Source organism: Ambystoma mexicanum, chromosome 12 (genome assembly GCF_040938575.1).
Source record: "Ambystoma mexicanum isolate Mex_15411 chromosome 12, UKY_AmexF1_1, whole genome shotgun sequence".
Taxonomy (NCBI): Eukaryota; Metazoa; Chordata; class Amphibia; order Caudata; family Ambystomatidae; genus Ambystoma; species Ambystoma mexicanum.
This window is the reverse complement of record NC_090936.1, coordinates 72,981,378-73,269,735: the sequence shown is the minus strand read 5'-3', so window position 1 is coordinate 73,269,735 and position 288,358 is coordinate 72,981,378. Positions and strand designations below refer to the sequence as shown.

Sequence of the window (288,358 nt, the reverse complement as noted above, 5' to 3'; positions counted from 1 at the left end):
CTATGGCTGCCCTCCCCACTGACTTCACCACCTCACTCCCCGGACTAAATACGAAATATGGCTCTGGTGTTTGCTTAAATTTGAACGAACAAGCAAGGACTCGCCATCGGAACCCCTGACGTTACTCCCTCCTTCTTTGAATATATCATTGCCAAACGTTTTCATTGGACCCTTCTTAATAACCTCACACTGCCCACCCGGCTCTCTTCTCATAACTAGACGTGCTACGCAAAATGCTCCCCGCTGATGTCTCCCCACCGTCCTAAAGAGCTTCCCTAGTATGACCAAGGCCTCCGAACTGCAGGTGGAATCCACTCTCCAGATTCACCTTCCTATGTGGTGTCCCAGGCGCAGAGGCCAGGTCGCCCCGATGCTTCAGAGGTTTGGATATGCAGCTGGTTGAAAGGATGAGAGTCTTCGGCCCGATCATTCAGAAGATGGATGGAGGTGAATGAGGATGGTCTAGCCTGGATTTCTGTGTGATTATGGCAAGGCCATTGCCATCAAGAGGCTGCAGAGACCAAATTACCGCTGTCCGAAAGAATTGTTGCATCTTCACGACAGAACAGGTAGGCACATCATCTATGGACATATATACTTGCTTGATTTGTGCCAAGCATATGTTATTGGATGGACCTTGTCATATGATTTTATTGTTTTCTTTTCTATATTTTGATTACTATTGTTCTCCCGGGGATAGCCACAGATTTACGTAGTCCTCGCGTAGTAGCTGGAATCAACGAGTTTCATACTGGCTCGTACTTCATGTAGTGCCCCTGGGAATACTCTTTTTTTTATTTATTTTTTTGGTGCATGAACTCATTTATAGACTTTTTGGATCCTTTGATGACTAGAAGTATAGCATTCAAATATACATATTATGGTCACCCTCCTTTACTCACTGTACTATAACGTTTAAACCCCTGGTGTCTTCTTTGAGTCCTCCCTTGGTGCTGACGCTCAAGTTGGCTGTATTGTGAAACGATCGCAGCACTACTTAAGACTACTGAGGTTAGTTAAACCTTTTGTATCTGCAAAACATTGTGAAACCTTGGTGAGGGCAACCATTATGGACTACTGTAATGCACTCTTGAGCGGTGCTAGCAAAAACTGCACCCACAAACTTCGGATGTTGCAAAATGATGCAGTGTGCATAGTCAAGAATGGACCCAGAGGAGAGCAGATCTCCGCCTTTTGAAAGGAACTTCATTGATTACCTGTGTAATCCAGAATTTGTTTTAAGATAAACACTCTGAGGCATAAATGCCTCCATTGGTCGGGTCCCCTCTTAACTCAGAGAGTCTCGAACAACATAAACCTTGTAGGCCAACACGATCTCGTAACACCATGTGCTTAATGTGCCCAAGAGCAAAACAAGTAAGGGAGAGCGGCCGCTCCTTCCCTGTCCAAGCAGTTCTTGCTTGGAACAACCTTCCTGTTGACCTGCGTAAAGAAGGGAACTTGTCTGGCATCCGGAAACGCCTAAAGACCACCTTGTTTGACTCAACAGTTTTTTGGTAATCTGGTACCTTGACCCATCTTGAGTGTGCACCCTGATGCCTACGGGCTTTGGCACGTAACAAATGAAAAAATAAATACATTTCTACCCTTATAATGCATGTAGCAGCTAGGCCAATATCCCATACCTACTAGTTTGGCACTGTAAGAATGGCGCATTCTTAGTTTGGAAAAGGTAAATAGCCAAGATTTATCTACTTTACCAAAAGTTGCTGCAAACTTAATGATTATGTTCCTCTGTAATGATTGGGACCTCGGGGTAGGTATTAATACTACAGAGGGTTACATATTTTTTATAGTCTTTTCTGACTGTTATTTTATCTTTTAAAGACATCCCTCTGCATTGAGATTAGTATGCAGGGTTTTATTTTGTGTACCACTAGGCACAGATCTCGGAGAGCCATAAAGATGTTAAGGCTTCATACCTGAAAGTGGCCTTGCAAGAGTGTCCTTTTTAATGTTTCAATGGATAGCTTTTCTCCAGCAGTTTCATCATGATAGATGTTCATCTCCAGCTTCGCTGCTCGTAAAACTTTTCACCAGGGGCATAGTAGACTTCGACTCTTACCCACAGATCGTTGATCTGTCTTTTCTGGCTCTTGATCGTCCGCTATGGACGTGACGTCAGGCGTCGTATAAATACCATGTCACTATGCCCCACACCTCAGTTCCTTTTTTCTGCACACTGCATAGGGAACACGACTCAAGTTTACTCTGCGTTCTTATTGTACTGTCATACGTTTTTTCATCAAAACCTTGAAGCAATATCATCCCACAAAGTTTCAGGATTCAAGCGATGCTGCGAATGCGAGGCCAAAATGTCTGACCAACCCCCATGACGTCTGTCTGTGGTGTCTGGTTGCTAGTCATGACACAGAGTCCTGGCCAGAGATGCAGCTGAAGTCCATGCATGTGAGAGGGCTGGGAAACTGTCTTTGGACCGACATGTCTCCAAGTCTCCGGCACAGTCACTCGTCCGGTCCTCAGAGGCCGAGACTGAGGAGCCCACCCATGTCAAGGGGAAAGAAGATCAAGAAGCAGTCCCATTCCAGGAGCCATTGCCATTCCTAGTCTTCCTCATGGAAGAAGCCGCACCACCACCATTGACGCGAGTCCAGCTTGTCGTCGGAACGAGGCAAGCCCTCTGCTGGGCCGACCCACAGCAGTGGGAGAGTTTTAAGAACTCTGTTGGAAATGTTTAAGATGCAATCGGCTGTAGGTACTTCTCTGGCCCCCGTCCAGCAGGCTTTGGCGTCTAAAGTGGCCCTCCATGCTCTCGACCCCAAGCCTGCCGCTCCGTTGACATCATCAGCGTCTAAAGCATCTTTGGGTGTTACTCCTGTCAGGCATAAGTCACTGTAGGGCCGAGGCCCTCAACGTCTCTCGGTTGCCTGAGCGTCCCGATGCGCTGAAAGTACCCACGGCATCGATAGCTTTGTCTTTGAAGTCTATCCTCAAGCCTTTAGCACCGACAGTCGCAGATGGTTCCTTTCTGCCACTGTCAAGATTGGGTTTCTTCGATTCTATGTATTCAATTTTTGGAGTCGAGGAACACGATAACCCTGAGGATGCTGTCGACCCTGTTTACACAGGCACGGGCGGCGTCAACTTTTTCGACGACCAGGACGATGTATTGGCTTTAGCTTAGGGTTTACAAGGATACCAGTGATCTGAATACTTCTCCAGACTTGGATTTACAGCAAAAACAGCCCTATATCCACACTAGTGTGAAGTTCAGAAAGCTGGTTCACAGGGTATTTGACACCCTAGGGTTGAAGGCGATCTCTGTCCCTCTTCAGGGGTATGATCTTACTGACATTTTGGACGAAAGTCCCACAGTCGACAACAATATGCCTTTCAACCCTGCCATTGCAGACCCCTTATGGCAGCACCCTTGTACCATTCCCCCTGTGAATGCCAATTTCACAGGGAAGTATAGGCCGACAAGAGGAGATCCTTCTTTCCTCACCACACACCCTCCCCCAGAGGGGTTCGTGATTCAGGCTGCCACTGTTTCCACTAGACCCACGGCATCCAGCACAAATCTGCCTATGGACAAAGAGGGGAAAAAAAGTGATGCTCTGGCCAGAAAAGTATTCACTTCTGGTAGTATGGCGCTCAAGGCCACTTATTTGTCCTGCGGTTTCACCAAATATTTGTTTGGCTTATGGAAAGCAGTATAACAGGCTGCTGATTACATCCCTGAGGGTGCCATGTGGGACAGCTTTTTACAGCTGGTGGAGAATGGGAAGCAGGTAGCCAAACAGTTGCTGCAGATGTGCCTGGATGTAGCTGACTGTGTTGACAGAACAATGGGTTCAGCAGTTATGATGAAACGCTAAGCTTATCTTAAAACTTTTTGTTTCCCCCCGAATGTCCAAAACAAAGTTCTGGACATGCCTTTTGAAGGTGATATGCTTTTCGGACAGAAAGCAGACGAATCCTTGGAGAAATTCAAGGAGTTGTAATTGGCTGCTAAATCTGTGGGCCTAGCGGCGCAGCCAGCCAAATTTGCCTTCAGTTTCACCTTTAGGGGCTAGAGACGTTATGTGCCCCATGGCAGGAAGGCGCAGCTCCCACAAGCCAGGCAAGGGCAGAGGGGACTCGAGGCCAACAAGCAGCAGAGTCAGCGGCAGGGTCACCCGCGCTAAGCCGCTTTGATTTTCCGCTCACACGATGCACTGGTTGGTGGACGGTTGGCAGGGCATTTTACCCAGTGACAGGAAATATCTTCTGACACCTGGGCCCTGCAGTTGATTCGGTGGGGTTATTGTCTGCCTTTTCTAAAGAGGCCTCCGAACAGACCTCCCCCGATCCAACCGGGACAGGAGCTCTAGGAAGAACTGAGAGTCCTGTTGTCGAAGGAGCCATGGAAGAGGTGCCTCCCGATCAGAGAGGGGTGGGTTGGTATTCCTGTTACCTACTGGTGCCCAAGAAGGGATGGGGGGGCCTCCGTCCCATTCTAGTCACCGGGGCCTTGAACAATTTCCTGAGGAAGGACAAATTCAGGATGGTGACGTTGAAAGAGATTCTCCACGCTCTCGGACTCCAGGACTGGCTGGTGTCCATAGACTTACAGGACGCTTATTTCCACGTGTCGATACACCAAAAGCACAGGAAGTGCTTCCCTTTTGGTTGATCTCCTCCGCAGCGAGAGTCTTCCCCAAGCTCATGGCAGTGGTCGCCACTCACCTCATGAGATCCAGGATCCATGTATTTCCATACCTGGACAACTGGCTGATCCGAGGGAAGTCGGTGGGGCAAGTCTTGTCTCATCTGGAAGACACCTGCCTACTACTGAACAGGCCGAGCTTCTCCCTCAACTTGAAGTCCCATCTGACGCCAGTCCAGCAGGCTCCAGTTCTTTGGAGCGGTCCTAAACACCTCGGTAGGGAAGGCCTTTCTTCCCAAAGAGAGTGTCAGCAACATCACCCAGATGGTGCAGTTATTTCAGAACCACTCCACTCTACCAGCGGCTTCCTTACTCCGCCTATTGGGTCTCATGGCCTCATGTATTATTTGTAGTGCCAGAGGCCAGGCTGCATATGCGATCCCTCCAATGGCTCCTGAGGGACCAGTGGTCTCGGTACCTGGGATCACTCGCATATCACCTTTCGGTGTCCAGCCAGGTAGTCCGCGGACTTGGCTGGTGGAGCATGCGCTGCAATCTGTAGGTGAGGGAACGCTTCTGGCCACCTTGGCTCCAAGCCTGTGCGGTCATGAATGCGCATCTGAAGGTTTGGGGCAGCCCACTGCGAGGAATTGCAGGTAAGCGGCCTTTGGTCTCCATTAGAAGCCAAGTGGTAGATAAACAGGCTGGAGTTGCAGACATCGGGTTAGCCCTGCAGGCCTTTGCACCGTCTCTCAGAGGTAAGCATGTCCTCGTCCTAACAGACAACGCAGTGGTCATGCATTAGCTCAACAAGCAGGGTGGCGTGCACTCTCGCCCGCCTTGCACAGAGGCGATTCAGCTGTGGTTCTGGTTGGGAGAGAACCAGATCTTGGTCTCGGCAGTTCATCTGGTGGGGACAGAGGACACCTTTAGTGGATGCTCTGAGCAGGCAGAGCACAGTCTCACATGAGTGGGAAATGAGCCCGAAGGTCTTTGCTCTCTGGGGTACCCCTGCAGTGGATCTGTTTGCCACAGAGTCCAACAGGAAGGGCGTACACTTCAGCTTGTGGGTATTCCCAGCGAAGAGCGCACTGGGGGACGCGTTTCTGGTGGATTGGACCTTCCTTCTCCACTACGCCTTTCCTCCGATTCCTGTCATTCCTTGGGTTCTCAGGAGGTTGTAGAGATTTCGAGCATCCATGATCCTGATCGCCCCGGATTAGGCGAGTATAACATGGTACGCAGATCTGAACATCTGTTCGCCTCATCGGTTGCCTCGGCGTCCGTATCTCCTCACCCAGTCGGAAGGCTGGGTGCTACACCCGACTCCTGGTTCCCTCAACCTACATGCGTGGCTCTTGAGAGGATGAGGTATGGTGAATGGGACCTCTCAGAGGAGGTGCTTGAGGTACTGCTGGCTGCACACAGACCTTCTACTAGATCTCTGTATGCATGCAGGTGGAGAAGACTGGAGGCCTGGGAAGGGAACACGAGACTGACCCTATCGCTTGCCCCACCACCACAGTGATGGAGTTCCTTCTGTCACTGGCCTCTTCAGGCCTTCAGGTTGCCACAGTGAAAGGGTATTTGCGGCCCTGTCTGTGTTTAAGAGATCCCCAGGCCAACGTTCATCTTTCACCATTCCGGTCATGGCCCAGTTCCTGAAGGGCTTTCTCAACAAGGTTCCGCCAACCCCCTTTGTTGTCCCAGATTGGTATATTAATCTGGTTCTTACCTTTTTGATGGCGGCTCCATTTGATCCTATGCATTCTTGTTCTTTGCGACTGTTGTCCCGTAAAATTGCCTTTTTGGTAGTAATCACGTCTGCCCGGAGGGTTAGCGAACGGCAAGCCTTGTGCTGCAAACCTCCATTCCCGAAGTTCTTTAGCAAGAAAGTCTGTCTTGAAGTCAGGCCAGGATTCCCTCCTACGGTAGTTTTAGAATTTCATCTGTCCCAGTCCATTAACTTAACTGTCTTTTACCCTCTTCCGCATCCCTCGGAGGAGCATTTCTATCGCCTTGATCCCAAGAGTCACTTGTACGGCTGAGTTTAGGAAATCAGACCGGTTGTTTGTGGCCCAGTACTTGTCTAGAAAAGGCCTTGCCGTTACTAAGCAAACTCTCTCACTGTGGATTATCCTGTGCATAGCCGAGTGTTACCAATCGTCAGGCAAGGAGCTTCCAGCAGGTGTCTGGGCCTACTCCACCAGAGGGGTCTCAGCCACTACGGCCCTCCAGAAAGGGGTCCCGGTTAGAGATATTTGCTGGGTGGCCATCTTTACATACCTTTACCACTATGCCTTGGACGTTGCACGGGGAGCTGACGCTCGGTTTGGTAGGGCAGTCCTGCAGAATCTGCTGGTTTAAATCTTTCTGCCCTCCTTCGTTATCCTAACTGCTTTGATAGTCTCTCATGATGAGGAATCTGCGGGAGAAAAGCAATACATTGAAGGAGAAATTACCTTACCGTAATATTCTTTCTTTGGCTTCTTCTCTTGCAGAGTCCTCATTGTTAAGACGGATTTCGGAACTCTGACCTGGTGGGGAGAGTTTCAGAAGACCAGCCTAGTTTCTTGGAACAAGGTAACCTTCTGGACAAGCCAGACCAATCAAGGTAGCATTGGCAGCGGTCAAGACTAGGTCTCGGGAGGGATGAGGGTGACTGAAAGACCTCAATGAGCACACAGAGTAAAGGACACTTACAAATTACTCCCAGTCTGGTGTATAAATATTAAAAATACAAATACATTTATTTCAAGGCCTTTGTGGTTCAACACACAATAATAAGCACAGTAACACTTCTAAGCCAACACAATCCTACTAAAATACATATATACAAGACCAAAGGGGCCTAAAGGGTTAATGCATGAAGTGGGTCCACAACCTAGAAAGGGAAGGAAGCAGGTAGTGCAAATAGTTCTGCATCAAACACAATCCTAACTGAAAGGCAATCCAATCCCTAGGATGAGAAGAACCTAGTGCTCAAATGTACTTGCGATGCTGGCGCACGCGGTAGTGCAGATGGCGAAACAGGGTCTTTTGAATGGGCTGTAGCAGCTCAGGAAGGTGGGTGAGGTGATAGAGAATAGGTTCCCCCTATCCTTGGAGCGTCTCCCCTCGAGGACAGAGTGGGCTCCAAGAATTTGTTATAGTTTGCCAGTTCACACTAGCAGCCTTTACTCCAGACCTGGGAATGCCAAGTGTAAGAAATTCGGTTTGAGTGCTGTGAACACAGAGCTTGCGATGTACCAAGTTTCAAGGGCCTTCTTGAAACGGCTGCAGTATCAGAGCAAAGGCCCTGTGGAAGCTGGTCAATACACTGGTTGGCCCAGAGACACTTCCAAGAAGGCTTACTTGCAGGGTTTGATGAAGGTGCCGAGAATAGTTGGTCCCACTATTCCAATGGGTCGAAGCGTCTTCGCAGACCTTCTAGGATGACCAGATGCAGAGGGGTCCAGTGGGATGACAGCGGGCTCGGGGTGCCAAACCTTCCAGCGGGTCACCAGCGGTTCCTCGACAAGACTTCTTAGTTTTAGGATAATTGGATCCTATCCGTTCAATCAGAACTCCAGAGATCGACATGGTATGGGTGTTTGGAGCCTTATCCAAAATCTCCTTTGCGCCAAAAACGAAGAGGACCCAATGGGAGATCTAATCACATACAGGCATACCATACTTGGACCAATCATGGACCACGGTGGTCCCAGGCATTCACACCGCACCAGACTCTCTGGCACGCACGATGTCTGTTGGGACCACACAGTCTAGCCCACACCCTGGAAGCACACACACACACACACACAAGGCATGCAGAAGCCCGCGAAAGCTTGGTGTTTCGTGAGAGAACGCACGCCCAAATAAGGACAGACCCGGGTCAGCTCGACCTGGGGAAGGTGAAGGGCCAAGATGGCCAAAGGATAGGACAAAGAACCTCGTGGCATGGCCATTTTGGCGCCAGGCCACCTATTTGTGCCAAACGCTGTAAATGCGGTTTGTATGGCAGGAAAGGGTTACAGATATATGAAAAGATAAGTTGCCACCAGCCCTGCCCAAGGCACCCCTGCACTTCTCCTAAAAAATCCTTTGAGAGTATCTAGGGCCTTTAGAAATGACAGGAAGACCCACGTGCACTATACTGGAAGGTACATTGTGCACTTGCAACATGTTGCAGAAAAGTTGCAACATTACCAAGGACTAAGGGAACAAAGTCTCCCAGTACTGACTGACTGTAAGGGCATGTCACTTTCCTCTTAAGAAAGTTAGAGCATTCCTGAATTCAGCCTCAGGAAAAGATTTGCCACCCGAGTTAGGGGCTCAACATCTTTTGCAGATGGTCCAAACATTTCAGAGTGCCCAACGTCTTCCGGCCTACGACTTCCTAAGGTTGCCCAGCCTCATAGCATCCTGCATTTTTCTGGTGCCAGAAGCCCGTCTGAGAATGAGATCCCTTCAGTGGGCTCTCAGATTCTAGTGGTCTCAACTCTCTGGCAGAATGACAGACCTTTTCCAGGTCCCGACAAAGGTCGCCCTGGATCTCCTGTGGTGGGCCAGCGGAGAGAATGTGATGAGAGTAGAACACTTTTGGCAACTATGGCCGGAGACGACAGTTGTGACAGACGCCTCCCTCTCAGGATGGGGAGCGCACATGAGAGATCTTTCAAGAAGCGGACACTAGTCTCAGTCGGAGTCCAGACTCCATATCAACCTTTTAGAGCTGAAGGAAATCAGACTAGCACTGATGGCCTTTCTGCCCCCAATATGGGGGAAACGTGTCCTAGTAATGAATCACAACTCTGTGGCTATGCATTACCCCACTAAGGGAGGGGGTGTGTACGGTCACTGCCCCTGTGCATAGAGGCAATGCAGCACTGGTTCTGGGCACTCAGAAAAGGAATAACTCTTCTGGCAGTTCATCTAGCCAGAGAAAAGAACACGGCAGCGGGCGCTCTAAGCAGGCAGAGCACGATATCCCACAAGTGGGAACTAGCTCAGGAAGTGCTTCAAGAGATCTTCGCCCTTTGGGGAACCCCTCAAGTGGACCTGTTTAGGACCAGTGTCAACCGGAATTGCAAGGTGTTCTGCTCCAGGGAATTTCCCCAAAGAAGAGTTCTTGGAGACATGTTTGTAGTGGACTGGGAATTTCCACTCATGTACACGTTTCCGCCAGTACCAGTCATTCCTCATGTAATACGGAGATTGAAAACGTTCGGGACAACCATGATCCTCATTGCTCCAGATTGTGCCAGGGGAACGTGGTATCCGGACCTTCTAGAGATGGCCATCTGCCCTCCAATTAGTCTTCCCCAAAGAGAGGACCTACTCTAGCAGGAGAAAAGTAGCTTTCTTCATGCAGAGATCAGGACTCTCAACCTTCACACCTGGTGTCTGAAAGGGCGTGATATAAGGATTGGGACCTTCCCGGAAGACGTAATGGAAGTGTTGTTTTCGGCAAGAAGACCAGCAACTAAATTCCTGTACCGCTGCCGTTGGAATAGATTTCGCAGCTTGTGCAGGGAAAATAAACTATCCATTCTTGTGTAAACTACTCCGGGTTTTGTCTTTCGTACTTCACTTGAGTCATTCTGGGTTGCAATTAGCCACGGTGAAGGGCTATTTAGCAGCCTTTTCAATTTTCAAAAGATCTCCGGATGAGGGTTCATACTTCAAAGTACCGATTGTGACACAATTTCTGAAGGGCTTAACAAATTTGTTTCCGCCTACTCCCTTCATCATGGGATCTAAATCTGGTACTAAGATATGTCTTATGGGAGCTCCCTTTGAGCCCTTAAATCCGTGTCCTCTAAGGATGTTCACCATAAAAACTGCCTTTTTGGTAGCCGTCACAACTCCCCGAGGGTAAGTGAACTACAGGCTCTATCTTCCAAACAACCTTTCACGTCCTTCTCCAAGGATAAGGTAGTTTTAAGGGTTAAGTCAACTTTCCTAACAAAAGTTGTCAGAATTTCATTTGGAACAATGTATTGCACTACCATCTTTTTATCTTTCTCCTAATCCATCTGAGGAAGATGGACTACATTGCTTAGACCCAAAGAGGGTACTAAGTTTCTTTATTACAAGAACCGCAAATATTCGCCAAGATGATCAGCTTTGCATTGGTTATGCTGGTCTAAGATTAGGCTTGGCTGTCGCAAAACAAACCATCTCTAGATATATGATAGGATAGGTTATTTATAACACACTTAATACCCAGAGGTTTCTAAGCGCGGACCCAGGGACCGAACCTGTGTTGCTCCGTGTCATCTTGTTTCCAAGTCGAGCACGTTGCTGTTGAGCTATCCTCCCGAGACGAGATGGATTGTTATGTGTATAACTGAGTGTTAATCGTTGGCAGGAAAGGATTCACCCAAAGCTCTAAGGGCACATTCCACTTGAGGAGTGGCTACTTCTTCGGCTCTAGAGAGAGGTGTACCAGTGAGGGACATTTGCAGAGCGGCAACATGGAATTCCCTCCATACCTATGTAAAGTCTACTGTGTAGATTCTTTGTCAGAATTTTTTTTTGGCAAAGCTGTCCTTCATAATATTAACAAAGTAAATTCTTAGCACCCTCCGCCAAACTCAAACTGCTTTGCGAGTCTATCAAAGATGAGGAATACGTGGGAGGACACAATCTATTTAAAGAACAAGTTACTTACCTGTGGTAATGTTCTTTCGACTGGATGTTCCTCCCACGTTCTCCTCATCGCCCTCCCATCCAGCCCCTATTGCCTAGAATTTCTGTGTCTTTAGACCTTCCTTTCTCGCAACATCAAGACAATCTCCTCCTGTGACACAGCATGCTAATTAAAGGAGAAAAAAAACTAAGAACTGAGGTAACGGTGAGCGCGCGTGCTACTATATACCAGCGTCAACATCACGAGGGACGCTACGGAGACCGTCGAGGACCCAGGTCCGACGCTGCACGATGCTCGACCCTATGAAAAAAAAATCTGAAGGAAGTTGCAAGCAGACTTGACTATGTCAAAGGTGAGGAATGCGTGGGAGGAACATCCAGTTGAAAGAACGTTACCACAGGTAAGTAAATTGTTCTTCTACTTCTATTGCCTTTGACTCAGCTAGCCTGCCATGCATTATTGTACACTCTAACCTCTCAGTTAAATCTCACGTGAAAAATAATAATCTCGATTCATTCCTATGTGGCAACTGCAACCCAATAAGCATTTCGGAGGGATTGTGTCCTCCGACATATTCCACATCTATGACAGTAATCACCATAGCTGTGCTGCTTCGGAACATTTTCGGCGTCTGCGTCCTGTGTCCTTCGAGGACCTCCGCCGATGTCACCGGATGTTATATGTAGGCTGCACGACGCCCGTAGCCTCAGTTCCATTTTTCTGCGAACGTGTTCGCTTCGGAATCTCGGCGCGCCTCGGTTCTTCTACTGTTGAATCGGTTCTTCGTTCTTGGTTTCTTGTGAAGAATTATGTCTTCGTCTTCTTCTACCCTGAGGACAGCCTTCAAGAAGTGCCGCAGCTGCGGTTCAAAGATGTCGCTTATGGACCCGCACAAAGTCTGCCTGTGGTGCCTCGGCGAGGACCACGCTACCGATGACTGTGACGAATGCCAGTCTTTGACATCGAGGGCCTTGCGGGAGCGGAAGAAGCTATCTGTAGGTAGGGTTTCCAAACCCTGTAAGTCGAGATCAGCTGGGCTTTCGACCGATGATTCGAGGGGCGACTCTCTGCGTCGGCGTAAGTCCAGGGGGTCTCGGTCCCGGAGTGGTTCCGGCCATTCCTCTACCTCTTCTAGACACTCGCGGAAGCGCCGTCACCGGTCGCCTTCCTCGTCCGAGGACTACAGCAGATAGCGGGTAGCTTGTCCCAACAAGCATTCTTCTCCGGCAGAATGGGACGCATTTTGTAAGGCGATGATGGCGATTTTTGAATCGCAGGGCTCCGTTCCGTCTGCGCCTTCGAGAGAAGCCGGCAAAGAACGCGCTAGGGCCACTGCTCGCACGCCTTGGGCTCGGGAGATCGGCACAATCATCGGGAGCCGTCGAGGTCCCGATCGGACAAGGTGGATCACTCTAGCCATGCCAGCTACAGGACCCGGTCCTCAACGCCCTCGAGATCGTTGGAGCCTGTGAGGCCTTGTAAGAAGGCATTGACGCCGTCGGCGCCATGTCCATCGAGGGACTCTCTCGAGGCTCTGGCTCCGAGGAAGTCATCGACGCCATCGGCACCGAGGCTGTCGAAGGACACGCTTGGGGCTCCGGCCTCGAAGCCGTTGTCGAAGACATCGGTGCCTCGCTCAAGGTCAACACTGATTCCGTCGACGTCCTCCACACCTTTTGTGGTGGCTTTACCGGAGGTACCAAGGAGGACGGTGGAAACTCGGAGTAAGGCCCTGAGTAAATCAGTCAGGCCTGTGTTTGAGCCTTTTTCTGTGCCCTCATCCAGGGATTTATTCAAGCCTTTGGATTATATCTCGGAGGTGGATGAAGGGTCAGATGTTGAGAAGTTTGTTCCTCATGAGGTTCCTGAAGAACTGTTGTCTGGTCATAGCCAGATAGAAGACCTGCGTCAATCCTTGAATGATGCCAGGGGTCTGGACACCTGCCCGGAGGTTGAGTTTGGCAGGCCTGAGCCTGGTACACACACAGTGTCTTCATACAGGCGTCTCATGTCGAGGGTGATGGAGTACTTGGGGGTGGTCTGCACCACCTGTAGATTTTCTGCAGTAGGACCTGACAGATATCCTTGACCAAGGTCCACCCACTGACCCGGTGTTGCCATTCCATATGGCCTTACAAAGAAGGGTGGGGGCGGCTTGGACTGCTCCGGAGAGTCTTCTGGCAGTAAATAAGTAGTTACTGACAAAATACCGTCCAGCCAGTGGCGACCGCAGCTACTTGTCCACGCACCCCACTCCGGAGAGTTTGGTGGTACAGGTGGCTACAGACCCATAAAAGCAGGCGGCGTACCCTAAAATCACTCCTGATAGGGACGACAAACGCTTTGACAGTTGGGCGAAGAAGGTATTTTCTTCTGGGGGTATTGCTTTAAAGGCAGCCAACTCCGTTTGTGCCCTTGCAAGATTCACGCACACTCTGCTGAATTGTGTATCTTTGGCGGCTGAACATATTCCCGAAGGGGAGGAACAGGATGGTTTTCTTGCCCTCGTTCAGGATGGCAAGGATGCCATGTGTGAATCCGTTCAGTCGAGTCTGGACGTGGCAGACTGTGTCAGCCGGTCTATGGCGGCGAGCACCGCGATGCGCAGGTTTGCATGGTTGCAGAAGTCGGGGTTTGCTCCTGATGTACAGTCCCGGCTTCTCAACATGCCCTTTGATGGTGTCCATCTTTTTGGCAGCAAGGCTGACGAGTGCCTTGAGAGATTGCAGACCTCCAAAGCTGCAGCAAAGTCGTTGAGCGCTGCAGTACGTCAACCTCCGACTTTTCGTCCTAGGGGACAGCAATGGAGGGGAGGTTCCTTTCGATACTTCTCTTCCTTTGGTAGATCGAGGGGAGATGCCAGTCAAAGGGGCCAACGTAGGAGTACCAGAGGTGGAAAATAAGGTACTCGAGGTGGCAAAGCCGCTCGGGCAGCTGTCTCTTTGCCCTCAGGCACTGCCGCTTCAGCTCAGTCATGAGGCCATGTCCCATGGTTCGCCGGTTGGGGGAAGGCTGGCGCAGCATCTTGTGGAATGGCGTGCCATTACTTCAGATGTGTGGGTTCTGGAGATCTTAGCCCACCCTTTCCGGCAGAGGCCTCACGACAAGCCACCGGGAAAGCTCTCTTTGAAGAGTCCGGATCCGCTCCTTGCACAGGACATCAAATCCCTGCTGGAGAAAGGCACCATAGAAATGGTGCCTGTAGCGGAGAGGAACAAGGGATTGTATTCCCCTACATTTTTTGATCCCGAAAAAAGGCGGGGGATTGAGACCCATCATGGACTTCCATGGTTTGAACAAGCTCCCCAGGAAGGACAAGTTCAAGATGGTTACTCTCTCTTAAGTCCTCCAAGCCCTTCAACTTCAGGACTGGTTGGTGTCTCTCGACCTCAAGGATGCTTACTTTCATGTGCCGATTCATCCCAAGCACAAGTAGTACCTGAGGTTTGCGGTTGGCGACTCGCATTTTCAGTTTCGGGTCCTGCCGTTAGGATTGACCTCCGCCCCGAGGGTTTTCACCAAGCTAATGGTGGTGGTGGCAGCGTAGCTCGGGAAAGTGGGGATTCACGTTTACCCCTACCTGGACGTTTGGTTGATCAGGGGGCGCTCTCCCGAGCAAGTCCTGGATCATCTGTCAGTCACCTGCCACTCCCTTTACAGGCTGGGCTTCTCCCTCAACTTAAAGAAGTCCCAATTGACACCTACCCAGCAGCTCCAGTACATCGGAGCAGTGCTCGATACATCCCTTGGGCTGTGTTCGCCTCCCCAGGTGAGGGCTCATCAGATTCTGCAGATGGTGCACGTTTCAACATGCCCAGACGAGTTCTTGAGCTTGCTCGGCTTCATGGCATCCTGCATTCTACTGGCGCCAGAAGCCAGGTTGCAGATGAGATCTCTGCAATGGGCTCTCAAGATGCAGTGGTCGCAGTCCTCTGGCAGGATGTTGGATCCCGTTCAGGTGCTGCCCTCGTTCGCCCAGGATCTTCTGTGGTGGGCCGTCGAAGGCAATCTGATGAAGGGGGCTCCATTTTGGCTACCCTGGCCAGAGGTAACGATCGTGACGGTCGCATCCCTCACAGGATGGGGAGCTCATGTCAACTAATTGACAGTCAGCGGTCGTTGGTCTCGATCGGAGTCCAGACTCCATATCAATCTCTTGGAGCTGAGGGCCGTAAGGCTTGCCCTCAAGGCTTTTCTGCTGTCTGTGCGGGGGAAGAATGTCCTGATTCTGATGGACAATACAGTGGCCATGCACTACCTCAACAAAAAGGGGGGGTCTCTCCCACTGTGCAGAGAGGCGATGCAGCTATGGTTCTGGGCCATCCAGCAGGAAATTTCGATCTCACCAGTTTATCTGGCTGGAGACGAAAACGAGGCGGCGGACACTCTGAGCAGACAGAGCACAATCTCTCACGAGCTGGCTTAGGAAGTTCTCTTGGAGATCTTTGCCCTTTGGGGGACCCCACAAGTGGATCTCTTCGCCACCAGTGTCAACCGGATGTGCAAAAGATTCTGCTTGCGGGAATTTCCTCCAAAAGGAGCCTTTGGGGACACGTTCGTAGTGGAGTGGTCCTTCCCACTGCTGTACGCATTTCCTCCAGTACCCGTCATTCCGCAAGTGTTGCGGAGGTTACAGAGGTTCGGTTCCTGAATGATCCTCATTGCACTGGTATGGGCCAGGAGAGCGTGGTACCCGGACCTTCTCAACATGTCCATGTGCCCTCCACGCCGTCTTCCCTACCGAGACGATCTGCTCTCACGGGAGGGGGGGGGTGGGTTCTCCATCCAGAGGTAAAGTCTCTCAGCCTTCATGCTTGGTATCTTAAAGGTTGAGGTATAAGGATTGGGACCTCCCTGAAGACGTGATGGAGGTGTTGCTTTCGGCCAGACAGCCCGCAACAAAGTCCCTGTACCCTTGCCGTTGGAGAAAGTTCTGTGACTGTGTCATGCCGCCGTCTTTTGGTGGTCGCTGGCGGTTATGGAAGGCTTGGCGTTGGCAGCGCCATTAATTGTTCCGTGTTTTTTCCTTTCACTCCCTGGTTTGAAGGTCTAGTCTTTTTCTCTTGTTTCTGTATTTAACCACGCCCTCCCCTGGGCTCTGTGCGTTGCAACTTTGTTTCCTTTTCCTGGTTGCCGTGCTACTTTGTTTTCCGTGCCTTTTCCTGTTGCCATTTTCCGCTGAGTCTATCGCGGTATCCTTTCACTCAGCTTCTCCCCCTTCCTTCCCTTTTTCTGCCTTTCCGTCCCCTCGGTCCTCTTACCTTTCGGGGTGTCTCCTCTCCTTCCTTTCTCCCGGATCTCGTTCCTGGTTCCTGGCGGTACTTCCATTCCAGTCCCTCGCACTGCTCCTAGTTCAGTATCAGCATCTCCGGACTATCCAGCCTACTGCCGCACCGAGAGACTTACCTTGATTCTCCTGCTCCGGTTTTTTCCTGCATTCCCAGGCTCTCCAGTCATCTCTTCCTGCACAGCATCCGTAGCAACTACATCATAGAGAGGTTTTTTTAGCGGCTGCTTTTTTCCTCTCGTCTTGGTTTCTGCGGGACGGGGGCCGGTTGCTTCCCTGTTTATCAGGGGATCAGGGTGGCTTCTTCCCGCGGACGGCCGTACCTCTTCACAAAGAAGAAGAAGCCCAAGAACAAGGCCTCCAGACGAGAAACCGTTTCGAAAGAGACAGGTGAGGAGAAAGGGGAGGTGGACGTTGATTTATCAGATTTGGAGGATAATCCGCTGGTTCCCATCATCCGTGACAGTTTGCAACGCCCGAAAGAGATTACAATGTCTATTCCGGAACAGGTCCAAGAGCTGCTCACCGCAATGCAGAATGTAACATTAGAATTACAGGCTGTGAAGGCCGAAAACGCTGCTTTGAGACAGCGAGTCGACCACTTCGAACAGTCCCGGAGTGATCTGCCTCCCATGCCCTTAGCCTGCGGTAAATATGATGGTTCACCTACTAGATTTAAGGAATTCATGGAGGCTTGCATAATCTATTTCACCTTCAGACCTCAGACATATGCCTCGGATGCAGCCCGCATAGGTTTTCTGATTTCTAACCTTACGGGTAACGCTCTTTCCTGGGCTACTCCGCTTGTGACCGGTGTCAGCCCGTTACTTCACGATTACGCCGGTTTCACCGCCCAGTTCAAATTGGCCTTCGAGAGGCAAGTGACAGCGGTAGTCGCCAGTGAACAGTTACTGGACATTCGACAGGGAAGCTCAGATCTTCTGTCCTACATCTCCCGCTTTAAACGGGTGGCTGCAGACGCAGGCTGGCAAGAGAACGCTCAGTACACCATTTTTTGCCGAGGATTAAGGGAAGACCTTAAAGATGAATTAGCAAGGGTAACCAGACCAGCCACTTTAACCGACTTGTGGTCTACAGTGGTTCAGCTGGATTTCCGTCTCTCAGAACGGCGGTCTGAACGTCGAAGACAGCGTGGATTTCCTGCTACGCCTGATCCTGGGATTACCTCTCCTTCTCCTACCTGTATGTCGAAAGAAGAGCCAATGCAAATTGGAACTACTCGAGGGCCACTCACCTTGGAAGAAAGAAGAAGACGCAGGGAGAACAACCTGTGTATGTATTGTGGGTCTAACCAGCATATTCTTAGAGACTGCCCTAATGTACCACCAAGACATTCGGGAAACGCCAGTCCTCGGAGCTAGTAGGGACAAGTTACCGAGGGGGATTTCCTGGTCCCTTTGTTTCTTTATCAGTCACACCCATGCTTACTACAGAAGACAACCGTCTTATGGTAGTCGGAGTAGAGTTATGCATCTCTCAGCAGTCCTATGAGGTTCTGGCTCTACTGGATTGCGGCGCTGCTGGCTGCTTTATGGACTTGGTTTGGGCGGAAAAGGTCGGTATTCGCCGTTTGCAGAAAGACGAGGACCAAAAGGTGGAAGGTGTGGATGGTAGACCACTCAGCTCGGGTCTTATCACCCATACCACATCTCCTATGCAGATGAAGATCCTACATCACAACGAAACCATTCAATTTGACCTTATACGAGCAGCACATTTTCCAGTAATCCTGGGAATCTCTTAGCTTCGGAAGCATAACCCGACCATTGATTGGACAAAGAATCAACTGTCATTTACTTCAACATTTTGTCGTCGGTCATGTTCTTCGCAGACCATGCATACCTCTGTCCACATTTTTCCAGATATAACCTCCAGTTCAGATATATTGAAGGTAAACAGCATCCCTAAAGAATATCTCCGCTATCAGGAGGTGTTTACAGACGATGGCCCGCAGGAGTTACCTCCTCATAGACCAGAGGATTGTCAGATCATTCTCCAGCCCAATGCTGTTGTCCCTTTTGGACGAATGTTTTCTCTTTCTCTCAAGGAAAAGAAGGCTCTCAAGGAATATCTGGATTCTAATTCACATCATGGCCTGATCCGACCTTCATTCTCTCCCGCTGGGGCTTCACTTTTTTTTGTTCCAAAGAAAGGTTCCAATGAACTTCGTCCTTGCATTGATTATAGGGGCCTAAACCAAGTCACGCTTAGGGATAGGTATCCCATGCCACTTATCAGAGACATTCTGGAAGCAGTTCAAGGGGCGAAGGTCTTTTCCAAAATCGATTTAAGAAGAGCCTACCACCTTTTGCGGATACGAGCAGGTGATGAATGGAAGACGGCCTTTCGCACTCCCTTCGGACACTACGAATATTGTGTCATGCCCTTTGGCCTGGTCAACGCTCCATCGATATTCCAAAGATTCATGGATCGCATCTTTTCTGATCTACTTTTCCATTGTGCCGTCGTTTATCTTGACGACATTCTGGTTTATTCTAAAGACGCCCAACTCCATTCTGATCACCTCCACCAAGTCCTTCAAAGACTGCGAGACAATCTACTTAAGGCCAATGCTGATAAATGCATTTTCCAAGCCTCCGAGGTCAACTACCTTGGCTTTATCCTGTCTTCGGAAGGAATCCGCATGGATCCCACTAAGATCGACGCCATATTGCAATGGCCTACACCCCATTCCATCAAAGACGTCCAAAGGTTTCTAGGGCTAGCCAATTTTTATCGCAAATTCATCCAAGGTTTCTCGGATCGTGTTCTTCCCATTACGAGGCTGTTAAAAAAGTCTTCAATGCCCTTTATCTGGTCTTCTGAGGCAAACCGAGCTTTCCAACGACTTAAGGAGGAATTCTGTTCTGCCCCGGTACTTCGTCAACCAGATCAGAATCTAAGATTCATTGTGGAGACTGACGCCTCCTCTGCGGCGATTGGTGCAGCTCTTCTACAGGAACATGAAGGTTTGGAGTATCCTGTTGCCTACATGTCCAAGACACTGAATGACTGCCAGACACACTATTCGGTGCTAGAAAAAGAACTCCTGGCCATGAAATCCGCATGCGAAGAATGGAGACATCTCCTACAAGGAGCAAACCATCCCTTTGAGATCAGAACTGACCACAAGAATCTTAAAATTCTACAAAAGATGGAATGTGTCAACTCCCGTCAGGCTCGCTGGGCGCGTTTTTTCTCCCAATATGATTTCACATTGACTTACTTACCAGGTTCCAAGAACATACTAGCCGATGCCCTTTCTAGAAAGCCATATCCAGATGTGTCTCAGACGGAATTTCCCAGTCTCATGCTTCCCGAGGTCAAGGTAATCTGTTCGGTGGAGTCTTTCTTAGAAAGGGTCCGCAAGGCCACGCGTCCACCTCTCCTCTCTCAAAGGACCTATCCATTCAAGATGGTTTATGTTTCATGCAACAGTGATTGTTTCTGCCAGACAGATTCAACCGTCAGTCGGTTTTAAAGTGGTGCCACGACGATCCAACGGCAGGACACAGAGGTGTTAAGAACACTTTGGAATTGCTTCATCGCAGGTTCTGGTGGCCCGGTATGGCCAAAGATGTTTCAACCTACGTCAAGTCATGTCCGGTATGCTGTCGATCCAAACATTGCACTCAAAAGTCGATTGGTTTTCTCCAACAACAGGACCTTCCCAAGAGACCCTGGAGCCTTATTTCCACAGATTTTATTGTGGATCTGCCACCCTCGGAAGGTTGTTCATGCATCATGGTAACAGTCGACTGCTTCACAAAGATGGCACATTTCACTCCCTTGGCTGGTCTTCCCACTGCCGCCGAGATGGCGGCTGTATTTGCCAGAGAAATATTTAGCCTACATGGTACTCCAGACAAGATTATTTCTGACAGAGGTTCTCAGTATACTTCAAAGTTCTGGAAGGAGCTTTGTGAGAGACTGGGAATGGAACGAGCATTGTCATCTGGCTTCCACCCACAGACTAACGGGCAGACTGAAAGAACCAATGCTACGTTGGAGCAGTATCTTCGATGCTTCACAAATGCCCAACAGGATAATTGGGTTAGTCTGTTGGTCACTGCGGAATTTGCTTATAACAATGCCAAACACAGTGCCACTGGTCTCAGTCCTTTCTTTTGTTCCTATGGTTTCCATCCCAGCTTTATTCCTTCTCTCTCCTTTCCTCCTTCTACCACTCCATCTGCCCTACTTACCAGTATCTCGGAGGCTCACAAGTCTGCTACAGGATGTTTGCGGGCAAGCAGTCTTCGGTATCGATCATACTGCAATCTTAAGCGCCAGCCTGTTCCGGCATGGCGGAGGGGCACCAAGGTCTGGCTATCTACTAGGTTTCTGCCTCGCTGGCTTCACCCCTCTAAACTGTCTCCCCGGTACCTGGGTCCTTTCCCTATACTTCGCCAGATCAACCCCGTGGCTTTCCGCCTCCGGTTGCCCAAACACATGCACCGTCTCCATCCTGTGTTTCATTCCTCTCTCCTGAGGGAATGTAGGGGTGATCCCTACCATCGTCCTTTGCCACGGGACCCGGACCCCAAGGTGGTTCCTTCCGATGAGTATGAGGTGGCCTCCGTTCGTGACTCCCGCTATCGGCGGGGTCGCTTGGAGTATCTCATCCACTGGAAAGGGTACCCCCACTCGGAGGACTCCTGGGAAGCGGTGTCTCATGTGCACGCTCCGGCGTTGATTCAGCAGTTTCACCGTCTGTTCCCGGGTAAGCCGGGGGGGGGGTGTCCCTTGGGGGGGGCATACTGTCATGCCGCCGTCTTTTGGTGGTCGCTGGCGGTTATGGAAGGCTTGGCGTTGGCGGCGCCATTAGATTGTTCCGTGTTTTTTCCTTTCACTTCCTGGTTTGACGGTCTAGTCTTTTTCTCTTGTTTCTGTATTTAACCACGCCCTCCCCTGGGCTCTGTGCGTTGCAACTTTGTTTCCTTTTCCTGGTTGCCGTGCTACTTTGTTTTCCGTGCCTTTTCCTGTTGCCATTTCCCGCGGAGTCTATCGCGGTATCCTTTCACTCAGCTTCTCCCCCTTCCTTCCCTTTTTCTGCCTTTCCGTCCCCTCGGTCCTCTTACCTTTCGGGGTGTCTCCTCTCCTTCCTTTCTCCCGGATCTCGTTCCTGGTTCCTGGCAGTACTTCCATTCCAGTCCCTCGCACTGCTCCTAGTTCAGTATCAGCATCTCCGGACTATCCAGCCTACTGCCGCACCGAGAGACTTACCTTGATTCTCCTGCTCCGGTTTTTTCCTGCATTCCCGGGCTCTCTAGTCATCTCTTCCTGCACAGCATCCGTACCAACTACATCGTAGAGAGGTTTTTTTTAGCGGCTGCTTTTTTCCTCTCGTCTTGGTTTCTGCGGGACGGGGGCCGGTTGCTTCCCTGTTTATCAGGGGATCAGGGTGGCTTCTTCCCGCGGACGGCCGTACCTCTTCACAAAGAAGAAGAAGCCCAAGAACAAGGCCTCCAGACGAGAAACCGTTTCGAAAGAGACAGGTGAGGAGAAAGGGGAGGTGGACGTTGATTTATCAGATTTGGAGGATAATCCGCTGGTTCCCATCATCCGTGACAGACTGGTGCAGGGTACAGAATGTGGATCCTTTTTCATGTGCCATTCCTGTGGTTCTGTCTTTTTTGCTTTTGTTAGCCCACAAGGGCCTGCAAGTGGGTACCATTAAGGGTTACCTGGTGGCGCTGTCTATATTTAAGCGCTCGTCTGAGGAGTTTTCTTATTTTAAGATTCCTTTGATTTCTCAGTTTCTGAAAGGGCTCACTAATGTGTTCCCACCGTCACCTTTGCAGATGTCCAGTTGGGATTTGAATTTAGTTTTAAAGTTCCTGATGGGAGCTCCGTTTGAGCCGTTACATTCTTTTCCATTGAGACTGTTGTCCTTTAAGACTGTATTTTTAGTTGTGGTTACTTCCGCTCGCAGAGTGAGTGAGTTGCAGGCACCATCTGCCAAGCCACCTTTCACAGTGTTTCTTAAGGGCAGGGTTGTCCTTAGGGTTCGTCCTTCTTTTCTTCCGAAGGTTGTGTCGGAATTTCATTTGGACCAGAAGGTAGTTCTTCCGGCGTTCTATCCTCCTCCACATCCTGGTAAGGAAGAGGAGAGGCTCCATAGGTTGGATCCTAGGAGAGCTTTAAGTTTCTACATCTCACGCATGTACCGGGTCCGAGTGGACGATCAGCTCTTTGTTGGATACGCTGGAAGGTGTTTAGGTCAAGCTGTTTCTAAGCAGACCTTGTCCCATTGGATCATCTTGTCAATCTCTGAATGCTACCGTCTGGCGGGTAAGGACCCTCCGGTAGGTTTACAGGCCCATTCTACTAGGGGTGTGGCTGCCTCTACTGCTCTGCAGAGGGGTGTTCCCATTCGTAATATCTGTGAAGCAGCCACATGGACCTCTGTCCATACTTTTGTAAGACACTACTCCCTGGATTCTATCCATGGGCAAGATTTAGCCTTTGGTAAGGCGGTCCTCTATTCTGCAATTTGATTGGGCATTCTAAAATTCTAAATTATTTTCCCATCTCCATACGTTGGTACTGCTTTGGGAGTCTGTCATAGATGTGGAATACGTCGGAGGACACAATCCCTTCGAAGAACAAGTTACCTTCTTACCTGGTAACGTTCTTTCATTGGGATGTTCCACCAACGTATTCCACATCGCACCCTCCCAGCCTGCCCCTCTACAGAATTTCTTATGCGATTGCAGCTTCCGTTTCCGCAAGGCTTTCTGTAGTCATACTAGCAGAAGATTGGTGCCACTCGTTCTAGGAAAAAACTACAACTGAGGCTGCGGGCGTCGTGCGTCCTACAAATAACAGTGGTGACGTCGGCCGTCGGAGGAGGTCCTCGAAGGGCCGTATCGACGCAGGACGCAGACGCCGAACATTTTCCGAAGCCGCACAGCTGTGGTGATTACTGTCATAGATTTGGAATACGTCAGAGGCACATCTAATCGAAAGAACGTTACCAGGTAAGAAAGTAACTTGTTCTTTCTCAGCATCCCCGCTGCCGTCTATTGTGGATTTTAGTGGAACCTCAGGTGTTTTGGCCACTTGGATGTAAATCTTCATTTCATAGTAAGCTCCAACATTCCCCCTTGTACAGAGCTCTGTTGCTTCCCTGCTAGGTTTTTAAATCCCATACATTTATTTCATTTCTGCATTTGTAAAGCGCGCGAGACCGCAGGCAACTGGGTGCTAGTTACATGAGGTGCAGCTGATGAACATGGGGGTAGCGAGTATCAAAGTTGCAACGTCAGGGCGTTGTGGCGCGATAAAGGAGTCAGTGAAGTGACATGGCAGGTGGGAGAATAGTCTGTTGAAAAGCCACGTCTTAACTTTTTACCTGAAGGATTTGTAAGAAGGTTCTGTTCTGAGAGCAAGTGGCAGGGAGTTCCAGAGGGAGGGGAGCAGTGTTTGGGAGGATTGATCCGCCAGCTCTTGCTCTTTTGAATCTGCTGTACACACCGTCCTAACCACACCGGCGCGCAGTGCATGAGCATGGCCACGCAGGTATGGCTGTGTGGGTGACAGTCTATACTCCTTGCTCCTCGTCAGCTCCTTCTGCCCATTGCATTCACCTTGCAGACAGTCCACTCTGGGCTGTGTCACTTCTGACAGTTGTTTGGACAAGCTCGGATTTTTCCATCTGGGGTCTGGCACATTACCCAACACTTAGCCAACAATCAAGCCTCCGTGCTCCAAGGGGTGGGCACGACTCAAGCCCATCACTCACTCAACCGCTTACTGGCTTTTTTCCAGTACTAGAAGCGGCCCTCACAGGTTCTGCACACAATTGTAGGGGCATTAGATTAGCCCTCTTGCTGACCAGCGTATGCTTGTATGCTCTTCATGGCGATGCAGGCCTGGCTTCAATATCCAATCCCAACTCTGCAAATCTTTCAGGATTGTTTAACTCTGCCCCTCCCGCCCCCATCCTGCCTCTCCCTTTCCTCCAGAGTCTAAGGATTGGATACTGAGCGCCAGGGACAGATTACCCCCATGACTCGAGCAGTAGTCCCAAGTGTACGAAAAGATGTAGTGGAACTATGTTCCCTGCTGGCTTGCCCCCGCGCCCCACAAAACCCATCACCGCACCCACGCTCCACCACGCGCAATCCAAACCCCCAAACAAACACACATGCTGTTTAGCACCACTCCCAAACGTTCCCGCCCACTTCGAACATTGGGCTCAAAACCTAAAAATGAAAGTGGGAGGGACGTTGACGCCCATTGTGAAGTGACGTCAAAGAACGTCGAAGTGAACTGTGCACATTTAAAAGAAAAACACACGACAAAAAAGCATTTGCCAAGAGAACAGGTTAACATATTACCTGGTTGTTTTAGTATAAAACGTACACACCTTTTAAATCTTGGACCCTGTAACAAAACTATAGTAAGGTGTCTCTGTGAGACCTTTTGCAAGATTACGATCACCGTGGTCTTGTGGTTAAGTGTCCTGCTTCAGAGGCATGATACCAGATTTCAACTGCGCTGAGCCTATTAAACACAGGAGTGGGGTCCGAAATTTGGGCGGACGCGTCCACTTGCGGGGTCCCTCCTCTTGAGCCCTGAATACCCCACATTTTCCACAAGCCTTGGTGCTCTTAGACCACTGCAGTGCCAGTCATTCGGGCCAACCACGGCACGCAGAGCGTTCCGGCCTCCTGATTGGCTGAAATGTTTTTGTGCTGTTCCTACTGAATTTGGCAACGTGGGTGGCAAGAACGTCCACCTACGCACTGGAAGGAAGTCCCAGAGGCAAAATGTCATATTGAATTAGACCTCGTACTGCTACCACCCAGCGGTAGTCTCCAGGCGCTCTCCACTCCTGCTGTGGATAGTTGGCCCTCCCCTGTCTCTAGTTAACGGACCCCCACCCTGCCAGTACTTACTGACCTCACTCGCCCACAGACCTATACCAGGACATCCTCAAGTCCGCTAAACCTCAGCGCCACGAGGTCATGTGAACGACAGAGGCGCTCTGCCAAGGACGAGCATGCTCGTGCTTTTTTGCATAGACTTGCCTAATAAGGAGTTACAAAATCCGTTAACAGAAACCGAACAGAAAGTGACTGAGAAACTTCAAAGACTAATAAAAACGTCAGTTCTGAACTCATTGGAAATCATTGTGTTTGTATGGGCATTGGCCAGCCTTTCTATAGTCCCACGTTGGACTATTGACCTGCATCATTTCATTTCCGGTTGGTGACGTCACAATGCGAATTCCTTTCTTCTTCTAAGCAATGGCCAGGAATGTGGTCAAATGCCTTTGGACAGGCCGCAGGAATGTCAGCAATTCGCTGGCCTTAAAGCCAGAGTCTCCCTGTGGCTGGTCACCCAGAGAGATGAAAGGCGTGCCCGGTGTGCCCTTGCCCCCCCAAGAGTCGCACAATAGGTAGGACAGCCCCCCACTCATGGCAGAGGGCCTAGTTTTAATGGCCTATTCAGTAACACGCACACACAAACACACACAGAGCAACACAAACATCATAAACAGCTCAACTGCTTCCAAGCTATAGCAGGCTGGCTTTACTCGGTGCCAGATAAGCTCCTTAAACCTTAACACGTTGACCTGTGGCCTTTTCACAGTTAGATAACGAGAGCGGAGGTGGGGGTGTGGGTGGGTATATTGCTTGACCATGTACCAATGCACAAAAGCCCCACAAAGATCCTGTCACAAAATTGCAAAACTATGAAGGCGGCCAGAAACATCAGGCATGTGTGTGTTGCCATTAATATCCATTTCTTTTTCTACAGCGCTTCATACTGCATTTCTCCGGCTTCCAAGCACTATAGTGATCGCTGCAAGTGCAGGCCTGCCACATACTAGTGGCAAATGATTAACTGGGACGGCAATATATGCATTCTTATGCGGTGCCCACCTGTGCCCAATTAATTAAATATCCTGTGCACTTGGAGGCAGCAAGGAAGTGAACGTTACAATTGCCAGAGCTAATGAATGCTATTTCCGTGAAACTAACGAGTCTTGATCAGTTTCACGGAGGGTAAATACTTTGGTCTGCGTGTTTGTTTATTTAGTGCAACACAGACACTTGTAGGAGGTTATTTTCGAATTAGTGGTGCGCAAAATGAAAGCTTATCCGGGCTCCCCTGCACCGTCCTTTCCTCACCCCAACAACCCTCCCCTTCCTGTTTCCCGCCCTCCCTTTCCTGTTTCCCCTTAATCTTTCTCCATTGACTATCATACTCTGCTCATCAACCGGGCAAGGCCAACCGCTGACTGCCCTTTTCTCCAGGGAGGGGCTATAATAAGCAAAACATTTTAAAGGGGGCCTAACCCCCACCTCTTTTTCTTACACCGGTCCCCCACTGTTGTCCGCCCAAAGCCAATGTCCCAGTTTGTGTGCGACACTCATGCCTGGGCATTTACACCAGCAGAGAGATGCACACAGTGTGTACATCTCGGACCTGCCTACATTTGCTAAAGAAAAACCCGGAGGTTGATGCCATGCCCACTTGTCCCAGAGACTCTGCCCACCTTTTTTTTTTAAATCGTCAAATGATGCCAATCTGAGCGTGATTTACACCCATCTGCCCATACCTCGATGTGATTTGCTACAATCAGTCTTTTTGTAGCCAATCACATCGAGGTATGGGCAGAGTTACTCGAAGGACCAGAAATCCTGCAGACTCCACACACTTCTCCGGAGACCAAGAGAAGAACATTAAAGCCTGGAGACTAGGCACGTATGGTACCTGCCATGAGCGACATTGGAAGAGTCTTCAGATAGTCCAGAACAAGGACCTGTGGGTATCGTCTGGAGATCCAATCTTCACAAGGATAGCTGACCTTCACAGCTCTCCAGACAAGGAGATGTTGGACGAACATCTAGTGAAAATTAGTAAGAACTTCTACCAAGGACTGGATCAGAACCCGAACCCTCTGATCAGAAGATTTACTGCCACCACTGCAAAGCCTTTCGGCCGCTATCCTCGGCCCATCACTACGAAGACCCTGTGAAACCAGCCCTACTGTGACAAGTCCACACAGACCAAGAAGAATACTAACCCATGACTATATACTCAACCCAAGAAGGAGGAGTAATGAGGCTCAAGCCTCGGTATCCAAAAATCACTGCTGGTGGATCAAAACTAACCTCAAGAAGAAGACAAACAGCGGGTATGGTACTTCTCTCACCCAAAGCGAGGGGGGCCGCGCCCCTCGCCCTAAGGAAGGAACCATCCACTAGCCAAAGCTTAAGTCTTTAGTTCTGTCACACCCCCATCCCGAAACCAGCGTCTCACTGGCCCATTTAGCGCTGTGAATGATCACGTCTTGAGCTCTCTCCGCTAAATATAACATACCCAGGTGTCCCAGCCAAATCACAGAGAACCTTACTAGCACCGTGGTACTTCCAGCCTGCACTCATCTCCTCTCTCTCCCACTAAAAAACCCTTACTAGGCTTGCCTAATATTACACCAAGCACTCCATTATTATTTGAATTGGGCTACCTGGAAATTTCAGTTTATTAAAATGAAAGTGTATTATTGTATTTGATTACAATCAGGAGTTCTCCTTGGTTTTAGAAGTCAAGTGTAGAGGCCCCTGGCTGAAATATATAAACTTCCAGGTTAAAGGCTATAAGAGCAGTCCTGTGCAACATGGAAATGAGAGATCTGGGGAAAACCCATATTCAATAAATACTACAGCAAAGGTACTTGCCTTTAAAGACAAGTACCTGGTGAAGATGGTTTCGACTCGGCAGCGGAAGGCTTCTTGGCACCTTTATGTGGAGGCCAAAATAACAGCAGGGTGTGAGGCGTATTTTGGACAGCATTGAACCATCCACATATGTCTGCACCCACTCCTTAAATGAGACTGAGGATGTAACTCCACATTCTTTTCAAAGGCCCGCTTCACCTTCGGACTAGGATGTGTTGGCCGACACCTTTTCTATGCATTGAAATATGGATAGGATATTTGAGTACTGGAACCTAAAGCAAAAAGGGCAGGAAATCAAAATTTGGTAGAGAGGCGGACAGGACAACATCCTTATGCTTTGAGGAAGAGGAAAGTTTTAAGTTCTTTGCAAAAGCTGCTGGAATAATTACCTGGATTTAAGTGTAAGGGAAGTGATTTCAAATGGGATTAGGCTTGGGGTATGTACATTCCTTTCCCTAAAATGCTTGAATTTCAAAGGGCGGGGAGACACTATTTGGACACTGGCCACAGACATCTGGTTAGTTTATAGGTAGAAATAACTTATTAAAATAGTAAGGTGAAAAGCCATGCCTGCATCAGAGAACAAGGGAAATGGTTCTTAATTCCAACCTGTGCTTGAACATCGGTCAACGCAATGTGTTCAGAGCAGCGGATGTGTGGTTACATGAGCGGATCTTTGTGTGGAGAATCGGAGACCGTGGTAAGCCGGGGACAACCGCCTGCAAGGCAGTACCTACCCAAGAGGTGGTAGACAGGGATCCTCCCAAATCTCTATCCCATCCTGAGCTTTGGGTTACAGAGAACACCGAAAAAAATGACCTACAGACTACGCACACTTAGCATGTGGGTGCACCATGAGCCAGCCTCACATCGAGACTGATGAGCCTGCAGACATGTCAACCGGACATGCGATCACACCAACAGAGGAATTCTGTAGCAGCGTCCCCAGGTAGCGCCGTCCTGAAGTCAGACAGCCCTTGACGAAGGTTCGGCTGTCTCCAAGATGGCGTAAGGCCTTTACGAGGTCTCGGTGCGCAGCCGTAGGGCAGTACACCATACAAGTGTACACACCTGGGGAAGCTGTAGTCCGCTCGGGCCCCATCAATTAAGTCACTCATCTTCCATTAATTAACCCAATCGCAATCCTGAGTAGACTATGAGAGGAGGGCCCACCAAGTCGTGAGCGTGGGAGCCCTAATACTGGTGTAGAACACTGAAAGGTGAGCAGAGAGGAGGCCAAGGTTGAAGATGAACGAGGGACGGCAAGTTGAGATGAGGTGGTGGAGCCGCCTAGGAAGAGTGAAGGGAGAGGCCGTAGAGGTAAAACCTCCAGAAGTAGATGGAGGAAGAATGTCAAAGGAGAGAGGTGGTGGTGGAAACTCTTGAGAGGAAGCGTAGGAGTGAGTAAGAGGAAGAAAAGCATCTATTGAGAAAGGAAGGGGAAACATGGAAGAGCAGCATACAGGGAGAAGAGGAGGGTAAGGGGAAACTCAGTGCGCGGGAGCAAGGATAGGCGAGGAAGACACATTGATGGAGGAAGGAGAGGGGAAGTAATAACATCCAGGGAAGGGGAATGTCGGGGACAATGCACGGGAGTAGAAAACACATCTGAGAGGAGAGAGGCAAGAACAATCGGGGAGACAGGCTTTCAGAACTCCCAATTTTTACTGGCAATAAATGCACAGTGAAATTAAATTATTGACCAGGTACCAGACTTTTAGAAGTGAGTCTGGGGGGAAGAAAATTTGAATAGCTATATAAAACGAGTCAAACTAGTAGACTCAATAGACATCAACAAAGCTTCCGAAGGGGACTTTTATTATTGCTCGCTTTCATTGTCTAATTATTTTTAAGGAATATTTGGTTGGAAACTGGTGATGCTGTGTGGGTTTTCAGTCCGAAAGGTTTATCACAGTTCCACTTACATAAACATTTACATATTAGAAAAGACATTGCTAATTATAAAGTAAAGGGTTAAAATACGTAATTGATCGGGCTTTACAAATCAATCCGCCCTTCGCATGAAAACTGTCAAGGGACCCCATGGGTAACGGGTAAAGAAAGAGGCCCGAGCAGAGAATTGGTCTTCCAAGCTTGGTGTGCTGGCAGCTCAGGAGCTGTATGTGTCTGCCTCTCCTGTTGCTCTGCAGGGTGGGCCCTGAAGGAGACACTACGGACACTGCAGGTGGCGAAGAGAGGAGGAGGGAGAATGCACTGCTTTCAACAGCAAAGGCTGCAAGCGTTCAGTCCTTTTTTGCGACCCAGCGAGCTGAGACGTTTTCCTCTTCATCGTATTTATTTATTTGACATTTGTAGAGCGTGCCGAACCCGAGGGCATCTGGGCGCTGGTTACAGTACACGCATGAAGCCGGGAACACAATGAAGGCAGAGGTAGCCCTGGTGGCAGGGCTAGCCTGAGTGCAGTGCGGTGTGTTCTATAAGTCTTGCGTAAAGAGCCATGTACGGAGTCTTTTGCGGAAGGACCAGAGGGAGGAGTCTGATCTAAGGGACAGAGGAAGGGCATTCCGCTGTTTGACTGGGAAGCTGCGGGCTCCCTGCCTTTGCTCATTTGAATTTAGGAAGGGTAAGGAGGTGCGAGGTGGTGGGCCGGGTGGGTCTGTTGGAGTGAGATTTGGCACATTTGTTAGAGATATTTAGGGGCCGTGTTTGCTAAGAACTTGTGAGTGATGGAGAGAGGTTTGAACATGAAGTGGGCTTGGACAGGCAGCCAGTGGGCATCGCGTCTGACTGGTGAGAAGCGCTCTTCTTTTGGGACATTCAACGCTGCTCTTAGGGCATTCTTTTGGATGACTTGTAGTTTTTTGATGTTGCCAGTGGCAGAGCCTGCAAAGAGGTTGTTGCAGTATTCTAGTCTGGGCAGTATAAGGGCTCTAGCTAGTGTGATGTAGCTTTCTGGAGTTGAGAAAGGTCTTCAGGCATTAATGAGTTTAGCTGTGTAGGCTGCTGCCGAGGCCGTTGCATTGACTTGTCTGGTTATATGATATGGTATGATAGGATATTTATAACACGCTTAATACCCAGAGGTTTCTAAGCGCCGACCCGAGGATCGAACCTGTGTTCCTCCGTGTCGTCTTGCTTCCAAGGGGAGCACGTTTCCCCTGAGCTATCCTCCAAAGACCGGATGATGCACTACTTTGGGCCTCTGCACGAGTTGGGTGGTATCCCAACTCAAATCTCAATAAATACCCGAATAATACTAATAATGAACCAGTGGTGAAAATGTAGTCATCCAGGGGCTATTGTTTTACAACTATGGTTCAAAGCCTGACTCCAAAACAGCTTGGATATGATTAGTTATTTATAACGCGCTTAATACCCAGAGGTTTCTAAGCATGGACCCGGATCGAACCTGTGTTGCTCTGTGTCGTCTTGCTTCCAAGGCAAGCACGTTGCCCCTGAGCTATCCTCCCATCTGGTTAGAGAGAGCAAGGAGTCCAGATATACCCCTAGGGTTTTTACTGGGGTTCCCGTCTATGGTGAAAGATTGTAGACGCCATCCACTTTATTTAGTCGGGTTTGGGTGCTGACTAAGATGAGCTCTGTTTTAGCATCATTTTAGCAGAGTTCGTGTTACGGCATCCATGCTTGGATGATTTGATATATTTTTTGGGGTGAATTGGTGTCATTGTTATAGTTACGGGAGATAGGCAGTAGGATATGTGTATTGTCCACATAATGGGTGTAGGTGACCCCTTGTTCGTCCAAGAGGTCAAACGGGGGATTTGTAAACATGTTGTACAGTGTCAGTGAAACACAGGAGCCTTGAGGCACATCGCGTAGGACTGGGGCTGTAGTGGCAGCCACTAGGTTGGAGAAGGCCCTCATTGTGGATAGGAAGGACTCAATCCAGGGTATGGCTTTTGTCGATAAGTGAGCTGCAGATGAGGTGTTGGCATAGGATTTTGTGGCTCACTTAAGTGGAACGCAGCAGAGAGGTCAAGCATGAGTAGGATGGCTAGGTTCCCATTATCTATGATCTCATCCATTTGGATTTTCAAATCTGAGAGCTGACTCAATACCGTGTCCAGGGACGGAAGCCAGATTGGCGTAGGCCGAGGAGGTTAATTGGATTTGAGATGTTTCTGTATTTGCAGATATGCTGCTCTGTCTAGAATTTTGAGAAGGAAGGGGACGGTGGTGATGGGACGGTAGTTGTTGGGGATATTTGGGTCTAGTGTGGGTTTTTTTTTTAGGATCGGGAGGACCCAGGCATCTTTCAGGCTGTTGAGGATGGTACCCTGTGCAAAGGAGTTGTAAATGAGTGATGTGATGAAGGGGGCAAGTTGTGCCAAACAGTCTTTGATAAAGCGAGCAGGGCAGATCTCTGTGTAGTGGAGTACCGGTACTGTCTTTTCAACCATGAGAAGTACAGGTACTAATTTTTGCAAAAATAAGAAGTGCACGTACTCCGGGCCGGGTAGGACCAGCCCATTTAAAGCATTGAGACTTGGGACTCCAAGATTCCCACTAAAATACAGCTGGTAGGGAAGAGTGCTCCCAGAGACCAGACTCAATTAGGTGGGTCTCAACACTGCAGCCTCCACAACAGACACAAGAAATCAGCATGAACCCTGAAGCACAGGCCTAGGTCGTGCCTACTACAAGCAGAAGGAGGATGGTTGCACATTGCTGAGCCTCGTTCAAATTCTCACACTTTAGGCACAGAATCAGGGGTCCTCACTTTTATTGCAACGTCACTACCGGTTCAGTCCCGTCCATCAACCACAGACACGGGACATCAAGACCTCTCCACAAGTACTCACCCTGCAGAGACAAGGGAAACTGGAATGCACCCATACAACCACTCCCAACAATCATTGTAGGGCCAAAAGGAAGGTCAGTGGCGACCCCCCTGTTTCAGTGGATAGCGTCAGTACATTTGTGCTCACTAAACCGTTCACCTTTTTCCTCTTCCCACCTTTCACTGTGTGCATGCATCACATTAGTGTCTGCTAGTACCCTTTCCACTGTCCACACTTATGCCTCTTACTGCACAAACACTCCCCGTTTTCCAGAGCAGCAGCTCTCTCTGGATACCTGCACTGGTTGTAAATCCAGCTTGGGTTCTCCCTAATGGATATGCAGGCACACCAAGTGCCACCGGCAAACCCCTCTGGAAATATCCTGGCCGCAAGGAACCAGGCACTTCCAAACATTGACCATTCAGGAGTCGCAACTGCCTCCCTGTCCTCCCTCTCCTCCCACTTACCCTCCCTTCTCCTACACTTAATTTCCAAAGCAATGGACCAAGAGGCTTCTAAGATGGCAAATGTTGCCCCGTATAAGACCTCATTTCATGTTAAATGTATTTGAACTGCGCACCATCACCAATGGAGTTAGTCACCAAGTGCTCTGGCGGATCTGCAAACGAGAAGATGGGATGGGTTAGTATGGTGAAGAGGGAGTAGGATAGTGAGAGGAGTTTTGTTGGCAGCTTCATTTCGGTATACACTGTGCGCTGAGCTTTGCTGCGAGTATCTGAACGAAGTCAGTCCTTGTGTGCTGTTTGTGCTGCTTATGTGGTGTTGCATCAGTTCTTTACATCATAGTGTGGTCGGACTAGTAGGTCAACACCTCAAAAACACTGAAAGTGCTCTTTCTCATGAAAGTTTACTTACTTATTCACCTGCACAATTTCACTTCACTTCACAGAGAATGAAGTCCTATTTGTATAGTTTAGATCATCTTTGTGTGGGCAATACTTTAATGAATGCTAAATTGAACACTCCCTCCCGGGGGAGTGATGTGGCACGTCCCTATTGGCTAATTTCTGGGCCATTCACGCCGGTATGGCTTGGAAAACCCATTATGGCCCGCAAATTGGCCAATCAGGGGAGCCTCGTGCTCCCCGCTGTGTGCCGCAGGCCGGTGTGAGGATTCAGAAATGAAAGCTGGACACAAAGTTGCCATGTTTTTGGTTAAAGACTTCTATCAACCTAAACAAGTTGGGAAAAGGCCTCTCTGACCCTCCTCTAAGAGGAATTTCACTACCTAAAACAAAAAACTAAGGATCTATCTGTGTCAGGATGTCAAAAACAAAACTGGGGTTGCCAAGGGACAATCCATTGAACTTTCGTCCTATTTCAAATACCCCTTTCCTCTTGAAAATACCGGACCAGGTAGTGTATTATCAAATTGCTGAACATCTGAATCAGTATCCTAGCCTGCACTCTCACCAATCCGGATTTAGAAAACTATTAGGAACTGAAACTTCTCTCTTGGAGCTTAAGTCCAGGTTACTAACACAGATGGATAAGAGTGGGCTCTCATTGATTATATCTTTGGACCAATCTGCAGCCTTTGATTTAATATAACACTCTATTCTGAATTCGAGGCTCAAGGAAGTAGCCAATTTCTCAGATCAGGCCACATCTTGGGCCGCTTCCTTCTTAGAACATAGACACAGCAGTGTTTGCTCGGATCGTGCGGAAGCAGGCCCAATCTTGGTACTTTACGGAGTCCCACAGGGGGCTAGCACTTCACCCTGCATCTATAATCTCTTCATGGCTCCTTTTTTCTACATGTTGGAGCAGGAGGGCATAGTTTTCTCAAACTACGCATATGATACTCAATGTGTAGTTCCCCTAACAGGCTCCCATGTACAGGATGAACTCGAAGTCAACAGAGTCTTTTGCCTGATTGAAAATTGGATGCTGGATAACTATCTGGCTGAATATAGGAGCAAGACAGAGCTTATGATTTTTGGTAGTCCACATGCTCTGAAGGTTCTAAATCCCTCATATAGCTCCTTCAAGTCAGGGGACGACACTAGAAGTCCATTACCAAAAACTAAAATATTGGGAGTTACTTTAGACCATGGGTGCACAACATACGGCCCGCGGGCCAGTTGCAGCCCGCCATGCCGTTTTGTCCGGCCCGCGAGGCACAAAGACTTTCCTAATGGAGGGCGGCCCGCAAGCAGCATCAGCCGCCCTCCATTAGGAAAGTCTTTGTTGTCTTTCGGGCCGGACAAAACACTGGCCCTCATTGGTTCAGTGCACACGAACCACGCAGCTCCTATGAGCCACGTAGTGCGTGTGTGCTACACCAATGGAGTGCCAGCACTACGGCTGGCATGGACAGAAAGGCTTGATGCCGGAAGGCATTTCAGCCTTGCTTGCCATGCCAGCCGTAGTGCCAGAAGCCTCACCAGCGTTCCAGCATGTCTGGGTAAGTACATGTGGGGGGGGGGGCTGTATGTTTGTTTGTGTGTGTGTGTCTGTCTCGGGTCCGTCCTGACTGTGTTTTTGTATGTTGAGATGCGGAGGTGGGGTGTGTGTCGGGTCTGCCTGAATGTGTTTGTGTGCAAGTTCAGTGTATGTTGAGATGCGGGGGTGGGGTGTGTGTCGGGTCTGCCTGAATGTGTTTGTGTGCAAGTTCAGTGTATGTTGAGATGCGGGTATGGGGTGTGTGTCGGGTCTGCCTGAATGTGTTTGTGTTCAAGTTCAGTGTATGTTGAGATGCAGGGGTGGGGGGTGTGTGTCGGGTCTGCCTGAATGTGTTTGTGTGCAAGTTCAGTGTATGTTGAGATGCGGGGGTGGGGTGTGTGTCGGGTCTGCCTGAATGTGTTTGTGTGCAAGTTCAGTGTATGTTGAGATGCGGGTATGGGGTGTGTGTCGAGTCTGCCTGAATGTGTTTTTGTGCAAGTTCAGTGTATGTTGAGATGCGGGGGTGGGCTGTGTGTCGGGTCTGCCTGAATGTGTTTGTGTGCAAGTTCAGTGTATGTTGAGATGCGGGGGTGGGGTGTATGTCGGGTCTGCCTGAATGTGTTTGTGTGCAAGTTCAGTTTATGTTGAGATGTGGGGGTGGGGTGTGTGTCAGGTCTGCCTGAATGTGTTTGTGTGCAAGTTCAGTGTATGTTGAGATGCGGGGGTGGGGTGTGTGTCGGGTCTGCCTGAATGTGTTTGTGTGCAAGTGGTTTGTATGTTGAGATGCGGGGGTGGGGTGTGTGTCGGGTCTGCCTGAATGTGTTTGTGTGCAAGTTCAGTGTATGTTGAGATGCGGGGGTGGGGTGTGTGTCGGGTCTGCCTGAATGTGTTTGTGTGCAAGTGGATTGTATGTTGAGATGCGGAGGGGGTGTGTGTGTCGGATCTGCCTGAATGTGTTTGTGTGCAAGTTCAGTGTATGTTGAGATGCGGGGGTGGAGTGTGTGTCGTGTCTGCCTGAATGTGTTTATGTGCAAGTTCAGTGTATGTATGGGTGCATGGTGTATGCTTGTGAGTTTGTGTGCTGAGTTGGGGGTGGGGAGGTTCGGGTCTGTATGGGTGCATGGTGTATGCTTGTGGGTTTGTGTGCTGAGTTGGGTGTGGGGGGTTCGGGTCTGTATGGGTGCATGGTGTATGCTTGTGAGTTTGTATGGTGAGTTGGGGTGGGGTCTGTATGGGTGCATGGTGTATGCTTGTGGGTTTGTGTGCTGAGTTGGGGGTCTGTATGGGTGCATGGTGTATGCTTGTGAGTTTGTGTGCTGAGTTGGGGGTGGGGGGGTTGGGTCTGTATGGGTGCATGGTGTATACTTGTGAGTTTGTATGGTGAGTTGGGGGTGGGGCCTGTATGGGTGCATGGTGTATGCCTGTGAGTTTGTGTGCTGAGTTGGGGGTCGGGGGGGGTTCGGGTCTGTATGGGTGCATGGTGTATACTTGTGAGTTTGTATGGTGAGTTGGGGGTGGGGTCTGTATGGGTGCATGGTGTATGCTTGTGAGTTTGTGTGCTGAGTTGGGGGTGGGGGGGTTCGGGTCTGTATGGGTGCATGGTGTATGCTTGTGGGTTTGTGTGCTGAGTTGGGGGTGGGGGTTCGGGTCTGTATGGGTGCATGGTGTATGCTTGTGGGTTTGTGTGCTGAGTTGGGGGTGGGGGGTTCGGGTCTGTATGGGTGCATGGTGTATGCTTGTGGGTTTGTGGGCTGAGTTGGGGTGGGGGGGGTTTGGGTCTGTATGGGTGCATGGTGTATACTTGTGAGTTTGTATGGTGAGTTGGGGGTGGGGTCTGTATGGGTGCATGGTGTATGCTTGTGGGTTTGTGTGCTGAGTTGGGGGTGGGGTCTGTATGGGTGCATGGTGTATGCTTGTGAGTTTGTGTGCTGAGTTGGGGGGTCTGGGGGGTTCGGGTCTGTATGGGTGCATGGTGTATGTTTGTGGGCTGAGTTGGGGGTGGGGGGTTTGGGTCTGTATGGGTGCATGCTTGTTAGTTTGTATGCAGGGGTGTTGGGGGGTTGGGGTCTGTATGAGTATGTATGCATGGTGCATGCTTGGTGGCATGGGGCATAGTGTTTGCTTGAGGGGTGGGTGTCTTGGGGCATAGTGTATGCTTGAGGGGTGGGTGTCTTGGGGAATAGTGTTTGCATGAGGGGTGGGTGTCTTGGGGCATAGTGTTTGCTTGAGGGGTGGGTGTCTTGGGGCATAGTGTTTGGTCAGGGAGTGGGGGTCATGGGGCATAGTGTTTGCTTGAGCGGTGGGTGTCTTGGGGCATAGTGTTTGCTTGAGGGGTGGGTGTCTTGGGGCATAGTGTTTGCTTGAGGGGTGGGGGCCTTGGGGCATAGTGTTTGCATGAGGGGTGGGGGCCATGGGGCCTAGTGTTTGCATGAGGGATGGGGGCCATGGGGCATAGTGTTTGCTTGAGGGTTGGGGGCCTTGGGGCATAGTGTTTGCATGAGGGGGGGTGTCTTGGGGCATAGTGTTTGCATGAGGGGTGGGGGCCATGGGGCATAGTGTTTGGTTGGGGAGTGGGGGCCATGGGGCATAGTGTTTGCTTGAGGGGTGGGGGACTTGGGGCATAGTGTTTGCATGAGGGGGGTGTCTTGGGGCATAGTGTTTGCATGAGGGGTGTGGGCCATGGGGCATACTGTTTGGTTAGGGAGTGGGGGCCATGGGGCATAGTGTTTGCTTGAGGGGTGGGGGCCTTGGGGCATAGTGTTTGCTTGAGGGGTGGGGGCCTTGGGGCATAGTGTTTAATACAAATTAGGGGTTGAAAAAGCCTCCTGCCACGCCACACCACGCCTACCGCCCCACCCACATTTACTTTTTCGGCCCACTATAGCCATCATGTAGGGTACTTTCGGCCCTCTGTCAAAATCAGTTCTGCACCCCTGCTCTAAGTGCCAAATTCAGTCCGAGCACTGTTCACTAATAGACGCTCCCACACAACTTACCTGCGAGTCCCTGCTAGCGCAAGTCCTTTGAGAGCTTCTGAAACTCAGGCCAAACACCCTGCTGACTCTGGGGCTCCGAGTTGTATAGTTACTCAAGCAAACACCAGTTGCTATGCGGCACGTGTTAACCTGCTCTTTAATGCACCTCACGTGAATAGAAGGCTGTTACAACCTCTGCCAATGGCTGAAAGACTTATTGGGACTTCAACTCCCAGAAGCACCAACACCCCTCTTAAAGGAACGTCAGGTGCTTCAGCGCCGGCGCTTCTGGGCCAAGCCGGTCTTGCACCAGTCCCGCCGGACTTCATAAACACCCAGAAGACCTGGGCATTCACTTCTTAGCAAGCAAGGTGGGAGGTACAGTGCTAGTCACTGCAGGGGTTAAAACTGCTTTTACTCTTAGAAAAACTAACTTGCTGTTTGCCCACCTGAAACCTTTTGTGTGAATGAAGCAACGAATGACTGCTCTGTAATAATTGCTGAACTTGTAGCCACAGAAACTGCAATTCTAACAGGAACTGCGGTGCCTAGCTGAAAGCTTTGCTGACACTTTGACCTATTTAGAAAAAAAAACTTCTGTGCAAGCCTCTAAGTGCTAAATTCAGTCCAAGCACTGTTAGCTAATAGATGCTCCCACACAACTTACCTGCGAGTCCCTGCTAGCGCGAGTCCTTTGAGAGCTTCTGAAACTCAGGACAAACACCCTGCTGACTCTGGGGCTCCGAGTTGTACAGTTACTCAAGCAAACACCAGCCGCTTTGCGGCGCGTGTTAACCTGCTCTTTAATACAGCTCATGTGAATGTTACAGCCTCTGCCATTGGCTGAAATACTTATTGGAACTTCAACTCCCAGAAGCACCAACATCCTTCTTAAAGGAACGTCAGGCACTTCAGCGCCGGTGCTTCTGGGCCAAGCCGGTCTTGCGCCGGTCCTGGTTGTCCACGGCGTCCGGTGTACACCACGCTGCCCAGGAACCGCAGCTAATTAAAAACAACCATGGGGCAATTATCCTTCGACATAGCTGCCACCATCATGCACAAAACACAAAGCTCGCCAAAGCAGCTTGTGACTCAATCCTCGAAAGAATCAGCCCCGACACAAGAACTACTACTACAGAAACACTTGCAATTGGGAGACGTGAAAAAAGACCATCACAGAACCTTAACAATAATAAAAAAGAGCCATCCCAACCTCCTCCAGATCTAAAGATCTGTCTCCTTAATACCCGTTCACTCAACAAACATGCCATCAGTGTTCATGATAAGATATCTGCTGAAAAATATCAATATGATGTGTATCACCAAGACCTGGATAAAAGAGCCCGTAGGTCCCACTTGCGACCTAGCGGTCCCTGAGGGCTATACTATACCAACAGAGAATCAGGACAACGGGGTGGCGTGGCCGTAATTGCCAAGGACACCATCCAACTGTTCCCGACTAAAATATAATGTAATGGTACACAAATCCTCCACCTTAAACACCTCCAAACCAATAATAGTAGCCTAAACTTAATTGTTGTCTACAGACCACCCACCACCATGCCCAATTTCAACGAAGAAATAACACAACAACTCAATATGATCAAAGGACTTAACACAGCCACTCTACTCCTAGGAGATCTCAATCGGTGGCGGGGAGACCCTAAAGACAGAGAGGCCATTAAACTGGAGAAACTCTTGAATAACATCGACTATCAAGTGATGAACACCGATCCTACCATGGACAATGGTAATCTACTGGACTGGGTCGTTACCAACAACCCTCATATCCCAAGACTATAAAACTGACCCATGCATCTGGTTCGACCACTATAGTGTGACCTTCCAGATCTCCCCCCTACCCAAAAACCCAAACTTCCCAATCTCCCTATTAAAAAATCATTGCTGAATTATAAAAACATCAGCAAAGAGCATCTGAGGAAATGTCTAGATGCATGTGAAACAGAGGGAAATAACAAAGTCTCATTCGAGGCCACCCTATCCAACCTAGTGAGCCATCTTCAGGCCCTAGTGGGCCTAGAAGCTCCACTCCAAACTAAAACCTCTAGACCTAAAGAAAAAAAACAAGAGTGGTTCACAGAGGAACTCCTTGAACAGAAAAAACACAAAACACAAAAGAAAAAGGGAAACGAGTGGAGAAAAAAACCCACGCAGGACAATAAAACACTCTGGAAAACCAGTGAAAAAACCTATAAAGAAATGATAATTGAGGCAAAGAAAAACTACTATGACAAACAGATTTCAGCGGCAGCTGATTCCACCAGCAAACTCTTCAATATATTGAAATCTCTTGATAAACCAAAAGGCATCACCCCCACCTTCTCGACCACCCAAGAAGAGTGTGACACAACCCAGATAGCATTTTTTAACAAAATCGATAAGGCCGGGGATATTATAGCCAAATCCCAAGCTGCCACCACGTCATCCACTCAAGACGTACCAGAGGAACGTACCCACCAGACGACCCAATTTAGGTTCAAGCCCATTACTGCCAATGACATGATAAAAGCTCTGGCATCCATGAAACCCACCACTTGCGCCGAAAACATACTCCCGGCCAACATCATCCTAAACCACCCTGACATCTTTGCACCAGCCATAACCAAAGTGATAAATACATCTTTCTGCGATCAAATCGTGCCTAAAAGTATAAAAAGGGTAACAGTCACTCTCCTTGTTAAAAAACCTAACCTAGACCAAAGGGACCCAAACAATCTAAGGCCCATAACCAACTGAAACTTTATACTAAAAATCATGGACAAGATTGCCACCACACAGCTCCAAGAACACGTAGAAAGCCAAGAACTCCTCCACCACCAACAGTCTGGTTTTCGACCAGCGCATAGTACAGAAAGAGCTATGCTGGATCTACAGACTAAGATGCTCAACATCATTGATCAGGGGAAAGCCGGCTTGCTCGTACTCTTGGACCGGAGTGCTGCCTGCGACCTATTAGATCACAACTTACTTAAGACAGCTCTAAAAAAAACAGCAAACTGCTCAGATGAAGCAATAAGCTGGATCATGTCTTTCCTACAAAACAGAACATCTAGAGTTCACTGCGGAAATCTATTCTCAATAGAAAAAGAAATCACATGTGGAGTTCCACAGGGCGCCAGCATGTCCCCACTCCTGTTTAACCTATACCTTCGGTTTCTCTGTATAGTCCTCGATAACATCAACACGTTCTTTACCAATTACGCTGATGACATTCAGCTGGTAATTGAACTAAGTGGAGACCATCAAAAGGACAACAAAAAACTTGGCCTAGTTTATAAAGCGGTACAGCAATGGATGGACCAAAATTGGATGTGCCTAAATGGCAACAAAACAGAGCTCATGGTCTTTGGTTCCAATCTAGTTAGATCTAAGCTCCATCCCGCATACAACACCTTCACCATCAATAATACCCAAATTAAGGTCCTAAACAAGGTCAAAACCTTGGGGATGATGATAGAAGCATCCCTGGGATCAGATGCCCAAACCCTCTACATTAAAAAAACGTGCTCTTACCACCTCTGCTTACTGAAAGCCATAAGACCCTACCTATCTGAAGAAAACAGCGCCACGGTCGCAAGAGCTACCATCTTATCTCGCCTAGACTATGGCAACGCCTTAATACTAGGATCTAACAAAAATTGCTACCACAGCTACCAAGTCCTGCAAAACAATGCAGTGAGAATCATTAAGCAAAAAACTAGGAATCAGCACATCAGCGAAGCCAGGAAAGAACTTCACTGGCTAAAAATTGAAAAGAGAGTCAAATTTAAGTCCCTCACGCTCACACGTAGATGTATTTTTGGTAAAGCTCCTGCGTATCTGAAAACTAAAATCATTCCATACAAGCCCGCAAGAGAGCTAAGATCAGCCGAACAAGGACGGATTGTGGCAGCTCCCTTCAGACTCAAAAACGGGACGGGTAAATCCTTCCCTATAACCGTAGCAGGCCTTTGGAACAACCTCCCTGGCCAGATAAGGATGGAAGCCAACTACCAACGCTTTCGTAAACAACTGAAAACCCACATCTTTAAGTAACATACACAACACAACCTGACCAGTTAAATATTCAGCTCTAATGTCTTGTGCTACGTGTATTTTGTTTGTCATCTGTCTTTAGTGTTCTTGTCTCTGCACCCTGAAGCTCGAGAGCTACCGGCGCAATACAAATAAATAAATAAAATAGATTCATCACAGATGGTGCATGTCCTCCAATCCCAGGAACAGGTTTTGACTCAACCTTTCAGCGTCTGCTGGGTCTTATGGTCTCCTGCATTCTGGTGGCTCCAAAGGTCTGGCCATGCATGAGGTTGCTTCTGTGGCTGCTCTCTTGCCAGTGGTCACAGTTGCAGGAACACAAGCCAGATCTTCTGCAGGTCTTGAGTCGAGTTGCTAAAGACCTTATATGGTAGTCTTGAGTGACAGCATGCTGAAAGGTGTGTTGTTCTATCAGCCGGCAGCAGATAGTTACGAATGAGTCCCTGATAGGTTTGGGTGCTCACCTGTCGGACCTGACTGTGAGTGGATTGAGGTCTACTTTGGAGTCTCAGGAGCACATTGGCTTCCTTGAGTTGTGGGCAATCAGTCTGGACCTGTTCACCTTCTTCCCCTATGTGAAAGGAAAATGTTTACTGATCCTTATGGACAACACAGTGGCCATGCACTACTTCAACATGTGAGGTGGTGTTGCGGTCCTTATGTCAGGAATAGGGTTTGGGGCAGCAAAAGACAAGTAAAGTATGGGAAGTAGCCTTTGAACCACACTGCCCAGCAGCCTATGGGGCCTTATGTAGTTCGGTGCTTTCACACTGTGAGCCAGCGGGGCGTGATTGGAAAGCCTATTAAAGCCCTGGGCTGCCCCCATGCACGGGTGCGGATAATTGATGTTTGCAGCACGGGCGGACACAGAGTTCGGCTTGACGGAGCTTTGGGACTTCATGAAGCAGGAGGAAGGCTGAGATTAGGCCCGGCCGGCGGCGGTGTGCAGTTGCAGCTGCAGCAGCAGACGCTGGTTTCTTTTGTATGGAGGCGTGCTAAACATTTCCCCAGCCGCGGCGGTGAGCAGCGACGGCCCTGCCCGAGATAACGCTTCATTTCCACGGTGCCCAAGTGTCGTTACGAGGCTCTCGGGCATTCAGATAAGTGTTTCTTAAATCCCTGTCTCCAGATCAGTGCTGGCAGTTACCTTTTACGCTCGCTATGCTATTATGAACCTGGATTTCGCAGACTGTTTCATGTTTATTTTGGGAAAAGTCACAACACGACCCACTTAGGGGCACGTGTTTATTATGGACCCCATGCATTACTGAGCTTGTTAACCAGTGGGACAACCATCCATGGCCCCGCTCCTTTGATTATTAATTTGTGAACATTAAGTAAACACTCACGTTCTTGTGATATTTAGCAACACGTAAAAAGGGCTGTAGCAGGAAAGCATTACATGTGGAATACTGGTGCTCCGTTGGGAATGATGAAGAGCGCTGTTTAATGTAATGTTTTGTGGCTTTACGTTGCTAGCCCCATGGGCCATGTGTATTGTTTTTTTCATCATAGGGAGCTTCCCTTGTTTGTGCCATACTGCTTGATGTCCAACATAAGTCTTTCCTTTGTGATTCTTATTATGTGTATGTTGGGGGGCGTGCAGTGACCTCTTGTTTATATGAGTCAAAATCGTGTTACATGTGCCTGTATGTTTGAACCATACTGAGAAAGAACGTGACGGGAGGTCTGAGTTACATTAAGTTGCCAGTCTGAGACTGTAGTAGGAGTTATCAGGTTTTTGGAGGTTAGATATGGGACTACGGGTTTTGGGAACAATCTCAGAAGTATATGCTTATATGTATGTGTATGATTTCTCTTCCCTACCTTTCCCTTATCAGTCCACACCCTTTCCCCAGCTTCCTTCTTCCCCCCCATTGGCTGCCACATGGCTACCTGTCTTATCGATATCCAGGCGAATGCCAACCATGGTGGGAGAGTCAAACTATTCGGCTTCTGTGGTTCGGGAGAGGGGGTTGACGCCCCTTCATCCCTTTAAGTTTTGACACCTTACCTCTTTTCAGAGAAGCAATGCAACTGTGGCTCTGACAGCTGTCCATCTCGTCGGGAGATAGAATGGCAAGGCGGACACCTTGGGCAGACCGGTGGGAGCTCTGCCGGTAAGTTCTAAAGGAGACTTTATCCCACTGGGGGACTCCTGAAATAGATCTCTTTGCTTCCAGCTTGAACGGAAGTGCGAGATGTTCTGCTCCAGGGAATTTACACGTCAGACAGCTCTGTAGGATGCATTGACAGTCGATTGTTTATGCGTTCCTGCTGATGTCTGTTATTTCAATGGTTCTTAGGAGATTGGGCCTGTTAAGAACCATGTTGATTCTGATCGCCCTGGACTGAGCCTGGAGAATGTGGTAACCGGAGTTGCGGGCTATGCCCATCTGCCTTCCCTGGCGCTTTCGGAGGAGAGTGGATCTGCTCTCTCAGTCAGAGGAGCAGGTCCTCCATGCCAACCTGAGCAGCCTGAACCTTCATGCTTGGCATCTGAGGGGCTGAGTTACAAGGAGTGGGACTTGTCGCATGACGTCCTGATGTGCTCCTTTTGGACTGGAGGCCTGCCACTAGATCAATTGATGCTTGCAGATGGCGTGCATTCTCAGCTTGGTGTCGGGAAAGAGATCTGGACCCTATTTCATGTCCTTTATCTTCTGTGCTGGATTTTCTTCTCTCTTTGGCCCATTCGGATCCGCACTGTGAACAGATACCTGGCTGCTAACTCGGTAGAGGCAGGGAGAAGAAGAAGGTCTTGCATTTCCGGAACTTAAGAAGATCAGTCTCAAGACGGAGGGCGACAGGGAGGCTATTCCAGAGGGAGGCACCTGCTGAGGATAAGGATCTCCTTCCAAATCTCTGCTTGGAGAACTGGCTCACTCGTAGAAGGTTCGAGGTAGATGAGCGGAGGGCTCGTGAGGGACAGTATTTGGGTAGGCAGCGTTGCATGTAGGAATGTCCCAGGCCCCAGAAGGTCTTGTGAACAATGCAGAGGGTCTTGAACTTGATCCTTGCAGCCACAGGGAGTCAGTATAGGGATTTCAGTGCCCGAGAGATGCAGTCCCTGAGCTTGAGGCCAAGGATAAGTCTTGCGGTTCTGTTCTGGATGAGTTGCACAGGATGCAAGGCAGAAGAAGGGAGGTTGGAGAAGAGGCTGTTACGTTAGTCCATCCTAGAGAGAACCAGGGCTCTGGAGCTGCTGGGTGAAAGTGAGAAATGGTATGGTAGAGTACCTCTGAGGAGGTGTAGCTTATAGCTTTTTAGAGATGTCCGAAATGTGAGAGGAGAATGAGAGTGGAGTCAATTATGACCCCAAGGTTTCTTGCCTCACAGGTGGGTGTGGGAGCACGGCCAAGGGAGGCCAGGCAGAGTGAAAGTGGGAAGGCGGGAGCAGGGGTCCTAATGCAAACGATCTCAGTCTTAGTGATGTTGAGCCAGAGGTCGTTTATAGCACACCATGACTGAATAGCAGTCGGGCATGAGCAAGGAGGAGGTGGCTGAGGGTAGCCTGAAAGATAGTTGTGTCATCCGCGTAGCACTGGACATGCGTGCGTATATCATGCATGCGCTATGGTGCCTCTCATCTTGGTATCCCCAGAGAAGCTCTTTACGCGGTCATGTATTGTGCTCGCCATGGTGTCTAGTGCCTAGAAGGGCACATTGCATTGCTCTGTATTGATCTCTATATGCTGCGCAATCTAGACCCATCTTAGAAAGCCACACTACATTGCTCTAGATCAGCGGTGCACTACAGCCCGCTGGCCAAATGTGGCTCTTCAGGGCGTTATAAGTGGCCCTCCAAGCCGCCTGAAGTTTTGCCTGTCCTAAAGTCGCTGTGCACCCCTGATCTAGCTCAGATTCAAGTCCCCCTAAGACAGCACATTGCATGGTTCCATAATGTAATCCATTGTGTTTTCATATCTCGGGATCTCTCAGAAAGCATGTAGCCTTGTTTCCATGTTATGTTTCAATGGTATTTTATATTTGTTCTCTAGGCGGCCCAAGAATATGTGCTGTATTATTTTATATTGTGCCCCATTGCATTCCACACCTAGATATCACTAAGAAACCCACAAAGACATGCATTACTTACCGTAAAAGCATTTCTGATGGTTGTATCTGCTTAGCTTCAATCACCCCACTCGCCAACACCAGAACCCTCTCACCAGTCTAAACACCTCAAAGCTCTACAGCTCTCCACAATCCCCTTGCAAACCTCACCATTCGACCAAAGTACCTTAACACGTCAAACACTTGAGGCCTTCCACCTGGAAGCAAGACGCCTCTGGTGGTCAAATCAATACGCACCCAGAAAAATCACCCTGCCTTTTTCCTCTCTTTCCCTAACCAACTCCTACCCACTACTTTCCCTTTCAGATCCATGAGAGTGCCTGGAGACCGTCCAAAAGGCAGCGCTGCACAGAATGCACCCCAATACCATCGGCCAAAATACAAGGTAAGGAAGTGTATGTAAAACTTGCCCGAGGCGGAGTGACATCAAGGAGTCCTCTGTGTGTAAACACCTGGGACTTTGGGTGGGGGAGGGGAGGAGGATGCATTAGGCAGTGGACATTGGACTCCGGGCACTTGGCTCTTTACCTTGTTAACCCCTTCTCGCTGACCTTCCAACCTGAAACGTTCCCTTAAAAAAAACTACCAGCTTATCCCCTATAGGAGTTTTTCACACTCTACCCTAAAACTCATAGGGTGACATATGAGACCTGGACAGAGAAACCAAAGACAGGGATATATAACGTTGACAGGACAAGATCCAAGAGTACTTGCATGTCAATTCTGTCAAGTGAGTCATTCTGTTATGCCTCTTTCTACCCAGTACTTTGCTACAGAATAATACTACATACAACCTCCTCTCTTGTTACTTATATCTCACTTAGTTCACTCGCACCCTAAACCTTGCATACAGATGCACAGTGTTAGCCTCCCACATCTAGGCGAACAGTGTTCGAACTGTGCGAATTGACAATATCTCACATCTGGTGCAGGCAGGGAGAACAACCATTGATGCTCCCCTTTGGGGTAGCAAGTCTTTCTTGTTACCAGCGGCTTTTAGTCTGATGCACGTGATGATGTGGTGGTCAGATCTTGCCCTAGAGCCATTATGTCAGTTTACCATACTGGATAACTCCTCTAACTACCCACCTGTTACATCGCCTAATGATCCTGCTCCCCAGGCGCTCGGCCTACCTACGCCTGTCAGCCATAGTCCGCATTTACCTCACTTGTGCGTGGTATCCACCCTGAAACAAGACTTGTTGTGTAAGGCTTTTGTTTCTAGTCTGCTATTTAAGTTATATCTGTAGGTCTAGGGGTGTAATTGAGTTTTGATTGGAAGTGTTTGTCAATTGGATTTTATAGTGATTATTGTACAATCGTGTGGTATCCATTAAGTTATCCTCTCTTCCTCTCCATCATGCCAATTGTTAGTCAGCCAGTTTGTCGCCTGCATATACCCATTTCTATTTAGCAAATGTTGCCCCATATACACTGAGTTGTGAACTGTGTTGCCTAGCCATGTATCACATCCAGAAGAACAGTTAGTTAGCGACATCTCACATGTAGGCAGACTGTACTCTAACTGAAACGAACTATCCCTCTCTACCTTCAGAAAAACTCTGAAAACAAAAGTTGTTCAACTAAACTGTCTAATACTATGCATTTCCTCCAATACCGTTCCTCTGTAACCACGGAACACCTGCTCAACAATGTTTATTTACACCTGCATATGACCAGTGTTGCTTCTGTACCAAGCTAAATATTCTGTAACGGCGCCACAATGCCTCCAGGCCGCTTGATAAATCCAAATAAATAAATAACTGTGCTAGCTAGTCCAGGCTGTCACATCTAGACAGAAATGTGAATGTTAGCTTGCGTCACACCTAGATGGAATTGTGAATATTGGCTTGCGTCACATCTAGACAGAAAGCTGAATGTTAGTTTGCGTCAAACCTAGATGGAATTGTGAATATTGGCTTGCGTCACATCTAGACAGAAAGTTGAATGTTAGCTTGCGTCACACCTAGATGAAATTGTCAATATTAGCTTACATCACGTCTAGACAGGAATGTGAATATTAAACAGCACCTCATCTGGACAGGAATGTGAATATTCACTTGCGTCACATCTGGACGGAATTATACATGTCATTATGCATTGCGTCTAGATATTAATGTCTATAACCAACCCTACTAATAAAAAAACATATCCCTCTACATACACCTCTCAAACCCTGAACTAAACGCAACCATACCTTTAAAGCACGACAAACCGCATGCACTTCACTGCACTGCAACAGCAAAACAAACCTCACATAGCCTCGCACAATGGCACATGAAGGCAACCAACCGAAAAACACCTGAGCTCAGCGAATGGTGGACACTGAGCTGAAGCTGCTAACAGCACATCACAGCCCTCTTGCTCTTTCTCCAGCTCTGTCCTACTAACTTACCCTACCCTCCTGCCTATCAGAGCTGCGATAGCGCCCAGGTACCAGTACGCGGTATAAATACCCTTTCACATTAACATTAAAACGTGTGTTTTTTTTCCTCCCCTCACAAAGCAAACAAAACTCAGGACTGCAATGCACTTCTTATGAATACACAGGACGTGTGTGTATATACTTCATGTAGAAACAGATCCCTGGATATGATTTGAAGTGAGCATATCTTGTATGTCTGTGAACTCCATTTGTGATTAATTAGCATCTAATACAAAACGTTTTGGTACTTTATAATTACACGTGACACTCCGCAATCATGTTATGTACCAAATACACATGAATAGTATCCAAATATAACATTCAATATCTCATTTGGTTTCATGTCACTGCAAGTGCGTCATGCTCCTATGAATTCTCCAGTTCCAATGTTCTTTATAATGCTTTTTGAAGACTTTTGGTTGCATGTGTTTATTTCCTATGTTTTTGTTTCGGCTATGTTAAGTATATATATCTGTAGGTCTAGGAGTGTAATTGAGTTTTGATTTATTTTTTTTATTTATTTTTACATTTATAAAGCGCTCACACAGCCCGTGGGCATCGAGGCGCTGTTACAGCGCCTCGATGGAAGTGTGTGTCAATTGGATATCATCGTGATTATTGTACAATCGTGTGGTCTCCATTAAGTTATCCTCACTCCCTTTCCTTAACAATAATGCCATCAATATTATCTCTTCGCATAAGACATTCTCCAATTTAGATTATGCAGGTAACAATTAAAGCTCTGTTTATATTTTCCCATAAACAGGTTTGCGAGAGAGGCTGCAGAGCGTGCACCCATTGCAACCCCTCCAGTTGGTGTTAATAATTGCAATAAAAGAGGGACATATTGTTACCAAAGGTAAATTGTGGGAATTTTTTAATCTTCTTCTAGTGTGAATACAATGATGGAGATGGATATTTTGACCAATAATGGACTGTATTTAATATTGGGTTATGTTCAATTGCGCTGTTTGGAGACTTTACATCATATAGAACTAATGTATAATCAGTTTTCCAGGTCACGTCCTTAAGATGGTTTATTATGTCCATTGAGTCCTGATCATAAGAGATCAATCCATAGACAAATGGTCTTTTGTGTGTCTATATATGTAGTTCAGATCAGTATCTAGTTAAGTATCTAGTTAAGTTACCCATCAAGTCCCGCTCATAATGAACCCGCCTTCTCGTAATTGAATATCTTTGTCATGTATTTTGGGGCGAATATAGATTGTTGAAATCATAGGATATTTCATTATTAAAAGTTCCTTTTCATCTTAATTGAGGAAACCATTTTACAGCCTTCTGTTAACTTAAGAAGAGTGTCTACTTTCTTGGTCACCTCCAGTGCGGGATCTATTGCAGGTGTATCATGGCCATCTAAATACAGTCTTGTCTGCCCATATCCACGAATGATCACATTTGTCAACCGGTTTGAGGATAATGCCAAGATCAATAATTAGATGCTATGTGCTTGCCCAGTTTCCCACTGGACACTAAGGAAAAACAGTAGAACCTTGTACTGCATAAAAGAAAGCCCCAATTTGACTCCCAACTGTTCATTTCCAACAGGACACTTCATGTCAGTGACTGCAAAGTCTGATATTGTATTGTATTATTTATATAGCACTCTTTCCCCACTTGTGTGGCCTCAATGTGCTTTTTTTTCTCAGTGGGAATGCCCTTGGTGACCGTAGTCGATGTGGTGGGAAATTCTAGGGAGTTTAGTTTAGGAGAGGCATGTGTTCATGTTGCCGTTCTAAGACTGGGGTGACTGGCAAGGCTCAACTCAGCAGCCCAAGAGAGCGGTCAGACACGTGGGTGGGTGGGTGCTGCTGAGGGTTGGAGATAGATTGCTCTTGTTGAGGGAGTCTACTACGTGAGGCCAGCTATACTGGTTTCATTTCGGGTGGTGGTCAATGTATCCTAGTGGCAGAGGTGTTGTCATGGACAGCACATAGCCTGGGGCAAGTCCAACCTGCTGGATTTCTGTGGTTATGTCTTGTGCTTCGACCCCTTCAACTGAGGGTATTTCAATGAATATATCTAAAATGTATGTTCTGTGTAATTACTAAATTGCAAGTAATTTAAATTATGTATAGATTATGAAAATAATTTGATTGAACCATTTAAAAGAAACAAATTGAGGCAAGCACATAATATACAACAGTTTATAAAATAACAGCCATTGAAATTGCATGTTTGCTGTACCGATATATTCCGGGGTTGTTGTTTTTTTTACATTTATACAGTCTACAATTTCTAAAACATAAATAACACTTGCACAATTTACTTCATCTGACCATGCATGGGGCGGGGCTTGCTAACTAAGCAATGGACAAAAGGAGGGGTTTGCATCACCAAATGATACAGATTTCTTAAGAGCCAAGCTCTATGAAACCCCGGAGAGAGAAAAAAGCACTTTAACACGAATGCTGGTCCGTGCCCCATTCTCACACGCAGCTCACTTATTGTAATTCAAGGATATAAAAATATCAGGTTTTTAAATTTGTACTATACAATATGTACATTAATATTTGCATTGTTAAATTATGAATACACTCCTAATAAATGGTACATTATAAACATAAACATTTGTGATTTTTTTTTTGTTTAACTGCAGCGCGTGTAATACTTGGTGCTGTTAAAAATGGGCTAATGGGGTTTTAAGAGACAAGAGTTGGCTTTGTTTCCAGCGTGAACAGCAAATTCAGGAAAAGCAAAGGCCTGCATAATACTTGCAATAATGCGTTTGCCCGCACAATAAAGCAAACCAATAAACTTTCCCTACTGCTCTTGTTAATGAGAACTTCTTTTTTCCGGGGTACGATGAATGAGATTTTTGTCTATTCGGTTTAGGGTTCCATTTTTATGTGTTTATAATGTAAATGAATCTATTGTATGAAATTCAAATGCAGGGCTTCAAAAACCAGCTTTGCCAAATAAAGCTGCAGTGCACTGGACAACCCGCCATACATAAAAAAGTGAACCGGGCAGAGCCTGTGAGAAAAATGTAATAGCTTTCATTTTAAATTGCAAACGCCATTTGGAATATCCGCTACATTGCTAAAGCACTCAAAATTAACTTAGTCAATTGCATAAATACATAAACTGCGCGGTTCTGATTGTAGCTGCAAAGTTCAAATGCCTGGTCTTCCCAGAAGTCAATGTAAAAAGGTCGAAATTCGCCAAAAGTCTAGGAAATAATGCAGTTTTTTCCTTTGTGTCCCTTCTTTTTCTTGCTCTTTGTGGTTCTTTGGCCAAACGGAGTACTTGAGAGTGTAGTTGTTGGCCGAGAAAGGTCATCTGTATAGTACTGATACCTTTGCGGCCGGGGCAGGGGGATAGGTTGTCCGAGAAAGTAGCCTTCCTCCTCCGAATCGGAAGACGACGAGGAGCAAGTTGAGCACCAAGAGTCGTCATCCTCGCCGTACAGTGCATTGAATTTATTAGCCACCTGGTTTTGGTTTTGGAGTGCGTACCCAGATGAGGAATGCGAATATTGTCCAAATCGCTCTGCATTTTGAATGTATGCCTGAACCTCATGGGGTGTTTTGTTTTGAAAAAGTCTATCGTAACCATTTGGAGCATATTGACGTCTTTCCTTCGGCGGAGACTTTCTTTCAGAGGCAAGATGGAGCGCATTGTCTGAGCGCGACTTCCTGCTCCGCCGGTGGCGATTGTGATGGTGGCTGTGCCGCTGGCTACGCTCTTCAACGTTGTAAACTCGCCGACGAGTCCGCTCACTCATTGGTGGCTGTCGAACGTAGTCAGAGTTCCCATTGTCAATGACATCATCTGAGAACTTGACTTGCTGTGGCCTAGTCTGAGATTTCGACCTCCTGAGAACGGACACGTGCACTGGTTTCTCTTCGGGCACTGGCTTTTCCTGACACAACTCTGAGCTTAAACTTTTCAAAGACTCGGTGCTCCTGTGAAGCATGGAGGAGTTCATGGTTCCCATGATGCTCATTTTCTCACAGTCTTCGGTTTCCATATCTTGGAAGCTTTGTAGAGAATAGAGGGATGGCCGTAGCTTGCCTTCTGCATCTCCCGAGGCTCCTAAAATGAGAAATAATAATTAAAGAAGCATGCTTTTTCTTCCACATCGAATTAGGTTGCTTCTATAGTAGTGCACAATAAAATGGAGAAATAGAAAAGGTTGCACAGCGGAAACAAATTACACCACTACTTCAAAGCTACATCATTTGGGTATTGTATTGTGTTATTTATATAGCGATCTTTCCCCATTTGTATGGCCTCAATGCACTTCGTAGCTGGAATGCCCTCTGTGACCGTAGTCAATGTGGTGGAAGTTCTAAGAGTTTTGGATTGAGAGATGCGTGTGTGCATTTTCTCCGGCTTAGGACTTGGTGGTTTGCGATAGACTGCAATTGTTGAAGATTCGGTGTGTGGCCAGCTATACCGCATTTTCTTTTGATTGGTAGTCACTGTATGCTAGTGGCAGAGCTGTTGCGGTACGTCAGGTGTTTCAGTGTGGATGTCTATGTGCGATGCTAGACTGGATGGGCATAGCCATAGCTGCATTCTACGGTGCATATATGGGAAATGTTCCATTACACTAAAGGCAAGTTGGCTGTAGAGGAAGAGCAAACGTCAGACCTTTGGCTAGGCCACACAGTAGAAGAAAACAGATCAATTATTTAATCAAGTTGAAATGGACCAAGAAACGAATCGGGAGAATGTTGAGTTGTTGACACTGCAACAGTTGCTGGGCCATTTATCCAACTTTGCATGCACCAACCAGGTTGAGCACTATAAGTTGCTAACGCTACAAATTGGTGGCTTCTGAGTCACAACACATTTATACCAACCTATGCCATGCTCACCCTTTTTTTAATACAAGCTGAAGAGTATTGCAAAAAGGTACCTGTGATATTAGACAACGCCAAAGAATCCATGGAATCTCGAACACTTTGCTCTTGTTGTTTTAGATCCTCGGACAAACATTCCAGGGAACCCTCGTACCATGGTGTCGACTTGTGCTTATAACCGACAGCGCCATGATCTATGTCCAATTCTTGAATTTTTCTGCTGCTGGCAGGGCCTGGGTGGCTACCATACGCTGAATCACCAAGTCCGTCTTGTGACTGAGTCCAGTACATATCGGACTCGTATTTTTTGCTGGCCAGGCTTTGGTTCTTGTCGCTCTTTCTCAGTTCTCCCCTGCCTTTAAGCAGGTTGTCGGAAATCCAGTGCTCTCCGGAGCGAAGATCTTCGCTGGGCTGCTGGAAGATACCTTTGTCTCCAAACTTTAACAAAAGCTGGGTCATGTAGTCTTCATGCTCAGCCCATTCTTCGGGGCCCTCCGGTTCTTGTTCGCCTCGTCCTTTCCAAAAGGAATCATTGTCAAAGCTGCCCCTTTGCCTTGAAAGGCTCAATTCATCCAGTTTCCGGGAAATGGTGTCATCAGCATTGCCGGAAATGGAGAGACCAGGGAACCTGTAGTTGAGTGCCGGGGACAATAGTAGCGACTGTCTACACTGGTCAGCGGACCGACTGCTCTTCCCCATACGCACGCTCCGTCTAGACTCTCGTGACCTTGCTGACTGAAACGCAGAATCTGAAGAGTCAGAGGCATGAACATCTTCTCCTAAACTGCATGTCTTTGAGCAATAGATCTGCCCTTGTTTTGGGAGAAAAGGGCACCCCAGCAGGGACGATTTGCATTGCGTACAAGAAAAGCAAGTCTCGGTGGCGTGCCAGTGCTGCCCGTCATATGTCATCTGCGCATGATCCACACCTGTAGAACAGGAGCAAAGTGGAGGGAGAAAGCAAAAAAGTAGGTAACTAATTGTGTATAATAATCACAAAAAAACTATTTCAGGAGCAACAAATTAGAATGAAAATCACGGGCAAATCTTATCAATATTTACATTCTGAAAGAGAAAGTGATTAAATCCATCACGCCCCCAGGATAGGAGCTGCACGCCTTTGGTGGCACTCATTAACCCAACAATAAACATTGCAGAACACTGCTTATGTATCAAAGGAGAAACGTTTGCAGAAATAGTTTCCAGGTGTGTATACAAGATCCGGGGAACGCTTAAATGAAATCATTGTGGCTTCGTTCTCGTTTTATTCATCGTAATTTTGAAATAGATGAAATTAAGAAAATACTTAAAATAGATCCTTTTCATCTAAATGATCTGCAAATGTTAGCATCAGCACAAGTACAAGCACATTTGTGTAAGAGTTATTGTCCTGTATGAGAGCACTTATACTAAAACTTGCAAAGGAAAACTTTTCAGAAGAAAGTTTCAAACGATTCCTCAATGAAAATGCGCCAAGAGTAATACCAAGATTGTAAGAACGGCCAACGTGGAGGAACAGTGAACGGAAAGCAGGTGGCATGGAAAGAGGCAGGCTGCTTTCATTGGCAAGAAGGAAAGCGTATCCGCTATAAACAAGGAGCACTTCACGCCAGTTTGCTCACCGATGTGCTCCCCGCAAGACTCGCAGTACTCGGCGTAGAGAGACTCGAAGCACCCACAACAGAACGGCCGCCCATCCTTCATGATGTATCGCTGGCCGCCGAGGACAGTCTCGCACTCAAAGCAGCAAAAATGCTTCATGTGCCAGTGGCGGCCCTCCGCCTCTGTGCACTCGTCCGCAAAAATAATCTAGAAAACACAACAACTTTGTTAGTTCAAACTTTGCAGGTGGTGACTGTCCAAGAAAGAAAGAGTAGCATCTGAACATATAAGGGACTGGTCAAGGTGAATATATCCGATATTTTTTGGGCATTAGGTACCACAAAATAAGAATGGCGCAGTTATAGTGTGAGTGGAGAATCGCTGATAAATACCCAAAACTCTGGCTAACTTCAAAGTGAGATGTTCCCCCTTTTAATAAAGCAGTCTCCATATCAAAAAGTTCAATAGAGGCTTCTGAAGCTGATGGACCAACTACATCAGGGATCCGCAACCTTTGGTTCTCCCGATGTTTTGGACTGCAACTCCCATCAACCCCAACCGGTACAGCCAATTGAGACGGATCATGGTAGACAAAGTCCAAAACACCAGAAGACCCACAGTATGCAGACCCCCGATACTAGACCTACATACCATGCAATCGTCTGCTACATAAAATAATTCCACAGGAGTTTGACAGATGGAAGTACAGACTCTGCATTCTTGAGCCTGTGAGGGTATTTAAGATGAGCCCACCACCTCACAATTAGAGTGCAGCTATACCCCTCGATCAATTTGGCCTTGCTGCTCACATACGAACAATAACCCATGGACACCTCACTCTAATAAAACGCAGCTATATACCCCATGATAAACCGGCCCAGCTGCTCACATAAGCGTCCTTCAGGCCTAAGGCAGCCTAACCATTCTGGATGTCCACCCGCCAGACTGCACACATTCAACTGATATGAAAACCACCACACCTAACGCTAGAATGAGCAACGTTCAGACAATTACATCAGCTGCACACAAACTGGTGCACCCATGCACTCTACTACCCCTTCCTCTCTCAACTGACCTGGACTACGGTCCCCGAGAGTGTTCAACCTACCAGCGCTTTGAGGTCTTACCAATGATGTATAGAGCGCCATATAAATGCCTAATACCAGGTAGTGGGTCTGCTCAAGCCCAATGGGTTTCATTGAATTCTGACCAGTGCCAATGTCAGAGGAGATTACCTCGTCGCAGGCAGAGCAGCGTGGCTTCAACAGTTCTGCGTGGTGCCGGCCGCAGTGTATCTTTCCATCCTGGTAGAAGTAGATGAGGTCCACCAGAAGTTCATTGCACGTGGAGCATGCAAAGCAAGACGGGTGCCAGCAGATGCCGGGCCCAGCCCGGGACGCAAACACCGCCACTTCACCTCCATTTATCTTCTCTCCACACTGCTAAGGGAAAATCAGGAGATTAAAACAGGTCCACATGTTCCCACTTACACTACAAACAAAATACCTCTTCGGACAAGAGTGAACCATAGAGCAGTCTAATGACGCATGATTGGTAACTGATCCTCGACCAAGACAACAATGACTGATGTGCATTTATATATGTTCTAAAACCTGGCTTTTATTATTGAGGCCTGGCTTGGATAACGCAGGCATCTGTCCAAGATTGGACAAGTTTCCTATGTTGAAAACAGTTTGGTTTACGCAAGCGTCTTGCAGAGAAAGCTCTATATTGGTTGCTAAAGCCGTCACTGGCCAGACCACAGCTTGAGTTGGCTACTGCTAACCTAGTGCTTATAGGGGGGCAAGGATTTCCTTGCAACATTATAGGGATGGGTCTATGGGACTGCCGGGACCAAAGGCGGTAGTGGTAGCGTTCATGGTCTCTCAAGTGCCGGAGGCGCAGATGCGACAGCCCGAGCTTCCCAATCCAGTGTGGAAGGAGCTGGAGGGTTTCTCCCGCACGGCACTGGGAGGGCCATCACGGGGGGGAAACCTTGGCCTGGGTGACAGTGTTGTATAAAAGTGTGGGGCTCATAGGCAAGCTGACTAAACTGTGGTGATTGCGGGTTGGAAAAAGGCCTGGTTTCCACCCTACTCTGGCTCACATAAATTTACAATGCACATTTTTAACTCGTTGAAGGATCTGTATTTCTTGCCTGGTTGTACAAGATACATTCGGTCATATTGTGTTCCAAGACCTGCAGCCATAAGCTGTGATTGCATGTTCTAGGACCCCGCGGGCTGGATCTGCGCCCCCCTGAGCTTCAGAAGTAGTCACACTGAGACCGGTTGATGTGTGCTCTTTTGACTATCACCTTGAGATGGCGGCCGGGACACACTCCTTCAGTTGGAGGATCGCAAGCACAAAAACTTGGTGATATTTGGCTCCCACCCCGATACACCCCACAGTCGATGTGTGACAGATTTATCTAGATCCGGTAGAGAAGTGTTACTTCTCATCCACTGGCGGCCGGGCAACACAAACACACAATTTGCCATCCACGTTTGGAACCCGGTGGGCGCGGTGCTCAGAGACCGTGCCGCTGCTCCCTGGGGTTGCCAGACCATATCTGCTGGCCTAGTCTAGCTAACGGAAGAAACCGTGGCTTGCGCTCACCTGCTCACAAATGGCGTGCATGACGGCCCGGGACAAGAGCCGAATCGAGCCTCTCCCCAGCGCTTCCTTCTTCCGCTGAGTGCTGAACATCTGCAGTTCCTTCTTCTCCTCCTCGCTCAGCGACTGGCAGTATCGCACCTTCCAAAGGAACAAGACGCATGGATTATTTTCCCAACCCGGATCAGCCAGATTTTCCAACCAACAGTAGATGTTTCATTCATTCTTTTTTTAAAGTTACTTACAAGCGTACCGTGTAAAAACCGGCATCTCGCATTATCCATTCATGTCAAAATGGCGGAACATTGCAGTTGGGTTAATGATATATGTGAAAATTGCTGGTCTACTTTTGTAGATAGTATTTACCGTTTGGAAACCAAATATAGTGCGCACAAAAACCAACTCAACGATAGTTGGATATAAATGCAAAAAACTCGTTGCGTCATAAACCAGCTGCTGCTTGCGCAACAGCAATTGCAATCGCTATGCCCTGGGTTACAGCGAAAGCTAGTAGAGGCCTTGCTGAGTGTGGTGTGTACACACTCCGGGCTCTAGGACCCAGCCAGCTCAGGAATTTCACGGCACCCTGTAACTGCTGGGTGGCTGCATACACTATAAAAGTATTATTGCCCTGGTTCCCGCGTCGCCAACAAGAGGGCAATGGCTCCCAGACAACTGGCAGAGCTAAAATGGCAGCGCAAATATTGGCAACCCAACAATGTGCCCTCCCATAGGACACACAAGGCTTTAATGAGTCCTCCCGGCTGCCCACACGAAATGCCCAGGTCTTCTCTTTGCACTGTACAAAATGACCCGTAAATGAATGCGCCGGGATGCGCGCCCTTTTACCTCATTGTCGTGCGGCGGGAGCTGGTACAGGAGCTGTTTGCTTCGGTTTTTCTCGCCAAGGCTGTTCACGTATGGGACCTTCTCCTCCGGCAGGCAGGCAAAGTACAGCTGCACCTGTGGGGGTGAGAGAACAAAGCTTAGGAGGCCAAGCAGTCACTTCTAGGACCCCGAATATACCCGGGTGAATACAGAAGACCAATGGAGTGTCTGGGAAGGGGGAAGGCAGGGCTGGATTTACCGCCCTGACCTTATTACCGCTGCCAGATGAGCTAACTCAGCAGCGCTGCCCTACCCCCGAGAGAAGTCGCACCCAGCTGCCGGATTGCTCTTCTGGAATGCAACTTGCAGTCTCAATTAGAGGGGCGCCATAAATTATGCACATTTAATGCCGTCATTATGCCCGCCTCCTTTCCAGGCCGAGTCAACAAGGCCTGTTGAAATGCCAGCGCCCCCTCTACAATTACCACGCAAGGCTATTCAGGGGGCAGCCCCCTTATAAAGGGCTTTAATTTGCAGCGTGCATTTTACACGTTGGTGAGACTGAAAGCAGAGGGTGGGGGGGGGGGGGGGGGGTGGGGGGGCTTTGTGGCCTGAGCTCTCGCCCCCCGCTGTGCGGGTTCAGCTTTCATTGCTTCCATCTGAAGCCCACGCTTTGGAACCCGTGGTCATCTTCCTCCAGGGAGGCGGAATCTTTCGACCAGATGCAAGTTCACTTTGAAGAAAATGGCATTTCCCTGCACGCTTTCACTGGTGTTGATAAGGACCAACAAAGTCAAAAACTGAAGGGATCAGATGGAGGCTGAGCAGCAACCGCTACAACCATCATGTTTGTGTCAAGTCCTATGTGCTTATTAAGTTGGAAAGTGGAATAAGCAGGACAGCACCACTTGGTGTCGTGTTGTGTACTTTGATGCACTGCCCACTTGAAACCCAAGAGTTATGATGTAAGGTTTCAAATTAATCATACCCCCTGGCATTGCTCTGGGCAACTTTCTAGTCCGCCATTTTGAATCGAGTCAGCAGTAATTTAGTCTTGGCCTTGCCACCAATGGGGAAGCAGCGCAGGTCAGACTGATAGGCCTCGCTTTTAGTGGGACCGCAAGCAGCTGCAGCCTTGTTTGGGTTTCATCGGCGCTGTGCCGCTAGGTTGCGCAGATACAACCTGGAAAACGGGATCCACGTTTGGGCAACTCCCCCCTCCGCCCCCCCCCCCCCTACTTGGGCCTACAAACTTAAGAGAGAGTCATACATTCAAGTGGCCCTTTGTTGTGCATGAGGCTCTACAGTCCCTTCATTTAAATGTTCTTTTGCAAATTCCCTTTTTTTTTTTACCCTTTTTTAAAAACTGGCAGGGGGGAGATGTCACCTTCCCAGGCCGCTCCTACACAACCCTTCCTTTTTAGACCCATCTGTCCATTTTAAACTTTTATTCTTTTTCCTCTATCATTGGGTTGGAATGGTGGGTTCCCAGTGGGATTTTCGAACTGGTGACTTTACAAGGGTGTGATGAGGTGTGATGTAACTGGGTTTTGTAGAGCACGACTTGTAATGCTGTGGAGCAGGGCGGAATAGACGCAGCTCACTGTTGTATCCTGGTTTGTCTGTGTATGTGAATCTGTGATGTCATGGAATGTGCGTCATGCGCATATGCAGGAGCCCAGAATATTGGGATTTGGTTTGGGTTCCGCCCAGGGCAGTGGAATGAGAGATGTCGCGTGGGTGGTGGGAGCCAGTGGGCTCTCCCTGTAATACCCAAGATCCTGCCCTCATCTCCTGCACCCGATGTCCTAGATGCATTCTGTGAGCGTGCAACATAACAAAGAAACCTATTGCTCATGAACTTACTTTGTATCACTTTTGATTCTGAACAGATACAAGCACAAGAAAGACTTGGTAGGAAGGCCACTTTTGTCATGTGCACTCGATAACCCGAAATTGGTTACCCAGCACTCGTATCAACACTTAGGTTTGTTTAAAATGGGGCAAAAGATGTCTAAATAACCAGCCTTTTCAAGGTATTTGCACCACAAACAATTTGTTATGAAGAAGCTTTAGAGCTTCAACGTATTTAGTTGAGAAAATCACATTTAACTCAAGTAACATTGTAATGTGAACGAGCTGCCTAGTTCACGACTTCTTCCGTGTCAGTGGCTTCTTGGCATTTGATTCTGCACAATGGAGGGGAGGAACAGTGTAAGCGGGTGGAAAGGCAAGGTGACAATACTGATCTGTTGGGGACTGTCGGCAAAATGCTTGTTTACCTACAAATGAGATTTACCCTGCTAGTATACATACGGGTGGGCATGTAACATGGTGAAACGATTAACGTAGTTTGGGCAGGTCGCTGCTGCGTGGGCCTTGGTTGGTGTATGGAGTATTGGGGGGAAGAAAGAGTGAGCCTGAAGGTACTGGAAGGGGGAGGCTCGTAGGCCAGGCTTATGAGTAAAAGTCTTATACTTGTTGCTCCAAAGAACCAGACTAGGAAACTGCAGCAGGGGAGTGTAAAGTTCAGCAATTTCCTTTGGGTCACACGTTTGTCAAATGGGGAAGCCGCGATTAGAAAGAACCTTGGGCCCCGTGCTACAAGATCCTCGGGGAAATGAACAGCCGTGAGAGGAGCAAGTGTAAAAATGAGCCAAAGTCATCCCCCAGTTTTGTTCCCATTACCCAACCTGACCGTCACTAAGATTGGCAAGGATTTCTAATATCTTGAAACTGCCTATACGCCATCGTCCGCCCCTATCTGCTAGCCCCACTTCACAGGATTCACCCCCAACCCTACCAAAAAAAGAAATCATTACACTTTTGCTTCTCTCTTCTAGGCCCACTTCACTGACATATGCCCGTATGCAAATACTGGTCCTAGTTCCTGAATCTAATATTATGTATGCCCTCTCCCTGGTCTTTATATTACACCAGGTTGACTCCCATTCTATCCATGAAACCACATAGAGCATAGAGCCACCTGACTCTATCTTCTGGCATCTAAGTTGTATACGAATTGACCGAATGACAATTGACCTTATGCACTGCACAATTGACTGCATTTTAAAGGTCAATTAGTACATACGTGCGGGGGGAACCCCCCCCCCCCCCCCGGGACCCCTATCCAATCCAAAAAAAACTCCACCCCCCCCCACTCAAACCCCTTGTATTTTATAATACAAAAACAAACAAAAATATATATTTTTTTAAAAAAGGTCAATTGTGCAAAATGTCAATTAGGACCATTAAAATTTGACCAATTAGGCCATTCGTTCAGTTGTGCTCGGTCAATTTGGGTAATACTGGAATCTATACTCTGGACGCCATTTCCGTTGGAAAATGACATCCTGGCTTTCATTGACTATAATAAATACATACAAAATGGTGGTTGAACAGCTGCTTGAGACCACCTGGCCAGGGCGTAGCAGGCTCCTTGCCTCGGGCCACAGGTGGCTTCAAGATGGTCCCGAGGAAGAGGCATCCTTTATTTCCGCTCCCTTCCTGTACAACCCACGCCGACGACCATCAGTCCAAAAGAGTAACCTCGTGCCCCCGGCACTGCGGGACATGGGATGTCACCTTTCACCCCAAGCACAAAAATAATATCCACAGGCAGGTTAGGGCCTTGTCATCTGTGCTCTACTGTATCCGCCAAGAGCGGGAACAATCGCCCCTTATGCAGAACACTCTGCAGCACTTTACCACATGGGTCTGCCCGCTATATCCCGTACAGTGTGACGTCATTAACAGCATCAGACCGCATATACAACCAATGGCAAAATCCCATGAAAACTCGGCAAAGATTTCCCATTTACCCATCACAGATCCTTGTAATTAGTCTGAAGGACAAACCAATATGTATTCCTAATATTTAAGGGGCCGCTGCGCCAGTGGTGCTTTGTGCAAGTAATTTTTGGGAACTCGATCTGTAAGAGCTTCAGAACGTGGACAGCAGCAACAGATCATATGACTATTTTAATGATGCATAATGCTAAGATAAATACATATTTTTACCACAATAGTTCATTTTTCTAATTGCAAAATGGTGGAATCTTCCAGTCCATCTCGTTTTTTGTCTGCTTACACTGCAGCCGCTTTTCCTATTCTCTCTCTCACCTTTTCCGCCTTCCCCGCCAGCACACGGACTACATACCTCTACGCCCATATGCAGCCGTCTGGTCGAGACCACTGCTCTGGTGATTGGGGGGGGGGGGGTGGGCAGAAGAAAAGCTCCTTAACATAGCACATTTGCACCTAAGCGCAGGGCAGCGAACAATATCATACTTCATGGCAGAGCGCAAACTTTGCACTCGCCCAAGTTGATTACTGGTTCTGGTCGAGTAAGAAAAGGTGTGCTGTGCGCATGCGTAGGATTGATTGAGGCGCTGAGTGACAGGCTGGTGTCTTGCAACTTGACATGTTTACCCTTGATGAGGGCACTTCCCATACCCGATGTAAAATAACCCATCATCATGTACATTGTGGAGGCGTATAGTACCAGTCGGGCAGCACCTACCTGCTCTGGCCGGAGACCTGGCGGCACCCAGGTGTACTCCTCCAAGGCGCAGCCGGAGTCGTCGTCCGACGCCGAGCTCCTCTGGCACCCAAAGGCAAGCTTGCCAGCCGCCGGCTCCATTACCAGGGGCATGGTTATGCAGAGGCAATCCAACACTCTGGGGGCATCAAGCAGCGATTCTGAAAAACACAACCCGCAAGCACACTCGTTACAGCATCAACGGCTACAGGATGGCACGAAAAGCACTCGAAAGCAAATCACAGTTCCCACACCATTGACTGTGCTGGCGGGGGCTGACGGAAGTTGTAGTTCAAAACATTTGGAGGGTGGCAGGTGGCAGACCACCAACTAACCAGTGGAATGGGCACAAGTGTATTTATTTGTTTACCAAGCAACAATGATAGATGCATTGCAAACGTGCAATACGAATATTGCTGTCAAATTAGTCCACGTCCCAAATGGTTCCAAAAGCAAAGGGGGGCTTGTTGTACAGTCAAACCGTGCATACGATTGGTCCTATTGTTTCGGTGTAAGCAAGGCGAATTGTTGTCAAGACACAATCATGCTTAATTGATGCAGTAGATGGTGTGCAGTTAACCACATTTCTTACAATGTTAATACAAAAAACTCCTTTGATGTAGTTATGAGAGGGGCAGGTTCTAATAACCAGTCAAACTTTGCACCTGATTCTTTTCACAAGAATCAATCATTTCAAAAACAGAAGTACAAAAAAAATCCCCATTTTTGCGAACTCTTATGGTTTTAACATAAATACAATGATATGAGTGCCCACCCCTCCCCCACACTAAGACTATCTGCCACCCACACCCTCCCACCCTTGCAACACACTCACCTCACCCTTCCACCTCCCCCCCTCACTCTACCCCACTCCCCCGACCCTCCCACGCTTCCTTTCTCCCACACCCTCACTCTCTCCCACCCTCGCAACACACTCCCAACCTCCATCCGCACTCGCTCAATCCACACTCACTCTACCCCAACTCTCCCACGCTTTCTCTCTCCCACACAACCCCATAATCGCTCCACAACACTCCTGCCCCCCCTCACACCATCTCTCTGCCACTCGCACACTCTGTCCCTCACAATCCCACCTCTCCCCAAACGCAACTCTCTCCAGTACACCGCCCACATTCTCCCCGCCCCCCCCCACAACCAGCCTGCATGGGTTATTTCTTCATGTGTCCCAAACTTTGTGGTATTAAAATAGTCCTGTCACGGTTAACAGTGTAGGTCATAAGGACACGAGATGCTAATTTAAAATGTATGCCCCAATAGCGAGAACCCATTTTGCTTTATAGGCCTCCTACGTGTGTCTTAATGCTCCTTTACGCACATTGCTAAGCCCCAATTATTGCCACAAAGGCCTGTTTGTTTTGCCCTAGTTGGCCTGGGGAGTCCAAACTAGCTAAATAGCTCACATACAATTTGATACACCCGCCATGGAGCCAAACAAGTCTTTCTGTCCCATATGTGAGCACACCACAGATTACAGTACCCGCCTCGCAAGCCAAAGGCAGCCGCTTCAATGCCACCCAGGCAACGGAACTGGCTTCCCTTCACCCCGAACAAAAGTCAGGCTGACCCCATTTCCGAGCGCGCTGTTTGAAGGCTGCGACCTTTCAAGCAACCCCTAGCCCCCAACAGGTGCAGCCCACAGACAATGTCCTTTGAGCTTCTAGAAAAGGGCTGCCCCCCTGAAAGGGGCAGCCGAGGGGGGCTGGCCTGCGACGTGTCACCGCTGTGTTTGAAAAACAAACAGGGAGGCGCGGGATGGATGCCTCTACTGTGCTTGCTGCGCGTTATCTAGGCGCTAGGCACGGAAACAGGCATGCAAATAAAGGCCCATTTTGTCTGTCCTGTTGTGTCCAGCTGCTGGTAAAACACCAGCTGAGCAGAAATGTAGGCCTCGCCCGACCGACAACAGCGTCCCCAACACTCTCCAGTCAACCTAATCCATTTGGTGCACGGTGAATGCGAAACAATTCCACCGCAGCGTTTTTATTACGTCTACTGCCACAGGTGTGCAGCTTCAAACTGCTGCAAAGGACAGGTGTTGTAATCGTAATTCCTTGTCGCCCCTCGCTCCCCCCTTGACCTCGGGAGGAACAGCTAGCATGGAATGCGGATCTCAGCAGGAGGGGAGTAACCCACTGAGCTACCGCAACAACTTAAAAAACATCCTGCGTTGTGGACAGTGTAAGTATTTTGGCAGGACTCACTACGGTGCGAGTCCTGCCGTTCGAAATCGCTGCTGGTCTTGCTGTGAGAGCTCAGGGACTGGTACAAATATGCCGAAGATAAAACACCTTGTGCAAGCACGGTTGCTTCAAAAAGCACTGATTCTCTTCAACCCGTCATGGGCCGAGGCTACAAAAGGACATGCCAAGAAACATTGCCACCTGCCCGGCTGTCCCTGAGAACATGATGCACGAAAGTGGTCTGTATTTTGCTGTACACATTGTCTCACATCCGGGCAGGGCTCAAAATGTGCACTCTCCACTAGCCATCGACTAGTGACAATTGACTCTTGGCGAGTAAGAAATGGTGTGCTGTGTGCATGTGCAGAAATGAGGTAGTGAGTGCCTTTTTATGACTGGCTCGCCTAGGTATCCCTAAGAAAGCACGGGGCATGGTAATGGTATGGTTATGTTTATTTATAAAGCGCCTCTACACAAGGCAAGTGTTTCAAAGTGCTCAAGGAGGATGGAAACATTGCTCTACATTGTCTAACATAACATCCAAGTTAACAGCAAGAAAGTGCATTGTCTGTTAACAACCTCAACCACTGTCACTCCCAATGGCAGCACAATCAGCGGTCTCACTAAAAAAATAAAAAAATGTAAAAAAAAAACAACACGTGCAACTGTACAGCTCTTGAATCAACTCGCAAACTTCCTCCCCTGGCCAAAGCACCCCGCACACTGAAGGTCTCCCACCTGTAAACAACAAAACACCCCCAGTGTGCGAATCACTGTCAACCTAGAAAAGGATGTACGTTAATATCACGAAAACCAAAATCTCGAACCCAATAGGGTCCCATTTTGTACTTCAACACATGTGTATACAGTGGACACCCCCCGCGATCCCCACAAAGCAAAATACTGAATTGAGGGGGAAACTCCTGCAACCCGGTCCCCTAATTCAGTATTTTGGAATCCCAAGATTTTTGTAGTACCAAAATGCGGGACTTTGGGTGATGCAGAATTTTAAATATGGTATTTTCGTTTGTCACCCGTAGAAAATACCCCTACAGATGCCAGTTGCTACGGGTTCTAGCATTTGTAAGGCACCTTACACAGCAAGAAATTGTGTTTCAAAGCGCCCACAGGGCAGGGGAAGGAGCATAGGGCAAAGGCAGTAGAATACAATAACGAACAGGATAGAGGTGGTAGTGCTTGGCAGAGGTCACATAGTAAGTGCAGTCCTGTAAGGGAACACAGGCCAGTGGGTGCCAAGGGCAAGTGCTTGGAGTGGGAGGGCTGAAAGGGATTGGAGGAAGGCCGGACCCAGAAGAACACATAAGGGCTCAGGCCACCAATCTCAGCGCCTGAGAGGTTTAGCGGGGGAGGGGAAAAGAGGAGGTGAAGAGGAAAGTCTTGAGATGCTTCTGAAATTTGAGGAGATCTGGCTCAAGACCAAGGGGGAAGCTGTTCCAAAGGAGGGAGCTAGCCGTGGAAAGTGATCGGCCTCCAGCCCGCTGCTCAGAGAAGTGCTCGACAAGCACAGGTGGAGCTGGAGGACCGTAAAGAGCTGGGGTTGAAGAGTATTTGGTGAGAGCAAGTTGTAGATCGCATTGCCCCAGGCCCCAGACAGCCCTGTGGATGATGCAGAGGGATTTGAATTTGATCCTTGCAGCAACCGGGAGCCAATGGAGAGATTTTAGGGCTGGGGAGATACCTCTCCTCCCCAAACCCACCACTCTAATTCACTAGAGCGCCTGAGGACTATGCAAATGGTGGTGGAGGGTAGTATAAAACCCAAAATAAAATAAAATGAGCTTGCCTAAACTCGGGCACCCCTCGAGCAGGCCTAGGAGACGATGGTCATTTCACTGCAATCGACAGTCTATTGTAAAGCACAGCCTCCACACTTCCGAGGGCATGCTGAACACACGTTGAGTCCATCGCACAGCCGGGCAGCGGCTAATTCTAGTGCCATGAAGGAATGCACTAGAAAATGCGTGGGCATGTTTTATTCCCACTTTCTGACCAGCGCCCCATTTTAGCCAACAAGGATTGCACATGCACCCCCACTACCACCATAGGACACCACCCCCTCAACCCTCCTGCCCATTTCCAAAACCTTAGGTCGTTTTAAGCCTACTTCTGCTGCACCGCCTTCACACATCTTTTCCCTCTTCCTTTCCATCAGACTTGGGTCTGGTGAACCCTAAAGGGGGCACATTGTGCCACTCTCTGGTCAAGCCTCAGTGCTGTAAGACTACAACTGCGGTGCAGGGCGCAATACAAAAGCGTATTAACTGAACAGAAAGGCCCAAGAAATTACAAGGGTTTCAGAACGACCTGCTTTATAGTGCCAGTCACTGACTCGCATAACTTTATAATGGCTGAAATGCAATTTCACACATCTTTTCCCTCTTCCTTTCCATCAGACTTGGGTCTGGTGAACCCTAAAGGGGGCACATTGTGCCACTCTCTGGTCAAGCCTCAGTGCTGTAAGACTACAACTGCGGTGCAGGGCGCAATACAAAAGCGTATTAACTGAACAGAAAGGCCCAAGAAATTACAAGGGTTTCAGAACGACCTGCTTTATAGTGCCAGTCACTGACTCGCATAACTTTATAATGGCTGAAATGCAAATACGCATAATATTACCCCCCCCCCCCCCCCAACTTCTCCCAAATGTGGACTATTGTCCCTCCGAGGGCATTCAACCAGCAGCGCACTGGGACCATATTTTTGGTGAAAGGCGCTATACACATTCCTACTCTGACACCCGAGGCACTCTTCAGACGCTACAAAATAGGCAAGCCCCGTTTTGTGGCACCAGTGTCCCAGAAAGGGTCCAAGGCTCTGCAGGTCTCTATGTTTTGACATCTGGGTCACCGTTTTATGACCTCATCAGAGTCCTGGAAAGTGTGTGGGGGGAGGGGGGCTGTAGTCCCTGCATTGTGAGGCCAGACTTACAGAACAAATGAAGGCTCTGCGCCTTTTGTAACAAAAAAGGGGCAAAGGCTGTGCATGACCCTGTATTACGACATCAGAGATAGTGGGTTTGGTGACAGCGGCATTGTCATGTTCCAACTTTTGCTCCGTATAACCCCACCTCCCTCGCCCTACCCCAAAAAACAGTCCAGATGCCCAGGAATTCAAACACGAAGGCAGCCCGGCCTCCTGAAGGGCTCCATTCACAGCGCAGGGTGACTGCCAGGTTGGGCCTGTGGGAAACAGCCGGCCATGAAGCCGTCCTTTATGGCGGCCATATGCGGGCTGCCGGGGCCCTACCAAAGCAGGGCCGCGGGACTGTTTACATGGCTTAAACTGCGGTGGTAAACTCGTGTCAAGATTAGCGAGCCTGCTAGAATACACAACACAGACGCCACATGTCGACAAGAACGCAAACGGGGCCCGTGTGCAGGCAGGGCCCAGAGACAGCCATAGGCCCAACTCTACATGCATGCAGATCTGTTCCCACTGTACGTTCATAATCAGTTTTGCAACATAGCGCCTAAGGCTCCCCTTTTAAGCGCTATATCGATAGCTATTATTAGTCAATTCATCGACACCCAGCCTTCCTTCTCAAATATTCTCCATAACAATAATAATAATAATTTAGCATTTATACAGCGCTACAAACCATCAGACATCTGAGAACTGCTTATTATTACCCACGGTGTGTGGTGCTCATTTATCAATCTCGGAAGGATGAAAGGCTGAGTTTGGCCCTGCCTGGATTCGAACCTGCATTAGCAGGCTCTGCACAGATGTCAAAGCAAGCACTCTACTCGCTGTGCCATCGGACCGGCTAATAAAAATAACCCTTCACCTACCAGTGGCCCACCATGAACATAAAAAAGGGACTAATGATGGGCTTTCCACCTGCCTGATGGCTCTAGCCATCTTGATTGGACACCTACCAAAGAAGACACAAATGCCTCTTTTAGAAACCTGCCTGTATTCACGTTACTAAGTACCATATCCATAAGGCCACCCAATTCTGTCCTTTTACCTGTGGATTCTGGGCCTTGCAGCTTTGCTTTCCCATTCGAAATTCAGGAAAACGGCAAGTCTCAGAATTTCAGGGAAATATGACCGAATGCCCTACTTCAGCATGGCGTGAGAACTCGTGCGAGCTCTTGTTTCGGCAGCAGGTGCACTCACCCACTGAGCAACCAAAGACAAGGCTGCCCTCCCCCTCCCGAACCAGGCGACTTGCATTTGCAAACAGTGAGAACCCATCACTTGGTGTCATGAAGAGAGACAAGCATCGCAATACCCAGGCCAACACACAAACCTTAGTTGCAACGTGAAACCCAGATGTACTCAGCATCTGCATTACAAACGGCCCTTAGTCTCAGGGTTAAGCACCGCCCGGGGCTACATCAAATAGCACCCTAAACCAGCCCCCTCCCTCAGCGCTATACAAATGATTACACCCGTGAACAGAATGACACGGCGTGCTGGCCAACCACCCTTGGGGGGGCAGGGGTGGGTGGGGCTTCCTTTTACAGCGGCTGTGATAACCCCTGGGGGGGGTCTGCAGGGACAATCACATCATGTTTATGGGGAGCCCGGCTATTAACCATTACCTGAAATTTACAAGTAACAGTGACCCGTTAAAGGGCTCTTATGGCTGGTGCGAAAACCTGTTCCGTGTCAAAGGTCAAATCTCTATCGAAACCCGCCGTGGAATGGAACACGCGCGTCCGCGTGACCGCCGCCTGCGCAGCAAAGTGACGTAATGACGCAGTGACGTGCGAGGCAGAATGGCGGCCACCAACATGGCTGCCGAGAGAGGTAAACACGCCTGCGCAGCCCGTATTTGGCCTGGTACGTTTCATGGGTTCTTGAAATTAGGCGGACTAGAAACAAAAAAATAAAATGTACGGCAGCTACATGTTTTGCAGATTATCTTCGATTTATATTAAAAGCAAAAGAGACATTATGTGGGCGCAAAGAGACATTATTTTGGAGGTCCTCAGATTAAGACTTGAATAGTTTTAAGAAATACCCATTACATCTGCATATTCCAGTATGATTTTTTTTATGTCGAGTTGGTTGGGTGACCTTGTGTTTAATAATTTTTATTCATTTTAAATAAGAACATGATGATGTACAACAAATCGGTGAACTGAGAAAAGTGCATCAAATATTCAAAGAACGTGTTTATTCGGCTGTTGTCATGTTTCACTGGCAGGGACCAAAACTGCTGAGTTGAGTACCACAAACGTGTATCGGTGATATCAGTCAGCATAGCGCTTAGACACTGGAGGAGTACGGGAATGAAGCGTTATGTTAATACCAAATTATTGTTTCTTGTTCGCCATTTAGCTCTTGCTTGCCCGATTCACTTGACAGTGACAGCTACAAGGAGCTACCTTTCACTTCCCAGGCCAACTGGTGCCATACAGACATTCCCAAACACCAGTAAAAGGAGGTGCATTAGGAAACACGTGGAAGGGTTTTAAAGCATAATGGCCTTAAGCCAAGTGCAGACGCAACCCTACAATGCAAGACACTTCAGAAGTAGTATGTCTGCTTCCCTTCCTACCCCTGGCAAGCATCTCGCTTGTGTTTGGTTTACTCTTATCCTTTCACTCTTGGTTCAATATTTCCTTTCCACCAGAGTGTGCTTCACCTCCTACAGGGGAGGAGGTGGCAGGAGAGCACTATCCACAAACGCCTTGGTGCCAAAAAAACAAGAACATTGGTTTCAGCATAACACCCCAAACGCGCCCAACTCTACATAGTCCCACTGCCCGGCAGAGGCGTTGTTAGGTAGGGGGCTATAGACCCAGGTCTTTTGGTTGTAGCTCTGGAGGTGCTCCAACCAAAATGCTACCTAGCCCCGAGTCGCGCCACTCCCGACATTCGCTTAGCCCCTATCTTTTACAGACCTAACAACACCCATGCTGCCCGACATGGGTAACTTTATCATGTTGCCAAGTACTAGCCAGACATAAAAAGTAACTCGCCACCTCAATTCCACACATACAGTGTATGCACTTAATTGATTCACGGTGCGTCACCCTTTCTCAACTCTCATGCTGGACTTCCTTTGCATCTTGTACTCATGGTGGCCCTGAATCATGCTGTTCTCATCTTCATCTTGTATCCTGGCTTGCAACATTATGTGTTACTATGACTTCTGCAATTGTATTCGCTCTTCCCTCTTGCTTCTCCATTCTTTTTGACTGCTTACTCTATGTTCTCTCCTCCTCTCTCCCTTTTCCTATCTCCTCCCCTCTTCTATGCACTTACTCTATCAGAATTGTCTCTGGACCTAGTATATCAACCTCGCCAGTTCCCTCCCCCAGCACTATCTGAAATGTCATCAGGCCGAGTGCGATAGTCAATTTCACATCCTTACTGTTCATGGCCTGTAAGAATGACGTATTTTCCCTTGTTCCCTCCCTTGCCTTGAAGGGCTTTCAAACACATTGTGTATAGGCGCTACATAAATAAACTATCACATCACAGATGGCACACCGTGACTTCCTCAGCACGAGTCAACTATCACTAGCCAATGGCTGGTGGCAAGGGACAATTGTGAGCCCTGGTGCCCTTTCAGTTTTTCATTAGCCACTGAGCCCCTCAGGTGGCTGTGTCTCGTGCCCCAGCAACCCGGAGGGCAAGTAAGTACATACAATTACGAAGTGTTTGTCGTTACACAAACCTGACATAGTTGGACCGCAGCAAACTAGCTGCAAGCAAGAACGTTTGGGACATTTTAGCAAATGTAGCCATAACAAAAACGTGTGTGTGAACATTTCTGAGGATAGCTCAGGGGCAACGTGCTCACCTTGGAAGCAAGACGACACTGAGCAACACAGGTTCGATCCCGGGGTCCGTGCTTAGAAACCTCTGGGTATTAAGCGCATTATAAATAACATATCATATCTATGGTCATTAACTGTAGTTGTTTTACGTTATTTTTACCTCTTCCCATTAAGTATGCTTCGATCGTGCAGTTAGTTTTACCGTGGTCGAACGACTGCCCTTTGCTGCCAGGTTAGCAAGCGGCACGTCGGACAGCACAAGTCAACAATATCAGAACTGGCCACCCACAATGTCAGCCCGAGAAGTTAAACTGGATGCCTGTTATTTGGCCCCAAGGCAGGTGAATCAGGAAGGAGGTCTCGGCCGTATAATTTCACCCGGAAGTGAACAGCCACGGCACGGCCAGCGTGTTACCGTCAGATGTGCGGCAAGTGCATTTCACACTAGCGTGTTATAGAGATCCGTGATTGCATTAGATGCCCCCCCACAATACAACCCAGATGGGCGCGCTAGTTTCCGATCCAGCCATATCCCTTTTGCAAAACGTTGTAGAGTGGTCAGCAGGTGCGTTAACCCACGGAGCTCTGTTGTCGACCTGTAGTGCTCTTTGTGCAATAAGGACTTGGCCGAACAGTGATGGCTCAACACAACTGCAAGAGGGCACATTGACTGGTTTGCCCCGCCCCATCAGGCACTACACACTCCTCTCTACAATGCCCACTTTCACCCACTCTCAGGGGGCACACATTGCCCGTCCATAAGACACCAAGACAGTCCTGCTTTTAACTTTGTATTCTAGGATCTCACGCCAGGGTTTCTATATCAGCCCTTCATTATTTTGAGGTTGGTACATTGAGTTCCTTTACATTGGGTAATAACACGTGCTATAAAAGCGCTTAGAAGGGGTGGGTTCTGGCACGAAGAGCTATATCAAAATGTGATATTAAACAGCAAATTGCAACAGACAGAAAGGCCAACCGCTGCCTAAAACTGATCTTGTCTCCATGCATGCCTTCCCCAGTCGCTCCAGCAGAAGCATCGCTGCAAGCTCTCTGAATTACAAACTAAAATCTTGGCTCACCCACACACCTTCCCCAGTCGCTGCAGCAGAAGCATTGCTGCAAGCTCTCGGAATTACAAACTAAAATCTTGGCTCACCCACACACCTTGCATGCCTTCCCCAGTCACTCCAGCAGAAGCATCGCTGCAAGCTCTCTGAATTACATACTCAAATCTTGGCTCACCCACACACCTAGTGTGATCTTGGGGACTCCCTTCTCTGCCCCACTTTTCCTAAAAAAGCTTCTCGGCACTAGTGGGAAGCTATGCCGGCTGCGGGCAGCCTCCCCGCCATGGGGCGTTGCAGGCACGTGGGATTGAGGATGGGATGGCTGCTACACATGGGGACCCACATGCTACACATGGGGACCCACAAACTTGGAAATTGAAAGCTCGTTGGATACGAGCGCTTAATCAATGGGTTATCGACCCAGCAATGCACAGCTTCAGTGCTTTGCTGGGCTCTGTCTGCCACTGCTTTCATATTAGGATATTCACTCCCTGCCGAAGAACAAAGCGGATGACAAGCATGTGGGCTTCTGCCACGATCTTGTCATCATTTGACGGCGCTCGATTGGCTAATTGGAAAGTGGGCGGTTCTAGTCACGGATTAGATGTCCCATGTACTGACTGGCCTGGGAAATATTGCTAACAACACTACCCCTCCCAGCATCATACAATGTCTGAATGGCTTATCTTGCTGTAAAATTAAGTTATGCAGCTCAAACTTGTCTCAGATTATCTTCCCCCAAGAATAGTTGATGACGAAGCTTGTTTTGGGAACGGATCAGTCTGAGTGGCTCCCTCCACCTCCCCCCACGGAGTGCTTAAAAATAGTGGCTTTAATTGTGTACGGTGCTTAGAAGCTCCACGAATCCGGCACGCAGCGCTATATGAATTACCAAATCATTGTTAATGGACCTAATCTTTCAAAGAATGTGCCAGTAAATAGATCAAGAAGCCAGTTTAAAAAAAAATGTAGTTCCATAATTAGCGAGAAGGCTCATATTAAGCAAACTGTCTTAAAAAAATATACAATTCCCTTTCGATGTTTCGCCCCCATTGCTGTGTCTATTGGAAAGCAGCGGGCAAGTCAGCATACACACAGTCAGACTTCACCTATCACCTGTTGGCTCCAGGACAACACACCTCTTTGTTAAAGGCCCACAGAGCTCGCTTGAAACGAGCTTTCCAGCAAAAACACTTCTGGGCCCAACGTGTTTTGAGACGCCGCAAGAGCGGGGCTGTGAAAACAAAATTCCGCGCATAGCGCAGTGGCCGTGGCCAGCGATCAAGGCGGAAGGCTGCGCCACCGCGCACAGTCAACCCAGAGTCAGGCTGCAGGGAAACACTGCGGCGATTCACTGCCGGGCCCCGCGCACCTGGAAGGTGAGAATTCGCCTGCAATGCAAGGCTACAGGTTTTATTTCCTGAGCAAAGCTAATATTTATGGAGGAAACGGATAAAAAGGCTGCACCTATGGGGCGAAACGGCCTTTCTGTGGGTAGGGTGGTGCAAAGGTGCCAGGGTGCATTGGCCTTCGGGTGTCGACAGGTACCCCTTGAGGGTTGAGCCCATGTAGGCATGTCAAGGCCCACCCACGCCTCTGCTCTTAGGCCCATTGTTCCCGCCCAACACACATTTCCTCTTTCAATCCCATTGTGTCAAGGCCAAACCGCAGAGGGCACAAACTCAATGGTGCCCGTCTAACCTTCCAGGGACCACCTGCACGGGGGCCAGGGCTCGGTGTCCCGACAACACTGGCCTCCTACCAGGCCTGGCCATTGGCCCGTGGGATCAGCTGCGGTGCCCTCTCGCGTGTCAGCGCGAACAGAGGGGCCAGTATGAGGAACAGAGACCGCTTTCAGAGTCGGCCGAGGTAACGTCGCCCACCGAAGCCCGGCTCCGGGAGAGGGAGGCTGAAAGTAGGGCCTGCCGCCTTGGCTGCAAGAGCCTCCTGTCTCAAGCGCCGAACGTTAGCTGTCTGTCCTTCTAGGCGCAGGCAGAACAGTGGGGATACAGGCGACATGGCTGGTGGGCATGAGCTTGCCTCTGTGGTGCTAGCCATTCTGGTCACCAAGGCCGACTCGGTCCTTCAACCTTCCACGGTTAATAAACAATAGTACCAGTAAACTCGGTGATGCATAATATCAAGTGGTTATTACAGCGCTCAGAAGCGGGGAGGGAGTGCTGCATCATGCAAGCGCTGTCTGAACACCTGGTGATGTTGTGCACTCCTCTGCCCTTCATTTAGCCGTTCATTCTCGTCTCTTAACTCACCCAAAGCAACATAACCCGAGCAAAGGCAGAACACAGCCCGTTCTCAACCAGGTGCATAACATTCCAGCGCCTCGAGGTCGTACCAATGCCAGTTAAGCGCTTTACAAATGCTAAAGAACTTACATGCCAGACAAGTATTAGGAGTGGATAAGCGAACACCACCAGGAACGACCATCACACACATGTAGAGTAGCTCCCTCTGCCCTGTAGACTGACCGGCCCCACACATTCCACCCACCCCAAGTTCTGTACCTCAGTGCAGCAGCACTCCTCCGTGACACAAAGCTATACACTGCACAATAAACCCACACAGTCGCCAGGTGAACTCGCGTCACTTTACCCGAGTATTGTTCGTATTGACCAAGAAATACCAGGTGACCTCTGCAGCAGGTGCACAACCCACCGAGCAGCTTGGCTCATTTGTAGTGAATATATACTCCCCAATGCGCCCCATGAGCCTGCGCGCGTGACACGCCGCCACTCTTGGTGCCTGTCTGGGCTGCTACAGGGGCGGCAGCGCTTTGACCGTGGGAGCTCTCCCCCCTCCCCTCTTTACAGGCTACAGAGGGTACCCAGATGGGCGCCGGCTCCCCCCATCCTAGGCACATGTGCGGCACACACCCCCGCGGCTCTTTCAAAAGAAAAGAAACGCACTTACAAAAACACGTGCCAACAAGATGTGCCCCCCGCCCCCCCAAGGCTGAAGCATGAAAAATCACCACCGGTGGAAAAAAAACCCGTCCCTCGCCTCGTAATAGGACCAAAAACAATTAAATACAGCATGGAAACTCGGAAAATAGATGCCTACCCTACCACGCGTGGTGTTTTATAATGTACAACGTTACCAGTCCATATCAGACCAGGCTAAGAATTACAACAAGGACTAAGGGAAGTTGCGTAAAATAAAACGCACCCTGCACAGGTCCGCGGCTCTAAATCCAACATCTCCCAACAGAACTAGTGCCCAGAGCCCAGAACCCAAGCGCGCGGAGGACGCGGCGCGGCGTCTTACCTTCTGCGTTCAGCGGGTTCCATATCTGTCCGCCGGGTTTCAACTGTGAAGGAAGGGCAGCCTGGGTCCCACGATCCAATCCAATCCCGAGGACCACAAAGCACACGCTCCCCCGAGTCCAGGCCTCCGCACCCCTGACTCGCTGCGCGTGTGTGTGACAGTGTGTACGAGCTGCGCGCAGCGCCTCCGTCCTTAAAGTCCAGCCTCACTCGCCCATCACAATGATGTCAGCCAGTGGGCACCGGGCGGCCTGCATAACTTAACACGTCACCATTAGCATATGAATCCCCCGCCTAGGGCCGGGGGAGCCAGTCAGAGGCCGCCCCCCCCCACACCCCCCTCCCCTTCCTGCCACCTCAATGGAGAGGGAATCCACAAAGGCAGGTAGCAGTCTCCCCTGCCCCATTCACACCCTCGCGTTACTCGCCCTCCATGGCGCTACAAAGACATCACAGCACTAGGACCCGCCTCTAAAGTATAGTCTGCACGTCAAAACGAATTCACATCTCGGCTACACCTCCGAATTTGGGAGGTTGAACCAAACAATTATTACATTTCTTTTAACACTGCCTCTGGCACAAACCGAGGCTAAAGTCCTACATGAAAATGTGTTTTCTGTCCCTTTTCAGAAACCTTTACCCCAAACGGATTTCCCGATCAATATTAGTTATTATCAGGGCGCTTAGAAGCGGTAGAGATGCGGCACGAGGCGCTGCATAATTACTACCGCAAACAGTGCATCGCGTAGTATGTGTCGTGGGTATCTAAACCGGGCCCTTATCGAGAACATGTGAGTATGCAAACGTAAGCTAAGCACACCCGACGTGCATTTACAATGCACATGAAGTGCCCCATTCACGTGTTTTTTAGCAGCAGTACAACTTCAGCTCACTCATACTTTCCCCCATAGCGCCCACTGGAATATGTTATAATAAGCACCGGTGTTTTACATAGTGCCGCTATTACGAAAACTCCAGTTTCAGAGCGCTTGGTAACCAGTGTTTCTTATTTACCTGGATATATTTCTTCAGTAGCCAGAGGCTAGATTTTTTTTTTGTTTGCCAGTGATTGCATGTTTCTGTTCTTAAAATGTGGTTGCCTCTTATTACAGCGAGAACACAGTTTCACAGAAGGCTATGGAAGTCCAGAATGTCTAGCCCAAATCTCTTGATCATATACTATCCTACCTGCACGCACACAATGCATGTATTTATGACGGAATAAAGCGCCCACATGCCATGTTGCGGCAGAACGCTAGTGTGGATGGGCCAGGCTCGGCTTCCCGTGCCAGGGAACCGGCCCAGTGACAGATCTGTAACATTCCTGGCGACATCGTATGGCAAGTCCCAACGTTGCAAGTGCTGGGGTGTGGAGGGGGGTGTGCAGCCCCTCTTCGGAGCTGGTTTGGGGCTGGCGTTATGACTGGGTACCGCAGAGAGATTATGGCCGGCTGCATGCCAGGGTATTTCCCCCCTGAATCGGAGTTTCCTGAGCAGTCCAGCGTTGCCTGGCCAGATTTGTCTGCATTGTATTTTAATATGTTTTCCAGGTACTGAGGACTATTACCCCTCCCCCCTGGAAACTGCAAATAAACCACAGTGCTACCTTCCCCCCTTAGCTACACTGCGAGTCAGTGCCGGTTCCTTGGGGCCTGTGTCATTCGGTCAGGCTGGCCCAGGTTCAGGTCCCTTGGTCCCATGTCATATACAGTCTTTGAATCTCCTTTTCCTGCAGGCACAGTGTGTTGTACCTTTTAGCCATGTCCATGCCAGTGCCAGGGGGATTACCAACGTGCAGCTCCTCTGAGGCACCGTCAAACCCTTGAGAACATGATAAGCTGGAAATGTAGAGGGTCTTAGTCCAACCACAAGCCAAGGCTTTAGGCGAGGTTTACCCAAACTGTCTCTTTCTAGATGTTTTGGCCTACAACTCCCATGATGCTTCACCACTCACTAACCTGGACGGGGCTCCTGAGAGTTGTAGGCCAAAACACCTGAATGGCTTAAGACCCACCTATCATCTTTCTAGATGTTTTGGCCTACAACTCCCATGATGCTTCACCACTCACTAACCTGGACGGGGCTCATGAGAGTTGTAGGCCAAAACACCTGCAGGGCTTAAGACCCACCTATCATCTTTCTAGATGTTTTGGCCTACAACTCCCATGATGCTTCACCACTCACTAACCTGGACGGGGCTCATGAGAGTTGTAGGCCAAAACACCTGCAGGGCTTAAGACCCACCTATCATCTTTCTAGATGTTTTGGCCTACAACTCCCATGATGCTTCACCACTCACTAACCTGGACGGGGCTCATGAGAGTTGTAGGCCAAAACACCTGCAGGGCTTAAGACCCACCTATCATCTTTCTAGATGTTTTGGCCTACAACTCCCATGATGCTTCACCACTCACTAACCTGGACGGGGCTCATGAGAGTTGTAGGCCAAAACACCTGCAGGGCTTAAGACCCACCTATCAAATGATTATCGATCTTCCTTTCGACCACGTTGCGGAACAGCATCGGCACCCGAGCGAATCAGTGGAGCGATGCCCCCGCACATGAGATCAAGGTCAGGCGTGTTCTCTGATCCTACTCGACACATCTGTGGCTTTTGCCTTGGTAGACCACAGTACTCTCATCGGTAGGCTTTAAATGGCTACTAAAACTAACTGGGCTGCCGCGTAATGGTACATGTTCTTTCTGTATCTCCACACTCAATCGGCCCAACTTGGACCCTCCCACTTTAAAACCCACCTGTGGTTACTTGTAGAGTGGCCCATGAGTCTTCGCTCTAGCCTTGTCCCCGTCCTTGCCCGTCTAAACTTGACCTTTTAATACACCAATGATTCACATTACGATAGCCAAAAGCGTATATTGGACAGTCCCGCTTGCGTTTAGCATTGGATGCGGGTGAAAGCACCAACCCACTTTATGACACTCTTAAGTGCAGCCTGGGTGTGCAGGTTTGTTCGCCTAGTGATGGTCTTGCCTTGTAGGGATCCCAAAGTGAGTATGTTGAGTTAAAGATCACTGTGCACTATCGCTCTGGCGGCTCTGAAAGGCAAGATAGTAGGGTTGGTTAGTAGGACAGAGCGGAGAAGGCTCAGAGAGAGCTGTGATGTGCTGTTGACCGCTTCAGTTTGGTTAACACTGTTTGCCGCGCATAGGTGCGGATTCTCGGTCGGTAGTCTGTCATGTTCTGTTGTGCCAGACTATGTGTGCCTTGTTTTGTTGCTATGTAGAGAAGTATGTGCGGTTTGCTGTGCAATGGATGTAGTTGTGTTTTGTGTAGAATTTGAGAGGTGTATGCAGAGGGTTGAGATTCTTTTTGTAATACAGCCTTCTTGGCACCTAATAATTCATTCAAATTCAAAGTTGTATTTGGCGATAAAAATTAATGTTCACGACAAGCAGACATAACACTGCACTGGGGCCACTGATTCAAACATATCCATGAAGCTGTGGTTAGGTGCCGGCTCCTTTGTGTCAGTTGTTTCCTATATTGTTGTTTGGGGTGGGCAGGCGGGTGTTGCTTTTGCCTCTTTATAAGAAGTAAAGGTGTTTGGGGCACTGCTTGCCTGTAGGGCCGGCCGCCTGTGTGTTATCCTTCCAGATGCAGACGTTTTTCAGTAAGAACTCGGCAACCGCTAAGTTCATCCCTATGGAACTCTTTGCTTCTCGTCTGCGCCTGGAGGGCGATTGGAGGGAGCTACAGAAAGACCAGGTGCACAATCGACCACTTCTCTCGACCAGAGTCTTTCACGTTTGCAACCCTTTGCTTTCCTTTTTTTCCGACATGGTGCCTGAAACAGCCCACTAGCAGTGCGAGCATGTTCTAGTGGTCTGCAACCTGCAGCTCTTCAGATGTTTTGGACTAGGTCTCCCATGATCCCTCATCATTGACAGTGCCCGGTTAGGGCTGCTGGGAGATGTGGTTCAGACCCTGTCTCTTCTATGCATGGGATGGGTAAATGAAGGCTTCTGACGGCAAGACAGGAGAGTGAATTCATAAAACGAGAAGCATAATGAAAGAGCAAGTATATAAAAAGAGACCGCGGACCCGGGCACGAGTCGAGGCTACACGACGTCTGATACCGTCCCGAGGCCGTAGAGTCAGGAAAAGATTTTGAGCCCCCTTTAATTGAATGAATGATCAAAATTATAATAATTTAGCATTTATGTAGCACTACCAACCCGCGGGCATCTGAGCGCTGCTTATTATTACACACGGTGTGTGGTGCTCATTTATCAACCTCGGAAGGATGAAAGGCTGAGTTTGGCCCTGCCGGGATTCGAACCTGCGTCTGTTGGATACATTCTTGGCTTTAAAAAGGGGAATGCCTTTTTATCCTTTGCCAGGGACATTACAGGAGTGCCTGTTTTCTCGGTTTATTTTTCAGTTATGGATGATTCATTTTCTGAAAGGCACATTCTCATTTCTCCTGTGCCCTTTCTTCGATTAGGCAGATCCCTTTTAAGATGTGTTCACTTCCCTTTGTCCAGACCCGGTTTTCACCTTTGGCATTGTGGGGCTCCTGGATTTTCCAATTTAAGTCCATGACTGCAAGATCATGTTGGCAAGTGTATGGATAGACAGACAGATAGCAAGTGCTCTCGACATGTAGCACCTAGAAACAGAGCCATGGGCCAAACGCATCCCAACCGACCTCGCATCTCCCCCCTTTCCCAACTAGCCACCACCCCAACCCGCGCACATTATTATTTCAGATCCGCCAGAGCGCCAGGAGACATGCAAATAAATGACAGTGCAACACAGGCCAGAATATATATTCCAAAAAGAAAATGGGGACCAAAAAAAGTACATTTCGACTGCAGTCAAGTTCAAATGCATGGGCTGGGAAAGCAAAAGAGGAAGGGAAACGGTGACCCTTTGCACACCTCAAAGGGTCATACACCTGTGACCCTTTGCACACCTCAAATACAGAGAATGTTCCCATAGAACATCCTGTATAGCAAAGTTCTCATTTTAAAGTGTGCTTGGTAAGTTTTGAGTTTTCCAGGCCTCCTAGGGAAGTAGGGGGGCGGGGGTGGGGTGACACACGCCCACACACCAAACAATGGCCAACATTGTGATCATGGGCTTGCAAACACATTGCTGTAAATAGTTGCCATGGGTAAACAGTTTGCTGCAGAAACTCGGGGGGTTATTTGCCTATCCCAGGCCCCTTTCCTGCTCCTACCTGCAAGGCAAAAAACCTTGGGGTCATCTTCAACTCCACACTCTCCTTCTCTCCTCATATATCAGACGTCTCTAAGAAGTCACACTACCAGCTGCACCTCCTCAGAGGTATTCTTCCCTTCCTCTCCTTCCCCCAGAAGCTCACTGTCTCCCGAGCCCTGGTTCTCTCAAAGCTGGACTACTGTAACAGCCTCTATCTTAATCGGCCTGCCTCCACTCTCCGCCCTCTGCAACTCATCCAGAACAGAACTGCGAGACTTGTCCTTGGCCTCAAGCCCAGGGACCGTATCTCTCCAGGACTGAAATCTCTACAATGGCTCCCAGTGGCTGCGAGGATTAAGTTCAAAACCCTCTGCATTGTCCACAAGGCCTTCTGGGGCCTGGGGCCCAAATACCTTCAACTCTCTCTTTCTAAATATCTTCCTTCCCGAGCCCTTCGCTCATCCGTCTCCAACTCCCTCAGGGTCAGCCGCTTCTCGAAGCAACGAGCTGGGGGTAGATCTCTCTCTGCATCAGGGGCCTCCCTCTGGAACTGCCTTCCTGCCTCCCTGAAACTTGAGGAGAACCACCTCCGGTTCCGGAAGCACCTCAAAACCTTCCTCTTTGCTTCTGCTTTCTCTCTCCCTCTCCCCTGCTGAACAGCTTAATTCTTCACTGAATCTGCTCTGAATCTGCAACTGGGCCACTCTCAGTGACCTCGGTCCAGGGCCCAGCCACTCTCCACTTGCACTGCCTCCCTGGCACCCCCCCGGCACTGCGGGACTGTCACTGTATCCTTACAGCACCCCCTTCCCAGCACTTGTTCTGCATCCACCTTGCACTTGCCACCAGCTGGCCTTATTTATTATTTTTTACGCTACTTACCTTGTACTGCACTCCCCCCCTCCCCCTTCCACTTTTCCCTTCCCCCCACCCCTGCACTTGCGCGATCTGAATGACACCTGGCCTAGTAGGATCGTTGTCCGTCTTCCTCTTGTCCCCCCCCCCGCCTCGTCGTGCCTTGAAACACTTGTGTATAGGCGCGTTACAAATGCCATATCATATCATTCATATCAGTGACCCATGGCAGGTGAGGAAGGTCCGCCATTTTAGGACTGGTATTTATTGGGGGTGGGGGGGTTGCGCATGCGCAGGGCAATCGCAGCTGGGGGGCTACTTGGCGAGCAGCCAGGGCGAATTCCACCCCTGACAATACGCTTTAAAATGGGAACAAGTGACATTTGCAGTCGCCGGGGCTTCCTACACACCGCTTTAGAAAGGTGCAGCCTTTCCTCTTTGGCGGAGAGTCCCACAGAGCGCGGCTTTTGTTGGGCCTGAAAGGGCGGCCGGCAGCTTCCTCCCGGCGCTGGGAGTGGAGCAGCGCACGCCTAGGTCAGGTTTCCCCTTCCCTGCTCCCCCCCTCCCCGGTCTAGCAGACTTGCGGGGGGGGGGACGATAACCTATCCCCTGCAGGGTCTGGGAGCCAAACACGCTCGGCCCCCGCTCCATCCTGGATGAAATGCGTGGCCTTCCGGAGGATGAGGCCTCCTCGGCAAAACAGGTCACATAGCGGGAGGAAAATGCGTCCTCTGCCCCTGGGCGGGGTCGCGGATGTGCAGTCCCCTCCCCCCCGCCCCATTGCATATCTGTAAACTACTGTACTTTCCCAGGGACGAAATTCGCTTACACCAACGTTTCTGATTTGTATAGCGCCGTTACGTTGCGAGTGGTTTCACTGTGCTTTATTTCTACACCTGTGCAAACCACCAGCCCACGGGTGATGCTGTTGAGGGGGTGTAATACTGTTTTGCAATGCAATGGGCCAGGCCACTTTGCACGGTACGCTCCGCACCAAGCCCAGGGCCCCCATTACTTTGGAGGGGCGTGCAGAGGTGTCTGCCGGGTTCCATCCACAGCCCATTGTGCGCCGCGCGAAAGTGAATGGCGCTCTTTGCAGGCCCTTGGCTCTTGCCATTGGAATTAAACGGGATTAACCGGCAGGGTGCCTCGACACCTCGTGTGGTCTGAATGGCGCTGTGAGAGGGTGCTTCCCGACCAGGGCATGTCCGAGCATACCCCATGGGCCGCAAACACTTGTCCCCCAGGCAGGTGGAAGACTGGCTGGAGCCAACATCTCACACCCCGCGAGCGGGACATGTCTCTAACCCCGCCAGGAACCCTGGGGGACTCGAGAATCATATCCAAAGGGGAGCGGCTTCTGTCTTTACACCAACAATTACTCACGCACAATACGCAAACATATGAAGTGTGTGAAATGGCACCCAAAGGGCTTTATCGGTTTTTTTAATTGTAAAAAAAAAAGTGCTTAAGGCGAGTGCATCTATTGAAGGCGCCTGTTAATGGATTTAGATGTGTGTTATCGAAGTAGCTGTTGATGTGAAGACACAGCAGAGATGCCGTTGGCAGCAATCCTTGCAAATAAGGGAGAAAACTGCCCGGCTGACCCCTGACCCGGCCAAAAGGAAGGTCATTATATGCAAGTGTAGATTACACACTGCTGGGTTGTGGCCCGCATCTAAAGGCACACAATTTTGCCAGATGAGGGAGCGATAACTTGCCCAGTATCACACAATTTGTTAAGTGGGAAAGCCGGTACTATTTGCACTGTCAGGGGATGTCCAGTCCCCAGAGGGGGCGTTAGAGGGATAGCCTACATAGCGGTCTGACCCCCACCCCCCAGGGACTTTCACCTCCCTTCCTCCCTGGTGGGAAGCAGCGTGCTCCCAGCCATACCACATCCAGAGTGGCTTCAGGCAGTAGTTATAAGGCGGGGGCTGCACAGCCACCCGCCTGAAGACCCACCCGCCCTCTCCTTTTAGGTAAGATAGCTTGGGCTCAAAGTGGTAACTTCACAAGTAGGTTAGGTGCGCTGGTGCAGTGTAGGTAAATTAAGAGTTGGTTTGATTTTATAAGGTTGGCTGGCTTATTTATATGTATTTAACGTGTTATTACGTGCTTTCATTTCAGCGCATTTCGAGTGGTGTAAGTTTACAATCTTGTTTTGTTATGAGTTGTGTGTGGTGTCTAGCTTTTCCTTTTTCTGCCACATGCGAAGTTATGGGGCGGTCCTAGCCGGGGAGGAGTTTGACGCTGCCGTTTCGGCCATGGGCGGTATTCAGATGACTGCACTTGAGCCAAATTCGGATGACGGGCACTGGGCCCTTAAGGGACAGTTGACACTCCTTGTCAACAAGATTCAGTGGCCCCGAGAATTACTGCTTGACAGTTACAATCAGAGGCGGACGTCCGCTACTCTGCAAACCGCAAGTGACAAGTGTCCCCAGAAACTATAAGATAATGGCAATGCCCGACATAACCAAGGGGCTACCATAGCAGTCTAAGGAGATGTGACTTTACTTGGGGCTGGGCCGCCCTCCCCCCAAAACATTTTTTTAATGATTCCAATACATGTGATCTTGTGTTTCCAAATATACCTTTGTCCTAGTTATTCTTCGGTGTGTGTAACCATTGCATGATGTCTTATATCCCTAGAGGGAGGGAGGCGGGGGGGGGGGCAATTGGGAATGGCTCTGCTATGCATTGTAGCCTGATGAGCCCACACCACCACCCTTATTAGCAACACAAACTGTAATACATTTTGCGCAAGATCACAGGCCCTGAAGCCCCATTCTACTCTGGGCTTCATTGTCCAGGCCTGAGTACTTGTTCTCTGCATTCTGGGACTTGTACTCTTGGATTTAAAAAGAAAGAAACCCCGGTGCACATATAACAAAATGGAGAGCCCAATTATTCCGGGACCCTAACCGCGAGCCAGCCCATGGGGAAAGCATATCAGCCAGGCATTCCAGGTCAGTAAAGACACGTTTCCTGACATTCACCCAGTGCTTTTTTCTCTTCTTTTTTTAAAATCGATTATGCTAAGCAACACCCATGCCCCCCAATGGGGGGTGCATTCTGGCATACTCTGGCCAAGACCTTTATGACGTGTGACATTACATCCTAACAGGTGATCCTTATGAGCATAATGCTGTGCTCTCCATTTTCTTGTAGAGTGAGAGTGCCATGCAGTCCTGCTTTTGCTTAGAATTCTGGGACTTGTAGTTTACCAACATTTTAAATGTGGAACAAAAACAAGTAGTCCCAAAATCCAAAGGGGAAAATAACAAGACTGGGTGGCCCCCTTACGCATGTTCACGAGAAACTTTAGAACTCTGATAACAGTTAAATAATAATGCTGTTTATGGCAGTTTTTTTTAACCACAAACTACGTTACCATAACCCATCTGAAGGGTAACCGAATTATCCTTCTACAGCAGCCAGCTCTCTACCCACTGAGCAGTGCCTTACATCAGAGGGGACACACAGCGCTTCCCTTTTGGCTGATCCCAGTGGTGTTGAGAGGGAAGAGACAGCTCAATTTCGCTTTTTTGCTTTTTATTCAATAATAAGGATGTTCTCTTTTCATAGCGCCTTCTGTTCCAGTCTTGCAACTTCATAGTGCTGTAAATAACAGGCGTTTCTTTCATACCTCAACAATAGTGCTTCTTTTCTAGGACTTAGAAGAGAAAGAAGGGAGTTGACTCTGGCAGCAAGGGAAGTCTGTAGGATGTTCACACATTTCCTCCAGCAGGTACACGAACCCACCGAGCTATAAAGTGCACAACTCGATAAACTAGAGACGCGAGCCTGGGTGGATTGGCAGTGGTCATGTGTTTCATTTGGTGAGAGCTTTGATTGGGACTTTTAGGGGCAAATACAGCGGGCGCAGGTAGGGTCTCATGGCAACATTTTGTACTGTAAAACTAAAAACCTCACCCTAATTCCTCTTCTCCATGTAACCGATTTGTGTTATCCCGGGCAAATGTATCTGTTTATCGCCCTGTTCCCAGACTAGCACTCGACTTGTAATTTTTGAGGTATAAAGAGAAGGCTGGTCAGTAAATGATGTTGCAGGCTATAAAGCCCCCTTTGGACGTGAGACCGAAAACTGGACTGCAGCCTTTTATATTTAATTCAAATTAACCTAAGACCAGTCTCTAAGCACAGAATTGGGATTTGAACATATGTTGCTCTACGTTGTCTTGCATCCTGAACATGTGTTGCTCTGCATTGTCTTGCATCCTGAACATGTGTTGCCCTGCGTTGTCTTACTTCCAAGACAAAAGCCTTGCCCCTGAGCCATCCAGCCCATGTTTGGTTGTGATTTCTCTTTGGTTGCAGCAGGGGAGGACTATAGTTTGTTGCAGGCCTTGCATGCATGATTGAGGGGGACATTCTATAATTGTACATGGGTGACTGCTAACTATGGGGAAATATTCTACAGAGAGGCTCGGAGTCCTATCTCATAGACAATAGCCCCTCAGTTGAATATTTACCCTTGGCTGATAGTCACCCATGGGCCATGTAACATTTTATGTTGTATATGCGCTTCTTTCAATTGTTTGGACATTCTTAGAGGAAAGCAAGGGTCCTTTTCTCTATGAGTTCTGCCACTTCCTGTTAACTTAAAAGGTGCCAGCAGGGGGCCCTGTGCGGAGAGACCCGACTGGCAATGGAGAGAGGCGGGGTGTGTGACAACACCGCAGTGAAACACGACTTTTGTTTGTGACTGCGGTGATATCAGTGAGGCGATATGCCTTCTGAGTTGAGGCGTATTCCAGCCGAGGCTTCAATGGTGCAGTGCATGGCTACATTGTTGCCCAGAGCCGAGCGCTGCCTTTGCTAACCATACGCTCAGCGATGCCTTTCACTGCACGTCATCCAATCCGTTTTCAGGGCATGTTTTGCAGCCCGATTTATCCGTGAAAGTATAACGTTGGAATGCACAGTGAGCTCCATTTAAGATTTTCAGGTCCCTTGTAAGAACTGTCTGATTTCATATAGAATTACTGTGCAGCATTAGCACCCTGGGAGGCGCCGTCCACCAATGAGAATGCTCAGAACGCAGACTGTATTCACTAAGGAAAGCCTCCGTGTCGGACGCTCCCCTCCCCATCTCTCCCTTCACCTTAGCGCCCGTGCAGCTCCCTAAACGGGTGCTAATGGCGTCTTCTTTTTTTTCTCAGAATAAAAAAAGGAAAACGTACCTTTATCCCACCGCTGCAGTGCTGTCTGCGTAGGCAGTGCCTCTTCAATGTTGAGGATTTATTTATTTTATTTATTTTTACATTTATAAAGCGCTCAGACAGCCCGTGGGCATCGAGGCGCTGTTGTTGTTTTTTTTTCTTAGTTGCGTCATTGTTTTTTTTTTTTGTCTTAGTTACTTATAACGTGCTTAAACACCCAGAGGTTTCTAAGCGCGGACCCGGGGATCGAACCTGTGTTGCTTCGTGTCGTCTTGCTTCCAAGACGCGCACGCTGCGGCTGAGCTATCTTCCCGAGATAGGATGTCATCAACATTGTAAACAGAATTCCGGGCGGACAGCTGTGTGGCTTGGGGCTGCGGGATAAAGGTACGTTTTCTTTCTCTAAAAAATAAAGCACCATTGCCACCCGTGTAGGAATCTTTACGGGTGCTAATGGCGATATGCCCCTCGATGGCGGGCTGACCCTGTAGGTAACGGCCCGCTACCCTCATTAAGGGACCCTTGCGCAAGGGTCCCTTAATGAGGGTGGCGGGCCGTTACCTACAGGGTCAGCCCGCCACGTGGGGCATATTGCCTCAATAGCAAGGTGATTGGAAAGTGAAAAGTATCGGATTTATATGTAATGCTTCATGCTGGATTCCTCCCTGCTTCTAAGCGCTGTAATAATACATGTTATTGCTACACAATGTATCAATCTCCGAAAGGTGAAGAGTCCACTCGGCCCGGCCGGAATTCGATCTTGCGTGACCCGGTTGGCCCGATGCAGAGGCGAGTGCTTACCATGTGAGCAATCATCCCAGGCTTGAGCTGGGCACAGTGTGGCATAATTGTGGTACGAGCCAATTTAAAGAACAAAAATGGATGAAGCAAAATTCTGCACCTTCACACAATTTATGCAGACTTATGGTTTCAAATGTACTGGCTCATGGTACAAAGTGGGCAATCCATAATGCACTCCAGCCAGTGTGGCGCCTAGTGCTGATGACTCCCCAAGCAACCCCTCTGCCCCCATCACCATGATATTGACCAGTGCCCCGCTGAGGAGCCCGTCACCCCACCCCCCCGCAACCCCCATTGGCACCAAATCCTGCCACCTGTTGCACCCTTAAGTTAAAAGCAAGATTTATATGCACCCTTTTGAAACTGCAAATATACATAGTGCTAAATCGGTGCAAATGATTACAGTGGTCCCGATACCCCGGTCTCGTCCCCCCACAGAATTGGGACCTGCTTTCCATAGCATATCGCTCTCCTCGCCCAGAGTGCTGTGTATATCAGCGGGGAGCGAGACTGGTACTTTCAGGGGAGCAATGGAGACGGGGGGTGCAGGGTCCCCAAGTGAGGCACCTTGCCCATTTGGGCAGGGTGCACGGCACCTGTCACGAAAGAATTCCCAGGCCTACCCCGCTCTCGTCCCTGCTTGCACTTGCTGAGCTATCTCCGGACGGCATTGCAAAACAAAAATAAAAAAATATACAAGACCAGTGATATTACAAAGCTCCGGTTGTCCGTTTCCTTGTGTCCACATTAACGGGGGAGGGGGTGAGTGAGATCATGTTTACCTAAAAAAGAAAACAAGCATATCTTTGGTGGGGGTGACGGGGGGGGGGGGGCGGGGTGTATTCTGCCTTACCCCTTCAGACGGCTGTTTCCTGGGGACCCAGTGTGTATTACACGCCAATATTCGCCTCTGATGTCCGGCGCCTGCATTGTGCCTGGCGCCCCTTTGTTTAGTGAGCGTGATGCCCTGGGAGGGTGGAGGGGGGAGCCCCCTAAGGGATTGGGAGTATGCTGATTGCGGGAACTCTGGCGTCCCCCTGAGAGCACAGTGCCTCTTGCTGGAAGGTCGGCGGGGCTGGTGCAGTCACTTGCCTGCTCGTATTTTCAAACGCACAGACCATCCTGCTGCAAAACCTCGACGCTCCCAAAGGGTGACGCGAGTCTGGCCCCCTACTTAACTTTCCTGGCATGTGTGTGTGTGTGCGGGGGGGGGGGGGATTTGGGACGAGTTTGCCCTGAAAATCCAGTGAGGGGGACTTTTCCTGCCCAGTGATGGGATGATGACAGACTGGGTGTATGTACTTGAAGCCTGTAAAGTGTGTGTACAGATTAACCCAATGTCCATAAAAAGGTGACCCTAACTGTGCATTATAAGGACATTAAGTTACATGGGGGCTCTGTATGTCCCCTGTACCATAAAAAGCACGCGGCAAACAGGCACTGAACTCCGGATGGATTTTAATCCACTCTTCATGCAGAGTCGGGGTATTTTACCCGCATTACGTCATAACTCACCAATGTATCTCTCTATAATAGCCCCCATAACACTCGCATGGAAATCCTACTGGAATCCCATATCTATATATGATGATGATTCTGAGGGCTGGTCGCCACTCCACAGCCCAAATGAGCAAGGAGGCTGCTGCTGCTGCGGTTAACACTGCTCCAGTCCCCCCCCCCCATAGCACCCTACCTTGATGAGTAAAAATAGGGTTTTGCCGGAGCTCCCCCAAATGCCATATCTGCTTATATTTTCTATTGGAACGAGCCACTGTACTCCCGTTTTGAAAATCGCCCCCCCCCCCCCCCGGCCATTTTTCAGGTCCCCTACAGCAGGGAAACCCCAGTTTGAAGACCACCGCTCTACCCTAACTTCGCCCACCCTTTCCTCTCACTATGTTGGGACCCCTTCAACTTGCTTTACTATACCAAATAAAAACCAAGAAAAGTGAACAGATTCATGTTTTCAGTTACAATTATCCCAATAAAAAAGGTACGGAATGTCACTGTAAAGTTATAGGATAACCAGAGTTCACATCGTCAGAGTGAGGACGGGCCTAGTTGCAAGGGTGGGCCCCTGAGTGGGAAAAGGCCTTACAGAAGGCTCATAGAGGAAAGGGGTACTCGCTATTGGGTGAGGTGCACCAACAGGCTTAAAAAAACAGTTTACAGTTGTGGCGCCATCATTAGCAGTTTAAACGTTTGTTCAGAAATGTACATTCTATTTCATAGATAATTCTCTTAGAAAGACTGTGCATTGTGAACTCAGCCTGTGCGTCCCTTTTTAGCCTCGCCTGCAAAGCTTGCAGCTGTCCAAATCTCTATATATGGTCCAGTGTTGCACACGTTCGCAAGTTAGGGTGAGTGTTGTGATACACATTTTGCACAAAGCTCAGTATGCATTATGCCCTTCTGGGTTTGCACATTTGACCCTTTTGTCACAAACATATTGGTCAAATATAAATATCTGTGGTGATTCTATTGTTCCCAAAATGCACTTTTATTTTATGCAAAGCAGGCTGGGGCCCTCACTGGTGTTATTTGCCCCCATCCTCTTACTAATAGTGGTATTTCAAAAGAGGAATGTATGCGTGTTCCAAACTGTGCATCTTGTAATGACAACCTCCTATCAGATTTATTTTTTCCTGGTGAGTAGTTTAGTTCTAGATAATGTGTTTTGCCCAGTAAGAAAAGTGTATTTTTCTTATCATGAATATAATACACATTTGAAGTGGTCATTAGAAATGAACGAGCCAGCTTAGTATAATTAAACAGTTTACTTTTTTAAGAGCTCCTTGAGAGTGTCCGCTAGGTCAGCATACAATACTCTGGGTACAGCTAGTGTATTAAGTCTCGGGAGGACAGCTCAGGGGCAACGTGCTCGACACAGAGCACCACAGGTTCGATCCCCAGGTCCGCGCTTAGAACCTCTGGGTATTAAGCGCGTTATAAATAGCCCATTAAATCATATCATTTTACACATGGTATTATAATATACACTCATTTCTGTTTCCAGCAGAAAGCTGGAGATGCCAAAAAACTGGGCTAGTTTTCCTCTATATCCACATCATTCCCCCATATTGGCAAGGCAGATTCAATGCTATTTGGTGAGTGGACTGTTTCTGCCCAGAGCAGAAGGATGCGATTCGCTGCGATTCATTAATTGCACACCTTCATGGCAACACAGCAGACACACTTTCTAAAAGGCATTACAACCACAACAAACCGTGAGCCTGGATTTTGGGAACCTTTGCTCAAGTTCTGTGCCACAGTGTTCACCTGTGATTACACACAGTTCCAGTGGAGGGTGGAACTTCGTGCATCTGTACGTTAACGTGAATTTGTATAGCGCCTTTCACCATATAGCAAAATGCAGATTGAATTCAGTCCACAATGGAGAAAAAAATATGCTCTGTAAAATGATTTATTTATTTTCTTAATGTGTAAAGCGCACATAGAACCCCTAGGCATTGAGGTGCGCTTGCAGGTACAAAGTGGTAGCCAAGCTAGCATGGAGCACGCATAGGTACTGGATTAATTATTTTGAAACATATAGCACACCGAACCCGGAGGCGTCTGGGCGCTTTATCTTACGATAGTTGGTTACAAGAGTCACTTACATAGTAAATTACATACTATAGTTACATTGGTTACAACATGCAGGGTACTTTAGAGCAGGTAGGTAACAATGTGTAGATGGGTAGAGCAGCACAAGGCTGCCAGGCCAAATCAAATAGGTTACGAGGCATAACAGGTGATACAGCGCAATGCTGCCAGGTCAAGTAAGGTAGGGTGCATAGCATAGACGGTGCTGGTGGCGCAGCGCAAAAGCTGCCAGGTCCAATCAAGTGGTGCAGCATAAAGCTGCCAGGTCAAAGCAGGTAGGTGGTATAGCATATCAAGTGGTGCAGCGTAAAGCTGCCATGTCAAAGCAGGTAGGTTACATTGGCACGGCATATCAAGTGGTGCAGCGTAAAGCTGCCATGTCAAAGCAGCTAGGTTACATTGGCATAGCATATCAAGTGGTGCACCATAAAGCTGCCATGTCAAAGCAGGTAGGTGGTATAGCATATCAAGTGGTGCAGCGTAAAGCTGTCATGTCAAAGCAGGTAGGTTACATTGGCACGGCATATCAAGTGGTGCAGCGTAAAGCTGCCATGTCAAAGCAGCTAGGTTACATTGGCACGGCATATCAAGTGGTGCAGGTAGGTTACATTGGCACGGCATATCAAGTGGTGCAGGTAGGTTACATTAGCAATACATGGCAGGTGAAGCAGCGCAAGACCACTAGGTCAAGATAGATATGGTTAGCTGCATTAGGTATGCAGCCTAGAAGGTCAAAGTTAAGGAAGCGCGTGATGCCTAATGGTGTGAGGTAGTATCGATGCTTGGCATAGATATGTGCATCAATTGCGGGGGGCATAAGAGTATATAATTAGGAATGATATGTGGGGATGGATTGTAGCCCAAACACATGTCGTGCCACTATGACTGAGGGGCTGCAACTGGCGGCTCAGGTTGAAGATCCGTAAGAGAAAGGCACACAGACATAGATGGTGAAGTCCCTGTAGGACACGGCCAGACAGGGGCCTTTTGTGCGGGCCTTGGTGTAGGGGGGAGCGGAATTCGCCTGCTGGCTCCCGATTGGCTGTTTTGATGGGTTGAATTGGCCAATCACAGTGCGGGCAGGGCCGTGGTTCTCAGCACTTCAGTGCTGCAGTGACCAGGGCCGCCATGTTGGAAGGTGTCGGACTGCCGGCACCAATAGTGAAGGCAGGCCAAAATGGAGGCCAATGGAAGCAAACCGCCATGTAGACTGGCGGTGGGGTACAGCCTTGGGTAAAGAGAGACCAGCAGGGCAAATGGGATGGATGGCAGCACTCCTCGCCGCGCTCGATGTGATGAGGTGGAGAATGCTCCTCAAGCCCAGCAAGGCTTACCTTTCTTCTCCAGGATGGTTGGCAGACCCCTCTGCCTCATGGAGTGGAGAGCCTGATCCTTGGCTGGTCAGAGCTTAGGCCAATGAAACCTCACTGCGTTAACGGCTTTCTGCTCCGCTCCAGACTAATCATTCTCTGCGGATGCTGCCTTCCGGATGGTGCGCCCCTGTGCAGCGGAATCGGGGAGAGAGGTAGGATTGACCCCTCACACGGAGCCCTATTTCCTGCAGTGACTGGCCCAGACAAGCTATTAGGGTGTGGTGTAATATACATTCTTCTGGATAGCCAAGCAGGAAATGGTTTCCCAAGATTCCCAGAGTTACCACAATTGAGTAAATTCATGTGTGCAGATCGGGGAAACACACATTCGGGGTAGCCCCAGCTTTCCTGGCCGCACCTCTTACTCTTAACCCCCTCTCCCCGCCCCCCTCTTCTCTCTGCAGGCATCAATGTCAGATTTCAGCATTCGAACCCTGGCGCGCTAGCGGAATTCTGCTCAGGACAGTTCCAAGTGCCGGCCAGTCAATCAATTTCCGCCTCAGAACAAAGTGCTCCTCCGCAGTGGAACTAATTTCATAATCTCCTTTATCCAGGAAAGATGTAAAGGGGGGAAATGGGGTGGGAGAGAAAGGGATAGCGGATACAGATAATGGCAGGGGGCGATCAAGACGTTGCTTTTTTTTTGCGCTTGACAAGCGAACGAGTCACTGAGCACTTTGTGCGCAGATTACGTGTCCTGTCAGAAAGGCAGGTCTCACCTTTTGCGACAGTTAATTAACAGACAGCGAGATAATCGCTTTCTAATCATAGTAATCCTGGCGGGCTTTGCAGGACGATGGGGGACTGATGCCTGACGGGGGCTGACGGCGAGGATCTCTGTAGGTGAGAGAGTGCACGAGTACCAATATATGCACGGAAATGCACAGACTTAAGGAACAGCAGGCCGTGCATTCCTACATTGGCAAGAATGCTCCTTCTTGGGGCCTGTGCGTGTATGGATCAGGAAAGCCTTAACGGGCTTGGCGCTTTCCACCATCGGCGACGACTCGGACCCCGCTAGCGGGTGGCACATTACGGGCCGCTGACACGGGTCCAAGATTGAATCCTGCCAGTGCCGACTCAGCCCTTCATCGTTCTGCGGGCCGTAAGCCAAGTACCATTATTTTTGGTGGCAGAGGTCTCTCTAGGGGGGCTATAGCCCCAGGTCTTTTGCTTGTACCCCCGGATAGAAGCTCAGTGGCTACAACCAAAAGGCTAGCTCGCCCCGAGTCCCGCCATCAGTGCAGCCCTGGATGTTTTATAAGCCTAGCAGCACCCCTGTTCGTTGGTAGCAGCTTTTATCACAGTGGGTAGACGCAAGAGCAATCCGGCACAAAGCCCTATAGAAATAAATGGCTGTCATTGCCATCATATCAAGATTTATTTTGTGGTTCACATTTCCTAGCGAGGAAAATGGCGTAGAGAGTGCATGATAACACAGAAAATGGTGCTACGCGCTTTTGCTTTAAAAAAACGAATCTGCATTCCCTGTTTGCCAGTTCCATACCTGTCCACTCTTCGTGAGTCGTCGGGCCCAGCAGAATCGCAGGATTTGGTTTTTGGCGACTGAGAGCCCATTGAAGTCTATGGACGAGTATGGGGCTTTGCCATGCATGTGAATGGGCTCCTCAGCGGCTGTCACCTGCAAAGGCATGGGAGGTATGCAGTGTAACTGAAATTGTACATTATTATTCTTGATTTATATAGCGCTCTGTACAGGACTCCTCCCGCTTCTAAGCACTCTAATTGGGATGGAACCCATGTTGCACAGCATTGCCCCGCTATCCTCCCGGCTTTATGGGGCACACACCCGAATGATGAGTCGTTCCGCTGCATGGCGTGGCACCAGGAAAGACGATAGTGGGCAGAGTTTGACCACAGGCCGCTTTGGGAGTGTTGGTGCCACTGGGGTCTGTGGGACAAGAGCTGTGGGTTTTAAATGCCCGCCGCAGGATTCGTCCAGGAACTTCTATGTCCCCTTCTTCGTCCCCTTGTGCTGCGCTCTTGCTTCTTCTTTGGGAACTTCTTCGTCCCCTTGTGCTGCGCTCTTGCTTCTTCTTCATGAACTTCTTCGTCCCCTTGTGCTGCGCTCTTGCTTCTTCTTCGGGAACTTCTTCGTCCCCTTGTGCTGCGCTCTTGCTTCTTCTTCGGGAACTTCTTCGTCCCTTTGTGCTGCGCTCTTGCTTCTTCTTCATGAACTTCTTCGTCCCCTTGTGCTGCGCTCTTGCTTCTTCTTCGGGAACTTCTTTGTTCCTTTCTGGTGCGCTCTTCTTCTTTTTCCCACCATCTTTGCTCTATAATTATTCCTGTTTCATGTAAATATTTGGTGTGGAAATTCTACAATGTCCCCTCTGTTGCAATTTTGGATTTGCGTTGCAGAGTTCTTATTTTTTCTTCCTTTACAACCAATTAAGTGCAAATAATTGTTGTTAGGCAGAATCCTGTGCATTTCCCTTGGGGAACACTAACACTGCAAAAAGATTAAGATTACAGGAGCAGCAGTAAACCCAATTGGTAGCAGTCTGCACCACCCAGATTTACCTGATAGCTGTGGCTGAGCAGTCAGACTTCTCTCAAGAAGAGTAGGGCAGTAGGCAGAGTATACACAATAGGGCCAAAACACAGTAGAGCAAACAAACACTGACCAGAGCTTTGTATAAAAAGTATATAGTTATTTATTTAAAACACACTTTAGGTAATACACTAGCACTCTCAATGAAAAGTAATCTAAAACACAGTCAGGCAAGTATATACACCTCCCTTGATAACTATCAGACAAGTCAGGGTTAAAGCACAACTATTTGTTAAGACAGGAGTGAGCGCTTAACCTAGATGGTACTCCAATAGTTTAGGTTAAAAAGGGAGAGAAAAGGCAGAGCATAAAATAAAACAGTTCCCAACACTTAAGAGTTCAGAGCAAGGGGAGAAAAGGCAGGTTATACCGTTTAGCCAAAGTTCATAGGCCAGGTCCACTTTAAATGGAGCAAAGCGAAATGTGCCCAGGATCACACGGTCTAAAGTGCACTGGAAGTCTTTGCAGAGTGTTCAAAAGAGGTTGGGGTGAGTCAAAAGATATAGTTAGAAGGCCTGGAGCCAACCCAGTTTAGAAGCCAAGGATTTAAGGGTCACCTTTAGCAATCTGTAGAAAGGGGAGGCCAGGCAGGACACAGAAACTTAAGCAAAAGGAAGCTCCAGCGGGGGCAGTTGTTCCTGGCAGTGGTTGAGGTTTGTGGTTCTGAACAGGGGAAGAGAAGATCTCGTCGTGGAGGAAACGTGGAGTCGTTGCACTGCACAGGGATGAAACCAGCTGCGGAGTTCCTGATTAAAAGGTGCGGTCCTTTTATTCGCGGTCAAAAGTGGTGAGCTTGGCTATCCGGCCGCCGGGGTGCTTGGCACGGGCGATTCGTCCAAGGGCCGTCTTTGGAAGGCGAAAAGGGTGAACTGGTTGGTCCCACCAGCTCAGAGGAAGAAGACTTGTCCAGCAGAAGATCTTCTCTTGTCGTCAGGAAAGTGGTGAGGTAGCTGCAGCAGGGCTTCACCGGTGGTGTCATCGTTGCGGATGGTTCAGCTTCATCCCTCTTCGGATTCTTAGGTCCTGTGGCGACTTCTGAAGTTCCAGTCCCAAAGGCCCTGCTTTTATGCAGAAAAACCCCCATTCATCAGCATAGCTGTCAATCACACATGCTAAGTGGTGGTTTCCCCCAAAAAAATGTTTTTAAAGTTTTTAATTTTTATGCACGAAATCAGCCTAATGTGTTAATATGCTATAATGTAGTTTGCAAATCATTGTACCAATGTGAAGGAATACATCTATTTGAAGAGTGTGAGAGAAAGAACAAGGTCTTCTATAAAATATTGTTTATACATATTGTTTAAAAAAATATATATATTGTTGAAAAGTCATTAGTTATAAATTAAAAAAACATCTTTTCTCATAATAAACACCTAATAGTTTAGGGTTATAATCGTAGAACATCTAAGAAAATACATGTAATTTGAATTAGATTTAGCCTCATGATTTCCAATAGTGTGTTCAAACTATGTGAAACACACGGTAAAAATTAGAAGCCAAGATGGCCGCCAGACGCTCAGGTAATGCGTGTGATGTCATCGCGCAACGTAGCGCGTGATGTCATCGCGCGGCACGGCGCGATGACGTCATGCGTAGCGAGCCTGCAAATATAAATAGAAAGAATTCACTCACTCTTTGAGTAGCACGGATTAAAAAGGACTAGAGGCAATCGCACCTGGACAGCAAGGTAACATTTTTTTTAATAAGGAGAGCAGCATAAGATACATATTGTGATCCCTGAATTAGAAGGATAACAGATCTTTAGTTATAGCCTAAAACTTTGTTTGTGATACTTCTGTTTTTTACAGATTTTTATAAAAAAAATACTACACTTAGAAGATGGAAAAGGAATTACAATAATTTTTCTTCATGGATTAAGAAATAATTTATGAGTTAAAAATCGAAATTAACACTAAATCTTTAAAAATTGGTGAGTATGTTAGACAGATTAATGTAAGGTGTGTTTTTTCACCACCACTAGTTTGTTGTATCAAAAAAAGTTAAAAAGGTTTCATTATGTGAAGAAATTTATTTTTTTCACTTTCTTGAATTAGAAACTCTCCTGATGAACCACGAATATTGGGCGTGGAGAAACACGTGTTGAGAGACAATATAGTTTAACAATTGAAGGAGAAAATCATATGCTTGACAATAAACAAAAATATGAACCAAAAACTAAAGATATTATTTTGTATGATTTGAATGACAACTAAGGGAATACCGGAAGCGCACTCCTAAAAAGTGTGGTGTTAAAAAGAATTGTTTGTTAAATATTGCAGCAGCCGCAATACACACTTCTAAGTGCAGCATCTAGGTAACAGAGACACTTATCACGTTTGCACAAAAAGGAATCGCCAATTATAGGAAACAAAAGCCGCAAAGGACTGCAAAAAATATAAAAACACGCACAGTCTTTGTTCTGACGTTTGACACACACACAGGATGGGACGGCATTTTGTTCTCCCATCCTAGTTGTGTTGCTCTGCCTTTTGAGGGCTACTACAACCTGGATGATTATAGAGGGGTGGAGTAGGGGGAGTGATGGCCTACTGGAATGCAACTCGAAGGCTTAAATCTCCTTCTTCTCCCCCGCGCGCCGTTGAACCACTACATGCAAATTTGCGATCCTATAACTGCCAGTGAGGTCACTTCCTGTATTTGCCCCCCCCCCCGCCCCCCTCCGGGAAATTCATAAGTCGGCTCCCCTGCCCTTCAGCACTAAGCAGCAAAGTCAATGGCGATTTATCATGGGTGTCCAAGCATCAGGAGAGCCGCGGGTTTACTGGCCCCCGCTTCTGGTGCCCCCAGAACTGAGCAGTGTTACCTGCTGGGCCCCGTGGCGCAACTCTTTAGAAAACCAACGTAAGCCTTAATCCATCAAGGAAAGTTGGGGTGTGTGGGGGCCAAACATTGCAGCTGAAGGACAGAGCTCCGTGACCCTTTTTCCATTTATCATCAGCTGCTAATCAAATACTTTTACAATTATCCATTATTTTTACATTTTTGTAGCGCCCAAACCCGGAGGCATAAACGGAACCAGCCTTTATCTGACAATATGATAGCAACCGACCTCCCTGCCTACCGCGCAAGAGAGTCACTCATTGCTGCGGCTTCTTCAAACCCCTAATCTTGACCAATATTTGCACACCCCTCCCGCCCCCCAAGACTGTAGAGATGATTCTGGCGATAGAGCCATCAGGTGTGACATCTGTGCACACCAAAAAAAGCGGAGTCAGCTTTTAAAGCCAGTCGCGGGTCGCTGCGGCATCCCATCAGGGGTGGGTACCCCATCTGAGCAGATGGCCTTCTGACTCCAGAAAGGGTCTCGCTATCACTGGCAGAGGGCAGCATCTGCACCCCCTGCCCCCTGTCCCACCGGAGTCTATTGCATTACAATTGTGTTATTATTGCAGCTGCAAAATACACGCGGAATGAGCCGCCTGCACCGAAACGCTCCACAAAGAGCCTTCTGAGGAACCTGGCAGAGGTCGGCTTGTGGTGGCACCGTGTCAGCTTTTAACTGCATAATAAGGCCTTCTGAAACTCGGCCTTGGCAGCGGCACGCACCCTTCTGAAGGCGGCAGCGTTCACGTGTGCCCGTCCCTAGACTGGCATAAGGCCTTCACGCCTTGCGAGTTTCTGCATTAGGTGGGGGGTATGGGGGTGGGCAAGTGGCGCCACCCGTGCTTCACCGATTAAACTGGCACAGACCACCGTTCTGCAACCAAAAAAGTATTGGGTGGAAGGTTTTGAATTACTCTGAACCATTGGCCGTGCTGTGGGCAACCATATGCAAATCAGCCAGGTACTTTGTGCAGAGGGGGCCTGGCCTAGCAGTTCGGGCAGGGCGGCTCTCATTGGTGGCAGTAACTGACTGATTTGCATATGGCTTGGACCCCTTTTGCAATGGCGCAGCCGGGCTAAAAAACGGTGGTGTGGAAGGTTGCCCAGAGCAACGCCAGTGGTTCAGATTCATTCGAAACCTTCCACCCATCACTTTTGTACTTTTTTGGTTACAGACCACCCTTCTGGTCAAAATCAGTAGTGCCCACAGAGAAGGAGTGGCCAAGGGAGTTGCCCTACAAGTCCTAGGCACGGTCTAGTCTCCAGCCCAAGGTCTTCTCTCGCTCAGTCATTACTTCTCATTTTTGCTTACTAGGAGGGTCCCCAAGGGCACCTTTTAAGCTCAAATGATTCTCCCCAATGTATTCTTAATGTAGATGACGTCATATACCCCGGAGGGCAGTAGAGCGCGGATTAACTGACACAGATGCCGGAACAGAAGCTAACCTGGGGTACAGAGGAGTCTTAATTAATATCCTGAATATGGAATGGCTGCTGATAGCTCTGAATGACAGGGAGGATAGATGCAAGAAAGTGGGAGCCTGCCCTGTACCCCCAGCTCAGGCTGCCCTCCATTTTGTTTTTTCCCACTTTTGGTATGGCGAGCAGCCTGTTTGAGGATTACTGTCGTTGGCACAGAGGAGTGGAATGGGCACGCTGGTCTAAGAGCTAGACAAAGTGCCTTTAAATTGGTTAAATTATTATAAATAGGGTATTTATTGCGTGCTGACCTAGCTTGGGGAAGCAATGGAAAACTTTACAAGTCGTGGGGGAGAGCACACAGGTAAGCAGAGATTCAAGGCAGCAGAGGCGTTGCTAGGGGGAGCCTGAAGGGGTAACTTATAGCCCTGGATCTTTTGCTTGTAGCCTCGGATAGCTACAACCAAAAGGCTAGCTAGCCCCAAGTCCCGACAGTCCCGACATTATCGTAGCCTTGGATCTTTACCAGACCTAGCAACACCCCTATTCTGCTCAGACACAAAACATGGACGTCGTTGAACACACGTGCACATGGAAGAGACAGGTTGAGCTCAGAACACCTGTTAGCCTGCCTGAAGGGCTTACTTTAGCTTCTGTATCTAACAGGCATGAAAAGGTACCCATTGAGTACGCTTTGTTAAAAATAACAAGATTACTCTGGAGTTTTTACCGGGGGTGATGTTTCCTGGCATAGTGAGTTACATTAGGGCCCCTGTTACGAGAAATATAATAAGCGACAAACAGAGGCGTCGTTAGAAGGTGGTGGTGGGGGGCTATAACCCCGGGTCTTTTCTTTGAAGCCCTGGGTATAGCAGCTGAGGGGCTACAACCAAAAGCCTAGCTAGTCCCGAGTCCCGACATTAGCGTAGCCCCAAATCTTTTCCAGACCTAGCAACACCCCTGGTAGAAATCTTGCAATTCACAGCAGGTCTCGTTTTCCCGACAGAGGCCATGCTGAACTTCACCCACCGCAAAGAAGTGATGGGGAGGCCTGTATGACACGCCACCTCCTTGCAATAATTCCTCTTCCCCAAAGCAATGCCTAAACTGTCATAGGTAAATGCTGCACCAATTACCCATTGATTTGATATTGGAAACAAAACTAGTCCACCCGTCACCACAATTCATTTTCTGAGGCCACACCTAGCCATGAACTTTCCACACATCTCATCAATAGCCGATAAATAGAGCATATTATAATCTCAAAGCACGGTAAACAGAGCATATAATCTCAAAGGAACATAAATAGAGCAAATTATAATCTCTAGACAAGATAAAAGGCAAATTATACTCTGTAGGCGAGAGCAGATTATAATCTGAAAGCAAGGTAACCAGCATATTATAATCCCAAAGCGAGGTAAACAGAGCCTATTATAATCTCTGGGCGAGATAAATGGAGCCGATTATAATCTCAAAGCGAGATAAATAGAGCAGATTATAATCTCAAAGCGAGGTAAATGGAGCAGATTATAATATCAAAGCGAGATAAATAGAGTAGATTATAATCTCAAAGCGAGGTAAATGGAGCAGATTATAATCTCAAAGCGAGATAAATAGAGCAGATTATAATCTCAAAGCGAGGTAAATGGAGCAGATTATAATATCAAAGCGAGATAAATAGAGCAGATTATAATCTCAAAGCGAGGTAAATGGAGCAGATTATAATATCAAAGCGAGATAAATAGAGTAGATTATAATCTCAAAGCGAGCTAACCATTGAGTGTCAAATAATACACCACACTGTACAGGGGCAGCACTATATGTAAATTGCTCATTTATAATGAAGGTTTTCAGTTTTCCGTTTTTACTGATTTTTACACATAAATAACTACAGATGGAAATCCATCTGTTTTCTGTCTGTAATTATTTATAAAAATGGAAAAAACAGAAAAACGGGTCTTTCTGCTAGGTTCTCTATGATGTCACTCATACATCCCAGGCCAATCGCATGGCATGTTTTGTTATGGAAAATATTGAGCTAGCATTTCTTTCCTATATGGCTGTCATGCATCACGTCCCTACACCTACTGCCGTCCCTATTGCACGCACACCCACCTCCACCTTTGGTCCACATACATGCGACAGCAGTTTGGGTTCCGTTTGCGTCGTGCCTGGACTGGTGTTAACCATAGTTTGGGGAAACCATTTTCACATCATTTGGGACAACTACATCCATTTCATTACTGGCAGTTTCCCTGGCGTATTGGCACAGGCAGGTTAAGGTGTCCTGTTGCCAGGAAGCCACATTCGTTTCCGGATCACGTGATACGAAAAGCCCGCTCACGTGACACATCCACGAATCACGTGGCACGGAAGCTCTGCTAACGTGACATTGCTTCCATAGCAACAGGATAAAAGCCATGATTCCGCGCTCCACAAGTGCTTCACAGCTGTTCTTGCTAGCACTGTTTGGTGTTTTTCACGAACTTGATTCCTGACTTCCTTTTGATCACGGAGTACGATTAACGGACTCCTTTTGTCTTACCCCTTTGTATTGGCGCCTCTCGAACTGATCTTTTGTTACCTCGACCTACGGACTGCTTTTGGACGACTTCTGCTCCAGTCCTTGGATTTGTCGTTCTCTTCTGTTCTTCCCAAACTTACCTAGATTACGGATTAGTTGCACTGACTTCTAGTGGCACTCCCCGTTGCTGCAACGCTTCAAGCTCCTTCTTCCATTCAGTCCCGAGTGCCATTTCAAAACATCTACAGAGTGGTGACCTACCATTGTTATCCTACTGCTGTCGCCCTACTATACACTGAGGGTACTCCTAACGCCCACCACATTCCTTGCTCCCGAGATCTTAGTTTGGTTAAAGCGGCATTCCTTCCACAACTAGGTAAGCTATTGCATCTGATACTAATCAGCTGTTATTAGTTGACAGTTCTATATTAGTGTTGTGCTAATTACTTGTTTGCCTTACAGCGGCCTTGGGGTTTCCGGTGTTCCGTGGTTCCGGCGTTCCAGTACCTATCACCTGTGGCCTCAAAGATTGCACAGGGAGTCATTTTATATCTCCCTGTGTGGCACTTGGGGAGGGAGGCCTTTATGATCTACACAACTATCAAGTCTTGAAAATGGCTGCATGTGTGCTTTAATAAATACAGTTTATTAGTATAAATGCAGAAAAATACTGGTTGTGAATTATCTTTTTATATGACAAAAAGTAAATGTGGATAAACACAGCAAAAAGAGGGCAAAAAATAAATATGGATAAATACTGAAGGAAATGGCATACAAATAAATACCATAAAACCGGGAGCCTTCTTTATAATCCACTTCATGCCAGCCCGCAGCCTCTTAACTCTGGACTGGGTATTAAACCAGTGCTGCTCGTTGCTGTCTTGTTTCCAAGATACGTGCATTACCCCTCCCTCGTTTTGTCTAGGCTCTTGCAGAGGCTCTCCCATTAAGATCTAAGAAGCTTGAGACCAATGGACACTCCCTTGCAACTCTGTCTTGCCCAGGTTCCCTCATGAAGCCAGACTGAAGGAACCCCATCTCATATCTTTATAGGGCGCCTTCCTCGAAGCCCCGGACACTCCTGTGACCTCTCCAATTCAATCCTAGAAGACTTCTAATGGTAGGGCAGAACCAACAGCCCCTCTTACCAAGATGCATGCTTGTATACACAGTGGCGGTCATTCAGGAGGGACACACATTCGCCCACACAAGGCCTAGCAAAATCGGTCCAATGGCATCTGGCAAACTAGCAAGAGATATTCAAGAAGCCCGCAGGCAAAGCACAGCCTCATTGGGCCAATTGGGACTTCCACGCTCGGATCATCAGCCGTGTTTTATTTATTTGATTTATTTAATTGTTTTTTTTATAACGCACTGAGTTTGGTTTCTAAGCATGGATCCGGGATTCAAACCTCTGTTGCGATGCGTTTTCTTGCTTCCAAGACCAGCGCGTTGCCCCTGTGCTATCCTCCGTTCCTGGGGAACCATCCTCTGCAGCTGTGTCTAAGAGCGGATGTTCCTCCTATACACATCCTTACACAAGAAAACAATTTCAGCAACAACAGACACAAGTGTGGGCAGTCTTTCGGTCTTGGTTTTATTACTCTGCCTAATCCTCCTTCCCTGTCCTCCAGTGAAAGCTTAGCATTTCTTTCCTCATTTGCGATGGTGTCTAACCTCTGTGATATATGATATGATAGGTTATTTATAACACGCTTAATACCCAGAGGGTTCTAGGTGCGGTCCCGGGGATCGAACCTGTGGTGCTCCATGTCGTCTTGCCACCAAGGCGTGCACGTTGCCCCTGACCTATCCACAATGGAAGCATTCAGTTTATTAAGATGCCAACATGTTTGGAGGCCAAGTATGTATATTCTTTTGGGATTTTATTGGCTTGTATGTATTTATAAAACTTGAGTTTCCTACCCCAAACCTGCACCTGACTTCGCAGAGAATGGACTGTAGGGTTCCTTGAACCCCTTAACTGCTAAACTTTAATCAAGTCCATGCAAAAAGGATGAGCATACCTGTCCTTAACACTTAAGGGTTTCAAAGATTAGGTTCAAGGTGGCTGATTAGCTCATCAGGGCTGAGCCGCTTGCAGATAAACACAAACTAGAGGTGGGCAAACAAAAATGGCGTCCACTACAAGAAATGAGTCCCTTGCGAAAATTTCTCAAGAAGCACTGCGAAAGGGGGACATATTAGAGGAATTCAGACAGACTATGGGGCAAGCCTTTTTTAGCAGCAGCGTACTTGAAGCTCAGGCAAATTAGGGGTCAAGCCTTGGGAGAGGGGCCTCATGGCTGAAACAGCATGGTAGTGGAAAGAATAATCGATGCATCGGGCCGACCTGCCTAGGCCATGGGTTTAGCCTAGAGACTCCAGGTTTTTACACTCCCAGCATCTCCGCCCATGCCTCCATGTGATTGGCTATTAGTTACCCTATTTTTCTTTTGTTTCTATTGATCTTTTTGTTCTCTTCTTCGAGATTCTCGATTTGTGCTTTTAGGGATTCTTTGTAAGTTTGTCTAGAGTAACAGTGATTCAATTGTTTCTTAACTGTTTATTATGCATGTTAAAGGTTAATGTGGTTTAACCAATAAACATTAATAAAAACAAATGAGTGGCCAATTAAATGGAGGTGTGTGCAGAGTGGAAGGCGGGCAAATCCCGCCCATATCTTGTGCCAGTCACCAAGCTGTATTTTCTTGTTATATGTGGGGAGACATGTGGGCAGGAGCTTCCAAACATGTGAGTTAACGTAGATGTCAGTATTTTTTCTTTTAAATGTAGGCAGCTCTGGCACCGGCAAACCTCCCCTGAGAAGCGGTAATAGTAAAAAGAGCAAATAAAATGTAGGGGGGTTTGTACGTGCTATTGACCCCAAAAATCAATGCTCACACTGGACACCAGGTCTGGCCTGCCGGTGAAGAGTAAGCAGCTAAGGTGGCTGAATGTTTGGAAGCGTCTTGTGGTCAGTTTTTGACATAACTTGCATGTTTATACATTGTTTACAGTTCATAGATATTAGATGTTTAATTTCAGCGATGTATAATTATTTATTTCATTGTTTTTTTATAGCGCACCACATACCTTACCTGAGTTCGGTTTCTAAGCACGGATCCGGGATTCCAACCTCTGTTGTTCTGCGAGGTCCTGCTTCGAAGACTAGCTTGTTGCCCCCATGCTATCCATTAATACATCTGAGCTACACCAAGGCTACACAATTTAGTTTTGCCACCAGCAGCATATTCAGATTGTTAAAAAAGCATCATGCGATATCTGCGGAATTCTTACTGTGTGACGTGATTTCAAGGGAAAATTCTGTGATTTGTGTACAGCATTACCATAGAAGATTTGACCTGTTGTAGAAGGTCACTGCAGAGAACATGTTTGTTAGGTTACGTGTAAAGTGCCAAATCACTGCTGTAGTCATTTCAAACCGCCAAATCCTTGTCTGAGGCATATTGCTCTCCAACCCGGGGTCAGCAGGAAAGCGAGACAGATGGAGTATGTGTTGAACTTATATACACACTGGGATTACAAGGCAAATTTTGAGCATTATAAGATGGAAATCGAGTAGTGTTGGGTGGGGGAGGGGTCTGAGAGCATGCTTGGGCAATCCTGGTGGATATGTAAGCTTAAAATACCTCTTGTCTCTTTTTATAGTATCACAGGTAAATTCACGAATTTAATAATAATTCTAGGTCTGCCAAGACAACTGAGAAGGCAGCCTAATCCAACAGTGGGACGTGTGACAGGCGAATGTTGTTGGTAACAAAAGGCAAGGGAGCGGGATTGAGAGAATTCATGAAGTAAATGTGTTGTGTTTGGCCCTAGATGTCAGGTCCAACAATATTTGTGGTCGGTCGGCTTCATGCAACAATAGCACCACCGCACTGCAGAAGAGGATTGGAATTTTTCAGAATGTAAGCTAACCATGTAAGCCCAGTGGGCCCAAAAAGCAACACTGAAGGGCTCTGAACGGCAAGATCTATAGAAGGGATACGTTGCCTGAAATCCTTCTGGATTTCCCACTATGTGGCGCCAAAGCTGGGAAGCTCTGTCCGACACAGAGGCGTAGATAGGGTAGGGCCTGAGCGGGCAAGGTGCCCACTCAGCAGCACTGTGTGGGCATTTACAGGTGCTAAGGTCACTGTGGTGGGCCCAACTACATAACTTCAGGCCCCACTAGTTAGTCAACCCTGGCTACGACTCCGGTCCGACACCGTAAGCAAGCAAACTGTAATAATGAAATCTGACAAGGGGTCCATTCGCCGGCACACTCCAGCGAGACACGTAGAACCCGATCTGGTTTCTTTGCTACTGTAGCAGTAGCGAAGGGTCGATCGATTTACGAGCCGTCAAACCACCACTGCTGGCAAGTCAACGAAAACGTATAGCCACAAATTCAGACGAAATCCTTCTGTATGCCTGAAAATCAATGGGGAAAGGCACCATTAACATCTCATATATTACCGTTACACTGTGCCGTGAAGACAGTCCACTTCCCCGCCGGGTACGCATAAGACATTGAATCACAAGGCGGCCTTCTTTCCACCTCCGGCAATGCCAATGAGGGCTCTGGTGTTCTGCTTAATCGGTTGACATGGCAGTTGAAGCTGTGAGTTTTGGCTGAAATTCTTCCGTGCTTTTTCCAAGTGTTAGGTTTCCGTTTATACACCTACAGCTCACTGATGACACGAGCATACGCCATAAATTCACAGCTCAGCTCTCTTGCTCTTTTTCCCCCTCAGTTCTACCAACTTACTTTACAGATGACAGTACTTCCTACAGTGAAGGGAGGCTAGTTCTGTGGCAACACGCGGGTCTTGGAATCAAGACCACGCTGAGGTTCGAATCCCGGATCCGTATTATAAATAACTTGCATGATTTGAATGTACAAAGCGTAGTAGGATCATTCCATCCTCACCCCCCTAACCTTGTTGCGCCTTGAGACACACATGCATAGGCTCATGATATGATATGATAGGTTATTTATAATGCGCTTAATACCGAGAGGTTTCTAAGCACGGACCCAGGGATCGAACCTGTGTTTCTCTGCGTCGTCTTGCTTCCAAGGCGAGCACGTTGCCTCCGAGCTATCCTCCCGAGACAAAAGTTACCTATTAAAAAAAAGATACACCAAGAGACCACGCAGGTGGCAACAGTGCACGGTATAAAAACCTTTAACATAACATAAATTAACACTTTTGTTATTCTGCGAGTCTACACTGCTACCGATTTAACAACAAAATGACAGTTGATGAGCCAAGAAAATGAAGCCTTTATTTGTTGGAACAGGCAGCTTAGCTTGGCTTTCTTGGGTCGACGGGCACAAGGTCACCACATAATTGCACGCTGTGTCCGTCTGGATCGAACTTTCTGCGACTGAAAGGGGAACTCCATTTCCGAGAGGCCCTCCATTAATAGAAATCCCCCAAACATCTGTGGACAACCATTTCCGAACACTGCACAAAGAATCAACTTTCCGTCCCAAACACCAAGAGCCCCCATGCAAAATACCCCTCTTCCCAAAATCTTTCAAAAGGTGGTAAATCAAACTTCCCCCAAACACCAAAAGCCCCCATGCAAAATGCCCCTCTTCCCAAAATCTTTCAAAAGGGGGCAAATCAAACTTCCCCCAAACACCAAAAGCCCCCATGGAAAAGATCCCTCTTCCCAAAATCTTTCAAAAGAGGGCAAATCAAACACGCCCAAATACCAAGAGCCCCCATGCAAAATACCCCTCTTCCCAAAATCTTTCAAAAGGGGGCAAATCAAACTTCCCCCAAACACCAAAAGCCCCCATGGAAAAGATCCCTCTTCTCCAATCTTTTGGATTGGGGGTGATCCGTCTGGGAATTATTCTCAACAAGTTGGAACAGTGCACTCTCGAAAAGCTCTGCAGCCATCACAAAACGGCACAAATCCCACCGTTTAGTCATTTCCCCAAAACACAAACATCTGAGGCTTCACTAACAAAGTGCCACCTTACCAGAGTTGGGTCGCTTTTGCGAGTACTCTACATACCACAAAAAACAGGGCCAAGGATCAGGGAGTGACCGAACGGAGATTCAAAGGAAAAAAACAAAATGCAACACATACCAACTAAACCCTCAAATTCTAAAGTAAGGGGTAGAGAACGAACTTTGTTGAAGAATAAATAGATTCGTTTCTACTTGATTTAAAAAAAAAAAATTAAAAAAGCGCTTGCTTTTTGGTGAAACGGATACAAACAACACTAGCGAAAATGTGGCCAGGACAGCAACGCAGTTACTACAGTAGAATACAAATTGACAGTATTTTCCAGTGTATCGGGCAGTATTACAATATCAATATATGTTCTGTGTTTCAGGAGGCTCATAGGTGTACATGATATCAGTTTCCAGCACCCAGGATTGAACTCGGGACCAGCTTCAGTCAACTTCCTGTTGATGCTGGAGTAGTGTAAGATCATGAAAGCAGAAAGAGGCCCGGCTGCTTGTACAGGTGGGCTTGCGCACTTCCCACAAAGAGAAGAGGGAGCAACAAACCGGTAGATCGCTTTAAACATTAACCCAAGGATCTGCCTCTGATCCTCGCTCCAGCGTAACTGCTCAAAAGGCTTCAAGACTCTCTTCAGCTGGCCCTTTACAAGACTTCGCACCTGTTCCCAGAGTCTTTTCACTATAGTGTCTCCCACCTGGAGGAAACATGCCTCGACGCAGCCGCGCACTCCCCGATTGGGGATGGATTGGTTCATTCCAAGGATCAGAAGATGCATCTTACCTATAAAGCTTCAACTGTATGCAAAGCCCCAGAGTCGACTCTGAGCAAATGTCAAAATACCCATCTGCTAGGAGGAATGCGGACGATCTGGGGTCGCCATGAACACAAAAGGCTGGGATTAGGGTGGGGAAGTAGAGGAAAGTGGTTTGCAACATCCCCCAACAATGAAGGCCTGTGGAGGCCGCCGGGTCCCACATTCATCGGCATCTGAAGCTCCTCGTCTCTCATGCCAACATCTATAAAGCGGCAGTGTCGGGTCAAAGACAGAGCTGGAAACAAGGTCCTGGCTATGCCGACAAAGGGGCAGACAACATGCTCTGAAATGCACCAAGCGGACTGGAGACCAAGTCCAGGCCACTGCAATGAAGATGGCTGGAAAAGGGTCAAGGGCATGAACCTGGCAGCTTCCGTGTGCCACTAGCATTGACATATGTTTCCAATAGTCACCTATGGATCCAGGTCCTTACTTTGCCGGCATTGTCCATGCTGCCTGCACAGCTTTCCATTTACCACGCGGCAAGAAGGCGGGATTCCTCATAGAGCTCCATGAAAGGCGGTTGCGCCACATTGCGCATCGCAATGTCCTAGACAGACGTGATGCGTTCCTGAACTTGAAACCCAACAAATCAATCAAATGCACTTGTCTAGCGCAAATATTCAGCAAAGGCATTAAGGCGCTATAGAAAGGACTATAGAAAAACTCTGGCTTATGAAAGAACAGAGGCAGCCAAATATGTTTTTAGATAAATATATCTGCATATGTCTCCCCCGTGCACATATTGTGAAACATTTTGCAACGGCTGGTTCAGAAAAAGTAGCCAGACTTCCACCTTGAGAAATCCATAAGGCGGGAAAGAACGTATAAGTGGCTATGAGCTTATGTGTAGTGTATTACAGGATACACAGGTGTATCAACTCGCACCCTTTCCTGAGTAATCAGTCCTCTTAAGCCACACCCAGCCGAGTGAAGACCTCAAAGCTTGATCATCCATGAGGCAAAGAGACACACACATCTCCAGATGCACGGACTACAATCCCCACAATCCCTCACCATTGGCTATGCTGACAGAGACTGATGGGGGTTGTAGTCCAAAACACCTGGCATGCCATAGGGGCAGCCACCATGCCCACAGTGTTGGGATGCATCACAGCTGCTGCTCTGTGGGCAACCCATCCCATGCGAAACAACCCATCCCTTCCGCACCAAGACGCCATGAAAATGGTGAATGTTACCCATAAATATGGCTTAACATCCGGCAATGCCTGTTCTAGGGACCCTTCATTAGAGCTAGATTTAGTTTACAGTAAAAGAGGTTAAAAACAAAAATTCTTACACTGAAAGTAATGTAAACAGCACAAATAAAGATATGTTAAAATGTAAGACGAAAAAAATAAGTTTCTTTTACTATTTTATTAAAAAGCCAGTTTGCAGTAGTACAAAACATATTTTTTTAATTGTCACTGATAAAAGCATTTCATATTTTTGCATTAGACCTTAGTACTTGAAACGATTCACTGTAAACATTATTTTGGAATAACGGAGAACGCTGAAAATGAAAAGGTAAAACAACTTTTACGAAAAATAACGGTGAACATAAAAAACACCCTAAGTACAATATTTAATTTTAAAAATCATGAAATGGATCAAAGTAAGAAGAAAAAGGCTTTTGGCTGGGATCAGTATTGTTCAGAGCAGGTGAGAAACGCAGAGGGTGGGGGGGTGGTTGTCATGGTGCTTGAACACTTGGGGGTTTCCACCCATTTGCAAAGTGCACCTTCAAAGCTGGAAAAGGGGTAAGTGCAAATATGGGGGTGAGGGGTTTAGCTGGGGATGACATGGGGGATTTCGTCAGTAACGCTAAGTCAATAAGAAATCAAAAACACAATTTTCGAAACAACATATATATTTGCAGAAATTAGCTTTTTAATAAAATAGTAAAATAATACACTTAGTTTTCCTTCTTATATTTTAACATGTCTTGATTTGTGCTGCTTACATTACTTTCAGTGCAAGATTTTTTGGTTTTTAACCGCTTCATTATTAGCGCCTAATTTTCAGTCTGGGATATAGCATAGACCCGCTTGGATTCAAGAGAATATCGGTGCACGTTTTCCACAATTGCGCACTGCCAGCTAATCACGTCTCATTTGCATGCGGGGGTCGAAGGTCAGTCCCCGCTCCATTACTGTTAACTAAGCGCGCTCCCTGCTGGGAAGAGGAAGAATCAGGCGGGCTGACTTGCGGGGCAGGTGCTCATTAGCGGCGCAGCGCACGGCGGACGCGCCGTACGTAAGCCGTGTCAAGTGTCACGCTGCCGCGCGCCACTCACTAGGCCCGCCAAGCAGGGAGAGGCCTGTCAGAAAGCCTGCCCGCGCGGGAGCCTGACGTGAATACTAAGCAGCTCACTGGGCATGGGCAGACTTTTAGGGGAGCACATGGGTGTTTGTTTTTCCCACCCAATCTTTGGGGCACACCATTCTGTCCCACTCATTTGGCAGGGGCTCCTTTCATTTAGATGTCATGCACCCACCCAACATGTCAAAGTGTTTTAGTTTTTTTTTAGCTACGTGAAAACATTTTAAACTTGTTTAGTCCCTAAATTTGTGTTGCTATAATGAGACTATTTGGTCACTATTCTGATATTCTCGTTGCCTTCACAATGTCAAATGAGGAAAATAAACGCATTCCTCCTTTTGCAACCTTTCCCATACCTCTCGTGCTTTTGAATTGTCACGGCGGTTGTTATTCGCGTGTGAGTCCATTGAAGTCTATGGGTGGTAAGCAGTTTGGGCGGCTCAGTGTACTGATTTCAATGCGAGTGACACCCCCCACAAGCGTGAGTTGAGAGGTATGGTTTTCCCACTGTTCTTCCCAACCTCTGAACTTTAAATGACTAAATCCCCAAGTGTAGTCATCCCAATAGCCAATTTATTATGAAATCCTTTTATTAGATCAATTTTTATCTAGTTCTTATATGAACTGCATACTTGCGAGAACTAATGTCATAAACTGTTTATAAAGGTAGTGTTTTTTTCATTATTCAGGGAATTAACCATATTTGGAGTTTTTGGCTTGGTTATAGTGACTATTTCCCAATTCAATATAGCCGTGGCATTGGCAAAGGTGTGTGTAGTTTAACACCAGGAAGAGTTTCAGTGGAACCGGATGGAATGGGGGTTTCTGTCCATGCTTTGTGGTACTGGCTTATAGGCATTGCTTCTCAATCTATGATGGCCGCTGCATGGGCAAATTCTTGTGTGTTTCCACTCCATGTAGGAAAGGGTTAATATTGTAGAGCTAACAAAATGTGAAAGTATTGACATACAGAGTAACCAGTTTCTGATTAAAAAGACATATTTCTTATCTTATGTATTTTAAGACGACTGCTTTCTGTGCTCTGTGGTGAAGGACCCTACCTGGAACTAGGGACCGACAACGTGGTGAGTCAGGGGGACACTCTGAGCCAGTGAATATTGAGCAGGAGGGTGTAGGCAGAATCCCCTGGCCACACTACCATGGTCCCATGCAAGTGGCAGGAGACAATTACAGTGGCTCCTTAGAGGCCAGTCTATATTCTCCCCACTAGGGCAGACCGCCCTATAAACCTGTTAAATCCCTTTTCATACCCTGCATGGCAAGAATTGTGCAACCTGCCCCAACTGGGACAGCCAAAATTCTACCCGAGCAGACCCAAATCTCTGTGTAGAAAAAGAGCCATGACCCTCTTGCTGGGGTTCGGACTTGAGTTGGGTCCCGCCAAGCATGCACGTTTTACACAGTAATTGGGAATGGACGCAAGCACCAAGTGCAGGACTTTCCTTTAGGTTTCCTGGCATAAGACCATCCCAGAGCTTTTGAAATTATTTTTGTTTTTACATTTGTAATGAGGAGACCCCCGGTTGGCCCATAAAGCCGGAGTTTGCTCCAAAGGTACTTTAAGACGAGATAGCTGCACCTTGAGATGGATGGGGGTGCAGATTTATTACTCCAACACCAATCAATAAGGACAACTCAATGGTTTGGCAAAGGGAGTCTGTTTAATGACAAGTACAAAAAACGGGGAGTTATGGATATCAGCAGTGATGCGATCGTCCTTCTCGCTTCAACTCCAACGAACTTCATAAAAAACACATTGTTTATACTAAAAATTCATCATAAGTGACGTGCAACACTCAAAAGTTAATAAGCATTTCTATTGGTTAGGAAAAGGTAACTTTAATATAGGTGCTATATCTGTATATGGTAACGAAGTGAGGGATTGGGTAAAACACTGTCAGGTGGGCGTCTAAGCCCTTCCTTCAAAATTACTACTGTAGACGTCACCAAAAGTACAATGTCCCATTGGTTCTACTAAATATAGGACCCTAGATTGTGTGGTCCATTGTGATTGGGTTGGCACCAACCCCATGCATACATTTCCACTTTACTTAGCAGCACGCAGAATGGACAGCCAGGTACAGGGTGCCCCCTCAGCTACTCGGCCTTCCTCCAATAAAGGTTACAATCAATCATCACTTCTACAACAATGTGTCAATTATGTTACTGTGGTTGGCCTCAAAACTGCATCTTCTTCCTGAGAAAGTTCTGCTATATTCTCCTGAGCGGATGCCACACATAGGTGTGAACTCATGCTTCTCCTCGCTCGGATGGTCACGTGATGCAGACACCGTGAATTTGTCTAGTTTCTCTCGATTTGTGCATTTAATTCTTATTCGGCTTGCCACCTGCCTATGCTTCCTTATCTTGACCTTTCGGAGGCAGGATATTCTGTTCTTAAGTTTCAGTTAGATGTGGCTACTGTTCGTTCTTTCTATTCGTATGCCCTCGGCTCACTTGGCATGAGTTGCATCTACTGAATTTCGATTCAGCCGTCTATTCTTGTTTTGCTAGAATATGAAATTTGTCGTGCTTGGCCTTTAGTAACCTAAGTAGATTCTGCTTTTCGTGCAAAGTGGACTCGCACTTTTAATACTGTGCTTCGTTTTGAGATAGATTAGGTAAACATGGCGCTTGCCGCGCTATTCTTCTACATAGCATAGCAAGCCACACTGTTTTCTTAGCTTCCTTGCTGTTTCAAGCATATGAACAGGCGCTACCTGGTTGGGTATCTTCATCCTGCTTACAGCTTAACTCTCTTACGCTCTGACAGTTTTCTATAACCTTAAACTCACAATCTCTTTTCTCATGGTGTTTCATCTCCTTGTGTCATTCTTGGTTCGTCATTTGTTCTATCTGTGAGTTTGTCTGGACTTTTGTGACGTCACCATTCGTCTTCCATTAAGACCTTTTTGGTTTCTTCCGGGACGGTACTTAGGCAATCTTCATTTCGTCTCATTTGTTGGTGGGGTTTTCTCAATGGATATCTAACTGCCCATAGTTGTCTGGTTATTGGTACTTCAATAGGTGTTGCTCTTCTGATGGGTACTGGGCAGAGCCCTACTGCGGCTCTCTGCTGGTTTATTTGCTCATCATACGTCACATATTTTGGTGTGAATGTTCCTGGTACTTCAAAATGGGCGATAGGAGTGCAGGCTTTATTTGGGACCTCCTCTACACATTTTCTTTTGCTAATTTGTTCAGCCTCAGAGTTAGGCTTTTTGTCCACCCGCCTGGAGACTGATCTTTGGTGGTAGTGGTGCACAATATAAATCAACATTGTTATTCATTTTAATGTTCATTAATAACACGCTTAATACCAGCGAGTGGTTTTGAAGCGCGGGAAAGGGATTTAAACCTGTGTTGCACTTTGTGTCTTGCTTGCTTCCAAGACAAACATGTTTCCCTTGATCTGTCCTTCCTCCCCATAACACATAACATAACACCCTTTTCCTCATACCTGGACAGCAGTAAATTCAGGGGGTGGTAGTCTTATAGAGGTGCCACTAAGCATTTTTCCGACGTGTTATCCAGAAGCGGGGTGTCCTTTATGTGGAAGTCATGTGATAAAGGATGCAGGAGAATTGTGAAAAGTGTGCCGGTTCTCAGTATGGCATAGCCCACAGTGGCTTGTGACGAGGGTAATATGTCGTCTACCCAGGTGCCACCACACATTACTTCAGTGACAGTGGCTAGTTTAAAACCCTCCCCATTCTTGCATAAACAGTTAAGTCGACACTTCACCACTGGGGGTTTGAGGGAGGCTGCCTTTACAGATAACCTGCACCCGTTTTCACCCACTGCAAAGAGCACAACGTTTTCATATCGGCATGCCAGGAGCGGGTACTTCAGCCCTGCACTCATAAACACCACAGGTTTTCTGCATCTGCCTTCCCGCTATTCGACTACCCCCCTCCGCCCTCTTTCTTTGCAAACCCGTACGCAGCGATCCCGACATTATTGGCAGATGGGCGCTATATAACACCACTTACCTGTGCATGTTCAATCTGGTAATCACCTACACTGACCCCCTAGAATGTATTAGTGCTCAAGGGTAACCGCTTGTCATCCTACAAGGCTACAAAACAGAAAAGCTAGGTTTTTTTCAATATACAGAGAAGACTTCACTTGTATGTACTAGACTGTGTGTTGCAGCATTGGGCGGGGGGGTGTGTGGGAGAGGGGGTGTGTGTGTGTGTGTGTGGTGGAGGTGTCGGGCGGTGTATGTGGGCAGGTGTCGCCCCCCCCTCTTTTGTCTTGTTGCGCCTTGAAAAACCATTTTCTGTATAGGCACGTTATAAATACCCAATAAATAAATAAAATACATAGGTGCACTCTCCACTTGATCTGAGACTGGGCGATCTGCTCCTCCCTGTTTCCTGTCTTGGTTGCTTGTAGATCCCTTGCTGCCAAGTTGCCCGCTCTCTACCTCCCCGGTTGTTAGCTTCCTGCATCCTTGTAGTGATCTTGCAATCTGTTTCCCTCGCTAAGTACTTCTCGCATGACTTGTAAAGCACTTGGTTGCTTCCCAAAGCTAGGTCCGCACTCCATAAATACCTTCATAATAATGGCATACACTTGCTTTTCCCTCCCATTGATGTACATTTTCTCTAAAGAGTTGTCCTATTAAGGGATCAACCATTTTTCATCATATGCAAATTCAGGAGTTGTTTTTAGTCTCTTGTATAGCTGTATGCATGGCTTTAAGTGGGCCAGGGCTCGACTCGTCTCAGCCCTGGCAGTCTTCAAATATTGCCCTTGAGCCAGGGTTCTCCAAACTGGCTTTCACAACCAGATCTCTTCCTTGCAGTAACATAAATACAAAGCAGAGTGACAATACTGCTTTTCGCCAGCTGATGTCACTATCAGTCATGTTTATAATTACAACATCAGTTAAACACGTTTAGAATTACGTTGTTTTGCAACACGTTTGATTATTACAACACATGAAATGTAAGTATTGTCATTCCAATGATGTAAGTAGTGCATAAGAATCACAGATGTATTTCTACAGATCTATAGAATGGCATGGTGCAGTCACCTACTTTGATTTGAAGTTTTATTTTGTGCATGAATATATTTATTTTGGTCAATATTTTTAATCACATTTAATACATATTTTAAAGTGAAACATACTCTTACATTGCACGCGTGAAAACTCAATTGAGCCTGTTAGGTCACTCTAACTTACGTAGGCCGCACCTCTTTTCATGGCTTTGGGATTTGAGAGTGCGCCACCACCAAAGTGTGCATCACAGCGCGCTAGAGCCCCCCTTCGATTTTCGAACCCACTTAAAGCGGTGGCTGTATGGGGACCAAGAGGAAACAATACAGAGACTCCACCACTGGTTCACTACCTTAACGAGTATGCTCGTCCTTTTTGCATAGACTTGCATAATAGCCTGGCAGTAAAGGACATGTCCTTCCCCCTGTTTCCACTTTGGACAACGACAACCTTTAAACTAGAAGAGAAACTAAACGCGATCCACTCAGATGGAAGCCTAGCCATGCCTGTTTTGCCTTTGTGCAGTAGTTGCTGGTCCTTAGCGTGGAATCTGGAATCGAGCCCCGACATCTGGCGCCCAAGCATGTGCGTCTGGCACTTGGCTGACCCCACGCGCACTCCCACTTTAATTACCGGAATATCTGGAACAAAGTGAGGGGACAATGTTATTCCTGGCCTCTGAGGCCCAAAGACCTAGTCGTCACGCATGAATGGGTGCATGGTGTTGTACCCACCCAACCAGCATTGCATGAGCGCTCTCAGCTGGGCCAATAAACACTCGCATGGTGAGGTCACCAGCCAATAATGTTCTCCTCGTTTTTGTGAGGGTGATCTCATGTTTGGCTCGCCAGCGGATAATACAAATATACTAGTGGAGTACATCACTGTATCTTGGGTTGCTTACTGGAGCCTAGCCAGCCCTCCTAAGTCCTAATCCTGGCAGTATGCACACACGCATCTTAAAGTCCACTCTTTCCTCATACCTGGACTTCGCCCCCTGAGGGCGTTCCGACCACATAGCGCATTGAGGACAAAGAAATGGGCAAATGGCGCTATATAAATGAGGACTACAATACAAAGTGAGGTTCACAGACGGCATGCTGCGTTCTCTACTACGGCACCTCCAGCGGAGCAGAGTGTCACTCCACGACTGGCCACCTGGTGTACCTCAGAGTCTCACAGGTCCCGGGCATCCCTGCCAGTCCTCTCTCGCACTTGCACCCGGGCCCTGCACTGCACCCTCACTGCACTTGAGAAACAACCCATGATAGTGTCTCTCTCTGCACTTACCCCAGTCTCCACCAACTGGGTGCACTTGGACCCCCCCTACCCTCCCTGTGACCGTCTGTGCACTTGCACGATCCGAATGCACCGGGCCTGAAGATTGTCCATCTATTTCTCACTTGTCCCCTAATTGCACTTGGCATAAAATTGCAGCATCGCTCTCAGGCCTATTTGCTGTCTCAGCTGTTAAATGTATTATATGCACTTACTCTGCCTGTGCAGACTATCATCATCTCAGAAATTCAAGTGCTCTGTGCGACTGTTGTTTTTACCCCATGTTACCACCCTCCTTGAGCGCTTTTAAACACTTGCCGGTGTGTAGGCGCTATATAAACATACCATACCATTGATCCGGCCTTCCTATAGGCCAAGTACTGCCAAACAACCCTTCTTAAATTGTCTTCTGCACCCACGCTCTTCCCCAATGCTTTTTCACCCCACTTTTTTTCACTATGCATCAGATCATCGCTCGCACATCTTGTCAACCTTGTGAGGCAGGATATATTTACTGGCGTTTTAGGATCCCTTATATAGAGAGGGCACCGTTCCCTCCTATGAAACCTGTGCAGCAGGGTGGGATTCCTTTCAACAGCAGTGACAGAAATATAGCCTCAAGAGAGCCCAGCTGCTGATCCACCAACCAATGAATCCAGACTGGGTCGTCCTTCACCTCTCTGACCAATGCGCACCATGCATGCTACTCTCTGAATCACCTCTCTCCAGGTTGTGCTAACTCAGTAGGGCTGTACCGAATAGCATATTTAGTATTCGGCCGAATACCGAATAGTTTGTCAACTATTCGGCCGAAGCCGAATATGAAGCCGAATAGTTGCTTTATTTAATAAATCATGTTCCAAACTTCAAAAAACACACTTATTAAAAAACAAATAAAGCACCATTTTAAATGCATTCTATACTTTTATTTCTCTTCATTGTAATAAATCTTTATTTAAAGTATAAAAGCCAGAAATAAAGCAGATTTAACCAAAATGAAGGGACCAAATGTACAGAAGACTGTTGCATATTCAGTCCTATTTAAAGTAGGAGGCTTCACAAATGCAAAAGGACTGCCCTTGTGAATCAGATGCATTGCATTCCCTATCCAGTTGCAAAGTCGATGCGGTCAAGTATCAAAACTTCTTTGCAGCTCACATAGAAATGTATAAAATGGTTCATGTTGGCTCATGCAGGACACAAGTCAAGAGGAAATCTGAAATGCATAAACTCCATCTCAAAACTATTCACCCCACCCAAACAATTGTTGCTGACTTTTCACTTATCCTGGCCACTCTTTCTCTCCAATACAAAAACATTTGCAACTTATAATTCCTGATAAAATATCAGATAATGTTAAACTCAGGACTCAAGTCCTTAAAAAAAGAAAAGGGGGGACTATGACGTACGCAATGGGAAGTGACATGACAGGAACTGAAAGTATGTATGCACATTTCTTTCAGTTTGTTTTTTCCAACGGAAAAAAGTGCACATTGCATATAAACATACGCCAAAAGAAAAGATGTTCCTGTATTGTAGCAGGCTAAGTATACAAGATAAGCACCTTTTTTGTCTAAGAATCTGTAACAAGGCATGCCCTAAAGAGCAGATGTGTGATAGAAATTTGTCTGGTCTAATTCTATTCAGTTTTGCAAACTGAAGTCTATATTTGCCTTTCTGAGTTCATGTTGCATTGTATTCAAATGAGAATGTCAAAGTATTCGGCAAGAGCCGAATAGCAAGAAACTATTCGGCCGGAGCCGAATAGCTTTTTTTCAACCGGAATTCGGCCGAATACTTACTCGAAGCCGAAGTTCGGTACACCCCTATAACTCAGGCATATCAACTACAACTCCCATCAACCCTTGCCAGCATATTCACTGGCGGAGGATCACGGAAATGGTATTCCAAAACATCTGGAGAGCCAAAGCATGCAGACCCTTTTAACACCAACACCTTAATGCCCCTGGGTTTAGTGCGCTTAACAAATGCAAAAATAAATAAATTAATACTCAATCATTTTAATTGTATGCATGTGCTGGTATTTATCCCCCTGGTGTACAACTCGCAGTTGCTTCGCAGCTAAGCTTGCACTATATAAAACCCAATGTTTATCACATACATGCATAGAGAGTCTGCATCCTTATGCCCTAGCCACTTTGACCTTTGATGCTGTGGGCAGGCTAACCCTCAAGTAGGTGCTCCTCATGGTCTGCCCCATGTCACAGAGGAAGTACCACCTCGAAACAGGTTATTGTCACTGCAGAGTAAAGTGCCAACCCACAATTATTCAGCATGCCAGCGAGTGGCAACGCAACAGGCCGGCCTGGGTACCCAGTGCAGAGCAAAATTTCTCAACTTCCCTTCTCTCTAGTGTCTGGGCTGTTGTGGGAGTACAGGTATTGCCTCCGCGTCCCTCTTCCTCGTCCCAGTACTTACCTTTAACCCTGGGCACGGCTGCATTTGAGACCATTGCTGAGTCACCTGCTGTCCCATTGGTACCCAGAGCACCTTCAGTGCGACTCTTTGACCCCAGTCACGCCTCCCCTGTGGAAGTTTTTCTGCTGGTGATCATAGTGAAGGGACGCTGGGAGCCAATGGGACAGCAGGTGATCCACCAATGGTCTCAAATGCAGCTGTGCCCAGGGTTAAAGTTAAGTACTGGGACGAGGAAGAGTGTGACTAGGAGTAATGCATATTACCCTGGTGAAAGGCTCCACCGATTGGCTACGCTCTGACATGTGTGTCCCGCATAAACATCTGCTCGCTTAGGAAAGTACATGGAGCTGTTGAGGGGAGTCTCCACTGTCAGCGCGGCTGCTAACTGGGCACTGACGTCACTTCGCGAGGCAAAGGAGTTGAGCGCCGTGCTCAGGGCATATCCAACACATAAGGTGACAAAGGCCTACACGAAGGCCACTAGCCAGCAAGTGGTGTACAAGCAGTAAGCTCTAAAAAAAATGCAGGGCCTTTTATAAAGAAACATTCGAGAAATATTTTTGAGAACAGTTGTCTAGAAAAAATATGTATACGTTGCTCAGAGAGTTAAGCGCTCACCGCTGACATCTGTGTTATTGCCTGCAGGGCACCGGTTTGAAAATCCACCCGGGTCCGCGCTTAGAAACCTCTGGGTATTAAGCGTGTTATAAATAACCAATTACATCACAGTGCGTTGACAGTGGCATGTCCAGACTCTTCTGACTGGGGTGGCACTGATTTATGCAGGGGTGGCATGAAGTACGCGCACACACACACGTCTGAATAAGATAATGGGGTGACCAATCGGATTCCAGGGGTAGCACGTGCCAGGTCACTCCCTGGACGCGCCCATTGATAAGGCCTCTTATATTTTATCCTGCAGGGGTGTGCAGGCTTGTTACATGAGCTAGGGGGCCGTGATGGGGAGAAATGGATTGTATTTGACCGTTGCAGTGACCGTGGCAACACAGCGTGCAGTGCCTTGCTTGTGCAGCAATACACGATTTTATAAAAGAATGTGCACATTTAAGCACTTCGACGAACTACAGCAGCTGCGTGCACGGAACACAAATTGCTGACCCGGGCACATAAAACCCGCCAACTCCCTTTAATATGTTTCCCAGCGTAAACATGCTTTGAAGAGCATATTTCCACGAAAAGGAAAGCCATTCGCGTCTGAGGCGAGATCAAACGCAGAACACGGACGAACTCCTCGCTGTATCGACTCAGTCGATTCCTCTGATACTTGGATCATTCCAGGACTGGGGTGCAGAGGCCTACCGGGAAACCTCCAGAGTTCCCCGCAGGCCAGTCCACCGCTGCCCAGGGTGCAGAGGCCTACCGGGAGACCTCCAGAGTTCCCCGCAGGCCAGTCCACCGCTGCCCAGGGTGCAGAGGCCTACCGGGAGACCTCCAGAGTTCCCCGCAGACCAGTCCACCGCTGCCCAGGGTGCAGAGGCCTACCGGGAGACCTCCAGAGTTCCCCGCAGGCCAGTCCACCGCTGCCCAGGGTGCAGAGGCCTACCGGGAAACCTCCAGAGTTCCCCGCAAGCCAGTCCACCTCCAGAGTTCCCCGCAGGCCAGTCCACCGCTGCCCAGGGTGCAGAGGCCTACCGGGAGACCTCCAGAGTTCCCCGCAGGCCAGTCCACCGCTGCCCAGGGTGCAGAGGCCTACCGGGAGACCTCCAGAGTTCCCCGCAGACCAGTCCACCGCTGCCCAGGGTGCAGAGGCCTACCGGGAGACCTCCAGAGTTCCCCGCAGGCCAGTCCACCGCTGCCCAGGGTGCAGAGGCCTACCGGGAAACCTCCAGAGTTCCCCGCAAACCAGTCCACCGCTGCCCAGGGTGCAGAGGCCTACCCAGAAACCTCCAGAGTTCCCCGCAAGCCAGTCCACCGCTGCCCTGGGTGCAGAGGCTGACCGGGAGACCTCCAGAGTTCCCTGCAGGCCAGTCCACCGCTGCCCAGGGTGCAGAGGCCTACCGGGAGACCTCCAGAGTTCCCCGCAGGGCAGTCCACCGCTGCCCAGGGTGCAGAGGCCTACCGGGAAACCTCCAGAGTTCCCCGCAAGCCAGTCCACCGCTGCCCAGGGTGCAGAGGCCGACCGCTGGGCCTCTTTTGTGTTGTAACCTATATTATGTTCACTTTTTCTCATGGGAAACAGACTGGGCTTGCTATGATATGGCATTTGTAAGGCGCCTATACACAAGTGTTTCAAGGCGCGAAAATGTGTAATATGGGGCCACTTTGAACTTTATTTCCAGGGCCTCTTTTGGTTCTCTGTCCGCCCTAGTGGCCAGGGCAGTCTTCAGCAGGTGGTACTCCAGATCCCCAGCCACAGCAGGTTTTTCCAATGCTCCAAGTATGTTTTTTTATTTTATTTTAACAGTGGAGAGCCATTTACGACACACACACAGCCTGCAACTCCTCAGTGGTATGTATGTGCCCTAATTGACAGCTGCCCGTCTATAATGACAGATGCCTCCGGGTTAGGTGCGCTATATAAATGTCAAAATAACTAAGTAAATAATTCTTAATTTCTTAGTAACTTTTTCACAGTTAATGGTACAAGTGAGAATACTTTAATCTGATGTTTAAGTTCAATTTTCTGGCCATTGTTTTTACTAGTGCCTAGTTCTCCAGAAGTGCCTTTGTCTAACTGGGTGGTACTACCAACTCCTGCCTATCAACTCTCTACTTTCAAGCCCCTATGGAGCAGCTCCCTAAAAGCTCCTTTGCATGGTGGCCTTGGGCACGCTGAGTCCGCCTCCGCTCTGGAACATTCTATGACGTGACCTAGAAACAACAGCTAGGACCGCAACAGCCTTCTTCCTCTCACCCCAACCAGATGCTCTTTCGGGCAATAATGAATAAGGTCACAAAAACAGTCAAGCCGTACATGAATGAGCTGCCTTTAGGTCAGTCTTGTAATACCTTAAATAGTTGCTGAAACATCGAAAGAAATAGAAACTGGCCTTCTGTCACTTATCAGCCCACGCCTCCTTGCCATGCAAGGAAACTTCTAGTAAGTGCACCCGAACAGCATGCAGCAGTTTTGCCTCGAACGCTAGCAGCAGAACGTGACACGAGACATTGGAGCCTAATATCTTATTGCATGCAATTGAAAAAGAAGTATATGCAGTTACTTTGGAGACTGACTAAATACATTTTGCGCTAACCAGCGTGGCTGACGAGCGCATGGCAGAACAATTGAAGCATTACGTATCAAGCCTTGCAGTGATTCGTGACTAACAGAATTACTATGTGTTCAAGGGTGATTGAAAGTGACATTTATATTATGAGCTTCATTGAAAAACATGGCGCCATTGTTATGCCATACAGGGAAACCTAACAACCACCAACTCACGGCGAGATATCCACTCGGTGTCTTAGCCTGAAGAGAGGAACAAAGGGAGGGACTAGGTGTGGATTCCCCAAATGGTTCCAAGAAGAAAACATATGATTGTACATGACAATTAATTGTGGTTTTACCCCTGATGAATTTCTAAATAATAATTACAAAAGCCTAAGGAAAGAAACATGTTGGGAATGTTTGTGAATGTAGCATGAAATATTGGAATGAGTGGAGTAAATACTGACAGGTTGAAGTGGTGTGGACTAGGGTGTGCCATCTCATTTGGAGGGGGTTTCTGACCATAAGATCCATTCTGCAAATTAATGTAAGGAGAGAATGAAAATATTGATGAATTAAGAGACCGCAAAATATTGTTGAAGTACAGTGTCAATATGTTGAAATTGTAATATCTGTTTTAGATTGCTGTATAAATGTTTGATACATAATAGGTGTATATTTTTTATGACTATGTTTTATAGAAAAAATTAATACATTTATATTTTTGATACTCAAGAAATTGGTATGTGATGATTTAATGAATTATAACACATACAAACGGGCGGACACGAATGGTAAAGGGGAAACCAGTGACCCTGTGAACATAGTGTATTGTACCAAATTATAGAGGGCTGTTCATACGTGGCCTAGAGAAATATTTCCTATAATCTTCCGGGTGTTTGTAAGCAGTTTTGCCTGCGCCATACAATGATTGGACCTGCACACGATTCTTTTTGATCAGAGAACCGCCTACTAATATTTCAAATTTCATCTCGATGAAATGCGGCAGCCTGCAAGATAGCTCAGTGGGTTAAAGGCCGTCCACTTGTCTCAGAGCTCCTCACCACATTAACTTTTTTTAAGAGCCGCCAGATTGCCAGGGGACCACTCCAGTGGTGATAGTGCGCGGTATAAATATCCTTTAACATTAACATAGAAATGTTTGTTGCCGTGTTTGTCCAGACAAAAATGCAGGTTTGGATGCCTTTTATTGGGCTAAAATGAAATAGTATGCAAAGATCAAACACTGAATATTATTTTCACTTAGTCCAATAAAAGGTATCACACACTGCTTTTTTTATGGAACATCCAGTAGCAAAGGCCAAGCATTGACGCAAGCAATAGAAAGCATCACATCTTCCAGGGGTCCACAAGCTGCGGCTCTCTGGATGTTCTGGACTACAACTCCCATGATCACTCACCATTCACTATGCTGGCTAGGCTCTGATGGGAGGTGTTGTCCAAACCCTCTGGAGCGCCAAAGGTTGCAGACCTCTTATCTGCATGCGTTGGAGGCAGTGGTGCATAAATATGAGGGCGCGGTTGAAATGCATCGGTTTAGTCTGGCATGCATTCTCTCTTCTGCCTGGAGTAAATAAGATGTATTAATACTGCAGACTTCCATTCTGAGAACACCAACTCTTCACATTTTAGATGGTAAAATCATAGTCTAGGTGAAGTTATTTGTCAAAATAATGTGATGGGCTGGCGAGATACCTGCACTTATCTGACACCCGTTGTCTGTGCTCAACTACTGCACTTGCCACCTGCTGGTCACACAACCTTTTGTTGTCATTTCATCACATGCTCAGCACTTTCTACTCCTCCCCTATGCCCTGCACTTGTCTCTTTCCTCTCCCCTGCACTTGCCTGTACTCAATGTCACTGGGCCTAGTAACATCGTTGTTTTTGCTCCCTTGCACCCCTCCCTTGCCACACCCTGAAACACTTGTGTATGGGCGGGATATAAATAAACTTTTAGTTAGTGACTTGAGCGCTTATTCCAGAAATGTGCCTTCAACTTGCAGGACAGGACACAGGGTTGAATCCTAGAAAATTCGACTCAGCCGTTTTATCTTTCTGAGGTCGATATAGCACTAACACCAGAGCGCTTTGAAACCGGCTGAATCTGGCATAAAAGTGTGCCGATATTGCTGTTATTATCCATGGGGATCCGGTTATCCGTAGCTGCCAGGATGTACTTCCCCGGTAGAACGAAACGGTGGGTCCTGGCCTGGGTAGATGCAGTGTATTCTCATTATGGCCCCCTGACCGATTTTTACACATAAACACTGACAGAAATCAACCAGTTTTCGGTTTGAATTTATTTGTATAAATGGAAGGGGAAAAAAACAGTTTTTTTCTGCTTGGTTCCCCCTGCCGTCAATTGGTGACACCACAGTTCTTGGGTCAGAAGCAATCGCCAGAGCAGCCATTTACTCAAAAATTGAGTTCAACTTGACGTGGAAGAGCTCAGCCCCCATTTGCGGCCATTATGACCCTCCTATGTTCCTTAATTTAAAACATTTTCGTTTGAATATATGCAGAAAAATACTAGTTTAAATGTATCTTGCAGAACAAAAATAAATGTTGATAAATGCAGGTAAAATGGGCAAAGAATAAATACAAGCACAGACAGAAATGTCCGAAAAATAAATGTGATAAAAGGCGGAGACTTCAGGGTCCTAGAGACACGCAGGGTGTGATCTTATATGGGGCTGTTGCACAGCAAGCAAAGGTGAAACCCAGGCCACACACCACTCCATCTCACTGTGACCTCGAGTTTACACTCAGGTGACATCTCCTGAGCGCCCTTTGAAGAGTCTCCTTCATTACAAGGAAATATAACGTGTTACTTTTTTCAAAGTTCTGGCTGACCCGGAAGGCGCTGCTAGCGGCTTCGGCGCAAGGTGCCTCGGCGCAAGGCCTCTTTTGCATGTGAAAGGGGGGTTCAGGTGCCCAGAAGTGCTTATCCGCCCCCACTGTTGATCCTGGACAGCAAGGTGTTAATCGCCGAAGCATAACAATGGCCCGCAGAAGAGATAGCGCGCCAATCTCCAGCTTCTGATACCCAAGGTTTCTCCTTCCGGTCATGCCCGGGCAGGTTTCCCTCCTCTGGAGGCTAATGGCCCTCAGTAAACATCTCTGTGAACTCCCAGGAAGTGCTATCGAGACTGGGGGGGGGGGGAAAGACACTTGCCTCAGAGTTCCTCACCACATCAACTTTCAAGTTGTAATTAACGCCCCCCCCACCCCCGCCGCCAAAACTCGTGACACCTATTATCTAGAACCCCACAAACAAGAATGTCAGCAAATCAAACGCAGCCCTCCCTTACCCACGTGCATTATGTACCCCCCTCATGTACCCTCCTCCATACATGCCAACAAAATGCAGCACCTGCAGGGAGAATTGAATTTCCCCCATTAGATTGAATTGGGGTTAGAATTATGTTAGGAGGAAGAAAGTAGAAAAAGTGTACATTTTTTTTAATTTAATAAATTGGGAATGTTCAGGCTAAATTGGTAGTGTTGGCGTGTATGCTTTCCAGCTCAGAGGGAGCAGGAAGGACGAGTCTATGCACGCAGGGCTTTTTATTTGAAGCGCAGCGCTTTGGAGCCATCCAGATGGCGAGGGGGAGCTATAGAAACATACGGTGGCATAACTCTTCTCCGCATGATTTATACCCCCTCTCTGCTCGGAGGTCGAAACCACACCCGAGTGTGTCTAGGAGAAATACTAACGATTGTATTCCGTTTAGGAAACAAGGTGTTTTGCCCCGTTAAGCTTCCTGGTGATTGCAGAAAACCCATCCTCAGATTCCTGTACTCCAAGGCCTTGGAGGCGTGAAGGCAAGTAGAACCCAGACAGGTTCCTAGCTACATCGCTGGATGCACGTAAAACCACGCCGGAAAATCCCGCAGCAAAAGAACAACCGACGCACGCGCAGTGTAATAACTCAGCAGGGGCGCCTGTTCCTCAGAGCTGTGGTTTCCAACCTTTAATGCTTATTGGTTCCTTGCTTGGGGGCCCACCAAATGCGTGTATTTCCTATTAAAAGCAACCCCCCAAGTCCCTAGCTGCCCACGGGAAAAGCCAACCCCACAGTTTGAAGGCCAGTGTCTTGGAGGGGGTGGGGGCGTTCCTTTGCCAAGCATACCAAAAACCATACCCATCAACTAGCCCGCATGTGGTGGGTGTTCACCTGCAGTGGACTGCATTTACACTTGCGGAAAGCCCCATACTCGCCCATAGACTTCAATGGGCCCTCACCTGCCACGGCGATCACAAAGGCCGAGCGGTAGGCTATCCTTGTCGCCAGAGTACTACATTCCAAAAGGTATTGGGTACTATTATGCCCACCAATAAAATCACCATATATGGTTGTGGGGTAAGGCCATAGGCGATGATATCAGTGGGGATCATTTATGGGGTTATCGGGACCGGCGGTTGCGGGGTGTCCCACGCAGGTTCCATGGCTTAATATCGCCACAAGAATATGGCAATAGTCTTGTATGGCGATATTTTTGCGGGGATATTACCGCATGGAACCATTCCAACCCGCTGGAGCAACACACCAACTAGCACAGGAGCTCATACTCCACATGACCTCCTAAACTGTGGCATCCAAACGCTCACATTAAGTCGTGTTCAAGACGTGGCTCAAGCATTTGGCAGAGAACGTGACCGTGGGCAAATCCGTCCATTACCTGAGCCCAAGTTATACACAGTTGAAAGGCGTAAGCCATACGGCCGTCAGCTACGTACGGAACCTTAGCATTCGGGACACCCTTGCATCTGAAATCATTCTTGGCGCAAGAAGGAGTTGCCCAAAGCGTTTAAAGAGATTACATCTTGGGACTCCAAGTACATAGTAGCCATAATTATGGGTTAGTTGTTATCGCTGGCTCGCAACAACTCAGCCACACTTAGAAACGATGGGTATTTATATTATAAACTGTACAAATCACAGACCCCTCTAAGCAAACAGAGGACACACAATCAGTCTTGAAAAAATAAAATTCTTGCCCAGTTTTGTTGGGTAATTACCACCTGTTGGAAGGACGATCATATTTTGTGATGGGCTAATGAAAGGGGTTAGCCACTGTGCACTGCTGGATACAAGCCTGTCAACTGGTTACTCAGAACGGTTAAGTACAAGCTAAAGACTATTTAAGGTAGGGGTCTGTAGCCTGTGACTACTAGACCCATGATCCCCCACCAATTGTACTGGCTAAGGCTGATGGGAGTTGTAGTCTGAAACATCTGGATTCCCAAAGGTTGCGCACACCTGCTAACGAGGTAGCAGACTCCTGTGTATTTGAATCTACTGAAGCATTTTACAAGAAAGCCCACTTGGCTGTTGTTGGTCGAGTCCATCCGTGCGGTCCCAGAAGCCTGGTTTGCGATAACTGGGCTCTACAATCTCGGAGAATATAGAGCCACAAGGATCCTGGGCCTCCCTTGTACAGCCAATGTTCATGCACCATCTTGGCGTGAGCACAGGCTTCTACTTCCCATTGTTTCATAGATCTTCACAGAAGAAGCCATTGGGTTGAAGGGGCAACATGTATGAATGTTTCACACCATGACCTTTTATGAAACGTGTAATCCTGTGCTTATTTCTCTAAGAAAGACCTACACAGGTACGACAGTCCTTTTTAGACTTTGCAAGTCTTCACTTCAGCCTAAATATATGGGAATAAAGGAGTGGCCTTGAATGTCTTTTCACTACGACTGAAAATGCTATTGCGGCAAATTACGCATTATGATCCTAGGCGCATAGCACTTTCAGAAGCTTCTACCTCCCATGGAGGCCATGCCAGCAGTTATGGTTGCCCCCTTAAGGGTCAGCGGTAACTGCTGTAAGCATCAGCACTGCACAAGGGTCGAAAGGCGATTTGTTTTGTGCTTTACAAAACACCATAAAAAGCCATTCATGTCCTACTCACACACCTCTACAAAATGGATGTGCTCTCTTACCATGCCTCTCGCCAAATTCCTGGGTGCTGTTCGATTACACTTTTGTCCCGCATTCCAATTTAAAATGCTCACATAATGAATAAAAGTGAATAAATACAAAGTAGGGATGAGGTTATATAGTGCTTCAGACCTGATTACCTCTGCTTCTAAGTGCTGTAGTCATAGCCATTTTATTACACAATTCAACGGTACTCAATGTATGGACCTCGGAAGGATGAATGGTTGAGTCAGACCTGCTGGCATTCGAACCTTCCACGTGTAGGCTGGTCCCATGATGAGGCGAGCACTTAATGCACAGGGCTTTAACCAAGAAGGAAACCATGGTGTATTTACTGTATTAGTCACAGCAAATGTTTAACATAAATTCCCTGGCTGAGGGATCTTGTTGGATTATCAGATGTGTGCCCAGTGTAATCTTGGATATTTTGACAAACAATATCTTTCTTAATTTGACACTTTTGTTCATGGTACAAACACATCTAAGATTAGGATTGTTGAAATGTGTGGCCACATTTTAGAACCTGCTGTAAAAAGGTGTGCACCTTACTGTTTTTTCCACCTGAAACAGGTGTTAATGATTTAAAAGTGCAAAGCAGTATGACCTTGTGGATGCCCGAAGTACACAGCGCCCATGTCCACATGACACAGTAGTCTACAACTGTTCTGGACTACAACTCCCATGATCCCTCTTTGTTGAATAAGCTGGCTACATCCAATGGGAGTTGTAATCTAAAACATCTGTAGAGCCGAAGGGTGCAGACCGCGGGTTTAGGTGAAGCAACTCTCTGCAACAACTTGTCTTGAATGATCAGACCACGAGGAACTCGGGAATGGCAATTTTAAAATTGATCGGCTGTATAGTTATTTTAATTTAGAATTCCTTCACAATGTACAATTTTCTGACCAGCTATGTTGTGTTTCTTCTACTGCAGAATGAAAGCAATGCAACCCGGTCCTGAACTGAACACATAATACAGGAGTCAGACCCTTCCAAACCGTGTATCGCCAGCCTAGAGTCAGTATGGAATATTTTATTTATTTATTGGTCACTTGTTAGGCGTTTAAACAATTAGCAGAAACAGTTTCAAAGCGCCCAAGGGGCAAGCGGGGTGGGGACAGGGGAAGGTAGACAATTAATTACGGCAATGATAAATAATGAAATAAAAAGTAGAAACAAATAATGCGAATAAGGCAAGGGGAGACGAACCTACTATGCCCTGTGAGTGTTCAGAAGGGTGCAAGTGCAGAAAAGTGGCGAAAGGTCCAGTGAGCACTCCCTGTGATGTCAGACAGTCAAAGGGGACATGATTGCGCTTTGACCAGGTGTGTTACTCTGGTAATTACATACCACTCTTCTACCTCCTTACTGCAAGTTTAAATCTCTGAATTCTCTGTTGAGCACTGCATGGGGGAAGGCCCCTAGAAGCGGAGGGGACATTTAAAGGACTTTCTCCATTTTTAGGATGCAAGCTTTTTACTTGCGGAACACTAACTACTATATTCCAGCATTTTAGATTGCCCACTGTGTGATTACCAACCCATGTAGATTCCCTTTGTTCCAATGGATTTTGTGAGGATAGTTTGAAAACATGGACTGGATCTGATATAAAGGACATCCTGGCCACCAAATAATTACAAATAGAAATCTCACTCTTGTGGACTGGACTTGGTGACCCCAGGGTTCTAGGCTCGCTGCAAATATGTGAATAAGCTGTAACGTTGTGAGTCAATGGTGCACCACTTTGATGCCTAGGGGGTGCCAAGTTTACATTATCTCTCCAAATCGATGTATGGATTGGATTTATCCATATATCTGGGGGGCGGAGAGGATTCACTGGTCTCTGTCTCCCTTGTCTGCACCTGGTAAGCTTCCACACAGCATGTTTTGCTCGCCTTCCAGTCTTAACCAGGGTTTCCCAGTTCCATGGGTGAGAAAGCCGTCCAAGCTAATTGTTTGTCTTGGAATTCTGTTATTTGTACTCCTAAAGTTAAAATGACAAAGACAAAACTGCAAGTCCCAGAATCCCAAGGCAAAATGGGCCTGGGCCACTTTCTAATGCATAGAACAAGGGAACTGTAGAGCTTTGTCTTAACTATTTACTAAATATGTAGAGCGCTACCCCAACCATGAAACGCAGAGGGGTGCTGTGCAAAAGAAAAATATGAACAAAAAAGGCACACAGAAAGAAGGGCTCAGTTCAGGCAATCAGATTTGACTTGCAGAATTATTCTTCTTTTAAATTGCCAAAAGGCAGTTAGGTTTGCAGTCTGCGCTTTTATGTGGACCCATTTACCCAAATACTCAGTATTTCTTTGACATCTCTATTGTGACTTACATTTTACCGTTTTTCCCCTCGAGGGAACATACACCTTAATTGTAATGTATGATAATAAAACGCAACCTAAATGGGGAAATCACTTTAGAACAGGGCTCAAGTCGAGGATACACGCGGTTGGACGTAGTCCCCCCACTTTTTTCAGAAGGCACCTTGATATGCTCATTTCTGGTGATGCCACATTCCATTGGTCTGTTACTGAGGCCGCCCACTTTTGTTTTGGAGGACTTGACCCCTGCTTTAGAATCCAATCACCTTTGCACAGCATCTCACAGGCAGATTACAACCCTTCTGTAAGTGTCATTCATTGTCTGGGCTGGCATGGCACCTGCCACCTAGTGGCAGAGTCCAGAAGTGCGTGGCCCGTCCCAGCGTTCCAAAGAGAAGCAGCTGTGTGATAAATAAATGCCTTCCAGCTCCAGACTCTGTAAAAATCTGCAGTGGGCCACAATCACTGTTTACTCAACTTAGCCTGAACCCGACTGGGGTGAAATAGAGGGAGCTGCAGAAAACTCAGCGAACTCCTTGAGTACTCCGGGATGCTTTTTGGAGAACATTGGTGACACACAGTTCCCTTTAAAGCACATTGGGCCTAAAGTAATAAGCCAGAGGTACCAGGTGTGCATGTGGTCCTCAACCTGGCATGATGGACCAGCCCTTAGAGCAGTGCCCTAATTCCCCATAGATAGGGTGACCAGATTTTCTAAACAAAAAACCGTGACGACCAACAACATAAAAGAGGGACTACCCCATCGCAGCCCACCAATTACCGCCCCTCCACCAACACACCCCAACAACCACCCCAACCATATTTCCAGCTCTTCTCCTTTCTATGAACTGTATATGATGTCATTTGTGCAGTTTTGTCTGTGAATCGTGGCATGTTAATTCAAAACGAGCGGTAGCTCTAATTGATATTACATGGCTTGCTGTACGATTTCCAAGCCCGTCTCTGTGACACAGTCAGTAAGTGTTGTGACTTGTTCCTGAGAGGTTGGGGGTTCGAGCCAAACCTCCAACTTCAAAATTCCTGAACTGTTGTAAAAAATAATTACGATTTTAATCCCCGTAGCCACCCAACCATGCAAACCCCAGATGGGGTTTCTAAATGAAAAAACTCCCGGGACCCCGGGACGGAGGGTCATTTCCCCAGACTGTCCCGGGAAAACCCGGACGTCTGGTCACCCTACCATAGACCAGTTCATGTTTGGTACCCGATGCTGCACTTGGGCGAGTGCCCTGGACCACCGCCATGTTGGAGCAACGTCCCATGCAACCTGCATGCATGACATCACGTGATGACGCCAGGGACGTAATTTCACCAAAATGCCAGGGGTAGTGGAAGTGACATTACATGACCCTTGACTTCTGATGACATGACAGGAAGTGATTTCATCCGACCTCACCACGAAGTGACATCACAGGAAATGATACATCACGACATTTCAGCCCTTGACAAAACAGGAAGTGGCATCACAGCATTGTTTCTAAGTACACTACGAACAATATGGTTACGGTATCACTGTACAGTGATATACATTGCATACAAGAATGGATCGCCATATGTATCGTTAATATCAGCGCGTATAGACCCATATTACCAAATCACTGTGAATGCAAGCAGACGTCCAAGGCCAAACGATAATGATGTGTTATTATATAGCACTTAAGCTTAAGCGCTTCATATAGAACTAATTTACATACAATATCACCCAAACTGTGTTGGTACTGATTTATCCACCTTTAGCAGGAAAAACGGCTGAGTTGACCTTGCCGGGAGATATGAACTTGCAACCTGCAGATCACACACACATTGCAGCAGCGAGTGCTCTACACACTGAGCTATCTTACCGGCTATAGCTACCAGAAAACCAGCCACTCCAGAAACAAAGATCCACATGCTGCTGGCAACAGCCCAGGAACCTCGTTTTTTTAATTTTTTTATGGATAGCAAGGGAGACTGCAGGGGTCGCAACTGCGACTCCTGCATGGCATCCCTAGATGACGCAGGCAGGTGTGCTCACACTAATAACAAGTTCATGCAGGTTTCTGTGCACTGTTCAGACGCTTGACGGCAGAGTGATTTTCCTGAAAAAACACACACACGTCTGGTGTGTTCTCATACCGCCCACCTCGATGCATAGTTTCCAACATGACACATTTCAATCTGCAGGTGCTTATCCAGTCCTGTTTTTTTAATTTGCATTCTGGTAAACAGGATCCCCGATGGTGGAAAAGAGAATGAAATGGTCAGAGTAAGGCATCCTAAATTAACAAGAGGACATCATATCATCAGGGACACCTCATTCCAGTCCCTGACCTCCCTTTTACTTTAGTCCAATTTATTTAATTGAATTGATGAAACACTACAAATCCCAGAATGCAATTGAGGGAGAAACATGTGGTCAGGAGTGGGGTATGTCGTCTCTGTTGACATGGAATCATCTGGTAACTTTAGTTCTATTTCAGTGTGTTCTCCCACTGTGCATTTCCCCAATACAATGACATTTCAAAAGTTCCACATTAAGTGGGGTTTTGCCCAAACAGTGTGCGTTCGGCAACGCTTTCGGGGTTACACCTCCCCGCTCCCCGTCAGCATAGTTCAGCTCTTTTTAGTATTTTATTTTTTAGGAAAGGACAACAGCAGCCAGCACTCTGTTTGGATACACGTGCACCACACCCCGCACTGTCTGATACACCTGCAGCTGTTGTTTCCATAAACCACAAGAAAAGCCTCAAAGACTTCCATTGTGTGGCGTGACGTTTACGTAAGATCACGTTACGTTCGGTTCCAGGGGGTAAAGGTAATCGCGGGGCGAGGTCGCTTTACGGCTTCAGGCGCAATCGCTTGACCTGTTGGCTCTGTGGCCAGGATTTCACTTGTGCAAAACAGCCACCAGTCCATTCACGTAAAACCGCACACAGCTCCCGAGTGCCAACAAGGCACGGCAACAGTAGCGGCGCTCCAGCTTGAGAATGGCCGTAGGAAATTCTGCAATAGCAGGCTCTTAAGAACAATTCCTTTATGCATTTGTGGAACGCATTAATTCATGCATGCGGCGCCCTTTCTTGTAGGGGTGTCGCGGGCCAGGAATGCCACGGTCACATAAAACGGACCATCACATAAAAGACCATGCAACGCTGCTTTATTTGTCAACAAAATGCAAAAGTGTCAAATGCGTATACTATGCATTCTATTGTAGTCCCTTCCTGAGTTTAACTTGGCACGCTTAGGCTTGTAGCGCCGGATTTCCCTTTTATGAACCCAGCGCTACAATTAGCCACAGAAAGCAAAGTTCAAACCAGGACTTGATTTATGTCTCCCAAATGGAATGGATTATGTTGGCATGCACGACAAAGGGCAAACTAGCAACATTGTTAGGAAAAAACATGAACAGCGACATAATAGGTGAAAAGCACCAGATAGTGAAGTGTACGAAAAACAAGAATTTGCAATGTCAACTGTTTGGGCTTTTGTGTAGGCATGACACAGCCGTAGTGGTATTCACTGGCCATTGATGGTAGCGGGTGCAAAATTGTGTGATTACCAGAGCATCCAATAGCAGTGTCTTATACACAAGACAAAAATGCTGGCTTTGCCAATGCTTGTTCTTGACAAGACTTCAGCGAAGGACATCAGAGTGCTTAGAAATCGAGTGGCTGAAGGCAGACCTGGAAAGACATTTTTATTACACCAGTAGCGGTTTACAGCTCCAATTAAGTCAATGGGCCTCATCATGAGGTTGCTGGTCCGGTAACAACGGTACCGGTATGCTTGCCGGTACCGTTGTTACCGGACCGGCAAACTCCAAGTTGTGCTTGCAGGTGCCTTTCATTCCGAAAAGGTCTTCCAACCTCGTAATGAGTAATGAAGCCCATTAACTTTCTGTAGACCGCTTTGAAAAAGCACTGGCAGGCGCTTTGAGTGTAAAGTTTGATGGTAAGGCTGGAATAGAGCGAGATCAACAAGTTCCCATGAGGAGGATTTTTGGGCTAGCAGGGGCAGGAACTGGGTGGGAATGGCCATAGAGATTAGCACTTACAAGGGCAGTCAGTGGGTGGCCAAATAACCACACACCAGCTGTGTGTCCCTCCTCATATGCCATTCCTCCCTATCTATACTCTATCTATACTCTAATGCATTAGTTTAGACTTATACGTGTCGGCCCAAACTAAGAACATAGGAAACATAACTGAATGCGTGAAAAGCAGCTAGCAAAGTGTACAAAGGAAAACCAATTAGGAAGCTACTGAATACATGAACCCCAGTAGATGGTAAAAACACAGAAGAGAGACACACATGATAGAGCAAAGAATTGCGCAGTGCCAACACGCCTCATAAAAAGTTACCAAATGATTCCATGTCATCAGGGACACAGTATCCCACTCCTGGCCATCTAGCTCCGCCTCGTTGCATTCTGGGAGTTGTAGTCTTGGGTCCATTCGACTCAATTAATTGGACTAAAAAGCGTGAAGGAACGGAACGTGTCGTTCACGGTAACAAGGAGTCCTCTGGTAAGGTTGAAACAAGAAGGGACATCTTGGATTTAACAATGCAAAGACACTTATGAAAAAACAGATCTATGTATTGAATTATGTGCACAAAAGTCACCCAAATACTCCGGAACCTTAATCTGGAATCTTCTAATTTTGGGGAATTATCAGCCAAGTAGTCCTTTTCCTTTCACTTGATGGAACCAATATTTGGAAGCTACAAAGGATCTACAAAGCACCATTAAGAACTCTTGGTGTGAACTTTAAGACTTGATCGACGTCAGCTCCCATGCGCGGAGCACGTTGGGTTTCGTATGGGGCCATTCTGCTGTTTAACCTCTGGATCCACTCTGGATCCAGCGCGTTTGGCTAAGATTGGTCAGGTTTAAAACATGTATCCAAGTAGGAAAGTTACATAGTCCATATTCGTCAAGTAACATTTCCTGCACGGTTGAGTTGGGGGCAGTATAGCCGCCATTTTGTGGCGTGTATTGACTGGTGCCACACACCATATTGGCCACTCTGTGTTGCAGGGGAACCGAAGTCTCTGGAGGATAGCTCAGGGGCAACACACTCGCCTTGGAAGCAAGACGACGCAGAGCAAGACAGGTTCGAGCCTCGGGTCTGCACTTAGAAACCTCTGGGTATTAACCGCGTTTTAAATAACCAATTACATTTACAAAAAAACATGCATCTTATAAGGCAGTATGGTGCGTAAACGTCCTCTGAGAGTACCAGATGCATCTGAACGGATCCCTACATTAAAAGGTTTCTTTGTGTTACAGTTACACTGCAGTCCTAGCCACGCCAGAGTTACTTTCTGTGGGTACGCTGGACATTCCACTTCTACTGACAGGACCTATAGTATGGCAAAAACCCCACACTCATCAATAAATGCATTGTAGAGTGGGCAACAAAGTAACAGCTGCTATCGTGGTAAGGCAGTATTGTATCGGAACAAATAAACAGTGCCCAGAACAGAATGTACAACCGCGGGCGAACCGCCATCCTGCGGGCCATGTGCCACTTTGTTCTCTGTGGTTCGGGAGACAGAGGCATCCCAGTATTGTGGTTTCAAAGCACTTCCTACACCGACTTGAGAACTGCTCCTCCCGAACAAGAAAGGAGCCCCGACTTTCTTGCTAAGTCTGCATTGTTTTCATAAGGGAAACTTGTCAGCGTGGGACTCTGACGCCATTTTGAAATCTCGCTTTGTACAGAAGGCTTGCCACGAGTTAAGGTCAATGATCTGCCGCCTTTGTCGCTACAGATGGTTTGGACAACAACTCCCACCAACCCTAGTCCGCATTTTCCATGATGAGAGATCCTTGCCGTTGACCAAAATGTCGGGAGAACTCTGGGTGGTAGACTCCTGGTTTAGGTGTTTGCTGCTGGCCTAACCATCATATTTAAAAAATACATCCTTAAGAACAGAGCGGTCGTACTTCCCGGCCTTATTAACCCCACTTGAGAACCCTCAGAAGAAGCTGGAGGGAAAAGGTGTCTTGTAGGGTGTACGTGCACAGTTTATCCTATATCTAGTGGCAATCCTATTGAATGCAGTTTGTGCTTGAACAAAAAAGTGGGAGTGGGGGGCTCATTTACATACCAATTGAATGTGGTGTCACCAGAAATTAGCATATCAAGGTGTCCACTGAAAAAAGTAGGGGGACCCTTGGCAGCTGCCTATATGGTAAGTGTGTCCCAGCCCCGTTAACTCGGGCTGGTGGGCCATTACTAGCTAGCCCAGCACACTGCAACAGGTTTGAATTCCTTGTCGGCAGTTCTAGAAGGTTCTGGCAGCAGTTTTCTGAACACATGGCACTCACTCCCAAAAAGTCTGCATCAGCGCTTGGAGGTTCCTTTTTGTCTGCATTGCACAAAGGCAAGCTGACAACTTTTCCATATGGATGGCCTTCTTCGGAGTGGAGAAGTTTCTGGAAGGAAAAATCCAGTGTAGGTAAACAACTCACAAGGGTGTGTTTGACAAAGTGACACTCTGGTCGTCATCATGTAATATCCCATGGTCCTTCAAGTTGTCTATATCCTGGAGAGTTATAATTGCAGGCCACGTCATTCCACCTATTTGGTGAACACCAACATTCATGGACTACACATCCCTGAATTCCCTTCAGTCTCAAAGAGAAAAGCTGGACTGGTCTAGGGGTCACTTATGGATCCAGGAGGCAGAGGACCACACAGAAATCCTATTGAAGTCCCTTAGGTAAGGTGGGACATGGGAGACTATAATTCAAGCCCAAATTATCCAGACCCGGCTTACAAATCGCTTTGAGACTTTGAGAAGAACTACATCTCACATAATCCTGCTCTTCTACAGATGGAAAACTTGGACTGGACTAAGGAAACACACTTATTAATTTGGCAGCAGTAAAACAAAGCCTCACACAGAACTGCTTTCCACTCCCCAAAAGACGGGAGTTCCTAATGACTACATGGTGAACTCACATTCCTGGCATAGAGCTGTTGAAGGAAACCCAGCACTCATTCCTGCAGCGCCAAGACACTCGGCAAGTACTCAGTGTCCCCCGCACACTAAGGGGTGGGCTGGAAAGTGGAAACCACATGTCTCCCTCACAACTACAGACAGCCCCTCCCATCTTTAAAAAGGCAATGGAAGAAACACAGACACAAAAAGCACATGCAAAAGCATCTGTGTGCTGGACTCCCACACATCAAAAGGAGAACAGGGCACACAGTCTGGCCTATTGGCAAAAGCAGAGGGGCAAAACAAGCTGTCAGGGGGCACACACTTGCAGCAAATAGCAAGGAACAATCTGGCACCAAATTCTGGAAAAATGCAAGGTGGCGGCTGACCTACTTGAAGACTTCCTCTCAAGAGTTTGGACTCACAGTGAATGAGCATGTTCGGGCATGTTATGTAACCCCTCCATCAATTAGGAAAGGGACATTCAATCCAAGCACAACATGAAGGCCACCTCCTAGGAGGGAGCCTAGGAGTGTGGGGCTGATATGGGGTAGAGTGGGAATTTGGAGATGGAGGTGGAGAGGGTTGGAGGTGAAGGAGTTGGAGCAGGACGAACAGGGCTGAAGAGAGGCAGTGAAGAGTAAGGGGGTGAAAAGTGAGGAGTTGGTGAAAATAAGGTGGGTGGGAATAAAGAGGTCATGAGGAACAATAGAAGGAGTGCAATGGACGAAGGGAGAGTGGAATGAGAAGAGAAGGGAGCGCAAAAGAGATCGGAGGCGACATTGGTAGAGAACTGAAGGTGTGTGTTCAGGAATAGGTTGGAAGTGAAAACAGAGGAGTGTATTAAGGGAGAAAGGTGGAGGATGAGGGGAGCACTAATCGATAGAAGGTTGGAGGAGTAGACAGGTGGGACGTGAGACGAAGACATGCTCTAAGACTGAGGGGTGCGAGTAGTGGAGGGGTAGGGGTACACGCCTGTAGTGAAGCATTGAGGAGGGGTGTGTACAAGAGACCAGGAGGTGCCTCTCTTTGCTGTCTCATCTTTGAGGTAGACAGGGCTTTAGGGACCAGAGCTAGGACCTCCAGAGAGGGGGAGTGAGGAAGGCACCCTGGCCCAGCCTGCAGAGAAGCCTATGGGTCAACCTCTTGGTGGAAGCTTTGGGGCCCAGCCATACATATGGCCACTGCCCAGGCCTGACGTGCAGGCGCATGCAAGGCCCTGCAGCCCACCCCTCTCCCAGGAGGTGTGGATGAGAGGCGCAGGTCCCGGCTCTACGATCCAAGGAGCCAAGGGGGAAGTGTGATGATCCTCAAACCCTTGCCCTCTGTGCCCGCCAGCTAGAATATACCCAGGGGATGGATCCCAGGATCGAGGAGCACGAGACCCGAACCCAAAAATACTCCACCCTGAAATTCCTCCCGACTGCCCTGAGAAATTAAACAATCTGAAACACATCCATTGTGTTGTGTCACATGTTATAAGTTGAAACACCTAAAAAGGTGCCAGGCATGTGGGAACTTCGAAGTGATGGGCAGTTTCCCACCCTTAATTAAATTGGCATGCCGCATTAAGTTGCAGAGACGGTGAATTGATTAATTCTGGTGCAAGGGAGATTCTTTCTCCTGGTGGTCCTGTAGACTCCTCGGTACCAAAGACCTCAAAAATATTTCTGGGCCAAATCCATGGCATCGTTAAGGGCTGGTGTATGGCATCCATGAGGTAAGACACAGGAAGTCCATGAGGTGAACACAGGAAGTGCATGAGGTGGGCACAGGAAGTGCACGAGGCGGGCACAGGAAGTCCATGAGGTGGGCAGAGGAAGTCCTGTGTGAGTTGCAAGTGTCCTGGAAAGGGAGTGGCACAGCTCTTTCTGGTACCCGGGCCCTTTGGTTACCTGGATATAAGGCTCTTTTTACCCTTACTTGAAAAGACAAAGGTAACGGGCTGAGGAGGGGTGGGGTAAGTGAAGACACCCCCGTGAGCTTTAATCTATTACAGCCCTCTGCTTGCTTCCACCTATTTCTGTGGAGCATGCGAGTGGGGAGAAGCCGCCATTAAAGGCTATATAGACTCTACTTCTAACCCATCATAAAAAGACACCAAGAAGAGATGTTAAGTCCTCGGGGACCCTCGCCTCATGATGTCTGCGCCCCGCAGGTCTACAAATGCATGGATGTCCTCGACTTGCCGGCACCGACTCGCCGATCCCTCCACGCCAATGACTTTTAATAAGACAGAGCATGGGATCGCCAACGCACCCAGCTAAGCCTAAGCAAATATTATCAAACGCCAAAAGCACAGACAAAGCACACCACTATAAAGCCGTGGCCGAAAATGATTGTGTTTAGAGAGGCCGCCTTCCAACTGCTTGATGAACCACACACGCCCGTCTGTTGGCTGGCTCTTCGGTGTTGCTGAACTTACTCCTGTCGTCTGTGTGCAAACTGTTGCACCACCCTCGTGTGCCTCGTTGGGTTCATGCATGTGCTATGATTTCTCATTCGGCGATAAGCCTGTAGATGAAGGAGGCAATGGGCATGCTACTCAACTTGGGGCTGCACAGGACCAAGTGCATGATCGGCCATTTTGGCCTGCGACTGAACTTTGCACAGATCGGGTAAAAGCGGCAGAGGATAGCTCAGCAGCAACGTGCTCGCCTTGGAAGCAACACAGGTTCGATCCCCGGGTCCGCGCTTAGAAACCTCTGGGTATTAAGCGCGTCATAAATAACCCATCATATATCATAACAAAGAACGGTGTAAACCCCTTAACGATGCAGGGCGCACCCCCTGCCCAAGAGGATACAAGAATACACAATGCTTGGCCCAGAGAGGAGCAAGCAGAAAACAGGCTGTGCCAAAGGCGTACAGAAACCAACAAACGGCGCCTGGGCTCAAAGCAGCAGTAACTTAACTAATGCCGAGCAGCCAGGATCGGGGAGGCACAGGGGAGGGCATTTGATTTCAGCATAGGCAACACATGCCCCGTGCACCCAGACACCTCTGCCTGCCAGGGTAACTCAGTTAACCCGTCAGCTATCCCGACCGCTGAGGCGCCACCTGTCGGCCGAAACTAGCACTGCGGCTTAAGCCTAACCGGTCACCCAGAACTATGTAGACTCACCAGGTGGTGGGCACACCCAATGGCGCTGTTAAAGTTAAAGCTCCCCCCACCCAACAAATGCCAGAACCTCTTATTTTTGCTGATAAAAGCAAGTCACCATACTGCATTTTAAAGAGCCCCGAACCTGACTGTGTGAGCACGGCTGCACCAATATTGTTGCCCCACTAGGTGGCGCTCAAGTGCGCCATACACGTGTAAACTAAGCACGGGAGATACTGCGCCTTCTGAGGTTTGGCTTTAGTTGGTGGCGTGGCAGCTTTCCCGTCGTGCATAGCCCCTCGGCCCACCCCTACCCGAGATGCAGTTGGGCTAGTGGTCCGGTCAGGTCATGCCTGGCTGTGGTCTCTGGCGATGGCCTCTGACGCTTGCAGGAGGCCACAAAGCTAACGGTGCACCTTCACAGGCTCGACAGAAAGAGCCACCCCAAGTCACCGTCCAAAGGGGACGACTCCCCCCCCCGACACCCCCCCGACAAACCGCTAAACCTATTTTATATTGAAAAACAGTTGCTTTCCAAATACCATTTGCTAATACAGTACAACTGCACGCGTTTTAGGTTTTCAAAAAAACGAGAGGCTGAGCCAGCACTGCTGCGATTGCCTAGCACAAGTCGCATGCCAATCGCCGCAGAGAATGCTTAACTCGACGAGCTATCTTACCCAGCAGTGCTCCTTATCGCAGGAGCACCGCTATGCATGAAAGGTTATTATGTGAGTAGTTGCATCACTCTTCTCTACAAGCCCTGCGTTTTCAGACCACTTCCTGGGCAGTCTCCCCATCCCCAACATACATCCCTTTGGGGAGTGGGATTCAGTTGTTGGGAAGGGTCCAGGGGAGCTCTCATGGAAGCAGTTACGAAAAAATGACAGCAGAGCAAATGCGCAGCAAAGGCCCAAGAAACCTGTGCCTTCAAAACAAGACGGGGCTGTGTCCTGGCTCTCTTCGCTGGGGTGGCCCAAGTGGGGCACTGACGTATGCAGCGGTGGCATGAAGTTCTCTCTCTAATTTACTATTTGTCTCCACTACCCATATCTACTTTAATTACTAACAGTGTCTTACATTCCTGTGTTTTAAAGTGTAATGATCATAGTTTAGGATAATGGGGGGCAGGGGGGACAATCATATTCCAGGGGTAGCACGTGCCCCTCCCTGGACACGCCTATGATATAATAGGTTATTTTTGATGCACTTAATACCCAGAGGTTTCTAAGCGCGGACCCGGAGATCGAACCTGTGTTGCTCCGTGCCGTCTTGCTTCCAAGGCGAGCACTTTGCGGCTGAGCTATCCTCCCGAGTATAAACCAAGATACTAAGTTTCCAATTGTATTTGTAATTAAAGCGTCCCACAGGAAATATTTACTGTAGACTGAATGAACCAGTGTAGCAGTGGTTTACATATTCAAGCCAGCCAAGCCATTAGGGAGCTTAAATGAATGCAATGGCAAAGTAACGCCAAGCCTAGGTGGGCTATTTAATTTATTTATTTATTGGGCTAGTTCTAGGTTAACCATCTTGCGGCAGAGAACGTCAAGCTAGAGTAGAAGTGGCCGACGAACCGGGTGCAACACATTGTGCAACTTCCGCCGGAGAGCTGCCCTGTACCAAATGTAAGTGCACCAGGAGCCATCGCGGGCAATTCCATGAATCGCCAATATATCATCGCAAGGTGCACCCCCAGATCCTGCTCATGCAGCTAATCTTTAAAGGGCTCGTTTGGGAAATAGGGGCCAAGTGAGGGTCATCAGTAGTTCCCACATGGTCTGCGCAGTGGGCCATGATTTTGGCCAACGATACTTGGCATAGCTGTGGCAACCCCATTCTGGCCAAATTCACCAAATCAATGTTAGTTACTTCTGAACGACGCAGCGAGCAAAGCAACCAATGGAGTGCTTGGCCCGTCTCTTTATCCCCTGTGAATGGCAATGGCGGCATTTATGGAACATGGGGGTAAGCAATGGCTGCCTGCCTGCCACAATATCCTCTTCGCAGGCTCTCGCTCCTATTCCCCGCAATGGATCCCAGGTTGCCTCCCCGGTACTTCCACCGGGGATGATCCAGAAGCCCACGGCAGGGCCTGACCGGCCCACGGTGGCATCAGGTCGTAGAGAAAGTGGATGCAGCACGTTGCTCCTCGTACACAGGGAAGTGACTGTTGAAACAGGACATAAGCAGACCATATAATGGCCTTGAACTGAATCAATCCCCTTGGCCAAAGCCATGAATCTACTTAAGACAGCAAAGGCTTATCTCTCAGGCAAAGCATAGGAGTAGTATAAGACCAGAAACAATATCGAGATGACGATTCCCAAGCGACTAATGGTCACCCGCAAGTGGAATTTCTTGGGCAGCGATAAAGGGGCCGGCAAAGAAGCAGGGTGAAGGAACACGCCGAAAACTCGCGACAGCGCCCTAAAACCTCCAAACAGACCCTGCATGGTCGCGTCACAAGTACCCAAGCCAAAGCTATCAGTGGATGCTGTAAGTGGTGGCCCAACCAAAAAAACACCATTGTGTTCTATACTGTTTATGTTTATTTGTTTAGATTGCGCCAGAGCCCGCAGGCAGACGTATACTGTACTTTTATTGTGGAGAGGGAGTTTTGCACGTAATCCAGTGCAAAGTGTCGTCACCGCAATAGATGGAGAGCAGGTGGGCTTATTCAGAGAAGGAAGAGGTGAGGTAATTGGGGAGTGGCGGAGTGGCGGGGCTCCCGTAGGTGTCCCCGGATAAGACTAATGGGAAAGAGGGATCTGGAGGTGTCGGGAATGCACAAAGTGCAAGGAAAGCCATTTCATAACTCACGTTGCGTGTTGGACTGGCGCAATAGGGGTTGCAAAATGGATTAATGTAGCAGCCTTTTTGAATTTTTTTTTAAAGCAAAGCAACAAGTGATTTAGATTGCACATGAACTATTGCATTGACCTGTGAAATGCGGCTCTCCAATATTTTGCATGTTACGTTATTATTTTATATAAAGCACAACATTCACCGGAAGGCATCTTGGCGCTAAGGAATTCTGACAGGAGAGCCGTAAAAAATATCTAAAGCAATAGTCCTAAAAAAATAACGTTTTTAGCGCTCGGCGAAATGGTAAACGATTCTCAGCGGCACAAAGAGCATGAGGGAGAGCATTCCAGAGTTTGGCCGCGGCTACTGAGAACGCACGTCCTCCGATCCTGGAGAATTTAAAACGAGGCACCTGGGTCAAGTCGTCATCCGGAGAGCGAACGGAGCGCCGAGGATCTAATTCAGGCCCTGGATTTGCAGGCATGGAGACAGGTTCCAATCGTTTTTCGCCATTGTCGGACGTTCAGAACAGTGACTGCTTCCCAACTTTCAGACATCCCAACAGGGCCATCATTGTTGTCAATAGTCTATCCATCTCAATGTATCCATAATGTACCCTATTGTGGCAGCCTCTGTTGCTTCACAGCTAGGTTTGCACTACATAAAACGCAATACATACAATAGACTGATGGAAATAATTCAATGAAGAATGAGAATGTCAAATGAAACTCTGCTGTTAGACGCAGTGGTCTTCAAACTTTTTTGGCCAGGGCCCCCCTGAGCAAAATTTGGGCAGGTCGGGACCCCCCAGAAATGCCAAATGGACAGTATATATTGCGCGCCGTCACCTGCTCCCATCAAAGTCGCTGGGCTCCCTCATCCCACTCCTACCCAGTCGCTGGTCTCTCCCCACACCATCACACACCCAGGGCTCTCCCCACTCTGCTCCCATCACTATCCCATGGTTCCCGCCCATTGTGCTCCCACCATAGTCCCTCGGTTCCCCCATCCCGTTCCCAACACAGTCTGAGGGCCAGTGGCGGCTGGTGAATCTTTTTTAAGTGGAGGGGCATTAAGGGGAGGTTCTGGGGGGGTTTCCCCCTGTGAATTATTTTTTAAATAATAGGTTAAAATGTTGCATTGTAGAGCATACTTTTAACAAAAAATGGGTAAATAGCCAAACAGTTTGCAATTGTTGCTGGGAGTCCAGGGGGCAGGCATTGATATTTTATTTCTATCGCGCTCGTACACAAGTGTTTCAGAGCGTGACAAGGCAAGGGAGGGGAACAGAGGAGAATAAAACAGCGATCTTACTAGGCCCAGTGACATTGAGAACGCGCAAGTGTGAGGGGAAAAGTGCATGGAAGGGGGGAGAAGTGGAAAGTGCGAAGCAGAGGAGAAACAGATAAATAACAATAAATAAATAATAAAGGCAACAAACAGTGGTAGTGCAGCCAGCAATTTGCAAGTGCTAGGTTTAAGGCAGCAGACAGGGTAGGTCTGATAAGTGCAGGAAGAAAGATGGTTCTCCTCAAGTTTTAGAGTGGCAGGGCGCTGTTCCAGAGGGAGGCCCCAGCCGAAGACGGAGATCTACCCCCAGCTCGTTTCTTTGATAAACGACTGACCCTGAGGGAGTTGGAGGTAGAGGAGTGAAGAGCTCGAGAGGGGAGGTATTTGCGGAGGAATAGCTGAAGGTATTTTGGACCCAGGCCCCAGAAAGCCTTGTGGACAAGGCAGAGGGTTTTGAATGATAGATGTCCGGTAAAAAGATACCATCCCTGTCCCCTGGGCCCCACTGGTCCTAACACAATGAACATGATTATGTGTATATGCAAGGCGCTGCACATTACATACAGACATGCAGTGCCCCAGCCAGCATTTCCAATGAGCTATGCAATGCTGGCGAAGCAAAACGCCCCAGCACTTGCATGGCTCAGTGAGCATGTGCGGCTGGGGAACTAAACTGAACTGTCAAAGGGAAACAGTGTTTCCCTTTGACAGTTCAGCCAGCCCAGGAGCACTCCATTAGCTGGATAAAGCAGCTGAGGGAGTGCTCACTGTTTCACTGGGCTGGCTCCTTAGCTCCTCCATAATGGGTGAGGGGCCACTGGGTGGGCGCCTCTTGCCATTATGGATGAGCCGCCAGGCTCGGACAGGCCTATAGGGCAATGCCTGTACCAAAAATGTAAAATGCTAGTTTGGGCCAATCAAAATGGGCCACCATTTTGGCCAATGTGGACCATTTTGATGAGTTACTTAACTATGCAGTTAGTAATGTTGACCATTGTTGCTGAATATATCACAATTTACTTACATTTTAACACAAAGCACCCCTTTGGGTACTATTGAAACAGTGGGCTTCATAACTACTCTGGCGGTAGCTGTGCCGGTAAAACCGGCACGGCTGCCACTGGAGTTGCATCCGGGTCTGGCACCCGCGAATGGGCAATTACTAGGTCATGCCGAGTTAGGCGGACATGATAATTGCCCTTTCGAAGGTGCCGGTAGATCCCCATTCCCATTTGAGCCCCATATGGCTCAAATGGGAATGGGGAGCTCGGATGCACCGGCACCGTTAATAACGGTGCTGGTGCATCCGACGAGCTGAGGTCAGACCTGGCGGGGGCTGTCAAGCACCCACGAGCACAACTCTTACTATGGCGGAACGGTAGCAACGGTGCTGGTAGCTTACCAGCACCGTTGTTACTGGTCCGCCATAGTAGTAATGAGGCCCAGTCTGTGACTAAAGGAATGAATATCCATTTACAACTGTGGGCCACTTTTTCATTGTTGCCTGAGACAGTTTCATGCTTCAGCCCGCCCATGTGGGCCACCCCTGCCCATTTCTTCCAATCTAAAAAAAAAAAAAAAAAAAAATCTTTTTTCATGCTGAGCTCTCAGGGCCCCCCTGGGATGCACCGCGGACCCCTAGGGGGTCGCGACCCACAGTTTGAATACCACTGTGTTAGAGCATGTCTATATCGGCCTGTCTAAAGGGATTTCAGAAGCTCAGAATCCATAGCAAACGGGTACTTGGGTGAACTGATCTGCCCTTCCTGCCATTTGAGGATCTGCGGCAGTGTGACTAGCCATTGTCGGAACAGCGCTTCAGCTCCGACCCTATGAAAGGGCTACAGTAGTGTAAAACCATGTCTTCAGACGCCGGAAGGAAGGTTGATCTCGCGTGCCAGTTTAGGAGAATCCAGAAGGATGCCAGATGGAGAACTTCATTCTGGCAAGATCGCGGACCTTATAAAACACATTTTTTCTCGTTTCGTTCTGCCTAATCCGCCGTCTAAAGGCAGAGGACCGTGAAAAGGCTTAGTCACGTGTAATTGGTTTGTAAAAGAAAAAAGCAAACCTTTCAATTTTCAAAGAGACTGTGTTGTCTCGAGGAAGCCTTTTATGAATAACGCAAGGGCGAATCTGGAGCCTACCAGCAAATAAATCTAACTGGCAAGAACTGTTCCATTTCCCCCAGGTCATCCACCAAGTGATCCAATAAGCAACCTCGGGCAGGAAAGGTAGAGGGAGGATTTATTGTCACACAGCTGTGCAGAAATGGACAATAAAACTGGCATAGTATCCCCTCTCCCGAGCAACAAAACCTCCGAGTTTTTCTGAGGTTTTACACAAGAGTCAGTTCGATACATTTAGTCAATTACATTAACAATTAACTTCCTAAAGGAGCATCCTCTTCCCGCGGAGGGCATGCCGTCACAACACCTATTCAAGACCTGTCTCATTCCGCGTAGCTTTAGCCACATCCGTGGAGGGAATGCCGTCGCAACACCTGTATCATTCCGCGCGGCTTTAGCCACATCCGTGGAGGGGATGCCGTCGCAACATCGTTCAAGACCTGTATCATTCCGCGCGGCTTTAGCCACATCCGTGGAGGGAATGCCGTCGCAACACCGTTCAAGACCTGTATCATTCCGCGCGGCTTTAGCCACATCCGTGGAGGGAATGCCATCGCAACACCGTTCAAGACCTGTATCATTCCGCGCGGCTTACTCGCATGCACTTTCCAGTCCAGGAAATCCTTCTTCGTAGAGACACACGCTGTGCATGCCTATGTGATGTGCGGCACTGCATAATGCTAACCTATTAACGCATAGTAATGAGCGGCACACACCTATCCATAGACACTGTTGCATGCACCCAACAGACCATGGAAGGTCTTAGAAAGAAGGCCTAGGCCAGTGCACACGCACAACCATACTTGCTAGTGAACCCTAGTCAGAGCTTTCACTTGAGGGTGTGCCCCGGAGACAGATCCAGGAGGACTAGCGATTGATACTTCAACCTGCGTTCAACTTCATGTGCACTCCACAGGAAGACCCTCGGCAATGTCAGAAGCTTGCGGGAGATGGAGATGAAGATGGCGGGTGGACGTCTTCCCAGGCATGGGACAGTTTTCGGGTGGATATGTGAAACTGGCATGGCCATTACAATGGAGCAATTAAACAACATAACCATGTGCTTAGCTGGGCCAATGTGCACCTGGCAAACTGGAATGGCGCATTGGAAACAATGTGGAACCGGCATGGGGCATTTTTCAGAAGGCAACTTAAAACTGGCGTGGACAGTTTAAGCAGGGGACAATGTGAAACTGTCATTCCATGTCATTTCCCAGAAGAGATACATGCAATTAATGATTAGGAGCAATATGAAACTACGAAGGCATTGTTGAAACTGTCGTGACACTTGTCTGACGATCATTTGAAAGGAGATTCTCCCAAGCTAACCCCAGTTGGCTATTTACCCCCTTCCCTCACCCCGGTCAGTTAAAGTATTCACCAGCTGCCACTTGCCCTTAATTACCAGTCCACGTTATGGAGAGTCAGGTCTGTCACCCCCGTGTGGGTGGGCGGTGCCCTCCTGTGTCCTGGGGCAGGCCACACGAGCCAGGGAAAGGATGACCTTTCCTGCTTGTGTTGAATGGACAGTGGTCTTGCCCGCTATCCAGGTCTGAAGGCAACTTTCTACCCTAGCACTGAAGGAACTGCCACACCTTGGTAGTTGGGGCTTGACGGTGCCGTTAAGGTCGGAACGGCCTCTATCAGACTGGCAGAAGAGAAGTGCGCCTGGCAGTTCCTACAGCAATGGGGTGGGCACATTCTGCAGAAAATAAATTAAGTATGAGCACAGAAGCTCTCCATATTGGAGCAGGCCAAGAAGATGGTGGTAAAGGCTGGTGGCTGTGTACCTGTGTGTTGTTGTCCGCTGCCCTTTTTGGTGCTGCCATTAGTATACTGCGGCAAACTACGACACATTCGGTCTAGCTGGATCCACAAAGAGACTCCTGCACTAGCGCCCTGTTGTGACCTCCCTCAGTGCCCATCCACATGCCCAGCCTCCTAGGTTGCTTCCTGGAGCCTAGCCAGCCCTCTAAGTCCTAATCTTGGCCAAATGCACACAGGCATTTTAAAGTGCACTCTTAGAACGTTTTCCCCATCCCTCGAGTTCGGTCCTGAGGTCGTTCCAACCACAAAGCGCTTTGAGGCCACACAAATGGGAAAATGGCGCTATATAAATGACTACAGTACAATAGTAAGTATACATTCAGCACCCAGCACAGCAGCATTGCCCAGGGATTATGGGAGCAAACGCAAAAATGTACATTTTTGTTTTAACTCTACTTGACAGCAGAGCTACTGTAAAGCCATGTTGGGGCCTTTTATAAATCCAGCTGCTACTCTTCCTTCCATTGTGTTTCCAGACTTGAAAGGCAGAAGAATTCTACTTGTCTATTTGTGTTCAAACAAATAACTTCCGTGTTTTTTTTTTCATGTCCGTCGTTTATTTTCAAAATGTTATACATGGAAGTATTTTCACTACTAAAAACATGGACTGGCCTCCGCATGGGGCCTCGGGAACTATTTTGAGGTTGGGTGTGGAAAATTCACTCCAATTCCCAAAAGGTGGTATTTTCTAGGCGACTACAAATACATTTTCACGTCCTTGAACCTATTCTTCATGCAATATAAATGGTTTATTTTTACCGTAGAGTTCCTCTAAAGATCAGATAGTAATGATGTTATGCTCCTTCCTGTGGCACTACCAGGCTGGCACCACCGATCCAAACATTTCCACGCAGCTGTGTTGGCGGAAGGAAGGGCTGGTCTCCTATGTGCCGAGTGTTTCCTATTTTTTGTTGGAGTATTCGCTGCCTATATTGTTTTCTATTCGCCTATTTTTAGAACTTTAAAGTGGCTGGTTTCTGGAGGGCTGCCTCCACATTTGATGGTATTCAATGTTTTTTATATATTGGTTTTTGTTGTTTTTTTTTTAAGTAGCAGGAGACAGCTACTTTGGGACGGGAGGATAGCTCTGTGGCAACGCGCAGGTCTTGGAAGCAAGCGCACGCTGAGCAAACACAGGTTCGAATCCTGGACCCGTGCTTGAATAAAATCCCCCAAAAACGAGCGTGTTATAAATTACCTGCCCTTCCACAATGAAACTAGCGCCTAGATACCTACGGGTTATGTGCGCTGTAAATAAAGGGCAGGACATGTGTGTATGTATGTATGTATGCAGGGCACTATTGCCCATTTGAGCTGTAACAGCATAGTTTGAATTTCTTTGCAGGACTTGCAAACCTGCTCTGTGTACTTGCGGCGGCTGGCAACATGCCATCTTTGCGTTGCACATGGCCTCACAGGCGGACTGGCGTCCTTCATTGGCTTAGCATGTTATACCCGTAGGAAGGGACTGGGATTTAAGATTGCTGATGCATATTTATTGCCAATGCCCTGCATAGCGCTTTGCTTTTGTGGCACCTTGCTCAAAGGGAGGATAGCTCAGGGGCAACGCGCTCGCTCGCTTTGGAAGCATGACGACACAGAGCACCACAGGTTCAATCCCCGAGTCCACGCTTAGAAACCGCTGGGTATTAAGCACGTTATAAATAACGTATCATATCATATCATGTATAAAAATAATTCAGTGGGGACATCCTGAGAATGCTGATATATTACCCAATACTCTTTCTCCGTGCCCCTAAATCGCACGGTTTAATTAGGGTGGCATTGGAGACTAATCAGTGCCTAGATGCTTCCGGGCTGGGTGCGCTATACAAATGTCTAAATAAATAAGAGGGCCTGTGGGGAATGATCTGCTTACATTGCTGTAGGTACGGGGTGTGATATATAACGGGAAGCATTCATTCTAGACATAATGTAAGCAAGGAAGGCAGGGAAGTGTCCGTCGTCCAGTTCTTCCAACTAGGGCATTGTGGGGGGTGCGAGGAAAGTTGATACAGTGGTTACGGGGGGATGCAGATATACATAGGGTCTGCCAACTGCATCCGTTTTGAACTACAGCTCCCATGGCCTCAAGCCCAGGGATCGTATCTCTCCAGGACTGAAATCTCTGGACTGGCTCCCAGTGGCTGCAAGGATTAAGTTCAAATCCCTCTGCTTTATCCACAAGGCCTTCTGGGGTCAGGGGCCTCAATACCTTCAACTCTCTCTTCCTAAATATCTTCCTTCTCGAGCTCTGCGCTCATCTGCCTCCAACTCTCTCAGGGTCAGTCGCTTCGACAAGCAACAAGTTGGTGGTAGATCTATCTGTTCGGCAGGGGCCTCCCTCTGGAACAGCCTTCCTGCCTCCCTGAAACTTGAGGAGAGACACCTCTGGTTCCGGAAGCACCTCAAAACCTTCCTCTTTGCCTCTGCTTTCTCTCCCCCTCTCCCCTGCTAAATTCCTGGCAGTAACGGCACTGGTTACCTGGCCACCCTTTCTGATTCTCGGGCCCAGGCCCTGCCAGTTGCCCACCTGCACTGCCTCTCTGGCAACCCCTGCGCCCAGGGACTGTTTTCTGCATCCTTACAGTCCCCCCACCAGCACTTGTGTCTGCACTTACCTTGCACTTGCCACCAGTGGCCGTTTTATTTATCTTATTTATTCTACTATCCCATGTACTGCACTTTCCCCCTCACTACCCCACGCACTTTTCCCTTTCCCCCTCTCCATGCACTTGCGCGATTTGAATGATACCTGGCCTAGTAGGATCGTTGTTCTGTCTTCCCTTTCTTCCCCCTCCCTTGCCTCGTCGCGCCTTGAAACACTTGTATATAGGCACGTTATAAATGCTATATCGTATCATATCATATATCATGGTCCGTCACCATTGACTTTGCGGGCTGATCATTGTTTAAGGCCAAAATACCTGGAGAGCAGAAGGCTGAAGACCCACTGATGCTGTTGGCCACCTTCCACAGTCTTATGCACCAGCCATATTTCCGGGAAGCACCCATTATGAGGCTAATTTATCACTGTGATGGACCAACCCGCTCTTAGGACAGCAAATGGACAAACTTATCCCAACACTGGCACCTAAGAGTTATGGAAAAGGCCAACTTGGGCCAACTCCCATTCCCTCTGAAGGCTGTGGAAATGGTCCACCAAAGTGGTCCTTCCACATGCAACCTCCACGTGGTCAGATTCATTGAAGGCACTGCGATGTATACACTGCCTAACATCGGCTACGTCAAAGGTATGTTATAGCTCCACCTGGAGACATGGACAATCTTACAAAGTTCCCAGTGGGGTTCACCTTGTCGAAGGGAGGGATTTTGGGTGTACTGTTGTGTGTGAATTGCCCTTCTATGTCAGACAGCGATGGACAGTGTTCTGCACACTAATCATTCATGCGCGGTGTGCACACCTTTCGGGGTTTCAAAGATTTCAACGATGTACAAACAGCTCATGTTTTTGATTTCTGTTTCCTCATATAGTTTCAATTCGGTTTATAAAAGAGTCATTTCAAAAGGAAAATATGAAATTCTACAGAAACCTCATGTTTTTTTAAGCATAAATCTACACCTGGTGTGCAAGTAAAATCGGCCTAACACTGAATGGAATCTGCCCCAGTTCAGCAACAAGCGCTGTTCCATTTGGGAGATGCTGTTCCAGTCCTGGTTTTATCTTTGCATTCCAGTGCTGGGATTAGAATGGAGAAATAAAGGCCTACAAGTCACGGAATTAGGGTGACCAGATGTCTCGGTTTTCCCGGGACAGACTGGGGGAAATCACCCTCCGTCCCGGGAGTTTTTTCATTCTAGAAATCCAGTCCGGGGTTTGCATGCTTTGGTGGCTACGGCCCTGGTTTTTGACAGGACCCGCATCAGGCCAGTGACTACAGTTGTATTTGTCCTACTGCTAGGTCTATGGCCTGTCTCGTTAAAAAAAAATAATAATAATAATCTGGTCACCCTATCCAGAATGGAAAGTTAAAACCTGGACTGAACTATTATCTCCCGAATGGAATGTGAAATATTGGCATGTATGTGTTTTCAGAACTGCCAGCCACAGAATGTTTGAATTTCATAATTTAGAAAAGCAAGCTAGCTGCAAACATGGTCGGTTCCGGCCACGCCAGTCACTCGCCAGGCAGGGATTTTTTCATTTGTATTTTAATGTCATATTGGGCCGTGATGTGCCTGCTATGATATTTATAGAACATAAGTTGCATATATAAGCAGTACCTGGGCAAAAGTGCAAACATTATTTAAAAAGGGCCGCTCATTTTATATGTCTCAACTGTTTAATTGTATTTTATGCACTTACTGTGCAGACAATTATCGTTTCAGAATTTCAAGGGCTCTGAACGACTTGCTTTTTCCCCATATTCCCACCCTCATTGAGCGCCTTGAAACACTTGCCTTGTGTATAGGCGCTTTACAAATAAACATTACCATCACCATACCCGCCTCTAAAGAAAGAGTTAGTGCAGAAAATTAGTGGGGGGAGGGGATGGGTGGTATCATATTGCTTTAGAAGTCGTTCGCTGTCATGTATGTAATGCCATACCCAGTGGTCTTGTATGCCACTATTGGCGGCCTCGGTGCGATGCTTTATAAAAAATACTCCCCCACTGCGGGTTGAAGCCAATAGCAGCGCTTCCCATTGCACAGGACTGGCGGCCTGTGTGCCCCCGCGACTGCGCAGGCGCACGCTCTGCCTGCATATTTCTACATGCAGGCACCGCGATGTGGATGGACTGGCTTCGCTCTGGCTCGCGCGTCGGGGTAATTGCAATCGTTTACTTTCATTCAGAATTAATAGAACACAGCTGCTTAATGAGGAAAGCAGGCCCTGTAATTATTCGGAGAAGAAATACCAAATGCCGCATAAAAGAACGACCCGGCAAAGAAGCGTGCCAGACAAAAAAATCCCAAGTAGACCCAATAGCATTCATTCATGTAAAAATGCTGTTTTGATCAGCTGTTTTGTGCACGCGGTTTGTGATTTCTAAATGCCTCTTATTAATCTGTACCTCAACACCCCGCAATTTTGTACTTACAGCAAGTTACACAACTGTAATTGCACCGTCTGTTCGAAAATCAAAACTGTTATAAGGATTCAGAAGCACAAAAAAGGCACAAAATGCCAGCATACATTCTGCATTTTACATAGATTTGTCTACATTTTTGAATGTTATGAGTAAAGAAAAAGCAAACAAAAATACATGGCTTTGAGCAAACAGTAGGACAGACACATTCTCAACAATGATCGAAGCACTGCTGTGTAGAGCAGCGCCCCAAAAGGTTTCTCCTCAGAAACAAGACACGCCTCGCAGGTGACAATGTGTACATTTTAACTGGGGACGGAGCATAGCTTTATTTAAAGAGCTTCAAGCCCTCCGGTAGATCTTAGCTGGCTGGTTGCGAGTGAGAAATGAGAGATTCGAAGAGCCAGAGGCGAAAGATATAGCAGACAGTGAGCCAGAAGATGGGAAAATGCAGCGAGAGAGATGAAGAGTGTTGGGAGATGAGGCAGACGCAGGGAGTGGAGACAGGAAGAGAGAGCAAGAAAGAGAGGAGACGGGAAGAGAGAGAGAGGAGACAGGAAGAGAGAGAGAGGAGACGGGAAGAGAGAGAGGAGACAGGAAGCCAGAAGATGGGAAGATACAGCGAGAGAGATGGAGAGTGTTGGGAGATGGGGCAGACGCAGGGAGTGGAGACAAGAAGAAAGAGCAAGAGAGGAGACAGGAAGAGGGAGAGAGAGGAGAGCGAAAGGGAGAGCGAGAAAGGAGACAGTGAGGCAGAAGATGGGAAGATACAGCTAGAAAGATGGAGTGTTGGGAGATGAGGCAGACGCAGGGACTGGGGACAGGAAGAGAGACCAAGAGAGGAGACGGGAAGAGGGAGAGAGAGAAGACAGTGAGCCAGAAGAAGGGAAGATACAGCTAGAAAGATGGAGAGTGTTGGGAGATGAGGCAGACACAGGGAGTGGAGACAGGAAGAGAGAGCGAGAGAGAGAGGAGACGGGAAGAGAGAGAGAGGAGACAGGAAGAGAGAGAGAGGAGACAGGAAGAGAGAGAGGAGACAGGAAGCCAGAAGATGGGAAGATACAGCGAGAGAGATGGAGAGTGTTGGGAGATGAGGCAGACGCAGGGAGTGGAGACAGGAAGAGAGAGCAAGAGAGAGAGGAGACGGGAAGAGAGAGAGAGGAGACAGGAAGAGAGAGAGAGGAGACGGGAAGAGAGAGAGGAGACAGGAAGCCAGAAGATGGGAAGATACAGCGAGAGAGATGGAGAGTGTTGGGAGATGGGGCAGACGCAGGGAGTGGAGACAAGAAGAGAGAGCAAGAGAGGAGACAGGAAGAGGGAGAGAGAGAAGACAGTGAGCCAGAAGAAGGGAAGATACAGCTAGAAAGATGGAGAGTGTTGGGAGATGAGGCAGACACAGGGAGTGGAGACAGGAAGAGAGAGCGAGATAGGAGATGGGAAGAGAGAGAGAGGAGACAGGAAGAGAGAGAGAGGAGACGGGAAGAGAGAGAGAGGAGACAGGAAGCCAGAAGATGGGAAGATACAGCGAGAGAGATGGAGAGTGTTGGGAGATGAGGGAGACGCAGTGAGTGAAGACAAGAAGAGAGAGCGAGAGAGGAGACAGGAAGAGAGAGAGAGGAGACAGGAAAAAGAGAGGAGACAGGAAGCCAGAAGATTGGAAGATACAGCGAGAGAGATGGAGAATGTTGGGAGATGAGGCAGACACAGGGAGTGAAGACAGGAAGAGAGAGCGAGATAGGAGACGGGAAGAGAGGGAGAGGAGACAGGAAGAGAGAGAGAGAGGAGACAGGAAGCCAGAAGATGGGAAGATACAGCGAGAGAGATGGAGAGTGTTGGGAGATGAGGCAGACACAGGGAGTGGAGACAGGAAGAGAGAGCGAGATAGGAGACGGGAAGAGAGAGAGAGGAGACAGGAAGCCAGAAGATGGGAAGATACAGCGAGAGAGATGGAGAGTGTTGGGAGATGAGGCAGACGCAGGGAGTGGAGACAAGAAGAGAGAGCGAGAGAGAAGACGGGAAGAGAGAGAGAGGAGACAGGAAGAGAGAGAGAGGAGACAGGAAGCCAGAAGATGGGAAGATACAGCGAGAGAGATGGAGAGTGTTAGGAGATGAGGCAGACACAGGGAGTGGAGACAGGAAGAGAGAGAGAGGAGACGGGAAGAGAGAGAGGAGACAGGAAGCCAGAAGATGGGAAGATACAGCGAGAGAGATGGAGAGTGTTGGGAGATGGGGCAGACGCAGGGAGTGGAGACAGGAAGAGAGAGCAAGAGAGAGAGGAGACGGGAAGAGAGAGAGAGGAGACAGGAAGAGAGAGAGAGGAGACGGGAAGAGAGAGAGGAGACAGGAAGCCAGAAGATGGGAAGATACAGCGAGAGAGATGGAGAGTGTTGGGAGATGAGGCAGACGCAGGGAGTGGAGACAGGAAGAGAGAGCAAGAGAGAGAGGAGACGGGAAGAGAGAGAGAGGAGACAGGAAGAGAGAGAGAGGAGACGGGAAGAGAGAGAGGAGACAGGAAGCCAGAAGATGGGAAGATACAGCGAGAGAGATGGAGAGTGTTGGGAGATGGGGCAGACGCAGGAAGTGGAGACAAGAAGAAAGAGCAAGAGAGGAGACAGGAAGAGGGAGAGAGAGGAGAGCGAAAGGGAGAGCGAGAAAGGAGACAGTGAGGCAGAAGATGGGAAGATACAGCTAGAAAGATGGAGTGTTGGGAGATGAGGCAGACGCAGGGACTGGGGACAGGAAGAGAGACCAAGAGAGGAGACGGGAAGAGGGAGAGAGAGAAGACGGTGAGCCAGAAGAAGGGAAGATACAGCTAGAAAGATGGAGAGTGTTGGGAGATGAGGCAGACACAGGGAGTGGAGACAGGAAGAGAGAGCGAGAGAGAGGGGAGACAGGAAGAGAGAGAGAGGAGACGGGAAGAGAGGGAGGAGACAGGAAGCCAGAAGATGGGAAGATACAGCGAGAGAGATGGAGAGTGTTGGGAGATGAGGCAGACGCAGGGAGTGGAGACAGGAAGAGAGAGCAAGAGAGAGAGGAGACGGGAAGAGAGAGAGAGGAGACAGGAAGAGAGAGAGAGGAGACGGGAAGAGAGAGAGGAGACAGGAAGCCAGAAGATGGGAAGATACAGCGAGAGAGATGGAGAGTGTTGGGAGATGGGGCAGACGCAGGGAGTGGAGACAAGAAGAGAGAGCAAGAGAGGAGACGGGAAGAGGGAGAGAGAGAAGACAGTGAGCCAGAAGAAGGGAAGATACAGCTAGAAAGATGGAGAGTGTTGGGAGATGAGGCAGACACAGGGAGTGGAGACAGGAAGAGAGAGCGAACTAGGAGATGGGAAGAGAGAGAGAGGAGACAGGAAGAGAGAGAGAGGAGATGGGAAGAGAGAGAGGAGACAGGAAGCCAGAAGATGGGAAGATACAGCGAGAGAGATGGAGAGTGTTGGGAGATGAGGGAGACGCAAGGAGTGAAGACAAGAAGAGAGAGCGAGAGAGGAGACAAGAAGAGAGAGAGAGGAGACAGGAAAGAGAGAGGAGACAGGAAGCCAGAAGATGGGAAGATACAGCCAGAGAGATGGAGAGGGTTGGGAGATGAGGCAGACACAGGGAGTGAAGACAGGAAGAGAGAGCGAGATAGGAGACGGGAAGAGAGGGAGAGGAGACAGGAAGAGAGAGAGAGAGGAGACAGGAAGCCAGAAGATGGGAAGATACAGCGAGAGAGATGGAGAGTGTTGGGAGATGAGGCAGACACAGGGAGTGGAGACAGGAAGAGAGAGCGAGATAGGAGACGGGAAGAGAGAGAGAGGAGACAGGAAGCCAGAAGATGGGAAGATACAGCGAGAGAGATGGAGAGTGTTGGGAGATGAGGCAGACGCAGGGAGTGGAGACAAGAAGAGAGAGCGAGAGAGAAGACGGGAAGAGAGAGAGAGGAGACAGGAAGAGAGAGAGAGGAGACAGGAAGCCAGAAGATGGGAAGATACAGCGAGAGAGATGGAGAGTGTTAGGAGATGAGGCAGACACAGGGAGTGGAGACAGGAAGAGAGAGAGAGGAGACGGGAAGAGAGAGAGGAGACAGGAAGCCAGAAGATGGGAAGATACAGCGAGAGAGATGGAGAGTGTTGGGAGATGGGGCAGACGCAGGGAGTGGAGACAGGAAGAGAGAGCAAGAGAGAGAGGAGACGGGAAGAGAGAGAGAGGAGACAGGAAGAGAGAGAGAGGAGACGGGAAGAGAGAGAGGAGACAGGAAGCCAGAAGATGGGAAGATACAGCGAGAGAGATGGAGAGTGTTGGGAGATGAGGCAGACGCAGGGAGTGGAGACAGGAAGAGAGAGCAAGAGAGAGAGGAGACGGGAAGAGAGAGAGAGGAGACAGGAAGAGAGAGAGAGGAGACGGGAAGAGAGAGAGGAGACAGGAAGCCAGAAGATGGGAAGATACAGCGAGAGAGATGGAGAGTGTTGGGAGATGGGGCAGACGCAGGAAGTGGAGACAAGAAGAAAGAGCAAGAGAGGAGACAGGAAGAGGGAGAGAGAGGAGAGCGAAAGGGAGAGCGAGAAAGGAGACAGTGAGGCAGAAGATGGGAAGATACAGCTAGAAAGATGGAGTGTTGGGAGATGAGGCAGACGCAGGGACTGGGGACAGGAAGAGAGACCAAGAGAGGAGACGGGAAGAGGGAGAGAGAGAAGACGGTGAGCCAGAAGAAGGGAAGATACAGCTAGAAAGATGGAGAGTGTTGGGAGATGAGGCAGACACAGGGAGTGGAGACAGGAAGAGAGAGCGAGAGAGAGAGGAGACGGGAAGAGAGAGAGGGGAGACAGGAAGAGAGAGAGAGGAGACGGGAAGAGAGGGAGGAGACAGGAAGCCAGAAGATGGGAAGATACAGCGAGAGAGATGGAGAGTGTTGGGAGATGAGGCAGACGCAGGGAGTGGAGACAGGAAGAGAGAGCAAGAGAGAGAGGAGACGGGAAGAGAGAGAGAGGAGACAGGAAGAGAGAGAGAGGAGACGGGAAGAGAGAGAGGAGACAGGAAGCCAGAAGATGGGAAGATACAGCGAGAGAGATGGAGAGTGTTGGGAGATGGGGCAGACGCAGGGAGTGGAGACAAGAAGAGAGAGCAAGAGAGGAGACGGGAAGAGGGAGAGAGAGAAGACAGTGAGCCAGAAGAAGGGAAGATACAGCTAGAAAGATGGAGAGTGTTGGGAGATGAGGCAGACACAGGGAGTGGAGACAGGAAGAGAGAGCGAACTAGGAGATGGGAAGAGAGAGAGAGGAGACAGGAAGAGAGAGAGAGGAGATGGGAAGAGAGAGAGGAGACAGGAAGCCAGAAGATGGGAAGATACAGCGAGAGAGATGGAGAGTGTTGGGAGATGAGGGAGACGCAAGGAGTGAAGACAAGAAGAGAGAGCGAGAGAGGAGACAAGAAGAGAGAGAGAGGAGACAGGAAAGAGAGAGGAGACAGGAAGCCAGAAGATGGGAAGATACAGCCAGAGAGATGGAGAGGGTTGGGAGATGAGGCAGACACAGGGAGTGAAGACAGGAAGAGAGAGCGAGATAGGAGACGGGAAGAGAGAGAGAGGAGACAGGAAGAGAGAGAGAGGAGACAGGAAGCCAGAAGATGTGAAGATACAGCGAGAGAGATGGAGAGTGTTGGGAGATGAGGCAGACACAGGGAGTGGAGACAGGAAGAGAGAGCGAGATAGGAGACGGGAAGAGAGAGAGAGGAGACAGGAAGAGAGAGAGAGGAGACAGGAAGCCAGAAGATGGGAAGATACAGCCAGAGAGATGGAGAGAGTTGGGAGATGAGGCAGACGCAGGGAGTGGGGACAAGAAGAGAGAGCGAGAGAGGAGACGGGAAGAGAGAGAGAGGAGACAGGAAAGAGAGAGGAGACAGGAAGCCAGAAGATGGGAAGATACAGCAAGAGAGATGGAGAGTGTTGGGAGATGGGGCAGACGCAGGGAGTGGAGACAAGAAGAGAGAGCAAGAGAGGGGACGGGAAGAGGGAGAGAGAGGAGAGAGAAAGGGAGAGCGAGAAAGGAGACAGTGAGCCAGAAGATAGGAAGATACAGCCAGAGAGATGGAGAGGGTTGGGAGATGAGGCAGACACAGGGAGTGAAGACAGGAAGAGAGAGCGAGATAGGAGACGGGAAGAGAGGGAGAGGAGACAGGAAGAGAGAGAGAGAGGAGACAGGAAGCCAGAAGATGGGAAGATACAGCGAGAGAGATGGAGAGTGTTGGGAGATGAGGCAGACACAGGGAGTGGAGACAGGAAGAGAGAGCGAGATAGGAGACGGGAAGAGAGAGAGAGGAGACAGGAAGCCAGAAGATGGGAAGATACAGCGAGAGAGATGGAGAGTGTTGGGAGATGAGGCAGACGCAGGGAGTGGAGACAAGAAGAGAGAGCGAGAGAGAAGACGGGAAGAGAGAGAGAGGAGACAGGAAGAGAGAGAGAGGAGACAGGAAGCCAGAAGATGGGAAGATACAGCGAGAGAGATGGAGAGTGTTAGGAGATGAGGCAGACACAGGGAGTGGAGACAGGAAGAGAGAGAGAGGAGACGGGAAGAGAGAGAGGAGACAGGAAGCCAGAAGATGGGAAGATACAGCGAGAGAGATGGAGAGTGTTGGGAGATGGGGCAGACGCAGGGAGTGGAGACAGGAAGAGAGAGCAAGAGAGAGAGGAGACGGGAAGAGAGAGAGAGGAGACAGGAAGAGAGAGAGAGGAGACGGGAAGAGAGAGAGGAGACAGGAAGCCAGAAGATGGGAAGATACAGCGAGAGAGATGGAGAGTGTTGGGAGATGAGGCAGACGCAGGGAGTGGAGACAGGAAGAGAGAGCAAGAGAGAGAGGAGACGGGAAGAGAGAGAGAGGAGACAGGAAGAGAGAGAGAGGAGACGGGAAGAGAGAGAGGAGACAGGAAGCCAGAAGATGGGAAGATACAGCGAGAGAGATGGAGAGTGTTGGGAGATGGGGCAGACGCAGGAAGTGGAGACAAGAAGAAAGAGCAAGAGAGGAGACAGGAAGAGGGAGAGAGAGGAGAGCGAAAGGGAGAGCGAGAAAGGAGACAGTGAGGCAGAAGATGGGAAGATACAGCTAGAAAGATGGAGTGTTGGGAGATGAGGCAGACGCAGGGACTGGGGACAGGAAGAGAGACCAAGAGAGGAGACGGGAAGAGGGAGAGAGAGAAGACGGTGAGCCAGAAGAAGGGAAGATACAGCTAGAAAGATGGAGAGTGTTGGGAGATGAGGCAGACACAGGGAGTGGAGACAGGAAGAGAGAGCGAGAGAGAGAGGAGACGGGAAGAGAGAGAGGGGAGACAGGAAGAGAGAGAGAGGAGACGGGAAGAGAGGGAGGAGACAGGAAGCCAGAAGATGGGAAGATACAGCGAGAGAGATGGAGAGTGTTGGGAGATGAGGCAGACGCAGGGAGTGGAGACAGGAAGAGAGAGCAAGAGAGAGAGGAGACGGGAAGAGAGAGAGAGGAGACAGGAAGAGAGAGAGAGGAGACGGGAAGAGAGAGAGGAGACAGGAAGCCAGAAGATGGGAAGATACAGCGAGAGAGATGGAGAGTGTTGGGAGATGGGGCAGACGCAGGGAGTGGAGACAAGAAGAGAGAGCAAGAGAGGAGACGGGAAGAGGGAGAGAGAGAAGACAGTGAGCCAGAAGAAGGGAAGATACAGCTAGAAAGATGGAGAGTGTTGGGAGATGAGGCAGACACAGGGAGTGGAGACAGGAAGAGAGAGCGAACTAGGAGATGGGAAGAGAGAGAGAGGAGACAGGAAGAGAGAGAGAGGAGATGGGAAGAGAGAGAGGAGACAGGAAGCCAGAAGATGGGAAGATACAGCGAGAGAGATGGAGAGTGTTGGGAGATGAGGGAGACGCAAGGAGTGAAGACAAGAAGAGAGAGCGAGAGAGGAGACAAGAAGAGAGAGAGAGGAGACAGGAAAGAGAGAGGAGACAGGAAGCCAGAAGATGGGAAGATACAGCCAGAGAGATGGAGAGGGTTGGGAGATGAGGCAGACACAGGGAGTGAAGACAGGAAGAGAGAGCGAGATAGGAGACGGGAAGAGAGAGAGAGGAGACAGGAAGAGAGAGAGAGGAGACAGGAAGCCAGAAGATGTGAAGATACAGCGAGAGAGATGGAGAGTGTTGGGAGATGAGGCAGACACAGGGAGTGGAGACAGGAAGAGAGAGCGAGATAGGAGACGGGAAGAGAGAGAGAGGAGACAGGAAGAGAGAGAGAGGAGACAGGAAGCCAGAAGATGGGAAGATACAGCCAGAGAGATGGAGAGAGTTGGGAGATGAGGCAGACGCAGGGAGTGGGGACAAGAAGAGAGAGCGAGAGAGGAGACGGGAAGAGAGAGAGAGGAGACAGGAAAGAGAGAGGAGACAGGAAGCCAGAAGATGGGAAGATACAGCAAGAGAGATGGAGAGTGTTGGGAGATGGGGCAGACGCAGGGAGTGGAGACAAGAAGAGAGAGCAAGAGAGGGGACGGGAAGAGGGAGAGAGAGGAGAGAGAAAGGGAGAGCGAGAAAGGAGACAGTGAGCCAGAAGATAGGAAGATACAGCTAGAAAGATGGAGAGTGTTGGGTGATGAGGCAGACGCAGGGAGTGGAGACAAGAAGAGAGAGCGAGAGAGGATACAGGAAGAGAGAGAGAGGAGACAGGAAAGCGAGAGGAGACAGGAAGCCAGAAGATGGGAAGATGCAGCGAGAGAGATGGAGAGTGTTGGGAGATGAGGCAGACGCAGGGAGTGGAGACAAGAAGAGAGAGCGAGAGAGGAGACGGGAAGAGAGAGAGAGGAGACAGGAAGAGAGAGAGAGGAGACAGAAAGGCAGAAGATGGAAAGATACAGCAAGAGAGATGGAGAGTGTTGGGAGATGAGGCAGACGCAGGGAGTGGAGACAGGAAGAGAGAGCAAGAGAGGAGACGGGAAGAGGGAGAGAGAGGCGAGAGAAAGGGTGAGCGAGAGAGGAGACAGTGAGCCAGAAGATGGGAAGATATAGCTAGAAAGATGGAGAGTGTTGGGAGATGAGGCAGACGCAGGGAGTGGAGACGGGAAGAGAGAGCGAGACAGGAGACGGGAAGAGGGAGAAAGAGGAGAGAGAAAGGGAGAGCGAGAGAGGAGACAGGAAGAGGGAGAGAGAGGAGACAGGAAGCCAGAAGATGGGAAGATACAGCTAGAAAGATGGAGAGTGTTGGGAGATGAGGCAGATGCTGGGAGTGAAGACAAGAAGAGAGTGCGAGAGAGGAGACGGGAAGAGAGAAAGTGGAGACAGGAAGAGAGAGAGAGGAGACAGGAAGCCAGAAGATGGGAAGATACAGCGAGAGAGATTGAGAGTGTTGGGAGATGAGGCAGACGCAGGGAGTGAGAGAGTAGAGACAGGAAAAGGGAGAGGAGACAGGAAGAGAGAGGAGACAGCCAGCCAGAAGATGGGAAGATACAGCGAGAGAGATTGAGAGTGTTTGGAGATGAGGCAGACACAGGGAGTGGAGACAGGAAAAGAGAGCAAGAGAGGAGACGGGAAGAGGGAGATGGAGGAGAGAGAAAGGGAGAGCGAGAGAGGAGACAGTGAGCCAGAAGATGGGAAGATACAGCTAGAAAGATGGAGAGTGTTGGGCGATGAGGCAGACGCAGGGAGTGGGGACAGGAAGAGAGAGCAAGAGAGGAGACGGGAAGAGGGAAAGAGAGGAGAGAGAAAGGGAGAGCGAGAGAGGAGACAGTGAGCCAGAAGATGGGAAGATACAGCTAGAAAGATGGAGAGTGTTGGGAGATGAAGCAGACGCAGGGAGTGAAGACAAGAAGAGAGAGCGAGAGAGGAGACCGGAAGAGAGAAAGTGGAGACAGGAAGAGAGAGAGAGGAGACAGGAAGCCAGAAGATGGGAAGATACAGCGAGAGAGATTGAGAGTGTTGGGAGATGAGGCAGACGCAGGGAGTGGAGACAGGAAGAGAGAGCGAGACGGGAGACTGGAAGAGAGAGAGAAAGTGGAGACAGAAAGAGAGAGCGAGTGGGGACAGGAAGAGAGAGCAAGAGGAGACAGCCAGAAGATGGGAAGATACAGCGACGCTGAGAGAGAGTGGAGACAGGAAGAGACAGCGAGGGAGCAGACGGAAAGAGAGAGCGAGAGAGGAGATGGGAAGAGAGAGCGAGGGAGGAGACAGTCAGCCAGAAGATGGGAAGATACTGCAAGAGTGATTGAGAGTGTTGGGAGATGAGGCAGAGACAGGGAGTGGGAGAGTGGAGACAGGAAGAGAGAGAGGGAGAGAGGAGACAGGAAGAGAGAAGAGACAGTCAACCAGAAGAGGGGAAGATATAGCAAGAAAGATGGAATGTGTTGGGAGATGAGGCAGACGCAGGGAGTGAAAGAGTGGAGACAGGGAGAGCGAGAGAGGAGGTGGGAAGCGAGAGAGAGACAGGAAGAGAGAGAGAAAGAAAGAATGGAGAGCCAATGGGGGAGAGATAGTCGAGACAGGGAGCCAGAGAGGAGACAGGAAGAGAGAGAGTGGAGACAGGGAGAGAGAGAGAGAGAGAGAGAGAGAGAGAGGAGACAGGAAGAGCGAGCGAGAGAGGAGACAGTCAGCCAGAAGATGGGAAGATACAGCGAGAGAGATGGAGAGCGTGGGAGATGAGGCAGATGCTGAGAGAGAGTGGAGACATGAAGAGAGAGCGCGAGAGAAGACAGTCAGCCAGAAGATAAGAAGATACAGCGAGAGAGATTAAATGTGTTGGGAGATGAGGCAGACACAGGGAGTCAGAGAGTGGAGACACAGAGAAAGATAGTGGAGACAGGAAGAGAGAGAGAGAGAAAGAAAGATTGGAGACGCAGGGAGAGATAGTGGAGACAGGATGCAAGAGAGTGGAGACAGGAAGAGAGGGAGAGTGGAGACAGGAAGAGCGAGCAAGAGAGGAGACAGTCAGCCAGAAGATGGGAAGATACAGCGAGAGAGATTGAGAGTGTTGGGAGATGAGGCAGAGACAGGGAGTGGGAGAGTGGAGACAGGAAGAGAGAGAGGAGACAGGAAGAGAGAGGAGCAAGTCAGCCAGAAGATGGGAAGATACAGCGAGAGAGATTGAGAGTGTTGGGAGATGAGTCAGACACAGGGAGTGAGAGAGTGGAGACACAGAGAAAGATAGAGGAGACAGGAAGAGAGAGTGGTGACAGGACGAGACGGGAGGGAGGGGAGAGAGTGGCGACAGGAGAGACTGAGAGAGGGTGAGGCAGGAAGGAAGGATGCAGACCCTCCCTTAAGAGCACATGCACGTTATTCATCCATCTATGAACTTCTGTGGTTATTTCCCCTCATACCAGGAGAGGTCTATATCCTATCCCGTGTGACCCGGGCTAACCCTGGTGCGTACCATTGCTGCTACTCGCACAACTGCGCCTGCAAGAGTAACTCGCTTTGCTTCCGTCTACTGCTGATGGTACTTTGGTTACTACAGAGGTGTGTCCTGTAGGACCATTTATTTACTTACCTACTGCCTGGAAGACTTCACTCCTGCTCTGTCCTATTGCTTTGACAGTTCCGGTCTGGACATCTTTTTTCCTCCTACCATATATGCTTAACACTCACGATTTAGGCGGGAGCCTCCCGATTTTTCAATTAAAAATATAGCTATTTTTCTTTTTGCCCTCCTAAAATAATTCTTACCACAATGCAGGCCTACAAACTCTCCCCTCCAGGTGCTCCAGAATGTTGGCATGTTTGGCTTACTCCTCGAATAACTCATATCTTATCATATATGATTGCCTCACCCTGGCTGTCCATGCATTCTCGGCCTCCCTCTCGCTTATCATTTTCAGACCATGGCGAGCTTCCTTAATGTAACAGTAATCAGGCTCAGTAAAAACAGAAGAATGACGCAGGCAATTAGAGTCCTCTTTCTATTTTCATTAGTGACCTTTCAACTGTTTATTTCAACTGTGGGATATTGTCCCATAAGAGTGCATGCAGAAGGTCATAATACATGCGTCAACGGCTGGTGGTGGCAGTGCAAACCCTAAAACCTGACATATGGGTTTTATCGCCTAAATAGGAGTTCTTCAAATGAGGTGTTTGCTGCAGGGTTTCATACACCCAGAGCCCCGAACCCCCCCCCCCCAACCCCATTCCCAAGCATGACTATTTCTTCACTCATGCATTTTGGGTTGAAAGGTCAGAAACTGAAGGTCCATTCCCCTAGCAACGAGCTGACCTGCTAGCCAGGATGCTGAAGTCCACGCAGGCGTGCACGTTGAGCTAATTGCTTTGAAGCTTCTGGGCAGTGCATTCTGGGATCTTTCCAAATGGGGCGTCTCAGCTGAAGGTGGCCATCCCTGGATACAGCGACCCACGTGGAGCAGCCCTTTCCGTCAAGAGCAGCCGCAGTGATAAAATATAGCAAGGGGAGGCAAATCAATGGGCCCATTGTAGCGGGCTCAGTGGCCTTCTTTTACGCCACAAGCCTAGTTGTGTTAACGTGAATCCAGGTGACACCACAGCGCAATCAACACAAGAGCATCTCAGTATTCCTGCCACTCCTGCAGCGATTTTCCCGCAATAAAAAATACACAAATCCGACGATCTGATTACAGCTTGCAAGAAAAAAAGCCAATTACAACAGGCATGCAGGAGGGTTTCGGGGATTTATTGCCGCTTCCTTGATATTGTAAATTAACCACACAAAAGGCGGGAAATGAAAGAAAGACGCATGCTGAATAACCCCGGAGACGGACTGCATAGTAAATGGCTCCCTTGCACAGGACTTGGCTTGTTTGAGAAACTAGTTAATTTTCAGTGGATAATGTTAACCTTCTAGTCCATTTAATTACGTCAGCGTCCTTGGGACAGCCTATTAAAACCAGCTGCAAAAAATGGTTGCCTATACCGCTACCGCAGTGTTTTGTTGAGGTACAGAACTCCATGCGCTAATAATGACCCATGAACAGAGCCCATCACAGCAGAATTGCACCCGCGTCTTACTGCTTTACTCTAATGTCAATCCCAAGGCAGTTCTGAGATCCACCTGAAAACGCACACCCAATATAACATTCACCCGCATACAACAAACAATCCCAGACACTGGACCTTCCCCCTACGGATACAACAAGCCAGTGCAGACAAACATAACTACCAGCCAAACTACACATCAAACACACACCCAACATAACATTCACCCGCATACAACAAACAATCCCAGACACTGGACCTTCCCCCTACGGATACAACAAGCCAGTGCGCACAACCGTAACTACCAGCCAATCAAACACACACCCAACATAACATTCACCCGCATACAACAAACAATCCCAGACACTGGACCTTCCCCCTACGGATGCAACAAGCCAGTGCGCACAACCATAACTGCCAGCCAAACTACACATCAGACACACACCCAACATAACATTCACCAGCATACAACAAACAATCCCAGACACTGGACCTTCCCCCTACGGATACAACAAGCCAGTGCACACAAACATAACTACCAGTCAAACTACACATCAAACACACACCCAACATAACATTCACCTGCATACAACAAACAATCCCAGACACTGGACCTTTCCCTTACGGTTACAACAAGCCAGTGCGCACAACCACAACTACCAGCCAAACTACACACCAAACACACACCCAACCCAGCATTCACCCACATACAACAAACCATCCCAGACACTGGACCTTTCCCTTACGGATACAACAAGCCAGCGCAGACACACATAACTACCAGCCAAACTACACATCAAACACACACCCAACATAACATTGACCCGCATACAACAAACAATCCCAGACACTGGACCTTCCCCCTACGGATACAACAAGCCAGTGCACACAGACATAACTACCAGCCAAACTACACATCAAACACACACCCAACATAACATTGACCCGCATACAACAAACAATCCCAGACACTGGACCTTCCCCCTACGGATACAACAAGCCAGTGCAGTCACACATAACTACCAGCCAAACTACACATCAAACACACACCCAACATAACATTCACCCGCATACAACAAACAATCCCAGACACTGGACCTTCCCCCTACGGATACAACAAGCCAGTGCAGACACACATAACTACCAGCCAAACTACACATCAAACACACACCCAACATAACATTCACCCGCATACAACAAACAATCCCAGACACTGGACCTTCCCCCTACGGATACAACAAGCCAGTGCACACAAACATAACTACCAGCCAAACTACACATCAAACACACACCCAACATAACATTCACCTGCATACAACAAACAATCCCAGACACTGGACCTTTCCCTTATGGTTACAACAAGCCAGTGCGCACAACCACAACTACCAGCCAAACTACACACCAATCACACACCCAACCCAGCATTCACCAACATACAACAAACCATCCCAGACACTGGACCTTTCCCTTACGGATACAACAAGCCAGTGCAGACACACATAACTACCAGCCAAACTACACATCAAACACACACCCAACATAACATTCACCCGCATACAGCAAACAATCCCAGACACTGGACCTTCCCCCTACGGATACAACAAGCCAGTGCACACAGACATAACTACCAGCCAAACTACACATCAAACACACACTCAACATAACATTCACCCGCATACAACAAACAATCCCAGACACTGGACCTTCCCCCTATGGATACAATAAGCCAGTGCAGACACACATAACTAACAGCCAAATTACACATCAAACACACACCCAACATAACATTCACCCGCATACAACAAACAATCCCAGACACTGGACCTTCCCCCCTACAGATACAACAAGCCAGTGCACACAAACATAACTACCAGCCAAACTACACATCAAACAGACACCCAACATAACATTCACCCGCATACAACAAACAATCCCAGACACTGGACCTTCCCCCCACGCATACAACAAGCCAGTGCACACAAACATAACTACCAGCCAAACTACACATCAAACACACACCCAACATAACATTCACCCGCATACAACAAACAATCCCATACACTGGACCTTCCACTTATGGATACAACAAGCCAGTGCGCACAACCGTAACTACCAGCCAAACTACACATCAAACACACACCCAACATAACATTCACCCACATACAACAAACAATCCCAGACACTGGACCTTTCCCTTACGGATACAACAAGCCAGTGCGCACAACCACAACTACCAGCCAAACTACACATCAAACACACACCCAACCCAACATTCACCCGCATAAAACAAACCATCCCAGACACTGGACCTTTCCCTTACGGATACAACAAGCCAGTGCGCACAACCGTAACTACCAGCCAAACTACACATCAAACACACACTCAACATAACATTCACACGCTTACAACAAACAATCCCAGACACTGGACCTTCCCCTTATGGATACAACAAGCCAGTGCATGCAACCAACTCATCTGCATGCCAACACAAACACACGCCAGTTTCTCCTGGTTCTGCACCTATCCTATCCTATCATTCTACCCTCACTAACCCACTCGAGCCAGATGAGCGCCTGGAGACCACCCCTGTGGTAACGGTCGCGATATAAGGCAACAAAACATTGAACATATATTGCATCACATGGCATACAACGCTTGAAAGGCAGAGCACACTCCACCTTTAATTTCAGAACAGCGCTTTTTTGTGCCAAGCAGCGCGTGCCATGCCCAAGAGTACCGACAGATGAATGCGCCGAGGGTGCCCTCCTCAGCAAAGTTCTGAAGGGCAGAGGGTGGTGGAGCAGCGTGCACAAGGGATTCTGGTTGCATCAGACACCCTGTTCTTCCCCCTCATAGTATTGCTTGCCTTTTAAGAGCCAGTTGGTCTGGAACATCCGAAAGCACCGGTCAGGTCCACACCGTGCAGTCCTACAAAGCTCGCAGTGTAGTAAGCCTTGGGCTGTATCCCCAAGGCTTATGCTTCCCAGCCAGACAAGATTTGGACGTGATAAGCCTCTGCATTCTTCTGAAGGCAATCTGGGGGGCAAGCCAAGAGAGAGTTTCCTGGTTATCAAAGCCACATGTCGTGTGCACATCTCCCTTGTGCCAGAGGTTGAGCACCTTCGTTGGAAAGATGGTCTGTGCAGAGTGGAATGCTCATTGCCCATCACAGGTCCACGTGCCTCTCAGAGCAGCACCGGACGAAGGGCGGAGTCAGCCCTGCATGGGATTCGAACTTGCGAGGTGCAGGCGTGCCCCATGACAGAGGCGAGTGTGGAACCTGCAAGCTATCCACCCTGCAATAAAACCAAATGCTGAGATGGCCATCTGAGATGGACATTTAAGCCAAAGCCCGGTGGGCTAAAGTGGGCCTGATTTCTAGGCCAGGCTGATCATTTAGTGCACGCTGCTGTTGACCGTTCTTAGTTTTGCCTTTTAGGTGGTCTTAAGCATGAAACTATTGCATTGCAGTACATATAGTAGGGAGATGACAAGTTAGGAAGGCCACTGCTTCTGGGTGATGTTGGTAATGTAGCCACACACTGACAGCCCGTGGCCATGCTAGCTCCTATGGCCACGTCCCGCCCCTCCTCACCCATAACGCATGCTTTGGGATCTTTTTTGCTCTAGCTCTATCAAGAAGTAACATCAAACTATGGCCAGCTAGTGTTATTTCTAAACAGTCTTCTGAGAGCTATTTCTTAATCTAAGCTGTAATTGCACTACTTGTGTAATAAATAATAAAAATGTCTTAACCAAGCGTGGCTTCAGCTACTTTATATCTGCTCTTTGCACTGGAATCCTGTTTAAAACAAGCATTGAAAAAGCCAACAGTTTTAGCTAGTGTATAAGTATTAGGTAGGCATTTGCCGGGCACGGCTATCATGAGGTAATCGCTCAATTTCCCAGTTCTTGCCATCTTATAGCCAGGTATTACCATTTTGGCTGTGCCTAGCAAATGTCTATCCTGTGCCTACACACAAGTGAAAACTATTTGCTTTGCCAATCCTTGTTGTCTAATGTCACTGACTCAATGTGCTTCAAAACACACCATTTGCCACCATTTGCACTTCACCACAGGGCAACAACAGACTAACAACACAACCTGGCTCAACAGCACATGGGAATTCGCACAGACCTGATAACCGCACTTAAGCTCAGCAAACCGAACTGAAGATGCCAACAGGACATCACAACTCTCCCTTTCCTATTCCCAGTACACCCTACTAGCCCCCCCAGTCCCCTTTTTCTTCACACACTCCTTTGCAGACCCGCCAGAGCATCTGGGGACCACTCCGGTGGTGACGGTGTGCAGTACAAATACCTTTAACATTTAACAAATGTTATTAAAAAAACACCCCCTCTACGGCTGAATTTGTGTTGAAAAATAGCACACAGTGATTGGTGAACACGGGCACGCCTAATTTGTTTGGTAATCTTTTACCTGCCCCTATGGTCAATTTTCAAAGACATGCCCTTTTCTGGAACCTCCTGGGGGGGGGGGTGACCAATCTGCTAGCCGCCTGTTTGAGCCCTGTGCCAGTCATGACTTTAAGCCGGGGCAGGTCTGCAGGGGGACATTCCGTTGTGTGGGTGTCCCCGCCGTTTGTGTGCCTGCCACCATGCGTCCAGCTCCTCCCAGGCCACGTCTGCTTTCTGAAGTGTTATTTTTGGTTGTACTTGAGGGATACGCTCCAGGCCCGCTTTGTTCCTTTGTTGGCAAGTGATGGAAGGGAAACAACCAGGTCCCCTGCTTTCTGCCACAAAGGAAAATCCTATTTTCCTCACACACGTCACAATTCATTCATGGAAAGAAGTGGACCACCCTTCAAAGGGCCCTTCAATCCCATTCCTGCAGGAAAGGACCATGTGTGGCCCGTCTGTCTCTGGGTGGTACTAGACAGGCATCCCTCAAGACAGCTGTGCTATGCACAAGGCTGAGACATGCAAATGTGTTACAAGAACACAAACTGGCCCTTCCAGGTCACATTGCTGCTCAGTCACTTATAATCTACTAGTGGAGACCACACGGGCCAAAGTGCGTGAAGAAAGACATTTTTAGAGTGTTCATATATTATGTGGTATATTTTAATTTAATTTGTGTTAATAGAAAAAAATATGACCACAGTAGGACCACTATACATCCTAAGGCAACAGCTCCCTCTAGCGGTGACAACAGGTGAAGCTGTTCTCTACTGCGGATGACTGCATCGGACAAACATACATCTGGCCTTTTATCATTAGTTAGATAAGACAACGTATGCACACCCTGAGCAGGAGGAAACAAAATCACGTTTCAAGTTACCAGACCAACATAAAACTCACTCACCCCTCGACGTGAATGCCAGTTATGCACGTGGCGCAACAGACCATTTCTTCCTCGCCAAAAGTGAATCATCGCTCGTGAATGGCAAGCGGAGAGTCCAAATTGTGTAGCCTACCATCAGAGTGCCAAAATCGTCAGTGCTGGAGGGCAAAGCTATACGCCAGTAGATAGGAACCATATGGTCCTCTATAGAGAACTACAAGAGTCAATGTGGATGGATGGTGCTTACAATGACAAATTACAGTCAGGAGCTGGTGTGCTGACAAGATAACCATTCATTTTAATTAGCAGTCAACGGGTCTGGCCAGGAAGAGCGAAAGTACTATCCAAATTGAATTTCACCTTTGTATAACCACAAGCCATTTAGGAGTAGGCGTTTACAGTTTTACCACATCGGCAACAGTTGACAAAATTTGACAGGTGGGGGGCTAGAGAGTGCATGCGTAGAGCCGATGCGGGGGCCCACATGAGCCGAGTCGGCAATAAACACATACCATACCTCCTGCCTCCCCGGGTCATGTATCCTATCAACCTATTTGTACAGAGAGCCATGTCGTAACCATGAAGAGCTGCGCTCACCAATGTAGATTATGACGAGGTACATGTAACATTACAGCTTGCTTGCCTCACGGTCGAAGAAAGGACGATTTTGGATGGGTGAAAGATTGGATGCAGGTCATTTTGATGTCCCCAGATGCGGTGTCGCTTTAAATTACTCCGTTGTGAATGAAGACGACTGGCTCGGCTCGAGGTGGGCTCTCTTTTCACAAAGACACTTGAGCCGAGCCAGGCATTTAGCTTGGCCCTGAACTGCCTCTACTCGATTCGCGCCAAGCTCAGTCCTCTCATAAACAGAGACATGTACCAGACTCTTAGATCTAGTAATTCCATGAACGTACAAGACTCTGTAACTTGATTTTACTACGTTAAAATGAATGCCTTTTACAATGTAAATAATAAGATAAATAGAACTGTTGTATATAGTCCTTCATGCCAGATTCATCCTGCTTCTAAGCACTATAATAAAAGCTTTTATTATCACCCAATTGAATGAGGTTAGTTTGCACTTTGCAAGTTCAAATACATGCACAGATAACTCAGCGCTTCATCCTTCGGAGGTCGATAAACTGAGTGCCAATACATTGGGTAATAATATCTATTAGCACACGCCAGCCATTGAAGATCACTGCTGAGCAAATTAGAGGCAACCTGAACATGCTAAAATAAATGAAGAGTGCAAATGGATTTCCACGGATGGGGAGCTGCATCAGAGATCCCTGGAGACATGTTTTGCTAGGTCATGGATCTGGTAAAATCTGGCCTAAAACCAGCACTGCATAACCTAATGTGTCACTATTTGCTGATCTCTGCTAATTCCACCACCTCCAACTAAAGGAAGAAATGTCACTTGCTGCACTTTGATGTCAACACACTGTCTGTGTTATTGTCTCTCCCTCACTCCCCCCTCCCTCCCGCAAACGTATTAAGCATACAGCCATTGGCTTCTCCAACTCCGGGCCTCGAGGGCCATAATCTTGACAGGCTTTCAGGATATTCCTCATGAATATTCATGAGAACAAAATGGCATTCATTTGGAATCACTGTATGCAGAGGTATCTTATGAATATTAATGAGGGATATCCTGAAAATCTGGCATGTTTCGGGCCCTCGAGGCCTGGAGTTGGATAACCCTTCAATCTAAATAAACGGTGTCAAGCTATGTAGTAACCATGACTTTATGATGCTAGTCTGCAAATGTCGAGATCAGAGCACTGTTACCAGAGGTGTTGCTGGGGGTGGGGGTGAGGCTGAGGAGTTTATAGCCCCGGGTCTTTTGGTTGTAGCCCCAGATAGAATCTCAGGGGCTACAACCAAAAGGCTGGCTCGCCCCGAGTCCCAACGGTCCCGACATTAGTGTAGCCCCGGATCTTTGCCAGACTGAGCAACACACCTGACTGTTACTCTATTTTACGCAGCCCTCATTTCCGGTCAACATGAATATAGAAAAAGGCCAGGGCAAGAGAGATACAGTTTGGGTTCCACTGCGTAAAAGGTGCACCCTTCTCAGATGTGGCTGTTTAAAAAAGCAAAATGCACACACACTGTTGTACGAGATACAGAGATTAAGGGTCTGCCATGAAGCCTTTCAGTCTAACTTTACAATGCTGCGAAAAGAAGCCTTGGAAATCCTAAAAATGCAAACTACATGTGAAGGTCCTTCTAATATGATTCCTGATGGGAATTCAGATGTTCAGGAGGAGAGGAATTCACTGACGGGACCATAGGTCAGCGCTCAACCTCTAGAACTTGTAAGACAAGATAGCTGCACCATATGAGGACAGGGGGTGCAGGATTCACTTACTCCAACATGACTCAATAATGAGGACAAGTTGGCAAAGGGAAGTCCGTATAATGACAAGTACATCCAACAGAGAAACAAATGGAAATCAGCAGCATTGTGATCACCTGTCTCGCTCCGACTTCCTCGAACTTCAGTTGAACAGCAATAGTTATAGGCAAAACTCGTCATCACTGACGTCTAATTCTAAAAAACTCGACATGCAATACAATTGGTTAGGAAAGGTAACTTAACTATAGGTGCTATATCTGTATATGATAATAGGGCATCCGGATTGGATAACTCTTATCGGGTGGTCGCCTACACGCATCCCACTACATCACACGTGATTGACGTCACTACACGTACGATGTCTTATTGTTTCTACTATCTATAGGACTCCAGATAACTTGGTCCATTGTGATTGGGCAGGTTACACCCCTAGACATAAATCCCCATTTTAATTAGCGGCATGCAGAATGGACACCCATGTGCCTGGTGTCCCAAGTTTCACCCTGCCTCCCTTCCACCAGTATCTTAGGGCTATGTGTCAATAAGTTGGCTGGTATGGCCTCGAAACTGTAGCCTCTTATCGGGAAAAGTTATGGCAACCTCGGGTCCTGTATGACATCAGGCGGTGGTACTTCTTCGCGCCTGGCTGATCACGTGTTAGTTCACCATGAATCTGCTTCAGTTTCCAGCTTTTAGTGCACTTAATTCTGTTTCAGCCTCACCACCTGCATGGACCCCCCTTATCTTGACCTTCATGGGGCAGGCTGGTATCCTCTGAAGTTTGAGTCTTGTTAGCTGACGCTCTCCTCCCTTTCTCTGGTTGACCTCTATTTCCTAGGCATGAACCGATCTTTGTTGAGTTTCGATTCCGCTGGCTGGGTTACGAAACTTGGTCTGCCAGGCCTCTGGCAGCCCGGGTACATTTCTGCTTTTACAAAATGGAGTCGCACTTGTATAATGTGCCTTATTGAGGTAGATATATGGTTGGCGCTTGCCGCTCTAATCTTCTACTAAGCATTGCAAGCAGTATTGTTTCTTTTGCCTCTTGCGTTCCATGCCTATTTACACACGTTTGACAGGTCGGTTGCTTCCATCTTGTCTCGTAGCAACGTTTCCTCACGTTTTAACATCGTCTCTTCGTCCATTACATTTATTTCCGTAGTTCCTCACACTGGCGTGCTATCTTTGATAGCCACTTTTGTTCATTCATGAGTCTGTTCAGGCCCTTGTGTCATTTCCACTGGCCTTCCATTAGGGCTCTTTGGGTCTCTTCATGGACCGCTTGTAGGTACTCTTCGTTTCGTATCAGCGGCTGGTACGGCTGTCTGATAGGGTACCGTGCTGCCCAGGGTTGTCTGGTTATGGGCGCTTCAACAGGTATGGATCTTCTGATGTATACTGGGCAGAGTCCCAGTGCAGCTCTACACAGGACAAACATGCACGCCCTTATCATTTGAGGGGTTGCAGTATATTCCCGTCCCACCCTCCAGCACTGAGGCATATCCTCGGCCAGTCAATAAGCCCTCCCACTTTAGGTATCATCGGTCAAAGCAGACAACAGCACTCCACCAATACATAGATGTGTGTCCAAACTGGGATGTTGGGGAATATGCTACAAAACTGGCAAGCATCCGCGTTGTGTTGGAAGATGGCAGTCGACTGTACTTCCACCACTCTCCCGCAAATCATCCCCAGAAATATGCTTGCAGCACCACAATTGCAACACATCTCTCCATGTAATGCAAAGCAATGATTATGGACGCTTAGGACACTACCGTGAGGGGTTGTGAACCCGCCCTGTAACTTGCAAAACCGATATATGATATGTTATTTATAACGCACTTTAATACCCAGAGGTTTCTAAGCGCGGACCAGGGGATCGAACCTGTGGTGCTCCTGTCGTCTTGCTTCCAAGGCAAGCACTTTGCCTCTGAGCTATCCTCCCGGGACTGTTGCGTTTTGAGTGATTGTGCACCTAGGCCGAATGGGGGTTAAGTCTGTACACATGCCAACATTATCCATTCCATTCAGGAGACACAAGTCCAGTCCTGGTTTTAACTTTGCATTGGTTATCTTGCAGTCCTCGGTTTATAATGGGGAAATCCAGGACTACAAGTCCCAGAATGCAAAGTTAAAACCAGAATATAACTAGTGTCTCCCGAATGGAATGGATAATGTTGTGATTCAGTCCGATGTGCTAATCAAGACCAGGACAGTGTCTGCTGCCAGCGACTCTGCGACTACGCGGTTCACCTCGGCTGAGAGTTATTTGCTGCTTTTTCTCAGTGACTTTCCCCCTGTCCGTGCTGGACCCTTCTTCAGTCTTCTAACAGCGATGGCAACTTACCTCATTGAGCTGCGCTTGCTATGTTTTTCACTTCTTAACTGACATGATCAGAGTACATTGCTGTTCCTTGTGCAAACAAATGCAACAGAAAAATCCACGGGCAAAACACGCTGATGAAACGATTCCCCCCCTAGGCACGTACTTAGGCTCAGCCTACAATGCTCCACGACAAGCCTGTAGTGCAACAAGATAACACCAGTGGCAAAAATGCCCCCAGCAAGTCACAATCAACAAACAATGTGCTCAAAAAAGCTGTACTATGCCTGGGGGATTTGGGGGGGTGTTACCTTTTCTGTACTATTAAATTGCCTTCCAGTCCCTTACTCGGCCCTTATTCATAAACGCCTGGGTTGGGAGGTTAACTTCTTAAAATCTCACAAATGCACCCTTGCACGTGCAGTCCATGTGTTGCCATATCAATCCGACTGGATCTACCAGCCGTGACCTTTGAAACTGATTGAATGGAGCAAAATGGATTATTGTTTTAAAATCAGCAGGGTGGTGCTGGGTTTTCCCAGGCGTGCTTGATGTATCAACAACTAAAAGACAGGAAAAACATTCATTCAGCTTTTGAACCCATTGTTTGTACCAGCAGGCCATAAGAGACACCCCTGCAAGCCGCCTCTTCGACAATGTTTTGCTGCATTTTACAAAATATGCTTCAAAAAGGGAAGGGGAGACACTGCTCTTCAAGCAACTCCTCGTTGGAAACTGGCTTCCCCCCACCTCTGCCACCCTACCACGCTGTCTCTAAAACCCCCTTCTGTAATGAGGTACCATATTTTTTGCTTAGTCAGGACGGACCATGCTTAAAATAACCAATGCACGCATATTTTAAAAACATTTAAGGAGACACCCTATATAAATTCAAGAAACACTTGGAGTCAAAGTAGAGCATCCCAATATTATGCATTATTAACAGAAAAATATTCTGCTAAAAAAACAACAAAAAAAACGAAAATAACAAAAACTATAGCTGGGAGTCAGACGTTGGTTTTGGCCGCCTGGGCCAAATGGCTGGCTTGAGCTTGAATCGAGTTTCGAGCCAGTCCCAGGCTAAAACCTGGCCAAGCCCGGCCTGCTCATTACAAAAAATGTTTGTGAAAAAAAACGTATCAATCTTGCTCCTCGCACAGGATTCAAACGTCTAGCTTAGCAGGGTGAACATTATCCACCAAGATGAGCGATGTTCCCCCCTAAGCTTTTTTTCTGAGATTTATGTGCGTTCATGAACACAGCATGGCTGCACTTTTGAATGCATGACACAGACAGGCCTGTAAATATTTGAACACTGTTACAGGCTGGGGGGATAGCTCAGGCACAACGTGCTTGTCATGGAGAGCACAAGATATGGGTTTTGTGTTGTTACATTAGCTCTGAGATTTGGTTGTGTGGAGGGGGTGACAGGATGCGGGGTATGGTTTTTGTATTGCAGATGTGGGGAACCAGGAGAGGCCGGCATGGCATTTGTGCTGTGGCACAGGAAGGACGCCATGCATCATTGGTCTCTTGTCCACTGAGACTGTGCTTGGCTCTTTAAGGAAGCATGGCCTCTGGTTCGGCTTCACGCATGAAATTCTTTGGCTTCCCACCTCTAAATTACAAAAAAATATGCACACAAAATAACCTCCCCCCCCCCCGACATTCACGCACCACCTACACAAAAAGGCTCACTTTTAAACCCCAAGCTATTATGCAGCACCATTTCTTAATCCTATATTAAACATGCTACTATTTGAGGGCTTAGTGGGGTTAGGTTAATGAAAAAGGCCTCTGCGGCCGCCTTCGCCGCAAACTCACTAACACTGCTTCGGCCAAGTTGGAGCCTTCTTGAATGTACACATTTGTCCAAAAACAAAATATAAAAGGCGCTCATTCATGCCTTAAGAACAATGACTACGTGTCTGATCCACGCCGAGGAGAAGCAAGCGGCCGCCCTTGCATTAAACATTGTTCCCACTCGCATGAATGCCTGCGTGCCAATAAACCGCTCGCCTAACACTGCAGCACTGTGCCGGCACGCGGCGGCCCCCGCGCGCGCTCGCCCTCCCGCCCAGCGTGGTCACGTCACGTCACGTCACGTCAGACGTGCGTGGCTCCGTTACGCAGCGCGCACGCAACAAGAGGCGACGACACGCAGACACAAACACACACACTCAAATCCAATTTAAAAGTATTATATGAAAAGTGAAATCATTATCACCTTTGAATCGTATATGTTAAAATGTGCGGCAATTACTGACATCATTACTGATTAAGTTTGTACGATTAAACCCGCCGGATGTTATTTTTTTTCTTAGCTTCTGGGCGCTCCCAAAGTCTGGCCCCAGTAAATCATTGCGATGGGGCGCTTTGCTACTTTGCCTAGAGCGCCATCTAGCGGTTTCTTGATCGGCATTCTCGGGTTGCAAGAGCCTTGAAAAGCACGGGCCTGGTTCGGGGGTCGAGGGTTAAGAATGGGGGATATACCTTCGGATCTCGCACATGACAGTACGAGAGAAAGGTTTTAGTGACCCGTGAGCAGCCGCTCATGGTCCTCACACACTCAAAGTGTATTAATGCCCCGCCCGCCCCCCACCAAGCAAATGCTTAATTAAATTCCAGGCCCCACTTCTTCTCAAAAGATGACGGCGTCCTGCTGAGCACCAGGCGGTGATCAGTTGCAGTAAATGGAAGGGCTGGTGCAACTTACTCGGGCGTTAGTGGGGAGGTGGATATTGTGTCGTCACCTAGCCGTGTTTTTTTGCCTTACATTTTGTCAAAATGCATTCCGTTTTTTTTTCACCTTTCTAAATGAAGGACTACAAGTCCCATAATAATTAATGGAATTAATGCCGGAGACTAGTCTCTAAGAACGGAGTGGGATTCGAATGTTGCTCTGTGTTGTCTTGGTTCCAAGACAAACGAGTTGCCCCTGAGCTATACTTGAATGGCGTTCATGTCCCATTGCTTCCCGTGATGCCATTTCGGGGTGGGGTCAAATGTCATCACTTCCTGTGATGTCATCAGAGGTCAAGGGTCATCTGATGTCTCTTCCACTACCCCAGGCATTTTGGTGAAATGAAGTCCGTGGTAATGTATGGGGAAGCCTTGAGTTCCTTCTAACCTCAGTCATTTCCCCAGGCAGCTTCCATGCCATGGTTTTCTAATCTGTCTCTACCATTACAGAAAGGGATAAGCTGTCTGCAAGTTAGTCTTCACCCTGCCATCAGAGGGAGTAGTCGTGCCATAACTGCTATGCCACGTCCATTGTACACAGCAATACGAGCAACCAGAGGCATGTTTCAGCCTACTTGCTCCTCATTAGTGTGCTGCATCTGGATTCCCTGGGCGCCACAAGCAATAGACACACGTCTGTGCATGCCCATGACACTAACTTAGACAAGCTGCACACACCCAAAAACGATGGGTGGCAAGCTTTCAATTAATAATAACCACTGGCATCGATCTACCAGCTTCCATTCCATCATTGCTTAAACCACTTTGCCTGCTATGACCCATGCTAAGCTTTGAAGAAGGGTTTAACATATGTGGCATGCATAAAACAAAAAATGCTAGAACACAATTCTCAATTAGGAATATTTGCATATTTTGCTCAATAGATGCAACCAAAAAAGCAACTTTATTTTCCCGGTCACTGTTTCGAAAAACCCAGTCTAAAAAAAAAATTGGTCCCATTTTTGGACTTACCTTTATCCCACAGGCCAGTCGGGAACACGGCCACATCGGGGGACTGCCACGCTGGTATGGCAGGGTGCAAGCTTGAACTGGCAGACCGTTGTGTGCAAGACCAGCCCCACACAGACCCGTAGTATGCTTTGAGCCCACTGTGCCCGAGCGCGTTTCCCACAGGCATTGCCCCCCTGCTGAGCGGAATGCACGCATGTGGCCTGCGCCCGTTTTAAAACTTTAATAGAAGGCAAATTCCAGGCCCTGGTGGTCGAATGCGCGGCGGCTCCGCAGGGGGTATGGCAGGCCGCGGGGATGCCCCCAGCCTGATCGGAATCCTAAATGCTGGACAGATAAGGAATGCCAGGGCCATTTCACTCCTAATTATAAAGCGACACGCACTGCGGTCCTGCCCTCCCCGTGGTTTCGCTGCTGCTGCAGCCACCGCCGCTCCCCGGGGTTCCTCCCATGACTTTTTAATCCCATTAACTGCTTGGCGCTCTCCTACCGAGAAGCCGCTTCAAGCGCCCTGCCCTCCACGTCCGCTCTGTCATCGTTTCCCTTCCACACAGCTCGCTGCTCTAAGTGTCTGACGGAAGGAGGCTGTCTGCTGAACAACTGCCCTGTCCCGTGTGCCCCCCACGCGAACCATTCCGCCTCACGTGGCACGTGAGAAGTAAGGTATCGCCCCTCGTGTGGGGTGACCAGATTTAAAAAGTAAAAAACCGGGACAGGGCAACTAACATAAAAGTAGGGCCAGCTCTTGAAAGTGGCTGTCAAGGCACTACACTTCAGTAGCGGTTGGAGGAGAAGGGGGTTTAAGTGTTACTGTTCAGAGAAACACATATATAATTAATTCATCACAAACTAACACTATCTTAAGTTGTAAAATGCTGCATTTCTTCTGTGCGACCTTTGCCTGCCAGCCATGAAGACCTACTACAAAAAACCGGGACCACGCCAGTTTCCAAAGGGAACATAATCTTGAGAAAGGGGGACAGAGCACCAAAAACCAGGACATTCCTGGCAAAACCGGGACGTGTAGCCCCCCTACCCTCATGTAATGGAGTAACTTTGCTTGAAATGTTGGGGGGGCATGACATCTAAAGGAAAGGGGCCCCTCCCAAATGAGGGGGACAGAATGGTGTCCCACGAAAGTTGTGTGGGGGCAAAACTCCCCTTAAAATTACCACCGTGCACGCATGCGGCGACGTGTCCCACCTGGTGACTATCCGTATGGCAGCAGTATACATTACAAATCCCAGTGACGTAGCAAAGCCCCTTCCACCGCGCGCTGATGCATCCCAGTCTTGCACAGTGTGCATTTCAGAAGCCGTCCAACATGCTTCAGTGCATTTCTTGCACTGCATGCATACACAGAGAAGAGGAATCCCACACTTCTTATAGCATATGGAGCCCATAGGGACTCCAAGCGTAGGTTCAACCTCTGGTAACTTATGCATACCCTTAGGTTTCCCACCTGTTGTACTGTATGCACTCCAGGAGCCCTCCCACCACGTGTTGCACTGTGCATAATACATACGCTATCGCACCCCCTGCACAGTATTCCTTCCAAGACCTCTGCATATGTGGTACTATGCGTAAAAAGGCAGGTCTTGCACCTCCTCTAGTGTATGCATAGGTAACCTGCCTCTTATGCACTCAATGAGCTCTCACAAGGTTTGTATTGTATGTACAAATGAAGGCATTGCACTTTTGGCAGCGTCTCTATATTCATAGGTTTCGCAAACCATTGTGTTTTGTGCATGCCACAAGCTTTCACACCACAGGTTGCAATGTGCATAACTCGTCTCGGGAGGATAGCTCAGGGGCAAGTTGCTTGCCTTGGAAGGCAGATGACACGGAGCACCACAGGTTCGATCCCCGGGTCCACGCTTACACCACTTGCACTGTTTCCATGCCCTTGTGTAAATCCATACATGCCAGTGTTATCCATTCCATTCGGGATATGCTAGTCCAGCCCTGGTTTTAACTTTGCATTCTGGGGCTTGTAATCCTAGATGTAGTCATTGAATGCGAATTGCAGGGAAAAATGCTTACAAAACTAACATGAATTCACAGCCGGAGGAGGGGCAGTATCCTTAACAATGGGTGAGAGGATGTGGATATAAGACCAGATGATGCAGGGGAGGTAGAAACATGAACCAGGGACAAGGACAGTAGATCATGATATAGGAACGGGATAGTCGAGGAAGTGCTAAGAGGATGTGGATTTAAGACCAGATGATGCATGGGAGGTAGAAACATGAACTAGGGACAAGGACAGTAGTGCATGATATAGGAAGGGGCTAGTGGAGGAAGTGCTAAGATAATGCGGATATAACACCAGATGATGCAGGGGAGGTAGAAACAATGAACCAGGGACAAGGACAGTAGATCATATAGGAAGGGGATAGTTGAGGAAGTGCTAAGAGGATGTGGATATAAGACCAGATGATGCACGGGGAGGTACAAACATAAACCAGGGGCAAGGACAGTAGATCATGATATATGAATGGATAGTGGAGGAAGTGCTAAGAGGATGTGGATATAAGACCAGATGATGCAGGAGAGGTAGAAACATGAACTAGGGACAAGGACAGTAGATCATGATATAGGAACGGGATAGTCGAGGAAGTGCTAAGAGGATGTGGATATAAGACCAGATGATGCAGGGGAGGTAGAAACATGAACCAGGGACAAGGACAGTAGATCATAATATAGGAAGGGGATAGTGGGGGAAGGGCTAAGAGGATGTGGATATAAGACCAGATGATGCATGGGAGGTAGAAACATAAACCAGGGACAAGGACATTGCCCCAGAATAAACCCAGAACCACAAGCCCCATAATGCAAGGCTAACACCAGGACACAATAAGCCATTTTGAAAGTAGAATGCCTTTATATGTCCAACTTATGTTTCGGCGTAAACATTTTTGGCATGAAATGGGTATCTTCTTCAGGCTGTTCGACATAGGTCTCTGAAAAGGTGTCACATGTTGTGCTGAAGTTATGCAAACAGAAATAGACGTTAAGTTAATGAAGGTATCATCTTTTCATGACCTTCCATGCCATTACCTGTGCTTTTTTGAATTTCTTTGCTTTTTTACCATCAATTACAAGAATTATACTTTATTACATTTTTTTAAAAAAACAGCACTTAAAGATGCTGCAACAATGCAACGGGACTGAAACTGAGGAAAGATTGAAGGGCTTGGTGACAGGAAAATTGCACAAGTTTTCTAAATTCTCTACATTTTTAAAGTGGCCGCGCATGCATGACCGACTACACAATTTAGTGGACCGCAGAATTGCAAATCACATTTCACTGTAAGAGAAGCATGGATGAAAAACAGAAAGCATGAGGGTTCCTACTACTCAAGGCCTGCAAACCAGGACAATAAGTTGCCTAACTAATACAAACAAGAATGTGAGTGTTCTTAAACTGCTGCGTGACGAAGTGACAGACTTCTGTGCACAGTGGGGATATAGAAGTGTCTGTCTTTGTGCAGCCCTACAGTACCACAATGACATCTTGTTTGTACGACCGGGGTTGCATACCCTGGTACACGCAGACGGGTGTCACGAACTGGCAAAAGTGAAGCTGTTACCATGAGATGTCGCAAAGGGTGACCTCTCCAGAGGCCCTGTAAACCATTTTGCCAAACACCTGTAGAGTTCTTGATATTTATGATAGGTTATTTAGAACACGTTTAATACCCAGAGGTTTCTAAGAGCGGACCTGGGGATCGAACCTGTGCTGCTCCGTGTCATCTTGCTTCCTAGGTGAGCACGTTGCCCCCAAGCTATCCTCTCTTGGCAGGGAAGCAATGCAATAGAGGATTTGGACATCCGTGGGGCGTAGGTAAGAAAGTTCAAGGACAGAAAAGGGGATGGAGACCATCTACTCTACCCTCAGGGAGTACCAAGGTACATAAAGGAGGAGGGATGGGCACGAGAACCTCTTTGAACAATTGCATGTGTTTTATTGCCTATTTTTAAGTGAAGAATGCTTCCTTACTAAATTGGAGCAAAATGAAGGGGTTACCCCCTACCATCAAATTGATCCCTACCACCAGCCCACATAAACCTTTATTTATGTGTTGATCCGTATCGTCTTGCTTCCAAGGAGAGCGCGTTGCCCCAGAGCTATCTTCCCTGGACATGATGACTCAAGATTGAGGACTCACGCTTTTTACATATGCCCCAATTTTACAAGTGGAATTCACAAAACCCTCAAACTCTACTCATCAGTGTCATCAAAACCCCCTGAGCTCTTTGGCAGGTGAGGGGGTTTACTTTCGCCCTGAAGGCGCTGGGTGGGAGTCGGGACTCCCCACGGCCGTGCTGTGTGATTTTAGGCACACGGCTTGGATGGCCTGGTGCCTCATTTCGGATCGCTAATTGTTTCGCGCGCTCAGCTCTTCTCCTTCCCAATCCCTGATGGATGGGGGTGATTGCGCCGGCCGCTGTTGGCTCGGGCTGTTCGTGTGAAGGCCAGCTGGTGATTAAGCCATCCTGTACCAGCGATTAATCTCACAGTTTGAGGCTCCCCGCCACATGCCAAAGCGTTCTCGCACATTGGGAGCCGAGCGCGAGAACCGAGGCTCTGAAAGCAGCACGTGGCTCAGCGTGTGAGGGCAGCTGTTGCGTGTGCTTTTGGGGGTGACCCGCACAGCCGTGCCCGGGATCTGTAGGGGGTGGGGGGCACATCCCCGCTAGGCGGTGTCTTTGAAGGGCTTAGGCCTGTGAAAGAGCACAGGCCGCGTATTTGGGACTGCACCCAAAGGCTTCACGTGCCTGGATAGATGCTTGTACAAAATGGCGCCAATCCGGCCAGAACTTTGCTCTCCAAGCATGGCTCAGGGGGGCTTAGAGCAGAGGTAGAAACGTGTATCATCAGTTAATAATGTAAATTAACGAGGGGGGGAGGGGTCCTGGGAGTCCCTCTGCCAGACATTAGTCCTGGTTACGAGTTCCTTACCCAGATTCTTTAGCTCACTATCGGATAATAATAAGGTGTGTTCTTATATAACGCTTCTTGCAGGACTCCTCCCACAATGTGTTATTATTAACCAGTTTATACTACTCAATGTATAGACCTCATAAGGATAGAGGGCTGAGTCGGCTCGTCCATGGGAACCTAATTTGCGAAGTGCAGGGTGTCCCCTGTGTCAGAAGTGACCGCGTGCTTAACTTGTGAGCTATCTACCCAGACAGATGACAAGTGGTTTTACCATGCAAGTGGGGAAACCACACTCTGGCTAGATAGCATATGTGCACGTTTCACGTGCTCGCTAAGTGCACAAGAAGTATCGTTTCTCAAGGTCCCCCCCAAACTCAAGCGGAGTCCCAATGGATGCTCACACCCGAAGCGCAGGGCCAGGATGGAGCACTTGTGCCAGTGGCGGACCAATAGGAGGCAGCGGAGGAGTTCAAGAATTGCAGTCAATTAGGACGAGCGTCCAAGCTCCCAACGTGTCTTTCCGATATCATCCAGAAAAAAAGGTAGATTGGGACATAAAAGTGGGAATGGTCTGGAATTTGGTGGGGCAATGTACATTACAGGGGAAACAAAGTCTTTGACAGCCTGGCTGTGTTCTCTGACCTGGCTTCGATGGCAAGGGCCAGAATTATGGTCTCCGGGGATCTCCGCACAGTCTGGCTCCAGTGCACAGCCATTTTACCTTTGGCCTAACTATTAGAACTTTCTAGAAGAACGCACCGCTGCCATTTCGGTGACCTGATTCTGTGTGGGCCAGCTGTACGAGTAGCAGGGGGGCTGGTTGTTAGTGGGAGCGAGACAGATGCAGATGTAAAGCCCCAGTTGTTGACATGTGCAGGACGGAAGTACATACATACGTCCTCTGCAGCTATAAATCCAATATGTTGGTGGCCATGACACTTCTGCTGGCACGGCGCCCAACATCAATCAATTAGAGTGGTGTCTGAGGGGACTATAGCCCTGGGTCTTTTGGTTGTAGCCCCTGATAGAATCTCAAGCGCAACAATCAAAAGTCTAGCTAGCCCCGAGTCCCGACAGTCCCGACAATAGCGTAGCCCTTGATCTTTTCCAGACCCAGAGTGGACAGCCCGGGTTTGGCCCTGGGAAAGGACTAGAGGTGTGGAGAGTGGGATTGCTCCCAGTTTTGTAGGCAGCTTGCTGCTGTGTGTGAGACCGGTACGGTGGTAAGAGGTGGAGATGCGAGCCAGTTAATGGTGGTAGGAGAGAGGAAACGTGCTAGTTTCCCTGGCGAGGTAATGGCGCGCGTAGGAGTCGTCAGGCCTGGACCAGGTTCATGCTCACTCCCACAGTGGGCAGCGCCGGGGCAGGAGGGAACACACTTGACACAATCTCTTTGGATGCCACTCTGGCTACATTTTTATTAAACATATCATATATAACAACCCCAAAAATGTGACTGAAAAACACACCCCGCAATAAACATCTTAACGCTGACAGGTGGTCCAGGCAGACCACGACCCCCGCTCCCAAGGTGGGGCGCATGGTGGTGAGGCCCGATCCCCTCCCCACATGCCATTCTCGGGGTTGGGGAGGGTGTTACCAGGAGGTAGGGACTTTGATACCGGCCCAAACTGCCCCCTCTGATCCCGCAACCTCACCACCTCCCCCGGTGGCTATTCACCAATTATGATGGGGGCATTCTCCACCCTCACCCTCACTCTATTCCAGCGGTGGAGTCGCTCGGAAGGGGATCTCAGTGTCCACGTGGACCTCCCCAACCTGTATGCCCCCTCCTCCCAGACTTCGAAATTCCGGGTGGGTGGGATGGAAAAGGCACATTGATACCGGCGGTCGAGTCGGCGTCGGTCCGGACTGCGGGAGCACAGCGGCGCAAGATCCCCAGGTTGAGGCAGAGGAGAACTGTGCCCATTTTCACTTTTGCCCCCTCTTTATGGGGGCCTTTTCGCACCACTGCACCCCTCCCACGATGCCGTCCAGGCCCCCTACTGGGGGTCCAGTTCTATCAGCCGTCCTCTGGGTGCCACCAGCCCACTCTGGCCTCCAGCTGCCCCCCAGCCCGTCCAACCCAGCATCCCTGCAAGAGCGGGTTCTTTGCCTTTGTCTTCTACGGCCCACCCTCAAAACGCAGAGCACATTCCCTTGGGTTAGATGCACATGTCAGCTGTGCTGATTTCAGACTAATGTGCGCATGTGTGATGTGCCACATTCCTCATCGCCACCACATTGTCCACAACAGTCTGCACACTCCTTCGGATGTCCAGAAGTCCAACACATGTCACCGAGGACAGGGAATTACACCGTTTATTGTGTGCACTAGAGCGGCCCACAACTGCGCCAAATGCTGGCAGTGCTATGTACAGGCAACAACAGGTGTGCACAGAAGCACTTGCTTCTTAATGAAATCTCAAGGTGGCAACTAGCTTGGCTTAGTGTCAGCTACAACGCTATTCTCCCATGTTACACACACACACCTACACACACACACACACACCTACACACGTAGGTTTTTATTTTTGCCTTTTGAGTGTGTGGAATAATTGATCACTTTTACGTGTTTTGAATCTGGAATTTCAAAGCTAGTGACACAGTGCTCTGTTAAGGGCACTGGGTGCCCCTTGGCACAAAACATACACGCAGTAGTAAATACACTGGTGTTCAGTCTCAAGAGTTATCGCTCGTATGAAAAATTCTCATTTTGGACTGGACTTACCTTATGGGTGGTCTCAGACTGATATGCAAATGAGCTCGCTCCTATAGAACGCCACAGTACTAAACCACCATTGAGGTTCTCCTCCGTGGATTACAGCCCCTAGAGCACGGTTGTCCCACTCTAAGCCGCGAAGGCCAGATCCATGCCAGGGTTTCAGGATACCCCTCATTAATATTCATAAGATCGATTTGCATACAATGATTCTAAATGTATGCATATTTTTCTTCATGAATATTAATGAGGGATCTCCTGAAAAACCACCAGGATTCCAGCCCTCGAGGCCCTAGAGTTGGACAACCCTGCGACTAGAACATGTTATGTTAGCCTTTACACATTATCAGTAGAAACTTCTCACATTGTTGACTGATATTCAAGATAGTGAAACACCACAGGCCCACCACGTCTTTAGATCAGGGAAACACTAGCACTCTTCGCTGGCTGTCATGCTATTATACCACTGGGGTAAAAGCTAGCCCCGGTCCTGAAGTCAGTTTTTGTCTTTGCATCCTGACACCAAGATTACAACAAATGGGTCATGCAGTATATCACACAGTTTATAGTTAAAAAAAAAATAGAACAATTAACAAAAATCACCCTTCAATAGCCATGTTTTCTGTTTTTTTTTTAACTCAAATGTGCGCACCAACGGCCCTACCATCTACTCATCCCCATAGACGGTGTGGCCCACTGTATGAGACATTTGTGGTACGTTCGGCCCTCGGGAGAGAGATATCAGCCGTGCACCCCCTGCTCTCTGCAATCATGTATGGTGTATGTCCTACAACAGCCAGGAGGCTGGGACATACATCAAAGAACACATGGAGTTCTGTAGGAACGATCTACTAAAACTGGCATCCCAGCAGCAGCACGCGGAGTACGCAGAGTCGCATCCCTACTGGCACGCGGAACGTTGGCACTTGGTCCAAAGTTATTCCAAGCAGTGATTTTAAACCTTGGCCTCGATTCTCCTATAAATAATTTTACAAGGGAGCAGGATGCCGCTTAACGGTCATGGAGATACGGCGTCTCCACGTAGAGAACAAATTATTCTTTCTAGTAGCCAAAATGAATCTATGTACATACACGTATTAACTTGTTTACACAATTGCAAGCAAGATCTGAAAACCACCCCAAGCTCTGCTTCGCCCAAATCCAGATGAGCAGCACAATCATGAGGCATGCGATTGGCTGGTTTTTCCAGGTCTTTCCACTAATCAGTGAACAGTGAAGATCACGCCTCCTGATTGGCTGAAATGTCCATGCACTGGACTCCTCCCCTTTCTCTGATTGGGCAGAACCTGACCAATCAGAGAAGGGCTGGGGACTTTCCCCCAGAACTCCATACTGCAAAAGTGGACAGCAAATTTTCCTCCATTCTGACATCTTGATCCGTGGAATATGGCACCATGGACATACACCCTTCCCTAGCTACTACCCTACCAACAAAGGGCCAATGGGCAAATCATCACATAGTGGCCTTGGATATCTCCCCAGAGTACGTGCAGCCTTTGCACCAGAACAGGTACGCTGCTTCCCTACGTCACCCCAACCACTCTTTATTTAAACCCCCTCTTCACTTCCAGACCGCCACCAAGGAGGTGGTCACCCAGCTGGATCACAAGTGATCCAGCTGCAATGGCCGGGCTTTGGTGCGCTTCGCCGATATTGCCTGGCCTGTTGCTATGAACCATGCCCAACTCCATTTGGATTGATTTTGAACTATTACATGTCTTCAATCGCTTTCAACCTTTAGCCTACCTTCGCGTACCCCATTTGCTATATATTCTTGCATTTTGGTCCGGTATAAGGCACAATTACTTCTCCAGTTTGTAAGCTATTCACATTTCACTCACCCAATTTCAAGAACTCCTGCACGCTAGCATTACCCGGACTCGCGCTTCTGCTCAGAGCCTGTCCCCTTGGATGTTACCCAACAGTATAGGTTCCCCAGGCCTTCGATTTGTGCGGGTGAAGAGCAAAAATCAAACTGTGGAATTTAGTATAAGTATTGTTTAATGCATATTCATTTAGGATGAAAAGGCTTTCAGCAAGAAGCACTGTTCATGGACACCCGGGTGACTGGCTTTACAGTCATGCTAGGGTTGCTAATACACGAAGCCGGCTGGTTCCAGGGGAAGGAGCAGGGTGCAGCACAAGGAAGACCCTAAAACATCTCCAATAACGACACTATTTAGAAATATGCAATGCAGTGATGACGTGTTTCCGGATAGGTGGGGTGTCAATTGCACTCTGACTGTCTGTCTTGGGAGCTTTACTGGGAGAGAAGGAGCTTTTAACTGCAGAAGTGGGCGGAGCCTACAATGATTCCTTATGGGAATTCAGGGTCAACATACTTAGCAGTTAAAGGTTTTATCCTGGAGCCAGTATCATCGCTGGAATCAGCAGCAAGGCACTATAGACAGTACTAGGAAGAGGCAACTACGGTGGTTGACCCTCTCCCCAGGGGAGGAGACCCTCTTTTCAGATCCTGATTAGTATGATGGCCGCATGTCACCTGAGGGTGCGCGTGCCGTCATGTGTTTAGGTCACATGGCAACCCTAATAAAAGGGGCGAGCGGTACTACACTCCAAAACTGACCCTGGCTGATCATTGCTTGATTTTCTGGAGTGGGGCCCAGCCTCCCCGGAGCCCATAACATCTGGTGACGAGTGGTCTTTGATTCCCCTGCGGCCTTGGAGGAAGGAGTGGTTCGGGGCCACTCTTGGGAGCCGAGGATCTGCGTGGCTCCCTTGACTCCCTGACGGGCAGAAGGTACGGTGTGCAGCGACAGCCACTGCCCAAGTGAGCTGCCTGACTACCGCCAGTGGAGCGGAAAGTGGTCGCTGCAGCATTTCGCGGTGGTGTCTCCCATCTGGGAGGGGGAGAAGCAGCGCAGTGCAGACCGCTGCTGCAGCAAGGTAAGTATCTCCTGACTGAGGGAGAGAGGTGGCGTGCGGCCGCATGAACAAAAAAAAACAAGTAGACAGTGTTATGTGGGCTAATAACTGACCAAAGAGCGACCAGGACAACCATCTACTGGTGTTCTGTCCCCACCTGCCACAGCTCTCATTTGGAGAGTACTCATATGGCGTGGGCTGGGAGGCCACAGGGGGGGGGTCTTGGTTAATTTGGGACCGGGCTGCTGCCCTAAAGAAGAGAAGCCTGCAACACTCTCTGGCACAGGCCCCACAAGTCCAGCTCTCCGGGGTACATTGGCCCCCCTGCCACGGCCCTCAGGTTGCATGTGCGGCTTGGTCCACGGAGATCCCAGAGAAGTACAGCTTCTCAGGAAACAGGTGCCATAGACCCGGGAGCAGCGGGAATACATCATGCATCGGGACCCCAGATTCAGCTACCGATGCCCGAGGGCCTATACTCGCCACCCCAGGGTGTCATAATTTTCAAACACCCAGCCCGAGCCCAAGGAGGGCAGCTTAGCCTGTGGGCACGTTGTTCCATAGTCACCTGTTGCCCCAGTTCGATGTAAAAGGGAATCCGGTGACCCTTGGCACTGGCTAGAAAGGCTGGACATGTTCTTTGAAGTGGCCGAGGTGACAGAACGCCAAAACGAAATGCTCCTGCTGTTTTATGCTCAGGGGGATGTTCATAAGTTATACAGGGTGCTGCCCCCAGACAATGGGTCATACCGCGATGCAGGAAGGGCGCAGTCTAACTACTTTGCACCAATGAATAATATTGATTATGAAAGGTTTCAACTCCGGCGGGCTTCTCGGGGGGGCAGGGGGGGCCGATGAATCCATTGACGCATTCTATACCAAGCTGCGCCAGTAAGTAGCCACGTGCGCGTTTGTCGTCAAAGAGGAGGAGTTGCGCGGTCAAGTTATTCAAAGATGCCATTCCAGCCGACTGCGTACCCAGATCCTGAAAAGGGCAGGAATACCCCGTGTGAGGATCCTAGAGCTAGGGAAAGCCCACGAGCTTGAAAGCCCACGAGCTTGCAGGGGCGCGATCGACCCATATGGAGGTGGCCATGAAGGGGATGCAAGTGGAGGATGTGCACGCGCTCCGATCCCAGAGCAAGAACGCCGCTCAGGTGAAAGGGGCCTAGAGTGGTGCCGCACCAAAGAGGGAAAAATAAGAGGTGCCCCAGAGAATGTGCGAGTTCTGTGTATGAGGTATGCCGCATGCGGGACCGTGTCTGGCGGTACGTCGGCAGGTGCCACAAGGCCGGACACTACGCACATTTCTGCAAGGCCCCCTGGACGTCCTTCTCTGCGGCCAATGCACCTGAGCCATGGAGAAATAGGCGGGCTGAAGTAGCTGTCCAAATGGCGCCCATCCCGGAAGACGCTGCCTGGCCCCAAGCGGGCGGAGGAGGGGAGCACAGCAACGAGGCCGACCTTGCAGCCCTACTTGAGGAAAGATGTGTTCCTTCTGATAGAAAAGTGGCAAGGACCGCCAGTGAAAGATGCCAGAGCAGCAGCCCGAGGCCCGTGCCCGGCGCAAAAGGCCCGTGCCCGCCATTGCAAGAGTGCGGGTGGATAGGCCGCCTAGCGGTGAACATTGACCGTCCTGGTTATGGGTTGTTGCCTTATCAAATCTTTTGTTGTTGTTACCCTTGGCACAGGATGTTGTGACGGCAGTGCGTCACCCAAGGGTGCGCGTGCCATCACGTGTTTAGATCACATGTTTAGATGGCAACCCTGAAAGGGGCAAGGGGCGAGCGGCTTCCGCTTACCATTACTACGCTCCTAAACTTCCTCCATGGATGTGCTGGAGTGGGGCCCGGCCTCCCCGGAGCCCATAACGCTGATGAATCCCCCTGCAAAGTACTAAAATGGTATTGACCAGTGCCACGTGCACAGCCCTTTTAACCCCTTGGCTACCAAACCTGTCCCGCTTGACTGGTCCCTCATTTTGTGGCTACATGGGCTGGGAGGTGACGGGCATGAAACATAAATTAAAAAGGTATCGATTCTTTTTTTACGACGCTGAAATCGCAAACAATGCTAACATTGTAATGCACCCTCTTCAGAAGCATTGCCTTTCTGCTTGAAATGAGAGTTTCTGAGAAGCTCCAGCCCAGGTGCCCCCTCGCCCACCGTCGCCCCCTGGCAGCCTCCACCGACTATCTAAGAAACAGATCTCCCGAGCTCGCTGTAAAGGGCAGACATGGGGGGCGGCTGCGCCTCCAGACAGGCCGGGCCTGGGCCCCGGTCCCCGGAGGGAAACATTTCACTGCTGCAAAGCAGGAATCCGATTGGGTGAAAGGTTAAGCGGAAATCGGTGGCTTTTAATCTGCTCAGCGCCGCAGACCTCTCCCTCTCCCTCTCTCTCCGCGGATGGCCGAGGCAGGAATGCGGGTGATGGATGGATCGCTGCTGCCGCTCGCCAGGGGCCCAGAAGCGCCGGGCAGATGTGCGCTCGCATGGGCCCGGCCACCACCAGAGCCAAACCGGCGGCCATTTTCAGCTTCCCACGATTGCTCCATATTACGCTTCTTCTTTTCTAGGCTTGCTTGTGTACCCTGGTCTTTGTGAAAGCCTTCGCAGTTTCTCATCAGTGTGGGACGTTTTCCTTGTGTACAGCTATATTCGCACGGACTAAAACGTGTTATGGCCTGTTAAATGCACAGCTCAATCGCATAAAAAGTGAATACGCACCAAGTGCTTGCCTGATCCTTGCACATAAGTGGCGTTTCCCAGATATGTGTACAAGGGTTATGATAAGATCGTTTATTCATATATACGCCTATACACAATGTGTTTCAAAGCGGTTGCCTGATCTTTGTACGCAACACCCAGTCCCAGGAGGATAGCTCAGCCTCAGCAGTAAAGCGCTCGCCTTGGAAGCAAGACCACACGAAGCAACACTGGTTCGATCCCGGGGTGCGCGCTTAGCAACCTCCGGGTGTTACACGTGTTATATACAACTAAGAGACATATTCCTGTAACAGCGCCTCGATGCCGCCGGGCTGTGTGAGCACTTTAAAAATGCAAATTAAAAAAACACAGGTTCGCCTAATCTGTGTGCACACCACAAAGGCGTGCCTGAACTTAGCACACAAAGCAAGCATTGGTTGCACAAGCACAGAGACTGTGTGCTTATGAAGCATGAAGCAGGTATACTGTGCTTTGGCTAGACCCCCCTTCCCCCATCGATCCCCCCGTTTTGTTTCCTGGAGGGAATGTGGCCCAGTGGCTTGTTTTCAGACAGTGAATTGGGGTCTAGGGAGTTCTAATCCAGACTGTCCTCTGGAAAACATGGTATGATTTTGGACAAACCCATCCCGCGGTGGTGCAGATCTTCCAAAATTGGAAGCGCTTGGAATGGGGCAAAACATCGGCACAAAGCGCTATTGATGCAATCATGCCATTATGTAAGCACACTTGCCGTTGTTCGTCTTGGGAACCTTTCCCAGCTGAGCTATACTGGAACTCTTGCCTTAAAGGGGACCCAACCCCTAGAGCAGTGGTCTGCGACCTGTGGCTCTCCAGGTGTTTTGGACTACAACCCCCATCACCCCGCGCCAGTATAGTCAATGATGAGGGTCATGGGAGGTGCAGTCCAAAACATCTAGAGAGCCACAGGTTAAAGACTCCTGCGGCCTAGAGCCTGACTGGCCAGATATTTGGACTACGACTCCCATGATCTCTCACCATTATCTAGGATGGCCAGGCTTGATGGGGGTGGAGAGGCAAAGGTTGCTGATCCCTGCCAGACCTAGAGATACAAAAAAAAATCGTATTTGATGAAGTGCCCCCCGCCACCCAACTACTCACTTTAAAATAAGTCTAGTGGATGGCTCACTAGGTTCAAGCACATGCTGAGGTGGTGTGTAAGCACTGTGAAACGTGCACGTGGCAAAGGCGTGTCTGCCAAGTACTATATCAAGCCTATCAGACTCAACTGGTATCTAACTGGTAGTGCAGAGCCAGCGTGCTATCTATCTGGCCACCCTCCCAGTCTGGTTTCCTGTTGGAACAGTGCTGGGTGTGCCTTGCTAACCAAGATGACCCCTGCTAATGCCTGGGACTCCATTTCCCCGGCTCCTCCCTCTGGGCGAGGGTGGATGATGCGGGCCTAGTTTGAGCTTCATGGTACACGACTGAAAGGATGCTAACGCACTGTTACGTTAATTGCAGAGCTCCTGAAGAAGGGAACTTTCTGAAACCTGTAGAGCGACTGCTTAAGTTTCCGATGCTAGCCCTGAGTCCTGCATTAGTGTCGCCCCCCATCTTTTGCAGACCTAGCAACACCCCTGGCGCATACAGGGATTTCTTATGTGAATTCAGGATGAACATACTCGCCCTTAGCACAGTGGCAGATTTAAGGCAAAGGGCCCCGTGGGGAGCACCTGGTGTGGGCCCTAGGTGGGCGGGTCATGGAGGTGGAGCTTTGGGTGGGCGGAGTTAAGTGTGGTCACAAGAGCAGGACGATGAGAAAGAGGGGCGAGGGAGACAGAGAGGGGCAAGGGAGAAGTGAGATGAAGGGATGAGAACGAAGGAGAAAGAAATATAAGTAAAGACAGGGAGGCTGGGAGAGGTAGTATGCATAAAGTGAGTAAAGAGAAAGAAAGATGGAACATAGGATGGAAGAGGAAGTCGTGGGGGAAGGGCAATGGGGTTAGAGAAGAATACAGGTGAGAGAATGGTAGAGAAACAGATGAAAAACGAGATAGGGCGATGGAGGGAAAGGGAGAAGAAGGCAGGCAGGACAAGAAAGATAGAGAAACACACTCAGTTAGAGAGCCACAGAGGTAACGAGGTGGGCCGCTGAGGGCAGCTTGTGTATACGCAGTGCTGCGGTCCATGAATTCCCCTCTGAGCCGGGCCCCGAGTCTTTGACATACCGGGCCAGGGATGGTCCCTCTCCTGGGGCTTCCTTTGGGGCAGCCTCCAACTTCAGGGCGCACATCAGTGCAGATGGCACTGTTCGGGGCCGCAGCCTCTGTTCACTCCATCCAGCCAAAGGCAGGCATTTCCCTTCACTGGTGCAGGTCGTGATGGGGGAGTGGGATGGAGTGAGGCTTTCTCATTCATGACTGTCCCCAGCTCAGGGTGCTTTTCACAAGAAAAGCCCACCAAGAATGTTGTCCCCTTCACGGCTTCGGACTGTAGTGTAGCGCCTAGGGAAGGAAACTGCGGCGCTAGCGAATAAGACAAGAAACTTGGCCCATACTTGGTGCCCTGCCTCCAACACAGCCAACATGTAACTCATACCTGGTGGCCTGCCTCCCCATTCCCAAAATAACAAATGCACACCCTGAACAGTTCTGCTCTTCTTTCACAATTTTAGGCTAAACCTTTGACACTGTGAAAGAAGGGCAGAACAAACGCACACACGACTCAACTCGAACTGGAGTGACATCACAACAGAAAGGGCCTTTTGCTGTGTGGAAGGGGTGGGGCCTGGGGCAGGGGCCCCGTCGCCATTTGTCTGCCTGGCGACCGTTAGATCCGCCTCTGCCTTAGCACTCAAGGGGTTAAAGGGCCTTCGCGTGTCCTACGCCTGTCTCTCGCAGTTCACCTAATGTGCCCACCTTGGCTCCATAGGTGTAAGTGTGGTTGTGCCCACATAGGCGTTCAACGGCTGTCCCGGGGAGCTGTCTATGCGAAAACTGCTTTTAAAAAAAAAAATTGCATAAGGTTAGGTCAGGTCAGACTGCTATGACATGTAGTCTCGGGAGGATAGCTCAGCGGCAACGTGTTCACCTTGGAAGCAAGACGACACGGAACAAAACAGGTTCGACTCCCGGGTCTGCGCTTAGAAACCTCTGGGTATTAAGCGCGTTATAAATAACCTATCATATCATTGCACGCGTAGGTGCGATACCCCCCACCCCCCACACGTTCTAATCCAGGTACGCCTTTAGAGGCAGGGGTTTATGAGTCCGGTCCGCGAGAGCCCCAGCGGCACCATGTTTTCAGGATAACCACTGACTATTGAATTGAGTACCAGTTGTGATTGGGTAGCAAGCGCTTTAAATTAAAGCCCTATATAAAAAAACAAATTATAATATTATTTTAAGCTCTGCACCTCGCAGATTACATCTTAGTTTTACCAAAAATTCAGAATCCACGCCAAGCCTGACCATTCTTCCTAAAACATCACCCCACTAGTCATAGCCGCTAATAACTGAAGGGTCGCGGGAAATTATAAATACTTTCTGAATGCAATGCATCCATTACTTGTGTATTCAGACTGAGGTCTCGAAGGGCCACTCACCCCAGAGAGCTAGAAAGCCATAATAAGGCGTGTACCAATGCCAAGTAACACAACACGAACTCAACTTCCCTTGGGAGTTATCCTGTTCCCATGTATTTTGTGTGGATAGCTTGAAAACCCGGAGTGGCTGTAGCTCTTATAGGCGAGACTGTGGCCTACCGCTATAATGTCTCAAAAGGGACCATGGTCCGTTCAGGATTATGTGGGAAGATTTCATTTAGCTAAGCCAAGTTTTTTCAACAATGATTTGTCCGCAGAATCGTTTGTCAAACTGGTATGCAGTCCTCTTTGGGGGCAGAAATGCGGTTACAGAATTATAGGACTGCTTTTCTGTACGGGCAAGGGGGTCTGTAGATGAGGTCTGTAGATGGGGTCTGTAGATGGTGCAAGTCTCATATTATTCTGCCTTAAGAAGAGCTTATGCTAGAAAACCTTTACACTGCCCACCCCACTCCTGAAGTGCTCTGAAAGTGGCGTGGCGTGTCTGCAAGTGGGCCTACTGTAGTCAGTGGAGGAAAGGAATAATGAAAGGTAAAAGCAAAGAGGTGGGGGGGGGGGCACAGATGAAACAATCAAGGGGTTCAAACCTAGGCGTGGGGAGGTTAAGCTTCAGGGCCTGTTTGTCCAGCCAAAGTGGATCAGAAAATCTGCACCTTGCGGGTAAATGCTGGGGTGTCCAATGGCGAGGGGCGTATGTCTCGGGAGGATAGCGCAGGGGCAACGCGCTCGTCCTGGAAGCAAGACGACACAGGTGCGATCCGCGGTCTGTGCTTAGAAACCTCTGGGTATGAAGTGCATTCTAAATAACCCATTACAATGAGCATAGGAGCAGTTACAGGGAGATATGCTAAGCAGACTGTGTGATGGACACAGAATGTGCTCAAGCACAACTCTGAAGTGTGTCGGCTTTTAATACCTGGGAGAACGTTTTACTTTTTTCCAACAAAACAACCTGCAGGGCCTGGCGGTCAATCCAGAACGTGGGAGCAGCAGATGTGGACCATTCTGAAATGGGAGCATTTTACTCCCTAGTTCTTTAAGTTGGTAGTACAATGATTTGTTTAGTGGGCACAAAAGTGAGTCTAATTCCAAAATGAGAGTATTTAATAAGCCAGTAAAAATATGGTTTAAGCGTAAAACAGAAATGTGTTGTGATTAATATTTCTTTGCACTAATAATGTTTTTAAATTGTTTTAATAGCGCTCTAATCAGGACGTATTGCCATACATTACTACTAATAGTAGAGTGGCTTGCTGTGGCGCTACATGTGAAACAGGTATCCAGTCATTTTATCAAAAACAAAACAGAGTGGACAAAAACACAGAAAAGTTTAAATAAATATATAAAGGGCAGTGGGGTTAAAATGGGTCTGGATGGGGTTGGGGTAGCTTTAAAAGGTTGGAAAAAAAGGGCTGTTTGGGGGGGGGGACCCCCAAATAAAACAAAACCAAAAAGAAATTGTGTTTTTCGAAATGTGTTCCACTCCGTTATGTAGCACTCTGCTTTTGTGGTCGGTAAATCACACATAACCAGGCAAGCATATACATGGAGGTGCATGGGTGAAAGCCAGGGCAGCTCGTATCCGTCCGTTTCTTTTTTTAGGTGGGAGTGTTTTTACTCTGCATTTTAATTTTTTGGGAGTATTTTATATATGTATGCATATATTTACAGGCAGCTGTTCTGGGGTCTTTGGCAGGAAACAGCTTTTTTGTAGAGTCTCACCCAAATCTCTTTTACTCGGCCCATCTATTTAAACTACAGGGTAACATCCCTAGCTAATTAAATCTAAGAGAAAGCACCATATATGTTTCACCTTAGATCGTGGGTCTGCAACCCTGTGCCTCCCCACATGTTTTGGACTGGTACTCCCAGGATCACCCACCATAGACTATGCTGTCAAGGGATGAGAGGAGTTGTAGTCCAAAACATCTGTAGAGCCAAAGGTTGCCGACCCCTACCTTAGATCAAGCACAGTCCTGAGTGGTAGGGGTAGGGGGGGGGAGTGATGACACAACATCACAAAGCGAATACATTCCCAGCCTTTATCACTCAGGTACACAAGGCGGGATAGTTGGTGCCCATTAAGCCTGAATCAGATTACAGGCTTGCCACATGCCTTATCTAGTGCTCAGGAAATACTATGTAAACAACACGTGTGTGATAGGGCAGCCAATATAGCCTGGGGCAATTACACGCCAGCCTTGAATGCCTCCTGCCGATTCCCAGGGGAATAGGGAAACTATTGGGAGTCCAGCACGTCCACCTCTCCTCTGTGAGCACAGGCCCCACTTCCTCTGCAAACCCTAGAAGAAGCATTGTCAATGCCAACAGGTTGGGCTTGCATGTAGGCATGGGAAAGGCACTGCCGTAGAGGTATTACCTGGCTACTGGTGGTAGCAAGTGCAAGGTGGTGCAAGTACCTGGGCATCTAATAGCAGTGCCTGGCAAATGCTTAATGTTTATACACAAGCCAAAACTGTTAAGCTGCGGCACAGGTTGCTTGTAACAGGACGTCAGTGAAGGACGCATGCTGCTTATAAGTAGAGTGACTGAAGCAGAACAGGTTAAGACATTTTTATTACACCAGTAGAGCGTTAACTCCAATTAAGTCATTAACTCTCAGTAGACCACTTTGAAAAAGCACTGGCAGGCATTTCGAATGCAAGGTTTGATGTTAAGGCTTGAATAAAGCGAGCCCAAGGAGTTCCCCTTTGAAGGTATTATGGGCAGGGGAAGGACATGGCCATAGGGATTTGCATGGGCAGTCAATGGGTGGGCACATAACCAAACACCTGCAAGCTTTGTGTCCCCCTTCCTTTGCCATTTCTCCCTAGCTGTACTCTAATGCAATAGTTTCGGCTCGCCTAATAGCCCATTCTAAGCAGAGGTCTATAACTGCCAAAAGGAGGTAATGTGAGGATTTGTGGGGGTCACGGGGTGTTGCTTGCAGCATCTGGGGCTCCTAGGAGAGCATGAACCATAGCATAAGGGCCACAGGTAAAGCCGAAAATATAGGGCGGGCGTTTTTTTTATGGATTTCATTTCATGGCTCCTGGTGGGTGTTGTTCAAGGACACTGTTGTGCCTAGGGCTGATGGGAATTGTAGTAAAAAACACCTGGAAAGCCAGGGCCGAGATCTGAAAGGCTAAATCTAGCCCTCTGACCGCGACAGACGCGCCAGCAGGAACATCCCTCCAAACAGCTGCAGGAAAGGAAAAACTGCACGTGGAAATGTTGAGTCCGTGGCTGAGCTAGGACTCCAGCTCAACCCTCTTCTCCACAACTCCTGTGCCCCTGCCGCCTTCTGTCCTTTCCCATTCTGTCCTTTCCCCAACTAGGCCTGCACACTGCAAAACCCACTGCTTCGGGCAGACAGACAGAGCAGGCGTCACAGCCACTGGCAAATCCTGAGATCTCTCCTGCAACTCAAAAGCCACGGTTCATTTTCAGGCTCATAACTGTGGAGTTATTGACCAAATGCCCCAGTGGCGCTCCGTCGAATGCATTGTTCTGCCATATTTAGGCAGCTTCACGAGGACATTCACCCACACGCGGGACGGTAATTATAAGCATCATAGAAGTGGCGCACATACCATTGCAGCTGTTCAGAGAAGCGGCGCAGGTCACAACCACCAAAGGACGGCCTAGCGCCGGGACCTGCCCGCCCTGCCCTGCGCGTGCCGCGTAACTCAAGCACCGTGATTGTGTACCAGGGATCCCCCGGACGGACTCCGGTGCTGGAGTGAAGTCCGCTCACTGCCAACTGACTCAGCAAGCACCGGCAACGGTGGGCGCGCCGCCGCCGCCACCATCGTAGAGGGCTAGCAATAGGCGCGCACACCTACCCACAGCTGGCTGTTCGGAGACTTTGCAGACAGGCCGCCCGCAGACGTCCAAAGTATGGCCTTCCTGCGGGACTTCCTACGTGGAGACTCGGGACCGCATTACGTGTTTGGCGGTAGTGCTAAAACAGGCGGTATTTGGAAATACTACCTGCTTTACCGCCCCTCCTATTTCTGGCTTTTGGTACCAAACCCCAGAATACCTCATCTGCATTTGAGTAGGGGGGGGGGTAACTATACCCAGAGAAATGCTGTAAGTGTGGCGCTATTGCCCATGCAGTTTTTCTGCAGGTGCCCAATGGACCTCCAAAATGCGAGTCTCGGGATGATAGCTCTGGGGCAACGTGCTCGCCTTGGAAGCAAGACGACACGGAGAAACCTCCGTGTGTTAAGAGCGTTATAAATAACCAATCATGTCATATCAGCAATCGGCAGTGATATCAATTGAGAAGTAACGCCGCGCAACTCCGGGGATCGAACCTGTGTTGCTCCGCGTCATCTTATTTCTAAGGCGAGCTCGGTTCCCCGGAGCTATCCTCCCGAGACCAGGTTATCCCAAGAGGACGCCCGTGTGTTCTGCTATGGATGTCTCCCCTCAGGGGCACAGAGGGAAGCCGCCTCCAGAGAGAGTGGGTGGCGCGGAGCAGAGCCCAGAGAAACCCAGTCTGTGTATATATGTTTGAGAGCAGAAGGCCCGTGTTTGTTTCTGGTACAGTGAGCAGGGGCGTCTGCCTGACACTTTGTTGGCCGACCCATCGCCTTGCAGGCGGCCTTCGCTCTATAGAAGGAGCTCGAGGGTTTGTATACGGCTGAACGTAAACACTCCTGGCACCCCCCTCGAGCACGCCGTCTTGAAACGCTCTGGTCATATGCAGGCCAACGCCTTGGGGCGGGCTCCAGTGCTGGTCGCTATTGGAAGAGACCTTGTGACTGCCAGCAGGGATGGCAGTGGAGGTGTTGCAGAGGGTGCGGGTGGGGCCTCATTGTGAAATGTTTGATATGGGCATTGAGGGGGAACGGCATTGGGAATAGGTGTAAACGTATGCTCAGCTCCCCGCATCCTTAACAATGCAACATTTGCAATACATATTTAAAAAAAAACACGGCCAAACTCATGATATCAGTGCCTGCCAAAGACTGACTTAATACCTGTACCCAAGCCAAAACGGTTAGCTTTGCCAATGCTTGCTTTTAACAGGTCTTCAGCGCAAGGAACAGAGGACACACTTATTGCTTATAAATCAAGTTGCTGAAGGCACCCTTGGTTAAGACGTTTTTATTACACCAGGAGCTCATTTGCAGTGGCAATGAAACTCTTAAGAAAGTGAAGAAATGGCACCGAGGGCTGTCCGAGCCATCTCAAGCAGAGCCCAGAAGGGTGCCTTTAGAGTAGGGAGGGCCAGGTAGCGGGGGGGGGGGGGATTATGGCCAATGCGAACTGGTATGTTCAAGAATGGGTCTAACTGTGTTTGGAGTTATGCATAGAACAAACTAGGTAGAAAGCAACAGATTGCTGTGCATGCCATTCAGGATAACATGTGAGGGGGTGTTCTAATATGGGGGTGGGGTGTGATCCGCTAACACCAGGAGCCTAGGGGGCGCCTAGGAACTGACTGGAGAGTAAGGCCTTGTGATTCCTTCCAGAAATGCAAGCACATTGGCCAGCCGGATGGTGTTCCAGCAGGCAGGGTTAAACAAACAGTATACACCCACCTCCCTCCTATCTGTACTCCAATGCAATCATTTTGGCTTAAAGATGCTCCCAGGGCACCACCTAATAGGCAAAACTAAAAGAACTCTGCATGTGGAACCGATTAAAGCAATCAGACTGAAGAGCCGAGGCAGTGGGAGACCAGAAGCAGTATGGAAGGGAATATTGACACATACATGATGTGGGTTTCATTTGGCATTTTCTCTTTAGAGTCACAAATCACTGCCTAAGCTTCAATGTGGGCAGACTAATGTAAAAGTCGCGGCAGTTCCCCACTCTATTTATTTATTTATTTATTTGCATTTATAAAGTGCATAAAACAGCCCAGAGGCATCGTGGTAGCTGTGATACTACGGGCAAGAGTAATGGTAGGTGTGCTCATGATGTAGTCTTCATCCGGTGGCGGCAAGACGAGGGTAGGCAACCTCAAACCTCAGGAGGCCAGTCCCGGGTCTCCCAGCCACCACCACAATTCAGCCGATCAGCGCACTGGACCTGCAGAACAATTCCAGATCTAGCACATTTTCGGTGCCCGCGTCTCAATACCCTGCACAAAGAAATAAAGGAAGGACTCCCCCAAACTCTGGGACAGGGAGACCAATTGCCAGTTGTAGGATTTATTTATAAGCATTACGCGCACACTGCCATGGGGCAGAAGGCCTCCCCTCGTGGGGCTTAAGGGCCGGTGTAAGATCCAGTATTATTCAGGTGTGTAGCCTCACCGCCTGGTCATTCATTACCTCGGCACAATTTGCCATTGAAAGTAATATTCTGCTTTGAAAAACAGTCATCTGGTTTCAGTAAACGCTGTAAAAATCCATTTTCCCAGCCAAATCAGTTTCTTACATGACGTGGTTAAAAATGGATGCCATGCAACATGACATAAGCACTTGAGCATTTCACATCCCACCAAAAAAAGGGTCCATGTGAGCCAGATGCCAACGGGGCAAGAAACACCTGCAGTGGTGGGGATGAAAGCCTACCAGCACTACCCCAAAACTAACCAGCATAAGCCTACCAGCACTACCCCAAAACTAACCAGCATAAGCCTACCAGCACTACCCCAAAACTAACCAGCATAAGCCTACCAGCACTACCCCAAAACTAACCAGCATAAGCCTACCAGCACTACCCCAAAACTAACCAGCATAAGCCTACCAGCACTACCCCAAAACTAACCAGCATAAGCCTACCAGCACTACCCCAAAACTAACCAGCATAAGCCTACCAGCACTACCCCAAAACTAACCAGCATAAGCCTACCAGCACTACCCCAAAACTAACCAGCATAAGCCTACCAGCACTACCCCAAAACTAACCAGCATAAGCCTACCAGCACTACCCCAAAACTAACCAGCATAAGCCTACCAGCACTACCCCAAAACTAACCAGCATAAGCCTACCAGCACTACCCCAAAACTAACCAGCATAAGCCTACCAGCACTACCCCAAAACTAACCAGCATAAGCCTACCAGCACTACCCCAAAACTAACCAGCATAAGCCTACCAGCACTACCCCAAAACTAACCAGCATAAGCCTACCAGCACTACCCCAAAACTAACCAGCATAAGCCTACCAGCACTACCCCAAAACTAACCAGCATAAGCCTACCAGCACTACCCCAAAACTAACCAGCATAAGCCTACCAGCACTACCCCAAAACTAACCAGCATAAGCCTACCAGCACTACCCCAAAACTAACCAGCATAAGCCTACCAGCACTACCCCAAAACTAACCAGCATAAGCCTACCAGCACTACCCCAAAACTAACCAGCATAAGCCTACCAGCACTACCCCAAAACTAACCAGCATAAGCCTACCAGCACTACCCCAAAACTAACCAGCATAAGCCTACCAGCACTACCCCAAAACTAACCAGCATAAGCCTACCAGCACTACCCCAAAACTAACCAGCATAAGCCTACCAGCACTACCCCAAAACTAACCAGCATAAGCCTACCAGCACTACCCCAAAACTAACCAGCATAAGCCTACCAGCACTACCCCAAAACTAACCAGCATAAGCCTACCAGCACTACCCCAAAACTAACCAGCATTTACAATAGCGGAATTGCTCGGGCCCATCCAGCGCATTTACAAGGAATTGGGCCAGAAATGCAAGACGTCTTTGTGAGGCATCGAGCAAATGAACTCAGTATCCTTTCTAAGTATTCCGAACTCTGCGGATTAACATATCCAATCCTCATCAATCTTTAGAGGAAATATCAGAGAATCTGGAGTTCGTAATGCCATTTTATGACAAAAGTAAAAAGCTTTAGGCAAAAAGCACTAATTCAATGAACTGGAGTCCTGAGGAAGCTCGACGAGCGAAACATGCAGACTACAAGCTCTTACTAACTAGTTCCATGATCTGACGGAGCCAGTGGAACATACATTGATCAGAGAAATGAAGGATCACAGAATAAAGTATCACCAGGGAGATTAAAAAGACAGTAATCTTTCCGCACTGTTGAATTATGGCTTGACATCACTACATCGTTTATACTGAAAGGCTATTCAACTATTGGCATATCAACGCAAAGCGCTCTCACTTAATGAACCCGTTACCATTTTCGGCGGAAACTCCAAATGAAACCTATTTTGACTTTTAAGATTACATCTGAAAAATGATGAATAGGCACAAGGCAATTATATGGTATAGTCTAGACACTAAGACTCCCTTAGCCGTATTTTCAATATCAACCTAGCATTTTTATTAATCTTGCAAGGGTAACCTTGTGGCAGAAGTGCACTGTGAGGGGGGAGAAAGCTTCCAAACCCACACAACTATACAAAGCATGGATACAAACCCTGGCCCAGTATCAATAAGAACAAAATGGCGGGCCCGGGTCATTGGCGCAGTCCAACTTGAAACAAAGATAACATGGGGCCTGTGAGCAAGCATCACAGGGAAGCAAGTAGCCTTTCTTGAAAAGAAAAGGCATCCCAGCCCGATTCTTGGCACGCTCTTGGAAATGCTTTTTGGCAAGCAGCTCTGCGCTGGCAATCATTTGCGTAATTGGAAGGGTTTCAAACAGAACTGTAGCGGGAGTCAAAGGCCCGCCATTGTGAGCTGGGGGATGCGCGCGCCCCGGATAAGAGCAGGGCGACTGGAGGCCCAGAGTGTGCTCCCAGCCCTGTCTTTGCTTGCTACGCACCATCTTCTTACTGACAAGGCTGTGGCGGGCCCATACTGGAGAAGCCCCCAACCACCCAAAATCCTAAAACGCAAATACAGCTAAATCTTATGGAATGTATAACATCGACAATTTAGACCCCAAAAAACTAAAAAAAACATAACTGCATGACTTCAGGTTCAGGGCAATGGAAAGAACGCAGCACCAGGCCTCTTGTGTCGTGACAAGGGTTCCATGTGTTAATACCCCCGCAAAAAACTCGCCATACATTATTTCTGGGTATAATATTACCTGATACCATGACAAGCATGTCTGAGGAATGGCCTCCTTCACTCTTCCTGAATTGGGAACCAGTGGCAAGTTGGATAGGTCATCTGTCTTCCACGATCCATTACTGCAGATTCTGCACTGGAATCACAGTTCAGATGGAAGCCCCAGCCCCCTCCGAACCCGCGCCCCAGGATCCACGCCAATGAGAGAAAAATAACAAAGGCTTCCCGGCCTATGGATACCTCAGGGTCCTCCGAGTGTTTCTCTTGGCTTCGAGAGGAGTCTCATGACATTCTGAAAAGCAGAGCAGAACTTCAGAACCCCACTCCCTCACTTGAAAAGTACACAAGGTTAGGAAAAAGCAAGACTCGTCCAGGCTGAAGGCCCATTGCACCGCGCGCGAGAGGCCAACGATAAGTGATTTTAATGCACTCCAGAAAAAACCATGTGCAAATCGCTCAGAACAGAATATTAGACACCCTTGGAGAATTGGTGCGTGTTCGGTGAATTTTGACCGCAAACCATATGAGAAAGTGTTTCTGGAAAAAATGCATCTTTTTGCCAAATGCCGATATGATATGATTAGGTTTCCTAACCGAAATGATATCTTTATCACCCTTGCCTCAAAGGCATGAAATGCAAGACGTTTTCCTTAATAACACGGGGCAATTTTACTCCTTCATTGCTTCCTGTTTCACCAGTTCATTGACTTGTCACTTCTCACCCTCGGATTAATACATCCTCTACTTCACTAGTGCTTTGCATATAAACTGCTCACCATGAGTGTTGCACTTCTTAAAGTGCATACAAAAAAAAGACAACATGTTTCAGTACTAAAGTAAGTAACAGAACTTCATCAGGGATGACACTTATGGACGCTTCACATCCTGGTAATGTCTGTTATAAGGCACGCTTGTCTTTTAGGTTACTTTGATCCCTGTGTTGTGATTAATAGACTGGTTGCAGCCAGTTAATTATGATCCTAGAAAAGGAAGACTTTGCTAAACTGTGCTTTGTGGAAACCAATGCTACTGCAGTTTGGATAAAATCAAAGATGCTAGTATAGCTTGGTTTGTTAATTGCAACAGCTGTAAGAGTCATATAGGGCAGCTGTCTGCAACGTGTGGCTTTCTAGAGGTTTAGGGCTACTGCTTCCATGATGCCTCACCTTCGAATATGCTGCCTGGGACTGATGGGAGTTGTAGTCCAAACATCTTTGACCCCACTACAGCTTTCGCTTGTACCATTTTACCACAAAGGTTAACAAAGCCAATAGGTTTGACTTTGTCCTAGTACGTTTTCCAAGAGCTTCCTCGCATGCGGCGGGAGACTTTTGTAAGGATTCGGAAGAGTGACACACTGAGCGATTACATGTGCATGTGAGCTTACTTTAGCACGTAATGTGACTCTTCGTCATATTACGTCAGCTTAGGCCGCCGCAAGCTGCTAACATGCCTTATTGCCAGGCCTAGCCGCGAAGGACAGTAATATTTTATTTAATGTAAACTCATCAGTGCCTACTCAAGAAGCCATTGCCAATTTAGCACCAAAGGTTTCCAAACACATAGGCCTTGATTCATGGAAATATTTGTGTGTAAAATGGGGATTTGCATGCCATGCTGTGCTCAAATCCCCAGGCATAATGGCATGCAAATCCCTGTTTTACACCCAAATAGTTCCATGAATCAGGGCCATAGTGTGGATCAGGTTCAGTGCCCCATGCCCAATTTGAGGATTGCAGGTGGGTTTTACCGTTACGGCTGCTATATTTTGATTTTAAGGCAGCACCATGGGCGCCAACTTGCGATTTTCAATACAGGGCAGAAATGTCAACACTGAACGAAGTAGCCGTACCTGTCCCAGGGTCAAAACAACACATTACACACAGGGCCAGCCTGAGGGCAGGGCCACCCGGGTGACCGCCTGGGGCGCCCTGCCATTAGCCCCCCCCCCCCGCCATGCCAGCTTTGGGGAGTCTTTCAAGGGCTCCACTGAACTGGCGTGATGGGAGAAGGCATGGCAGGCGCTCCGTTGAAATTAAATGCGTTTCCGCTCTCGTGAGTGGAGTGCAATTGATAACAAAAGGGCACCAGCAATGCCTATAGAAAAATATGGCCCCTTACCGCATTACCAGAGCGCCACATTTTTCTTTTTCTGCCCGGGACGCTGAGGCTTCTAAGGCCAGCCCTGATTACACAGCACAATCTGCAACAGTAATTGGAACAGTTACAGGAAGATCTAAACATTGAAGATCTCAGCAACAGTCACCTAACCTGCTGAGCTGCCTTTGCCGCATTCTGCTTTGGCCTGCTCCCTCACCACCTCCATTCAAGGATTAGGTGGTCTATTGATGACGCAACCGTCCCATTCTGAAGTGGGCAGCACTTGCTAATTTTGCAAAATGCATGCTGAACACTTCACAAACCTTGAGCAGTAGGAGGCGAGCCTGATGCCTGCTGTGCCCATTGCATAACACCCAGTGAGTATTTTCTTTTGTTTTTTGGTTGTCCCATACAAATACTTGATTTCCACTGTGAGAAAATGACACTCATGCCCCCGTTGTTCATGCAGGTAACTGCTTATGTACTCGTGCCTATGGACAGCACACCAATTTTTAAGGATGAGAATGTCCACATGCTTGTTTGGAAGACAATATGTATTTATTTCATTTGTATAGTGCCCAGACCAAGAGGTATCACAGAGATAGAACTGCATATTCCATGAAGCCTTTTTCCTGCCCAAAGTAGTGGGTTGTATACAAATGATCGAATTACAGTTTACCGATTCACAACTGACCTTCTGTACAATTGACCGAATTTAAAAGGTCAACTAGGATATATGTGCAGGGGGAAACCCCCTGCAACCCCCCACCCAATCCAAACCCCACCCAATCCCCTTAAATTATTATAAACTTAAACCAACCATATATATATATATATATATATATATATATATATATATATATATATATATATATATATATATAGTGCTTAAAGTGGGCCGGGGCCTGCCCCCAGCAGTCTCCAAAAAGTGGGACTGAGTCGGGGCCCTGCCGGGGGCCCCCGTCCTACCGCAACATTGGCGGGATGCACTATCCCGTCGCGGCCACAGCCGCGACGGGATATGTGCCTGCAATGAAGTCAGGGAAGCTGACAGAAGTGGCAGCCAACCACAGCGACGCTGTGACTGGCTGCCACTTCCGTCATTCATACTAACTTCATCTGGTGACCCCTCGCGCAAGAGGTCACCAGAGGCAGTTACTGTCCCTTTGATTCCCCAGGTCGCCGAGGCGTCTTTAATCCTCAGCGAACCTGGGGAATCCTCGACATATTTCGAGGTTTATAAAAGATGGCTTTGAAAGCACACATTTCAAGCCATCTTTTATAAAGCTTTGCCGATGGACAATTTTGTCCGTAGTGAAAGCTTTATAAAAGATGGCTTGAATTGTGTACTTTAAAAGCCATCTTTTATAAACCTGAAATGTTTAAAAAAATGGCCTGAAAACTAGGCAAACCGTAGGTTATGCACACAAATATATATAAATGTTATTTATTTGTGTGCGTAACTTACTATGGTTTGTGTACTTTGCAAGCCATCATTTATAAACGCAGAAATATGTTATATATTTCTATGTTTAGAAAAAATGGCTTGCATAGTACACAAACCATAGTAAGGTACGCACACAAATAAATAACATTTATATATATTTGTGTGTATACCCTACTTTTTGTGTACCTTTTAGGCCACGCCCCTCCCACAAGCCACGCCCCCAAATGAGGGCCCCCCTCGATTTCTTACCCCACTTAAAGCCCTATATATATATATATATATATATATATATATATATAATAACTAAACAGTGAATTGTACAGAAGGTCAATTAGGACCACTGAAATTCGGTCAATTGTGTCAAAAGGTTAATTGTGATCGGTCAATTCGGGTTATACCAATTAGTTGACTGAAAACACTTGGAAATTGTCCCATGCCATTGGGGCAGCTGCATGGAGTGATTAATGACATGCTGTCTGTCTTCTTCTTGCTAGTAGATTTGATCCATCAGCTGTGATTTTTGGATACGGAGCCTAGAGACTCATTAATCTATCTTCTCAGTCGTGGGTTAGGATTCTTCTTGGTCTGTGTGGACTTGTCACATTATGGCTGGTTTCACAGGGCCTTCGCTGTGATGGGTAGCGGTCGATGATTAATGAAACCGCACGATGGAATCCATTATTTGTGATTGCGCGATATACACAAAATACACACACATTGGAAGAGGAACCTCTTTGTCTGAGCTGGAAACTGAAGTTTAAACTGGCCCCCAACACTAAAGCTGGGCTTCCACGCCTTGAGGAGCTTTACAAGAACCTAGAAATTGATAGACAAACTCAAGTTAAGTCAGTGCTGTAGCTCCCACGTTTTATATGGTGTGATAAACGTTATATGGCGTGATAAATGGCCAAACTCGACTCGTTATCATCTAGACCCATTCAGAAATAACTTTTCCCTAAGGTTCCCTGAAAAGTCTATGCTTTAGTCCTGTGTTTTCAACGGAAATGAACCAATAAGGCAACTCCCAGCAAGCAATGGAAATTGAAATGTAAACCCAGAACTGGAACCTAGTAACATGGAGCTTATCGAAAGATCAAGTTTTACAAGGATCGTTCACTTGCTTGTAAATGTAGACAAGTGGTGGCAAATGGCAAACTTAAGGTTCTGACCTTCCCTGAAGCAGAAACCAATCCTCTTGTCAGTCAAGTATATGTAGGTTTCGAATTGGTGTAAGCAGCACACCATCAGAGCCATTAACGCACAAGTGCGGCAAACTCAGATGAGAAGGCAAGGATTGGGTGGCCAGGTAGAAAAGCTGTACACCCACCTCAGGATGCCCTTGCTTGCTCAGAGAAAGTGACAAGGCCCGGCTTAGCCCCCCCCCCACCCTTCATACACACAGCTGCCAAGTGTTCCCATATCATGTGCGACAACTTCACCCAGTCCTGCTTTTGCACATTGCATGCTGAAACTCACAGGGTTTTACTTTAAATGACAAAACTTAGACTACGAGTGCCAGCATGCAATGTGCAAAACCAAGGGCGAATTGGCAGCTATGTATGTATAAAACGGATCTAGTACGGTTTTTTTTACCGATCCGTCTAGTGTCCTGTGGCTATGCATGAAAAGGCGATCCAGTCCTGTTTTACCGCTTTGAATTTTGGACTTGTAGTTTTTTGTTTTACGTGTTTAGTTTAGTAAAACTACCAGTCCCAGAATTTTCAGCAACAATATGACTGGATGGCCTTACTATATGGCCATAGAACAATTGAGAGCCCTTATTTACGTGCTAGCTCCTCTGGTTTTGAGAGCCAGAAGCACCAGGGCACTCTGGAAGAAAGCAGTTTTTTTTAAAAGGCAATGAATTAACAGTCCTTCCTGCCCGATGCATCTAAATTATTCCCGACTCACTTAATACAAAAAATGGAAACGGACACTGATATCGGCCAAGACATTCAATGCACCTGTGCTGGAGTTAGCGTGTGTGTTTTTTTTTTGGCAACACAATTCTACAAAGATCAGTGCTCTTCATTTCAGCCTTTGGGAAGACTTAACACACACACCACATATTTAGTCAGCACTGTTTACTGGGTTATGAATTTAGCTATGCGAATTGAGATAATTCTAGTATGCGTTACAAAGCAAGGCTTCTGTGGTTGAGAGGCAAAAAGCACGTCCCAAACAACTTCAATCTGTGGTTGGGGCCCTGTACCACTCTGCTGGAAAGAGAGCCTGCCAAAATGGCAGCCCCACCCCCACCCCCACCCCCACGTAGGCGACGTGCGTAACGTTACGCAAAGACGCCGCGAGTACGTAGGCCCCAGCCCTGCAGGCCCTGGAGTACAGGAATGCCGGCCTATCCCGTGATGCCGCTGTGTCTGGAGATACTTAGAGGCCACGGGCCCGCACCCCCCGTGGGATTCGAAGCTTAGTGCAGGAATGCAAGGAAAATGAGGAACGAAACATTTCAATTTCCATGGGCCGCCCGCCCCTCCTGAAGGGCTGCCAGACAGACAAGCCAATACCGTGTGGACATTACAACTAGGGGGCTTTAGCCAGGGCGAGGAGTTCTGAGCCTGCGGCCTAGACGCTGTTCAGGCATCCCCACTGCCGGACAATGGAGAAGACATGTTTAGGTCCAAAACGCCGCTCCTTAGTGCCCTAAGCAATGGGACTTGGCTATTCTAAATCCTCAACTACAAATCCCAGAATCCAAAGTAAAGACCATGGCTTTACTTGCAGCACAGGCCCTGGGTTTAGCTGTGCATGTTAAGGGGGTGTAATGGGCACGTGAGTGGCACAGTGGCCCTTCACAAGCAGAGGCGTGGCTAAGGAAGCCTTTTGGTTGTAGCCCCGGATAGCAGCTCAGGGCTTACAACCAAAAAGCTAGTTAGCCCTGAGTCCTGACAGTCCCGGGTTCGAGACATTTCTGGACGTCCCCTCCCCCCCGAACCCCCACTGTGCAGGTTGACCTTTTTGATGTGTTAGCTGGTACTCTTGCACGTGTAGTAGTTTGTCATTTATAAAGTGCCTTCATCCCATTAGTATCGCGTCAATGCACTTGTGGGGGGGACGCCCTCGGGAGACCGAAGTCCAAGGTATGGGAAAATTGTCAGAAGGGTTAGAATACGTGTGTGCGTTTGGCCAGATAGAAAAATGAGTGGCACGGCCGAGCCCCAGTAGGCATATGGATGCGTGCCGAGAGGTGGTCAGAAGAGTTATAACATAACGAATAAATGCAAAATATGCATACTCAGCTGATTTCTCTGGGTCTGCTCCGCCCCCGGTCTTGTCAGACTAAAGTCAGCCATTTCTGATGGCCCTTGTTTTTGGTTACACATCACTAAGTGACCAATATGACCTCGGTGGCAAACGGGCTCGGGTTAGCTCCCGCCCACTGATCCCCAAGGACCACTGAACGGGTTCCGGCTTTATACACAGGGCTTGGTGTAATCTCTGGTGTGGCGGCACAGCAACATAAACTCACGCAACTTTTGGATATTTTATTTGTAAAGTCACTCATCTGTGAATATCTTTAACCTTTTTGTTTTTTCCTCAGAACAGCATTTCATGCCATCAACTGTCTCTTAGCGAAACTCACTCTTTCCCACAATGCAATGTTACAGTTGTCTCAGTGTCTTCCTGAATACTTTGCTACTCTCAATGTTATTCGCAGACTGCAGCTGTACTTGAACTACAGTTCCTAGAATGCACCTTCAGGACTTTTTCTCAATGGAATCTTATGCATTTTCACTATTTCCCAGAATTCAGCATCAAGGTTCTCACAAGGTCTTAGAGCAGTTTAACTCAATTTCCCAGAACGACCCTCTGTTTTTTTTTTTCTCTCTCATTGGACTGCATTTCTCAAGATGCAGGGCCAGGCCCCACTCCTACCTCCAAGGCCTTCCTTGCAGGCCACTCACTATCTGTGGGGCAATGCCTCCAGGGTCCCTTGTGACACTGTCAATTTCCCAGCACAAACTCCAAGCCCCAAAACCCTCCAACTTGGGCTCTTTTGTGTAGTCCTCATCCCAGAGCAACGTCAGACCGCCACGCAGCATTCTCTGGACCAGTTCTACCCCCACATTTCTGCAGAATAGGTTTCCACGGATGCTCGCCTTCTTCCTCTTTTATACTGCTCCAATTTATTTTACACAAGCTGTTGGGTGGTCACATGACATGTTTGCTGTGTGCTTATTGGTGTAGTGCTCTCTAGCTCCTACTTCTCATTCCCCAGCATTGCGTGACTAATCACGTGATCTGTAGGGGAGGTTACAAAAGCTTAGGCAGCCACCTTGGATCTTGTTAGTACTGTTCAATGGTGAGGCTTGGTCAGAGGTGAGTGTGCTCTGTTCCCCAGTCCTATCCAGAGCAGGTGGCTTTATTTCTGTTCCCATCCTCCTGCAAAAGTCAGATTATGTGGGATTCCTGGTGTGTTTGTGAGGCACTTTTTTTTATACAGGAGTACTTCAATTGTAAAAAGAAAGAGGCAAAGGCTTTTTGTGTGTGCATATTACAGGGCAAGCAGAATTTCAGCTAGAACACCATCATAGTTTCTTACTGGCACTACTACCTTGAGCTTTGACACCGGCCCCCTTCAAAATTCCACAACTGGCAATGGGCCTCATTAAATCCGGATGATGCTAATTCAGTTTTGTGGGTGTATGCATATATATATATAATAAAAAAATATCCCGGACTACAAGTCCCAGAATGCAAAGAAAAAGGACGGACAAGAGTCTCTGGAATGGAGCGCGTTATTACACCGAATTAAAATTCAGTAGCATGCTTTTCCTGTAACCAGGTTACTCCTTGTGACTGTAAAATGACTTTCTCAGCACTTTGATTTTGTTGAAGAAATGCATTCTGGGAGTTGTAGTCTTGTTTTTGAGGCAATGGGGTTTGGGCCCCGGATACTGCAGTCATTTTGAAGTGCAGTAATCCGAAAAGGGTCTGTTCCAGTGAGAAAGATTTGCACAAAAAAATAATATTTCTTAACGTATAACGGGCACGCCGGAGTCCTCTGGCCCTCTTTTGTAAGTTTGGAGTCACATTAGTTGAATACATTGGAAAAAAGCAAAGCACAGGTTATCTTTGGGGCGGGGGGCGGTGGTATAGCTCAGGAGAAACGCTCTCGCCTTGGAAGCAGGTTCGATCCCCGGGTCCGTGCTTCGAAACCTCTGGGTATTAAGCGCGTTATAACTAACCAATTATATTTATAACTGGCGGACAACCCACGCTAAGGGCTTGAGCCAAAGTTCGCGAATTCCTTAGTGTCTACAAAGGTCTATTTTTAACAGTATCTTCGAAGGCTGTGATTGGAGCAGGTCGCAAGCAAATTACGTTAAATTCAATTTCAGGCTAACACCACGCACAAGATACACCATTTCTCTCGCCCCCACCCCCCTACAAGTGTCTTTCCTCAGCCCGAGTTATACGAGCGGAACCCATGCCCTGCGTTTCTCCACATCTGCCACTATTCTTAATAGCTGAGCTATTAACCCCCCCTCCCCAAGGTTGGGGGGGCGGGGGGTCTGTGTGGGGTGACCCCGCCGGTATTCAGACCAGCAGCGACTGACGGCATGATAAACGGGGTTTCCTCGCTCAGGCTGCACTGATTGTGTCCGTCACACCAGCGAAATGAATTGCTGTTCACCCTATGCATGTATGCTTGGCGAATGCTGCTCCTGGAGGGAGGAGGAGGGGTGGGGTGGGAGGCAGAGAAGGGTGGGGGTGACCATGCCAGGCTGTGGCTCCTTGAACCGAGAGAGGGGCCACTTGCCGTCCCGCGTAACAAGCAATTCCCGGCTCAGTAGACTTGTGATCTGTGGCAGCCGGGTGGGAGTCGCCCACCCTGCACGCAGGGCTTGGCCCCCATCTTCCAACTGAGGCACACTGGCACATTTTAGCACGGTCCAGAACAACCCCCCCCCTTTAGTAGGGCCATTTCCATAGCGACATGCGCCCAACAAGGGGGGGGTTAGCCCCCGCCCCCCCCCCCCCCCAATCATATCGCCTCAGGGCAGACCGTGGATTGACATTTCACACAGTGGGCGTTGGAGGTCTTTTAAGCCCCCACTCCCGAGTGTTGCTAGACCGGCCCAACCTTGTTGGCAGGCCACTCTCAGCCAGGCAGCTCCAACATCAAGCCCCTGCTTTTTGAGCCCCCCACCACACCCCCTTCCATCCCCATCGCCACCCTGCCTGAAGAATGAAGCACGGTTTGACAGAAAGGGCCTCTGCAAATATTGTGTCGACTTTTGCGCCATGAATGGAGTCTGGCCCCGTCGCCAGGGCGAGATGATGTCTGCGGCGCAGCACAAGAGTCTGTCCAAACAAGGCTGCCCTCTCCCACGGGAGCGCGGCACTCTCGGGGGATAGAGACCCCGCCACTTGGCTGGGCTAATGAGCCAAGCACCGGCTCCGTGGGCAACAGTTGTCACCCAAGTGACAGGCAACAGCTGAGCCCACACATCTGGAGGCTGGCTGGGACACACACACGCTCTGAAACTCACACCCAACCTCGGGCCCCCCGGCCGGCTCTGGAGACCCAATGATTGTGCTTTAGGTATTAATGCACAGCAAGAGGCAGCGGGATGGCCCACAACGGACGGTACAGAAGTGACTGGAAGGAGAGACATCTTTCTGTCTCTGGGAGGCCCTCGCTGTATGCTCTGTGCGTTCAGAAATGTATGCTTCCATCATGTTTGAGGCATTAATTATTCGTGCTGTGCGTTTAAGACCTTTAACGCACGCTGTCGGTGCTCTCATTCATGCTTGTGTGTTAAAATCCACTATACAATGTTGTGACTGTGCAGGCGTTTCAACATAAGCGGTAGGTTTCAAGGCGCTTGGGCGTGCGGGTTCGTGGCATTACGTCCAGACGTTTTCTAAGCATTCGCACAAATAATGTGAGTTTTAAGGCGCTGGCCGACATGCAACGGTATTCAAAGCGCTCCCTGAAAAATGACTCGTTTCAGTGCACTCAAACATGCAGCCAGTTTCAATGCGCTCAGTCGTATGAAGGGAACTGAAACATATTGAGGATTTCTAGGCGCTAACGTGGGGCGTGTTTCAAGGCGCATAGTCTTAAGAGCGGTTTCTCGATGCACTGGGAGGCACGTGGCAGGTTTAAGACGCATACAAGCTGCATTTTTAATGCAGGATTTCTCGGATACATGCCCACGATCTGCTTCTGAGGCCCTTAGTTCGGGGGTGCTGACAGCCCCCTCCAGTATGTCTCCAGGGGTGGAAGTTGCGCTTGTCCCCTCGGTGCGGAATGTGCCGTGAACAGAACCGATCATTAAAAACAAGCATATGTTTTGCAAATTCGGATCCCAATCAGGCAGGAGCCCGCCCCCATTCCCTGGGGCACCCACCCCCCGCAGGCTTCTTAAACATAGCTACCAGGGGGGAAGGGATGGAAAATAACACAAGAAGCGCCCCCCGGGCCGAGGAAGTCCCTGGGAAGCGGCTTGTTTTCATTCGGGCTGGAAAACATTCACAGGCTAGCATTGTGCCATCTGCAGGGGCAGTGCCCGGAGCTGTAAGGGGGTGGGCGTAGAATGCCAACCTGTAACAAGGATTTCTGACCTCCTGGGATAGCGGGGCTGGGAAGGGGTAAGAGTACACCCCCTTTCCTTGGTTAATTTACACCTCGACCCATGGTCCCCGTTAAACTAATTAGGCCTCCAGAGACATTCCACACAGGGGTAGCCTTGCCATTCCCAATCAGCCCCCCCCCCCCTCCGTTCCCCCAAACAGACAACCAGGGACGGACCTTTTTTGCACTTTATAACATCACAAATTTAAAAAATATACACACATCTTAAAAACTGTAAGAAAAAAGGACTCACCATATAAACGCACTAGCAGGAAAGCAACAACAAAACAGCCCCGTGTGTTTTTTTTTTTCTTTTCCACCCAAAGAAATCGCCTGGATGGGAGGCAACTGTCCCAGGCGCAAACTCGGCTCCTGGCTACGGATCCTCAAAGCTGCGGGACTTGCGCGGGCATTTCCCAGACCTGGGGGCACGGGTGGGTTACAGCTCGGTCGCCTGCACGTCCACTCACACCGGCGCAGGAGCTGCAGGGTCGCATCTGGGCGCCAGTCCCTTCTCGGCAGCACTGCTGCGCCTCCGAGACTCTCGGCAGTAAAGCGAGCCGAGCCTTCTCGGGGGCTGATTGGCCCGGCGGGGGAGAAGGGCTGGCAGTCAGACCCGTCCTGTTTGCAGGAGCCTGCGTGGGCGCAGAAAAGTGGGCCTGGCTCCAGGCGGCCGTGCAGGGAGGCGGTGGCGGTGGGGGAGGGAGGGGGGGAGCCCGGGCTCGCTCGCTCGCTGGCTGCACGCTTTGCGGGGTTGCTGTGTGCGGGCCCTGTGCAATGACATTGCAGGGAGGCCAGAGAAAGTGCAGTCTGGGGTACAGAGCGAAAGTCCTCATGCAAATATCCATGCACAGGGGTAACAGGGAAGCAAGGCTGCTTCCAATTTCCTTCCACTATTTCCAGAAAATTACTAAACGGAAAAACCACTTGCTAATAAGTTATTGCAAACTCATTTAAAACTGCTGTGAGAAATTACGTCTAAGCCCAACATGTCTTCTTATATTAATTTTGATTAGCAAACTTTTTTAGAATGTAACTAAATTTTTTTTGTTTGTTTTGGTTCTGGTTCCTTTGCTCTTTTTTATGCTGGTCTGGTGACATGACTTCTGCTGCGCGTGGTGTCCCTCAATCTGGGGGACGCGGCGCAGCAGCACGCAATAACCACAACTACACTGGACTGGTGTGGAACGTAAACTGCTTTATGCGCGCCTACATCAACTGTGGTCATGTGACCACTTAACGTCCCCGCATGATGGTCACCTGACCCGTGCGAGGACTGGTGCTGGATGCTACGCCGCGCATTGGTATAGGGGTGATAAGCGGCTTGACCGCCTGCTCCTCCCTCACCCTTGTGCGAAACAGGAGTGATACCCAATCATGAAGGTATGAGATGCACCTCCTTTGTCTTTTATGATAACGTGGGCCGAGGGCAGGATATACTCTTAAGAGGGGGGTGCATGTGAAACAGTAGCAACCCAAACAGCAATAGTACAACAGTCCCAAATAAAACCGGGCCCATTCAAGGTCCTATGAAAAGATTTACTTTGATTAAATAAATCAATCGTACACTATCAAAGACCCAACCTCGTAAAAGGTGTCAGAAGATGCAGAGCCAAAATGTGTAAGCACTCTCGATACATTGTAACGGAGGAAAACCAGTAAGAAATGCAACAAAGTGTTAAAAAGAATGTTTCATAATGATAAAAGGTGTGTAGGCCCCCGTGCCTGCTGGGCCTAGAGACCCAAGCTACTCCTCACTGATGAGGCCCATCAAGGGCGAAACATGTTTCGGGAGGCTTGTTGTCCCGTACAGCTGCAATGTGACCAAGCAGCTTGGGCATGACTGCCCCTTTTTGGGGTGGGACCAAGCCTGATTTGCATATGGTCTTTCCCATTTTGTAATGGCTTGGCAGGCTGAAGAACGTGGGTCTGTGCATTAAGGCAGGGATTTGTTAATCTCCCTGATTACAAGCAAGAGGAACTGGGCCGAGGAAATCCCATGCACTCAAAAAACCGAAGAGTCCAACAATGTACCAAAAGTGTATAGTTTTATTTGCGATCCCTCGCACAGGGATCAAGCAATAGGCAACAGAGCATCCTCCAATACATTCTCCTCAATTACAGCCTCGTCCAGGCGTTTTGAGGCACAGTGACATCACAAAATAATGATACGTTGCCCAAAACCTGAGGTGGAATGGGATTGGTTAATAGGGCAGACTACATATACAATACGTAGGGGATTAGTACATTGATTGGGTGAAACGTATCTGGTGGCTCTTCCTGCGACCTCCTCCTAAATATTACAACTTCAACAATTTAGGTTAGTGTTCTGCGATTGGGTGGTGCAACAAAATGTGAGCTTAGCGTGGAAGGTCAATAGAGATTGGTCAAAGAGGGTCTTCTCAGCTTTGGTATGTTACCAGCCCAAGTGCAACTATTCAAGGATGCGAGACCCGCCCCAAAGGTGCTGCGTGTTCCCAACAAGTTACCATATCCGGTCCTCTAGGACAGGAGAGAGAACGTTAGGCTTTGAACCTTGCATTGCCTTTGTATATTCTTACTTCGATTGGATGGGAACGACTGCCTCAGCCTGGCTCAAATGAATAGGCTTTGTCTCCCAGATTCTGATCACATATGCAGGGACCAGAAACTTGATTTCTCCTGCTTGCATTAATGAGGATGTTCAGCTTTTACACATGCCGGTGTCCTATCTTTTCTGCTAATATGAAACAGTTCCCTCTCTGCGTCCCTGGCAAGAATATACACAGTGGCTGCACTGGAAGCCGGGTCTGCGATGTTCTGCAAAATTAGCATGTCAGCGCCGCTCTGTATTCTCAAGTCCTTTTAGCATCTTCCATTCACTTCAATGCAATCGTGGCTTCCATCTTGCTTTACATGACTGCCCATGTTATTTGTGTTTAGCATCAGCAAACAGTCCATATGTATTCTTGTGCAACTTGCGGTTACTGCATAGCAAGTGTGTCCATCCTCTATCTAAGTGGGTCATAAGCATGTTCTTCGTGTCTGCAAGCAATTTAATCTGTGTGTCTGCGTAGCTTCATGCAGGGATGCATATGTGCTCCATGTCTAATGCATCTATGTCATAGTGTCTGTCGTGATGTCATCAGCTTCTGCAGGGTTGCAGTCAGTCTATCTGCTCCATTGACTGCAAATCTCTGTCTTCAGTGTCTTCACTAGGATAGAGTCTAAAGGGCTGTCTGAGTGAATAGTGTTTCTCACAACTGCAATGCATTAATGATGGAAATGAGGGGACCAGTAACAATGTACACCTCATTTCTCTGCCGCCGTGATGAGGGCGGGGTGGGTGTGACGAGGGCCACGTTTAGGTCTCCCTCTTCAATCCCCCCTCTGGTTGATAGATCAACCACACTTCCTTGACAGTTCTCCCTGTTCATGTGCGGCTTTGGAATCCATACTTTAGCTACTTCTTCCAAGTGACCATGATACTTCACTTTTTTCGTCTAAAATCCAGGGCATATAATGGCAGTTTCTTCGGCTTGCACCATACCGATCTTCCCATATAGTTGCTTGGATCTGAGGGGGAATGAGAACCTTGTCCCTGGAGGAAAGGGAGGACATTGCTTCAGGTGTGACTGTAACGCGTCGAAAGTCTGTGTCTCTCTGTCTGCTTTTGTTTCTACATCCAATCATATTTTCATCCCTATTGTCTTCAAGGTTGTCTTCCTGAACTGTGCTATAGCTACTCTAATGACACAGAATGCTAGCAGTAATAACACTAATGCAGCTCTGACTATCTTCAGTCCGTTAGCCATCCATGGTGGTATCCAGGAAAAGATATGTCAGCAAATCTTCATCTCCTACTGGGCTAGTTACCGCCTCCATCTTGGCATGTAGGTCTGATAATTGCATTTCCGCTTTTGTGAGTGTTCCATTCGCTCCATCGTGGAAGGGCACGTATGTGCAGCAAGACGGCCCAATCTTTGTGCACTTGCCTCCTTCCATGGCTATGAGGCGATCCAGAATGTATCTGTTCTGTAAGATAATCAGTTTGACAGCTCGCAGTTCCTCTTTGATAGTGTTGAACCCCTTAACTGTCAAAATTTGTCTGCAACAGTTCCCATTGTGTGATCTGGAGCCGATTGGCATTCAAGTTGGCCTGAACTCCTGGAACTAAAAACGCAAAAAAAAATTCTGTTCTGCTGAACAGTCTGTGCTCTGGTGGTATTGCATGCAGTGCTTCTGCCATCTTTGTCAATATGTACTTCCCTCTCTTTACTCTGGTGAACTTCACAGATCTCCTCTTCTTCCTTTAGTGTGTGTTCATTTTGGGGAACCTATCTACTTGTATGTCCTTTTGAGGCACCACAAATGCTGGTGTATTCAGTGGTACCTGGGAGCATATCCCTCCCCATTTCAGTGGTAGTTGCATGTATGCTTTGGAACCAAAGGACCAATAATGGTCCATTATTACTGTGGTACTGACCTTCATACCCTGTATCCTTGATGTTCATTTGCCTTCTTTGTTCTCCCTGACCTTCACTGGACCGTCATTCTGGAAACCCAGGGAAGCATTCTCGAGTGGTATAATTGCATAGAGCTTGCTTCATTTTCTATCCATGTGAGCTTCTTGCACTTGCCGCCCACTCCTTGAGACAACCATCATTTTTGTTCTGTACAACTTCTACTGGAATAGTTGGGAGTGCCTTTGCTTTGCACCCCACCATCCCTTCCATCCATCCTTCTCCTGGAAACACTTGTCTGTATACTGGCAGTTGAGGTCTCTCCCAGCATCCTGGCAGCCCTCCTGTCTCTTTTCTCCCTGTCTTCAGACAATGCAACTCCTTTTGTATCACTACCCTTGCTTCTCCTCTGTTTGGGCTAACCAGAATGTATTCAATTGTCTTGTCTGAGCTCCGGTGGTCGTCCATCATTGTCTGAGTTTTGATATGGCTGTCTTCATACGGGAACGTCTTCTGTGACATCCCTCGCCGCGTGACCCATTTTCCTTGAAATCGCCCCCTTGTGGTGCAGAGTGCCAAGTGCATAAGGCATTGTGCACTGGCTCCTGGAATTGTTGTAGCTATGACTGTTCTGAAACACTCATGGCATTGGGGATGAGAGAGCACACATAGCAGCTCTCCTTTGTGGCTTCTCTCCCCACCTTGATCATATGCTGATACCACACACTATATTACGCACATGGGCTGAATCGGCTCGATAGGCATTTACATGCTCAAAATCCATGTCTGTTCTTCGCCCAAGTCTTTTTACTTCTCGGGCAGCACTGGTGATCTGCTCAGATATAACTTCAGTGATAACAGGAATCAGGGTTGTGTTAACATATGCTTCTGTGTGTGTGAGAGATAATGCAACCTTTTGCAACTCAAAGAAGGTGAAGAGATAGAGACAGCAGAAAGCAAAACATGTCAACCCAATGGCTCTGGCTGCAGCTTCCATATTTTGTAGAACTGTGCACTTTGTCCATATGCCCGACACACTTACTGAAACGCTTAATGTTAATCATTATCATTTGTTCAGATAATCAGTCCCTTCTGTGACAATACTGTACTAATACCACAATAAACAGTCGCTCAAAAATAAATTAGAACTTTGTGTGACCAAGCCAAATAATAATGGGCACGTTATTTGGATAGGTGTGTGCAACATAGAGAAGAAAAACATTAACAAAAACGTTTGCTATTTGTTCCGAGGTTACTGAGAGTTCATAAAGTGCTTTTCAGTATTCGTGAAATTACTCGTTGAAAATCAGTTTGAGTATTTGCAGTATCCACCTATTGTAAAGAAAAGACAGTGTGCCTAATCCAGCTTTCAACTTGCTCCTGTCTAGCTCAGGTTCTTGTCCATGCCTGGATATGCTCCTGGGTTTCTTCTTCCTCTGGTGTATCATCTACAAGTTGGGCCTTGGGATCTCACCTCTGCAGGGCTTGATGTTGTGGGGTGAAATATATCCACTTGTGCATGCCCACTAAAAAACAGACGCCAGCACAGAAATGAGGTCCGGCATACGGCCTATAGAACCAAAAACAGGCCTTAAAACTAAAGAAGGAAGTGGGCCTCTCATTAACAAGTGCATAGATGTGCGCAATGCCTTTCACAAAGAAAAAGTAAAGACACGTGGCAATGATGTTTGACAAATCCCTGGAGAGCTGCACCCACACACGTGAAACAGCAGTGCACAGTATCTTCAATGGGACACCAGAATTGTGCTTCAAGCAGCTGAAGTGAAACGGTGCATTTCATGTGTATTAAATAAAAGATTGCCATTTTAGTTTTTCCCTCCAAGGTGACAGTATGCGAAGCAAAATTCCCAATAGACTTTCAAGCTTACGCATGGTGTTCTCATAACACATATAAACAATTTCAAAGTAAAACACATATATTTTTGAAACTGTGTGCCTTATACGATGACATTTAAAATGCTATGTAAAGTTACAATTTTGTACATGTTTACAGGCCATGTGCTGCTGGTCATTTCTCCCAATGTGAAACTAAACTCTAGGACCTCCCTCTGTTGCTCTGGAGATTCAGGCCTGGTGGTCTTCATCCATCGTTGCCCTTCCTTAAACATACAAGCAGGAATACTTTGTAGATCAGAAATGCAGTGGAGACCCAATCAAGTCAGGTCTATTCTGCAACACTCAGTGGCCATTAGAAATTGAAGGGGGAGGTGAAATCTAAACACCGGTCTTGCTGCTTACGTCACATGCCTGAAAGAGAAATGAAACTTTAAAAAAGCGGGGACCCGGAGAGGCCGAGGATATGAAACTGCAGTTTGCTTGAATTTGAGAAACACGTTTTATCGCATAAAATGAACTGCGTTCATCGCACAATGGTCATTCCAGGCTTTTATTAAAGATGAGTCACCCCATTCTAACCATGCTAAAACGATGTTGGTGGGATAAACGCAACTAAAGCTATTAATGAAAGTTATTAAAACATGCCGGTAATAAGTAATACGACTGTAAAATGGCATCTTGTTCACTGATATGGTTTCTGAGTAAATGAAGAAAAACTATCTCTGTACAGGAAGGATGTGCAGACTCCAAACTAGTCTCATCTGATTCACTGTAAAATGTAGTTATTATAAATGTATTCATACATGTAAAGATTTTAACATTCAGGGTACTTGCCATGTTGAGATATTTTGAGTTAAAAAACATGACGAAGTCAATCTGTCAAAGTGGGATGATGAAGTTTTCTCCTCCCACCGCTATCCCAAAGCACTTTGCCATCCCCTTGTCCTATCGGCACACAGGTGGGAGGGGAGTAGTGATAATCAACCAATCCCTTTCGCGAGAATCATGACAAATGCGTGATGTCATTTGCCCTAAAATAAGCCAATTTGCATCAGAGCTGGACTTCTTCCAATAATTCAGAGGCAACCTGCTGCTGAAACCTGGCGAATATTGTCCTCAGCAGAGGGGGCCAAGTCTTGCAGTGGAGCCAGGAGACATAAAAGCTGATTGAGACCCCCTGGAGGACTCAGAGGAGATCTTTGACTGATCCCCCTAGCTGTCCCAGCGGTGCTCTGAGGTTCCTGATGCCCAGTTCAAGGCCTCTACTCTAAGTAGAACTACCCCAAAAGTTGTAGATTGTGTAGGCCCTGTGTTCTTCCAGCATTGTTTTAGGTATTTCCCCATTGAAAATATCCTGTTTGTTTTTGCATAGATCCCTTGCATATTTATCAAAGTAAATCAATTCAGCTATTGAATTCACAGGATCTGTATTGTTGGCATGCAAAACCAACAGTCTTTTCCCAGCGTGTTTTAAACCGGTATAGACACAAAGAACTGCCAAAAGAATTGATCCCAAGCCCTGTTCCACGGGTGTAAAAACGACATTCCCAATTGTTCCCCTTCTGGGTAAGTGAAGTGGGAAGCTTAGTAGTGACTCTGCACATGCATGGTGCAAAACAAAACTGCCCCTGTGTACCCATCGTGCTCTGCAAAACAAATTTCCCATGGCTTTTCATTCTTTCTCACATTACATCTGGGATTCCAACCCAAAACCGATTTTCCCATTCTGTTCTGATAAAAAAAAAGAAAGCCGTGTGTCTTATTGTTAGGTGTAGCAAAACAATTTTTCCCATTTTCATTCTGTCACATTGCAGCTGTGCTTAATCTAAAAAAAGATTTTCCCATTGGGCTCTGACCCTAAAGCCCTACCTGTGCTTGTTTGATGTGGCAAAACAAATTTCCATAGCTTTTCTTTCATATTGTTTCTGTGACTAAGACCCCAAATCAGATTTTCTGTAACGCTCACCTGATTCCCGCAGAGGCGCCGGTCTTGACTGGGTGAATGCCGTATCTTCAAAGGTGATGTGTAACACACGGTTGGCTCTTTGGGCTGGACCTCTGTGCACTGTATGTCTGACTCGAAGAGTAAGATGTCTGCAGATAGAAAATATGGGATTAATGAACTGGGGTTATTGGGTGCCTCTCTCCTCTTCCCTTTCTCTTCTCCTGTAGAACCCCAAAGGTTAACACCCTCACCTTAGGTAAGTGAACGCCGAGCTCTCCATCTGCCTCGGGGCAGGGTGCCGTAACCAGTTTCTTCAGTGGATAAGGGTGCAGGCCTCTTGACCTCAGAGGACTGCTGTCCGTCGTTAACTGCACGAACGGTAAGTTCTGGGCACTTCAAATGTCTTAAAAGTCTTTTGTAATGATATCTCTTGTTTTGCAGGGTTCCGGCGATGGCGGATGGCGGGCTGATGAGAGTTGAGGATCGAACCCGCGTGAGGAATAGAAGCGCCTGGAAGCACGTAAGTAAGCGCTTGTAGCCTGCTTCACGATGCGCACTAACTGTCCCTTTTATCTTGCAGGTACAAGTTCGGAGCTTTAGAGAAGCTGAAGGGTGCTGGAATACCCACTGGATTCGGCGTGGGAAGGAGTAATGGCACGTGAGTAATAAAGTTGCCCAATGTCTTTAAACGCACCTTCTTTTGTCTTTCAGATGCGGGATGCAGCGCCGAAGGCCTCCGGAGCGTGCGAAGAGCTGGTAAGCTTTTGCCTTTCAGATGCCGGAATGCAGTGCGAAGACCTCCGGAGCATGCGAAGAGTAGGTAAGCCTTTGTCTTTCAGATGCCGGAATGCAGCGCGGGGCGTTGGTGACAGCCGATGGACCAGGTAAGAGATGCGCTGCCACTGAAGACCGTAGTGCTAACCTGTTCTTTCTTTGTCTTTACAGGTGCTGCTGAAGACTGGATTCCAGGATGGTAAGCCTTTGTTCCCTTAGGCCCAGGATCAGAAGCAGAAGACACGATGAGCGTTCTGCTGCAGAGAATGCAGAATAACGCAAAGCAAGATTCATCCATCGGGTGTGGTTTAAATAGCCTCCTGTAGTGCTTAGGTGTCTCCTTCCACAGCCACGCCTAAGAAAAGAGTTCCTGCTTTCCAGAAGAGTTCCAGTGTTCTGAACCTAGGGAGTGGCTCCTGCCCCACCCAACAGGAAAAGTAGTCCCAAATAGAAGAGGATCAGGGGTTCAACTGGCAGGTAAGTAAGCAGCATGGTCTGCTGCAGGTAAGTCCACCCAAGCATTATGAGCCCGGCGCTTCCAGCGCTGGGACTGGGCATCTTTATGAGCCTGGTGCAACTGGCGCTAGGACAGGGTCCAAAAGGTCCCAATTGGGACTGGCAGGCACTCGGAACCGGGGTTATGGGTCTGCTTCCAAGGGAGTCGGGCAAGTCCTGATCTTTTGGAAGCAGAGATCATGACATTTTCCCATTGTGTTCCCACTCCCTGACACTGCCTTCCATTCAGAGGAGTCAAGTCAAATTGATGTTTGGACGGTGAGGGTTGCTGAGAGAAAAGCACAACTTTGTTTGCAATCACTGTGTGTGTTTAATTGGTCTTTTCTTTTATTGGTGGGTGATTTAAAAGGAATTCATTGTGACAGCCTATCTCTATGTTGGTGCGTTTACGGAAGTCCTTTCTTTCTTGTGTTGCCACAACATTGGTGGCTGATGTAATCTATTTGTGATATTTGGGTAAATAAATTCTTAATACACACCGGCCGGGTTCCTAGTCTGTTGTGGCACGGGGTATTTGTTGGGGTTGTGTGCGAGACGGGTTGGAGGCCTTATCAAAAAGAACCTGAAATCAATCGAAGTGCTTTATTGTGCGCCGCATTCATTGTGTTGGGGGGGGGGGGGTGAGGGGAGGAGCTCCTTGACTTGGGTGTAAACGAGTAATAAACCGCGACAATGTTTCCAAAGTAATTCATGCATTTTTCTACACCATTTTCACTGCCTTGTCTGTTACTTGCTCTACAGTGTGGGGACCTTGAAAGTGAGGCTTGTGGTGCACCCTAGTAAAGTTCTTTAACAAAAATCAGTCTCCAGGGTAAAGAAGAGGTCCTTTAAGAAGCTCATGTGACTCTACAGGTGTCATCTTCATCATTCTTCGACTTCACCAGCTGCATATACAGCTGTTGAGATATAAAAGAAGCACTAGCCATCATCGAAGTGAGATATTCCTACATTTCATTACCAAGAACAGTAGCACCATTTTGGGCGTCAGTCAATGCTCCAGTGGGAGGAGCAAATGGTAGACTAATGCGTCACACTGTCACCACCTCATGAGGAGTTAAATGGTGATCAGATGCAGGCTGATTACACAATGTGAATAATACAATGGATGGGCAATGGAACCATCCCTTTTCAGAGTTGTTTTTCTTTGCAATTATTTTTTTGAGCAGGCCATTGAGCCATTCAAATTAACAAAAACTTCAGGGTGAGAGGTCACATAGTTCCAACATTATAGCAAATTTAACAGTAACTTCTTACTGCATTATTCTTCACAAAATGTATTTAATGACATCTGGATAATATTGGTGGGGATAGAGCACCCAGAGATGTTCAGAAAAAACAATACATATAGGTATGATCCAGTAAGACAGACTGGATCTCAATGCAATAACAACAGATAACTGCTACTATTGGTTGATCATTTCAATTGTGCAGTCACAAGAATAAACATAAACCCACATCAATGGACATATATACAAAAAGCACATTAACAATGCTTCAAATGTGCACTGTTCAAATGGTGATATCGTCGTAGACACAAAGGTGTTTCGGCATCGAGGAGCTATATAGTGCAGCTTTATGAGCAGGCCTTCATCAGGACGTGTGATGGAATGGATGGTAGTCCCGGGGTCTGGGAAGGGGTAACTGGAACAATGACCTAAAGTAAAATAATTCACAAAGCTCCCATAGGATACTTTATTAAAAACAGGTGACTCCCTGGTGGTGGAGCCTAGATCTTACCAAAAACTTATCCAGTGTAAGGGAAGTAAGATAATCCATCATGGGTATAGATATCTTTGGGGCATTCAATGCGTTGTTGAGGGAACAAATGTTTACCTGTAACGACACATAAAGATCTGTATGAGTTCTATACAGATCGTGGTGTCATATATGAGTGAGAGAAAAAAGGGTAAAATCTTACCTCAAATGGTAAGATGTCTTCTTAGTTCAAAATGGTGGAGACGCCCACTGTGAATCGTGGTTCCTATCCCAGATCGTCCAAACGTGACAGTATCTGTGTACGAAAAACGCACATGGGTAAAGGGAACTTATCTGCAAGCAAAATATAGGTCTGCAGGTATAGTGAGGGCAAAATACTGTGTTGTGCCCTCTTTCGTGGCCTAAAATCAGAGCACATAGGATTTGGCTTGCATTCTTACCTTAATGTGTTTGTCTGGGTTAGGAGAGAAAGCCCATCTTTGCATTCAAAAAGAACAAGAATCTAAGGGACACTTTGGTTCACACTTACGTAGAAAAAATAAGATACCAAACACATTGTGGGACCTCCCAAGTGTGATGGAACACTATCGATGTGGTACTTGTGTGGCATGTTGCTACACCAGCCCGACAAAAACCTTTGACTACAAGGATTACCATTGAATTCTACAGACTCCCACCAACTGCAATATCAGGTTTGTGATCTATGGAATACAATGCCCGTGCCACCTACTCTATATAGGGAAAACCACTAGACCAGTGAAACAGCAGATTTCAGAGCATAGATCCTGCATCAAAAACAAGGTACTGGACAAACCTTTGGTTGACCATTTCAGTCGACTAGGACACACAAATGATGACATTTCCTGGACCATCATACAGCAACTCACTCTGCAGAAAAGAGGAGGGGACCAGGGATAAAGCTCTGACAGTTAGTCCATAAACTAGACACTGTTAGAACAGGTTTAAATATATCTGTAGAATGGAAAAGCTTCTACAGCCAGTGAATTTAAATGAACGGTCTAACCTCTATGATGACCTCAACAGACCTTACAATTTCTGGTACCACGGGTACATTTTTTGAGGCTGTGTCACTGGGGAATAACAGCCCTTCATCCATACGTCTTCATTTTCAACACACATATTTGGGTGTTACAAGTTGCACTGTATAATACCCATTTCGTACATGAATCAATGTGGGCATATCTTTATCTGTATTTATTATTGTTTGTTCTGAAATGTGATGCATAAGTGATTTACATGTCTAGATTGATTACAGACTGCAAGCCTCACTTGACAACATTGGGCGGCTCCACATAAACTCCGCCCATTCCATGACATCACATCTGTGAAAATCTAGGCGTTTGCTCGCTGTTCCGTTTACCCTGCAGCTTACGTGCAATTAGCGCGCAGTACGCTTGTCTTACTTTACACAGTATTTTCGCTCCTAGCAGAGGCGTCCAGCGGGTCCGCCCCCGTGGCTGTGTACGATTGGCTACTGGACGGATGACGCACTACTATGGGAGCGCCACTACCTAACCAATCAACACGACCAACGGGTTTGATTACCCGAGGTCGTCATGGCTGTAGTTTCACTTTCAAGGCGTTCGTGTCCAGAGACGCTGCGCCTCCTCGCCTAGCCCAGATGAATACCTTAAGGTACGAATGCAAGCCAAATCTTATCTGCTCTAATTTTAGGCCACGAAACAGTGCCCAACACAGTATTTTGCCCTCACTATACCTGCAGACCTATATTTTGCTCGCAGATTACCCATGTGCGTTTTTCGTACACAGATACAGTCACGTTTGGAAGATCTGGGATAGGAACCACGATTCACAGTGGGTGTCTCCACCATTTTGAACTAAGAAGACACATCTTACCATTTGAAGTAAGATTTTACCCTTTTTTCTCTCACTCATATATGACACCACGATCTGTATAGAACTCATACAGATGTTTATATGTCGTTACAGGTAAACATTTGTTCCCTCAACGACGTATTGAATGCCCCAAAGATATCTATACCCATGATGGATTATCTTACTTACCCTTACACTGGATAAGTTTTTGGTAGGATCTAGGCGCCTCCACCAGGGAGTCACCTGTTTTTAATAAAGCATCCTATGGGAGCTTTGTGAATTATGATTTTACTTGAGGTCATTGTTCAACTTACCCCTTCCCATTTGTTGTTCATAGAGACCCCAGGACTACCATCCATTATATCACACGTCCTGATGAAGGCCTCGAGGCGGAAACACCTTTGTGTCGACGACGATATCACCATTTGAACAGTGCACATTTGAAGCATTGTTAATGTGCTTTTTGTGTATATATCCATTGATGTGGGTTTATGTTTGTTCTTGTGACTGCACAATTGAAATGATCAACCAATAATAGCAGTTATCTGTTGTTGTTATTGCATTGAGGTCCAGCCTGTCTTACTGGATCATACCTATATGTATTGTTTATTCTAAACATCTCTGGGTGCTCTATCCCCACCAATATTATCCAGATGTCATTAAATACATTTTGTGAAGAATAATGCAGTAAGAAGTGACTGTTATATTTGCTATAATGTTGGAACTATGTGACCTCTCACCCTGAAGTTTTTGTTAATTTGAGTATACCCACCTGGGTTTTTCAGGGCTCTGCCAGGTGCCCTAAAACTTGTGCTTAGTTCCCAGCAGAGCTGTGATGGTGGGCTCTGATGTGCTCAAACACTTCATTTACAAAGTGAGGTCTGTTATCGGATCGTAGAACCTCGCACACCCCCCAATGTGGGAAAACCTCTCTGACGAGGAATTTCGCTGCACAGACGGCATTGTGGTGTGACTATGGACCAGCTTTGATTCAGCGAGAAAATGGGCACACTACTACAAGCATATACCTGTAGCCATTACAGACTTCCATCGTATCTACATAATCCATATGGAGGTGTTGGAAGGTACCATTAGGGTGCGGTATTGCTCCTCTCACTACACACAATGTATGTCAAGCTGTAAACTGTTGACACACAAGGCAATTATTCATAAAGGAGGCAACGTGCTCCGCCAGACCGAAGTCTACAGCTGCGCGAGTGCTACTTGCAATAATGTTTGGGGCATCACTGATTTTCCAGTGTTCTCCTGTCGCCACATCGGATCAGTGGGGGATATTGAATACCCCCCTTGAATGGCAAAAGGGCATGCTCCACGTACAGGGTGCTTCTACAGCCCATTGTGACACTTGCTGACTTCTCTACTGCAAATGTAGCACCAGCTGGTGCTTGTTCGCACGGATAGTGGCCTCTTATTACTGAGTCTAAATGTCCACTGTAATATGCTATTGGTTTGTGCCCTAAAATACTCCTCTGTGTAAGCACTGCTGTCATTACTGCTCCATTTGTGTGTAAAAACAAATACAATTTGGCATTATAATCAGGAATACCCAAGACTTGAGCTGTGCAAATTAACCCCTTTCAGTTCATCATATGCTTCTGTCCTCTCCCCTGTCCACGTTAGTTTCCAGCCCCCACCCTCTGAGCGTCCTTGACCCAGTTTAAAAGAGGTCTAGTGTACGTGCTGTTATCAAATACCCAGGCCCTGCAATCATTGCAAAGACCCAAGAATTGCTGCATCTATTGTACCGTCTTTGGTGGTGGTGTCCTAAAAATCTCCTCTGCTCTTTTGGGGGTCACTTTTCTACCCTCCTGAGATATTAGCTGTCCAAAATATAGGATCTCCTTCTGGCCATACTGTCATTTTGCCTTGTCCACCTTGTAACCCTTTTCTACCAAAACTGTCAACAACTGAACCGAGTCCTTACGGCACTGCTCTTCTGTCCTGCTGCATATTAAGATGTCCACATATTGAATGACCGTGCTGTTGAGACATACGTTCCCCAGGTCCATTTGCAGGACCCTGTTAAGTATAGACAGCGATTCACAGTACCCTTGTGGAAGCCTTGTATATTTCCATGTGGTTATTTCTATATACAAACAATGTCAAATCCTGTGATTCTTCATGGAGTGGGATAGAGATGAATGAGTTCTACAAATCTATCACTGTGAAGTGAGTTGCTTCTGGTGGGATGCTACATAATATTGTTGCCGGATTGGGAACTAAAGTAAATTCTGCTTTAATGAAATTGTTAAAAGGGTGCAAATCCTGAACAAAATGCCACAATCCCCCTGTCACCTTCTTCACTGGGTACACAGCCCTGTTACGTTGCGATTAGGATGGTATCAAAGTTCCCTGCGGCACTAGTGCAGAAAATGTTTAGACAATACCTTTGTTTGCCTCCCTGGCTTGAGCTCGATTTTAACAGCTCCTACCCCTTTCAAGAAGCCAATGTCATATGGGCTGTTGGTCCACAGTATGATCCATTTTATTTGTATTGCGCTCATACACAAGCGTTTCAGAGCGCAATGAGGCAAGGGAGGGGAACAAGGGAGAACAAAATAACTATCTTACTAGTCCCAGTGACATTGAGATCGTGCAAGTGCAGGGGAGAGGGAAGAGGGAAAAGTGCAGGGGGGAGGTAAAAGTGGAAAGTGCTGAGCAAAGGATTAAAGAAAAAAGTGGTAGTGCAGTCAGCAAGTGGCAAGTGCTAGGTTAACGGCACAGACAGGGGGTGTCTGATTAGTGCAGAACAAAGGGGGAGATTGTAGGGTTACAGATACAGACGCAAGTACAAGGATTGCCAGGAAGCAGTGCAGGTGCGTGGCAGGGTGGGCAAGTACCTGGACCGAAATCAGAGGGTAACCAGCTGCATAATTATAAGCAGAACAGATCAGCAGGAGCACGGAGGCGAGAAGGCAGAAGCAAAGAGTAAGGTCTTGAGGGGCTTCCGGAACCAGAGATGGTTCTCCTCAAGTTTCAGAGTGGCAGGGAGACTGTTCCAGAGGGACGCCCAGCTCCTTTCGTTGAGACGTCTGACCCTGAGGGAGTTGGAGGTGGAGGAGCGAAGAGCTCAAGAGAGAAGGTATTTACGGAGAGGGTGTTGAAAGTATTCTGTACCGAGGCCCTAGAAAGCCTTGTGGACAATGCAAAGGGTCTTGAATTTAATCCTTGCAGCCACTGGGAGCGAATGAGGAGATTTCAGAGCTGGAGAGATACGATTCCTGGGCTTGAGGCCAAGGACAAGTCTCGCAGTCCTTTTTTGGATGAGTTACAAAGGGCGGAGAGTAGAAGTAGGTAGATTTAGAAAGAGGCTTTTGCAGTAGTCCAACCTAGAGAGAACAAGGGCTCAAGAGACAGTGAGCTTCTGGGGGAAGGAGAGGAAAGGCAGAATACCTCTGAGGAGGTGCAGTTGGAAGTTTGACTTTTTAGAGACATCAGAGATGTGGGCACGAGAAGTGTGCAGTCGAAGATGACCCAGATGTTCTTAGCCTCACAGGTGGGTGTAGGAGGAGGGCCAGGGGAGGCCAGCCAGAGAATGACAGGAAAGGAGGATGAAGGTGTGCCAATAAGGAGAATCTGTCTTACTGGCATTAAGGCAGAGATTGTTGGCGGCATACCACTGCTGAATGGCAGACAATCTGAGATGAAGGAAGGAGAAGCGGTGGCTGAGGGAAGCCTGACAATGAGTTGAGTGTCATCCACATAGCACTGAAAATTGGAGCAGAGAGCAGCAATGCGATGGGCTAGAGTTGCCAGGTATTGGTTGAAAAGCCAGGGTGAGAGGTTAGATCCCGCAGTTAGAGAGAGAGATAGAGGAAAGGAAGGACCCAAGTTGGTCCTGGGAGGGTCAACCGGAGAGCAAATAAGTCAGCCAGGCCAAAGCCTGATCAGTGATAACCAGGTTGTCGCAGAGACGGTTGAGCAGGATGGTGTGGTTGACCGTGTTGAAGGCAGAAGAGAGACCAAGTAGGATGAGGAAAGATGGGATGTTAGAGTCAAGGTTGGAGAGCTGGTCTTTACGGATGTTGAGGAGAGCAGTTTCCATGCTTCTGGCAGCTCTAAAGCCCGACTGATGGTCATGGAGACAACCAACAGAATCGGTGTGAAGGTTAAGCTGTGAGATGGCCAGCTTTTCCAGCAGTTTTCCCAGGAAAGGAGTGATGGAGATCAGGCGATAGTTATCTGGGCAAGAAGAGTCAGCTGTGGGTTTCTAGAGAAGAGGGTGCACAAGAGAGTGCTTCAGAGGGGAGGGGAAGGCTCCTGAGGCGAAGGAGAGGTTGCAGAAATCAGCCACGGCACGAGCAACGGTGTCCATGTGGTCCTTGATGGTTTGGAAGAACAGGGAAGAACCTGTTTTAACAAGACCTTCATAGATCAGACTGCGGGACTTGCGCGGGCATTTCCCAGACCTGGGGGCACGGGTGGGTTACAGCTCGGTCGCCTGCACGTCCACTCACACCGGCGCAGGAGCTGCAGGGTCGCATCTGGGCGCCAGTCCCTTCTCGGCAGCACTGCTGCGCCTCTGAGACTCTCGGCAGTAAAGCGAGCCGAGCCTTCTCGGGGGCTGATTGGCCCGGCGGGGGAGAAGGGCTGGCAGTCAGACCCGTCCTGTTTGCAGGAGCCTGCGTGGGCGCAGAAAAGTGGGCCTGGCTCCAGGCGGCCGTGCAGGGAGGCGGTGGCGGTGGGGGAGGGAGGGAGGGAGCCCGGGCTCGCTCGCTCGCTGGCTGCACGCTTTGCGGGGTTGCTGTGTGCGGGCCCTGTGCAATGACATTGCAGGGAGGCCAGAGAAAGTGCAGTCTGGGGTACAGAGCGAAAGTCCTCATGCAAATATCCATGCACAGGGGTAACAGGGAAGCAAGGCTGCTTCCAATTTCCTTCCACTATTTCCAGAAAATTACTAAACGGAAAAACCACTTGCTAATAAGTTATTGCAAACTCATTTAAAACTGCTGTGAGAAATTACGTCTAAGCCCAACATGTCTTCTTATATTAATTTTGATTAGCAAACTTTTTTAGAATGTAACTACATTTTTTTGTTTGTTTTGGTTCTGGTTCCTTTGCTCTTTTTTATGCTGGTCTGGTGACATGACCTCTGCTGCGCGTGGTGTCCCTCAATCTGGGGGACGCGGCGCAGCAGCACGCAATAACCACAACTACACTGGACTGGTGTGGAACGTAAACTGCTTTATGCGCGCCTACATCAACTGTGGTCATGTGACCACTTAACGTCCCCGCATGATGGTCACCTGACCCGTGCGAGGACTGGTGCTGGATGCTACGCCGCGCATTGGTATAGGGGTGATAAGCGGCTTGACCGCCTGCTCCTCCCTCACCCTTGTGCGAAACAGGAGTGATACCCAATCATGAAGGTATGAGATGCACCTCCTTTGTCTTTTATGATAACGTGGGCCGAGGGCAGGATATACTCTTAAGAGGGGGGTGCATGTGAAACAGTAGCAACCCAAACAGCAATAGTACAACAGTCCCAAATAAAACCGGGCCCATTCAAGGTCCTATGAAAAGATTTACTTTGATTAAACAAATCAATCGTACACTATCAAAGACCCAACCTCGTAAAAGGTGTCAGAAGATGCAGAGCCAAAATGTGTAAGCACTCTCGATACATTGTAACGGAGGAAAACCAGTAAGAAATGCAACAAAGTGTTAAAAAGAATGTTTCATAATGATAAAAGGTGTGTAGGCCCCCGTGCCTGCTGGGCCTAGAGACCCAGGCTACTCCTCACTGATGAGGCCCATCAAGGGCGAAACATGTTTCGGGAGGCTTGTTGTCCCGTACAGCTGCAATGTGACCAAGCAGCTTGGGCATGACTGCCCCTTTTTGGGGTGGGACCAAGCCTGATTTGCATATGGTCTTTCCCATTTTGTAATGGCTTGGCAGGCTGAAGAACGTGGGTCTGTGCATTAAGGCAGGGATTTGTTAATCTCCCTGATTACAAGCAAGAGGAACTGGGCCGAGGAAATCCCATGCACTCAAAAAACCGAAGAGTCCAACAATGTACCAAAAGTGTATAGTTTTATTTGCGATCCCTCGCACAGGGATCAAGCAATAGGCAACAGAGCATCCTCCAATACATTCTCCTCAATTACAGCCTCGTCCAGGCGTTTTGAGGCACAGTGACATCACAAAATAATGATACGTTGCCCAAAACCTGAGGTGGAATGGGATTGGTTAATAGGGCAGACTACATATACAATACGTAGGGGATTAGTACATTGATTGGGTGAAACGTATCTGGTGGCTCTTCCTGCGACCTCCTCCTAAATATTACAACTTCAACAATTTAGGTTAGTGTTCTGCGATTGGGTGGTGCAACAAAATGTGAGCTTAGCGTGGAAGGTCAATAGAGATTGGTCAAAGAGGGTCTTCTCAGCTTTGGTATGTTACCAGCCCAAGTGCAACTATTCAAGGATGCGAGACCCGCCCCAAAGGTGCTGCGTGTTCCCAACAAGTTACCATATCCGGTCCTCTAGGACAGGAGAGAGAACGTTAGGCTTTGAACCTTGCATTGCCTTTGTATATTCTGCCTTCGATTGGATGGGAACGACTGCCTCAGCCTGGCTCAAATGAATAGGCTTTGTCTCCCAGATTCTGATCACATATGCAGGGACCAGAAACTTGATTTCTCCTGCTTGCATTAATGAGGATGTTCAGCTTTTACACATGCCGGTGTCCTATCTTTTCTGCTAATATGAAACATTTCCCTCTCTGCGTCCCTGGCAAGAATATACACAGTGGCTGCACTGGAAGCCGGGTCTGCGATGTTCTGCAAAATTAGCATGTCAGCGCCTCTCTGTATTCTCAAGTCCTTTTAGCATCTTCCATTCACTTCAATGCAATCGTGGCTTCCATCTTGCTTTACATGACTGCCCATGTTATTTGTGTTTAGCATCAGCAAACAGTCCATATGTATTCTTGTGCAACTTGCGGTTACTGCATAGCAAGTGTGTCCATCCTCTATCTAAGTGGGTCATAAGCATGTTCTTCGTGTCTGCAAGCAATTTAATCTGTGTGTCTGCGTAGCTTCATGCAGGGATGCATATGTGCTCCATGTCTAATGCATCTATGTCATAGTGTCTGTCGTGATGTCATCAGCTTCTGCAGGGTTGCAGTCAGTCTATCTCCTCCATTGACTGCAAATCTCTGTCTTCAGTGTCTTCACTAGGATAGAGTCTAAAGGGCTGTCTGAGTGAATAGTGTTTCTCACAACTGCAATGCATTAATGATGGAAATGAGGGGACCAGTAACAATGTACACCTCATTTCTCTGCCGCCGTGATGAGGGCGGGGTGGGTGTGACGAGGGCCACGTTTAGGTCTCCCTCTTCAATCCCCCCTCTGGTTGATAGATCAACCACACTTCCTTGACAGTTCTCCCTGTTCATGTGCGGCTTTGGAATCCATACTTTAGCTACTTCTTCCAAGTGACCATGATACTTCACTTTTTTCGTCTAAAATCCAGGGCATATAATGGCAGTTTCTTCGGCTTGCACCATACCGATCTTCCCATATAGTTGCTTGGATCTGAGGGGGAATGAGAACCTTGTCCCTGGAGGAAAGGGAGGACATTGCTTCAGGTGTGACTGTAACGCGTCGAAAGTCTGTGTCTCTCTGTCTGCTTTTGTTTCTACATCCAATCATATTTTCATCCCTATTGTCTTCAAGGTTGTCTTCCTGAACTGTGCTATAGCTACTCTAATGACACAGAATGCTAGCAGTAATAACACTAATGCAGCTCTGACTATCTTCAGTCCGTTAGCCATCCATGGTGGTATCCAGGAAAAGATATGTCAGCAAATCTTCATCTCCTACTGGGCTAGTTACCGCCTCCATCTTGGCATGTAGGTCTGATAATTGCATTTCCGCTTTTGTGAGTGTTCCATTCGCTCCATCGTGGAAGGGCACGTATGTGCAGCAAGACGGCCCAATCTTTGTGCACTTGCCTCCTTCCATGGCTATGAGGCGATCCAGAATGTATCTGTTCTGTAAGATAATCAGTTTGACAGCTCGCAGTTCCTCTTTGATAGTGTTGAACCCCTTAACTGTCAAAATTTGTCTGCAACAGTTCCCATTGTGTGATCTGGAGCCGATTGGCATTCAAGTTGGCCTGAACTCCTGGAACTAAAAACGCAAAAAAAAATTCTGTTCTGCTGAACAGTCTGTGCTCTGGTGGTATTGCATGCAGTGCTTCTGCCATCTTTGTCAATATGTACTTCCCTCTCTTTACTCTGGTGAACTTCACAGATCTCCTCTTCTTCCTTTAGTGTGTGTTCATTTTGGGGAACCTATCTACTTGTATGTCCTTTTGAGGCACCACAAATGCTGGTGTATTCAGTGGTACCTGGGAGCATATCCCTCCCCATTTCAGTGGTAGTTGCATGTATGCTTTGGAACCAAAGGACCAATAATGGTCCATTATTACTGTGGTACCGACCTTCATACCCTGTATCCTTGATGTTCATTTGCCTTCTTTGTTCTCCCTGACCTTCACTGGACCGTCATTCTGGAAACCCAGGGAAGCATTCTCGAGTGGTATAATTGCATAGAGCTTGCTTCATTTTCTATCCATGTGAGCTTCTTGCACTTGCCGCCCACTCCTTGAGACAACCATCATTTTTGTTCTGTACAACTTCTACTGGAATAGTTGGGAGTGCCTTTGCTTTGCACCCCACCATCCCTTCCATCCATCTTTCTCCTGGAAACACTTGTCTGTATACTGGCAGTTGAGGTCTCTCCCAGCATCCTGGCAGCCCTCCTGTCTCTTTTCTCCCTGTCTTCAGACAATGCAACTCCTTTTGTATCACTACCCTTGCTTCTCCTCTGTTTGGGCTAACCAGAATGTATTCAATTGTCTTGTCTGAGCTCCGGTGGTCGTCCATCATTGTCTGAGTTTTGATATGGCTGTCTTCATACGGGAACGTCTTCTGTGACATCCCTCGCCGCGTGACCCATTTTCCTTGAAATCGCCCCCTTGTGGTGCAGAGTGCCAAGTGCATAAGGCATTGTGCACTGGCTCCTGGAATTGTTGTAGCTATGACTGTTCTGAAACACTCATGGCATTGGGGATGAGAGAGCACACATAGCAGCTCTCCTTTGTGGCTTCTCTCCCCACCTTGATCATATGCTGATACCACACACTATATTACGCACATGGGCTGAATCGGCTCGATAGGCATTTACATGCTCAAAATCCATGTCTGTTCTTCGCCCAAGTCTTTTTACTTCTCGGGCAGCACTGGTGATCTGCTCAGATATAACTTCAGTGATAACAGGAATCAGGGTTGTGTTAACATATGCTTCTGTGTGTGTGAGAGATAATGCAACCTTTTGCAACTCAAAGAAGGTGAAGAGATAGAGACAGCAGAAAGCAAAACATGTCAACCCAATGGCTCTGGCTGCAGCTTCCATATTTTGTAGAACTGTGCACTTTGTCCATATGCCCGACACACTTACTGAAACGCTTAATGTTAATCATTATCATTTGTTCAGATAATCAGTCCCTTCTGTGACAATACTGTACTAATACCACAATAAACAGTCGCTCAAAAATAAATTAGAACTTTGTGTGACCAAGCCAAATAATAATGGGCACGTTATTTGGATAGGTGTGTGCAACATAGAGAAGAAAAACATGAACAAAAACGTTTGCTATTTGTTCCGAGGTTACTGAGAGTTCATAAAGTGCTTTTCAGTATTCGTGAAATTACTCGTTGAAAATCAGTTTGAGTATTTGCAGTATCCACCTATTGTAAAGAAAAGACAGTGTGCCTAATCCAGGTTTCAACTTGCTCCTGTCTAGCTCAGGTTCTTGACCATGCCTGGATATGCTCCTGGGTTTCTTCTTCCTCTGGTGTATCATCTACAAGTTGGGCCTTGGGATCTCACCTCTGCAGGGCTTGATGTTGTGGGGTGAAATATATCCACTTGTGCATGCCCACTAAAAAACAGACTCCAGCACAGAAATGAGGTCCGGCATACGGCCTATAGAACCAAAAACAGGCCTTAAAACTAAAGAAGGAAGTGGGCCTCTCATTAACAAGTGCATAGATGTGCGCAATGCCTTTCACAAAGAAAAAGTAAAGACACGTGGCAATGATGTTTGACAAATCCCTGGAGAGCTGCACCCACACACGTGAAACAGCAGTGCACAGTATCTTCAATGGGACACCAGAATTGTGCTTCAAGCAGCTGAAGTGAAACGGTGCATTTCATGTGTATTAAATAAAAGATTGCCATTTTAGTTTTTCCCTCCAAGGTGACAGTATGCGAAGCAAAATTCCCAATAGACTTTCAAGCTTACGCATGGTGTTCTCATAACACATATAAACAATTTCAAAGTAAAACACATATATTTTTGAAACTGTGTGCCTTATACGATGACATTTAAAATGCTATGTAAAGTTACAATTTTGTACATGTTTACAGGCCATGTGCTGCTGGTCATTTCTCCCAATGTGAAACTAAACTCTAGGACCTCCCTCTGTTGCCCTGGAGATTCAGGCCTGGTGGTCTTCATCCATCGTTGCCCTTCCTTAAACATACAAGCAGGAATACTTTGTAGATCAGAAATGCAGTGGAGACCCAATCAAGTCAGGTCTATTCTGCAACACTCAGTGGCCATTAGAAATTGAAGGGGGAGGTGAAATCTAAACACCGGTCTTGCTGCTTACGTCACATGCCTGAAAGAGAAATTAAACTTTAAAAAAGCGGGGACCCGGAGAGGCCGAGGATATGAAACTGCAGTTTGCTTGAATTTGAGAAACACGTTTTATCGCATAAAATGAACTGCGTTCATCGCACAATGGTCATTCCAGGCTTTTATTAAAGATGAGTCACCCCATTCTAACCATGCTAAAACGATGTTGGTGGGATAAACGCAACTAAAGCTATTAATGAAAGTTATTAAAACATGCCGGTAATAAGTAATACGACTGTAAAATGGCATCTTGTTCACTGATATGGTTTCTGAGTAAATGAAGAAAAACTGTATCTCTGTACAGGAAGGATGTGCAGACTCCAAACTAGTCTCATCTGATTCACTGTAAAATGTAGTTATTATAAATGCATTCATACATGTAAAGATTTTAACATTCAGGGTACTTGCCATGTTGAGATATTTTGAGTTAAAAAAACATGACGAAGTCAATCTGTCAAAGTGGGATGATGAAGTTTTCTCCTCCCACCGCTATCCCAAAGCACTTTGCCATCCCCTTGTCCTATCGGCACACAGGTGGGAGGGGAGCAGTGATAATCAACCAATCCCTTTCGCGAGAATCATGACAAATGCGTGATGTCATTTGCCCTAAAATAAGCCAATTTGCATCAGAGCTGGACTTCTTCCAATAATTCAGAGGCAACCTGCTGCTGAAACCTGGCGAATATTATCCTCAGCAGAGGGGGCCAAGTCTTGCAGTGGAGCCAGGAGACATAAAAGCTGATTGAGACCCCCTGGAGGACTCAGAGGAGATCTTTGACTGATCCCCCTAGCTGTCCCAGCGGTGCTCTGAGGTTCCTGATGCCCAGTTCAAGGCCTCTACTCTAAGTAGAACTACCCCAAAAGTTGTAGATTGTGTAGGCCCTGTGTTCTTCCAGCATTGTTTTAGGTATTTCCCCATTGAAAATATCCTGTTTGTTTTTGCGTAGATCCCTTGCATATTTATCAAAGTAAATCAATTCAGCTATTGAATTCACAGGATCTGTATTGTTGGCATGCAAAACCAACAGTCTTTTCCCAGCGTGTTTTAAACCGGTATAGACACAAAGAACTGCCAAAAGAATTGATCCCAAGCCCTGTTCCACGGGTGTAAAAACGACATTCCCCATTGTTCCCCTTCTGGGTAAGTGAAGTGGGAAGCTTAGTAGTGACTCTGCACATGCATGGTGCAAAACAAAACTGCCCCTGTGTACCCATCGTGCTCTGCAAAACAAATTTCCCATGGCTTTTCATTCTTTCTCACATTACATCTGGGATTCCAACCCAAAACCGATTTTCCCATTCTGTTCTGATAAAAAAAAAGAAAGCCGTGTGTCTTATTGTTAGGTGTAGCAAAACAATTTTTCCCATTTTCATTCTGTCACATTGCAGCTGTGCTTAATCTAAAAAAAAGATTTTCCCATTGGGCTCTGACCCTAAAGCCCTACCTGTGCTTGTTTGATGTGGCAAAACAAATTTCCATAGCTTTTCTTTCATATTGTTTCTGTGACTAAGACCCCAAATCAGATTTTCTGTAACGCTCACCTGATTCCCGCAGAGGCGCCGGTCTTGACTGGGTGAATGCCGTATCTTCAAAGGTGATGTGTAACACACGGTTGGCTCTTTGGGCTGGACCTCTGTGCACTGTGTGTCTGACTCGAAGAGTAAGATGTCTGCAGATAGAAAATATGGGATTAATGAACTGGGGTTATTGGGTGCCTCTCTCCTCTTCCCTTTCTCTTCTCCTGTAGAACCCCAAAGGTTAACACCCTCACCTTAGGTAAGTGAACGCCGAGCTCTCCATCTGCCTCGGGGCAGGGTGCCGTAACCAGTTTCTTCAGTGGATAATGGTGCAGGCCTCTTGACCTCAGAGGACTGCTGTCCGTCGTTAACTGCACGAACGGTAAGTTCTGGGCACTTCAAATGTCTTGAAAGTCTTTTGTAATGATATCTCTTGTTTTGCAGGGTTCCGGCGATGGCGGATGGCGGGCTGATGAGAGTTGAGGATCGAACCCGCGTGAGGAATAGAAGCGCCTGGAAGCACGTAAGTAAGCGCTTGTAGCCTGCTTCACGATGCGCACTAACTGTCCCTTTTATCTTGCAGGTACAAGTTCGGAGCTTTAGAGAAGCTGAAGGGTGCTGGAATACCCACTGGATTCGGCGTGGGAAGGAGTAATGGCACGTGAGTAATAAAGTTGCCCAATGTCTTTAAACGCACCTTCTTTTGTCTTTCAGATGCGGGATGCAGCGCCGAAGGCCTCCGGAGCGTGCGAAGAGCTGGTAAGCTTTTGCCTTTCAGATGCCGGAATGCAGTGCGAAGACCTCCGGAGCATGCGAAGAGTAGGTAAGCCTTTGTCTTTCAGATGCCGGAATGCAGCGCGGGGCGTTGGTGACAGCCGATGGACCAAGTAAGAGATGCGCTGCCACTGAAGACCGTAGTGCTAACCTGTTCTTTCTTTGTCTTTACAGGTGCTGCTGAAGACTGGATTCCAGGATGGTAAGCCTTTGTTCCCTTAGGCCCAGGATCAGAAGCAGAAGACACGATGAGCGTTCTGCTGCAGAGAATGCAGAATAACGCAAAGCAAGATTCATCCATCGGGTGTGGTTTAAATAGCCTCCTGTAGTGCTTAGGTGTCTCCTTCCACAGCCACGCCTAAGAAAAGAGTTCCTGCTTTCCAGAAGAGTTCCAGTGTTCTGAACCTAGGGAGTGGCTCCTGCCCCACCCAACAGAACAGGAAAAGTAGTCCCAAACAGAAGAGGATCAGGGGTTCAACTGGCAGGTAAGTAAGCAGCATGGTCTGCTGCAGGTAAGTCCACCCAAGCATTATGAGCCCGGCGCTTCCAGCGCTGGGACTGGGCATCTTTATGAGCCTGGTGCAACTGGCGCCAGGACAGGGTCCAAAAGGTCCCAATTGGGACTGGCAGGCACTCGGAACCGGGGTTATGGGTCTGCTTCCAAGGGAGTCGGGCAAGTCCTGATCTTTTGGAAGCAGAGATCATGACATTTTCCCATTGTGTTCCCACTCCCTGACACTGCCTTCCATTCAGAGGAGTCAAGTCAAATTGATGTTTGGACGGTGAGGGTTGCTGAGAGAAAAGCACAACTTTGTTTGCAATCACTGTGTGTGTTGAATTGGTCTTTTCTTTTATTGGTGGGTGATTTAAAAGGAATTCATTGTGACAGCCTATCTCTATGTTGGTGCGTTTACGGAAGTCCTTTCTTTCTTGTGTTGCCACAACATTGGTGGCTGATGTAATCTATTTGTGATATTTGGGTAAATAAATTCTTAATACACACCGGCCTGGTTCCTAGTCTGTTGTGGCACGGGGTATTTGTTGGGGTTGTGTGCGAGACGGGTTGGAGGCCTTATCAAAAAGAACCTGAAATCAATCGAAGTGCTTTATTGTGCGCCGCATTCATTGTGTTGGGGGGGGGGGGGGTGAGGGGAGGAGCTCCTTGACTTGGGTGTAAACGAGTAATAAACCACGACAATGTTTCCAAAGTAATTCATGCATTTTTCTACACCATTTTCACTGCCTTGTCTGTTACTTGCTCTACAGTGTGGGGACCTTGAAAGTGAGGCTTGTGGTGCACCCTAGTAAAGTTCTTTAACAAAAATCAGTCTCCAGGGTAAAGAAGAGGTCCTTTAAGAAGCTCATGTGACTCTACAGGTGTCATCTTCATCATTCTTCGACTTCACCAGCTGCATATACAGCTGTTGAGATATAAAAGAAGCACTAGCCATCATCGAAGTGAGATATTCCTACATTTCATTACCAAGAACAGTAGCACCATTTTGGGCCACAGTCAATGCTCCAGTGGGAGGAGCAAATGGTAGACTAATGCGTCACACTGTCACCACCTCATGAGGAATTAAATGGTGATCAGATGCAGGCTGATTACACAATGTGAATAATACAATGGATGGGCAATGGAACCATCCCTTTTCAGAGTTGTTTTTCTTTGCAATTATTTTTTTGAGCAGGCCATTGAGCCATTCAAATTAACAAAAACTTCAGGGTGAGAGGTCACATAGTTCCAACATTATAGCAAATTTAACAGTAACTTCTTACTGCATTATTCTTCACAAAATGTATTTAATGACATCTGGATAATATTGGTGGGGATAGAGCACCCAGAGATGTTCAGAAAAAACAATACATATAGGTATGATCCAGTAAGACAGACTGGATCTCAATGCAATAACAACAGATAACTGCTACTATTGGTTGATCATTTCAATTGTGCAGTCACAAGAATAAACATAAACCCACATCAATGGACATATATACAAAAAGCACATTAACAATGCTTCAAATGTGCACTGTTCAAATGGTGATATCGTCGTAGACACAAAGGTGTTTCGGCATCGAGGAGCTATATAGTGCAGCTTTATGAGCAGGCCTTCATCAGGACGTGTGATGGAATGGATGGTAGTCCCGGGGTCTGGGAAGGGGTAACTGGAACAATGACCTAAAGTAAAATAATTCACAAAGCTCCCATAGGATACTTTATTAAAAACAGGTGACTCCCTGGTGGTGGAGCCTAGATCTTACCAAAAACTTATCCAGTGTAAGGGAAGTAAGATAATCCATCATGGGTATAGATATCTTTGGGGCATTCAATGCGTTGTTGAGGGAACAAATGTTTACCTGTAACGACACATAAAGATCTGTATGAGTTCTATACAGATCGTGGTGTCATATATGAGTGAGAGAAAAAAGGGTAAAATCTTACCTCAAATGGTAAGATGTCTTCTTAGTTCAAAATGGTGGAGACGCCCACTGTGAATCGTGGTTCCTATCCCAGATCGTCCAAACGTGACAGTATCTGTGTACGAAAAACGCACATGGGTAAAGGGAACTTATCTGCAAGCAAAATATAGGTCTGCAGGTATAGTGAGGGCAAAATACTGTGTTGTGCCCTCTTTCGTGGCCTAAAATCAGAGCACATAGGATTTGGCTTGCATTCTTACCTTAATGTGTTTGTCTGGGTTAGGAGAGAAAGCCCATCTTTGCATTCAAAAAGAACAAGAATCTAAGGGACACTTTGGTTCACACTTACGTAGAAAAAATAAGATACCAAACACATTGTGGGACCTCCCAAGTGTGATGGAACACTATCGATGTGGTACTTGTGTGGCATGTTGCTACACCAGCCCGACAAAAACCTTTGACTACAAGGATTACCATTGAATTCTACAGACTCCCACCAACTGCAATATCAGGTTTGTGATCTATGGAATACAATGCCCGTGCCACCTACTCTATATAGGGAAAACCACTAGACCAGTGAAACAGCAGATTTCAGAGCATAGATCCTGCATCAAAAACAAGGTACTGGACAAACCTTTGGTTGACCATTTCAGTCGACTAGGACACACAAATGATGACATTTCCTGGACCATCATACAGCAACTCACTCTGCAGAAAAGAGGAGGGGACCAGGGATAAAGCTCTGACAGTTAGTCCATAAACTAGACACTGTTAGAACAGGTTTAAATATATCTGTAGAATGGAAAAGCTTCTACAGCCAGTGAATTTAAATGAACGGTCTAACCTCTATGATGACCTCAACAGACCTTACAATTTCTGGTACCACGGGTACATTTTTTGAGGCTGTGTCACTGGGGAATAACAGCCCTTCATCCATACGTCTTCATTTTCAACACACATATTTGGGTGTTACAAGTTGCACTGTATAATACCCATTTCGTACATGAATCAATGTGGGCATATCTTTATCTGTATTTATTATTGTTTGTTCTGAAATGTGATGCATAAGTGATTTACATGTCTAGATTGATTACAGACTGCAAGCCTCACTTGACAACATTGGGCGGCTCCACATAAACTCCGCCCATTCCATGACATCACATCTGTGAAAATCTAGGCGTTTGCTCGCTGTTCCGTTTACCCTGCAGCTTACGTGCAATTAGCGCGCAGTACGCTTGTCTTACTTTACACAGTATTTTCGCTCCTAGCAGAGGCGTCCAGCGGGTCCGCCCCCGTGGCTGTGTACGATTGGCTACTGGACGGATGACGCACTACTATGGGAGCGCCACTACCTAACCAATCAACACGACCAACGGGTTTGATTACCCGAGGTCGTCATGGCTGTAGTTTCACTTTCAAGGCGTTCGTGTCCAGAGACGCTGCGCCTCCTCGCCTAGCCCAGATGAATACCTTAAGGTACGAATGCAAGCCAAATCTTATCTGCTCTAATTTTAGGCCACGAAACAGTGCCCAACACAGTATTTTGCCCTCACTATACCTGCAGACCTATATTTTGCTCGCAGATTACCCATGTGCGTTTTTCGTACACAGATACAGTCACGTTTGGAAGATCTGGGATAGGAACCACGATTCACAGTGGGTGTCTCCACCATTTTGAACTAAGAAGACACATCTTACCATTTGAAGTAAGATTTTACCCTTTTTTCTCTCACTCATATATGACACCACGATCTGTATAGAACTCATACAGATGTTTATATGTCGTTACAGGTAAACATTTGTTCCCTCAACGACGTATTGAATGCCCCAAAGATATCTATACCCATGATGGATTATCTTACTTACCCTTACACTGGATAAGTTTTTGGTAGGATCTAGGCGCCTCCACCAGGGAGTCACCTGTTTTTAATAAAGCATCCTATGGGAGCTTTGTGAATTATGATTTTACTTGAGGTCATTGTTCAACTTACCCCTTCCCATTTGTTGTTCATAGAGACCCCAGGACTACCATCCATTATATCACACGTCCTGATGAAGGCCTCGAGGCGGAAACACCTTTGTGTCGACGACGATATCACCATTTGAACAGTGCACATTTGAAGCATTGTTAATGTGCTTTTTGTGTATATATCCATTGATGTGGGTTTATGTTTGTTCTTGTGACTGCACAATTGAAATGATCAACCAATAATAGCAGTTATCTGTTGTTGTTATTGCATTGAGGTCCAGCCTGTCTTACTGGATCATACCTATATGTATTGTTTATTCTAAACATCTCTGGGTGCTCTATCCCCACCAATATTATCCAGATGTCATTAAATACATTTTGTGAAGAATAATTCAGTAAGAAGTGACTGTTATATTTGCTATAATGTTGGAACTATGTGACCTCTCACCCTGAAGTTTTTGTTAATTTGAGTATACCCACCTGGGTTTTTCAGGGCTCTGCCAGGTGCCCTAAAACTTGTGCTTAGTTCCCAGCAGAGCTGTGATGGTGGGCTCTGATGTGCTCAAACACTTCATTTACAAAGTGAGGTCTGTTATCGGATCGTAGAACCTCGCACACCCCCCAATGTGGGAAAACCTCTCTGACGAGGAATTTCGCTGCACAGACGGCATTGTGGTGTGACTATGGACCAGCTTTGATTCAGCGAGAAAATGGGCACACTACTACAAGCATATACCTGTAGCCATTACAGACTTCCATCGTATCTACATAATCCATATGGAGGTGTTGGAAGGTACCATTAGGGTGCGGTATTGCTCCTCTCACTACACACAATGTATGTCAAGCTGTAAACTGTTGACACACAAGGCAATTATTCATAAAGGAGGCAACGTGCTCCGCCAGACCGAAGTCTACAGCTGCGCGAGTGCTACTTGCAATAATGTTTGGGGCATCACTGATTTTCCAGTGTTCTCCTGTCGCCACATCGGATCAGTGGGGGATATTGAATACCCCCTTGAATGGCAAAAGGGCATGCTCCACGTACAGGGTGCTTCTACAGCCCATTGTGACACTTGCTGACTTCTCTACTGCAAATGTAGCACCAGCTGGTGCTTGTTCGCACGGATAGTGGCCTCTTATTACTGAGTCTAAATGTCCACTGTAATATGCTATTGGTTTGTGCCCTAAAATACTCCTCTGTGTAAGCACTGCTGTCATTACTGCTCCATTTGTGTGTAAAAACAAATACAATTTGGCATTATAATCAGGAATACCCAAGACTTGAGCTGTGCAAATTAACCCCTTTCAGTTCATCATATGCTTCTGTCCTCTCCCCTGTCCACGTTAGTTTCCAGCCCCCACCCTCTGAGCGTCCTTGACCCAGTTTAAAAGAGGTCTAGTGTACGTGCTGTTATCAAATACCCAGGCCCTGCAATCATTGCAAAGACCCAAGAATTGCTGCATCTATTGTACCGTCTTTGGTGGTGGTGTCCTAAAAATCTCCTCTGCTCTTTTGGGGGTCACTTTTCTACCCTCCTGAGATATTAGCTGTCCAAAATATAGGATCTCCTTCTGGCCATACTGTAATTTTGCCTTGTCCACCTTGTAACCCTTTTCTACCAAAACTGTCAACAACTGAACCGAGTCCTTACGGCACTGCTCTTCTGTCCTGCTGCATATTAAGATGTCCACATATTGAATGACCGTGCTGTTGAGACATACGTTCCCCAGGTCCATTTGCAGGACCCTGTTAAGTATAGACAGCGATTCACAGTACCCTTGTGGAAGCCTTGTATATTTCCATGTGGTTATTTCTATATACAAACAATGTCAAATCCTGTGATTCTTCATGGAGTGGGATAGAGATGAATGAGTTCTACAAATCTATCACTGTGAAGTGAGTTGCTTCTGGTGGGATGCTACATAATATTGTTGCCGGATTGGGAACTAAAGTAAATTCTGCTTTAATGAAATTGTTAAAAGGGTGCAAATCCTGAACAAAATGCCACAATCCCCCTGTCACCTTCTTCACTGGGTACACAGCCCTGTTACGTTGCGATTAGGATGGTATCAAAGTTCCCTGCGGCACTAGTGCAGAAAATGTTTAGACAATACCTTTGTTTGCCTCCCTGGCTTGAGCTCGATTTTAACAGCTCCTACCCCTTTCAAGAAGCCAATGTCATATGGGCTGTTGGTCCACAGTATGATCCATTTTATTTGTATTGCGCTCATACACAAGCGTTTCAGAGCGCAATGAGGCAAGGGAGGGGAACAAGGGAGAACAAAATAACTATCTTACTAGTCCCAGTGACATTGAGATCGTGCAAGTGCAGGGGAGAGGGAAGAGGGAAAAGTGCAGGGGGGAGGTAAAAGTGGAAAGTGCTGAGCAAAGGATTAAAGAAAAAAGTGGTAGTGCAGTCAGCAAGTGGCAAGTGCTAGGTTAACGGCACAGACAGGGGGTGTCTGATTAGTGCAGAACAAAGGGGGAGATTGTAGGGTTACAGATACAGACGCAAGTACAAGGATTGCCAGGAAGCAGTGCAGGTGCGTGGCAGGGTGGGCAAGTACCTGGACCGAAATCAGAGGGTAACCAGCTGCATAATTATAAGCAGAACAGATCAGCAGGAGCACGGAGGCGAGAAGGCAGAAGCAAAGAGTAAGGTCTTGAGGGGCTTCCGGAACCAGAGATGGTTCTCCTCAAGTTTCAGAGTGGCAGGGAGACTGTTCCAGAGGGACGCCCAGCTCCTTTCGTTGAGACGTCTGACCCTGAGGGAGTTGGAGGTGGAGGAGCGAAGAGCTCAAGAGAGAAGGTATTTACGGAGAGGGTGTTGAAAGTATTCTGTACCGAGGCCCTAGAAAGCCTTGTGGACAATGCAAAGGGTCTTGAATTTAATCCTTGCAGCCACTGGGAGCGAATGAGGAGATTTCAGAGCTGGAGAGATACGATTCCTGGGCTTGAGGCCAAGGACAAGTCTCGCAGTCCTCTTTTGGATGAGTTACAAAGGGCGGAGAGTAGAAGTAGGTAGATTTAGAAAGAGGCTTTTGCAGTAGTCCAACCTAGAGAGAACAAGGGCTCAAGAGACAGTGAGCTTCTGGGGGAAGGAGAGGAAAGGCAGAATACCTCTGAGGAGGTGCAGTTGGAAGTTTGACTTTTTAGAGACATCAGAGATGTGGGCACGAGAAGTGTGCAGTCGAAGATGACCCAGATGTTCTTAGCCTCACAGGTGGGTGTAGGAGGAGGGCAAGGGGAGGCCAGCCAGAGAATGACAGGAAAGGAGGATGAAGGTGTGCCAATAAGGAGAATCTGTCTTACTGGCATTAAGGCAGAGATTGTTGGCGGCATACCACTGCTGAATGGCAGACAATCTGAGATGAAGGAAGGAGAAGCGGTGGCTGAGGGAAGCCTGACAATGAGTTGAGTGTCATCCACATAGCACTGAAAATTGGAGCAGAGAGCAGCAATGCGATGGGCTAGAGTTGCCAGGTATTGGTTGAAAAGCCAGGGTGAGAGGTTAGATCCCGCAGTTAGAGAGAGAGATAGAGGAAAGGAAGGACCCAAGTTGGTCCTGGGAGGGTCAACCGGAGAGCAAATAAGTCAGCCAGGCCAAAGCCTGATCAGTGATAACCAGGTTGTCGCAGAGACGGTTGAGCAGGATGGTGTGGTTGACCGTGTTGAAGGCAGAAGAGAGACCAAGTAGGATGAGGAAAGATGGGATGTTAGAGTCAAGGTTGGAGAGCTGGTCTTTACGGATGTTGAGGAGAGCAGTTTCCATGCTTCTGGCAGCTCTAAAGCCCGACTGATGGTCATGGAGACAACCAACAGAATCGGTGTGAAGGTTAAGCTGTGAGATGGCCAGCTTTTCCAGCAGTTTTCCCAGGAAAGGAGTGATGGAGATCAGGCGATAGTTATCTGGGCAAGAAGAGTCAGCTGTGGGTTTCTAGAGAAGAGGGTGCACAAGAGAGTGCTTCAGAGGGGAGGGGAAGGCTCCTGAGGCGAAGGAGAGGTTGCAGAAATCAGCCACGGCACGAGCAACGGTGTCCATGTGGTCCTTGATGGTTTGGAAGAACAGGGAAGAACCTGTTTTAACAAGACCTTCATAGATCAGACTGCGGGACTTGCGCGGGCATTTCCCAGACCTGGGGGCACGGGTGGGTTACAGCTCGGTCGCCTGCACGTCCACTCACACCGGCGCAGGAGCTGCAGGGTCGCATCTGGGCGCCAGTCCCTTCTCGGCAGCACTGCTGCGCCTCTGAGACTCTCGGCAGTAAAGCGAGCCGAGCCTTCTCGGGGGCTGATTGGCCCGGCGGGGGAGAAGGGCTGGCAGTCAGACCCGTCCTGTTTGCAGGAGCCTGCGTGGGCGCAGAAAAGTGGGCCTGGCTCCAGGCGGCCGTGCAGGGAGGCGGTGGCGGTGGGGGAGGGAGGGAGGGAGCCCGGGCTCGCTCGCTCGCTGGCTGCACGCTTTGCGGGGTTGCTGTGTGCGGGCCCTGTGCAATGACATTGCAGGGAGGCCAGAGAAAGTGCAGTCTGGGGTACAGAGCGAAAGTCCTCATGCAAATATCCATGCACAGGGGTAACAGGGAAGCAAGGCTGCTTCCAATTTCCTTCCACTATTTCCAGAAAATTACTAAACGGAAAAACCACTTGCTAATAAGTTATTGCAAACTCATTTAAAACTGCTGTGAGAAATTACGTCTAAGCCCAACATGTCTTCTTATATTAATTTTGATTAGCAAACTTTTTTAGAATGTAACTACATTTTTTTGTTTGTTTTGGTTCTGGTTCCTTTGCTCTTTTTTATGCTGGTCTGGTGACATGACCTCTGCTGCGCGTGGTGTCCCTCAATCTGGGGGACGCGGCGCAGCAGCACGCAATAACCACAACTACACTGGACTGGTGTGGAACGTAAACTGCTTTATGCGCGCCTACATCAACTGTGGTCATGTGACCACTTAACGTCCCCGCATGATGGTCACCTGACCCGTGCGAGGACTGGTGCTGGATGCTACGCCGCGCATTGGTATAGGGGTGATAAGCGGCTTGACCGCCTGCTCCTCCCTCACCCTTGTGCGAAACAGGAGTGATACCCAATCATGAAGGTATGAGATGCACCTCCTTTGTCTTTTATGATAACGTGGGCCGAGGGCAGGATATACTCTTAAGAGGGGGGTGCATGTGAAACAGTAGCAACCCAAACAGCAATAGTACAACAGTCCCAAATAAAACCGGGCCCATTCAAGGTCCTATGAAAAGATTTACTTTGATTAAACAAATCAATCGTACACTATCAAAGACCCAACCTCGTAAAAGGTGTCAGAAGATGCAGAGCCAAAATGTGTAAGCACTCTCGATACATTGTAACGGAGGAAAACCAGTAAGAAATGCAACAAAGTGTTAAAAAGAATGTTTCATAATGATAAAAGGTGTGTAGGCCCCCGTGCCTGCTGGGCCTAGAGACCCAGGCTACTCCTCACTGATGAGGCCCATCAAGGGCGAAACATGTTTCGGGAGGCTTGTTGTCCCGTACAGCTGCAATGTGACCAAGCAGCTTGGGCATGACTGCCCCTTTTTGGGGTGGGACCAAGCCTGATTTGCATATGGTCTTTCCCATTTTGTAATGGCTTGGCAGGCTGAAGAACGTGGGTCTGTGCATTAAGGCAGGGATTTGTTAATCTCCCTGATTACAAGCAAGAGGAACTGGGCCGAGGAAATCCCATGCACTCAAAAAACCGAAGAGTCCAACAATGTACCAAAAGTGTATAGTTTTATTTGCGATCCCTCGCACAGGGATCAAGCAATAGGCAACAGAGCATCCTCCAATACATTCTCCTCAATTACAGCCTCGTCCAGGCGTTTTGAGGCACAGTGACATCACAAAATAATGATACGTTGCCCAAAACCTGAGGTGGAATGGGATTGGTTAATAGGGCAGACTACATATACAATACGTAGGGGATTAGTACATTGATTGGGTGAAACGTATCTGGTGGCTCTTCCTGCGACCTCCTCCTAAATATTACAACTTCAACAATTTAGGTTAGTGTTCTGCGATTGGGTGGTGCAACAAAATGTGAGCTTAGCGTGGAAGGTCAATAGAGATTGGTCAAAGAGGGTCTTCTCAGCTTTGGTATGTTACCAGCCCAAGTGCAACTATTCAAGGATGCGAGACCCGCCCCAAAGGTGCTGCGTGTTCCCAACAAGTTACCATATCCGGTCCTCTAGGACAGGAGAGAGAACGTTAGGCTTTGAACCTTGCATTGCCTTTGTATATTCTGCCTTCGATTGGATGGGAACGACTGCCTCAGCCTGGCTCAAATGAATAGGCTTTGTCTCCCAGATTCTGATCACATATGCAGGGACCAGAAACTTGATTTCTCCTGCTTGCATTAATGAGGATGTTCAGCTTTTACACATGCCGGTGTCCTATCTTTTCTGCTAATATGAAACATTTCCCTCTCTGCGTCCCTGGCAAGAATATACACAGTGGCTGCACTGGAAGCCGGGTCTGCGATGTTCTGCAAAATTAGCATGTCAGCGCCTCTCTGTATTCTCAAGTCCTTTTAGCATCTTCCATTCACTTCAATGCAATCGTGGCTTCCATCTTGCTTTACATGACTGCCCATGTTATTTGTGTTTAGCATCAGCAAACAGTCCATATGTATTCTTGTGCAACTTGCGGTTACTGCATAGCAAGTGTGTCCATCCTCTATCTAAGTGGGTCATAAGCATGTTCTTCGTGTCTGCAAGCAATTTAATCTGTGTGTCTGCGTAGCTTCATGCAGGGATGCATATGTGCTCCATGTCTAATGCATCTATGTCATAGTGTCTGTCGTGATGTCATCAGCTTCTGCAGGGTTGCAGTCAGTCTATCTGCTCCATTGACTGCAAATCTCTGTCTTCAGTGTCTTCACTAGGATAGAGTCTAAAGGGCTGTCTGAGTGAATAGTGTTTCTCACAACTGCAATGCATTAATGATGGAAATGAGGGGACCAGTAACAATGTACACCTCATTTCTCTGCCGCCGTGATGAGGGCGGGGTGGGTGTGACGAGGGCCACGTTTAGGTCTCCCTCTTCAATCCCCCCTCTGGTTGATAGATCAACCACACTTCCTTGACAGTTCTCCCTGTTCATGTGCGGCTTTGGAATCCATACTTTAGCTACTTCTTCCAAGTGACCATGATACTTCACTTTTTTCGTCTAAAATCCAGGGCATATAATGGCAGTTTCTTCGGCTTGCACCATACCGATCTTCCCATATAGTTGCTTGGATCTGAGGGGGAATGAGAACCTTGTCCCTGGAGGAAAGGGAGGACATTGCTTCAGGTGTGACTGTAACGCGTCGAAAGTCTGTGTCTCTCTGTCTGCTTTTGTTTCTACATCCAATCATATTTTCATCCCTATTGTCTTCAAGGTTGTCTTCCTGAACTGTGCTATAGCTACTCTAATGACACAGAATGCTAGCAGTAATAACACTAATGCAGCTCTGACTATCTTCAGTCCGTTAGCCATCCATGGTGGTATCCAGGAAAAGATATGTCAGCAAATCTTCATCTCCTACTGGGCTAGTTACCGCCTCCATCTTGGCATGTAGGTCTGATAATTGCATTTCCGCTTTTGTGAGTGTTCCATTCGCTCCATCGTGGAAGGGCACGTATGTGCAGCAAGACGGCCCAATCTTTGTGCACTTGCCTCCTTCCATGGCTATGAGGCGATCCAGAATGTATCTGTTCTGTAAGATAATCAGTTTGACAGCTCGCAGTTCCTCTTTGATAGTGTTGAACCCCTTAACTGTCAAAATTTGTCTGCAACAGTTCCCATTGTGTGATCTGGAGCCGATTGGCATTCAAGTTGGCCTGAACTCCTGGAACTAAAAACGCAAAAAAAAATTCTGTTCTGCTGAACAGTCTGTGCTCTGGTGGTATTGCATGCAGTGCTTCTGCCATCTTTGTCAATATGTACTTCCCTCTCTTTACTCTGGTGAACTTCACAGATCTCCTCTTCTTCCTTTAGTGTGTGTTCATTTTGGGGAACCTATCTACTTGTATGTCCTTTTGAGGCACCACAAATGCTGGTGTATTCAGTGGTACCTGGGAGCATATCCCTCCCCATTTCAGTGGTAGTTGCATGTATGCTTTGGAACCAAAGGACCAATAATGGTCCATTATTACTGTGGTACCGACCTTCATACCCTGTATCCTTGATGTTCATTTGCCTTCTTTGTTCTCCCTGACCTTCACTGGACCGTCATTCTGGAAACCCAGGGAAGCATTCTCGAGTGGTATAATTGCATAGAGCTTGCTTCATTTTCTATCCATGTGAGCTTCTTGCACTTGCCGCCCACTCCTTGAGACAACCATCATTTTTGTTCTGTACAACTTCTACTGGAATAGTTGGGAGTGCCTTTGCTTTGCACCCCACCATCCCTTCCATCCATCTTTCTCCTGGAAACACTTGTCTGTATACTGGCAGTTGAGGTCTCTCCCAGCATCCTGGCAGCCCTCCTGTCTCTTTTCTCCCTGTCTTCAGACAATGCAACTCCTTTTGTATCACTACCCTTGCTTCTCCTCTGTTTGGGCTAACCAGAATGTATTCAATTGTCTTGTCTGAGCTCCGGTGGTCGTCCATCATTGTCTGAGTTTTGATATGGCTGTCTTCATACGGGAACGTCTTCTGTGACATCCCTCGCCGCGTGACCCATTTTCCTTGAAATCGCCCCCTTGTGGTGCAGAGTGCCAAGTGCATAAGGCATTGTGCACTGGCTCCTGGAATTGTTGTAGCTATGACTGTTCTGAAACACTCGTGGCATTGGGGATGAGAGAGCACACATAGCAGCTCTCCTTTGTGGCTTCTCTCCCCACCTTGATCATATGCTGATACCACACACTATATTACGCACATGGGCTGAATCGGCTCGATAGGCATTTACATGCTCAAAATCCATGTCTGTTCTTCGCCCAAGTCTTTTTACTTCTCGGGCAGCACTGGTGATCTGCTCAGATATAACTTCAGTGATAACAGGAATCAGGGTTGTGTTAACATATGCTTCTGTGTGTGTGAGAGATAATGCAACCTTTTGCAACTCAAAGAAGGTGAAGAGATAGAGACAGCAGAAAGCAAAACATGTCAACCCAATGGCTCTGGCTGCAGCTTCCATATTTTGTAGAACTGTGCACTTTGTCCATATGCCCGACACACTTACTGAAACGCTTAATGTTAATCATTATCATTTGTTCAGATAATCAGTCCCTTCTGTGACAATACTGTACTAATACCACAATAAACAGTCGCTCAAAAATAAATTAGAACTTTGTGTGACCAAGCCAAATAATAATGGGCACGTTATTTGGATAGGTGTGTGCAACATAGAGAAGAAAAACATGAACAAAAACGTTTGCTATTTGTTCCGAGGTTACTGAGAGTTCATAAAGTGCTTTTCAGTATTCGTGAAATTACTCGTTGAAAATCAGTTTGAGTATTTGCAGTATCCACCTATTGTAAAGAAAAGACAGTGTGCCTAATCCAGGTTTCAACTTGCTCCTGTCTAGCTCAGGTTCTTGACCATGCCTGGATATGCTCCTGGGTTTCTTCTTCCTCTGGTGTATCATCTACAAGTTGGGCCTTGGGATCTCACCTCTGCAGGGCTTGATGTTGTGGGGTGAAATATATCCACTTGTGCATGCCCACTAAAAAACAGACTCCAGCACAGAAATGAGGTCCGGCATACGGCCTATAGAACCAAAAACAGGCCTTAAAACTAAAGAAGGAAGTGGGCCTCTCATTAACAAGTGCATAGATGTGCGCAATGCCTTTCACAAAGAAAAAGTAAAGACACGTGGCAATGATGTTTGACAAATCCCTGGAGAGCTGCACCCACACACGTGAAACAGCAGTGCACAGTATCTTCAATGGGACACCAGAATTGTGCTTCAAGCAGCTGAAGTGAAACGGTGCATTTCATGTGTATTAAATAAAAGATTGCCATTTTAGTTTTTCCCTCCAAGGTGACAGTATGCGAAGCAAAATTCCCAATAGACTTTCAAGCTTACGCATGGTGTTCTCATAACACATATAAACAATTTCAAAGTAAAACACATATATTTTTGAAACTGTGTGCCTTATACGATGACATTTAAAATGCTATGTAAAGTTACAATTTTGTACATGTTTACAGGCCATGTGCTGCTGGTCATTTCTCCCAATGTGAAACTAAACTCTAGGACCTCCCTCTGTTGCCCTGGAGATTCAGGCCTGGTGGTCTTCATCCATCGTTGCCCTTCCTTAAACATACAAGCAGGAATACTTTGTAGATCAGAAATGCAGTGGAGACCCAATCAAGTCAGGTCTATTCTGCAACACTCAGTGGCCATTAGAAATTGAAGGGGGAGGTGAAATCTAAACACCGGTCTTGCTGCTTACGTCACATGCCTGAAAGAGAAATTAAACTTTAAAAAAGCGGGGACCCGGAGAGGCCGAGGATATGAAACTGCAGTTTGCTTGAATTTGAGAAACACGTTTTATCGCATAAAATGAACTGCGTTCATCGCACAATGGTCATTCCAGGCTTTTATTAAAGATGAGTCACCCCATTCTAACCATGCTAAAACGATGTTGGTGGGATAAACGCAACTAAAGCTATTAATGAAAGTTATTAAAACATGCCGGTAATAAGTAATACGACTGTAAAATGGCATCTTGTTCACTGATATGGTTTCTGAGTAAATGAAGAAAAACTGTATCTCTGTACAGGAAGGATGTGCAGACTCCAAACTAGTCTCATCTGATTCACTGTAAAATGTAGTTATTATAAATGCATTCATACATGTAAAGATTTTAACATTCAGGGTACTTGCCATGTTGAGATATTTTGAGTTAAAAAAACATGACGAAGTCAATCTGTCAAAGTGGGATGATGAAGTTTTCTCCTCCCACCGCTATCCCAAAGCACTTTGCCATCCCCTTGTCCTATCGGCACACAGGTGGGAGGGGAGCAGTGATAATCAACCAATCCCTTTCGCGAGAATCATGACAAATGCGTGATGTCATTTGCCCTAAAATAAGCCAATTTGCATCAGAGCTGGACTTCTTCCAATAATTCAGAGGCAACCTGCTGCTGAAACCTGGCGAATATTATCCTCAGCAGAGGGGGCCAAGTCTTGCAGTGGAGCCAGGAGACATAAAAGCTGATTGAGACCCCCTGGAGGACTCAGAGGAGATCTTTGACTGATCCCCCTAGCTGTCCCAGCGGTGCTCTGAGGTTCCTGATGCCCAGTTCAAGGCCTCTACTCTAAGTAGAACTACCCCAAAAGTTGTAGATTGTGTAGGCCCTGTGTTCTTCCAGCATTGTTTTAGGTATTTCCCCATTGAAAATATCCTGTTTGTTTTTGCGTAGATCCCTTGCATATTTATCAAAGTAAATCAATTCAGCTATTGAATTCACAGGATCTGTATTGTTGGCATGCAAAACCAACAGTCTTTTCCCAGCGTGTTTTAAACCGGTATAGACACAAAGAACTGCCAAAAGAATTGATCCCAAGCCCTGTTCCACGGGTGTAAAAACGACATTCCCCATTGTTCCCCTTCTGGGTAAGTGAAGTGGGAAGCTTAGTAGTGACTCTGCACATGCATGGTGCAAAACAAAACTGCCCCTGTGTACCCATCGTGCTCTGCAAAACAAATTTCCCATGGCTTTTCATTCTTTCTCACATTACATCTGGGATTCCAACCCAAAACCGATTTTCCCATTCTGTTCTGATAAAAAAAAAGAAAGCCGTGTGTCTTATTGTTAGGTGTAGCAAAACAATTTTTCCCATTTTCATTCTGTCACATTGCAGCTGTGCTTAATCTAAAAAAAAGATTTTCCCATTGGGCTCTGACCCTAAAGCCCTACCTGTGCTTGTTTGATGTGGCAAAACAAATTTCCATAGCTTTTCTTTCATATTGTTTCTGTGACTAAGACCCCAAATCAGATTTTCTGTAACGCTCACCTGATTCCCGCAGAGGCGCCGGTCTTGACTGGGTGAATGCCGTATCTTCAAAGGTGATGTGTAACACACGGTTGGCTCTTTGGGCTGGACCTCTGTGCACTGTGTGTCTGACTCGAAGAGTAAGATGTCTGCAGATAGAAAATATGGGATTAATGAACTGGGGTTATTGGGTGCCTCTCTCCTCTTCCCTTTCTCTTCTCCTGTAGAACCCCAAAGGTTAACACCCTCACCTTAGGTAAGTGAACGCCGAGCTCTCCATCTGCCTCGGGGCAGGGTGCCGTAACCAGTTTCTTCAGTGGATAATGGTGCAGGCCTCTTGACCTCAGAGGACTGCTGTCCGTCGTTAACTGCACGAACGGTAAGTTCTGGGCACTTCAAATGTCTTGAAAGTCTTTTGTAATGATATCTCTTGTTTTGCAGGGTTCCGGCGATGGCGGATGGCGGGCTGATGAGAGTTGAGGATCGAACCCGCGTGAGGAATAGAAGCGCCTGGAAGCACGTAAGTAAGCGCTTGTAGCCTGCTTCACGATGCGCACTAACTGTCCCTTTTATCTTGCAGGTACAAGTTCGGAGCTTTAGAGAAGCTGAAGGGTGCTGGAATACCCACTGGATTCGGCGTGGGAAGGAGTAATGGCACGTGAGTAATAAAGTTGCCCAATGTCTTTAAACGCACCTTCTTTTGTCTTTCAGATGCGGGATGCAGCGCCGAAGGCCTCCGGAGCGTGCGAAGAGCTGGTAAGCTTTTGCCTTTCAGATGCCGGAATGCAGTGCGAAGACCTCCGGAGCATGCGAAGAGTAGGTAAGCCTTTGTCTTTCAGATGCCGGAATGCAGCGCGGGGCGTTGGTGACAGCCGATGGACCAAGTAAGAGATGCGCTGCCACTGAAGACCGTAGTGCTAACCTGTTCTTTCTTTGTCTTTACAGGTGCTGCTGAAGACTGGATTCCAGGATGGTAAGCCTTTGTTCCCTTAGGCCCAGGATCAGAAGCAGAAGACACGATGAGCGTTCTGCTGCAGAGAATGCAGAATAACGCAAAGCAAGATTCATCCATCGGGTGTGGTTTAAATAGCCTCCTGTAGTGCTTAGGTGTCTCCTTCCACAGCCACGCCTAAGAAAAGAGTTCCTGCTTTCCAGAAGAGTTCCAGTGTTCTGAACCTAGGGAGTGGCTCCTGCCCCACCCAACAGAACAGGAAAAGTAGTCCCAAACAGAAGAGGATCAGGGGTTCAACTGGCAGGTAAGTAAGCAGCATGGTCTGCTGCAGGTAAGTCCACCCAAGCATTATGAGCCCGGCGCTTCCAGCGCTGGGACTGGGCATCTTTATGAGCCTGGTGCAACTGGCGCCAGGACAGGGTCCAAAAGGTCCCAATTGGGACTGGCAGGCACTCGGAACCGGGGTTATGGGTCTGCTTCCAAGGGAGTCGGGCAAGTCCTGATCTTTTGGAAGCAGAGATCATGACATTTTCCCATTGTGTTCCCACTCCCTGACACTGCCTTCCATTCAGAGGAGTCAAGTCAAATTGATGTTTGGACGGTGAGGGTTGCTGAGAGAAAAGCACAACTTTGTTTGCAATCACTGTGTGTGTTGAATTGGTCTTTTCTTTTATTGGTGGGTGATTTAAAAGGAATTCATTGTGACAGCCTATCTCTATGTTGGTGCGTTTACGGAAGTCCTTTCTTTCTTGTGTTGCCACAACATTGGTGGCTGATGTAATCTATTTGTGATATTTGGGTAAATAAATTCTTAATACACACCGGCCTGGTTCCTAGTCTGTTGTGGCACGGGGTATTTGTTGGGGTTGTGTGCGAGACGGGTTGGAGGCCTTATCAAAAAGAACCTGAAATCAATCGAAGTGCTTTATTGTGCACCGCATTCATTGTGTTGGGGGGGTGAGGGGAGGAGCTCCTTGACTTGGGTGTAAACGAGTAATAAACCACGACAATGTTTCCAAAGTAATTCATGCATTTTTCTACACCATTTTCACTGCCTTGTCTGTTACTTGCTCTACAGTGTGGGGACCTTGAAAGTGAGGCTTGTGGTGCACCCTAGTAAAGTTCTTTAACAAAAATCAGTCTCCAGGGTAAAGAAGAGGTGCTTTAAGAAGCTCATGTGACTCTACAGGTGTCATCTTCATCATTCTTCGACTTCACCAGCTGCATATACAGCTGTTGAGATATAAAAGAAGCACTAGCCATCATCGAAGTGAGATATTCCTACATTTCATTACCAAGAACAGTAGCACCATTTTGGGCGTCAGTCAATGCTCCAGTGGGAGGAGCAAATGGTAGACTAATGCGTCACACTGTCACCACCTCATGAGGAGTTAAATGGTGATCAGATGCAGGCTGATTACACAATGTGAATAATACAATGGATGGGCAATGGAACCATCCCTTTTCAGAGTTGTTTTTCTTTGCAATTATTTTTTTGAGCAGGCCATTGAGCCATTCAAATTAACAAAAACTTCAGGGTGAGAGGTCACATAGTTCCAACATTATAGCAAATTTAACAGTAACTTCTTACTGCATTATTCTTCACAAAATGTATTTAATGACATCTGGATAATATTGGTGGGGATAGAGCACCCAGAGATGTTCAGAAAAAACAATACATATAGGTATGATCCAGTAAGACAGACTGGATCTCAATGCAATAACAACAGATAACTGCTACTATTGGTTGATCATTTCAATTGTGCAGTCACAAGAATAAACATAAACCCACATCAATGGACATATATACAAAAAGCACATTAACAATGCTTCAAATGTGCACTGTTCAAATGGTGATATCGTCGTAGACACAAAGGTGTTTCGGCATCGAGGAGCTATATAGTGCAGCTTTATGAGCAGGCCTTCATCAGGACGTGTGATGGAATGGATGGTAGTCCCGGGGTCTGGGAAGGGGTAACTGGAACAATGACCTAAAGTAAAATAATTCACAAAGCTCCCATAGGATACTTTATTAAAAACAGGTGACTCCCTGGTGGTGGAGCCTAGATCTTACCAAAAACTTATCCAGTGTAAGGGAAGTAAGATAATCCATCATGGGTATAGATATCTTTGGGGCATTCAATGCGTTGTTGAGGGAACAAATGTTTACCTGTAACGACACATAAAGATCTGTATGAGTTCTATACAGATCGTGGTGTCATATATGAGTGAGAGAAAAAAGGGTAAAATCTTACCTCAAATGGTAAGATGTCTTCTTAGTTCAAAATGGTGGAGACGCCCACTGTGAATCGTGGTTCCTATCCCAGATCGTCCAAACGTGACAGTATCTGTGTACGAAAAACGCACATGGGTAAAGGGAACTTATCTGCAAGCAAAATATAGGTCTGCAGGTATAGTGAGGGCAAAATACTGTGTTGTGCCCTCTTTCGTGGCCTAAAATCAGAGCACATAGGATTTGGCTTGCATTCTTACCTTAATGTGTTTGTCTGGGTTAGGAGAGAAAGCCCATCTTTGCATTCAAAAAGAACAAGAATCTAAGGGACACTTTGGTTCACACTTACGTAGAAAAAATAAGATACCAAACACATTGTGGGACCTCCCAAGTGTGATGGAACACTATCGATGTGGTACTTGTGTGGCATGTTGCTACACCAGCCCGACAAAAACCTTTGACTACAAGGATTACCATTGAATTCTACAGACTCCCACCAACTGCAATATCAGGTTTGTGATCTATGGAATACAATGCCCGTGCCACCTACTCTATATAGGGAAAACCACTAGACCAGTGAAACAGCAGATTTCAGAGCATAGATCCTGCATCAAAAACAAGGTACTGGACAAACCTTTGGTTGACCATTTCAGTCGACTAGGACACACAAATGATGACATTTCCTGGACCATCATACAGCAACTCACTCTGCAGAAAAGAGGAGGGGACCAGGGATAAAGCTCTGACAGTTAGTCCATAAACTAGACACTGTTAGAACAGGTTTAAATATATCTGTAGAATGGAAAAGCTTCTACAGCCAGTGAATTTAAATGAACGGTCTAACCTCTATGATGACCTCAACAGACCTTACAATTTCTGGTACCACGGGTACATTTTTTGAGGCTGTGTCACTGGGGAATAACAGCCCTTCATCCATACGTCTTCATTTTCAACACACATATTTGGGTGTTACAAGTTGCACTGTATAATACCCATTTCGTACATGAATCAATGTGGGCATATCTTTATCTGTATTTATTATTGTTTGTTCTGAAATGTGATGCATAAGTGATTTACATGTCTAGATTGATTACAGACTGCAAGCCTCACTTGACAACATTGGGCGGCTCCACATAAACTCCGCCCATTCCATGACATCACATCTGTGAAAATCTAGGCGTTTGCTCGCTGTTCCGTTTACCCTGCAGCTTACGTGCAATTAGCGCGCAGTACGCTTGTCTTACTTTACACAGTATTTTCGCTCCTAGCAGAGGCGTCCAGCGGGTCCGCCCCCGTGGCTGTGTACGATTGGCTACTGGACGGATGACGCACTACTATGGGAGCGCCACTACCTAACCAATCAACACGACCAACGGGTTTGATTACCCGAGGTCGTCATGGCTGTAGTTTCACTTTCAAGGCGTTCGTGTCCAGAGACGCTGCGCCTCCTCGCCTAGCCCAGATGAATACCTTAAGGTACGAATGCAAGCCAAATCTTATCTGCTCTAATTTTAGGCCACGAAACAGTGCCCAACACAGTATTTTGCCCTCACTATACCTGCAGACCTATATTTTGCTCGCAGATTACCCATGTGCGTTTTTCGTACACAGATACAGTCACGTTTGGAAGATCTGGGATAGGAACCACGATTCACAGTGGGTGTCTCCACCATTTTGAACTAAGAAGACACATCTTACCATTTGAAGTAAGATTTTACCCTTTTTTCTCTCACTCATATATGACACCACGATCTGTATAGAACTCATACAGATGTTTATATGTCGTTACAGGTAAACATTTGTTCCCTCAACGACGTATTGAATGCCCCAAAGATATCTATACCCATGATGGATTATCTTACTTACCCTTACACTGGATAAGTTTTTGGTAGGATCTAGGCGCCTCCACCAGGGAGTCACCTGTTTTTAATAAAGCATCCTATGGGAGCTTTGTGAATTATGATTTTACTTGAGGTCATTGTTCAACTTACCCCTTCCCATTTGTTGTTCATAGAGACCCCAGGACTACCATCCATTATATCACACGTCCTGATGAAGGCCTCGAGGCGGAAACACCTTTGTGTCGACGACGATATCACCATTTGAACAGTGCACATTTGAAGCATTGTTAATGTGCTTTTTGTGTATATATCCATTGATGTGGGTTTATGTTTGTTCTTGTGACTGCACAATTGAAATGATCAACCAATAATAGCAGTTATCTGTTGTTGTTATTGCATTGAGGTCCAGCCTGTCTTACTGGATCATACCTATATGTATTGTTTATTCTAAACATCTCTGGGTGCTCTATCCCCACCAATATTATCCAGATGTCATTAAATACATTTTGTGAAGAATAATTCAGTAAGAAGTGACTGTTATATTTGCTATAATGTTGGAACTATGTGACCTCTCACCCTGAAGTTTTTGTTAATTTGAGTATACCCACCTGGGTTTTTCAGGGCTCTGCCAGGTGCCCTAAAACTTGTGCTTAGTTCCCAGCAGAGCTGTGATGGTGGGCTCTGATGTGCTCAAACACTTCATTTACAAAGTGAGGTCTGTTATCGGATCGTAGAACCTCGCACACCCCCCAATGTGGGAAAACCTCTCTGACGAGGAATTTCGCTGCACAGACGGCATTGTGGTGTGACTATGGACCAGCTTTGATTCAGCGAGAAAATGGGCACACTACTACAAGCATATACCTGTAGCCATTACAGACTTCCATCGTATCTACATAATCCATATGGAGGTGTTGGAAGGTACCATTAGGGTGCGGTATTGCTCCTCTCACTACACACAATGTATGTCAAGCTGTAAACTGTTGACACACAAGGCAATTATTCATAAAGGAGGCAACGTGCTCCGCCAGACCGAAGTCTACAGCTGCGCGAGTGCTACTTGCAATAATGTTTGGGGCATCACTGATTTTCCAGTGTTCTCCTGTCGCCACATCGGATCAGTGGGGGATATTGAATACCCCCTTGAATGGCAAAAGGGCATGCTCCACGTACAGGGTGCTTCTACAGCCCATTGTGACACTTGCTGACTTCTCTACTGCAAATGTAGCACCAGCTGGTGCTTGTTCGCACGGATAGTGGCCTCTTATTACTGAGTCTAAATGTCCACTGTAATATGCTATTGGTTTGTGCCCTAAAATACTCCTCTGTGTAAGCACTGCTGTCATTACTGCTCCATTTGTGTGTAAAAACAAATACAATTTGGCATTATAATCAGGAATACCCAAGACTTGAGCTGTGCAAATTAACCCCTTTCAGTTCATCATATGCTTCTGTCCTCTCCCCTGTCCACGTTAGTTTCCAGCCCCCACCCTCTGAGCGTCCTTGACCCAGTTTAAAAGAGGTCTAGTGTACGTGCTGTTATCAAATACCCAGGCCCTGCAATCATTGCAAAGACCCAAGAATTGCTGCATCTATTGTACCGTCTTTGGTGGTGGTGTCCTAAAAATCTCCTCTGCTCTTTTGGGGGTCACTTTTCTACCCTCCTGAGATATTAGCTGTCCAAAATATAGGATCTCCTTCTGGCCATACTGTAATTTTGCCTTGTCCACCTTGTAACCCTTTTCTACCAAAACTGTCAACAACTGAACCGAGTCCTTACGGCACTGCTCTTCTGTCCTGCTGCATATTAAGATGTCCACATATTGAATGACCGTGCTGTTGAGACATACGTTCCCCAGGTCCATTTGCAGGACCCTGTTAAGTATAGACAGCGATTCACAGTACCCTTGTGGAAGCCTTGTATATTTCCATGTGGTTATTTCTATATACAAACAATGTCAAATCCTGTGATTCTTCATGGAGTGGGATAGAGATGAATGAGTTCTACAAATCTATCACTGTGAAGTGAGTTGCTTCTGGTGGGATGCTACATAATATTGTTGCCGGATTGGGAACTAAAGTAAATTCTGCTTTAATGAAATTGTTAAAAGGGTGCAAATCCTGAACACAATGCCACAATCCCCCTGTCACCTTCTTCACTGGGTACACAGCCCTGTTACGTTGCGATTAGGATGGTATCAAAGTTCCCTGCGGCACTAGTGCAGAAAATGTTTAGACAATACCTTTGTTTGCCTCCCTGGCTTGAGCTCGATTTTAACAGCTCCTACCCCTTTCAAGAAGCCAATGTCATATGGGCTGTTGGTCCACAGTATGATCCATTTTATTTGTATTGCGCTCATACACAAGCGTTTCAGAGCGCAATGAGGCAAGGGAGGGGAACAAGGGAGAACAAAATAACTATCTTACTAGTCCCAGTGACATTGAGATCGTGCAAGTGCAGGGGAGAGGGAAGAGGGAAAAGTGCAGGGGGGAGGTAAAAGTGGAAAGTGCTGAGCAAAGGATTAAAGAAAAAAGTGGTAGTGCAGTCAGCAAGTGGCAAGTGCTAGGTTAACGGCACAGACAGGGGGTGTCTGATTAGTGCAGAACAAAGGGGGAGATTGTAGGGTTACAGATACAGACGCAAGTACAAGGATTGCCAGGAAGCAGTGCAGGTGCGTGGCAGGGTGGGCAAGTACCTGGACCGAAATCAGAGGGTAACCAGCTGCATAATTATAAGCAGAACAGATCAGCAGGAGCACGGAGGCGAGAAGGCAGAAGCAAAGAGTAAGGTCTTGAGGGGCTTCCGGAACCAGAGATGGTTCTCCTCAAGTTTCAGAGTGGCAGGGAGACTGTTCCAGAGGGACGCCCAGCTCCTTTCGTTGAGACGTCTGACCCTGAGGGAGTTGGAGGTGGAGGAGCGAAGAGCTCAAGAGAGAAGGTATTTACGGAGAGGGTGTTGAAAGTATTCTGTACCGAGGCCCTAGAAAGCCTTGTGGACAATGCAAAGGGTCTTGAATTTAATCCTTGCAGCCACTGGGAGCGAATGAGGAGATTTCAGAGCTGGAGAGATACGATTCCTGGGCTTGAGGCCAAGGACAAGTCTCGCAGTCCTCTTTTGGATGAGTTACAAAGGGCGGAGAGTAGAAGTAGGTAGATTTAGAAAGAGGCTTTTGCAGTAGTCCAACCTAGAGAGAACAAGGGCTCAAGAGACAGTGAGCTTCTGGGGGAAGGAGAGGAAAGGCAGAATACCTCTGAGGAGGTGCAGTTGGAAGTTTGACTTTTTAGAGACATCAGAGATGTGGGCACGAGAAGTGTGCAGTCGAAGATGACCCAGATGTTCTTAGCCTCACAGGTGGGTGTAGGAGGAGGGCAAGGGGAGGCCAGCCAGAGAATGACAGGAAAGGAGGATGAAGGTGTGCCAATAAGGAGAATCTGTCTTACTGGCATTAAGGCAGAGATTGTTGGCGGCATACCACTGCTGAATGGCAGACAATCTGAGATGAAGGAAGGAGAAGCGGTGGCTGAGGGAAGCCTGACAATGAGTTGAGTGTCATCCACATAGCACTGAAAATTGGAGCAGAGAGCAGCAATGCGATGGGCTAGAGTTGCCAGGTATTGGTTGAAAAGCCAGGGTGAGAGGTTAGATCCCGCAGTTAGAGAGAGAGATAGAGGAAAGGAAGGACCCAAGTTGGTCCTGGGAGGGTCAACCGGAGAGCAAATAAGTCAGCCAGGCCAAAGCCTGATCAGTGATAACCAGGTTGTCGCAGAGACGGTTGAGCAGGATGGTGTGGTTGACCGTGTTGAAGGCAGAAGAGAGACCAAGTAGGATGAGGAAAGATGGGATGTTAGAGTCAAGGTTGGAGAGCTGGTCTTTACGGATGTTGAGGAGAGCAGTTTCCATGCTTCTGGCAGCTCTAAAGCCCGACTGATGGTCATGGAGACAACCAACAGAATCGGTGTGAAGGTTAAGCTGTGAGATGGCCAGCTTTTCCAGCAGTTTTCCCAGGAAAGGAGTGATGGAGATCAGGCGATAGTTATCTGGGCAAGAAGAGTCAGCTGTGGGTTTCTAGAGAAGAGGGTGCACAAGAGAGTGCTTCAGAGGGGAGGGGAAGGCTCCTGAGGCGAAGGAGAGGTTGCAGAAATCAGCCACGGCACGAGCAATGGTGTCCATGTGGTCCTTGATGGTTTGGAAGAACAGGGAAGAACCTGTTTTAACAAGACCTTCATAGATCAGACTGCGGGACTTGCGCGGGCATTTCCCAGACCTGGGGGCACGGGTGGGTTACAGCTCGGTCGCCTGCACGTCCACTCACACCGGCGCAGGAGCTGCAGGGTCGCATCTGGGCGCCAGTCCCTTCTCGGCAGCACTGCTGCGCCTCTGAGACTCTCGGCAGTAAAGCGAGCCGAGCCTTCTCGGGGGCTGATTGGCCCGGCGGGGGAGAAGGGCTGGCAGTCAGACCCGTCCTGTTTGCAGGAGCCTGCGTGGGCGCAGAAAAGTGGGCCTGGCTCCAGGCGGCCGTGCAGGGAGGCGGTGGCGGTGGGGGAGGGAGGGAGGGAGCCCGGGCTCGCTCGCTCGCTGGCTGCACGCTTTGCGGGGTTGCTGTGTGCGGGCCCTGTGCAATGACATTGCAGGGAGGCCAGAGAAAGTGCAGTCTGGGGTACAGAGCGAAAGTCCTCATGCAAATATCCATGCACAGGGGTAACAGGGAAGCAAGGCTGCTTCCAATTTCCTTCCACTATTTCCAGAAAATTACTAAACGGAAAAACCACTTGCTAATAAGTTATTGCAAACTCATTTAAAACTGCTGTGAGAAATTACGTCTAAGCCCAACATGTCTTCTTATATTAATTTTGATTAGCAAACTTTTTTAGAATGTAACTACATTTTTTTGTTTGTTTTGGTTCTGGTTCCTTTGCTCTTTTTTATGCTGGTCTGGTGACATGACCTCTGCTGCGCGTGGTGTCCCTCAATCTGGGGGACGCGGCGCAGCAGCACGCAATAACCACAACTACACTGGACTGGTGTGGAACGTAAACTGCTTTATGCGCGCCTACATCAACTGTGGTCATGTGACCACTTAACGTCCCCGCATGATGGTCACCTGACCCGTGCGAGGACTGGTGCTGGATGCTACGCCGCGCATTGGTATAGGGGTGATAAGCGGCTTGACCGCCTGCTCCTCCCTCACCCTTGTGCGAAACAGGAGTGATACCCAATCATGAAGGTATGAGATGCACCTCCTTTGTCTTTTATGATAACGTGGGCCGAGGGCAGGATATACTCTTAAGAGGGGGGTGCATGTGAAACAGTAGCAACCCAAACAGCAATAGTACAACAGTCCCAAATAAAACCGGGCCCATTCAAGGTCCTATGAAAAGATTTACTTTGATTAAACAAATCAATCGTACACTATCAAAGACCCAACCTCGTAAAAGGTGTCAGAAGATGCAGAGCCAAAATGTGTAAGCACTCTCGATACATTGTAACGGAGGAAAACCAGTAAGAAATGCAACAAAGTGTTAAAAAGAATGTTTCATAATGATAAAAGGTGTGTAGGCCCCCGTGCCTGCTGGGCCTAGAGACCCAGGCTACTCCTCACTGATGAGGCCCATCAAGGGCGAAACATGTTTCGGGAGGCTTGTTGTCCCGTACAGCTGCAATGTGACCAAGCAGCTTGGGCATGACTGCCCCTTTTTGGGGTGGGACCAAGCCTGATTTGCATATGGTCTTTCCCATTTTGTAATGGCTTGGCAGGCTGAAGAACGTGGGTCTGTGCATTAAGGCAGGGATTTGTTAATCTCCCTGATTACAAGCAAGAGGAACTGGGCCGAGGAAATCCCATGCACTCAAAAAACCGAAGAGTCCAACAATGTACCAAAAGTGTATAGTTTTATTTGCGATCCCTCGCACAGGGATCAAGCAATAGGCAACAGAGCATCCTCCAATACATTCTCCTCAATTACAGCCTCGTCCAGGCGTTTTGAGGCACAGTGACATCACAAAATAATGATACGTTGCCCAAAACCTGAGGTGGAATGGGATTGGTTAATAGGGCAGACTACATATACAATACGTAGGGGATTAGTACATTGATTGGGTGAAACGTATCTGGTGGCTCTTCCTGCGACCTCCTCCTAAATATTACAACTTCAACAATTTAGGTTAGTGTTCTGCGATTGGGTGGTGCAACAAAATGTGAGCTTAGCGTGGAAGGTCAATAGAGATTGGTCAAAGAGGGTCTTCTCAGCTTTGGTATGTTACCAGCCCAAGTGCAACTATTCAAGGATGCGAGACCCGCCCCAAAGGTGCTGCGTGTTCCCAACAAGTTACCATATCCGGTCCTCTAGGACAGGAGAGAGAACGTTAGGCTTTGAACCTTGCATTGCCTTTGTATATTCTGCCTTCGATTGGATGGGAACGACTGCCTCAGCCTGGCTCAAATGAATAGGCTTTGTCTCCCAGATTCTGATCACATATGCAGGGACCAGAAACTTGATTTCTCCTGCTTGCATTAATGAGGATGTTCAGCTTTTACACATGCCGGTGTCCTATCTTTTCTGCTAATATGAAACATTTCCCTCTCTGCGTCCCTGGCAAGAATATACACAGTGGCTGCACTGGAAGCCGGGTCTGCGATGTTCTGCAAAATTAGCATGTCAGCGCCTCTCTGTATTCTCAAGTCCTTTTAGCATCTTCCATTCACTTCAATGCAATCGTGGCTTCCATCTTGCTTTACATGACTGCCCATGTTATTTGTGTTTAGCATCAGCAAACAGTCCATATGTATTCTTGTGCAACTTGCGGTTACTGCATAGCAAGTGTGTCCATCCTCTATCTAAGTGGGTCATAAGCATGTTCTTCGTGTCTGCAAGCAATTTAATCTGTGTGTCTGCGTAGCTTCATGCAGGGATGCATATGTGCTCCATGTCTAATGCATCTATGTCATAGTGTCTGTCGTGATGTCATCAGCTTCTGCAGGGTTGCAGTCAGTCTATCTGCTCCATTGACTGCAAATCTCTGTCTTCAGTGTCTTCACTAGGATAGAGTCTAAAGGGCTGTCTGAGTGAATAGTGTTTCTCACAACTGCAATGCATTAATGATGGAAATGAGGGGACCAGTAACAATGTACACCTCATTTCTCTGCCGCCGTGATGAGGGCGGGGTGGGTGTGACGAGGGCCACGTTTAGGTCTCCCTCTTCAATCCCCCCTCTGGTTGATAGATCAACCACACTTCCTTGACAGTTCTCCCTGTTCATGTGCGGCTTTGGAATCCATACTTTAGCTACTTCTTCCAAGTGACCATGATACTTCACTTTTTTCGTCTAAAATCCAGGGCATATAATGGCAGTTTCTTCGGCTTGCACCATACCGATCTTCCCATATAGTTGCTTGGATCTGAGGGGGAATGAGAACCTTGTCCCTGGAGGAAAGGGAGGACATTGCTTCAGGTGTGACTGTAACGCGTCGAAAGTCTGTGTCTCTCTGTCTGCTTTTGTTTCTACATCCAATCATATTTTCATCCCTATTGTCTTCAAGGTTGTCTTCCTGAACTGTGCTATAGCTACTCTAATGACACAGAATGCTAGCAGTAATAACACTAATGCAGCTCTGACTATCTTCAGTCCGTTAGCCATCCATGGTGGTATCCAGGAAAAGATATGTCAGCAAATCTTCATCTCCTACTGGGCTAGTTACCGCCTCCATCTTGGCATGTAGGTCTGATAATTGCATTTCCGCTTTTGTGAGTGTTCCATTCGCTCCATCGTGGAAGGGCACGTATGTGCAGCAAGACGGCCCAATCTTTGTGCACTTGCCTCCTTCCATGGCTATGAGGCGATCCAGAATGTATCTGTTCTGTAAGATAATCAGTTTGACAGCTCGCAGTTCCTCTTTGATAGTGTTGAACCCCTTAACTGTCAAAATTTGTCTGCAACAGTTCCCATTGTGTGATCTGGAGCCGATTGGCATTCAAGTTGGCCTGAACTCCTGGAACTAAAAACGCAAAAAAAAATTCTGTTCTGCTGAACAGTCTGTGCTCTGGTGGTATTGCATGCAGTGCTTCTGCCATCTTTGTCAATATGTACTTCCCTCTCTTTACTCTGGTGAACTTCACAGATCTCCTCTTCTTCCTTTAGTGTGTGTTCATTTTGGGGAACCTATCTACTTGTATGTCCTTTTGAGGCACCACAAATGCTGGTGTATTCAGTGGTACCTGGGAGCATATCCCTCCCCATTTCAGTGGTAGTTGCATGTATGCTTTGGAACCAAAGGACCAATAATGGTCCATTATTACTGTGGTACCGACCTTCATACCCTGTATCCTTGATGTTCATTTGCCTTCTTTGTTCTCCCTGACCTTCACTGGACCGTCATTCTGGAAACCCAGGGAAGCATTCTCGAGTGGTATAATTGCATAGAGCTTGCTTCATTTTCTATCCATGTGAGCTTCTTGCACTTGCCGCCCACTCCTTGAGACAACCATCATTTTTGTTCTGTACAACTTCTACTGGAATAGTTGGGAGTGCCTTTGCTTTGCACCCCACCATCCCTTCCATCCATCTTTCTCCTGGAAACACTTGTCTGTATACTGGCAGTTGAGGTCTCTCCCAGCATCCTGGCAGCCCTCCTGTCTCTTTTCTCCCTGTCTTCAGACAATGCAACTCCTTTTGTATCACTACCCTTGCTTCTCCTCTGTTTGGGCTAACCAGAATGTATTCAATTGTCTTGTCTGAGCTCCGGTGGTCGTCCATCATTGTCTGAGTTTTGATATGGCTGTCTTCATACGGGAACGTCTTCTGTGACATCCCTCGCCGCGTGACCCATTTTCCTTGAAATCGCCCCCTTGTGGTGCAGAGTGCCAAGTGCATAAGGCATTGTGCACTGGCTCCTGGAATTGTTGTAGCTATGACTGTTCTGAAACACTCGTGGCATTGGGGATGAGAGAGCACACATAGCAGCTCTCCTTTGTGGCTTCTCTCCCCACCTTGATCATATGCTGATACCACACACTATATTACGCACATGGGCTGAATCGGCTCGATAGGCATTTACATGCTCAAAATCCATGTCTGTTCTTCGCCCAAGTCTTTTTACTTCTCGGGCAGCACTGGTGATCTGCTCAGATATAACTTCAGTGATAACAGGAATCAGGGTTGTGTTAACATATGCTTCTGTGTGTGTGAGAGATAATGCAACCTTTTGCAACTCAAAGAAGGTGAAGAGATAGAGACAGCAGAAAGCAAAACATGTCAACCCAATGGCTCTGGCTGCAGCTTCCATATTTTGTAGAACTGTGCACTTTGTCCATATGCCCGACACACTTACTGAAACGCTTAATGTTAATCATTATCATTTGTTCAGATAATCAGTCCCTTCTGTGACAATACTGTACTAATACCACAATAAACAGTCGCTCAAAAATAAATTAGAACTTTGTGTGACCAAGCCAAATAATAATGGGCACGTTATTTGGATAGGTGTGTGCAACATAGAGAAGAAAAACATGAACAAAAACGTTTGCTATTTGTTCCGAGGTTACTGAGAGTTCATAAAGTGCTTTTCAGTATTCGTGAAATTACTCGTTGAAAATCAGTTTGAGTATTTGCAGTATCCACCTATTGTAAAGAAAAGACAGTGTGCCTAATCCAGGTTTCAACTTGCTCCTGTCTAGCTCAGGTTCTTGACCATGCCTGGATATGCTCCTGGGTTTCTTCTTCCTCTGGTGTATCATCTACAAGTTGGGCCTTGGGATCTCACCTCTGCAGGGCTTGATGTTGTGGGGTGAAATATATCCACTTGTGCATGCCCACTAAAAAACAGACTCCAGCACAGAAATGAGGTCCGGCATACGGCCTATAGAACCAAAAACAGGCCTTAAAACTAAAGAAGGAAGTGGGCCTCTCATTAACAAGTGCATAGATGTGCGCAATGCCTTTCACAAAGAAAAAGTAAAGACACGTGGCAATGATGTTTGACAAATCCCTGGAGAGCTGCACCCACACACGTGAAACAGCAGTGCACAGTATCTTCAATGGGACACCAGAATTGTGCTTCAAGCAGCTGAAGTGAAACGGTGCATTTCATGTGTATTAAATAAAAGATTGCCATTTTAGTTTTTCCCTCCAAGGTGACAGTATGCGAAGCAAAATTCCCAATAGACTTTCAAGCTTACGCATGGTGTTCTCATAACACATATAAACAATTTCAAAGTAAAACACATATATTTTTGAAACTGTGTGCCTTATACGATGACATTTAAAATGCTATGTAAAGTTACAATTTTGTACATGTTTACAGGCCATGTGCTGCTGGTCATTTCTCCCAATGTGAAACTAAACTCTAGGACCTCCCTCTGTTGCCCTGGAGATTCAGGCCTGGTGGTCTTCATCCATCGTTGCCCTTCCTTAAACATACAAGCAGGAATACTTTGTAGATCAGAAATGCAGTGGAGACCCAATCAAGTCAGGTCTATTCTGCAACACTCAGTGGCCATTAGAAATTGAAGGGGGAGGTGAAATCTAAACACCGGTCTTGCTGCTTACGTCACATGCCTGAAAGAGAAATTAAACTTTAAAAAAGCGGGGACCCGGAGAGGCCGAGGATATGAAACTGCAGTTTGCTTGAATTTGAGAAACACGTTTTATCGCATAAAATGAACTGCGTTCATCGCACAATGGTCATTCCAGGCTTTTATTAAAGATGAGTCACCCCATTCTAACCATGCTAAAACGATGTTGGTGGGATAAACGCAACTAAAGCTATTAATGAAAGTTATTAAAACATGCCGGTAATAAGTAATACGACTGTAAAATGGCATCTTGTTCACTGATATGGTTTCTGAGTAAATGAAGAAAAACTGTATCTCTGTACAGGAAGGATGTGCAGACTCCAAACTAGTCTCATCTGATTCACTGTAAAATGTAGTTATTATAAATGCATTCATACATGTAAAGATTTTAACATTCAGGGTACTTGCCATGTTGAGATATTTTGAGTTAAAAAAACATGACGAAGTCAATCTGTCAAAGTGGGATGATGAAGTTTTCTCCTCCCACCGCTATCCCAAAGCACTTTGCCATCCCCTTGTCCTATCGGCACACAGGTGGGAGGGGAGCAGTGATAATCAACCAATCCCTTTCGCGAGAATCATGACAAATGCGTGATGTCATTTGCCCTAAAATAAGCCAATTTGCATCAGAGCTGGACTTCTTCCAATAATTCAGAGGCAACCTGCTGCTGAAACCTGGCGAATATTATCCTCAGCAGAGGGGGCCAAGTCTTGCAGTGGAGCCAGGAGACATAAAAGCTGATTGAGACCCCCTGGAGGACTCAGAGGAGATCTTTGACTGATCCCCCTAGCTGTCCCAGCGGTGCTCTGAGGTTCCTGATGCCCAGTTCAAGGCCTCTACTCTAAGTAGAACTACCCCAAAAGTTGTAGATTGTGTAGGCCCTGTGTTCTTCCAGCATTGTTTTAGGTATTTCCCCATTGAAAATATCCTGTTTGTTTTTGCGTAGATCCCTTGCATATTTATCAAAGTAAATCAATTCAGCTATTGAATTCACAGGATCTGTATTGTTGGCATGCAAAACCAACAGTCTTTTCCCAGCGTGTTTTAAACCGGTATAGACACAAAGAACTGCCAAAAGAATTGATCCCAAGCCCTGTTCCACGGGTGTAAAAACGACATTCCCCATTGTTCCCCTTCTGGGTAAGTGAAGTGGGAAGCTTAGTAGTGACTCTGCACATGCATGGTGCAAAACAAAACTGCCCCTGTGTACCCATCGTGCTCTGCAAAACAAATTTCCCATGGCTTTTCATTCTTTCTCACATTACATCTGGGATTCCAACCCAAAACCGATTTTCCCATTCTGTTCTGATAAAAAAAAAGAAAGCCGTGTGTCTTATTGTTAGGTGTAGCAAAACAATTTTTCCCATTTTCATTCTGTCACATTGCAGCTGTGCTTAATCTAAAAAAAAGATTTTCCCATTGGGCTCTGACCCTAAAGCCCTACCTGTGCTTGTTTGATGTGGCAAAACAAATTTCCATAGCTTTTCTTTCATATTGTTTCTGTGACTAAGACCCCAAATCAGATTTTCTGTAACGCTCACCTGATTCCCGCAGAGGCGCCGGTCTTGACTGGGTGAATGCCGTATCTTCAAAGGTGATGTGTAACACACGGTTGGCTCTTTGGGCTGGACCTCTGTGCACTGTGTGTCTGACTCGAAGAGTAAGATGTCTGCAGATAGAAAATATGGGATTAATGAACTGGGGTTATTGGGTGCCTCTCTCCTCTTCCCTTTCTCTTCTCCTGTAGAACCCCAAAGGTTAACACCCTCACCTTAGGTAAGTGAACGCCGAGCTCTCCATCTGCCTCGGGGCAGGGTGCCGTAACCAGTTTCTTCAGTGGATAATGGTGCAGGCCTCTTGACCTCAGAGGACTGCTGTCCGTCGTTAACTGCACGAACGGTAAGTTCTGGGCACTTCAAATGTCTTGAAAGTCTTTTGTAATGATATCTCTTGTTTTGCAGGGTTCCGGCGATGGCGGATGGCGGGCTGATGAGAGTTGAGGATCGAACCCGCGTGAGGAATAGAAGCGCCTGGAAGCACGTAAGTAAGCGCTTGTAGCCTGCTTCACGATGCGCACTAACTGTCCCTTTTATCTTGCAGGTACAAGTTCGGAGCTTTAGAGAAGCTGAAGGGTGCTGGAATACCCACTGGATTCGGCGTGGGAAGGAGTAATGGCACGTGAGTAATAAAGTTGCCCAATGTCTTTAAACGCACCTTCTTTTGTCTTTCAGATGCGGGATGCAGCGCCGAAGGCCTCCGGAGCGTGCGAAGAGCTGGTAAGCTTTTGCCTTTCAGATGCCGGAATGCAGTGCGAAGACCTCCGGAGCATGCGAAGAGTAGGTAAGCCTTTGTCTTTCAGATGCCGGAATGCAGCGCGGGGCGTTGGTGACAGCCGATGGACCAAGTAAGAGATGCGCTGCCACTGAAGACCGTAGTGCTAACCTGTTCTTTCTTTGTCTTTACAGGTGCTGCTGAAGACTGGATTCCAGGATGGTAAGCCTTTGTTCCCTTAGGCCCAGGATCAGAAGCAGAAGACACGATGAGCGTTCTGCTGCAGAGAATGCAGAATAACGCAAAGCAAGATTCATCCATCGGGTGTGGTTTAAATAGCCTCCTGTAGTGCTTAGGTGTCTCCTTCCACAGCCACGCCTAAGAAAAGAGTTCCTGCTTTCCAGAAGAGTTCCAGTGTTCTGAACCTAGGGAGTGGCTCCTGCCCCACCCAACAGAACAGGAAAAGTAGTCCCAAACAGAAGAGGATCAGGGGTTCAACTGGCAGGTAAGTAAGCAGCATGGTCTGCTGCAGGTAAGTCCACCCAAGCATTATGAGCCCGGCGCTTCCAGCGCTGGGACTGGGCATCTTTATGAGCCTGGTGCAACTGGCGCCAGGACAGGGTCCAAAAGGTCCCAATTGGGACTGGCAGGCACTCGGAACCGGGGTTATGGGTCTGCTTCCAAGGGAGTCGGGCAAGTCCTGATCTTTTGGAAGCAGAGATCATGACATTTTCCCATTGTGTTCCCACTCCCTGACACTGCCTTCCATTCAGAGGAGTCAAGTCAAATTGATGTTTGGACGGTGAGGGTTGCTGAGAGAAAAGCACAACTTTGTTTGCAATCACTGTGTGTGTTGAATTGGTCTTTTCTTTTATTGGTGGGTGATTTAAAAGGAATTCATTGTGACAGCCTATCTCTATGTTGGTGCGTTTACGGAAGTCCTTTCTTTCTTGTGTTGCCACAACATTGGTGGCTGATGTAATCTATTTGTGATATTTGGGTAAATAAATTCTTAATACACACCGGCCTGGTTCCTAGTCTGTTGTGGCACGGGGTATTTGTTGGGGTTGTGTGCGAGACGGGTTGGAGGCCTTATCAAAAAGAACCTGAAATCAATCGAAGTGCTTTATTGTGCACCGCATTCATTGTGTTGGGGGGGTGAGGGGAGGAGCTCCTTGACTTGGGTGTAAACGAGTAATAAACCACGACAATGTTTCCAAAGTAATTCATGCATTTTTCTACACCATTTTCACTGCCTTGTCTGTTACTTGCTCTACAGTGTGGGGACCTTGAAAGTGAGGCTTGTGGTGCACCCTAGTAAAGTTCTTTAACAAAAATCAGTCTCCAGGGTAAAGAAGAGGTGCTTTAAGAAGCTCATGTGACTCTACAGGTGTCATCTTCATCATTCTTCGACTTCACCAGCTGCATATACAGCTGTTGAGATATAAAAGAAGCACTAGCCATCATCGAAGTGAGATATTCCTACATTTCATTACCAAGAACAGTAGCACCATTTTGGGCGTCAGTCAATGCTCCAGTGGGAGGAGCAAATGGTAGACTAATGCGTCACACTGTCACCACCTCATGAGGAGTTAAATGGTGATCAGATGCAGGCTGATTACACAATGTGAATAATACAATGGATGGGCAATGGAACCATCCCTTTTCAGAGTTGTTTTTCTTTGCAATTATTTTTTTGAGCAGGCCATTGAGCCATTCAAATTAACAAAAACTTCAGGGTGAGAGGTCACATAGTTCCAACATTATAGCAAATTTAACAGTAACTTCTTACTGCATTATTCTTCACAAAATGTATTTAATGACATCTGGATAATATTGGTGGGGATAGAGCACCCAGAGATGTTCAGAAAAAACAATACATATAGGTATGATCCAGTAAGACAGACTGGATCTCAATGCAATAACAACAGATAACTGCTACTATTGGTTGATCATTTCAATTGTGCAGTCACAAGAATAAACATAAACCCACATCAATGGACATATATACAAAAAGCACATTAACAATGCTTCAAATGTGCACTGTTCAAATGGTGATATCGTCGTAGACACAAAGGTGTTTCGGCATCGAGGAGCTATATAGTGCAGCTTTATGAGCAGGCCTTCATCAGGACGTGTGATGGAATGGATGGTAGTCCCGGGGTCTGGGAAGGGGTAACTGGAACAATGACCTAAAGTAAAATAATTCACAAAGCTCCCATAGGATACTTTATTAAAAACAGGTGACTCCCTGGTGGTGGAGCCTAGATCTTACCAAAAACTTATCCAGTGTAAGGGAAGTAAGATAATCCATCATGGGTATAGATATCTTTGGGGCATTCAATGCGTTGTTGAGGGAACAAATGTTTACCTGTAACGACACATAAAGATCTGTATGAGTTCTATACAGATCGTGGTGTCATATATGAGTGAGAGAAAAAAGGGTAAAATCTTACCTCAAATGGTAAGATGTCTTCTTAGTTCAAAATGGTGGAGACGCCCACTGTGAATCGTGGTTCCTATCCCAGATCGTCCAAACGTGACAGTATCTGTGTACGAAAAACGCACATGGGTAAAGGGAACTTATCTGCAAGCAAAATATAGGTCTGCAGGTATAGTGAGGGCAAAATACTGTGTTGTGCCCTCTTTCGTGGCCTAAAATCAGAGCACATAGGATTTGGCTTGCATTCTTACCTTAATGTGTTTGTCTGGGTTAGGAGAGAAAGCCCATCTTTGCATTCAAAAAGAACAAGAATCTAAGGGACACTTTGGTTCACACTTACGTAGAAAAAATAAGATACCAAACACATTGTGGGACCTCCCAAGTGTGATGGAACACTATCGATGTGGTACTTGTGTGGCATGTTGCTACACCAGCCCGACAAAAACCTTTGACTACAAGGATTACCATTGAATTCTACAGACTCCCACCAACTGCAATATCAGGTTTGTGATCTATGGAATACAATGCCCGTGCCACCTACTCTATATAGGGAAAACCACTAGACCAGTGAAACAGCAGATTTCAGAGCATAGATCCTGCATCAAAAACAAGGTACTGGACAAACCTTTGGTTGACCATTTCAGTCGACTAGGACACACAAATGATGACATTTCCTGGACCATCATACAGCAACTCACTCTGCAGAAAAGAGGAGGGGACCAGGGATAAAGCTCTGACAGTTAGTCCATAAACTAGACACTGTTAGAACAGGTTTAAATATATCTGTAGAATGGAAAAGCTTCTACAGCCAGTGAATTTAAATGAACGGTCTAACCTCTATGATGACCTCAACAGACCTTACAATTTCTGGTACCACGGGTACATTTTTTGAGGCTGTGTCACTGGGGAATAACAGCCCTTCATCCATACGTCTTCATTTTCAACACACATATTTGGGTGTTACAAGTTGCACTGTATAATACCCATTTCGTACATGAATCAATGTGGGCATATCTTTATCTGTATTTATTATTGTTTGTTCTGAAATGTGATGCATAAGTGATTTACATGTCTAGATTGATTACAGACTGCAAGCCTCACTTGACAACATTGGGCGGCTCCACATAAACTCCGCCCATTCCATGACATCACATCTGTGAAAATCTAGGCGTTTGCTCGCTGTTCCGTTTACCCTGCAGCTTACGTGCAATTAGCGCGCAGTACGCTTGTCTTACTTTACACAGTATTTTCGCTCCTAGCAGAGGCGTCCAGCGGGTCCGCCCCCGTGGCTGTGTACGATTGGCTACTGGACGGATGACGCACTACTATGGGAGCGCCACTACCTAACCAATCAACACGACCAACGGGTTTGATTACCCGAGGTCGTCATGGCTGTAGTTTCACTTTCAAGGCGTTCGTGTCCAGAGACGCTGCGCCTCCTCGCCTAGCCCAGATGAATACCTTAAGGTACGAATGCAAGCCAAATCTTATCTGCTCTAATTTTAGGCCACGAAACAGTGCCCAACACAGTATTTTGCCCTCACTATACCTGCAGACCTATATTTTGCTCGCAGATTACCCATGTGCGTTTTTCGTACACAGATACAGTCACGTTTGGAAGATCTGGGATAGGAACCACGATTCACAGTGGGTGTCTCCACCATTTTGAACTAAGAAGACACATCTTACCATTTGAAGTAAGATTTTACCCTTTTTTCTCTCACTCATATATGACACCACGATCTGTATAGAACTCATACAGATGTTTATATGTCGTTACAGGTAAACATTTGTTCCCTCAACGACGTATTGAATGCCCCAAAGATATCTATACCCATGATGGATTATCTTACTTACCCTTACACTGGATAAGTTTTTGGTAGGATCTAGGCGCCTCCACCAGGGAGTCACCTGTTTTTAATAAAGCATCCTATGGGAGCTTTGTGAATTATGATTTTACTTGAGGTCATTGTTCAACTTACCCCTTCCCATTTGTTGTTCATAGAGACCCCAGGACTACCATCCATTATATCACACGTCCTGATGAAGGCCTCGAGGCGGAAACACCTTTGTGTCGACGACGATATCACCATTTGAACAGTGCACATTTGAAGCATTGTTAATGTGCTTTTTGTGTATATATCCATTGATGTGGGTTTATGTTTGTTCTTGTGACTGCACAATTGAAATGATCAACCAATAATAGCAGTTATCTGTTGTTATTGCATTGAGGTCCAGCCTGTCTTACTGGATCATACCTATATGTATTGTTTATTCTAAACATCTCTGGGTGCTCTATCCCCACCAATATTATCCAGATGTCATTAAATACATTTTGTGAAGAATAATGCAGTAAGAAGTGACTGTTATATTTGCTATAATGTTGGAACTATGTGACCTCTCACCCTGAAGTTTTTGTTAATTTGAGTATACCCACCTGGGTTTTTCAGGGCTCTGCCAGGTGCCCTAAAACTTGTGCTTAGTTCCCAGCAGAGCTGTGATGGTGGGCTCTGATGTGCTCAAACACTTCATTTACAAAGTGAGGTCTGTTATCGGATCGTAGAACCTCGCACACCCCCCAATGTGGGAAAACCTCTCTGACGAGGAATTTCGCTGCACAGACGGCATTGTGGTGTGACTATGGACCAGCTTTGATTCAGCGAGAAAATGGGCACACTACTACAAGCATATACCTGTAGCCATTACAGACTTCCATCGTATCTACATAATCCATATGGAGGTGTTGGAAGGTACCATTAGGGTGCGGTATTGCTCCTCTCACTACACACAATGTATGTCAAGCTGTAAACTGTTGACACACAAGGCAATTATTCATAAAGGAGGCAACGTGCTCCGCCAGACCGAAGTCTACAGCTGCGCGAGTGCTACTTGCAATAATGTTTGGGGCATCACTGATTTTCCAGTGTTCTCCTGTCGCCACATCGGATCAGTGGGGGATATTGAATACCCCCTTGAATGGCAAAAGGGCATGCTCCACGTACAGGGTGCTTCTACAGCCCATTGTGACACTTGCTGACTTCTCTACTGCAAATGTAGCACCAGCTGGTGCTTGTTCGCACGGATAGTGGCCTCTTATTACTGAGTCTAAATGTCCACTGTAATATGCTATTGGTTTGTGCCCTAAAATACTCCTCTGTGTAAGCACTGCTGTCATTACTGCTCCATTTGTGTGTAAAAACAAATACAATTTGGCATTATAATCAGGAATACCCAAGACTTGAGCTGTGCAAATTAACCCCTTTCAGTTCATCATATGCTTCTGTCCTCTCCCCTGTCCACGTTAGTTTCCAGCCCCCACCCTCTGAGCGTCCTTGACCCAGTTTAAAAGAGGTCTAGTGTACGTGCTGTTATCAAATACCCAGGCCCTGCAATCATTGCAAAGACCCAAGAATTGCTGCATCTATTGTACCGTCTTTGGTGGTGGTGTCCTAAAAATCTCCTCTGCTCTTTTGGGGGTCACTTTTCTACCCTCCTGAGATATTAGCTGTCCAAAATATAGGATCTCCTTCTGGCCATACTGTCATTTTGCCTTGTCCACCTTGTAACCCTTTTCTACCAAAACTGTCAACAACTGAACCGAGTCCTTACGGCACTGCTCTTCTGTCCTGCTGCATATTAAGATGTCCACATATTGAATGACCGTGCTGTTGAGACATACGTTCCCCAGGTCCATTTGCAGGACCCTGTTAAGTATAGACAGCGATTCACAGTACCCTTGTGGAAGCCTTGTATATTTCCATGTGGTTATTTCTATATACAAACAATGTCAAATCCTGTGATTCTTCATGGAGTGGGATAGAGATGAATGAGTTCTACAAATCTATCACTGTGAAGTGAGTTGCTTCTGGTGGGATGCTACATAATATTGTTGCCGGATTGGGAACTAAAGTAAATTCTGCTTTAATGAAATTGTTAAAAGGGTGCAAATCCTGAACAAAATGCCACAATCCCCCTGTCACCTTCTTCACTGGGTACACAGCCCTGTTACGTTGCGATTAGGATGGTATCAAAGTTCCCTGCGGCACTAGTGCAGAAAATGTTTAGACAATACCTTTGTTTGCCTCCCTGGCTTGAGCTCGATTTTAACAGCTCCTACCCCTTTCAAGAAGCCAATGTCATATGGGCTGTTGGTCCACAGTATGATCCATTTTATTTGTATTGCGCTCATACACAAGCGTTTCAGAGCGCAATGAGGCAAGGGAGGGGAACAAGGGAGAACAAAATAACTATCTTACTAGTCCCAGTGACATTGAGATCGTGCAAGTGCAGGGGAGAGGGAAGAGGGAAAAGTGCAGGGGGGAGGTAAAAGTGGAAAGTGCTGAGCAAAGGATTAAAGAAAAAAGTGGTAGTGCAGTCAGCAAGTGGCAAGTGCTAGGTTAACGGCACAGACAGGGGGTGTCTGATTAGTGCAGAACAAAGGGGGAGATTGTAGGGTTACAGATACAGACGCAAGTACAAGGATTGCCAGGAAGCAGTGCAGGTGCGTGGCAGGGTGGGCAAGTACCTGGACCGAAATCAGAGGGTAACCAGCTGCATAATTATAAGCAGAACAGATCAGCAGGAGCACGGAGGCGAGAAGGCAGAAGCAAAGAGTAAGGTCTTGAGGGGCTTCCGGAACCAGAGATGGTTCTCCTCAAGTTTCAGAGTGGCAGGGAGACTGTTCCAGAGGGACGCCCAGCTCCTTTCGTTGAGACGTCTGACCCTGAGGGAGTTGGAGGTGGAGGAGCGAAGAGCTCAAGAGAGAAGGTATTTACGGAGAGGGTGTTGAAAGTATTCTGTACCGAGGCCCTAGAAAGCCTTGTGGACAATGCAAAGGGTCTTGAATTTAATCCTTGCAGCCACTGGGAGCGAATGAGGAGATTTCAGAGCTGGAGAGATACGATTCCTGGGCTTGAGGCCAAGGACAAGTCTCGCAGTCCTCTTTTGGATGAGTTACAAAGGGCGGAGAGTAGAAGTAGGTAGATTTAGAAAGAGGCTTTTGCAGTAGTCCAACCTAGAGAGAACAAGGGCTCAAGAGACAGTGAGCTTCTGGGGGAAGGAGAGGAAAGGCAGAATACCTCTGAGGAGGTGCAGTTGGAAGTTTGACTTTTTAGAGACATCAGAGATGTGGGCACGAGAAGTGTGCAGTCGAAGATGACCCAGATGTTCTTAGCCTCACAGGTGGGTGTAGGAGGAGGGCCAGGGGAGGCCAGCCAGAGAATGACAGGAAAGGAGGATGAAGGTGTGCCAATAAGGAGAATCTGTCTTACTGGCATTAAGGCAGAGATTGTTGGCGGCATACCACTGCTGAATGGCAGACAATCTGAGATGAAGGAAGGAGAAGCGGTGGCTGAGGGAAGCCTGACAATGAGTTGAGTGTCATCCACATAGCACTGAAAATTGGAGCAGAGAGCAGCAATGCGATGGGCTAGAGTTGCCAGGTATTGGTTGAAAAGCCAGGGTGAGAGGTTAGATCCCGCAGTTAGAGAGAGAGAGAGAGGAAAGGAAGGACCCAAGTTGGTCCTGGGAGGGTCAACCGGAGAGCAAATAAGTCAGCCAGGCCAAAGCCTGATCAGTGATAACCAGGTTGTCGCAGAGACGGTTGAGCAGGATGGTGTGGTTGACCGTGTTGAAGGCAGAAGAGAGACCAAGTAGGATGAGGAAAGATGGGATGTTAGAGTCAAGGTTGGAGAGCTGGTCTTTACGGATGTTGAGGAGAGCAGTTTCCATGCTTCTGGCAGCTCTAAAGCCCGACTGATGGTCATGGAGACAACCAACAGAATCGGTGTGAAGGTTAAGCTGTGAGATGGCCAGCTTTTCCAGCAGTTTTCCCAGGAAAGGAGTGATGGAGATCAGGCGATAGTTATCTGGGCAAGAAGAGTCAGCTGTGGGTTTCTAGAGAAGAGGGTGCACAAGAGAGTGCTTCAGAGGGGAGGGGAAGGCTCCTGAGGCGAAGGAGAGGTTGCAGAAATCAGCCACGGCATGAGCAACGGTGTCCATGTGGTCCTTGATGGTTTGGAAGAACAGGGAAGAACCTGTTTTAACAAGACCTTCATAGATCAGACTTTTCTAGAGACCTTGTCAGGGGAGTAAAGGAAGAGAGAGGGTGGGGGCAATCATAATCATAGAGCAAAGCAAGCTCTGGAGGCTAACTACAGTCTATAGTATTGCAGTGGATCTGTAGAGTTGCCTCTAAAAAAGGTAATCTCCCTCGATTATTGTTTAAGGGGGTTCAGTATCTCAGAAGAGGAGAACAGAAATAGATACACTATACAAAGGTGAGACTACTGACTACCCCGCTCAATGCCCACGCAGGCTAGGTTTGGTGATATATGAATTGTTAATTTCCCCCTTGTGAATTGGTTAAACAATCGA

At 47.7% G+C, this 288,358-nt stretch overlaps 1 protein-coding gene across 5 annotated transcripts; it reads right to left on the bottom strand.

Annotated features, from left to right (window-relative positions):
- Nucleotides 1-51,127: 51,127 nt before the first annotated feature.
- PRICKLE1 (prickle planar cell polarity protein 1) lies at nucleotides 51,128-219,806 on the bottom strand. 5 transcript variants are annotated; one of them, XM_069628023.1, is made up of 8 exons: nucleotides 219,442-219,806; nucleotides 63,374-63,552; nucleotides 58,873-58,986; nucleotides 58,027-58,164; nucleotides 56,643-56,849; nucleotides 55,428-55,614; nucleotides 53,862-54,734; nucleotides 51,128-53,032 (listed from the first exon to the last, which is right to left on the bottom strand). In XM_069628023.1, the coding sequence occupies exons 2-8, from the start codon at nucleotides 63,503-63,505 to the stop codon at nucleotides 52,167-52,169; spliced, it is 2,517 nt and encodes an 838-aa protein (XP_069484124.1). In that variant the 5' UTR covers nucleotides 63,506-63,552; nucleotides 219,442-219,806; the 3' UTR covers nucleotides 51,128-52,166. The 5 variants fall into 5 exon arrangements, with proteins under 5 accessions (XP_069484124.1, XP_069484125.1, XP_069484121.1 ...); XM_069628024.1 differs by having other exon boundaries at nucleotides 56,643-56,846; XM_069628020.1 differs by lacking the exon at nucleotides 219,442-219,806 and adding an exon at nucleotides 182,208-182,358.
- Nucleotides 219,807-288,358: the final 68,552 nt, after the last annotated feature.

Excerpts from the sequence above, each read along its gene's own strand:
- PRICKLE1 (XM_069628023.1), bottom strand. The coding sequence starts at position 63,505 with ATGCCCCTGGTAATGGAGCCGGCGGCTGGCAAGCTTGCCTTTGGGTGC. Across the intron at positions 58,165-58,872 it reads TCCCGCCGCACGACAATGAG|GTGCGATACTGCCAGTCGCT; the intron begins GTAAAAGGGCGC and ends TTCCTTTGGAAG. Across the intron at positions 56,850-58,026 it reads TGCACGCCATTTGTGAGCAG|CAGTGTGGAGAGAAGATAAA; the intron begins GTGAGCGCAAGC and ends ATTTTCCCTTAG.